Here is a 286,850-nt window from a genome sequence, read left to right as displayed (position 1 = left end):
GTCTGTCTCTGTCTGTCTGTCTCTCTCTCTCTGTCTGTCTCTCTCTCTGTCTGTCTGTCTGTCTGTGTCTCTGACTGGGTGTCTGTCTGTGTCTCTGACTGGGTGTCTGTCTCTGACTGGGTGTCTTTCTGTGTCTCTGACTGGGTGTCTGACTGTGTGTCTGTCTGTCTGTGTCTCTGACTGGGTCACTGTCTGTGTCTCTGACTGGGTGTCTGTCTGTGTCTCTGACTGGGTGGCTTTCTGTGTCTCTGACTGGGTGTCTGTCTGTGTCTCTGTCTGTGTCTCTGACTGTCTCTGTCTGTTTCTGTCTGTCTGTGTGTCTCTGTCTGGGTGTCTGTCTCTGTCTGTCTGGGTGTCTGTCTCTGTCTGTCTGTATCTGTCTGTCTGTGTGTCTGTCTGTCTCTGCCTGTGTCTCTGACTGGGTGTCTGTCTCTGTCTCTGACTGGGTGTCTGTCTGTGTCTCTGTCTGTGTCTCTGACTGTCTCTGTCTGTTTCTGTCTGTCTGTGTGTCTCTGTCTGGGTGTCTGTCTCTGTCTGTCTGGGTGTCTGTCTCTGTCTGTCTGTATCTGTCTGTCTGTGTGTCTGTCTGTCTCTGCCTGTGTCTCTGACTGGGTGTCTGTCTCTGTCTCTGACTGGGTGTCTGTCTGTCTGTGTCTCTGACTGGGTGTCTGTCTCTGTCTCTGACTGGGTGTCTGTCTCTGTCTCTGACTGGGTGTCTGTCTGTCTGTCTCTGACTGTGTGTCTGTCTCTCTGTCTGTCTCTGTGTCTGTGTGTCTGTCTCTGTCTCTATCTGGGTGTCTGTCTCTGTCTCTGACTGGGTGTCTGACTGGGTGTCTGTCTGTGTCTCTGACCTGGTGTCTGTCTGTGTCTCTGACTGGGTGTCTGTCTGTGTCTCTGACTGCGTGTCTGTCTCTGTCTCTGACTGCGTGTCTGTCTCTGTCTGTCTCTGTATGTCTGGGTGTTTGTCTCTGTCTCTGTCTGTCTGTGTCGCTGACTGGGTTTTCTGTCTGTCTCTGTCTGTCTGTGTCTCTGACTGGGTGTCTGTCTGTCTGTCTGTCTGTCTGTGTCGCTGACTCGGTGTCTGTCTGTGTCTCTGACTGCGTGTCTTTCTCTGTCTGTCTGGGTGTCTGTCTCTGTCTGTCTGTGTCTCTGACTGGGTGTCTGTCTCTGACTGGGTGTCTGACTGGGTGTCTATCTGTGTCTCTGACTGGGTGTCTGTCTATGTCTCTGACCTGGTGTCTGTCTGTGTCTCTGACTGGGTGTCTGACTGTGTGTCTGTCTGTCTGCGTCTCTGACTGTCTGTCTGTCTGTGTCTCTGACTGTGTGTCTGTCTGTGTCTCTGATTGTGTGTCTGTCTGTGTCTCTGACTGGGTGTCTGTCTGTGTCTCTGACTGGGTGTCTGTCTGTGTCTCTGACTGGGTGTCTGTCTCGCTCTCTATCTGGGTGTCTGTCTCTATCTCTGACTGGGTCTCTGACTGGGTGTCTGTCTGTGTCTCTGACTGGGTGTCTGTCTCTCTCTCTATCTGGGTGTCTGTCTCTATCTCTGACTGGGTGTCTGACTGTCTGTCTGTCTGTCTGTCTGTCTCTCTGTTTGTCTCTGTCTGTGTCTCTGACTGGGTGTCTGTCTGTGTCTCTGACTGCGTGTCTGTCTCTGTCTGTCTCTGTATGTCTGGGTGTTTGTCTCTGTCTCTGTCTGTCTGTGTCGCTGACTGGGTGTCTGTCTGTCTCTGTCTGTCTGTGTCTCTGACTGGGTGTCTGTCTGTCTGTCTGTCTGTGTCTCTGACTCGGTGTCTGTCTGTGTCTCTGACTGCGTGTCTGTCTCTGTCTGTCTGGGTGTCTGTCTCTGTCTCTGTCTGTCTGTGTCGCTGACTGGGTGTCTGTCTGTCTCTGTCTGTCTGTGTCTCTGACTGGGTGTCTGTCTCTGACTGGGTGTCTGACTGGGTTTCTATCTGTGTCTCTGACTGGGTGTCTGTCTGTGTCTCTGACCTGGTGTCTGTCTGCGTCTCTGACTGTCTGTCTGTCTGTGTCTCTGACTGTGTGTCTGTCTGTGTCTCTGACTGTGTGTCTGTCTGTGTCTCTGACTGGGTGTCTGTCTGTGTCTCTGACTGGGTGTCTGTCTGTGTCTCTGACTGGGTGTCTGTCTCTCTCTCTGACTGGGTGTCTGATTGTCTGTCTGTCTGTCTGTCTCTCTGTTTGTCTCTGTCTGTGTCTCTGACTGGGTGTCTGTCTGTGTCTCTGACTGCATGTCTGTCTGTCTGTCTCTCTCTGTCTCTCTGTCTGTCTCTGTCTCTCTGTCTGTCTGTGTGTCTCTGTCTGTCTCTGTCTGTCTGTTTGTCTCTGTCTGGGTGTCTGTCTCTGTCTGTCTGTGTCTGTATCTGTCTGTCTGTGTCTGTCTGTCTTTGTCTGTCTGTGTCTGTATCTGTCTGTTTGTCTCTGTCTGTCTCTGTCTCTGACTGGGTGTCTGTCTGTCTGTGTCTCTGACTGGGTGTCTGTCTCTGTATCTGCCTGTCTGTTTTGCTGACTGTGTGTCTGTCTCTTTCTCTGTCTGTCTGTCTGCCTGTCTGTCTGTCTGTCTGTCTGTGTCTCTGTCTCTCTGTGTCTCTGTGTCCCTGTGTCTCTGAATGGGTGTCTGTCTGTCTGTCTCTTTCTCTGACTGGGTGTCTGTCTCTGTCTCTGACTGACTGGGTGTATGTCTGTCTGTCTGTCAGTCTGTCTGTCTGTGTCTCTGACTGGGTGTATGTCTGTCTGTCTGTCTCTGTCTGTCTGTCTCTGTCTCTGACTGGGTGTCTGTCTGTGTCTCTGTCTGTCTGTCTGTCTGTCTGTCTCTCTGTCTCTCTGTCTCTCTGTCTCTCTGTGTCCATGTGTCTCCGTGTCTCTGTGTCTCTGTGTCTCTGTCTCTCCTTGTCTCTGAATGGGTGTCTGTCTGTCTGTCTCTTTCTCTGACTGGGTGTCTGACTGGGTGTCTGTCTCTGTCTCTGACTGGGTGTCTGTCTGTCTCTGTCTCTGACTGGGTGTCTGTCTCTGACTGACTGGGTGCCTGTCTGTCTCTGTCTCTGACTGACTGGGTGTCTGTCTCTGTCTCTGACTGACTGGGTGTATGTCTGTCTGTCTGTCTGTCTGTCAGTCTGTCTGTCTGTCTGTCTCTCTGACTGGGTGTCTGTCTCTGTCTCTGTCTGTCTGTGTTGCTGACTGGGTGTCTGTCTCTGTCTCTGACTGTCTGTCTGTCTGTCTGTCTGTCTGTCTGTCTGTCTGTCTGTCTCTCTGACTGGGTGTGTCTGTCTCTGTCTCTGTCTGTCTGTATTGCTGACTGGGTGTCTGTCTCTGACTGGGTGTCTGTCTCTGACTGGGTGTCTCTCTCTGTCTTTCTGTCTCTGTCTCTGTCTCTGACTGGGTGTCTGACTGGGTGTCTGTCTGTCTGTCTGTCTCTGTCTCTGTCTGTCTGTGTTGCTGTCTCTGACTGGGTGTCTGTCTCTGACTGGGTGTCTCTCTATGTCTTTCTGTCTCTGTCTCTGACTGGGTGTCTGACTGGGTGTCTGTCTGTCTGTCTCTGTCTCTGTCTGTGTGTCTGTCTGTGTGTCTGAGTGTCTGTCTGTGTGTCTGTCTCTGTCTGTGTGTCTGTCTCTGTCTCTTTCTGTCTGCCTGCCTGCCTGTCTGTCTCTGTCTCTCTCTCTCTCTCTCTCTCTCTCTCTCTCTCTCTCTCTGTCTTTGTCTCTGTCTCTGACTCTGACTCTGACTGGGTGTCTGTCTCTGACTCTGACTGGGTTTCTGTCTCTGACTCTGACTGAGTGTCTGTCTGTCTCTCTGTCTCTCTGTCTGTCTCTGTCTCTCAGTCTGTCTGTGTCTGTCGCTGTCTCTGTCTTTCTGTTTGTCTGTCTGTCTGTCTGTCTGTCTGTCTGTCTGTCTGTCTGTCTGTCTGTCTCTGACTGGGTGTCTGTCTGTCTGTGTCTCTGACTGGGTGTCTGTCTGTCTGTGTCTCTGACCTGGTGTCTCTCTCTGTCTGTCGGTATCTCTGACTGGGTGTCTGTCTCTGTCTCTGTCTCTGACTGGGTGTCTGTCTCTGACTGGGTGTCTGACTGGGTGTCTGTCTGTGTCTCTGACCTGGTGTCTGTCTGTGTCTCTGACTGGGTGTCTCTGACCTGGTTTCTCTGACTGGGTGTCTCTGACTGTCTGTCTGTCTGTCTGTGTCTCTGACTGGGTGTCTGACTGGGTGTCTGTCTGTCTGTGTCTTTGACTGGGTGTCTGTCTCTGTCTGTCGGTATCTCTGACTGGGTGTCTTTCTCTGTCTCTGTCTCTGACTGGGTGTCTGTCTCTGACTGGGTGTCTGACTGGGTGTATGTCTGTGTCTCTGACCTGGTGTCTGTCTGTGTCTCTGACTGGGATGTCTGACTGGGTGTCTGTCTGTCTGTGTCTCTGATTGGGTGTCTGTCTGTGTCTCTGACTGGGTGTCTGACTGACAGACACCAGGTCAGAGACACAGACAGACACCCAGTCAGACACCCAGTCAGAGACAGACACCCAGTCAGAGACAGAGACAGAGACATACACCCAGTCAGAGATACCGACAGACAGAGACAGACACCAGGTCAGAGACACAGACAGACACCCAGTCAGACACCCAGTCAGAGACAGACATCCAGTCAGAGACAGAGACAGACACCCAGTCAGAGGTACCGACAGACAGAGACAGACACCCAGTCAGAGACACAGACAGACAGACACCCAGTCAGACACTCAGTCAGAGACACAGACAGACAGACAGACAGTCAGAGACACAGACAGACACACAGACATCTCTCTCTCTCTCTCTCTCTCTCTCTCTCTCTCTCTCTCTCTCTCTCTCTCTCTCTCTGTCTCTGACTGGGTGTCTGTCTCTGACTGACTGGGTGTCTGTCTGTCTGTCTCTCTGTCTCCCTGTCTGTCTCAGTCTGTCTGTCTGTCTCTGTCTCTCTGTCTGTCTGTGTCTGTCGCTGTCTCTGTCTGTCTGTCTGTCTGTCTGTCTGTCCTGTCTGTCTGTCTGTCTCTGACTGGGTGTCTGACAGGGTGTCTGTCTCTGTCTCTGACCCTGACTCTGACTCTGACTGGGTCTCTGTCTCTGACTGACTGGGTGTCTGTCGCTGTCTGTCTGTCTGTCTGTCTGTCTGTCTGTCTGTCTGTCTGTCTGACTGGGTGTTTCTGACTGGGTGTGTCTGACTGGGTTTCTCTGACTGGGTGTCTCTGACTGTCTGTCTGTGTCTTTGACTGTCTGTGTCTCTGACTGGGTGTCTGTCTCTGTCTCTGACTGGGTGTCTGTCTCTGACTGGGTGTCTGACTGGGTGTCTGTTTGTCTGTGTCTCTGACCTGGTGTCTGTCTGTGTCTCTGACTGGGTGTCTGACTGGGTGTCTTTCTGTCTGTGTCTCTGATTGGGTGTCTGTCTGTCTCTGACTGGGTGTCTGTCTGTGCCTCTGACTGGGTGTCTGTCTGTGTCTCTGACTGGGTGTCTGTCTGTGTCGCTGACTGGGTGTCTGTCTGTGTCTCTGACTGGGTGTGTGTCTGTCTCTGTCTCTGCCTGTCTGCCTCTGTTTGTGTGTCTGTCTCTGTCTCTGTCTCTGTCTCTGTGTCTGTCTGTCTCTGTCTGTCTGTGTGTCTGTCTCTCTCTGTCTGTCTGTCTGTCTGTCTGTCTGTCTCTCTCTGCCTGTCTCTGTCTGTCTCTGGGTGTGTGTCTGTCTCTGACTGGTTGTCTGTCTGTGTCTCTGACAGGGTGTCTGTCTCTCTGTCTCTGTCTCTGTCTGCGTCTCTGACTGGGTGTCTGTCTGTCTGTCTGTCTGTCTGTCTGTCTGTCTGTCTGTCTGTCTGTCTGTCTGTCTGTCTGTCTGACTGGGCGTCTCTGACTGGGTGACTGTCTGTGTCTTTGACTGGGTGTCTGTCTCTGTCTGTCTGTCTGTGTCTGTCTGTCTGTCTGTCTCTGACTGGGTGTCTCTGACTGGGTGTCTCTGACTGTCTGTCTCTGTCTGTCTGTCTGTCTGTCTGTCTGTCTGTCTGTCTGTCTGTCTGTCTGTCTGTCTGTCTGTCTGTCTGTGTCTCTGACTGGGTGTCATCCTCTCTCAGTAGACGATGCCTCCCCCTGGGATACCCTTCCTCCAGCCCTCTCTACCCTGCAGGAAGTGACCCTTGACCCCCAGCAGCCGCCCACCTCATCTCTCTCATCCCATTCAGCCTCCACCCTAGACTCCCCCCACCAGCTCTCTCTAGAGGCCTCACCGCGTACGGCAGCCCAGGCTCTAGACCCCAGGTCCATGAGAGGGGCTACAGGTGGCAGTTCCCAAACCAAGTGCTCAGTCTGGGAGCAGGAAACCCCACATGGGCCTGGGTAGGTGGAGGGGGGACCCCAAGAGCCCCAGCCTACGCTGCGGCCCCCCAAAGCTCTCAGAGGGAACTCCGCGGAGAGGATAGAGAGCAGCAGCACCGGCACCCCTGGTGGGGAGTGCACACACACCCACGCAGACTCCGCACACTGCCGCATGGCCCTGGGACTCTTCCTACCTTATTGTGAGTCTGAACGGAGGCGGTGGAAATTGGTTTACTGGTATACACTGGGCCAGACCACTTCTGACCAGGTTGGGCTGGCTGGCTCTTCATAGGCTCCCAAATCCAACCCACCACTCACACCATCAGATGCAAGATGCACTCTCTCTCTCTCTCGCTCTACCTCTCTCTCTCTCTCTCGCTCTACCTCTCTCTCTCTCTCGCTCTACCTCTCTCTCTCTCTCGCTCTACCTCTCTCTCTCTCGCTCTACCTCTCTCTCTCTCTCTCACTCTACCTCTCTCTCTCTCTCTCGCTCTACCTCTCTCTCGCTCTCTCTAGCTCTACCTCTCTCTCTCTCTCTAGCTCTACCTCTCTCTCAAGATGATACAACCCACCACCTTAAAAACTGAATGATATATTACAGTTGTTGTGTATGTAAACATAAGTGCGTTGGTTCTGACCGAGTTTGGAAAACCCTTGGTTATGTTACTAGAAATAGACTAGATTCTCAGTGGCGAATTTAGCATGCAGATCTTGGTGGGGCAAAAAAAAAAGAAGAAAAAAAAGAAGTGGAACGCATGCCAGCAAAGCAGTTAGGTCCTACATAGACCTGCAGCAACAGCAACAACTCGGATATTCTCTGGATTTCTCTGGATTTCTGGTGCTTTCAAAACAAAAAAAGCAAGGTTGAATCATGATGACGTCATTGTTCTTTAGGTCGTAGCTCTAGAAAGAGGCCAGATTTACAATACCGAGTTGGATGACCGTTCAAAATGTATTTTTCAAGTCGGAGCTTGTTTATTCCCGACTTCCCAGTTGTCCTGAACTCACTGAAGTAAAGTTTCCGCAGTTCAGTTGTTTTGAGCGTGGCACAAATCATGCTTCATTGACAGCATGGCCATTGTTGAATGTTTATCATTTTAACTTGGAAAAGAACACCCTCAATCCCAGATTTGGGACCAGACAGCCACTGTCACTGATTCCTTCCAAATCACTCATTGTTGATTTTGCAATTTCCAACTTGTGGTGTAATGTTTATGTCCAATGGCCGATGAGCACCGATATGTTTTATCTATAATTTCTCTTCATTATTTCTCTTCATATGACAAGGATTAAAAAGGATTTGCCAGTAGATTGTTGACTTGATTCATGATGATGACTGCTAGCTAAGATTTTGAAAGTATGATGTTGACATGGTCAGTCCAATCAAAGCTACTGTACATATAACGTGATTTGACGTAATTTTATCTGTGGCCAATGACCTTGAGCCTTCTTGGATGTACACTTCTAATGTAACTCTATGGCAGCATCCAAGGGACTAGAATTTTCTAAATATACCCTTAGACTTGGAGGTGAATTAGTGTCCCCATGAGTGACAGAACACTGAGCCAATCACGGCACAGCGCTCCGTATTTTCTGCTATTTTCCGTATTTTCTGCTGGCTTTCTGCTGGCTCTCTCCACAGAGAGCACTGAGCTAGGCTGAAACGGCTGCATTTTGGAGTTGCCTTACTCAAGAAAACAAAAAAAGAGACCATGTTTGTATGCTGCTTTATTAACTCAATGATGTATATTATTTTTGACATTGTTTGCAAACTGATATGTGACAACTATTAATGCCAACAGGAAAGCCGGACTATGCTGTATGTATATGTCAACAGCACGTAAAACAGAGAACTCTAGCTGTCCATTTTATATTTTCCATTTCTATGCCTTTTACTGTGCATCATGAACCACAACACTGTGGGGGTTCGGCGCATGGGATTTGTTGAGGAGCGGAGATTATACATGGGATACGAGGTGGGGCAGAGTGCCATTGCATTTTGGTACACCAGAAGTACTTTAATTTCTAATGGAACGTGCCGTTTGCCTTGCAGCATTGCGTTGCAGCTTTTGTTTCAGCTTGAGGAAGCTGAAATGCAGAACTGGAGTGACAGATTATACAGTATTGTACAGTACACATATCAATCAGCACATCATCAGTGGCTAGTACCAAGGTGTAAGCCTACTGTTTATGTTTGGTCTACAGTGTCAGAAAACATTTTGAAACTTTACAGTGCGAAATAATCATATGCAGAAGAATCATAAAAAGTTGGACTTCTTTAGCCTACTAGCTTTTTCATCATATTATGGGTCCCTAAATGAATTGTTTGAGTACAATGCATTTTGGGCTTTCCTATGGGTATTATGTGTAGCCTGTAGAAGAGGCTAGCCATAGAAATGCAGAGCCAGTCATGTTGGCACCAAACAATTACACTCATATTTGCAGTCTTTTAGCTTTTGGTGCCAACAGGTCAAATGTATATTTCTCAATCTATTTCTCAATCATATCTCTAATCTAAACTCTCTTGCCCTGGCCTGTACTGTAGCATGAAGGTCCAAGTGAATGGCCTTCCTAGAGGCCCTAGAGGGAATGGCCTTCAGTGTCTAGGGGCCTTCATCAAGATCATATGATCTTTGATCTGTACCTAGGGAAAAATGTCATCCTGGAGCAGACTTTGATTCCTGTTGCCCAAAGTTGACTCTTGTTATTTTATCATGAAAAGCCACACCAGGCCAAATACGAGTGTGTGTTCTTTTGGAGTGCAATCCTGCCACTGGGTAATTTGAGGACCAATGTTGGGAACTCCTACTAGCTTTAGAGGTATTTGGAAATTCACCCCAAAAAATCACAGAACCTATATATCTCTTCTTTGGCAATAGTAATTGAATTTCGAGTGTTAAGTTGCATATGTTGCAGAGAGGATGAAACTACTGATGCGCACACTGGCACGGATGCCAGCTGTTCTTCATTCCTCTATGAAACGATTTCTCTCAATGCAGATTCACTAGACAGTGCAGTGTTCCAGTCCAGACGATAAACATATCATTTCTATGGTAAAAACAAAAAGGTCAAAGGTGAACAAATTGATACTGGTTGCGTTCCAGGTAGACTACATGCATCAACCAATGGTTGTGTGCCACATCATCGACTGTGCATTCGGCCATCAGATTGCTATATCATAGGATGTGGTTAGCTGATATGTTAAACACCTATCCAGTGGTTGTGAGATCTGGCATTCGTCTGCAATGTAATCAGCTATGAACGGGGACAATATCGCTCAACCCTCAGTGTGTCCGTGGAGGCTTTCCCCTGCCTGCCTGCCTGCCTGCCTGCCTGCTGTGAGTGATTTTGTATACAGGAAAAAATATGAATAATGATAAATCTGTGTGAAGGATGGCACGTTCATGAATCCCTCATTAAGCTCAGTATACCTGTGTCGTGTTAACCATGTATTATCCACCATGTACAGCTGATTCCTACAAAATATGGTTTATTGTACCATTGATACTGTAGTTTCAAAAACCGAAGTGGACAACTATTTTTATGAAATGTGACTGGATATATTACATTTTGCAAAAAAATTTAATAATTGTTTACTGACAGTGTGTTCAATATTAATTATCCATATAATCCATATAATGGATAACGACATAATGATAGGCCCATAGACTGTTTAAAATGGATTGACCTCATTGTAGTATAGGTCTCAAAGGCTCCATCTAGTGCAGAAGACTTAGAACGCCCACATTATATCATACTGTTGGTCCCATGTTTCATGAGCTGAAATAAAAGATCCCAGAAATGTACCATACTGACAAAAAGCTTATTTCTCTCAAATTTAAACACAAATGTGTTTCCATCCCTGTTAGTGAGCATTTCTCCTTTGCCAAGATGATTATCTTGGCAAAGGAGAATCTCACCTCACAGGTGTGGCATATCAAGAAGCTGATTAAACGGCATGATCAAGGTGCACGTTGTTCTAGTGACAATAAATGGTCACTCTAAAATGTATAGTTTTTTCACACAACACAATGCCACATATGTCTCAAGTTTTGAGGGAGTGTGCAATTAGAATGCTGACTGCAGTATTGTCCACCAGAGTTGTTGGCAGATAATTTAATGTTAATTTCTTTACCATGCTCTGCATCCAATGCCATTTTAGAGGCCTGCATACTCACCAGACATGTCACCCATTGAGCACGTTTGCGATGCTCTGGATCAACGTGTATGACAGCGTGTTCCAGTTCCTGCCAATATCCAGTAATTTCACATGGGTACTGACTGCTTCTGATCCACGCCCATACCTTTTTAAGGTATCTCTGACCAACAGATGCATATCTGTATTCTCAGTCATTTGAAATCCATAGATTAGGACCTAATTTATTTATTTCAATTGACTGATTTCCTTATATGAACTATAACTCAGTAAAATCTTTGAAATGATTGTATGTTGCGTTTATATTTTTTGTTTAGTGCTTTCGGAAAGTAATCAGACCCCTTGACTTTTTCCACATTTTGTTACATTGCAGCCTTATTCTAAAATTATAATTTTTTAACTCAGCAATCTACACAATAGCCCATAATGACAAAGCGAAAACAGGTTTTTAGAAATAATACTTTATTTACATAAGTATTCAGACCCTTTGCTACGAGACTTGAAATTGAGCTCAGGTGCATCATGTTTCCATTGATCATCCTTGAGATGTTTCTACAACTTGGAGTCCACCTGTGGTTAATTTTATTGGACATGATTTGGAAAGGCACACACCTGTCTATATAAGGTCCCACAGTTGACAGTTCATGCCAGAGGTTCGAGACAGGATTGTGCCAAGGCACAGATTTTGGGAAGAGTACAAAAACATTTCTGCAGCATTGAAGGTCTCCAAGAACACAGTGGCCTCCATCATTCTTAAATAGAAGAAGTTTGGAACCAACAAGACTCTTCCTAGAGCTGACTGCCCGGCCAAACTGAGCAATCGGGGGAGAAGGGCCTTATTCAGGGAAGTAAACCAAGAACCCGAGCTCTAGAGTTCCTCTGTGGAGATGGGAGAACCTTCCAGAAGGACAGATGATGGTTATCTCTGCAGCACTCCACCAATCAGGCCTATGGTACAGGGGCCAGACGGAAGCCACTCTTCAGTTAAAGGCACATGACAGCCCACTTGGAGTTTGCCAAAAGTAATCTAAAGACTCTCAGACCATGAGAAACCAGATTCTCATGAAAAATATAAATGTAAATATAATGTAAAGTGTTGGTCCCATCTTTCATGAGCTGAAATGAAAGATCCCCAAAATGTTCCATTCGCACAAAAAGCTTGCTTCTCTGAAATTCTATGTGCACATTTGTTTACATCCCTGTTAGTGAGCATTTCTCCTTTACAAAGATAATCCATTCACCTGACAGATGTGGCATATCAAGAAAAACAGCATGATCATTACACAGGTGCACCTTGTACTGGAGACAATAAAGGCCCAATCTTGTGTAATTTTGTTACATAACACAATGCCACAGTCTCAAGTTTTGAGGGAGTGCACAATTGGCATGCTGACTGCAGGAATGTCCACCAGAGATGTTGACAGAGAATTGAATGTCTATTTCTCTACCATAAGCCGCCTCGGTGGGGTTATGGTATGGGCAGGCATAAACTGCGGACAACAAACACAATTGCATTTTATCGATTGCAATTTGAATGCACAGTAATATCGTGACGATATCCGGAGGTTCATTGTGAGGCCCATTACTTTTGAGGTATCTGTGACCAACAGATGCATATCTGTATTCCCAGTCATGTGAAATTCATATAAACTGTAAATCAGTAACATCTTTGAAAATATTGCATTTATATTTTTGTTCTATAGACATTTTAGTCATTTAGCAGACACTCTTATCCAGAGCAACTTACTGGAGCAATCAGGGTTAAATGCCTTGCTCAAGGGCAGATCGACAGATTTCTCACTTAATCAGCTAGGGGATTCAAACCAGTGTCCTCTAGTCGCATGTGACAAATACATTTTGATTTGATTTGATTCTAACACCAAGACATATTGTATAACGTTTTTAAAACATGCACTTACATAGCATAATTTAATTTAGAACATGACTAGATCCAAATTACAGAATAGTGTGAGATCATAAAGGTCCTTAAAATACTATAATTCACATAATATGTATTCTATGTGTGAGTGCATCATCACAGGGCTCCCTACGGACGTTTTCATTTGGGGCACCAGCTCATGATCACACAGCATTTTTGTGGAGGTCATGCAATGGAAAATATGAGTAGCCTAAACAATTTATAATGTAATTCAATGTGCTTCAATAAGATATGTACTAGATGGTATGATTCTTTAAGTAAATTGTTTAACATGTCCAAGCAGGAATGCATGCTTGTACTTCCGGCGCCTACAGAGATGGCCGCCTCGCTTCGCGTTCCTAGGAAACTATGCAGTATTTTATTTTTTTATGTGTTATTTCTTACATTGTTACCCCAGGTAATCTTAGGTTTGATTACATACAGTCGAGAGGAACTATTGGATATAAGAGCAAAGTTAACTCACCAACATTACGACCAGGAATCCCAGCCGGCGACCCAAAACAACGACGCCGTAGAAGGGGCAGACGAAGTGGTCTTTTGGTCAGGCTCCGTAGACGGGCACATCGCGCACCGCTCCCGAGCATACTACTCTCGAATGTCCAGTCTCTTGACAACAAGGTAGACGAAATCCGTGCAAGGGAAGCCTTCCAGAGTGACATCAGAACTGTAACGTTCTTTGTTTCACAGAAACATGGCTCACTCGAGACATGCTATCGGAGTCGGTACAGCCAGCTGGTTTCTTCATGCATTGCGCCGACGGAAACAAACATCTTTCTGGTAAGAAGAGGGGTGGGGGAGTATGCCTCATGACAACATACAGGAACTCAAGTCCTTCTGTTCACATGACTTAGAATTCCTCACAATCAAATGTCGACCGCATTATCTTCCAAGAGAATTCTCTTCTATTATAATCACACCCGCATATATTCCCCCCAAGCAGACACATCGATGGCCCTAAACAAACTTTATTTGACTCTATGTAAAACTGGAAACCACATATCCTTCATTGTAGCTGGGGAAGAGTACAAGGCTAATCTGAAAACAAGACTCCCTAAATTCTATCAGCATATCGATTGTGCTACCAAGGCTGGTAAAACCCTGGATCATTGTTATTCTAACTTCCTCGACGCATATAAGGCCCTCCCCCGCCCTCCTTTCGGAAAAGCTGACCACAACTCCATTTTGTTGCTTCCAGCCTATAGACAGAAACTAAGCTCCCACGCTCAGGTCTGTTCAACGCTGGTCCGACCAATCCGCCTCATAAAAAAGCCAGACTACATTTTGCAACTGCACATGGGAACAAAGATCGTGCTTTTTCGAGAAATGTCCTCTGGTCTGATGAAACAAAAATAGCACTATTTGGCCATAGTGTTGAGGGTGTGCATAAGTTGTGTTCCATTTCCTTGTATTTGTTACATAACCTCGTTATGTTTGGAGGAAAAAGGGGGAGGCTTGCAAGCCGAAGAACATCATCCCAACCGTGAAGCACGGGGGTGGCAGCATCATGTTGTGGGGGTGCTTTGCTGCAGGAGGGACTGGTGCACTTCACAAAATTAGATGGCATCATGAGGGTTGAAAATTATGTGGATATATTGAAGCAACATTTCAACACATCAGTTAATGCTTGGTCACAAATGGGTCTTCCAAATGGACAATGACCCCAAGCATACTTCCAAAGTTGTGGCAAAATGGCTTAAGGACAACTAAGTCAAGGTATTGGAGTGACCATCACAAAGCCCTGACCTCAAACCTATAGAACATTTGTGGGCCAAACTGAAAAGGCATGTGCAATCAAGGAGGTCTTACAAAACCTGACTCAGTTACCCCAGCTCTGTCAGGAGGAATGGGCCAGAATTCACCCAACTTATTGTGAGAAGCTTGTGGAAGGCTACCCGAAACGTTTGACCCAAGTTAAACATTTTAAAGGCAATGCTACAAAATACTAATTGAGTGTATGTGAACTTCTGACCCACTGGGAATGTGATGAAATAAATAAAAGCTGAAATAAATAATTCTCTCTACTATTATTCTGACATTTCACATTCTTATAATAAAGTGGTGATCCTGACTGACCTAGAACAGATTAAATGTCAGGAATTGTGAAAAACTGAGTTTAAATTGGCTAAGGTGCATGTAAACTTCCGACTTCAACTGTAAATACTGCACTCTGATCCACAAAACGTCTTTGCTAGATTCATTATAGTGTTAAACAAAGCGTGAGAAAGTGATCTTCAAAACGTGATGTATTTTTATTGGAATTTGTTGCTGTTGGTAAATAATGAATTTGCTAGATTCTGACATGACTTACTGCAGCTTGAAAGATGACAGTTGATGGTTACTAAAACAACTATTTAAAAATTGGTAGACGCTATGCCTAATCTGTTTTCAGATTTGACATCGGAGCAGCAGGGGAAGATTTCATACCCCCTATGTTTTTGTCTGACTTGTTGGGGGAGTGGTCAAATGGCAGTTGTTTGGAAAAGGTTTTGGAAAATGTGGTAATGCAGTTTCTAAAACAGTTGTACCGTAAGATCCGTAGTAAATATTTTGTTTCCGCGAAGAGATAGTTTGAATAGCAGAAAAGTAGAGGAAGTCTCATACACTACACGTTTTTGTCAACATGTTGGGGTAGTGGTCAAAACGGTAGTTGTTTGCAAAAAAGTTTGAGAAAATGTTGATGAGGTAACTAAAACAGCTATAGTGTTAGAGATGGATATTTGGATATTTCTGTTATTATTTCAGATTTGAATTCCATAGCAGCAGACCGAGATGTAATACCCTCTAACTTTTTGTCTAAGTTGTTAGAAAAGTGGTCAAAGTAGATCATTTGTTTCAAAAGTTGTATTTTTGCATTGACAGTGAATGGCAGTTGGAAGTGATGATGTCACAATGGGGAGCTTTAGAATGTTGAGGAAAATGCCATGAAAGTGAATGAAGATCGATTATAATGTAAAAAGTATAAAATATATAAAAAAGTGGAACTTCTGACCAGTCTACACGTTTTAAAGTTAATGGCCACTGTCACACTGGAGAAGTATTCTCTTCACGGATTAATCCCAGTTTCAACTGTACTGGGCAGATGGCAGACAGCGTGTATGGCATCCTGTGGGTGAGCGGTTTGATGATTTCAACGTTGTGAAGAGTGCCCCATGGTGCCTGTGGGATTATGGTATGGGCAGAAATAAGGTACGGACAATGAACACAATTGTATTTTATCTAAAGCAATTTGAATGCATAGAGATACCGTGATGAAATCCACGTGCCACTCATCCGCTACCATCACCTCATGTTTCAGCATGATAATGCATGGCCCAATGTCGCAAGGATCTGTACACAAACATTTTCAAATTCTTCGATGGCCTGCATACTCACCAGACATGTCACCCACTGAGCACTCACTGTTTGGGATGCTCTGGATCGACGTGTATGACAGCGTGTTCCAGTTCCCCCCCCAATATCCATCAACTTTGCACAGCCATTGAAGATGAATGGGACAACATTCCACAGGCCACAATCAACAGCCTGATCAACTATCCGAAGGAGATGTGTTGCACTGCAGGAGTATCTAGTTTTCTGATCCACCCCCTACTTTTTAAAAAATGTATCTGTTACCAACATATGCATATCTGTATTCCCAGTCATGTACAATCCATAGATTAGGGTCTAATTGATTTATTTGAATTGACTGATTTCCTTATATGAACTGTAACTCAATAAAATCTTTGAAATTGTTGCAAGTTGCATTTCTATTTATGTTAAGACCAGTGTATTGTCAATGACGCATTCTGACACTGAATTAGTTGAATCAGGTGTGCTAGTTCAGGACTACATCATTATTGGGAAACGTCTGGAGGTCCTCAAGGAAAGATTTGAGGAACACAGCAGTATGGATAGCATTAATCGGCGCTTTTTGCTCTAGAGACAGTTCGCCCATTGTAAGAGGACATTTCGTCTCTGCATAAACAAGAAAACTATATTTCTCCACAGCCTAATATGTGAGACTAAATTATTCTCCCAAATTGTGCAATTATCTTATCTGACTCTAGGTGGCATCCACACATGGTGTGAAATATACAAAGATGACAGAGAACATGTTCAATGTCAAATCAAATGTATTTGTCACATGGGCCGAATACAACAGGTGTTGAATACAACCTTACAGTGAAATGCTTACTTACCAGCCCTTAACCAACAGTACAATACTCAATATTGGACGCAATTATAATTCCTTGTATGCCAATGTTTCACATGATCAATATTAATGTTCTACATGCCATTGTATCGAAACATGCATTTCACAAACTACGTTGTAATCTTTCAGAAGTTACATTATCTTTGTTCAAATACGTCTCACACAACCAATGACCAATAGACAGTAAAACAATAATTAATAGGGCAAATGTAGACACCGCACACTGTCCTGGGTCTTTGCTTTAATCGATGAAGACCTATCCAAACTTATAATCATTAGACCAAAAAATATCTAAATGAAATAAAAAGTAGACAAGCATTATCCATTATCTGTTGTCATCCACGTGAACTCTGGATCTACTGCCCGTCATTCTGTTGACCTTTCATAAGTGTTAGAAAAGTACTCAATTCTCATACTTGAGTAAAACTAAAGATACCGTAATAGAAAATTACTCAAGTAAAAGTCAGTCACCCAGTAAAATACTACTTGAGTAAAAGTCTAAAAGTATTTGGTTTTAAATATACTTAATTATCAAAAGTAAATGTAGTGTCTAAAATATACCAAAAGTAAAAGTACAAATAATTTAAAACTCCTTATATTAAGCAAACCAGATGGCACAATTTTCTTGTTTTTTTATTTACGGATGGCTAGGGTCACAATCCAACACTCAGACATCATTTGTGTTTAGTGAGTTCGCCAGATCAGAGGCAGTAGGGATGACCAGGGATGTTCTCTTAATAAGTGTGTGAATTGGACCATTTTCTGTCCTGCTATGCATTCAAAATGTAACTTTAGTACTTTAGGGTGTCAGGGGTAATGTATGCAGTAAAAAGTATATAATTTTCTTTATGTAGTGAAGTAAAAGTAGTCAAAAATATAAATAGTAAAGAAAAGTACAGATACCCCCCCAAAATACTTAAGTAGTACTTTAAAGTATATTTTCTTAAGTACTTTACACAATTGCCTTTCATTGAACCTAACCTTCTGGCTGGGCTCTGTTCCCCTCCCTCTGTGACCTCACTGGAGTGCCGGGCTGCCTCAGAAAGGTCTTCTCTGTAACCAGAGTAGGTTGACCGAAAGGTCAAGGGATGTGGTGGTCTCAAACCCCTCAGGACACTGAGCTATATTTAACCTCTGGGTAGACATTTACCCCTTAAGAACTGCACTAGGAGTGGAGTAGAGGGGTGAAAGAGGATAAGGTTCACCATGAGATTAACCATGACATTCATGTTGCTGACTCCAGCCCGCTTGTTCAGATAGGTTGGGGAGCCCTGGTTGACAACCGGTTGGGGAACCCTGGTTGACAAGAAAGAAAGAGAACATAAAACAATTCCACAACTTAAGTCAGTTTTCACATTTATGTTGTAATTTAGTAATTATAAGACTGTTAGATGGATTACTATGACATTGTTACTTTTGTGAAGAAAATAACCTCCATATCCTTCAATGGCTGACCATCACCTGTAGTCCTTGTGCAATTCTAGGTAACCCCTATCAAGGCTGGTCTCATAGACCAGACGTAACATAGTAAATTAAAATCCGGGACGCTTGGTTTGGTTACATAAGACCGAAGGTAGCGGTAGCCACCTAGCTAATGTTAGCCACAACAACTTGGAATTCGAGCATGCTTTCTCAGAGCAGGGTCGCGTTCATGTTGACAGGAAACCATTTGGAAACCTTTGGAGGTACAATCTGAACTTCTTTTTTTTTCTCAATGCCAACTGAGGAGAGCAGGCGACCTTGGATTGTGCTCCCAGTCCCCCTTGCTTATTTATCTCAACTGTTCTGTCAATATTGACCCAATTGGCATCTTGAACAATTAAGAGCGGCTTTTAGTGAACATCAATAGTGAAGAGGCGACTCCGGGATGCTGGCCTTCTGTCCAGTGTCTGTGTTCTTTTGCCCATCTTAATCTTTTATATTTATTGGCCAATCTGAGATATGGCCTTTTCTTTGCAACTCTGCCTAGAAGAATCAGTAGAATCAGCTGCAATTCTAACACGTAAACACAACTCCCATACAGGCATGGTATAGCTCACACGTGCACGGACACACAGAGAGTGACAAAAGAGAGGCTTGTTTCATCCTGGTAGTTTTATTTAGTTGGTGGTGAAGAAAATCGGATCGGACCAGCTGCCTTGACAAGCACAGTACAGAGCAGTAGTTCCAGTTCAGCTCATAATAACTATATAGGCCTTTATCGCAGTACCATAACAGCGGAGTTTGGGCCACTGAGGCTTCAGTCCAAAGCCACATGGAGAGACTGATTTTAAGAAATCATCATTAACGGTGACAAAAATGAGCAGACATTTAGGGTGCACAGAACATTGATTGTAACCATCAGTTACTTACAGGTCAGGTTTTAACCCAAAACATAACATTCGAAAGTGCCACCAGATTTTTTTTTATTTGAGCGCCCAGACAATTCCAATGTTTATAACGCTTTTTGTTATTGACATACAAAACAGCAGGTACAGTGCAATTGGCAGTGTGTTCAAACCCACTGCCTTTCTTCAGACCTTCTACCGATACCAAACAAACACACCTTTCATTGAGAGAGACTCGCATCCGTTCACTTACGGTTAGTTTTGCAACTGAATGGCTCTGGCCAACTCTCGCACATACTAAACAAAGAGTGCAATGGTGGAAATCAACCTGCTCACAATTTCAATCACTTTCTAAAACATTAACAGGAAAAGAGTGTGAGTAAGACAAGAAACATCGATGACATAGTACAAGCCAATACATTAATATCTAGAAACAGCAAAATGACTCCTCCAAATTCGACATCATACCAGATACTTCTCCCGTGCAAACAAATCATTTTTATCGGAGGCCAAAACGAGATTCGATTGGCTTTTCAACTAAGCTACTGTACATAATTGATCCTGCCTAAAAGGCTTCATTTGTACCATCAATAGTAAGACTATAGGGGAGAACAAGGACGGGTATACAGAAGGTGGGATTGGGGGTTGGGGATGTTACAGAAGGGCACACAGGACTCTTTACAAGGTGAGCTCTTTCTGTACGCCCCATAGGGTCTCAGCGCTGTTGATCAGCTGCTTCTCCTCCTCGGGCTTCAGAGTCATGTGGATGATGTCGGTCAGACCGCTGTTTCCCAGCACGCAGGGAACGCTGAGAAACACCTCCTCCTTCACACCGTGCATCCCCTGAGAAAGGGAGGGGGATGGATGGAGGCAAAGAGAGAAACTGGTTAAGGGCCGAACACAGCTGGAGTGTTGGTTTGGGTGGGGTGGACGGAGGGGCATGTGTGTACATGAGAAGTAGGTGTGTGTATGTGGGGGAGGGTGCGTATTAGCATGTGTGTGCCAACTTAATCCTTACATCTTTAGTCTTAACAAGCATTGGTTACAGTATATGCTTTGGCATATAGATTGCCTGTCGGTTTGAGACTAAAAAAAATATTAAAAGAAAGACTTTACTCCTAGTCTACAACCACAGGCAATGATAGAGGACGCAACATTGCATCTGTCCCATTTTGGCAGATGGACTCCGGGCATATGGTCTTCTTACCTTGACCAGGGTGGATACAGGGTGGACTTTATGGAGATTCTTCAGGATGCTCTCAACCAGGTCAGCGACGGACAGGCCGATAGCCCAGGAGGTGTAACCCTTCAGCTTGATGACCTCATAGGCACTATATGACATAGAGTGAAACATCCAAGATACAAACATACACTACATGACCAGAAGTATGTGGACACGTGCTCGTCGAACATTTCATTCCAAAATCATGGCCATTAATATGGAGTTGGTCCTCCATTTGCTGCTATAAAAGCCTCCACTCTTCTAGGAAGGCTTCCACTAGATGTCAGAACATTGCTGCGGGCCTTCCATTCAGCCACAAGAGCATTAGGGATGTCGAGTACTTAATTATCCGTTATTTTACCAGGTAAGTTGACTGAGAACAACGACCTGGGGAATAGTTACAGGGGAGAGGAGGGGGATTAATGAGCCAATTGTAAACTGGGGATTATTAGGTGACCATGATGGTTTGAGGGCCAGATTGGGAATTTAGCCAGGACACCGGGGTTAGCACCCCTACTCTCACAATAAGTGCCATGGGCTCTTTAATGACCTCAGAGAGTCAGGACACCCGTTTAACGTCCCATCCGAAAGACGGCAGCCTACACAGGGCAGTGTTCCCAATCATTGGGATCTTTTTTTAGACCAGAAGAAAGAGTGCCTCCTACTGGCCCTCAAACACCACTTCCAGCAGCATCTGGTCTCCCATCCAGGAACTGACCAGGACCAACCCTGCTTAGCTTCAGAAGCAAGCCAGCAGTGGTATGCAGGGTGGTATGCTGCTGGCAACTGATGTTGGGTGATTACGCCTGGCTCACAGTCGGCGTTCCAGTTCATCCCAGCCCTGTTTGATGGGGTTGAGGTCAGGGCTCTCTGCAGGCTAGTCAAGTTCTTCAACACTGATCTCGACAAACCATTGCTGTATGGACCTCACTTTGTGCACGGTGGCCTTCCCAAAATGTTGACACAAAGTTGGAAGCACAGAATTGTCTATAATGTCATTGTATGTAGTAGCATTAACATTTCCCTTCACTGAATCTAAGGGGCCTAGCCCAAACCATGAAAAACAGCACCAGACCATTATTCCTCCTCCACCAAACTTTTCAGTTGGCACTATGCATTTGGGCAGGTAGCATTCTCATGGCATCTGCCAAACCCAGATTTGTCTGTTGGACTCAGTTCTTGTCAGACTGTTCTTGTCTTGACTTTGGTTCCAGAGGCATTTTGGAACTCGGTAGTGAGTATTGCAACCGAGGACAGAACATTTTTTACGCACTACGAACTTCAGCGGTCCCGTTCTGTGAGCTTGTGTGGCCTACCACTTTGTGGCTGAGCCATGTTGCTCCTAGACGTTTCCACTTCACAATAACAGCACTTACAGTTGATAGTGGCAGCTCTAGTAGTGCATAAATTTGAAGAACTGACTTGTTGGAAAGCTGGCATCATATGACGGTTCCACATTGAAAGTCACTGAGCTCTTCAGTAAGGCCATTATGCTACCACTTTTTGTCTATGGAGATTGCATGGCTGTGTGCTCGATTTCACACACCTGTCAGCAACAGGTGTGGCTGAAATAGTTGAATCCACTAATTTGAATGGGAGTCCACATACTTTTGTATATATAGTGTATATTACACATACACACCTCTAAACACATCTATATAACCTATATATAACATATGTGTAACCTTCATAACACTTTTAAACACACACCTTTAACCTACACCTCTAACATAACCCACACCTCTTTAACCTATAAGATAGGTATAACGTTCAGAAAACATTTAAAACAACCATCTAATTTTGGGGGAAATATGGGTAGTTTTTCCTATTGTAAATGCTAAAAACCATTAGTGGAAGATATACACTAAGTATAGCAAACATCAGAAACACTTTCCTAATAATGAGTTGCATCCCCCTTCTTTTGCCTTCAAAACAGCCTGAATTGGTCGGGGCATGGACTCTAGAAGGTGTCGAAAGCATTAAACACAGGGATGCTGGCCCATGTTGACGCCAATGCTTCCCACCCACAGTTGTGTCAAGTTGCCTGGATGTCCTTTGGGTGGTTCTTGATACTGTTGGGTTCTGAGAATATTAAATATAAGTATTCATGTCACTGAGGGAGAGAGGTTAATGTATAACCTTTACTTAATGTCAGGATATGTTATTGTTAGCCATCAGGGATCCTATTGGAGGGAGCCTCTGGGAGGAAAAGAGACAGTCTGGTACCAGTCACCATGACAGCTGTTGGGGAGGAGTGAGGACTTTGGGGCAGAGGTCAGGTCAGATGAAGTGAGGAAGAACACCAGAGATTCTGGGTTCGAGCCCAGGCTCTGTCGCAGCCGGCCGCGACCGGGAGGTCCATGGGGCGGTGCACAATTGGCCCAGCGTCATCCGGGTTAGGGAGGGTTTGGCCGGCAGGGATATCCTTGTCTCATCGCGCACTAGTGACTGCTGTGGTGGGCCGGGCGCAGTGCACGCTGACCAGGTCGCTAGGTGTACAGTGTTTCCTCCGACATATTGGTGCGGCTGGCTTCCGGGTTGGATGTGCGTTGTGTCAAGAAGCAGTGCAGCTTGGTTGGGTTGTGTATCGAAGGATGCTTGACTCTCGACTTTCTACTCCCCCGAGTCTGTACGGGAGTTGCAGCGATGAGACAAGACAGTAACTACTACCAATTGGATACCATGAAAAAGGGGGTAATAAAAAATAAAATATCCGTGCTTTGTGTGAATATGTTTTTGTCGGTTCAGCTGTTCAACCTTCTGGATGAATATACTTGGTTTAAGACTTCATAGTGTCCGTTGAGTTCTTACTCTGATAATTGGAACCTAACAATACAGATGGGAAACTGTTGAGTGTGAAAAACCCAGCAGTGTTGCAGTTCTTGACACAAACCGGTGTGCCTGACGTTTTTTTCTCACCCATTCACCCTTTGAATGGCACACATACACATGATTGAAGTGACATCAATAAGGGATCATAGCTTTCACCTGGTCAGTCTATGTCATGGAAAGAGCAGTGTAGCTTTCTGAATGTTTTGTATATTTAGTCTATTTTGAAAACAGCAGGGACAAATGCCATTAATGTAGTTATAAAGTGCGTTGTGAATTACAAGTAAAAACATGTAATTAATGGTAATGCCATTACAGTCTACAGCATTCCATAACAACAAGTAAAAGGCTTTAGTCATTGGCGTAGTCAGTGCTTACTGTGTTAGTCCAGCATGTTTTCCAAATTCCTTCCTCCATTACACCAAAGTCCATTAGATGTTATTAGGCCTGTAATAATTTAACTCTACCTCAACCATTGTGTTAATGATTCCAATGGAGATTCACCATTGAGTATGCTTTTCAGTCCAGGACTAGGCTGTGTCCATGAAACTGGCCCTAAAAGCAGAGTATTTCCAAGTATGACAGGCTGCAAGTTCACTACATCAGGTTCTAATTATATAAATAGTACAGTCGTGGCCAAAAGTTTTGAGAATGACGCAAATATTAATTTTCAAAGTCTGCTGCCTCAGTTTGTATGATGGCAATGTGCATATACTCCAGAATGTTATGAAGAGTGATCAGATGAATTGCAATTAATTGCAAAGTCCCTCTTTGCCATGCAAATGAACTGAATCCCCAAAAACATTTCCATTGCATTTCAGCCCTGCCCCAAAAGGACCAGCTTACATCGTGTCAGTGATTCTCTCGTTAACACAGGCGTGAGTGTTGACGAGGACAAGGCTGGAGATCACTCTGTCATGCTGATTGAGTTTGAATAACAGACTGGAAAAGGAGGGTGGTGCTTGGAATCATTGTTCTTCCTCTGTCAACCATGGTTACCTGCGGCTCGGGGAACAAAACGTGCCATCATCATTGCCTTGCACAAAAAAGGGCTTCACAGGCAAGGATATTGCACCTAAATCAACCATTTATCGGATCACCAATAACTTCAAGGAGAGCGGTTAAATTGTTGTGAAGAAGGCTTCAGTGCGCCCATGAAAGTCCAGCAAGCGTCAGGACCTTCTCCTGAAGTTGATTCAGCTGCATGATCGGGGCACCACCAGTACAGAGCTTACTCAGGAATGGCAGCAGGCAGGTGTGAGTGCATCTGCATGCACAGTGAGGTGAAGACTTTTGGAGGATGGCCTGGTGTCAAGAAGTGCAGCAAAGAAGCCACTTCTCTCCAGGAAAAAGATCAGGGATAGACTGATATTCTGCAAAAGGTACAGCGATTGGACTGCTGAGGACTGGGGTAAAGTCATTTTCTCTGATGAATCCCCTTTCCGATTGTTTGGGGTATCAGGAAAAAAGCTTGTCTGGAGAAGAAAATGTGAGCTTTACCATCAGTCCTGTGTAAAGCATCCTGAGACCATTCATGTGTGGGGTTGCTCCTCAGCCAAGGGAGTGGGCTCACTCACAATTTTGCCTAAGAACACAGCCATGAATAAAGAATGGTACCAACACATCCTCCGAGAGCAACTTTTCCCACAATCCAGGAAAAGTTTGGTGACATGCTGCCTTTCCAGTATGAAGGAGCACCCTTCCATGAGGCAAAAGTGATAACTAAGTGGCTCGGGGAACAAAACATCAATATTTTGGGTCCATAGCCAGGAAACTCCCCAGACCTTAATCCCATTGAGAACTTGTGGTCATTCCCCAAGAGGCGGGTGGACAAACAAAAACCCACAAAATCTGACAAACTCCTGCCATCAGTCAGGATGTGGCCCGGAAGTTAATTGACAGCATGCCAGGGCGAATTGCAGAGGTCTTGAAAAAGATTTACTCTTTGCATAAACTTCATGTAATTATCAATAAAAGCCTTTATCACTTATGAAATGTTTGTAATTATACTTCAGTATTCCATAGTAACATCTGACAAAAATATCTAAAGATACTGAAGCAGCAAACTTTGTGAAAATTAATATTTGTGTCATTCTCAACTTTTGGCCACGACTGTATATTTGTGCGCTACAGTAGTCTCTGAGCTCTACTTTACCCAAACATTAGGGCTCCCGAGTGGTGCAGCGGTCTAAGGCACTGCATCTCAGTGCAAGAGGTGACACTATAGTCCCTGGTCTGAATCCAGGCTGAATCACATCTGGCCGTGATTGGGAGTCCCATAGGGTGGCGCACAATTGGCCGGGGTAGGCCATCATCGTAAATAAGAATTTGTTCTTAACTGACTTGCCTAGTTATATTTTGTTTTTAAATAAAACCATTGTGTTCATTAGGCATGAAACGGAAGAAAACGAGCCGAAAAGGAGTGAGTACTATATGAATGGAGTACTATCTGAACTTCTCCACTAAGTAACGCATTTCCCATTGCAAACATTTTTAAAAGGGTGATCCCTGATTAACATGACCCTTGATAAGTAAAGATAAAGTTGAACATATAGCCGATGTGTGTTCATAAGACTCACCCATTGACCACCATCTTGTGGACGTGCTTCCAGTCCTCCTTGTCTGCGTCTGTGCCCATGTCTGGGTTCAGGCCCTTCAGGGAAACACCGGCAACATTCACACCGCTCCATACGGGCACTGGGAGAAAGAGAAGAGACAGGCATCCAGTCAGTCTGTCATAGACACAGTACCAATGTATGTGAAAGTCTTCCACAATATTGTAATCAGACAGACGGGTTCCGGTGTGGAGTGTATTTGAAGCCATAGCCTACATACCGCTGGAGTCTCCATGCTCTCCAATGATCCAGCCGTGACAGCTGGATGGGTGAAGGTGTAGCTTCTCGCCCATCAGGTGGCGGAAACGACCAGAGTCCAGGTTGGTGCCGGAACCGATGACGCGGTGACGGGGGAAACCACTCAGCTTCCAAGCCACGTAGGTTAGGATGTCAACTGGGATGTTGGAAGAAGGGGGGTGACAAATATTAGCACAATCTGAGTTAACAAAACAAACCCTAACCTTTACCATATCCTTAACCATATCACTAACATTATGCCTAAAATTATATTTTTTCTTTGTAGAAATGTTCACTGTATAGCCTATATTGACTTTGCAGATGGTCATACAGTGGGGACCGAAAGAGAGGGGAGGAGGGGTGAAGGAGTGACACATTTTATAGGAGTTGTCAGCAATACGACCGTGGAGTTGTTAATGGTAATGTAACCTGACCCTGATCATGGAAAGCTGCAGGATGAGCAGGCTTTTGTTTCAGCCCAGGACTAACATTATTCAAACCTATCAATCACTTATCATAATGCTAGGGTAATGATCAAGTCACTAGACGATGTTCAACTGAATTACCTTCACTTCCACTTTTCTATTTATTGTACTCTCCATCTGTCTACCTTCCTGTTCTATTGCTCTCTCTTTCTCTCTCTCATCCATCTCTCTTTCTCGCTCTCGCTCTCTCTCTCTCTTTCTCTCCCTCCTCTCTTATCCCTCTCTCTCTTTCTCTCCCTCATTCTCTTATCCCTCTCTCCTCGTACCAGGATTGGAGACAACCAGCAGGATGGCGTTGGGGCTGTACTTGACGATCTGGGGAATTATGAATTTGAAGATGTTGACGTTGCGCTGCACCAGGTTCAGACGGCTCTCACCCTCTTGCTGACGAGCACCGGCTGTGACCACCACCACCTTGGAGTGGGCAGTCGTACTGTAGTCTTGAGTGAGATATAAGAGGCATGTTAAACACACACAAATGCAACCTAGTGTTCCGAAGCACCCCCGCAACAAGTGTGTGTGTGTGTGTGTGTATGTGTGTGTGTGTGTGTGTGTGTGTGTGTGTGTGTGTGTGTGTGTGTGTGTGTGTGTGTGTGTGTGTGTGCGTTTGTATGTGTGTGTGCGTTTGTATGTGTGTGCCTTTGTGTGTCTGCTCAACTTGTGCGTGTATGTTTGTGTGTGTGTGTGCACAACTCGTTTGTGCATATGTGTGTTTCAGAGTGTGCGTGCATAAGTGAATGACTCTTCACTCACCCTTGTCGCCCACGATCTTGTGAGTCTTGCAGAAGAGGCTGCCATGCTGCAGGTCCATGACCTCACCCTTTAGTTTATCTTCCATCACGTCAATCAGGCACAGCTCATCGCACAGGTCCTGGTCAACACATGCAAACCAGGAATATTATGGTTCAGGAATATACTCCATATAGAAAAGTATATGGCTATACTGTACATAAGGGTCTGGTTTCCCGGGCACAAATTAGGGCAAAATCTTGGCATAAAAAGCTATTTCACCGTTGAAACTGCTTTTTAGTCCCAGACGATGCTTTATTTGTGTCCAGGGAAACTGTTCCTGCTCTATTTTACTAAAACATTTAATGGTGGAATGATCATTATTTAGTAGTACACTTTGTAGTGTTTAACAATTTAACCTATATAAAAATTAGTTATGTCTAAAATGCATTTTCACTGTGTTTTATTTTGACAACTGACCAGGCCCATCTCACACGTAGAGGCCTAAAACCACTTCCCTCCAGTCCATTGTCTCATTGATACCAGTCTCATGCCAAATAGGCCTATTGAACAACTGGATAAAAGAACCTTCTACTGATTGGTTAAAACACAAGCCCTGGAAAAAACACACTGGCAGCCCACCAGTTACCTCCGGCTCACTCCACTCAGATCATCTCGGCAGACTTGACATGCACAGCTCTCAGCAGAGGTCTATTTCCTGTAAGCCTGTTTCCTCACTGGCTCAGTTTGTATCCCTAATGACACTCTATTCCATATATAGTGTACTACTGTTGACCAGGGCCCACATGGTGTATGACAATACATTGAGTGTACGAAATTTTAGGAACATTTTCCGAATGTCAAGTTGCACCCTCTTTTTCCCACAGAACAGCCTTAATTCGTTGGAGCATGGACTCTACAAGGTGACAAAAGCATTCCAAAGGGATGCTGGCCCATGTTGAATCCAATGCTTCCCACAGTTGTGTCAAGTTGGCTGGATGTCAACTTGTGTGGTGGATCATTCTTGATACTCATGGGAAAAACTGTTGAGCATGAAAAACCCAGCAGCATTGCAGTTCTTGACACACTCAAACCGGTGTGCCTAGCACCTACTACCATAACCCGTTCAAAGGCACATAAATCTTTAATCTTGCCCATTCACCATCTGAGTGGCTTAAAAATCCTTCTTTAACCTGTCTCTTCCCCTTGATCTATACTGATTGAAGTGAATTTAACAAGTGACACCAATAAGAGATCATAGCTTTCACCTGGATTCATCTGGTCAATCTACAGTATGTCATGGAAAGAGTAGTTGTTCCTAATGTTTTGTTCCCAACCTATGCCAGTGAGGTCAAAGGTAGTACAATAGGGAATAGGTGTTATTTGGGACGCAATAGTCAGGAGCCTTGTTTATAGGCATTTTTTCATTTATTTATGTTTACCCCCTTTTTCTCCCCAATTTCGTGATATCCAAAAGGAAGTTACAGTCTTGTCCCATCGCTACAACTCTCGTATGAAGGTCGAAGGTCGAGAGTTATGCGTCCTCCAAAACATGACCCTGCCAATCCGCACTGCTTCTTGACACAATGCTCGCTGAACCCGGAAGCCAGACGCACCAATGTGTCGGAGGAAAGTAGATATGGACAAGGATATCTCTACAATTTCTCCAGAATTAAGACGTTGGTCTTCATTAAAAACCAACCCACTGGGAACAGATGTCAGTTCAAAGTTTAGTTTTGATTTACAAAAATATAAATATAAAGTGTTGGTCCCATGTTTCATGAGTGAAATAAAAGATCCCAGAAATGTTCCATATGCACAAAAGGCTTATTTCTCCCAATTATTTTGCACACATTTCTTTACATTCCTGTTAGTGAGCATTTCTCCTTTGCCAAGATAATCCATCCACCTGACAGGTGTGGCATTTCAAGAAGCTAATTAAACAGCATGATCTTTACACAGGTGCACCTTGTATAATAAACCTTGTAAAAGGTTACTCTAAAATGTGCAGTTTTGTCACGCCAGAGAAGTCTCACGTTTTGAAGGAGCGTGCAATTGGCATGGTGACCACAGGAATGTCCACCAGAGCTGTTGCCAGATATGTGAATGTTAATTTATCTACCATAAGCTGCCTTCAGGGTCATTTTAGAGAATCTGACAGTACGTCTAACCAGCCTCAAAACTGCAGACCATGTGTAACGACGCCAGCCCAGCACCTCCACATCCGGCTTCTTCACCTGCGGGATCGTCTGAGACCAGCCATCCGGACAGCTGATGAAACTGTGGGTTTGCACAACCGAATATTGTCCTCACCAGGGTCTTGACCTGCCTGCAGTTCGGCATCATAACCGACCTCAGTGGGCAAATGCTCACCTTCGATGGCCACTGGCACGCTGGAGAAGTGTGCTCTTCACAGATTTATCCCGGTTTCAACTGAACTGGGGCGATGGCAGATGTGTGAGCGAGCGGTTTGCTGGTGTCAAAGTTGTGAACAGAGTGCCCCGTGGTGGTGGTGGGGTTATGGTATGGCCAGGTACTGTATAAGCTACGGACAATAAACATAATTGCATTTTATCGATGCCAATTTGAATGCTCAGCGATAGCGTGGCGGGATCCTGAGGCCCATTCATCCGCCTCCATCTCCTCATCTCTCAGCATGATAATGCATGGCCCCATGTCTCAAAGATCTGTACACAATTCCTGGAATCTGGAAATGTACCAGTTCTCCCATGGCCTGCATACTCGCCAGACATGTCACCCATTGAGCATGTGTTCGACAGCGTGTTCCCGCCAATATCCAGCAACTTTGTACAGCATTTGCAACATTCCACAATCCACAATCAACAGTCTGATCAACTATATGTGAAGGAGATGTGTCACGTTGCATAAGGCAAATGGTGTTCACACCAGAGACTGGTTTTCTGATCCATTCCCCTACCATTTTTTTAAGATGCATATCTGTATTCCCAGTTATGTGAAATCCATAGATTAGGGCCTCAGGAATTTATTTCAATAAACTGAGTTCCTTATATGAACTGTCACGCAGTAGAATCTTTGAAATTGTTGCATGTTACATTTATATTTTTGTTCAGTGTACATTTGCTTGAGTTGTCAACTAACGTGAATTTAACATGAAATCAACAGCAAATGTCACCACGTCATTGGATTTATTGTAGGTTCAAATGACATGGTGACCAAAAAAAGATGAGACGCCCTTATGTTGATTACTTTTGCAAATCCAATCAGTATCCCCTGTCGATTCAACACCATCACATAGATTTTTGGGGGTCGAAATGACATGGAAACAACTTTGATTCAACCAGTTTTTGCCCTGTGGGAAGTGCCTACTGGCACTGTGGTCGGATGCACAGTCCAATTGAAATTAGATAACGCACATAGAAATGAAGAGGCCTATTTCTAAAAAAAAAATATTGTCCCGAATGGGAATAAGGGTTCCCCATTCCATGTCCAATGCCAGAGCAAAATCTAATATTTGAAAACATTGTACAGAAAGGCTAAGGACTGCAGGAACGGGAGTGCCCGATAGCCATTTTAGTCAGAGCTGGACGCGGTATTGGGTGACCATCCCAACACCCGTCCTTTGTTCATTCTAGACAGTGCTGTGTCAATATTGAGGGAAAGCTGCTGAGCGCTTTATCAACTTTTTTGGTAATGTGAATAGTCTAATTCAGTTGCTATATCAGATATGAAAATAATAAAGCGGTACAATGCCTTTAGATAGTACCTCTTTACTTTTTTCACATTTTGTTGAGTTACAGCCTGAATTTGAAATTGATTAAATTAAGATTTTTGCTTACTGGCCTAACCACAATACCCCATAATGTCAAATTGTTTTGACAAATTAAAAACAAAATCAAAGGTCTTCAGTCAATAAGTATTCAATCCCTTTGTTATGGCAAGCATAAATAAGTTCAGAAGAAAAATGTGCTTAACATGTCATATAATAAGACTCACTCTGTGTGCACTTACAGTGTTTAACATGATTTTTGAATTACTATCTCATCTCTGTACCCCACACATGCAATTATCGGTAAGGTTCCTCAGTCGAGCAGTTAATTTCAAACACAGATTCAACCACAAAGACCATGGAGGTTCAGGCACCTTTTGGTAGATAGGTAAAAAAAAAAAAAAAAAAAAAGGAGTAATTGAATATGTGAAAAAAGGAAGCCTGTACAAAATAAAAAAATATTCCAAAACATAAATCCTGTTTGCAAAAGGGCACTAAAGTAATACTGCAATAATGGCCTATGTTAAGCTTTAAAAAAAGTACAAAGTATTTGTAAGGTCTTAAGCCTGTTTTAAAATATACTTAAAATGATTAAAAAATAAAAAACAATTGTGATTGTTTTAAATTGTGGTTAGGAAATAAAGGTAGACATGGTTTTAAAAAGGTAGTGGTAAAATTTCATTCAGCACAGAAATGTGTAGGCAGCTTAATTTACCCTATTTAAGACTATTATCTTTTCAAAACTGTAATGTTTACACGAATTCTGATTTATTTCTAGGGATACAACAACATCCTGAAATATATGTATATGTATTTGTTTGAAATAATACTATATTTCCCTTGACGGAGTGATTCTGAATGTAAAAACAATGTATCTCCTTACCGTACTCTCTCCTAAATTGTAGAATACGTCCAAACTGATGAGTAAAGACACATTGCTTTCTGTAAGCATGGCTACTTTTAGTTTGACACTAGAGTTAGAACAATGGAGCTAATGGCCTGGGTCATGTTCATTAGGGCACGCAACAGATTTGTTTTTTGTATTTACATTTTTCAACAGAAAACAATGTCATATTGGACACGTACATGCAGTCCCTCTCTGTTTAGGTACGTATTCTTCCGTTTGGTGCCAAATGAACACGACCCTGGACATTGTGTCCTAGTCATGTCTGTCTAACTTCTTATGTTCATTCATTTTCATGCACTTTACCTAAACACCCCTTACCTCTGTCCTCTATCTCCCTCATTCCCACTACCCACTGCCGCCACAATTCACACTGTAACACCTAATACTCCTGTCACTCTGGTTAAAAGTCTTACACCCTTTCATTCCACCACTCCCCAAATCTCTTATTCTGACAACAGTTACTGCCGTTTTTTGTAAGGGGGTCCCCCCACCCCCTCCATTCGTCTCACCTTGAGTAGGACGCTGACTGCGGAGGCCATGCCAACCATGCCGACGCCAACAACTGTCACCTTGCTCCTGGAGCCAACAGGCTCACCAGCCAACACATGGGTGATCAGCTTCTCCTTGGTAGTCATCTGAAAGACAGACAGACAGAGACAGACAGAGACAGAGAGAGACAGAGAGAGACAGAGAGAGCCCAGCATAAAATCTTTATCTCCTATTTGACCGACAGCAACACTGGGTCTCCATAGCAATGCCTATCTCTCTCCCGCACCCTTCTGCTCCTGCTTCCAGTTGCCCTGCCTAACTGACCACAAACTATTATGGGGTGGCAATGGTGTCATGACATGGGCCCTATTTATACTTCCTGGTTCGGGGAGAACGATGGTAAAGGGCCTGTTTAGAATATGACATTAAATTGATGACACAGCTACAACAGCATTCAGCTATTTCAGGCTCCAAATTTCCACCCTGTTAGGATCTTGTATTCATTATTGGTTGTTCCACCACGTTTTCTTTTTGCTTAATACCCTGTTGTGCTTCAATTCCATCCTGTTAGATCAGTATCAGGATAATCAACGAGAGGCTATGCGTTCTCTGGAGAATAATGAACCATGACGCTCTAGCGAAGTGGAACTAACCTTCCACGGAGTTGCATTATTTTCCAGAGAACGTATATCCTCTCGTTGAATATCCCTTAATAAAGATTTGCTAGTTTAACTAACCAAACCATCAGTCTTAGCTTTCTATTATGAGCATCTAATTCAACAATGCCAATAATATTTTCAATTCGACTTTTGCTTTCAAAAGCAGTTGAATAGAACATGTAAGAATGAACTATAGCCATTGAATTCTACCATGCTGATATAGCGTGCATTATAGGGAAATAGAATGCCCTTCAAGCCAATCAGAATCAAGTATTCAACAATGCCTGGTATAATTAAGCAATAAGCCCACGGGATGTGGTATATGGCCAATATACCACAGCTAAGGACTGCCTGAGCTTGACCACTAAAAGTGCTAGAATACCCCCCAAAAATTAAACAGGTACATTCCTCCCCTAATGTTTTGAGGTCCAAAAAAGGCACGCAAAGTAGTAATGACCCATCCCATTACTTGATCACAAAATCTGATGTCTCACCTTGAAGGTTTAGTGAAAGTGATGTGGAAACAACACTGAGAAGCGAGTTGGAATGTCTTCGGCTGGCCTCTTCTCCCCTGGCTGGATGCAGCTTTTCTGCAGCAATGGAGCACATGGGGAGGTTCACGGTATTTAAATAGCTTAGGGGTGCCCGGTAGACATTGCGTGATTACATATGAATCATACCAGACCTGTCAGTGTTAAATGTCACGTCGATGCAGAGCAAACGTAATTGCTGTGCTCTTGGATATGGTAGTGCGCGCCACGCTCGGTTAATGTGTCTCTGCATAGACTTTTCTGTGCTATTGCCCAAGTGCATCATCAGAGGAATCCCTCCAGTAGCCCTTCTTTACTCTTGAACAGAAGCCTTTTTATATAGTGTGAGGATATCATTTTGGGTCCGTTCTATTTCATCACACTGAAACCCAGTCACATCACATAAACAGAAAAATGGCACCAAACAAGATATCCCAGGATGCCTCATACACATTATGTAGGCTACACATCTTGTGTTGTCCCTGTTGTCTTTAATGCATTGTGCTCCAGTGTTCTAACATGGCTGTTGCTGCTGTAAACATCTAACACTATAACATGATCAGGGTTGGGGTGTAACTGATTACAAGTAAATAATCAGTTTCATGTAATTGAATTTCACAAAAACTTTAACTGTTATCAGAGGCGTCATTGCCCATACGTACCCACTCAGATTTGTCCAGTTAAATGTATATATTTTTAAATCTTGTTGCTGTTTCTCTGTAGTAATAATAGCCACCTAGCAAAATTAATGAAGTTGGTTTTAGCTAGCCCAGATTGGGAACCTATCTCTCAACCTCATTTCAAGATATCAATCAAGTTAGTGTAGCTAGCTTGTCTGACTGGCAAGCCTGCTGGCAAGTTTGGTAGACTTTAGAAACGCAAACAATATCTAAATGTACTGAATAAGATTCCCTTCGATCTTTTACCCAGATTTTAGCAGAGATGCAAAGAAGCATATTTAGTATCTTAAAAAAAAGTCAGAAGGATACAAACAGCTCAAGAGGTATGCTTACATATGCAGAAAAATGTACTTTTTTTTTTACTTAAAATTAAGCATAATGAATATGACTCTAGATTGCAGGATGTTAAAAAAATGCAAAAGTCTCCAACAGGCAGCCATGTAAATCAGTTATGTTACCAGCAAAAATATTGTAATCAGATTACAGATCTTGCAATACTTTTAAATTCATCAAGGATGTTTGCTGGGGAAAAAAACATGATTAATTTCTGTTTTCTCAATGACATTCAATTCAGTATGGATAAAGGCGGAAGTATAAGTTTGCTCCACCTGAGTGAGTCTGACCACAAGTCAGAGAGCACTATGATGACACATACAATGCGTTTGATGGATCGTTTTTGTATTCTTCTACATCCTCTTAAGCAGAAAGTAATAAGAGTACGTTACTGAGTTTGGGTAATCCAAATGTTAGGTTACTGATTCAAATTTAGGGCAGGTAACTAGTAATTGTAAAAGATGACATTTAGAAAGCCTAGTCTCCAACCCACTGCCCCACGTGATAAAATGGATAGAAAAGAGCAATAGCCGTGGCAGACTCCCAATAGTTATAATAACAACACTATACATGGAATGTGTTTTACTTCCTTCTCTCATGATATTGTTTGTATGGGGGCTAATGACATGAGAGGTTTAGGATAACTTACTGTGTGGGGGACACCTCATCTCCCACCTGTGATTCATAGCCTGAATCCTCCTTAAAGGGATGTGACTGAGTATAATCTAACTCAATGTCTCCCCCTTGTGACGTTTGCTTACAATTGTTATTTTATTTTTTATTTCACCTTTATTTAACCAGGTAGGCAAGTTGAGAACAAGTTCTCATTTACAATTGCGACCTGGCCAAGACAAAGCAAAGCAGTTCGACACATACAACGACACAGAGTTACACATGGAGTAAAACAAACATACAGTCAATAATACAGTATAAACAAGTCTATATACGATGTGAGCAAATGAGGTGAGATAAGGGAGGTAAAGGCAAAAAAAGGCCATGGTGGCAAAGTAAATACAATATAGCAAGTAAAACACTGGAATGGTAGATTTGCAGTGAAAGAATGTGCAAAGTAGAAATAAAAATAATGGGGTGCAAAGGAGCAAAATAAATAAAAATACAAAAATAAATACAGTAGGGAAAGAGGTCGTTGTTTGGGCTAAATTATAGGTGGGCTATGTACAGGTGCAGTAATCTGTGAGCTGCTCTGACAGTTGGTGCTTAAAGCTAGTGAGGGAGATAAGTGTTTCCAGTTTCAGAGATTTTTGTAGTTCGTTCCAGTCATTGGCAGCAGAGAACTGGAAGGAGAGGCGGCCAAAGAAATAATTGGTTTTGGGGGTGACCAGAGAGATATACATGCTGGAGCTCGTGCTACAGGTGGGTGATGCTATGGTGACCAGAGAGCTGAGATAAGGGGGAACTTTACCTAGCAGGGTCTTGTAGATGACATGGAGCCAGTGGGTTTGGCGATGAGTATGAAGCGAGGGCCAGCCAACGAGAGCGTACAGGTCGCAATGGTGGGTAGTATATGGGGCTTTGGGGACAAAACGGATTGCACTGTGATAGACTGCATCCAATTTGTTGAGTAGGGTATTGGAGGCTATTTTGTAAATGTCATCGCCGAAGTCGAGGATTGGTAGGATGGTCAGTTTTACAAGGGTATGTTTGGCAGCATGAGTGAAGGATGCTTTGTTGCGAAATTGGAAGCCAATTCTAGATTTAACTTTGGATTGGAGATGTTTGATGTGGGTCTGGAAGGAGAGTTTACAGTCTAACCAGACACCTAGGTATTTGTAGTTGTCCACGTATTCTAAGTCAGAGCCGTCCAGAGTAGTGATGTTGGACAGGCGGGCAGGTGCAGGCAGCGATCGGTTGAAGAGCATGCATTTAGTTTTACTTGTATTTAAGAGCAATTGGAGGCCACGGAAGGAGAGTTGTATGGCATTGAAGCTTGCCTCGAGGGTTGTTAACACAGTGTCCAAATAAGGGCCAGAAGTATACAGAATGGCATGGCTGAGGTGCACCCATGACCAGCTCTGAAACCAGATTGCATAGCAGAGAAAGTATGGTGAGATTCGAAATGGTCGGTAATCTGTTTGTTAACTTGGCTTTCGAAGAGCTTAGAAAGGCAGGGTAGGATAGATATAGGTCTGTAGCAGTTTGGGTCAAGAGTGTCCCCCCCTTTGAAGAGGGGGATGACCGCAGCTGCTTTCCAATCTTTGGGAATCTCAGATGACACGAAGAGAGGTTGAACAGGCTAGTAATAGGGGTGGCAACAATTTTGTCAGATATTTTAGAAAGAAAAGGTCCAGATTGTCTAGCCCGGCTGATTTGTAGGGGTCCAGATTTTGCAGCTCTTTCAGAACATCAGCTGGCTGGATTTGGGAGAAGGAGAAATGGGGAAGGCTTGGGCGAGTTGCTGTGGGGGGTGTAGTGCTGTTGACCGGGGTAGGGGTAGCCAGGTGGAAAGCATGGCCAGCCGTAGAAAAATGCTTATTGAAATTCTCAATTATAGTGGATTTATCAGTGGTGACAGTGTTTCCTATCTTCAGTGCAGTGGGCAGCTGGGAGGAGGTGTTCTTATTCTCCATGGACTTTACAATGTCCCAGAACTTTTTTGAGTTATTGTTGCAGGAAGCACATTTCTGATTGAAAAAGCCTTGGCTTTTCTAACTGCCTGTGTATAATGGTTTCTAGCTTCCCTGAACATTTGCATATCACGGGGGCTGTTCGATGCTAATGCAGAATGCCATAGGATGTTTTTGTGTTGGTTAAGGGCAGTCAGGTCTGGGGAGAACCAAGGGCTTTATCTGTTCCTGGTTCTAAATTTATTGAATGGGGCATGCTTATTTAAGATGGTTAGGAAGGCATGAGATCAATATCCTTCCAGGATACCCCAGCCAGGTCGATTAGAAAGGCCTGCTCGCTGAAGTGATTCAGTGGAGTGCGTTTGACCGCTGATCCATTACGGATGCAGGCAATGAAGCAGTGATCGCTGAGATTTTGGTTGAAGACAGCAGAGGTGTATTTAAAGGGCAAGTTGGTTAGGATGATATCTATGAGGGTGCCCGTGTTTAAGGCTTTGGGGAGGTACCTGCTAGGTTCATTGATAATTTGTGTGAGATTGAGGGCATCAAGCTTAGATTGTAGGATGGCTGGGGTGTTAAGCATGTTCCAGTTTAGGTCGCCTAGCAGCACGAGCTCTGAAGATAGATGGGGGGCAATCAGTTCACATATGGTGTCCAGAGCACAGCTGGGGGCAGAGGGTGGTCTATAGCAGGCGGCAACGGTGAGAGACTTGTTTTTAGAGAGGACGATTTTTAAAAGTAGAAGTTCAAATTGTTTGGGTACAGACCTGGATAGTAGGACAGAACTCTGCAGGCTATCTTTGCAGTAGATTGCAACACCGCCCCCTTTGGCAGTTCTATCTTATCTGAAAATGTTGTAGTTTGGGATGAAAATTTCAGAATTTTTGGTGGTCTTCCTAAGCCAGGATTCAGACACAGCTAGAACATCCGAGTTGGCAGAGTGTGCTAAAGCAGTGAATAAAACAAACTTAGGGAGGTGGCTTCTAATGTTAACATGCATGAAACCAAGGCTATTACGGTTACAGAAGTCATCAAAAGAGAGCGCCTGGGGTATAGGAGTGGAGCTAGGCACTGCAGGGCCTGGATTCACCTCTACATCGCCAGAGGAACAGAGGAGGAGGAGGATAAGGGTACGGCTAAAAGCAATAAGAATTGGTCGTCTAGAACGTCTGGAACAGAGAGTAAAAGGAGGTTTCTGGGGGCGATAAAATAGCTTCAAGGTATAATGTACAGACAAAGGTACAGTAGGATGTGAATACAGTGGAGGTAAACCTAGGTATTGAGTGATGATGAGAGAGATATTGTCTCTAGAATCATCATTGAAACCAGGAGATGCCATCGCATGTGTGAGTGGTGGAACTAATAGGTTGAATAAGGTATTGTGAGCAGGACTTGAGGCTCTACAGTGAAATAAGCCAATAAACACTAACCAGAACAGCAATGGACAAGGCATATTGACATTAAGGAGAGGCATGCTTAGTAGAGTGATCAAAAGAGTCTAGTGAGTAGTGAGGTTGGTTGGGGTCACGGCGATTCAGACAGCTAGCCGGGCCATCAGTAGCAAGCTAGCATAGGATGGAGGTCTGTTTTTAGCCACTGCGTTTCCGTCGGTAGGTTTAGTGGGGTTCCGTGTGGTAGAGGGGATCAATCCAATTCGCAAAAAAAACAATAGATATAGTTATATATATATATATATATTTTTTTTAAATGTCCGATAGGTCTATTCAGATAGCAGACGGTAAGACAGCTAATGATTAGCGTTCAGGTAACGTGGGCGTTACGCAGATGGGCGTTCAGGTAACGTCGCAACGGAGGAGCCAGCCAGCCGGATAACTCCCTCGGGTAGATAACGTCGGTAGTCCAGTTGTGAAGGCCTGGTGGGGCTCCGTGTTGGCAGTAAAACCTGTCCGGATAGGTGATTGTAGCCCAGGAGTGACTGATGGAACTCTTCAGCTGGCTAGCTCCGGAATAATTGATGTTTGCTCCGGAATCGACGTAAGCCGATAGTCACACGGATAGCAGCTAGCTAGCTGCGAGATCCAGGTATAAATGTCCAGAGTTAGCGGTTGAAATCCGGGGACATGGAGAGAAAAATAGGTCCGGTATGTTCCGGTCCGAGCCGCGCTGTACAAAACTGCCGATAGATTTTCGAGCTAAAGGACAGCTGATGACCACAAACCGTGGTTAGCTGAATACTAACGATTAGCTAGTAAAGAAGCTAACTAGCTTCTGATTAGTTTCTGGTTAGCTTCAGGCTAGCTTCTGGCTAGCTTCTGGATTAGTTTCTGGCTAGCTTCTGGCTAGCTTCTATGGAGGATTACAGATTTGAGGTAAATATATATATATTTTTTTTAAATAAATTGGTGAGGCGGGCTAAAGGAGAGTGTTTTGAAGATTAGTTAATGGAAAATGAAAAAAAGATATAACAATGTATGCGAGGAAAGTTGTAAATATATATATATATATATCCTGGACACGACAAGATGAGGACAAAAGACGTCTGACTGCTATACCATCTTGGAGCAATTGTGATCAAATGCAGTTAACGTCATTGAGTATGGTTACATTGCGCACAATAATATGATTATTGTGAATTGTCAGATAAATATAATAGTTTGATTTAAATGTTTACATGCTTTGCAAAAATAATTATATCTAGTATTCCTATTTACATGGACACATCTGATATCAGGTTACCTGATGATGGGACTGATAAATGCAGAAAACCGGCAATCAAAATAAACGTTCTACCACAGCGACCATGTTATTTTTGGGAAGCATTTTTGATAAAGTTTGTATTTTAACATTATTTCTAAGATGCATTCTTTCAGTTTTTCTGAACTCACTTCACTCGCGTAAAAGAGGGAAGCCCGTGTTGCTGGTGCTAGCACATGCACAGAAATACACAGCTGGAAATGTTTACATGTCCTAATAATTCGATTGCTCAGAAAACCTGGCAGTGGTGGACAAGCACCCAATTGTCATACTTGAGTAAAATGAAAGATACTTAAATAGGAAATTACTCAAGTAAAAGTGAATTTCACCCAGCAAAATACTACTTGAGTGAAAGTACACTCTAAAAATAAAAGATTCCTGGAGTATCCTTTAGAGGATCTTCAAATTGAAACTGTGCGGGAACCCCTATAAGTTATTCGAAGAACCATAACATTAGCTAGCTAGCTTATTTACAAGAAAACGTGATTTGTCTGATGCATGTTGCTAGCTTGCTTTCAATATTATTTAAACTCGAACTGGCTACCCACTGTAAGATCCCTGCTAAATAATCAGGCCAACTAGCTATCTAGTACTTTAGGGCTTCAGCTAACCTCCAAAAAGATGCCAACAAGCAACAACAGTATTGTGTATTTTCTAGGGCAAAAATAATGATCATCAGATAAGGATGCAGTGGCCAGACACCAGTCCCGTTTCAGAGTAACCACCATATATAACCACCATTGATAATGTAATCAGAGCTGTTTGTGTCTTGTATGTTGTAAGGAGGTGCCCCCCATCCATGGTGCCTTAATGGACTACTCTTGGGCCAGGGTGAGTAAATGCCAACCAATCAGTGCCATGCTGCTATATGTCCCTTGTGAATTAGCTGTGAATCATAATCTCTGGTTGGCTATGTTCAACTGTGTATTTTATGTTGGCTTCCATGACTATATGGTGGCAGTCTTTCTCACTCTCTCATCCTCTCTTTCTCTGTGATTGGAGCTGGGTCGGATCTGTAAGTCAGGCTCCTTCATGACCAGTATCTGTGATGAGATGTGCCTTGAGCTGATCTACTGGTGCTGGCAAAGACCTCAGAAGGGACAAAAGGTGATTAATAATAAGACAGGACATCACAAGTGTTTAGCAATATCAGAACCAGAATCACCTTTATTCGCCAAATACATTTGCATGCACAGGAACTTGCCTCAATAAACAGAAATTACAGGCAGGCAAACTGAATTTACGGACAAGATAACACCACCGCATGTGTCATGAATACATGTGTCACTCATCATCTCTACCTCGATTTTCAACAGATGGAAGACAGGAGAGAGGATTTGGTCATAGAGTCGTCTGACTGAAAGACAGGTTGATACCGATGTCTGAATTGGGAAAGACCTCATACTCAGCATTAAAATTAGACAATTAGCCATTTGCACACACTGTATATACCTTCTTTTTTTCTGTTGTGTTATTGACTGTACGCTTGTTTATTCCATGTGCAACGCTGTGTTGTTTGTGTCGCACTGCTTTGCTTTATCTTAGCCAGGTCACAGTTGTAAATGCGAACTTGTTCTCAACTAGCTTACCTGGTTAAATATAGGTGAAATATAAATAAATAAAAACCAAGACACATCTATTACTTTTTATTGTGTTATTTGATCCGAATAAAAACATTCTGTCCAAACGCCAGATTTCAGTAGCAGAGAGGTAGACAAAGCTGTTAAGGATTTAACTTTTTCTCTAAATGGTTGCAGTGGAATTATTAGCTGATTTAGGTAAAAAGTTGTATGATTTCACGTAGCCACTGTCTTCTCTCTCCTCATCATTTTGGCCCTCAGTATCCTAGCAACGGTTCCATTTTGGAATTTCAATAAGGACACAGAGAGCTGTTTTTAGAAGAGAGCAGGCGAGGGGTTACTTAAATTGCTCGCTTCCTAGAGAATAGTAGACCCGATTTTTAAAAACAATTCGGATTTCACAAGCAGAGTAGGGGAAGATTAAAAAATATTTTTGTCTAACTTGTTGTTAGTGGTCAAAACGGTAGTGATTTGGAAAGTAATGAATTTACTTGCTTCTGAAATAATTTACAACAGCTAGAAAGAGACAGGTGATTGGCTATGAAAACAGCTCTAGTTACAGATTGGTAGGCTCGATTTCAAATCCGATTTTTGATTTGTCAAGCAGAGAAGTAGGGAGAGATGTCATAACTTGGAACTTTTTTCTTTAACTTCTTCCATTAATGGTCAAAACGGCAGTTGTTTGGAAAATTTGAATAGCAAGTGGTAATGCAGTTACAAAAACAGCTGTACCGTAAGTCCTGTAGTGAATATAAATGAATAGCAGAATTGTTTTTTTTTATTTAACCAGGCAAGTCAGTTAAGAACACATTCTTATTACAATGACAGCCTACTGGGGAACAGTGGGTTAAATGTCTTGTTCAGTGGAAGAAAGACAGATTTTTACCTTGTCAGCTCAGGGATTCGATCCAGCAACATTTCGGTTACTGGCCCAATGCTCTAACCACTAGGCTACCTGCCGAAAAGTAGATTAATATCTCGTACCTTTTGGAGAAATGTTTTCTGGTCTGAAGAAACTAAAATAGAACTGTTTGGCCATGATGACCATCGGTATGTTTGGAGGAAAAAGTGTGAGGCTTGCAATCCGAGGAACACCATCCCAACCGTGAAGCACAGGGGTGGCAGCATCATGTTGTGGGGGTGCTTTGCTGCAGGAGGGACTGGTGAACTTCACAAAATAGATGGCTTCATGAGGCAGGAAAATTATTTGGTTATATTGAAGCAACATCTCAAGACGTCAGTCAGGAAGTTAAAGCTTGGTTGCAAAATGGGTCTTCCAAATGGACAATGACCCCAAGCATACTTCCAAAGTTGTGGCAAAATGGCTTAAGGACAACAAAGTCAAGGTATTGGAGTGGCCATTACAAAGCCCTGACCTCAATCCTATATAAAATTTGTGGGCAGAACTGAAAAAGCGTATTCTGACAAATCACATTCTTAAAATAAAGTGGTGATCCTAACTGACCTAAGACAGGGAATTTGTACTAGGATTAAATGTCAGGAATTGTGAAAAACTGACTTTAAATGTATTTGGCTAAGGTGTATGTAAACGTCCGACTTCAACTGTATAGTTTTCTTAAAATATGAACAAATACACTACACTGAACAAAACTGAACGCAACATGCAACAATTTCAACAAATTTACTGAGTTACAGTTCATATGGTAATGTCAATTGAAATAAATTCATTGGACTTTAATCTATGGATATTATATGACTGGGAAGGGCCACAGCCATAGACCCACCCACTGGGGAGCCAAGACCTGCCAGAGTTTTCCCCACAAAAGGGATTTATTACTAACAAAAATACTCCTGTTTCATCAGCTGTACGGGTGGCTGATCTCAGACGATCAAGGTGAAGAAGCCGGATGTGGAGGTCCTGGGCTGGCGTGGTTACACGTGGTCTGCGGTTGTGGTTGGACGTACTGCCAAATTCTCTAAAACAACATTGGTGGCTTATGGTAGAGAAATGAACATTCAATTATCTGGTAAACATTCCTGCAGTCAACATGCCAATTGCACGTTCCCCTGACTTGAGATATCTGTGGGGTTGTGTTGTGACAAAACTGCACATTTTAGTGGCCTTTTATTGTCCCGAGCTGTTGTTTCCACCTAGCTGTTCCAGGCCTGAAGTGGCACGCTGGAACTTCCAGAGGCTTGTAGACCTGAAACAGTGTGATATGGTCCAGGTAATTATCAAACACACGTATGCACACTCACTCAATCAATCACTCTGTTTTGTTGTATAATTATTTTAACTTAAGAAAATTGTTCCTCTCTTTTAGATCTGACACCCCTATTACCTCAACCAGTCTTCACGGCTGCAGTTTGCCCCTGTACCTGCTACACCGGTCACAACAGGTGATACAGGTAATCATCACATGCATGTATACACACATGCACACTCTCCCTCGCTTGGGGCTCTATTCAATCACGTCCGCTTTAGCCTCGATTAGGCTGATAGAAATCCTCATTATTTAGCTGAATGATTTTGAATTTGAGCGGCAAGAATTCTATATAACCTATATTTTCTCGCTCTGAACTTGTAACGAGAGTAGGACGGGTGTAGTTTTGTGACAATGATCAAGAGCTGCTGCTTACTGATTTGATAGATCCAACGCAGTTACATCTCATCTCCGGTTAACACTTCATCTGATTTAATCTAGGCCTTACACTCATTCAATTTATTTAGTTGTATGATTATTGTCAGTTAAGAAAATGTTGCCTCTCTCTTTTAGATCTGTCACCCTCAGCAGTTCAGCTGCAGTCACAGCAGTCCTCTGCTGTGGTATTTAATTTACCGGCTGCACCAGTTCCAACTACACTGGCCGTGAAGGGAGAAACTTTTGAGGATTCCCAGATGGATACAGGTAATTCAGAATTATATTACATATGCTCACTCACACCAACATATGTACATACAGACATGTTGAGCGGTATTACCTGTATCCATCTGGGAATCCTCAAAAGTTTCTCCCTTCACGGCCAGTGTAGTAGGAACTAATCAAAGTGTAGATTACATCTCAAATTCCAGTGTTTTAACTTGTAAACAGGGCTGCATGAGATTTCTGTTAATGTGCAGTCAATGGCAATGTCCGCTTTAGGTATAATGCCAGGAACAGCTTGTGAATTTGACAGCTCTAACACAGTTCCACCTGAGACACCGCCAAAACAACCACTGTGGATGTCGGCTAAAGCGGACGGATTGAATAGAGCCCCAAGCGAGGGAGTGTGTGCATGTGTGTATACATACATGCATGTGATAATTACCTGTATCAGCTGTCATGACCGGTGTAGCAGATACAGGGGTAAACTGCAGCTGTGAAGACTGTGGTTGAGCTAATAGGGGTGTCAGAGCTAAAAGAGAGAGGAACAATTTCCCCAAGTCAAAATAATTACACAACAAAACAGAGTGATTGATTGAGTGAGTGTGTTTGATAATTACCTGGACCACATCACACTGCTTCAGGTCTACAAGCCTCTGGAAGTTCCAGCGTGCCATTCCAGGCCTGGAACAGCTTGGTGGAAAGACAGTTACCCGTCACCCACTGAGCAGGTTGGCAGATCTGAAAAATGGGCACAATATAATTTTAATGACAAAGCCTTGACTACACACTAACCTAAACAGAACAGACTAAGGGAGGTGGACAGTAGTATAGAGCCATGACTACATGGAACTCTATTCCACAATAACAAACTCATCCAAGCAGTAAAATTAGATTTAAATGACAGATAAAAATACACCTTATGGGACAGCGGGGACTGTGAAGAGACATGCATACACACAATAACATACGCACTGTACACACACGTACACAAGGATGTTGTTGTTGTAGATATGTGGTAGTAGAGTAGTGGCCTGAGGGCACACACTTAATGTGTTGTGAATGTATTGTAATGTTTTTAAAATTGTATAACTGCACTGTTCATGGAGGAACACATTGTTAATATGTGTTCCTCCATGAACATTGTAATATTGTTTATTGAACATACTGTACATATTTCACCCAGAGGTGACACAATTGTGAATCATATAGTTGAAGTCGGAAGCTTACATACATTTAAACTCAGTTTTTCACAATTCCTGACATTTAATCTTAGGTCAGTTAGGATCACCACTTTATTTTAAGAATGTGAAATGTCAGAATAATAGTAGAGAGAATGATTTATTTCAGCTTTTATTTCTTTCATCACATTCCCAGTGGGTCAGAAGTTTACACACACTCAATTAGTATTTGGTAGCATTGCCTTTAAATTGTTTAACTTGGGTCAAACGTTTCGGGTAGCCTTCCACAAGCTTCCTACAATAAGTTGGGTGAATTTTGGCCCATTCCTCCTGACAGAGCTGGGGTAACTGAGTCAGGTTAGTAGGCCTCCTTGCTCGCACATGCTTTTTCAGTTCTGCCCACAAATTTTCTATGGGATTGAGGTCAGGGCTTTGTGATGGCCACTCCAATACCTTGACTTTGTTATCCTTAAGCCATTTTGCCACAAATTTGGAAGTATGCTTGGGGTCATTGTCCATTTGGAAGACCCATTTGCGACCAAGCACCAACTTCCTGACTAATGTCTTGAGGTATTGCTTCAATATATCCACATAATTTCCCCCCCTTATGATGCCATCTATTTTGTGAAGTGCACCAGTCCCTTCTGCAGCAAAGCACCTCCATGCTGCCAGCCCCGTGCTTCACGGTTGGGATGGTGTTCTTCAGCTTGCAAGCCACCCCCTTTTTTCTCCAAACATAACAATGGTCATGTTATGGCCAAATCTTTGTTTCATCAGACCAGGGGACATTTCTCCAAAAAGTATGGTCTTTGTCCCCATGTGCATTTGTAAACCGTAGTCTGGCTTTTTTTTGTCGGTTTTGGAGCAGTGGCTTCTTCCTTGCTGAGCGGCCTTTCAGGTTATGTCGATTATAGGACTTGTTTTACTGTGGATATAGATACTTTTGTACCTGTTTCCTCCAGTATCTTCACAAGGTCCTTTGCTGTTGTTCTGGGACTGTTTTGCACTTTTTGCACCAAAGTACGTTCATCTCTAGGAGACCGAACACATCTCCTTCCTGAGAGGTATGACGGCTGTGTGGTCTCATGGTGTTAATACTTGCGTACTGTTGTTTAACGTGGTACCTTCAGGCATTTGGAAATTGCTCCCAAGGATAAACCAGACTTGTGGATGTCTAGAATTATTTTTCTGAGGTCTTGGCTGATTTCTTTTGATTGTCCTATGATTTCTAGCGAAGAGGCACTGAGGCACTGAGTTTGACAGTAGGCCTGAAATACATCCACAGGTACACCTCCAATTGACTCAAATGATGTCAGAAGCTTCTATAGCCATGACATCATTTTCTGGAATTTTCTAAGCTGTTTAAAGGCACAATCAACTTAGTTTATGTCAACTTCTGACCCACTGGAATTGTGATACAGTAAATTATAAGTGAAATAATCTGTCTATAACCCATTGTTGGAAAAATTACTTGTGTCATGCACAAAGTAGATGTCCTAACCGACTTGCCAAACCTATAGTTTGTTAACAAGAAATTTGTGGAGTGGTTGAAAAAACTAGTTTTAATGACTCCAACCTAATAGTATATAAACTTCCAACTTCAACTGTACATAATGCAGTGGCTTTGTAGCTCAATGAACTACTAGCAATAGGCTATGGGACCTCATGTTTTATGAGGCCTTCCTAAATCTCTCTCTTTGCGAAAAGAATATAGCCTATCAATTGAAAGATTAGGCTATTACAAGGATTTAGAAAAGGGGAAAAAGGGTACAAAAGTACAAAATAACCATAAAATACCAAATACATTCTGCAACTAAGCCACATAATGAGGCCCACTTGAGTTTAGGATACATAATTTTCCTCTCTTGGATCAATTGTTTAACCACTCTCAAGAAGTCCTAGGATCCACAACCCAAATCGGAGTGTCTAAAAATAGAGCGCACTGTCACAACTGTTGCTGCATGCACAGGATCTGACCCACAGTGAATGAATCACTGCCATATCATCCCTTACGACCAATTCTGACCCCTCCCGTTATTCACATATAGAAAATAGGCTATGATTGTAGTTATGACATGGTGGTCTACGACGGGTGTGACGTAGTCCGATGGTTCCTTTATATACTCCACTCTTGCACACCTCACACCATTCAAGTTTAACTGACTTTCATACAGACCTCAATGAACTACTGTGCGTGAAACTGCTGCTTTAATACTCACCAGCTATAGAACGAACTGAAGCATCATTTCTCAGAAAGTGACATTATTCTCTAAGCCTATCTATTAAGAAACAGAAACTACATTTGTCAAGCCACTGTCAATTAACAACCAGTGACCGGCTGTAAATCGGACTGTAAATCGGACCATTTAATTCATCATTGTCCTACCTAACAAGAAGTGACTTCTTCACATCCGAAAAGTCTTTGTGGGAACAGCTTTTAGTTGTAAAAGTCCAAGTTTGTAACTTTTACAACAGCGAATAGTGCACACGCTTGGCATCTACACGCTAAACTTTTTTGCAGATAATTTCACACATCGGTCTATCTTTACCAGGGCACTGACAACTCTGAAGGGGACAAGGAAGACGAGATGCCGGCTACAGAGAAGGACCTTGCCGAGGATGCGCCATGGAAGAAAATACAACAGAACACTTTTACCAGGTGGTGCAATGAGCACCTCAAGTGCATAAACAAGAGCATCACTGACTTGCAGAAGGATGTTGGCGACGGTTTAAAGCTGATCGGGCTCCTGGAAGTTCTGAGTCAGAAGAAGATGTACAGAAAGCATCACAATAGACCCAACCTCAGACAGATGAAACTGGAAAATGTGTCGGTGGCCCTTGAATTCTTGGACGGGGAACACATCAAGTTGGTGTCTATTGGTAAGTGATAATTAAGCTTTTGGGGGCAATTCTTTATTTATTGTTATTCATCTTTGGGAGAGAAAGGGGGAGAGAGAGAGAGAGAGAGAAGGAGAGGGAGTTCAATCAAACTCCGGTGCATAATCGGGACAGAGGGAGTAACAGAACAGGACAATACATCTGCCTTTATTTATTTTAACAAAATATATCAAGATAATAGCTTTTTTACTTATTTATAAATCTATTTTCTTTAGGTTACAATATGGACTCTACAGAAATGAATTCATCAATTATTAATTAATCAATGGTTAAACATTCATTATAGACTGTCAGTGTCATTTCACAAAATATTTGTACTTAATACACAGTAGAGTAATAATGTGTTTACACATTAGTGGATCTTAGATTGTCGACCACATATTATTGAAAGACAAATTTGAATCATTCATCTGAGTGACTAAACATCCATCCACACTGCAGTATTATGGCACCTCTGTAAACCCAGTTTGCAGTAGAGGTGCGTTGGTAAAATCACTGAGGAAGCCAAGCCAGTAAAAAAGCCATAATAGGTTGTGATAATTCTGTTGTTTGCTCTATAACATATTCGTTCATACGCCAACGTGATATACAATAAGGTCTAGACAACAAAAAGACAAGTCACACATTGTCAGAATAAATTCAACAACACATACGTTTGTTTCAGCACAAAACTGGAGAGCAGTTCATGAAGCAAATATTGCACATACCAAACAGTTATATCACCTGCAGTATGGTCAAGCAAAATGTAGAACCACAGAGTTACCGCAAGTCAGCACAAAGACAACAGCAGCACTGCCTCTGCTATTCCAGCACCATTTCAACTTAAACATTTAAACATCATCAAATCAACAAGACTATGCTTAGTTTAAGACACTAAAAACAAACTTAAACTTATAACTGATTTTATAATTGTATTTATACACGCCACTGCCAGTTTGTCAGGTGCTCTACTGATGCATGGCTTTCACAAAGTAGACATGGGTTAGTCAGCTCTCTGGAAACTCTTACAGCAGAGGTGCCGTTGCGATCACTGGGGCTCCTGAGTGGCGCAGCAGTCTAAGGCACTGCATCTCTGTGCTAGTGGCGTATCACAACTGGCTGTGATTGGGAGTACCATAAGGCGGTGCACAATTGGCCCAGTGTTGTCTGGGTTAGGGTTTGGCCGGGGTTAGGCCATCATTGTAAACAAGAATTTGTTCTTAACTGACTTGACTAGTTAAATAAAGTTTTAATAAAAAAATGTCAGGGCCAAAGCTGAAGCCAGCCATCCATCCTAAACTCTCAAATCTACTGAGGTGGGTTTTGGCAGGCCATCACTCTGGCCTCTGAAAATTCAGTAAGACCATGTTAATGAGAATCACACACAACGATGTTGTGCAGGCGTGCACAGACGGGCACACCCACAACACACACCCCTCTCACTCTGCACTCACTCCCGCACCTCATAATCACACTCACTGAAGATCAGATGAGTCAGGCCAAGGGACAGGAAATGAGGGACAGGAAATGGGTTTATGGCGACAGTCACTAACTCTATGGCCTGCTTAACACTAAAATAGCCTGGTGGTCCCAGATCAGTTAGGGCTGCATAGCCAAATCCTATGTTCATTTTTTTGTAGATCAGAGGAATTATGAGAAAGATGATAGGAGTTGGCTGTAATACAAAACTGATCTAGGCCCAGTCTAGTCTAGTCATGGCTAGAATCCTCCTGGGATGGTGTGGTTATGAGGTGAGGTTTAGGCTGGCTGCAAGCATGTGCGATGTGTTAGGGATAATCATAGAGGTATTCTGTTGAAAGAGGTAGCTAAACCCCGGGATGAGTGATTGAGGCATAGATTGCTGAACCTTGGACTCTGTGGACCCTGGACTCCCTTAGCAGCAGCTACTAGCTAGACATAGACACATACAGTACTTCCAGTGGATAGAGCTGGTTGCAATAATGTCATTTTATACTGGTCCAGGTTGTGTACTGGTTGAATAAGCAGGGGGCAAACTTAGCAGTAGCTTTAGATAAACAGTTATCTCGGTAAACCCAGAACTAATGCTCAATAGTCAGTCGACGAGAGACTAGGTAAATAGAGATACTGAACAGTAGCCTAAGTGTATGTATGAGGTAAGAGGGCATCCTGGACATGTTGGCGCCATACCTGCGAACATTCAAAGTTTTAAGTTTAAGCATAAGCCAATTTAAATAATTGACGCAGTTGCACGTGATCAAAAGCTGTTCCCATCATGCAACCTGGTAAATGTAGCCCTATGCTAACGTCACCAGGTAGCTGTGATTATATACGGTTCAAACTCAATATTAACTCTTTAAAATCACTGACTTAGTTGGAAGGGATAGAACACTTTACCATGAGAGCGTCCTTAACAGCGGTCAAACGGCAGCATCTGCTAATGAAAGTTTTTAAAACACACATTGGTTTAGCTGACAGATTAGCTGACAGTGTTGCAAGCCTGGCTTCTGGTAATTTTTGCTATGTTCTGCAAGTTCGAATACCAGCAGAAATATACGTTTTTCTTTTGAAATGTAGAATTACATTTATTGTGTTAGCATGTTGAGAAGAGAAGTGCAGCCAAAATACATGAGAAGCTTCTTGTTGGAATCGCACTTGCAGACCGACATAAATAATCATTGCTACTTTAGTACAGGCTATATTACATAGACGTGTAGGGCTACATTTACATGTACAACCAAGGTTTTATACACATTCTTATAATCGTCTGCTTCGTCGCATATGTGTGGACCAGCAGTGAACAGTGTTTTCCTTAACAAAAATGCTTGAAATTCTTTAGCAGTTTTTCACCATGAAAGCAGTTATGAATACAGTACATGACAGGATGCATGGCTCTCGACCTTCGCCTCCCCCGAGTCCATATGGGAGTTGAAGCATTGGGACAAGACTTTAACTACTAATAAAAAGTACAATATATATATATATATATATATATATATAACATTTAAAAGGCTTCCTTCTGGTTCACAGAGGAACTCTGGAGCTCTGATTGCTCAGTTTGGCCGGGCGGCCAGCTCTAGGAAGAGTCTTGGTGGTTCCAAACTTCTTCCATTTAAGAATGATGGAGGCCACTCTGTTCTTGAGGACCTTAAATGCCTCAGAAATGTTTTGGTACCCTTCCCCAGATCTGTGCCTTGACAAGTCCTTCATGGCTTTGTTTTTGCTCTGACATTCATTAGCAACTTTATATAGCAACCTTATATAGACAGGTGTGTCCCTTTCCAAATCATGTCAAATTAATTTAATTTACCACTGGTGGACTCCAATCAAGTTGTAGAAACATCTCAAGGATGGTCAATCGGAACAGGAATTACTTGAGATCAATTTAGAGTCTAATAGCAAAGGGTCTGAATACTTATGTAAATAAGGTATTTCTGTTTTTTTTTTATGTATATAAAAATGTTCAACAATTTCCAAAAACCTGTTCTCGCTTTGTCAGAATGGTTTATTGTGTGTAAATTGATGAGGATGTATTTTATATATTTACATTTTAGAATAATGCTGTAACGTAACAAAATGTGGAAAAAGGGAAGGGGTCTGAAAACTTTCCGAATGCACTTAATAGCATTTAGCAAAAAACAATAGAATATAATCTATGAATTATATATCTGAGAACAGCAATATTTTACACACACAAATGTACCCAAAAGTAATCATTTCTGATGAAAACAAATGTGAAAAATTGGTGGATTTAGCGTTTTGGAAAGAAACTCTTCATATTGACATTTTGATTCATTTCAATATTGATGTGTCACAAAGATACAGACAGAGGGTTTTTGTTTAGAAGGAAATATGCCCTTAACTGTAGTTGACTGCCCAAGAAATGAGACATGAAAAGTGCTCTTTAAGCACCTTGGCTAGTTATTTCTTTAATTTTGTCTACTGTACAGTATGTTTACATAACCATCTTATGATATGATAAGGGTTAGGACTATGAGAAGCCTAGCTAGCGTTTTCCAGACTCACATTTCACTAAGTAGATGGGTTATTAAACCCATGACACTGGTGACTGATTTCTCTCCACACACTGCGCGATGAAATTCCTAGTGTGACCGCCGCTTTGAGCGGGTGGTTGTGAAGGGCATGGCGTGTGTGTCGTGATGCCCGGGGGTAGTCTCTATGGAGAGCGATGGACCTCATACCTCTGGAATGTCCCAACGTCCTGCAGTATAGTGTCAGCAAAGAAGTTAGGGGTCATTCACACAATGCCCACCTCAAAGTGTGTTTGTTGGGGAGTGGCAGGCAGAGAAGGTGTTTATACTTGCAACCTTGTCAGTCTGACAGAAACGGGACACGATAACGGCAGCGCTGTCATTCCTCTCCTGACGCCTGCCTCTTGAGACTTGATGCAGCAACACCAAGTGAACAGTGAAAACAAACCATGAAATAACTTTTCTGTGTTGTCACAGCAACTGAGTACGTGATACTGAGTATGTGTCACTGGCACACACTTTTTGATAGGCGGTGATAGGCAGCATTAAAACTACATCAAGCCAAACAACCCTCCTACCTGTTGAGCTTGAAAATCAAGGCAGTGGTGCAGTTCTTGACACAAACCGATGCGCCCTGGAACCAACTACCATACCCCGTTCAAAGGAACATCAATCTTTTGTCTTGCCCATTCCCTCCCTGAATACATTGAGTATACAATACATGGATTACTGTGTATCTTCCTCTATATTTTTTACTACAAATCATAGAAACCTGCCATGTTCACATATGTTGATGTTGGGATGATGAATACGAAGTTGAAAAATGGCCCTTATATATATACAGTTGAAGTCGTAAGTTTACATACACTTAGGTTGGAGTCATTCACACTCGTATTTCAACCACTCCACAAATGTCTTGTTAACAAACTATAGTTTTGGCAAGTCGGTTAGGACATCTACTTTGTGCATGACACAAGTAATTTTTCCAACAATGGTTTACAGACAGATTATTTCACTTATAATTCACTGTGTGACAATTCCAGTGGGTCAGGAGTTGACATACACTAAGTTGACTGTGTCTTTAAACAGCTTGTAAAATTGAAGAAAATTATGTCATGGCTTTAGAAGCTTCTAATAGGCTAATTGACATCATTAGGGTCAATTTAAAGTGTATTAGGGTCAAACTCAGTGCCTCTTCGTTTGACATCATGGGAAAATCAAAAGAAATCAGTGAAGACCTCAAAAAAAATTGTAGACCTCTGCAAGTTTTGTTCATCCTTGGGAGCAATTTCCAAACTCCTGAAGGTACCACATTCATCTGTACAAACAATAGCACCCAAGTATAAACACCATTGGACCACGCAGCCGTTATACCGCTCAGGAAGGAGACGTGTTCTGTCTCCTAGAGATGAACGTACTTTGGTGCAAAAAGTGCAAATCAATCCCAGAACAACTGCAAAGGACCTTGTGAAGATACTGGAGGAAACAGATACAAAAGTATCTATATCCACAGCAAAACGAGTCCAATATCGACATAGCCTGAAAGGCTGCTCAGCAAGGAAGAAGCCACTGCTCCAAAACCGCAACTGCACATGGGGACAAAGATTGTACTCTGGTCTGATGAAACAAAAACTGTTTGGCCATAATGACCATCGTTATGTTTGGAGGAAAAAGGGGGAGGCTTGCAAGCCAAAGAATACCATCCCAACCGCGAAGCACGGGGGTGGCAGCATCATGTTGTGGGGATGCAGGAGGGACTGGTGCACTTCACAAAATTGATGTCAGGAAAATGATGTGGATATATTGAAGCAACATCTCAAGACATAGGTCAGGAAGTTGAAGCTTGGTCGCAAATGGGTCTTCCAAATGGACAATGACCCCAAGCATAATTCCAAATTTGTGGCAAAATGGCTTAAGGACAACAAAGTCAAGGTATTGGAGTGGCCATCACAAAGCCCTGACCTCAATCCTATAGAAAATGTGTGGGCAGAACTGAAAAAGTGTGTGCGAGCAAGGAGGCCTACAAACCTGACTCCGTTACCCCAGCTCTGTCAGGAGGAATGTGCCAAAATTCACTCGTCTTATTGTGGGAAGCTTGTGGAAGGCTACCCGAAACGTTTGACCCAAGTTAAACAATTTAAAGGCAATGCTACCAAATACTAATTGAGTGTATGTAAACTTCTGACCCACTGGGAATGTGATGAAATAAATGAAAGCTGAAATAAATCATTCTCTCTATTATTGTTGTGACATTTCACATTCTTAAAATAAAGTGGTGATCCTAACTGACCTAAAACAGGGAATGTTTACTAGGATTAAATGTCAGGAATTGTGAAAAGCTTAGTTTAAATGTATTTGGCTAAGGACTTCAACTCTGTATGTATTAGCCTATTTGACAATGGTTTTGGGTACACTTTACCCTCTCTAGTTTGTCTACTCTTAATCAAAGTATGAGGCTATTGTTTGGTTTATGTATAGTCTCTGAGTTTGGTTAGTTTTGAAGAGGTACGAAGAGAAATGACTGATCTGAGAATACACTGGTTAAGTTTGTTGGCATGATTACCAGCCTCTTTACTGTCCTACTACTTAGTGCATCTTCCTGGATTTATCTCACACTAAGATAACTTATTTTCCAAAGTACTTTCAAAGCAATTGAAATGCAAGTGCTGTTGATTTAGGGAAGGATTCCATATCAACATACTCTATGTCCTCAGCTGTTGAGCCCAACCATGCCCCATTGTCTGTATGTGGAATACCAGGGATACTCAGTCACTCTTGTGTTGGAGAGGAGTGTCTGGGGTGGGGTGAGAGAGTGGAAGTCAGGTCAGACTTGATAGATGTGATAGTAAGTCGCTCTGAATAAGAGCGTCTGCTAAATGACTAAAATGTAGATGTAATCACAAGGTCATTTTGATTATCTAAAGACTCAGATAGAATCAGATACCAAACAGTCCATTTGGCCTGAGAAAAAGCCTTCTTACCATGATGAATGGGAACTAAAATCTGATTCTAGATCTGTGTTTCTCTCCCCTCCAGACTCCAAGGCCATCGTGGATGGGAACCTGAAGTTGATCCTGGGTCTGATCTGGACTCTGATCTTGCACTACTCCATCTCCATGCCCATGTGGGAGGACGAGGATGATGAGGAGGCCAATGAACTGACCCCCAAGCAGAGGCTGCTTGGCTGGATCCGGAACAAGGTGCCTGAGCTGCCCATCAACAACTTCCACCGTGACTGGAGGGACGGCAAGGCCCTGGGAGCCCTGGTAGACAACTGTGCCCCTGGTTAGTACATGTGGATTTCATGTTGCCCCTTTATGTCCCCAGGACACACCTCCCTGACAGACACAGCACTCTCCCATGGGAACTTTAGTTCCTGGTAGGATAACATCTCTTCATCAGAACCCAATTACATACAAAACATCACAAACATCAAGATGTCAATTTCTGGTCGAGGCAGAAATCCTAACATCTCGCAATGTTGAAGATAACAATTTCAATTTGAGGCAGAAATGTATATAACATCTTGGTATGGTCAATATACATATTTTCTGTACCAGGAAAATCATTTTTTTAAATTATTCATTTTTACACCTTTTTCATGGTATCCAATTGATAGTCATAGTCTTGCTGCAACTCCCGTACGGACTCGGAGAGGCAAAGGTTGAGAGCCATGCATACTCCAGGACACAACCCAACCAAGCCGCACTGCTTCTTGACACAATGCCTGCTTAACCTGGAAGCCAGCCACATCAATGAGTCGGAGGAAACACCTGGCGACCGTGTCAGCGTGCATGCGCCCGGCCCGCCACAGGAGTTGTGATGTGACAAGGACATCCCTGCCGGCCAACCCCTCACCTAACCCGGACAGCGCTGGACCAATTGTGCACTAATGTGACTAAAGGACAATGGTAGTTTCCTGGTACGAACTGAATTGGGAACAGTTTGGTGCTATTAATGTGACTAATGGAGAATGGTAGATCCCTGGTTAGTGCTGTGCCAGGTCATTTCGTCTTCCATCAGACACATGTGTGGGAAGTTACTGTGGTGAGATGTCAGTGTCAGCTATGAGTCAGTTGTTGTATTCGATATAGTATCACTTACACACCCTGGCAATGGCAGTGGGCCTCGTTGGACCTGTTTAGTCAGTGGTAAAGAGAGAGAGAGAGTGGAGAGAGAGGAATACAGAGTGACAGAGACAAGGACAGAGAGAGAAGGTGGGAGAGAGAAAAGAAAGAGAGTGATTGAAAAATCAACAGAGAGAGGAGAGAAAGAGCTCTAGTACGTCCCTACCAGCTGTCCCAGACTAAGTGAAGTAGCTCTCTTCAGCCTCCCCACACAACACCCCCAAATTTGGGCACGATTCCTCTTTATCTGTCAAAGAAGATGTGCTTATATGCTTGGCATGGTGTTAAAAAGCAGGCCGTTCTGTGCTAGAGATTGATGGCACGAGGATAAGCATTGGATTAGGAGTGGAGATTCACAGAGATGACTCGTTGACTTGAAATGCCTCCAATTTCACCAGAAGTTACTGCACAATCTGACCCTCTGACATAAAGCTTTAAATGTCTCATTTTGAGTTATAGAACAGAGAGAGTAGTCTAGAACACTGTGGTTGAATGTTTACATGACTCAGAAAGCCTGACGTGAAACAGCGACTTTCAAACACCTAACTAGCTACAGCTGAGACCATACAAGGCCCAGGTTCCTTCCTGAATATGTGATATCATTTAGGAAGTTGACAAATCCTGCCCTGCTCAAATCCTTAGAGTTAGTTTGTAATGTACACTACTGTTCATAAATTTGGGGTCACTTAGAAATGTCCTTGTTTTCCATGAAAACATACATGATATGAGTTGCAAAATGAAGAGGAAATATAGTCAAGACATTGAGAAGGTTATAAATAATGATTTTTAATTGAAAAAATAATTGTCCTTCAAACTTTGCTTTTGTCAAAGAATCCTCAATTTGCAGCAATTGCAGCCTTGCAGAGACCTTTGGCATTCTAGTTGTCAATTTGTTGAGGTAATCTGAAGAGATTTCACCCCATGCTTCCTGAAGCAACTCCCACAAGTAGGATTGGCTTGATGGGCACTTCTTACGTGCCCTACGGTCAAGCTGTTCCCACAACAGCTCAATAGGGTTGAGATCCGGTGACTGTGCTGGCCACTCCATTATAGACAGAACACCAGCTGACTGCTTTTTCCCTAAATAGTCATTGCATAGTTTGGAGCTGTGTTTTGGGTCATTGTCCTGTTGTTGGAGGAAATTGGCTCCATTTAAGCGCTGTCCACAGGGTATGGCATGGCATTGCAAAATGGAGTGATAGCCTTCCTTCTTCAAGATCCCTTTTACCCTGTACAACTCCCCCACTTTACCACCACCAAAGCACTCCCAGACCATCAAATTGCCTCCACCATGCTTGACAGATGGCGTCAAGTACTCCTCTAGCAATCTTTTAAAAAATGTGCGAATTTTCTTCTTTGTGATCCAAACACCTCAAATTTAGATTTGTCTGTCCATAACACTTTTTTCCAATTTTCCTCTGTCCGGTGTCTGTTTTATTTTAATCTTTTCTTTTTATTGGCCAGTCTGAGATATGGCTTTTTCTTTGCATCTCTGCCTAGAAGGCCAAGTTCCCAGAATCGCCTCTTTAATTTGGATGTTGAGACTGGTGTTTTGCGGGTACTATTCAATGAAGCTGCCAGTTGAGGACATGTGAGGCTAGACACTAGACACTCTAATGTACTTGTCCTCTTGCTAAGTTGTGCACCGGGGCCTCCCAGTCCTCTTTCTATTCTGGTTAGAGACAGTTTGCGCTGTTGTACCAGATCTTCAGTTTCTTGGCAATTTCTCACATGGAATAGCCTTCATTTCTCAGAACAAGAATAGACTGACGGGTTTCAGAACAAAGTTGTTTGTTTCTGGCAATTTTGAGCCTGTAATCAAACCCGCAAATGCTGACGCTCCAGATACTCAACTAGTCTAAGAAGGCCAGTTGTATTGCTTATTTAATCAAAACAACAGTTTTCAGCTATGCTAACATGATTGCAAAATTATCAATTATTATTTTAAAATTATAAACTTAGATGAACTAATACAATGTACCATTGGAACACAGGAGTGATGGTTGCTGATAATGGGCCTCTGTACGCCTATGTAGATATTCCATAAAAAATCTGCTGTTTCCAGCTACAATAGTAAATTACAACATTAACAATGTCTACACTGTATTTCTCATCAATTTGGACAAAAAAAGTGCTTTTCTTTAGAAAACAAGGAAATTTCTAAGTGACTCCAAACTTTTGAACGGTAGTGTATTTATTCTTAACAGACTTATAGTTTTGTTACAGATAGAGAAATCAGGTAGAACAAGAGTCGTCCCCACCTTTGTTTGAGAAAGTATTTCTCGTATATCCCTGCCAATATTCCAGCGCCAGATCAATGGAATGGCTTCAATATGTAAACGTTTAAACGTCACAATAATGTTACAGTAACACAGCAGCACTGCGGTGTCAGTAATAACGACATACTAAACTTGTTGAGCTCTGGGTTCTTTGAGTCAGTGAACTCACTGCATTGATAACAGATAATTAAGCATTAGCAGCACAAGGCACATCATTTATGGCCTCACGAGTGGTGCAGCGGTTTACGGCACTGCATCGCAGTGCTAGAGGCATCACTACAGACCCGGGTTTGGTCCCGGGTTGTATCACAACCGGCCGTGATCGGGAGTCCAATAGGGCGGCACACAATTGGCTAGCGTCGTCCCTGTTAGGGGAGGGTTTGGCCGGGGTAGGTAGTCATTGTACATAAGAATTTGTTCTTAATTAACTGACTTGCCTAGTTAAATAAAGCTACTTTAAAAATAAAAAAAATAAGCACATAGAAATAGAATTACATTGCGGTCCACACATCATAGACCCATTGACTTGAATGGGAATGCTAATTCCAATAAGTCTATTTCTAGTGTTTAGCCTGTTTGCTTTAGCCCTCAGTGTCCGACAGGGAAAGTGAAAGGACGTCTGTTGCTTTAGTCGTTTTGATATTGAAGCCCTTCCATCAAGGACTAGTTAAACATCTATCTATACAAACTTGAGGAGAGCAGCATGGGTAACAACATGGTCTCACAGGGTGGTAGGGTGTTGGTAGTAATTAGTAGGTGTGTAGTACCAGATAAGACACTTATGCAATTGTTAGAGGATGCCATCTTAATCCACTTAGTCACTCCCTCCTTCCTCCCTCTCTACCTCTCTCCCGTCGTTTCCCTCTCTCTTTCCCTCTAGGTCTGTGCCCTGACTGGCAGGCATGGGACCCTAACCAGCCTGTGGAGAATGCCAGAGGGGCTATGCAGCAGGCTGACGACTGGCTGGGCGTTCCCCAGGTAAGACACACTACTCTGGGGACTACTGTCCATGGAAAGCCCCTTGAGGCTTGTTCAAATCACATGTTCAAATCCAAGTTCACATGTGAAAGTAAATCACATGTTCAAATCTAATTTGCAGTTTCACATGTAAGAAAATTCCATATGTGAAAATCTCACTTTCACATGTGTAATTGCAAGTTCAAATGTAGTGATGAAATAGCGTTATTCTCCTCACGTGAAAAGATGGTGTTAACATGTTGCAGTAGCAATGTTACAGTATGTAATGCCATTCTGGAAGAAGGTAACTTAGCCTCCACAAGTATAATAATTAAGGTGCTTTAAAAACAATAATTTCTTATTTCTGAGCCATCCATTCGGAGTGTTACTCAATATTCTTGTAATGCTTTTTGTATAAGAAATCTTAAATTACATCTCAATTTGAGCAAATTATGAATTTGCGATTAATTGTGATTAATCACAGCAGATCCTGCAATAAAGTAAATTACATTGTTTGATAATTTGACACCCCTAGTTGACATAAAAAAATAAAAATGCACATGTGAAAGTGTAGTGGACATGAGTCGGTCATGGTTCTTCATGGTCACATGATGAAGTAGGCCCGCCTGCAACTTCAGAATTTGTGTTGTTCATTTCGTTCGTAAGGTCAAGACATTGGCTTTTCCTGTGGGAGACCCGGGTTCCAATCCCGGCAGTCACAATAGCACACATGAGAAATGTAAAATATCACACGTGAAATGTGAAACCACATGCAGGTGAAGTCGGAAGTTTACATACACTTACAGTGCCTTGCGAAAGTATTCGGCCCCCTTGAACTTTGCGACCTTTTGCCACATTTCAGGCTTCAAACATAAAGATATAAAACTGTATTTTTTTGTGAAGAATCAACAACAAGTGGGACACAATCATGAAGTGGAACGACATTTATTGCATATTTCAAACTTTTTTAACAAATCAAAAACTGAAAAATTGGGCGTGCAAAATTATTCAGAACCTTTACTTTCAGTGCAGTAAACTCTCTCCAGAAGTTCAGTGAGGATCTCTGAATGATCCAATATTGACCTAAATGACTAATGATGATAAATACAATCCACCCGTGTGTAATCAAGTCTCCGTATAAATGCACCTGCACTGTGATAGTCTCAGAGGTCCGTTAAAAGCGCAGAGAGCATCATGAAGAACAAGGAACACACCAGGCAGGTCCGAGATACTGTTGTGAAGAAGTTTAAAGCGATAATATTGAAATGGAAGGAGTATCAGACCACTGCAAATCTACCAAGACCTGGCCGTCCCTCTAAACTTTCAGCTCATACAAGGAGAAGACTGATCAGAGATGCAGCCAAGAGGCCCATGATCACTCTGGATGAACTGCAGAGATCTACAGCTGAGGTGGGAGACTCTGTCCATAGGACTACAATCAGTCGTATATTGCACAAATCTGGCCTTTATGGAAGAGTGGCAAGAAGAAAGCCATTTCTTAAAGATATCCATAAAAAGTGTCATTTAAAGTTTGCCACAAGCCACCTGGGAGACACACCAAACATGTGGAAGAAGGTGCTCTGGTCAGATGAAACCAAAATTGAACTTTTTGGCAACAATGCAAAACGTTATGTTTGGCGTAAAAGCAACACAGCTGAACACACCATCCCCACTGTCAAACATGGTGGTGGCAGCATCATGGTTTGGGCCTGCTTTTCTTCAGCAGGGACAGGGAAGATGGTTAAAATTGATGGGAAGATGGATGGAGCCAAATACAGGACCATTCTGGAAGAAAACCTGATGGAGTCTGCAAAAGACCTGAGACTGGGACGGAGATTTGTCTTCCAACAAGACAATGATCCAAAACATAAAGCAAAATCTACAATGGAATGGTTCAAAAATAAACATATCCAGGTGTTAGAATGGCCAAGTCAAAGTCCAGACCTGAATCCAATCGAGAATCTGTGGAAAGAACTGAAAACTGCTGTTCACAAATGCTCTCCATCCAACCTCACTGAGCTCGAGCTGTTTTGCAAGGAGGAATGGGAAAAAATGTCAGTCTCTCGATGTGCAAAACTGATAGAGACATACCCCAAGCGACTTACAGCTGTAATCGCAGCAAAAGGTGGCGCTACAAAGTATTAACTTAAGGGGGCTGAATAATTTTGCACGCCCAATTTTTCAGTTTTTGATTTGTTAAAAAAGTTTGAAATATCCAATAAATGTCGTTCCACTTCATGATTGTGTCCCACTTGTTGTTGATTCTTCACAAAAAAATACAGTTTTATATCTTTATGTTTGAAGCCTGAAATGTGGCAAAAGGTCGCAAAGTTCAAGGGGGCCGAATACTTTCGCAAGGCACTGTATGTGTCTTGGATACCCAGGTCCCAGGACTAGGGGGCTGAATTCTCCCCGGGCTGAGGGCTGTCTTGTGAGCTGTGGGAGAGGGCTTGGCTCTGGGCTAAATCATGGCTTACTGAGGCCACAGTGCTTAACCCTGCTGTACTGGGGTCAGGATATTTACACCACACTGTGATATGGCCAAAAACAGGGAGGGAGGGAGGAAGAGAGTGGAGGAGGAGGGAGTCAATGAAATAGAATAGAAATAGAATCTATGCAATGTGGAAATGTGCCTTCACATTGGTGTATTTTATGCCTGTCTGTTATGTCCTTAAACAAAGTTCTATCTTTTGCCAAGTAGACAGACTATCTTCCAGGCCTACTAAGTAATTTAGTCCTGTATCGATTTCTTAAAAACTATTTACAGCAAAGACCAGACAACAATCCTCTTTAAGGGTAAATACAGATGTGCTTTGACCTATGCTTCCCATGGGGCAAAAGTGTTTAAGTCAAGTAAGACAATTGTGGCTATATTGACCCCTAACCCAATGTTTGCCAATCATTTATTTGTATTTTTATGTGGCACACCTAAAATGTCCCTATTAATTAATTTAGTGGTAATGACCTCCTTGGCAGATCCATACTGCAACTCCTCTATTTTCAGTGACAAATATTTACAGATTTACAGATTAAATAGGGTTTATTTGAACTATTGTCATAGTTCTTTACTCATGAAGATTAATTTGTGTGTACCTCTTTAAGAGTGTCCCGTGAATCCCCACTAGGAAGATATTTGTTTAGCTCTGGTAAAAAAGTAATTTAGTTTTGAACATTTTGGGCTACAGACGAGAGGTGTTGTGCATTGGGGTGCAATCACGGACACTCAGCTAAGCCTAATCAGACCTGCCTGTGCTAATGCTTCTCACAGGCTAAGTAAAATGACAGCCTTTGCTCATGATGCGCTCCCCTCAAATGATAATGAAACAACAATGCACCAGACTTGAAACAGTGATACAGAAGTAACCATGTACCATTCAATGTATTGGCACTGTTGCTCCCAAGTCAAAATTCCATATGCATTCCACAGGTCACGTGGTGTGTGTTCCAAAAAATGTACAAAATCAGGAAGACTTTTGCGGCACACCTGAGTTCCTCAAGGCACCGGTTAAAAATCACTTCCCTAACCCATGACTTTCTGCTTGTTGACTAGGTAAGTAATTTTTCACACTCTCCTTGTGGCCTAGGTGATCAACCCTGAGGAGATTGTAGATCCGGAAGTGGATGAACAGTCCATGATGACTTACCTGTCCCAGTTCCCCAAGTCTAAACTGAGGCCTGGCGCTCCCCTCAAACCTAAAGGGGTTCAGCTGTACCCCAAAAAAGCCAAGTCTTACGGACCAGGTGGGTACCACTGGGATAGGGACCATACTTTACCACAGTGGTGAGTTGAATCTAGCTCTGATTTAGTAGATAAAGAAAGTTTTACTTGCGATAGTTGAGAGGTTGTTTTACCTACTGTAGTTGAATGCACTTGGGGATAAAGCATCTGCCCAATGACTAAAGTAATGTAAGTGAATCAGGATCTCTGATAAGCATAATGTATTGTTTCATATACTGCCCATAGACTCAAACACATCTAAATGTCAGGACTTCCGCCGAAGTCAGTTCCTCTCCTTGTTTGGGCTGCATTCGGCGGTTGACGTCACCGGTCTTCTAGCCATTGCCGATCCACCTGTCATTTTCCATTTGTTTTGTCTTGTTTGCCACACACCTGGTTTACATTCCCTCATTACTTGTCTGTGTGTGAAATTGTTTGTTGTCAAGTGTTTGTGCACTCTGACTGGTTCGCAACGGGTTATTTGGTACCCATATTTTGATGTTCTCGGTGCCGTTGGTTTTGCTTATTAAACTGCTCCGGTTTTTACCCAGTTCTGCTCTCCTGCGCCTGACTTCCCTGCAGCCAGTCATGCACTTCTTACACCAACTCTCTATTTTAAACATATTTTTCTAACTATAAATTCTGTTGGAAATTCATGGACATTGTACAATAAAGTAATCTTCCTCTCTCTCCCATAGGTATTGAAGCAAATGGTAACATGATTCTGAAGCCAGCAGTGTTCACAGTGGAAACTCTGGAGGCAGGTCAGGCTGAGGTGCTGGTGTATGTCATTGATCCTGAGGGACACACTGAGGAGGCTAAGGTGGTCTTCAACAACGACAAGAACAGGACCCACACCGTCATTTACATCCCCAAGGTTGAGGGCGCCCACAAGGTAACTGATCACTACCATCAATACCCCATATAGATTTATTTTACTTAACTTTACATTCTTACTTGACTTGACTTGACTATACACACATCTCATCATCACAATGTACTGCTAGCCCATTGAAACTATTTAAAGGAAAATTTAAAGGCCCAATGCAGTCAAAAGTCATTTTCCCCTATTTTGTATCATATTGTACAACAGCTGATGAAACTAACACTGTAAAAGTGTGAAAATATGTGATCAGTGTTATTTCCTGATAGCTGCTGGTTGAAAATACAATCTACACAGGACCTCCTAATCACCAGGTTTGCATGGGCGGGATTTTCAGCTTTCCATGGTAACATCACCATGCAGTAAATTGGTTAATAAACCAATAACAGAGTTCCAAACCTCTGCCAATAACAGCTAATTTTCACACCACTCCCAAATTTTGCCAATGTAAATCTATTACAGTAAGCTATTTAATTGTTACCCAGAAATTATTTGAAATATATATATTTTTTAAAGTCTGCATTGGGCCTTCAAAGGAACATTTTACTGGTTCTTTCCTTATAGGTGAAAGTGCTATTTGCTGGGCAGGATGTTGATAAGAGCCCCTACACAGTGAACGTGGCCAAGGCCATAGGTGATCCCAACAAGGTCCAGGCCAGAGGACCAGGGCTGGATGCTACCGGCAACATGGCCAACAAACCCACCTACTTTGACATCTACACTGCAGGTAAGGAGTGGGGACACACCAGACAAGGAACACATTAGTAGCAGTGATCAGATGAGTTCCTTGCAAAACTGCTAAAACTAGAGAAGGAATTTACTGTGAGGGCCCAAAACAATGTCCCACGTTTCCTTGTTTTGATCACATGGTTGGTTAACAGTGTTTTGATTGATCTCTTCCTGTTATCCTGTCTAGGTGCTGGTAACGGTGATGTGAGCGTTGTCATCGTGGACACTGAGGGGAAGAAAGACACGGTGAAACTGATCTTGGAAAACAAGGGAGACAGTGTTTTCCGTTGCACCTACCGGCCCATGTTGGAAGGCCCCCACACCATCCATATCCTGTTTGCCGGTCAGGAGATCCTTAAGAGCCCCTTCAGGGTTCAAATCAAAGAGGGTAAGTTAGCACTGAGCCAACTGTCACTAACAGTTACCAACTGTCACTACACAAATCACTGTTGTTGGCACTACTGTTGCATTGTGTCATTCTGATGTTGATCTATCACTCTCTAGTTCCACAGTTATTTCAATCACTCGCCGCAGCCAACATGTCGCCACGATGACCAGTCAGTGTTATGTTGAAGTTAAACCAACTTTGTGTCTGTGATGTTTCGCTCCTCCCTCTATCGTGGGTCCTCTTCCAGTTCAGATAAATCCCCAGTCTGCATTCACCTCTCCCGGTGGGAAGAAGGGCCCAGAGGGCAAGAAGGGTGGTGTCCCTACCCTCAGAAGCAAAAAAGTGCAGACCAAGTTAGTATGGGTTGTCTAGGTGGAGGCCTGCGCCCATTGGTATGCTAGCCGGGCCCCACCATACCTATGTCCTGTGCCCTATGCCATTTTCCCGATGCCCTGTATGCTTCCTGTGGCAATGCCATGCCCTCTGAGGGCCAAGAAAGAGTGTCTTGCTTGGGCGGTTGCTGCCTTGCCTGTGGCAGCTTGGTGTTGGAGACAGATATCTCATACATTTCTATTATGCAGCCAAGTGAATGTTCTTGACTAGTAGGAAACTTTCCAGGAAAGTGATTTTAGTCTAAGTGAGTCAGTGCTTCCCAGATTGCATTATGAAATGTTGCATTTTTAAATTTTTTGGCCCTTTGTGTTTCCTTGATTTGGGTTAGTATTCATAGGTGTGATTGCTTCAAACTTTTAAGTGTAACCAAGCCTGCAATCAATGTTTCTATTAGACTGACAAATTGTTATTAAGTCAGTTGTTGCCTGGAAGCTCAATTCCTTTCTTCATGCTGCAACCAATACATGGTTGTATTGATATACAGTACTTGTCAAGTTTGGACACACATACTCATTCAAGGGTTTTTCTTTATTTGTACTATTTTCTACATTGTAGAATAATAGTGGAGACATCAACACTCTGAAATAACACATATGGAATCATATAGTAACCCAAAAAGTGTTCAACAAATCTAAATATATTTTACATTTTTTATTCTTCAAAGTAGCCACCCTTTGCCTTGATGACAGCTTTGCACACTCTTGGCATTTTCTCTTGTGATATTCCTATACTGCATTGTGTCAAAGTTCAAAGCTAGTGTCACAGTCTACTAGGAGTGGTGGGTTGGAATCAGGCGCAGAGAGCAGGGTTCGATTTATTCTCCGGCAAAAAACGGTCAAGCCAACATACAGGGCGCATAAAACAGACCAGCCCAAACACAGGACCAAACAGTCCGGAGAATACAAACATGAAACCACAACCAACAGAGTAACAAAAAACAATCCCGCACAAAACAAGGGCGGATCCCGCACAAAACTACCACATATGTGGTAGTTTTGTGCGGGATCCGCCCTTGTTTTGTGGTAATAAGACAAAACCAACAGACAAATGAAAAAGGGATCGGTAGCGGCTATTAGGACTGTGACGACGACCGCCGAGCACCGCCCGAACAGGCAGGGGAGCCAAAGTCGGCGGAAGTCGTGAAATCTAGCACCATATGGAATTGATTGACTGATTATGTTCATTGACCTTAATAATGAAATTCATTATAGCATCTTGCCTGCATCATGTTTGCATACGACATTGTTTCATATCTGAATGCTCCTGCCAGGTTAGTCTGCCAATCTGTCAGTCTGTGTACCACTCTCCTTAATAAATCCTCTACTGACTCCCCATCCCGCATGCGGGAGCGTAATCATCGCCTGAAACTAATTAGCATAACGCAACGGACATAAATATTCCTAGAAAATATTCCTATTCATGAGCCTTTTGTTAATCACCTTGTCATCTCAGATTTTCAAAATATGCTTTACAGCCAAAGCTAGACAAGCATTTGTGTTAGTTTATCGATAGCCTAGCATAGCATTTTGTCCAGCTAGCAGCAGGTAACTTGGTCACGGAAATCAGAAAAGCAATCAAATTAAATCGTTTAACTTTGATGAGCTTCGGATGTTTTCACTCACGAGACTCCCAGTTAGCTAGCCAATGTTCCTTTTTTCCAAAAATATTATTTTTGTAGGCGAAATAGCTCCATTTGTTCTTCACGTTTGGCTGAGAAATCGCCCGGAAATTGCAGTCACGAAAACCGCGAAAAATATTCCAAATTAGCTCCATAATATCGACAGAAACATGGCAAATGTTGTTTATAATCAATCCTCAAGGTGTTTTTCAAATATCTATTCGATAATATATCCAATAGTTTTTCAGTAGGACCGATTGGAGTAATGGCTACCTCTGTATTTTACGCGAGAGTCACCCTGGGAGCCATCAGGTGACCACTTACGCAATGTAGCCGCCTACGGCTATTCTTCAAGATAAATGCGTAAAACTACGTCACAATGGTGTAGACACCTTGGGGAATACGTAGAAAGCGTAATCTGGTTGATAGCACATTCACAGCTCAATAGGGACTCATTGGAACGCAGCGCTTTCAAAACATGAGGCACTTCCGGATTGGATTTTTCTCAGGCTTTCGCCTGCAACATCAGTTCTGTTATACTCACAGAAAATATCTTTACAGTTTTGGAAACGTTAGAGTGTTTTCTATTCTAGCATCTTGTCCTGACAAAATATCCCGTTTAAAATGGGAACGTTTTTTTTCCAAAAATGAAAATACTGCCCCTAGAGTCGCAACAGGTTCCACCCCTTTCCTTCTCTCCAGCCATCAATGCCGACACGTGTCGTGCCACGGGCAGAGGCCTTCAGCCAAAAGGGGTGCGGGTCAAGGAGGTGGCAGACTTCAAGGTCTTCACCAAGGGAGCTGGCAACGGAGAGCTCAAGGTCTCAGTGACTGGACCATGTGGAGATGAGGAGCCAGTGAAATTAAAAGATATTGGTGATGGTGTCTATGAATGTGAATATCTTCCTAACCAGACTGGTAAATACACCGTCAACATCACCTGGGGAGGACAGCCCATCCCACACAGGTAAGGACTTTCAATAAGCTGTTTTAAATGCTTAGAAATGTGTAGAAATGCTTATTAATTATAATGCTTTTTTAATGTTCTATTAGTGTTTGTTAATTATTCAATCCTAATTAATAATAGCATATAAAGTATTTATAAAGTTATCATAATGTGTTTACTACACTTCCCAATGTCCAGCACCTACATAGTCTACTGCAACATACCCTCCTTTCCTTTTCTTTACCTATTTCTGTGTGTCTCTTTCAGCCCCTTCGATGTGGAGGTGAGTGAGGTGGCAGGCCCTCAGAAGGTGAGAGCCTGGGGTCCTGGTCTGTTGACCGGACGGGTGGGCAAGTCGGCTGACTTCGTGGTGGAGGCCATCGGCACGGAAGTGGGAACTCTGGGTAAGCCAAGACATGAGGGACATGGGGCATTATGGGTAATGTAGTTGAACAAGTAGAGTAATGGATTAGATGACAGTAACAAAATCAAACTTCTTTAGTGGAATTTATCTTTACATTTTCTAAGAAAAGGCACATTACTTCTTCTTTATAGTCACAAGTTCAGTTGGAATTCTAACAGGTGTGCAGAGGAAAATGACCTATATGCCTCTTGAGTGATTGGGAGACTAAAGTCAAACGTTCTCTCTCCAGGCTTCTCTATCGAGGGTCCATCCCAGGCTAAGATAGAGTGTGATGATAAAGGTGACGGCTCCTGCGATGTCCGCTATTGGCCCACTAAGCCAGATTACTACGCTGTCCATGTCATATGTGATGACGAAGACATCAAGGGCAGCCCCTTCATGGCCCACATCCTCTCTGCAACCAATGACTGCTTCCCTGATAAGGTTAGCTCCTCCCACCACACCAGCCTAGCTCCACCCTTACAAGAGTAGTTTTTATGACACACAAAAACACACTGATGTACAAACGAACACACACACATGTAATTGTACCTCTATGCAACTCACATTAATGTTTACCTCTCTGTTGCAGGTGAAAGCTTTCGGTCCAGGCCTGGAGCCCATAGGGGTCATCGTAAACAAACCAGCAGAGTTCACCATCGATGCCCGCGGTGCTGGCAAAGGCCATCTGAAGATCTACGCCAAGGATACAGAGAGCGTCACCATCGACATTAAGATAACTGATAAGGGAGACGGGACCTTCTTGTGTGTGTACGTTCCCATCAAGCCCATCAAACACACCATCATCATCACCTGGGGAGATGTCAAAGTGCCCAACAGCCACTTCAGGGTGAGTAGCACCGACCCACTGGGATTTGAACCCGGGATCTCCTGTGTGTCACTGAGCTAAAGACTAGGCATTAGGTAAGGGACGGGGAGCCAATACAGGTCTTCAGGTCTCATACAAGTTTACATAAGCCCAGCTAGTCTACTCTTATTTAGGGAAAATGATACTCCACTAGAAAGGGATATGAGTACTTTAGGTAGCAACAATAGTGTTGTGTGTCAAGTGTTGCCTATGTCTGAATAACACTGTGTGTTTCTGTGTGTATAGGTGATTGTTGGAGAGGGCTGCCACCCAGACAAGGTCAAGGTGTATGGTCCAGGAGTGGAGAAGACAGGACTCAAGGCAAACGAGCCCAACTTCTTCACTGTGGACTGCGCAGAGGCTGGACAAGGTATGTGTGTTAATAGGAAATACTACTCAAAGTGTTCTTCGGCTTCTTCCTGTAGAAGAACCCTGTAGAGTTCCAGGTATAACATTTTCACCCTGCTAGAAACCTTTTAAAACCATTTCTTCCATTGAGAAGGCAGTTTATTTATTTTTTATTTAACCTTTATTTAACTAGGCAAGTCAGATTCTTATGACGGCCTACCCCGGCCAAACCGTAACCCGGACGACGCTGGGCCTATTGTGCGCCGCCATATGGACGAGCATCGTCTTGCACTTGTTCTGCCAATACCAACCTAACTTTAGTCCCTGCAACTGTAAAAGATCAGAAAGTTATTGATACTGATAGGCACAGTATTATGATATTTCTTCATATGTACTGGTAGATATACTTATATATTGACCTCCCACAGGAGACATCAGTATTGGGATCAAGTGTGCTCCAGGAGTGGTGGGTCCAGCTGAGGCTGACATCAACTTTGACATTATCAAGAACGACAATGACACCTTCACTGTCAAGTACACCCCCCCCGGTGCAGGGAAATACACCATCATGGTGTTGTTCGCTGAACAGGTGAGACTAAAACTACACTACCCAGGGTCCCTCAGTAGAGAGTTACTGTTACAATGGACATCAAATGTGGAGACACTATGGAGGCTCTAATCTAGAGCGCCCAGTTAAATTGTGTTTGAGCGCATTTTTTAACTCTATAAATGGTTAAATGAGCGAGAAATAGATGTCATTGTTGCAATAGTTTGTGAGTGGGCAACATATACTATCATCTTAAATCGACATGTTCAATTATTTTGCAATATTCAATTATTGAATATTTTGTACTCATTTCCCTAATGTGGATATTTGTTTTACTACCTTACACAATCTTGCATTTTCACCATAAAATCGGACTTAGAATGGGGAGTGGCCAGGAAATGGCACAGAAAATTAGTAGGTGGTCTCTCTATAAAAGTTGCTGGCCACACACCAATAGAAGGTTTTGACAGTCAAACTAGCAGTTAAAAAGCAACCAACCGTTGTCACTGTTGATATCCTATGCCGCGTCGTGATATGTTGAAGTTAACTAACAGAAACAGTGGTCTGTTCCCTTTTCCGTGATGGCAGCCTCCCAAAATCAACATCCAAAATTAAAATATAGATATAAGTTCTCATCTAACCAACCATGTATAGGTTATTCCAAGTTTCCATGTGCCCTTTGAATAGTGTTAGTTTAAACAGTGCAACACCCCAAACATTTGTCCCCTGTTCTATAGATTTTGGCATAATATCAATGGAAGTGATTAACAAAAAAAAGTGTTGTGTTACACTTACCCGGTTTGCGAGCCACCTGAAAACAAATGCAACACTTCAAAATGTTGCTAGCTGTCTTTTACAAATTGTCCTCTAACCAGTAATGTACACATTATTTTGAGATTCCGTGTGTTTTTTACGTTTTAACAAGACGTGCAACCTCATCTCCTCCCTCTAGCGCCGTTGAACTCAACATGATATCGACATGAGTGATTGACAAATAGGTGTTGTGTTTCTCTTTCCATTTTGGCGACCCCCAAATCAAAATACATCCCTCCAAAATGTAGCTGACTGTCATCTGCAGGTTGTTCTCTAACCAGCGATGTAAATAATAACTCCAGTTTCCATGTGTTTTTTTAGTTGTGTTAGTTTCAGCAATGCGTACAACCTGATTTTAAACCCTATTCGATAGGGTTTTTGGTGCGTGTGCAGTTTATACAAAAACACATGTAATATGATTACTATTGTTGCACATTTACCTCATGTGTAGATACTACATTTTATATTTAGGTTTTCAATACAGTATATCACAAATTGTTTCTGCGTATTGGTTATTGATTTGGACATGTTAAATCTGTGTTTTAACATTGGGATTCTTATCAACATGTCTTTTCAACAGGAAGCAGCGACAGCATAATTTTCAACTTAAGTTTTAGGAATATAAATTGAACATTCAGAATTAATTTCCAGTGTTATTGTACCTGATTGGGTAAAAACTCCTGAATGAGTCCAAAAATGTGCTATGGTTTATTTATTTTGATGATATACCAGAAATCACCAAAACAGGTTTGCCCTGCCTACTGTTACTATGTGGCTTAGCATTAGAACTATAATAATTATAACTATTCATTCTAAGGTTGAGCCGAATGGTACAAAAGTTGCCGTAGTTGGGATCTCGATTTGTGTTCGAATTTTTATAAAAAATCGTACAGCAGCAAAACCATTCCATATTTATGTTACAGGAAATCCCCATTAGTCCATTTAGAGTGAAGGTGAATAATTTCCATGATGCTGGCAATGTGAGGGCTGAGGGTCCAGGACTCAACAAGACAGGCGTGGAGGCGGGCACTCCGACCCACTTCACCATCTTCACAAAGGGAGCAGGCAAGGCCAAGCCAAAGGTCCAGTTCACAGCAGCAGAACTGAAGGGAGAGGCTGTCAGGGACTTTGAGATCATAGACAACCATGACTACTCCTACACCGTTAAGTACACCGCTGTTCATCAGGGTCAGATGACCATCTCCGTTACCCATGGAGGGGACCCCATTCCCAAGAGCCCCTTCAATATTACTGTGGCTCCTCCTGTAGATCTGGGAAAGGTCAAGGTTACAGGACTGGACACCAGTAAGTTCTCAACATTGTACACAGTAACTTTGCAACGTAAAGCCCAAAATGTAATTAATTTGAAAACTGGGTCTTGTTATCTTATTCATTTTCTTCTTCTTGGGACCATGTACATCTGACATTGCCCTAGATTATAGCTATATACCATAGCTAATTCAATGGTGTTGTCAACAGTTTCAATGAGTAGCTGTTAAAACTGATGAATTTAAGATGTAAGCATGTTTGTTCTTGTTATTTTACAGAGGTGGAAGTTGGCAAGGATCAAGAGTTCTACATCAACACCCAGGGAGCCGGAGGACAGGGCGAGGTGGCTGTCAAGATGACCTCACCCTCTGGCCGACCAATTCCTTACAAGCTGCATTCGGACACAGCCAATGGAGCCCACTCTGTGAAGTACATCCCCCCAGAGGAGGGGACTTACAAGGTGGACGTCAGCTATGATTGCAACCCCGTCCCTGGATCCCCCTTCGCTGTGGAGGGAGTGATGCCTGCTGACCCATCAAAGGTAAAAGTGACTACAACATTTGACCCTATGAGCTTCAGTGGGATCTATTTTAATGCGAGGCTCATGAAAAGACAGTAACTGTCCGCTGACTGATACTCCAAAATGTAATCTGTACTGAAGCTTAGTGAAGCATCATGGATGTTTTTTGTCCTAATGTTTACACTACTGGCATCGACTTCTTCTTTCTTCTTCATGACATTATGAGTCTCTCTAACATCTATTAACTTTATCCTTCAGGTGTGCGCATACAGCCCAGGCCTGAAGGGAGGCATTGTGGGTAAACCAGCCCCCTTTGCCATTGACACCAATGGAGCAGGCCCCGGCGGGCTGGGCCTGACTGTGGAGGGGTCGTGCAAGGCTAAGATCGAGTGCCAGGACAATGGACACAGTACCTGCTCGGTGTCCTACCTGCCTACCGAGGCTGGAGAGTATGCCATCAATATCCTGTTTGGAAAGCAGCACATCCCTGGGTCTCCTTTCAAGGCAGCTGTTAAGCCATGCCTGGACCCCAGCCAGGTGAGATGAGATGATACTTTATTTAATATACTTTATGCCTTCGATATGCCAAGTTATTGATTTATTGACATGCCTATTGGTTGTGTTTTCAGGCTGATTATATCGTTTCTATATTTTCCATGTTTTTTTGGAATGTATGACATAAAATTTGAGATTTTGTGTATGTTTCTGCATCTCTAAAAATATCAACTAAACCTACAGGTAACTGCCAGTGGTCCAGGCCTAGATAAAGCCAAGGCAGGGGAACCAGCCTACTTTACAGTGGACTGCACCAGTGCCGGAGAGGCTGAGCTCACCATCGAGATTGTCTCTGAGTCCGGGGCTGAGTCCGAGGTCCACATCCAGAAGACAGCCGAGGGATCCTTCTCTGTCACCTACATCCCACCTTTCCACGGCACACACACCATCACCATTAAGTACGGGGGTCATGTGGTTCCCAACTTCCCTGCACTCATCCAAGTGGAGCCGGCTGTTGATACCAGCGGAGTGCAGGTCTATGGACCAGGAGTGCAGCCCTTAGGTAAGGTGGAGTAGTTGTGGAGTGTTTAGGGCATATTACCCTTGCTTAGGTAGGCAAAGTAGGCAAAGGCTCCTATAGCTAAAGGCTACTTAAGCTATTTAACTATAATTTGGTAAATGCCTCAATCTAAGCTTAGCTAGCTACTATACACAGTAGTTTACGAGCAAAACGAAGCATAGCTTACTGATTAAGGCCATATAGCTAAGGCTACTATAGCATACTGGCAAAAAGCTACTATAGCTAAAGTATACTTTAGCTTACTGGAAAAGGTTACTAACACTACTGTAGCTAACAATTACATGCTAACAATTACAGTAGCTTGTGATCCTTCCTTGCAATCATCTATGTCTGTAGGTGTCATCAAGGAGGTTACCACTCACTTCATTGTGGATGCCCGCAAAATGCCCAAGACCTTTGGTGACCACTTGAAAGCATGCATCATCAACCCTTCAGGCACCAACACAGACACCTACATCACAAACAAGGGAGACGGAACCTTCAGAGTGGAATACACCGCCTATGAGGACGGTAAGAACATGTAGAAGATGAAAACCTTTCTGAAAGCTTTCTGATAGCTAAAGTTAGGTTGCTTGGTAGGATATGTTTAATAGCTATCCGACTCCAAGGACCATAAAGGGACAACGTAGATGTATACAGGGCAAGCCCATCACATGTTACTTGTTATTTTATTCAGTTTGGTTCAACAAGGAATCCTTGAAAAGAGTGATAGCGAGATATTTTCAAATCAAATCAAAGTTTATTTGTCTATTGCAGCGAATACAACAGGTTGTAGACCTTACAGTGAAATGCTTACTTACAGGCTCTAACCATCAGTGCAAAAAGGGTATTTGGTGAACAATAGGTAAGTAAAGAAATAATAACAACAGTAAAAATACAGTGAAGAATAACAGTAGGGATGCTATATTGTTAGGAGAAATATGTTCTCAAGGTTCATAAGCTGAACTTCAATTAGAATTCTCAGTCTGTGACCCAGAAGTTGTAAGGTTCTGGTTGAAATTAATCAGATACAGACCAGTCCACAATAGTCAGTTACGTTTATTCTCGAGAGCTCTGCCCATCATTTCATGTACACCTCTCATTTCATCATAAATGTCCCTCCTCCTCTCAGACAATGTCAAAGCTGCTTTTCAATTCCATTCCAACACATACATCTTGCTTATCACATGCTACCACATGTTACACAATCTACTGCAAGTCCAATGGTTTCTCCCCTCCCTGGGTGGGGGCAAGACATCTTTCCTGTTGTTAGTTTCACTGTGGTCACAAGTTGTCTGTCACAAGTAGTCTGTTAACACTTCCTCTTTGCCTATGTACAAATATTCTTCATCAGACAGGATAGAATTCTGTTAGTTATAGTTCTACGTTAAATGTATACATCATTTAGTCATTATTCATAAAAATCCCATAACATATATACAGGCACCGGTTAGTCGGGCTGATTGAGGTAGTATGTATGTGTAGATATGGTTAAAGTGACTATGCATATATGATGAACAGAGATTGGCAGTAGCGTAAAAGAGGGGTTAGCGGGTGGTGGGTGGTGGATGGCTGGACACAATGCAGGTGTTTGAGTGGAGGGTTCATTTAGGACTAGATAGATAGAGTAGATAGAACAGTTATAAATACAGAATGAGGCAGAGGAGGTGATCTGAGGGTTTTAGAGAAGAGAGGCAGAGAGGGGAGAGGGCTTTATAAATATAGTTAGTGCTGGAACAGAACAGAAGCTCAGGTATATATGCTCTGCTCTATCCTGCTCTGAGCCTCTTCTCTCAGATACAGGAGTAATGGCTAGCTGGAGGTATTAATAGAGTTCTGTCAAGTTAATGTTATTACGGTACAACAACGGGGGGAAGATGTGTTATTTTTGTGTATTAATGATTAGTCTCACATCTCCATAGTTACCATATGTCTCATTCATTATCTGAACGAATCTTAGGAAGAAAGGTTCACTCGTGATAAAATATCAGAAATGCATTGAAAATTGTCTTAGATAGATATAACTTCATTGCCCTGCATAGTAAAACCAGCTTGGCCATCATACAACATCATGTACAGTATATCTGCCATAAAATCACCTGTAATCTTGTGTATCTGTCCACTGAGAGCACTACACACACACAGCACTGTGAGATATTGAAACCATCTGATTGGTCTGTCTGTTCCAGGTATGCATGTGATTAAGGTACTGTATTGCGAGGTGGCCATCTCTAAGAGTCCCTTCAGGGTGTCAGTGGTGGAGGGATGTGACCCCACCCGGGTCAGGGCCTACGGGCCAGGGCTCGAGGGAGGACTCATCAACACACCAAACTGCTTCACCGTCGAGACCAGGTACAATCACAGCAAAGGAAAAGATTGCATACACATAGCCAATGTTTCTGAGCAGGTGCTGGATATCAAATAATATGTTCAGTAAATGCTCAAAAGAGACAGCACACTGCAATCTATGCTCCCATGTGGTTTATTGATGAAAATAACATTTTAGCTAGTTAAGCACATAAGAACACATGATCACAGGAAAATCAATTACAAATCCAATGTCTTTCAATTCTTCCAAAAATGAGAAAGCCTTTCCTATGAAAGCAATGTAATTGATGTGAAATTACCATTAAAGTTGATCATTGTCTGTGTTCTCTAGGGGTGCTGGTACTGGAGGCCTGGGCCTGACCATAGAGGGAGCGTCAGAGGCAAAAATGACCTGTAAAGATAACAAAGATGGCAGCTGCAGCGTAGAGTACGTTACCTTCACACCTGGAGAGTACGACGTCAATATCAACTTCGGAGGACACCCCATTCCAGGTAATGCCTCATATACATACACATTCTAGTTGTATTAGTCGTATGGACAGGATACACATGGTATACATCAAGGATGGGCAGCTGATGTGGGTGGGGGCCACAAAACATCTGAACTCACCATGAGGGGCCGCAGTGGCTCGTGGGTCTGTGTACCCACATCCATACACCCACATACAGCCATAGCCTGGCTGGCTAAATGACTGCGGAGAGAAAAAAAAAGGTTTCAAGTGAATTTTCTGCAATTCTATACATGTTCCAGAGAGAATATTTATTTGTATTTATTTTTAATTTCATGCAATTTTGCTATGGGGCGGAGAGAATAATTTGCAGTTTAACAGCTAATTTCCTGCAATTCTATTCATTTTGCCATAAGGTGGAGAGACATGTTTGTAGTTTTGATTGTGATATATTAGTGAGAGTGACTAACAAAATCATTGGGGGCCTCCCGGTCAGTATTTTTACCATGATTACCTCAAGTTTTGACAGCAGGCTAGACATGGGCTAAATTGAGTTACTGTCAGTGACTGACATAACAATAGAAAATCTGCTGATACACAACCAAATTTCAAAATTGCATAGAGTTGATCAGGCTGTTGATTGTGTCCTGTGGAATGCTGTCCCACTCTTCTTCAATGGATGTGCGAACTTGCTGGATATTGGTGGGAACTGAAACACACTGTCGTACACGTCGATCCAGAGCATCCCTAACATGCTCAATGGGTGACATGTCTGGTGAGTATGCAGGCGAAGAACTGGGACATTTTCAGCTTCCAAGATTTGTGTACAGATCCTTGCAACATAGGGCCGTGCCTTATCATGCTGAAACATGATGAGGTGATGGAGGCAGATTAAGTTGTCCTTAGTTTATACATGCCCATACCATAACCCCACCACCACCATGGAGAACTCTTTTGACAACGTTGACAGGAGCAAAACGATCGCCCACAGGACGCCATACGTCTGTCATTTGCCCGGTACAGTTGAAAACGAGATTCATCCATGAAGATCACACTCTTCCAGCGTGCCAGTGGCCATGGAAGGTGAGCATTTGCCCACTGAAGTCGGTCATGAGGCCGAGCTGCGGTCAGGAAAAACCCTGGTGAGGACGACGAGCACGTAGATGAACTTCCCTGAGACGGTTTCTGATAGTATGTGCAGAAAGTCTTCGGTTGTGCAATCCCACAGTTTCATCAGCTGTCTCGTGGCTTGGTCTCAGATAATCCCGCAGGCGAAGAAGCCGGATGTGGAGGTCCTGGGCTGGCAGGGTTACATGTGGTCTGCGTTTGTAAGTCTGGATGGACGTACTGCCAAATTCTCTAAAATTACATTGGAGGCGGCTTATGGTAGATAAATTAACATTAAATTCTCTAGCAACAGCTCTGGCAGACATTTTTGCAGTCAGCATGCCAATTGCACACTCCCTCAAAACTTCAGACATCTATGGCATTGTGTTGTGAGACAAAATTGCACATTTTAAAGTGGCCTTTTACCGTCCCCAGCACAAGGTGCACCTTTGTAATGAGCATGCTGTTTATTCAGCTTCTTGATATACCACATCTATCAGGTGGATGGATTATATTGAGTCAAATGCTCCCTAAAAGGACAAATTTGTGCACAAAATTTGGGAAAATAAGCTTTTTGTGAATATGGAACATTTCTGGGACTTTTTTTTTTTAGCTCATGAAACATGGGACCGACACTTTACATGTATACAGTGCATTCGAAAAGTATTCAGAACCCACATTTTGTTACGTTACATAATTATTGTACAATTGATGTAATTGTTTTTTTCCCTCCTCAAACCTTGCCGCAGAAATGTTTTGGTACCCTTCCTCAGATCTGTGCCTCGACACAATCCAGTCTCTGAGCTCTACAGACAATTCCTTTGACCTCATGGCTTGGTTTTTGCTCTGACATGCATTGTCAACTGTGGGACCTTTATATAGGCAGATGTGTGCCTTTCCAAATCATGTCCAATCAATTGAATTTACCACAGGTGGACTCCAATCAAGTTTCAATTTCGAGTCTCATAAGCAAAGCAACTGAATACTTATCTAAATAAGCTATTTCCCTATTTATTTATTTATTTTGACAAATTTGCAAACATTTCTAAAAACCTGTTTTCACTTAATCATTATGGGGTATTGTGCATAGATTGCTGAGGATTTTTTTTATTTAATCAATTTTGGATTAAGGCTGAAACGTAACAAAATGTGGAAAAAGTCAAGGGGTCTGAATACTTTCTGAAGGCACTATATATATATATATATATATGTATATATTTTTTTTGTGTGTGTGTGTGTACGTGAAGTTTTTGAAAATTGATCCGCAGACCCACAAAAGAACGGTTCACGGGCTGCCAGTTGCCCATCCTTGGTTTACACCGTCCAAAGAAATGCTTACTTGCAGGTTCCTTCTCGACAATGCAACAACAATAAGATTTAATAACAGATAAGACTCCTAACATAAAGTGAATGGCTCGGTAGAATAGAATAAACATTTTTGCGTGAGTATAATACAGGGAGGAACAATTGATAGTCCAATAATTAATAGTCCCCACATAAACACACACACTTACATACTGCATGGAGAAGAAGCAGCAGAATCATCACCATAATACAAGTTTCAAGTTTATTTGCTATGCACAATGAATAGTGAAAATCTTACCCCAGCTCTCACGATAAAAACACCACAAAAACACAATATCCAATACTTCTCAATATCTCTCTCTTCCACTGGCAGCCTCTGATTGCCTTCTTCCCTATCATCCTAATAAAAAAGCTGACCATAGTGTCTCTCCATGTGTCTTCTGCAGGCAGTCCGTTCCGCGTGCCAGTGAGGGATGTGGTGGATCCCAGTCAGGTGAAATGTTCAGGCCTAGGTTTGGGTGACAGAGTCAGAGCCCACCTACCTCAGACCTTTACTGTGGACACTATACAGGCAGGACAGGCAAATCTGCAGGTCAGTCTCATAGGACCATCAGGTAAGACGAACTCGACATACTTGACTTTACTCACACATGCACACACTCAAACATAAAAAACACCCATAAACACACACACACACACATACATGTTTACATATAGTGACTTATTTGAATGTAGCTAATCTGTCCTTTTTTCCCCATAGGTTCAGAGCCTGTTGCTGTAAAAAATAACAGTGATGGTACACACACAGTCAACTACACTCCAGTTCATGATGGCCCTTACACTGTGTCAGTTAAATATGGAGACCAGGAGGTTCCTCACAGGTGAGACAGACTGGACAAAACTAGATTTACCGGAAACCCTTACTGTAATATCCTCATTTACTTTTCTGTATGCATTTCATACATTTTCAATAGGGTCATGAAATATATATACTGTATTTATATTTTTTTGCTCTCTCAAAATTCAAATTCAAATTCAAGCTGCTTTATTGGCATGAAAAACATTGTGTCAATATTGCCAAAGCAACAATGTATACAATATACATTGTAACAAAATTGTAAATGATAGCAAATAATAATATAAAATGGTAGTAAATAATAATACAAAAATAAATACAATAAAATGGTAACAGTCTACAGTAAACATTAATAATTATAGTAATAACAATAATAGTAATAATAAGTAAGTTACTGTTTACTATGCAGATGTTATTATTCAGTGTCCCTCAGGCTATGGCAGGAAAATACATATTTGGCTGCAAGAGGAGCCATTGCTCCTTCGCCCATGAGTATTCTTAGTTTTTCCTCTGGGTTCAATTTGTAAAAATGTGGAATATATGTAGTCATTTCTGTGAATAATGAATCTCTTTGTGAGGAATATTTATCACAGTAAAGGAGAAAGTGCATCTCTGTCTCTACCTCCCCTGTCATGCAGTGACCACATACACGCTCTTCTTTGGGTAGCCATGTCTTTTTATGTCTGCCGGTTTCTATTGCCAATCGGTGGTCACTCAGCCTGTACTTGGTAAGGATCTGTCTCTGCTTCGTATCTCTGACAGAGTAGAGATAATCAGCCTCTCTCTCTCTCTCTCTCTCTCTCTCTCTCTCTCTCTCTCTCTCTCTCTCTCTCTCTCTCTCTCTCTCTCTCTCTCTCTCTCTCTCTCTCTCTCTCTCTCTCTCTCTCTCTCTCTCTCTCTCTCTCTCTCTCTCTCTCTCTCTCTCTCTCTCTCTCTCTCTCTCTCTCTCTCTCTCTCTCTCTCTCTCTCTCTCTCTCTCTCTCTCTCTCTCTCTCTCTCTCTCTCTCTCTCTCTCTCTCTCTCTCTCTCTCTCTCTCTCTCTCTCTCTCTCTCTCTCTCTCTCTCTCTCTCTCTCTCTCTCTCTCTCTCTCTCTCTCTCTCTCTCTCTCTCTCTCTCTCTCTCTCTCTCTCTCTCTCTCTCTCTCTCTCTCTCTCTCTCTCTCTCTCTCTCTCTCTCTCTCTCTCTCTCTCTCTCTCTCTCTCTAGTCCATTCAAGGTGAGATCTCAGCCTGGTCATGATGCCAGTAAGGTTTGTGCAAGCGGTCCAGGTCTGGACAAGTCAGGTGTGCCCGCCAGCCTGCCAGTGGAGTTCACCATTGATGACCGCGACGCAGGAGAGGGACTGCTCACTGTACAAATACTGGTTGGTAACCCCCCACCCCCACCCCACCCCCACACACACACCCCACACACACATTAACATCCTCTTCCCCTGTAGGACCAAGAATGCAAGCCAAAGAAGGCTACCATCTATGATAACAGAGATGGGACCTACACAGTGTCTTACGTACCAGACTCCACCGGCCTTTACACAATCATGATCAAGTATGGAGGCGATGAGATCCCCTACTCTCCCTACCATATCTTAGCCCTGCCCACTGGAGACGCCAGCAAGTGTCTGCTCACTGGTACACCTCTCATTTTCCCTTCTCTTCTATTTTATTTTCTCTTTTCAATAGTCTGACAAATTTCTCTCTCCTTATTCCCAGTGTCTATCGAAGGACATGCCCTGGCATCAGGTCTGACTAAGATGCAGTTGCACGAGGAGGCCATCATCTCTGTGGACACAAAGGCTGCTGGGAAGGGCAAGGTGACCTGCTCGGTCATGACCCCAGAGGGGGTGGAGCTAGACATGGATGTGCAGGAGAACCGTGATGGAACCTTCGAGATCTACTACACCGCTCCAGAACCAGGAAAATATGTCATCACCATCCGCTTCGGAGGACAGCACATACCCAGGAGCCCCTTCCATGTTACGGTTGAGTACATATTAGTAATATAGATTTGTGTGTTAATTAATATATATACACACTACTATTCAAAAGTTTGGGGTCACTAAGATTTTAAAAGAAAAGCCAATTTTTTGTCCATTAAAATAACATCAAATTGATCAGATATATAGTGTACATATTATTAATGTTGTAATTGACTATTTTAGCTGGAAACGGCAGATTTTTATGGAATATCTACCTAATGGGCCTCTGTACATAGGCCCATTATCAGCAACCATCACTCATGTGTTCCAATTTTAAAAGGCTAATTGATCATTAGAAAAACCTTTTTCAATTATGTTAGCACAGCTGAAAAATGTTGTCCTGATTAAAGAAGCAATTAAACTGGCCTTATTTAGACTAGTTGAGTATCTGGAGCATCAGCAGGGTTCGATTACAGGCTCAAAATGGCCAGAAACTTTCTTCTGAAACTTGTCAATATATTCTTGTTCTGAGAAATTAAGGCTTGCTCCGTTGCCTCCCACACCTCTTTTTATTCTGTTTAGAGCCAGTTTGCGCTGTTCTGTGAAGGGAGTAGCACACAGCGTTCATTTCTCAGAACAAGAATAGACTGACAAGTTTCAGAAGAAACGTCTGTGTCTTTTGCAGACGTTTTTACGCAGAACAACTTACAGTTAGTGCATTCATCTTAATAAGATACTGTAGCTAGTTGGGACAACCACATATCACAGTCATAGTAAGCGAGGGTGCTCTGGGATTATTTACGATACTCTTTCAAGAGGTAGGGTTTCAGATGTTTTCAGAATATGGGTAGGGCCTCTGCTGTCCTAGCTACAGGGAGAAGCTGGTTCCACCATTGGTGTGCCAGGACAGAGAAGAGCTTGGACTGGTAAGAGCGGGAGCCAAAAGACCAGAGGTGGCAGAAAGGAGTGCTTGGATTTGGGTGTAGGGTTTGAGCATAGTCTGAAGGGTAGGGAGGAGCAGTTCCTCTTGCTACTCGGTTGGTAAGTACTATGGTCTTGTAGTGGATTCGAGCTTCTGCTGGAAGCCAGTGGAGTGTGCGGAGGAGTGGGGTGACATGGGAGAACTTGGGAAAGTTGAACACCAGGTTGGCTGCAGCATTCTGGAATAGTTGCAGGGGTATGATGGCACAAGCGGGAGCCCAGACCACATCGAGTTGCAGTAGTCCAGATGGGAGATGACAAGTGCCTGGACTAGGACCTGCACCACTTCATGTGAGGTAGGGTCGTACTCTACGGATGTTGTAGAGCATAAACCTGCAGGAGCGAGTAACTGCTTTTATTTTGACAGAGAACGACAGGGTGTTGTCCTGGGTCTTGGCAAAGGATTTCCACTCTGGGAAGGGGACACTGTGGAGTTGTCAACTGTGATGGAGAGGTCTTTGAGTGGGCAGGCCTTCCCCGGAAAAAAGGGCAGCTTCGTCTTGTCGAGGTTGAGCTTGAGGTGGTGGGCCGACATCCAAGCTGATATATCTGCCAGGCACGCAGAGATGCGTGTCGCCACCTGAGTGTCAGAAGGGGGGAAGAAGAAAAGTAGTTGAGTGTCATCTGCATAGCAATGATAGGAGAGACCATGTGAGGATATAAAGGAGCTCAGTGACTTGGTATATAGAGAGAAGGAGCCAAGCCCTGGGGGACACCAGTCGTGAAAGTACGTAGTGCAGACACAGATCCTCTCCACATCACCTGGTAGGATCGGCCTGCCAGGTAGGATGCAACCCAAGAGTGTGCAGAGATGCCAAGCCCTGAGAGGGTCGATTTGATGTTTCAATGTGTCGAAGGCAGTGGATAGATCTAGGAGGATGAGAACAGAGGATAGAGATTTAGCTTTGGCAGTTTAGAGAGCCTCCATGACACAGAGAAGAGCAGTTTCGGTTGAGTGACAAATCTTGAAGCATGACTGGTTAGAGTCAAGAAGGTTGTTCTGAGAGAGATAACGAGAGAGTCAGGCCATTTTGAAGTCAGAGGGGACGCAGTCAGTGGTCAGGGATGAGTTGATGAGGGAAGTGAGGAATGGGTCTCCAGAGATGGTCTGGAAATGGGAGGGGAGGTGGGGTCGAGCGGGTAGGTTGTCGGGCGTTCGGACCACACTAGTTGCAGGATTTAATATATAGATGACAACAATGTTAAGCTTGAGTGGACAAGTGACAGTGACATCATGGAATTCAAATGAGGGGATGGACAGATGAGAGAGGGAGAAAAAAACAAAATATTCACTTAGGAGAAATGAGTAGCCATGTGCCACCACGACGACGACCAGATGCTCTCGGACTATGAAATAAAACATAATCAGATGACGAGAGAGCAGCTAGAGTAGTAGTGTTGTCTGGGGTGATCCATGTCTCCATCAGGGCCAAAAAGTTAAGGGACTGAAGCACAGTATAGACTGAGATGAACTCGGGCGTTCTTGACTGCAGATCGGCAGTTCCAAACGCTACCAGAGACCAGGAATTCCACATGGGTTATGCGCACAGGGTACACTAAATTAGGGTAGCAGCCAAGGAGTGGGGAGTGTCTGTCTGTATAGCCTACAGGGAGAGGAGCGAACTGGGGTAGAAAACAGACACATAGTTGCCAAAGCTACAAAATAGCAAAAATTTGATTACCTGAAAATTACATTTTTGTCATTTAGCAGACACTCTTATCCAAAGTGACTTACAGTTAGTGTATTGATCTTAAGGTGGGTATCACAGGAATAGAAATACATTTCTCCTGAATCAGAGACACAAATTGGGGGGAAGGGAGAGTGGTGTGGAGCATTCTGGGGGACAATACTAACATTGGGTAATACTTCACTTAATGCTTTATAACTTGTCTGTTGAGAGAGTGGTGTGGAGCATTCTGGGGGACAATACTAACATTGGGTAATACTTCACTTAATGCTTTATAACTTGTTGTTATCATGTATGAATCTTTATAATGTCTTATAAGGGTTTAACAACATTTTTAACTGAGTCAAAAAGGCTGCATTAAAGTTACATTTTTACTTTGTATAGACATAGCTTGCTATAGTTACTCGTACATGTATCATATGCCCTTTTAGGCAACAAAGGAGCCCATTGTCCTTAGTGACGGCATGGATCAGTTCCGCCCTCTCAACCTGGTCATCCCGTTCACTGTACAGCAGGGACCGATCACAGGTACAGGGACTTTTCCGGAAACTTTCCCAAATTTCCCAGGTTTTCCCCCAAAACCCCAGTTAAAGGATTCCCTCTCTGCTTATGCAAGGATGCAAAGATTATCCTATCAGGATTTGGGGAAAACTTGGAAATTTGGGAAACTTTACAGAATGTTGTAATCCTAACAGATACTCATTAACACATAAAACAGTACACAGGTACCTGTAGATACTCTCACTGTTTCTGACACAATGACACACTCACTTTCCTTTCCTGGAATTTCCAGGTGAGGTGCGTATGCCCTACGGTAAGACTGCCCATCCCTACATAATAAATGACAATGATGGGACCATCACAGTTAAATTCAACCCTACTGAAAAGGGTCTGCACGAGATGGACATCAAGTATGAAGGAAATCACATCCCAGGTAATCACATCCCAGGTACTATCACGTCCTGACCGTAGTTCCTTTTGTATGTTTCTACTTTAGGTTGGTCAGGGCGAGAGTTGGGGTGGGCATTCTAATGTTTTGTTCTTGTGTTTATATTTCTATGTGTTTGGCCTGGTATAGTTCCCAATCAGAGGCAGCTGTCAATCGTTGTCTCTGATTGAGAACCATACTTAGGTAGCCTGTTTTCCCACTCTTGGGTGTGGGAGGTTATTTTCCGTTTCAGTGTTTTTCACCATTCTGGACTGTTTCGTTTTTTCTTTATTCGCTTGTTCGTTTGTTTCCTGTGTTCAGTGTAATAAATATGATGAACACTTACTACGCTGCATATTGGTCCGATATTTCCTACTCCTCCTCAGAAGAGGAAGACCAAAACCGTTACAGGTACAGTGTCTGTCAAAACCAGAGGAGAAAACACCTTGTGTTAGCCTGTCTTCAAACTAAACGCAGACTCAATTTAAGTAGTTATGCTCAATTAAGATTCTTATGTTTATATTTCAACAACAAAAAATCCAGCTCATGCAACGATGTGCGCTGAGAGCTGGAAAGCAAGTTCAGGGAGTGAGTGTCTTAATAAATAACGCCTGGGGAATGAACAGCCTGGTGACCTAGAGGCCAGAGAGGGAGCACAGTATCCCCTCCCTGACTCGTGGCTCCAGCCGCAGGACGCTGACCAAAATGATGAACCCGCGGATCAGGAGCAGACCGGTCACTTCTGCTGAGGCGCAGGAAACCTGTCAGTCCGGCTGAGAAGCGGGAACATTGCGACCTAGAGCGCCGGAGAGAGAGCATACGTGACGGTACCCCCTCCCCAGAGAGTTCTGCTCCTGCCGCAGGAGCCAACCAAAGGGACGTTCCCGGGGATCAGGAGCCGACCGGTCACCCATGCTGATGCGCCGGAACCTGTCGCCGGCAGGGGCGATGGAACCTGACAGACCCGCTGAGGCAGGGGAGCCTGGCGGATCAGGAGCAGACCGGTCACTTCTGCTGAGGCGCAGGAAACCTGTCAGTCCGGCTGAGAAGCGGGAGCATTGCGACCGAGAGCGCCGGAGAGAGAGCATACGTGACGGTACCCCCTCCCCAGAGAGTTCTGCTCCTGCCACAGGAGCCAACCAAAGGGACATTCCCGGGGATCAGGAGCCGACCGGTCACCCCTGCTGATGCGCCGGAACCTGTCGCCGGCAGGGGCGCTGGAACCTGACAGACCCGCTGAGGCAGGGGAGCCTGGCAATCCGGCTGAGGCATGAGAGCCTGACGAGCCGGTAGAAGCAGGGGAGCCGGGCTCTCCGGCAAAACCATGAAAGCCAGACGAGCCGGCTGTGGCAGCGGAGCCTGGTGTTCCGGCTGAGGCATGAGAGCCTGACGAACCGACGGAGGCAGGGTAGCCTTCAGATCTGTCTGAGGCATGAGAGCCTGTAGCGGCTCCCAGACCCGACCAAATTCCCACCAAAACAAAAAAAACAAAAGAATGATGCTTCCCTTAGGTAAGGCGTTATTTTGTAACAATGTGCGCTGAGAGTCGGGAAGCAAGTTCAGGGAGTGAATGTTTTAATAAATAAACCCAACATAATACAAAAATAAGAAACACGAACAACAACGCACAGAACTGACACAGGAACAGAAACAATAACACCTGGGGAAGGTACGAAAGGGAGTGACATATACTTGTATAGGGAAGGTAATCAGGGAAGTGATAATCATAATCAGGTGAGTCTGATTATGCCCAGGTGCGCGTAACGATGATGACAGGTGTGCGCAATAACGAGCAGCCTGGTCTAGAGGCCAGAAAGGGAGCACACGTGACAGCTCAGGTGTTTAAACAGGCGTATTTATGTAAATTAATGTTAAATAAACATTGATGAATATTGAACAAACTTTTTTCTGATGGTCCATTCCCTCCATTAAATCTCTCCCCCTCACAGGAAGCCCCCTCCAGTTCTATGTGGATGCTATGAACAGTGGTCTGGTGACAGCATACGGCCCTGGTCTCTGTCAAGGGTCCATCAACAAACCTGTCACTTTCATTGTGGTCACCAAGAACGCTGGAGAAGGTACTTCTTCTGACTATTTTATTATTATCTTATTTAAACCAATACTTTTGGAACACAGTTTAATTGACTTGTATCCCCCCCCCCCCACCCTCTGTCCACAATGATGGGAAAACATTTCTCCATCTAATCCTATGTAGACAGTTGAGTAAAACCCCATCTCTCTCTATCTCTCTCCCCCCCCCCCTTCCCCTCTCCTACCCCCCCTACAGGTGGTCTGTCCCTAGCGGTGGAGGGTCCTTCTAAGGCAAAGATCACCTGTAAAGACAATAAGGATGGAACCTGTACTGTATCCTACCTGCCCACCTCACCAGGAGACTACAAGATCATTGTCAAGTTTGACAACAAACACATAGCCGGCAGCCCCTTCACTGCTAAAATCACTGGTGAGTGGGTCTGGACCAGAACACTCAGGGGTGCACCCACATACAGTCACAATGCCACTCATACTTTTGCCTTGAAATCACTGGTATATTGATCAATCATATGTGTTGTAGGGCTCTACGTAAAATGGTATTCGGGATGGTTAGTAAAGGGTTAGCAAACGATTTGTAAGTGTAAGTAAATGGTCAGTCATTGTGAGTGAATGTTCATAATCGTTTGTACATGTTAGTAACTGTTAGTTAATGGTAAGTAAATGGTTTGTAAATGGTTAATACATGTTATTATGTAGTTAGTAAATATTAATAAATGGTTTGTCAATCTATTTTCCATTTCTCTCTATCAAGGTGATGACTCTATCAGGACATCCCAGCTCAACGTGGGGACAGCAGCAGACTTGCCACTGAAGATCACAGAGTCTGACCTGAGTCTGCTGACGGGTAATATCAGAGCTCCATTAGGCAACGAAGAGCCGTGTTTGCTCAAGAGACTGCCCAGCAGACACATAGGTGAGATACTACCCACTAGTCTGGCCTGAGCTAGAGACTTTCAATAACATGGCGCTGGTGGGTAGAATAAATGGTTTAGTTTCCTTACTCTGAAGAAAAGTAACCTTTTTCTCCATGTGAACCATCAGTCTTGGGACTCACGACAGACAGACAGACAGACAGCACTGAGTTCAACTTTCTTGAAGCATAAAATGATGACAGCACTGTCAGAATTTGTGAATCCTTTAACTAATCCCTGTTTAAATATTCTGTTCAAATATCTACTTACACACTCCTCTCCTCCATCTCTCTATCTGCAGGTATCTCCTTCACCCCTAAGGAGGTGGGAGAGCACAAGGTGAGCGTGAAGAAGAACGGTAAGCACGTGACCAACAGCCCTTTCAAGATCCAGGTTGGCCAGTCAGATATTGGCGAGGCCAGTAGGGTCAAGGCCTTTGGTAAAGGACTGGTGGAGGCACACACCTTCAAAATGGCTGAGTTCTTTGTGGACACTAGGGATGCAGGTAAGGCATGTTAGACATATTAAAAGGAATGTTTGAATGTTTATAGTTTTTGTGCATCTCTGAGTGATGTTCTATCGATTCCCAGAGTCATTTCAAGTGTTCATGTGTGTCTGAGCTATTCACCGTTCAAGCAGGCAGAAATACAGCCGGTATGACGAGTTTCGCATCAACATTCAAAATGGGTATATCTTTCTTTTAAGCTAATCTAACCCATATCTGCTAAAGTTCATTGACAGATACAATGCTCTCTCCATTGCCTTACATCTTTCTATTTTTCTCAGGTTATGGTGGTCTGGGGTTGTCGATCGAGGGTCCGAGTAAAGTGGATATTAACTGTGAGGTTGTGGAGGATGGGACGTGCAGAGTCAGTTACTGCCCCACAGAGCCAGGCAACCACATCATCAACATCAAGTTTTCTGACAAGCACATCCCAGGTTAGTGTTTCTTTGTCTTACTTCAGTTTTGTAAATGTTATCAAAAATGTGTAAAATCCGTAAATTAACTTGGTTTTAGGTGAGATTACATTTCATTATCGAACAACATTGTCAGTCACTGTTACCTGTGATTTTTTTTCTGCACCAATTACGGTTTCGGACCTCTCCTTGGCTAATACACTTCTCCCTGACCTCACTAATTGGCTGTTGCTGGTACTCTCTGATTGGCTGATCCTCAGGAAGTCCTTTCACAGTGAAGGTGACAGGAGAAGGAAGGATGAAGGAGAGCATCACCAGGAAGAGAACTGCCCCCGCCATCGCTTCTGTCGGCAGCGCCTGTGGCCTCAACCTCAAAATCCCTGGTGAGCACAGCCTAACAACAGCTGGTGCGCGATATCTAATGTTAAGGGGGTCTCAGGTCTTTGCTTGCCTGAATTACAATACATCATGATAAGCTACAGACCATACTATTTACCAAGAGTTTTCATCTATATGTTTTGTAGCTGTCTATTTACCACCACAAACTGATGCTGCCACTAAGACCACACTCAACAACCTGTATAGGGCCATAAGCAAACAAGAAAATGCACATTCAGAGGCAGTGTTTGTCATGGCCAGTGATTTTAATGCAGGAAAACTTAAATCCGTTTTACCTCATTTTTACCTGCATGTCACCCGTGCAACTAGAGGTGACAACACTCTAGATCACCTTTATTCCACACACAAAAAACATCACCAGACCATAACTCTATTCTCCTGCTTCCTGCTTACAAGCAAAAACTCAAACAGGAAGTACAAGTGACTCGCTCAATACAGAATTGGTCCAATGAATCGGATGCTAAACTACTGTTTTGCTAGCACAGATTTTAATATCTTCCAGGATTCATCCGATAACATTGAGGAGTTTACCACATCAGTAACTGGCTTCATTAATAAGTGCATTGACGACATCGCCCCCAGAGTTACTGTACAGTACTTACATACCCGATCCAGAAGCCATGGGTTACAGGTAACATCCGCACTGAGCTAAAGGCTTGAGCTGCCGCTTTCAAGGAGCGGGACACTAATACGGACGCTTATGAGTAATCCTGCAATGACCTGTGATGAGCCATCAAATAGGAAAAGCGTCAATATAAGACTAAGATCGAATCCCACTACGCCGGCTCTGATGCTCGACGGATGTGGCAGGGCTTGCAAACTATCACGGATTTCAAAAGGAAACTGAGCTGTGAGTTGCCCAGTGACACAAGCCTACCAGATGAGCTAAATGCCTTCTATGCTCGCTTCGAGGCAAACAACACTGAGCCATGCATGAGAGCACCAACTGTTCCAGACAACGGTGTGATCTCTCTCTCCGTATGTGAGTAACACCTTTAAACAGGTTGGCATTCGCAAGGCTGCGGAGACAGATGGAATACCAGGCCACATACTTAGAGCATGCACTGACCAGCTTGAAAGTGTCTTCACTGAAATTTTCAACTTATCCCTGACCGGGTCTGTAATACCAATACCATGTTTCAAGCTGAACACCATAGTCCCAGTGCCATAGTCCCCACCCCCAGTGCCCAAGGACACCAAGGTAACCTGCCTAAATGAATATCACCCTGTAACCCTCACATCTATTGCCATGAAATATACAGTGCCTTGCGAAAGTATTCGGCCCCCATGAACTTTGCGAACTTTTGCTATATTTCAGGCTTCAAACATAAAGATATAAAACTGTATTTTTTTGTGAAGAATCAACAACAAGTGGGACACAATCATGAAGTGGAACGACATTTATTGGATATTTCAAACTTTTTTTTTAAATCAAAAACTGAAAAATTGGGCGTGCAAAATTATTCAGCCCCTTTACTTTCAGTGCAGCAAACTCTCTCCAGAAGTTCAGTGAGGATCTCTGAATGATCCAATGTTGACCTAAATGACTAATGATGATAAATACAATCCACCTGTGTGTAAACAAGTGTCCGTATAAATGCACCTGCACTGTGATAGTCTCAGAGGTCCGTTAAAAGCGCAGAGAGCATCATGAAGAACAAGGAACACACCAGGCAGGTCCGAGATACTGTTGTGAAGAAGTTTAAAGCCGGATTTGGATACAAAAATATTTCCCAAGCTTTAAACATCCCAAGGAGCACTGTGCAAGCGATAATATTGAAATGGAAGGAGTATCAGACCACTGCAAATCTACCAAGAACTGGCCGTCCCTCTAAACTTTCAGCTCATACAAGGAGAAGACTGATCAGAGATGCAGCCAAGAGGCCCATGATCACTCTGGATGAACTGCAGAGATCTACAGCTGAGGTGGGAGACTCTGTCCATAGGACAACAATCAGTCTTATATTGCACAAATCTGGCCTTTATGGAAGAGTGGCAAGAAGAAAGCCATTTCTTAAAGACATCCATAAAAAGTGTTGTTTAAAGTTTGCCACAAGCCACCTGGGAGACACCAAACATGTGGAAGAAGGTGCTCTGGTCAGATGAAACCAAAATTGAACTTTTTGGCAACAATGCAAAACGTTATGTTTGGCGTAAAAGCAACACAGCTGAACACACCATCCCCACTGTCAAACATGGTGGTGGCAGCATCATGGTTTGGGCCTGCTTTTCTTCAGCAGGGACAGGGAAGATGGTTAAAATTGATGGGAAGATGGATGGAGCCAAATACAGGACCATTCTGGAAGAAAACCTGATGGAGTCTGCAAAAGACTTGAGACTGGGACGGAGATTTGTCTTCCAACAAGACAATGATCCAAAACATAAAGCAAAATCTACAATGGAATGGTTCAAAAGTAAACATATCCAGGTGTTAGAATGGCCAAGTCAAAGTCCAGACCTGAATCCAATCGAGAATCTGTGGAAAGAACTGAAAACTGCTGTTCACAAATGCTCTCCATCCAACCTCACTGAGCTCGAGCTGTTTTGCAAGGAGGAATGGGAAAAAATGTCAGTCTCTCGATGTGCAAAACTGATAGAGACATACCCCAAGCGACTTACAGCTGTAATCGCAGCAAAAGGTGGCGCTACAAAGTATTAACTTAAGGGGGCTGAATAATTTTGTACGCCCAATTTTTCAGTTTTTGATTTGTTAAAAAAGTTTGAAATATCCAATAAATGTCGTTCCACTTCATGATTGTGTCCCACTTGTTGTTGATTCTTCACAAAAAAATACAGTTTTATATCTTTATGTTTGAAGCCTGAAATGTGGCAAAAGGTCGCGAAGTTCAAGGGGGCCGAATACTTTCGCAAGGCACTGTAAGAATGCTGTTCATTGACTTCAGCTCAGCATTAAGCACGATAGTCCCCTCCAACTTCATTACCAAGCTCAGGACCCTAGGACTGAACATCTCCCTCTGCAACTGGATCCTGGACTTCCTGATGGGCCGCCCCCTAGGCGGTGAGGGTAGGCAACAACACATCCACTACGCTGATCATCAACACGGGGGTCTCTCAGGGATGTGTGCTTAGTCCCTCCTGTACTCCCTGTTCACCAACGACTGCATCACCATGCACGACTCCAATACCATCATCATGTTTGCTGATGATACGCCGGTGGTAGGACTGATCATCGACTACGATGAGGCAGCCTATAAGGGGAGGTCAGAGACCTGGTGCCAGAACAACAAGTTCTCACTCAACGTTTGCAAGACAAAGGAGCTGATCATGGACTACAGGAAACGGAGGAGCAAGCACGCCCCCATCCACATCGATGGGGCTGTAGTGGAGTGGGTCGAGAGCCTCAAGTTTCTTGGTGTCCAAATCACTAAGGAATTAACATGATCCACAAACACCCACACAGTCGTGAAGAGGGCACGACAGCGCCTCTTCCCCCTCAGCAGGCTGAAAATATTTGGCATGGGCCCTCAGATTCTCAAAAACTTCTACAGCTGCACCATTGAGAGCATCTTGACTGGCTGCATCACTACTTGGTATGGCAACTGCTACAGAGGGTGGTGAGTATTGCCATTGCATCACTGGGGCCAAGCTCCCTGGCTTCTAGGACCTCCATACCAGATGGTGTTGTTTTCCTCATCACTCTACACTTTGACACTCTACAATGTCAAAGGAAAAACCATTTTTTTTTCCATTTTTGCAAATGTTTAAAAAATAGCAATTTACTTAAGTATTCAGACCCTTTACTCAGTACTTTGTTGAAGCACCTTTGTCAGTGATTACAGCTTGGCACACCTGTATTTTGGGAGTTTCTCCCATTCTTCTCTGCAGATCCTCTCAAGCTCTGTCAGTTTGGATGCGGAGCGTCGCTGCACAGCCATTTTCAGGTCTCTCCAGAGATGTTCGATCAGGTTCAAGTCAGGGCTCTGGCTGGGCCACTCAAGGACATTGTCCCAAAGCACTCTGGAGCAGGTTTTCATCAAGGATCTCTCTGTACTTTTCTCCATTCATCTTTCCCTCAATCCTGACTAGGACTCTCTCCCCCTTATAATTTGGGATCAAATATGCTCTGAAAGCAAACATGTTGACATGAGTACCCTGATATCGGGGAATTTGTGCCATTCTGAGTCCCTGCTCCTGAAAAACATTCCCACAGCATGATGCTGCCACCACCATGCATCCCGTAGGGATGGTGCCAAGTTTCCTCCAGATGTGACGCTTGGCATTCAGGCCAAAGAGTTCAATCTTGGTTTCATCAGACCAGAGAATCTTGTTTCTCATGCCCTGAGAGTCCTTTCAGTGACTTTTGGCAAACTCCAAGCGGGCTGTCGTGTGCCTTTTACTGAGGAGAGGCTTCCGTCTGGCCACTCTACCAAAAAGGCCTGATTGGTGGAGTGCTGCAGAGATGGTTGTCGTTCTGGAAGCTTCCACAGAAGAACTCTAGAGTTCTGTCAGAGTGACCATCGGGTTCTTTGTCACCTCCCTGACCAAGGCCCTTCTCCCATGATTGCTCAGGTTGGCCTGGCTGCCAGCTCTAGAGTCTTGGTGGACATGCAGACATTTTTTGGTATCCTTCCCTAGATCTGTGCCTCGACAGAATAATGTCTCGGAGCTCTACAGACGATTCCTTCGACAACATGGCTTGGTTTTTGATTTGACATGCACTGTCAACTGTGGGACCTTACCAAATCATTTCATGTCCAATCCATTGAATTTACCACAAGTGGGCTCCAATCAAGTTGTAGAAACATCCCAAGGATGATCAATGGAAACAGGATTCACCTGAGCTCAATTTCGAGTCTCTTAGCAAAGGGTCTGAGTACTTATGTAAATAATATTTCTTTTATTTTCATAAATTTGCCAAAATTTCTAAAAATCAATTTTCAGTTTGTCATTTTAGTGTATTGTGTTTAGATTTATGAGGATTTTTTTGTTTTTTAATCAATTTTAGAATAAGGCTGTAACGTAACAAAATGTGGAAAAAGACAAAGGGTCTGAATACTTTCCCAATGCACTGTATTGTACATAGCTAATTCAATAACATCCTACACCTGAACATTGACGTGCTACTGGTACTCCCTGTATATAACCATGTTAGTTTTACTCGTCATTGTTATTCAGTATTCTCTGTATTTATTCCTCTTGTCACTATTTCAATTCTTTTGTTAACATTTTTGCTTTAAATCTGCATTTTTGAAAAGTACCAGTAAATAAGCATTGTTTACGAAGCATGTGACAAACCCATTTAAATTTTTATTTCATTTTAAACATGGTCACAATGTGGTCAAGTATTACTCTCATGGTGCTGAAGTGTGTTAATATCATCTATAGAATGAACACAACGGTGGTTGTTACCCCTATCACTCGACTCTCAATCAACTTTCATACAGCTTTTGCTCGCTGGCTTTAAAGCTAAGCTAGAGCTAGCACAAGTCTTCAAGTATAGCTTGCATCTAAGACTAACCAAACACTAACCATCCCTGCTCTCTCTCCACCAATAGGAAACTGGTTCCAGATGGTGTCAGCCCAGGAGAGGATGACGCGCACATTCACACGCAGCAGCCACACGTACACACGCAAGGAGCGCACGGAGATCAGCAAGATGCGGGGCGGCCAGACGAAGAGGGAGGTGAGGGTCGAAGAGAGCACCCAGACGGGAGGAACAGGAGGAGCCAGTCCATTCACAGATGTTTTTGGAGAGTTCCTGGGCAGAAAGAGTCTGGCTAGCTTCGCTGGGATACCCGCTACAGTCACACCAGGTGAGAATGAATGAAGAAAAAATACAAATTTACTAACACTCAACGGTTGTACTTGTTTTTCTTTTACTGATTTTACAGATAGCGACAACATTGAGCAAGGTTTTACTTGTAATGATCATAATCGATATATGGTTGTTTCAACTACACTCGTAAAAGAAAACTGATAAAAGGTTTCTTCAGCTGTCCCCAGATGAGAACTATTTTGGGTTCCTTTCTCTGTGAAAAGGGTTTTACATGGATCCCAAAAGTGTTGTATCAGTTCTTCAAAGAACCCTTTTTCTCCCAGCCAGTCTGACACCCCCTATCCTTCGCTCCTCCCTCCCCTAGGTGAAACCGCTACCATGGGTAGTATGATGGCCCAGGTTACCAGCCCTGGGGGTAAAACAGAACAGGCAGAGATCATAGATGGAGGGGACAGCACCTACAGTGTCCGCTTCGTGCCCCAGGAGATGGGGGCCCACACGGTCAATGTGAAGTACAGCGGGCAGCACGTCCCAGGTAGTCCCTTCCAGTTTACAGTGGGACCCCTGGGAGAAGGAGGGTCCCACAAGGTTCGGGCCGGAGGCACTGGGCTGGAGAGAGGAGTGGCAGGAGCACCAAGTAAGTAGTCTGACCTGACCCTCTCTGTTTTTGAAAAAAAAACCACAACTGTTGTATTTGTCCTTTCCTTTACACTAACTAGCACTGATTTTGCATACAGCACATATATTTTTGAAGAATGTTTTACTTTCAATACGTGATTTTTTTGCCTACTTTAGTTGAACCAGGTTAATCCCGTCTCTCTCTCTCTCTCTCTCTCTCCCTCCCTCCCTCCCCGTAGCTGAGTTTAGTATCTGGACGCGGGAGGCCGGTGCAGGCGGTCTGTCCATCGCAGTAGAGGGGCCCAGTAAGGCTGAGATCTCCTTTGAAGACAGGAAGGATGGATCCTGTAGGGTGGTCTACATTGTACAGGATCCAGGTGAGATAGGGTAGAAAACCCCCATCCAGCTCCAAGGACCAAAGTATTTGGACAGTGAAACTTTTTTTGGGGGGGGGGGGCTCTGTACACCAGCACTTTCATTTATACTATGAGAGTGAGGTTAAAGTGCAGACTGTCAGCTTTAATTTGAGGGTATTTTCATCTATATCTGGGGAACTGTTTAGAAATTACAACACTTTTGTTGATAGTCCCCTCATTTTTGGAAACCTAAAGTATTTGAACAAATTCACTTATACAGTATGTGTATTCAGGATTATCCGTAATCATGGTAGCATCCACATTAATGTAGAAGTGTTCCGAAACATAGTCTATTCTTATTTACAATTAAAATGACTCCAAAATGACACAATACATTATTTACCATTTATTTCTCTTGGGAACAAAATAATCTGAAATGCAACCAAAACGAACTGCCAATGCATCCAACAAATGTGTAGAGTCACAAGCTTGATGGAGTCATTGTGTGCTAGGAATTTGTGATCAAATACTAAGCTTTTGACTACACACATAAGTAAACTTGTCTAAATAATTTTGGTTCTCTAAAATGGGGGGAACATGTACAAAAAGTGCTGTAATTTCTAAATGGTTCATCCACATTGTATCATTTAATATCCAAAGAAGCTACATACACTAAGAAGCTACATACACTAAGAAGCTACATATCACTAAGAAGCTACATAGCACTAAGAAGCTACATAGCACTAAGAAGCTATTTAGCAGTAGGCTGGGCAGTAGTTGGTCTAAAAAGCTACATAGCAGTTGTCCCCAGTTAGAGGGATGAGGACACAGTAAGAAACAAACACACTGACTACAAAGAAACAGATAAGCTCTCATATTCAGCAGAGACAATGACAGCTATTGATCTGATCATACTAAACTGAGATATTTTTATGTAAATTACGCCATGTTTTTCTCCTTTCCTACTACTAGATTTCAATCAACTGATCACTGTTATTTGTCTCTAACTCCCTGGTTCCGCTGTGTGTCCTCAGGTGACTATGAAGTGTCAATCAAGTTCAACAACGAGCACATCCCCGACAGCCCCTTTGTTGTTCCCATAGCAACGCTGTCTGATGAGGCTTGCCGACTCACTGTCACCAGCCTGCAGGTAGGAACACACACACACACACACACACACACACACACACACACACACACACACACACACACACACACACACACACACACACACACACACACACACACACACACACACACACACACACACACACACACAATTGTGTTAGAACACTCCTCACAAGACCATAATTTAGCATAACAATAGTCGCTTGTTGGTCAGGCTTTGTTTGTCCTTGGAAGTGTAACTGGAGGCGTGGGCTATAGCAGTAACCAAGGCTTTTTGAATGTGTTGTTGTTTAATGGTGAGTGAGAGGGATGTGGGGTCTACTCATGGCTATCAGTACTGCTCATCACCCCCCACTAGGAAACACATTAACACCTTCTCCCTCTTACACACACTCAGCCCGGGAATCTCTCGACTTACCTCCTTATTGTAGTTTCATATACAAGATGAGTCACAGTTAAAAACACACATTCTACACACACAAGGCAAGCTTACAGAGCTTTACCAGGCCCTGACCCTGTTTTTCCTTCCTCCTCCCCTCTGGAGAAGGACCTAAAGGTGAACCAGGAAGCGTTGTTCGCTGTACAGTGTAACGGGGCAAGGGGCGTGGTTGATGCTAAGGTCCATACCCCCTCCGGCTCAGCAGAGGAGTGCTACATCACAGACCTGGACAGTGGTAAGATATAAGGATAGGTTTGGTGTTAGACCTCACAGTTATATGGTTCCTTACTCCATGGGCCTGGAGAGACTGTAATTCGAGGTTCGGATTTCTGTACACACTATTCCTAACTTCAGCCAAATTAAATGGGAGAGATGGGGACAAATGTGTTACTTAATGTTGAACAAAACATTAACTTTATAACATATTTATTTATATCTAATCACTCATATTCCCCAGACAAGAACACCATCCGCTTCATTCCCCGTGAGAATGGCGTGCACTCCATCGACGTCAAGTTCAATGGCAGCCACATCCCTGGAAGTCCGTTCAACGTGAGGGTGGGGGAGGCCGGACAGGCTGGAGACCCAGGCATGGTGACAGTTTATGGGCCTGGACTAGATGGAGGATCCACAGGTACATACACTACTCTATATCTTCTTCTTATCTTCTTACTCCCGCTGTACACAGACCCTATGCTACTGACAACACATGTAGGAGAGGTTTGTCATCAATGATTAATATACATACAGTATATTAATCATTGGTTGTAATCTGGTTGCAGTGATCATTTCAACCATCATTTCAACCAGTTTTGCCTATTGTGATTAGGGCTGTTGCGGTGACCGTATTACTGCCACACAGGCTTTCACGAGTCATGAAAGCAGTCAAATTCCACATGACCGTTTAGTCACAGTAATTAGGCTTCTCCTGGTCATTAGTAGCCTACCAAACGTGCTAACTGCCTGGTACTCTATTGTCCCTCTAATCACTCTGACATCAATTCAAATGTATTCAAAAATTTAATCAAACACTTCATGAAAGCCCATGAGCTCATGTTGCGCAACATTTCTATAGGCTATGCAATTGTGCAAGAAAAATAGTATGATGTTCTTTGGATGCTACTCAGCATTCTTTGTCCTCCAAACACAACGAGTAGAGTTTTTACCAAAAAGTTATATTTTGGTTTCATCTGACCATATGACATTCTCCCAATCTTCTTCTGGATCATCCAAATGCTCTCTAGCAAACTTCAGACGGGCCTGGGCATGTACTGGCTTAAGCAGGGGGACACGTCTGGAACTGCAGGATTTGAGTCCCTGGCGGCGTAGTGTGTTAGTGATGGTAGGCTTTGTTACTTTGGTCCCAGCTCTCTGCAGGTCATTCACTAGGTCCCCCCGTGTGGTTCTGGGATTTTTGCTCACCGTTCTTGTGATCATTTTGACCCCACGGGGTGAGATCTTGCGTGGAGCCCCAGATCGAGGGAGATTATCAGTGGTCTTGTATGTCTTCCATTTCCTAATAATTGCTCCCACAGTTGATTTCTTCAAACCAAGCTGCTTACCTATTGCAGATTCAGTCTTCCCAGCATGGTGCAGATCTACAATTTTGTTTCTGGTGTCCTTTGACAGCTCTTTGGTCTTGGCCATAGTGGAGTTTGGAGTGTGACTGTTTTAGGTTGTGGACAGGTGTCTTTTATATTGATAACAAGTTCAAACAGGTGCCATTAAAACAGGTAACGAGTGGAGGACAGAGGAGCCTCTTAAAGAAGAAGTTACAGGTCTGTGAGAGCCAGAAATCTTGCTTGTTTGTAGGTGACCAAATACATATTTTCCACCATAATTTGCAAAGAAATTCATAAAAAAATCCTACAATGTGATTTTCTGGATTTTTTTTCTCATTTTGTCTGTCATAGTTGAAGTGTACCTATGATGAAACAGGCCTCTCTCATCTTTTTAAGTGGGAGAACTTGCACAATATGTGGCTGACTAAATACTGTGTGTGTATGTATATACAGTGCCTTGCGAAAGTATTCGGCCCCCTTGAACTTTGCGACCTTTTGCCACATTTCAGGCTTCAAACATAAAGATATAAAACTTTATTTTTTTGTGAAGAATCAACAACAAGTGGGACACAATCATGAAGTGGAACGACATTTATTGGATATTTCAAACTTTTTAAAAATCAAAAACTGAAAAATTGGGCGTGCAAAATTATTCAGCCCCTTTACTTTCAGTGCAGCAAACTCTCTCCAGAAGTTCAGTGAGGATCTCTGAATGATCCAATGTTGACCTAAATGACTAATGATGATAAATACAATCCACCTGTGTGTAATCAAGTCTCCGTATAAATGCACCTGCACTGTGATAGTCTCAGAGGTCCGTTAAAAGCGCAGAGAGCATCATGAAGAACAAGGAACACACCAGGCAGGTCCGAGATACTGTTGTGAAGAAGTTTAAAGCCGGATTTGGATACAAAAAGATTTCCCAAGCTTTAAACATCCCAAGGAGCACTGTGCAAGCGATAATATTGAAATGGAAGGAGTATCAGACCACTGCAAATCTACCAAGACCTGGCCGTCCCTCTAAACTTTCAGCTCATACAAGGAGAAGACTGATCAGAGATGCAGCCAAGAGGCCCATGATCACTCTGGATGAACTGCAGAGATCTACAGCTGAGGTGGGAGACTCTGTCCATAGGACAACAATCAGTCGTATATTGCACAAATCTGGCCTTTATGGAAGAGTGGCAAGAAGAAAGCCATTTCTTAAAGATATCCATAAAAAGTGTCGTTTAAAGTTTGCCACAAGCCACCTGGGAGACACACCAAACATGTGGAAGAAGGTGCTCTGGTCAGATGAAACCAAAATTGAACTTTTTGGCAACAATGCAAAACGTTATGTTTGGCGTAAAAGCAACACAGCTGAACACACCATCCCCACTGTCAAACATGGTGGTGGCAGCATCATGGTTTGGGCCTGCTTTTCTTCAGCAGGGACAGGGAAGATGGTTAAAATTGATGGGAAGATGGATGGAGCCAAATACAGGACCATTCTGGAAGAAAACCTGATGGAGTCTGCAAAAGACCTGAGACTGGGACGGAGATTTGTCTTCCAACAAGACAATGTCCAAAACATAAAGCAAAATCTACAATGGAATGGTTCAAAAATAAACATATCCAGGTGTTAGAATGGCCAAGTCAAAGTCCAGACCTGAATCCAATCGAGAATCTGTGGAAAGAACTGAAAACTGCTGTTCACAAATGCTCTCCATCCAACCTCACTGAGCTCGAGCTGTTTTGCAAGGAGGAATGGGAAAAAATGTCAGTCTCTCGATGTGCAAAACTGATAGAGACATACCCCAAGCGACTTACAGCTGTAATCGCAGCAAAAGGTGGCGCTACAAAGTATTAACTTAAGGGGGCTGAATAATTTTGCACTCCCAATTTTTCAGTTTTTGATTTGTTAAAAAAGTTTGAAATATCCAATAAATGTCGTTCCACTTCATGATTGTGTCCCACTTGTTGTTGATTCTTCACAAAAAAATACAGTTTTATATCTTTATGTTTGAAGCCTGAAATGTGGCAAAAGGTCGCAAAGTTCAAGGGGGCCGAATACTTTCGCAAGGCACTGTATATATATATCACACACACACACGAACATTGAGAGATTAGATATTTTTCAGGTAATTTGCACCTTCCCACATGCCACAGCAGACACTGCCAGTACTCAATTAAAGTAACTACCGTGGGTCTCTCTACTCTGGAACACTCTCTACTCTGGAACACATACATCTAGAGTGTATTGTCAAAAACCTCTCAAACATCACGCCTGCTCCCGCTCACCCTCTCGCGCCAGGCTGCCCATCATTATGCACACCTGTCACCATCATTACACGTCAGTGGAGTCACCTGGACTCCTTCAAATCTCATTTGGAGAAAATATCATTTCTATTTTATTTAGCTTTGTTCAATTGTATTCTTCATTCTTCATAAAATAATGCCATGGAATTCTAAGTAAATCTTGTCTTCTAAATGAACTAGTGTAGTCCACAGCCATTTGGCATAATCAGGACCTAACTTAAGGACAACTCAGAGTATGCTATTCTGTTCTTCTGAAATAGACTACATTTTCTTCATATCATGCTTCTTTAGACCTGTCTAAAATAAATCATGGATTTATTGAGAAGGTGTAGGCTATATTACATCGATTTATTATACTTTTCTAAATGTATATGTTCCAAAGGTCTGCATCAGTGGCTTGTAGGGTATGTGTGGAAGCCAGGAGATGCTAAATGTGTTCACGTTAATTAACGGTCAATTACCATTAGACCGACACTTATTTGCTTGACAATCACCGGCTGACACAATTTGTGACCGCCACAGCCCTAGTTGTGATGCTGTCTTAAAATGATGTATTATGAATGCTAGGTCTCCTCACCATGTAGTCTTTCTCTCTCCCTCTAGGTGTAGCCTCAGAGTTTGTAGTGAACACCTGTAACGCGGGGTCGGGTGCCCTGTCCGTGACCATCGACGGTCCCTCTAAGGTGAAGATGGACTGTTCCGATTGCCTTGATGGCTACAAGGTCATCTACACACCTATGGCCCCCGGCAACTATCTCATCACCATCAAATATGGAGGACCCAACCATATAGTGGGCAGCCCATTCAAAGCCAAAGTCACAGGTGTGTGTTCGGTGTGTGACGTGTGTGTGCAGCTTGACTGACAGATCTTGATGAAAAGGATGTTCGAGGTTTTCGGTATAAAACGAGACAAGTTCAAAAGTTCAAAGTTCCTAGACATGTAATGTAATATAAATAACAAATTACGTAAATGTTACTCAGGGGGATTCTTTGTAACTTCACAACAACATACGTCGGGATTGTAAATTGAATAATCACTGACGTCAGTGCTGAAGACTGAGTGCATCCTCTGAAGCACCGGCAAAATGTAGAAAATAAGGCTAGATACTGTATGTTGTTGTGAAGTTACAAAGAATCCCTCTGAGTATGAGGAATCTATGTTGTATGAATATGTTGAGATGGGGAAAACAGTAGCCTACAGGTTAACAGTGTTGTTCTAAGTAGCCACCCACCCTCTCATAAGAAACCCCCATTCATGGTGCTCTTGTCTGTTCTGAGGAGGGGAGGTGTTAGATTATGTAATGTCTGGTATTAGTTGTTACTGCAGCTCTTTTGTAACATTGTAACCTCCCTCAGGTACCCGTCTGTCTGGTGGTCACAGCCTTCACGAGACGTCCTCGGTCCTGGTACAGACGATTACTAAGACGTCCAAGGTAGCAGGAGCGTACAGTACCTCGTCAAAACTGACCTCTGACGCCAGCAAGGTGGTGTGTCGAGGCGGCGGGCTCACCAAGGCTCTGGTCGGACAGAAGAATGTATTCAATGTGGACTGCAGCAAAGCAGGTGAGAAGAACAGACTCGAGGAATATGTAACACACACACCAATATGTAACACACACATACACACACTCCTCTAGTACCATTCCTAACCCTCCCCTCTTCCAGGTACTAACATGTTGCTTGTGGGAGTGCACGGTCCCAGGACGCCCTGTGAAAAGGTGTACGTTAAACACATGGGCAACCGCCTGTACAACGTCACCTACACTGTCAAAGACAAGGACAACTACACCATTATCGCCAAGTGGGGGGATGACAGTGTTCCTGGCAGCCCCTTCAAAGTAGCTGTGCCCTGAAAGAACTCTGTTCTCCAAACCCTTGAAATCTCACCCCTAACCCCCATTTCACCGCCACCCTGCTCCGCTGCACGACTGTAGAGCGAACCTCCTCTCCCAATGTGCACAAAAAACATGCAAAGAAGTTTCTCTCCCTATAAGTAAAAAATAAGATTTCAACCTTTATTTAAAAATGATTAACTCTAACTGTTACTGTTTAGAGAAAGTTGTCTGTGACTAGTAACTATCATTGTGAAGCAGAATTCACGAAGCGTTGGATTGTTCACCCACTAATAGGGAAACGTGAGCTGGGTTTAGACCGTCGTGAGACACGTTAGTTTTACCCTACTGATGGTGTGTTGTTGCAATAGTAATTATTTCCAGAGTTGGAAAGAGGGCACTCCTATATTTTGCCATTAATTGTTTCTGTAACTGCATGGGCAGTGCGCCATCTATCGATCTCTATGTGTACTGTAGACGTGTTCCAAGTCATGTTGTTCAAAGTATTTTGATTGGTCCAAAGACCCTGTTCGACCAATAGAAAGGGATTGTTGTGTAGCAAAGGATGGCTTAATGTGTGAATGTTATAAACTGAAGATAATTTGCTATCAAACAGTATTAAATATCGTATGCTTAAATAAAAATAAACATGTCTTTTTGTTATATTAACCTATATTTTTTGGTAAACTTTGCAGATATATATGCCTTGACAAAACACAAGTGGGTTTATTTAGTGATTTTGACTGAATGTGAGTGTCATTATGAACATGCATAATGGGCTTTTCTAGGATTTCTAAACATTTTGGGCTTAGTAGGGGGATCCGTGGGCATCCTTCCCTGGCAAAAAAATAAGGATTTTCAACAGTTAACTTCTCTAGGGGGCAGTATTTGGAATTTTGGATGAAAAGCATGCCCAAATTAAACTGCCTTCTGCTCAGGCCTGGAGGATAGGAAATGCATATATCTGGTAGATTTAGATAGAAAACACTCTAAAGTTTCCAAAACTGTTAAAAATAATGTCTGTGAGTATATCAGAACTGATTTGGCAGGTGAAAACCTGAGAAAAATCCATTCAGGAAATTTGTTTTGTTGTTGTAGTTTTCTATTCAATGCCATTACAGTTTCGATTGACTTAGGACTCAAATTGCAGTTCCTATGCCTTCGACTAGATGTCAACAGTCTTTAGAAATTGTTTCAGGCTTGTATTCTGAAAAATGAGAGCGTAAGAGCAGTCTGAATGAGTGGACCCTGCCGTGTCACAGAGCTTTTTCATGCGGCGACCGAGAGAGTGCCTTTCTTGTTTACCTTTTATATTTACAACGTTATTGTCTGGTTGAAATATTATCAAATATTTAGGCTAAAAACAACCTGAGGATTGAATATAAACATTGTTTTACATGTTTCTATTTGGACTCAATTTTTATTTTTTTTGTCTGCCTGCGTTTGAGCCTGTGGATTACTGATGAAAACGCGTGAACAAAGGTTTTCAGATATAAAGAGAGACTTTATCGAACAAAAGTAACATTTATTGAATAAATGAATGTCTTCTGAGTGCAAACATATGAAGATTATCATAGGTAAGTGATACATTTTCATCTCTATTTCTGACTGTAACTCTTCTACTTGGCTGGTTACTGTTTGTAATGATTTGTCTGCTGAGCTATGTTCTCAAATATTTGTACGGTATGCTTTCGCCGTAAAGCATTTTTAAAATCTGACAACGTGGTTGTATTCACAAGAAGTTAATCTTTAAACCTATGTAAAATAATTTTTATAATGAGTATTTCTGTATTTGAATTTAACGCTCTGCAATCTCACTGGATGTTGGCCAGAGAGGTTAACTTCTTTGGGGTAGGGGGCAGTATTGGGAATTTTTATGATTTTGGATAGAAAACACTCTGAAGATTCTAAAACTGTTTGAATGATGTCTGAGTATAATGGAACTCATATGGCAGACAAAAACCTGAGAAAAAATCCAACCAGGAAGTGGGAAATCTGAGGTTTGTAGTTTTTGAACTCAGCCCCTATCGAATACACAGTGGGATATTGGTCATTTTGCACTTCCTGAGGCTTCCACTAGATGTGGATGTCAACAGTCTTTGGAAACTTGTTTGATGCTTCTACTATAAAGGAGGGGGGAATGAGAGGGGAATGAGTCAGAGGTCTGCCAGCAGCCACAAGCTCAGTCTTGCGCGCTCACGTAAAAGGTAGCTGCGTTCCGCTTCCTTTCTGAAGACAAAGGAATTCTATTTTATGTTAAAAACATCCTAAAGATTGTTTCTATACATCGTTTGACATGTTTCTACGTACTGTAACGGAACTGTTTTTTACTTTTTGTCTGAAACTAGTGAACGCGCTTCATGAATGTGGATTATTGGACTGAACGCGCTATCAAAAGGAGCTATTTTGACATAAATGATGGGCATTGTCGAACAAAACAAACATTTGTTTGACTGGGATTCCTGGGAGTGCATTCTGATGAAGATCATCAAAGGTAAGTGAATATTTATAATGCTATTCTGACTGTTGACTCCACAACATGGCGGATATATGTATGGGCTCTAAGCACTGTACTCAGATTATAGCATGGTGTGCTTTTTCGGTAAAGTTTTTTTGAAATCTGATGAAGATCAAAGGTTAGTGATTAATTTGATCTATATTTCTGCTTTTTGTGACTCCCCTCTTTGGTTGGAAAATGGCTGAATGCTTTCTGTGACTAGTTGCTGACCTAACATGATATGTTGTGCTTTCGCCGAAAAGCGTTTTTGAAATCAGACACTGTGGTTGGATTAACAATAAGTTTCTTTAAAATGGTGTAAAATACTTAAATGTTTGAGGAATTTTAATAATGGGATTTGTTGTTTTGAATTTGGCGCCCTGCAGTTTCACTGGCTGTTGAGAGGTGGGACGCTCACGTCCCGAACGAGGCATGAATTTTGGTGCACTTTGAGATGAACATTGAGAGATTAGATATTTTTCAGCTAATTTGCACCTTCCCACCTGCCACAGCAGACACTGCCAGTACTCAATTAAAGTAACTACCGTGGGTCTCTCTACTCTAGAACACTCTCTACTCTGGTACACATACATCTAGAGTGTATTGTCAAAAACCTCTCAAACATAGACTCTGACCTGGCCAATGAGCCAAACTGATTAAAGAATCACACAGTACACACACACACACACACACACACACACACACACACACACACACACACACACACACACACACACACACACACACACACACACACACACACACACACACACACACACACACACACACACACACACACACACACACACACACACACACACACACACACACACACACACACACACACACCCCTTTTTACTCGGGACATTGAAGCACCTTTGGCAACGATTACAGCCTCGAGTCTTCTTGGGTATGACGCTACAAGCTTGGGTATGGATGGAGTCAAGGCTCCTTGTCCCTTCTCCCAGCTCCTGATAGTGATCCTGATTGCCTTGGCAGCAGCAGGGATACATTCAACTCCTTTTACTACATTTTTTAACACCCATAAACGTTTCATCAGGAGAAATGGGCCCTGGTTATTATTACATTCCTTAGAGGGGAGAGGAGTCAAGGGAGGTGGTTGCTAAGGAGATGGAAAGATTGTCATACACACAGACCCACACATACAAAGGCACACGCTCACAGTCATGCGTACACACACACACAGTATGGATCATGTGCACTGTGGAATTGTGTAATAATGACATGCCCCCCATGATTATTCCCTCAGTGTGCGTCCCAAATGGCACCTTATTACCTACACAGTGCACAGCTTTTGACCAGATCAAAAGTAGTGCACTATATAGATCTATATAGCCAGGTCGCAAATGTAAATGAGAACTTGTTTTCAACTTGCCTACCTGGTTAAATAAAGGTGAAATAAATAAATATAGGCAATATGGTGCCATGTAGGATGCAACCTTACTGTTGCATCCTACATGGCACCCTATTGCCTATAAAGTGCATCACTTTTGATCTGTTCAAAAGCTGTGCAACCTTACTGTTGCATTACTCGATGTGTCGGCATCGAGTAATTGTCTCTGGCCCCCTCCCAGTTAGGGGGAGTGATGAGCTCTACAGCAGAGTCTCACAACTCAATCACTGGTTTAAAACTGTTTTCTGCCCCTCCCAAAAGACAGAATTTGTAGATAATTGTCCCTCTTTCTGGGACTCACAAACAAACAGTTCCAAGCCTGGCCTGTTGAGGAGTGCCGGACTCCATCCTAGCTGGAAGGGTGCTCTCATCTTATCTATGAACATAGACAGGGCTCTAACTCCCCTAGCTCCACAATGAAATAGGGTGCAGGCCAGGCAGCAGGCTGTTAGCCAGCCTGTCAGCTTAGTGGAGTCTGCCACTAGCACAGCCAGTATAGTCAGCTCAGCTTGAGACCATGTCTGTGCCTCGACCTAGGTTGGGCAAAACTAAACATTGTGGTGTTCACCTTAGCAATCTCATTAGAATAAAGACCTCCTCCATTCCTGCCATTATTGAAAGAGATCATGTTACCTCACATCTCAAAATAGGGCTACTTAATGTTAGATCCCTCACTTCAAAGGCAGTTATAGTCAACGAGCTAATCACTGATCATAATCTTGATGTGATTGGCCTGACTGAAATTTTGTTGCTGAGAGATTCCTGTGTCGCAGGAAATGCAGATGAGCTTTGTGATTTACAGAAATTCACTGAAAAACACAATTATGATATTAACAGTATTCCAATTTTAATGTAGTCTCATTTCGACCAGCTAATAACCTGACCACCGATCAAGCAACTTTGTGGACTAAACTTTCAAATCCTGTTGCTGCAGGATTATTTTTCTGCGACAATACCTGTATTGCATCTGTACACACGACCCTTTGACAGGCAGCAGCCCAGCCCAGTAGCACTTGACAACAGGAAAGCCATGATGAGAAAATGTTTTGTTTCTTCAGGTGAATGAAGCTAATAACTGCAGGTGTAGAGAACAAATCAAATTTATTTATATAGCCCTTCTTATATCAGGTGATTTCTCAAAGTGCTGTACAGAAACCCAGCCTAAAACCCCAAACAGCAAGCAATGCAGATGTAGAAGCACGGTGGCTAGGAAAACCTCCCTAGAAAGGCCAAAGCCTAGGAAGAAACCTAGAGAGGAACCAGGCTATGAGGGGTGGCCAGTCCTCTTCTGGCTGTGCCAGGTGGAGATTATAACAGAACATGGCTAAGATGTTCAAATGTTCATAAATGACCAGCATGGTCAAACACTAATAATCACATGCTAAATAGTCCCTTACCTTTGATCTTCATCAGAAAGTCTCCCAGGAATCCCAGGTCCACAATAAATGCTTGATTTGTTCGATAATGTCCATTATTTTATGTCCAATTAGCTACTTTTGTTAGCGCGTTTGGTACACCTCTCCAAACGCTGGAGCTGGACGACAGTTTCTTTGGACAAAAACTTAAAAAAGTTAAATTACAGGTCGAAGAAACATTTCAAACTAACTACAGAATCAATCATTAGGATGTTAACATATAGCTTCAATAAAGTTCCAACCGGACAAATGCTTTGTGTCTAGAGGATGAACGGAACGCAGGAAGATATCATGTGCTTTGCGCGTGACCTGGAACTGGCACTCTGCCAGTAGTCTGATGCATTCTGTTCTTATTCAGCTCCACTTTACAGCAGAAGCTTCATTCAAATGTCAACAGACAGTTGAAATCTAGTGGAAGCCCTAGGAAGTGAATCTTCATTCATATCTAATAGGGATTTCAAAAGGAATGGTTTGAAAATATACCAGCCTCAGATTTCTCACTTCCTGTTTGGATTCCTTCTCAGGTTTTTGCCTGCCATATGAGTTCTGTTATACTCACAGACATCATTCAAACAGTTTCAGAAACTTCAGAGTGTTTTCTATCCAATACTAAAAATAATATGCAAATATTAGCAAATGAGACTGAGGAGCAGGCTGTTTCCTCTGGGCACCTTTCATCCAAGCTGCTCAATAGTGCCCCTGCAGCCATAAAAGTTAAACTCGATGATAGGAACACTGTGGACTATTTTCAGCAAGTTGCATCCAATAATACAGAAAAAAACACTTTTCAATAAACAAGGTTTAAATCATGTTTGATTATAATTTTTTTTGCAGAACTGTTTAAACTCGATGATAGGAACACTGTGGACAATTTTCAGCAAGTTGCAACCAAGAAATACAGAAATATACACTTTTCCAAAAACAAGGTCTAAATCATGTTTGATGCACTCTGTAAGTGATTTTTTTTTTTTGCACTACTGTTTATTTGAGATGATATTAACACCGGACAATTTTCAGCAAGTTGCAACATTGAAATACAGATATAAACACGTTTCCATAAACAAGGTCTAAATCATGTTTGATTTACCCCGGATGTAAAATTGTTTGCAGTACTGTGTGTTTGTTTGTGTGTGTCTACCCAACAAGGCTTTTCCTAGAAAGGAACAGCCAGCCATGAGAGTGGTGTCCTTAAAATATCAAACCATGATGTTCCCAAGAAGAAGACACAGAAATTATTTTAAATCTAACTCATAAGACTAACTCATAAATTCTGAACTATATTTCACTATGTCACTATCACACACACACACACACACAGCAATAGTTAGTGCTGTTCAACAAGATCCTTTTATCTTTGTCTTTGTTTTATTGGTGATATATTCCACTTTCAACATACAGAGTGAAATTTAAGTTCACAAGTCCTCATATTGAATGTTGAACTGTATACATACACATGGTAAATAGTCTATAATGATTACACAAATGTTTACCATACTCATGAATTAACCATGCCTTGGGGTTCAGGAGTTCTAGTTAACACTAATGTAGTTAGTGGTCACAGGTGCTAAAAGGTTAGAGGTCATGCTTCAATGTACACGTTTGTATCGATCGGTTTCAACTAGTTATCACAGCCACAAAGTCAAAATAGGCTATATTGTAAAACTTAATGAAAACAAAAATAGGGTTTTTGGTCTTAATTTAAGGTTAGTGTGGGTATAAGGGTAGCAGTGTGGTTATGGTTAAGGTTAGGTTTAAAATCAAATTGTAAGGAGATAAATTGTAGACATGGCCAGGGTTTATGACTTTGTGGCTGTGATAACTAGTGAAGATAGACACTATCACATTGTTGACAACAGCAAGAGAGCCCAAGAATAAGCACTGTCATGCAATAATGGGTTGCCTATACAAGTCATCATTACCATTATCCCCATTTTATCTTAATCTTTATCTTAATATTATCTTAATTTTAATCATCGGAGACAACATGAACATTATATGGATTGATGATTTAATTTGACATAATTTCAACAATAATAGGTTACAAAAAGAGCTTTCACATTGAAACAATAATTACACATTATGCTTAAAAATAATAAATTCACAATAAACTACAGTATTTCATGGTATAAAAATAACAAATCTGCAAAAAATATTTACAAGATGAACAATGTCTACAAAAAATGCTGTATGTTACTTTCTACACAATTAAACTATATCTTTACGCAGTTGTGTATAACAACCAAACCATAGTTTTAGTAGTACACTTAAAATCATTTATACAAGTTTTTCTTTTCAAGTTTAGTACTTAATATAAAACATTAATTACCTTTTAAAGAACAGAACCATTTTAAATGCTGCAGACTGATGCAGTGGTGGGTGGTGGGTTTAAAAATACAGAGGAATTAGGAAACATTCTCTACTCTACCCAGAAAAAAAGATGTAACATCTCTCCTCTGTCCAGGGTCCCTTCTGCTAGTCTCCTCCTTTCAAGGAACAACAGACGTCCCATATAGACCCACATCCTAAGAACAGGAGTTCTTCCCTTCTGTAGTCCTCTGTCCACAGAAGACTCCTTACAGACTGCAAATAAGGAAAAAGATGTGAGATTGTAGATATGACCTCGCCAGTAGTTCAGACTGTAGGGACAATGAAAGGATTAGCTCTTGACATGTAATGCTTACCTTCGCTTCAGCTGCTTCTGTGGTAACGCTCTGAGGAGACATAACAGAGCGTATGTGAAGACATTTACATTTTAGTCATTTAGCAGACGCTCATATCCAGAGCGACTTACAGTAGAGTGCATAATATGAATGTGCCTGATATAAAGACAGTCAGACGACGACGGGTGGGGTAAACTGGATTATAAAGTCCTTTACATCCATTGGCCGGAAGTCTTTTTTTTCTGTCGCACCATCATGCAAAGTTAAAATCATCAGTACCTGCCCCCACTCTCCCTAAAATTTCTGGGACAGGACTGGAGCCGTGCCTCTAGTGCGTGCCATATATCTGCAGCCAATAGCATTGGAGAAGGCTGGGACAGCAATTATGAGCATAGGACACCTGCCTCTTCACATACACAGAGAACACACATCTCACATGGGAAATGGCAGTTTCATAACCACTTCTCTTTTTTTGGGCATGACATCATTTTGTTCTTGGTGAGTGGTGTGAATGTGAAGAGGCTCAAGTGTTTCTTCGCGGCCTGGTTTTCTAGAGGGGAAGTCAAGGGTTGGCGCCACCTGGTGGGTAGCAGTAACGTGCAGAAAGATGGCACAAATCACGGACAGGGGCCTCTCTATGGCCACTTAGAGCTTATGGTATTAAGGCACTACATGGCCAAAAGTAGTACGCTCGTTGAACATCTCATTCCAAAATCCTGTGCATTAATATGGAGTTGATCCCCCCCCCATTGCTGCTATAACAGCCATTTTTTTGGTAAGGCTTTCCACTAGATGATGGAATATTGCTGCAGGGACTTGCTTCCATTCAGCCACACGAGTATTAGTGGGGTCAGGCACAGATGTTGGGCGATTAGGCCTGGCTGGCAGTCGGTGTTCCAATTCATCCCAAATGTGTTCTATGGGGTTGAGGTCAGGGCTCTGGGCAGGCCAGTCAAGTTCTTCCACAACGATCTCGAGAAAAAAAATTTCTGTATAGACCTTGCTTTGTGCACGGGGGCATTGTCATGCTGAAACCAGTGGAGGCTGCTGAGCGGAGGACGGCTCATAATAATGACCTGAATGGAGTAAATGGAATGGTATCAAACAAATCAAAGACGTGGTTTCTATGTGGTTGATACCACTCCATTCCAGCCATTATGAGCCACCCTCCCCTCAGCAGCCTCCACAGGCTCAAACAGGAAAAGGCCTTCCCCAGATAGTGAAGCGTAGTTCATGACTCCAGAGAATGCGTTTCCACTGCTCCAGAGTCCAATGGCGCCGAGATTTACACCACTCCAGCTGACGCTTGGCATTGCGCATGGTGATCTTAGGGTTGTGTACGGCTGCTCGGCTATGGAAACCAATTTCATGATGCTCCCGACGAACAGTTCTTGTGTTGACGTTGCTTCCAGAGGACAGACGATTTTTACGCGCTGTTCACTTCAGCACTCGCGGTCCTGTTCTGTGAGCTTGTGTGTCCTACCACTTTGCGGCTGAGCCGTTGTTGCTCTTAGATGTTTCCACTTCACAATAACAGCCCTTACAGTTGACCGGAAAAGCTCTAGCAGGGCAGAGATTTGACAAACTGACTTGTTGGAAAGTTGGCATCCGATGACGGTGCCCCGTTGAAAGTCACTGAGCTCTTACGTACGGGCCATTCTACTGCCAATGTTTGTCTATGGAGATTGAATGGCTGTGTTTTCGATTTTATACACCTGTCAGCAACGGGTGTGGCTGAAATAGCCAAATCCACTCAATTGGAGGGGAGTCCACATGCTTTTGGCCATGTAGTGTACTTTATTTTGGGGGCATCCAGATTTTATTGTGATCACAACTTATTGATCAACGCACGCACGCACGCACACTGACCTGTAGATGTTGGGGTCTAGTAGCATAGCGGTGTCTTGTGGTAGCTGGGATAAGTGAACCACTTTTGTCTTCAGCTGAGAACGCTCCGTCTCGTTCACCCACACATCAGGCAGGCTGCAGGACGACACACAAACACAGAGGGAGAGAGACACAGAACATGTGGTTAGAGCATGGGCTTTGTTAGAACATGTGGTCGGAGAAAAAGAGAGAGAGGGGTGATAGATGGCAAGCAGGTAAGAGGAGAATGAGAAAGATGGCGGAGCAGAGGGGAAGGGAGAGTTGGCAAGAGACTATGGGGGATCTCCACTAACCGAAGATAAATGTATGGATTTTCGTTCTATAAATAATGTATACAGAAAGACTTGTGTGAAGGCCAAATTACAGAGGAGGAACTTCTTGATGCAATTAAAGCCTTTAAGTCTGGGAAAAGTCCAGGACTGAATGGCATACCAGTGGAGGTATACCAAACCTTATGATTCATTATTACTGAAACAGGATACACGTGGGAAATATAAAGATCCAGTCCTTTTAAAAAATTGGAGGCCTCTTACATTTCAGTGTTGTGATTAAAAAAGTCTAGCAAAATGCATAGCGTATAGAATTTAAAAGGTATTATCGGATATTACTCATCCTAATGAGACAGTTTTTTTTTACATGGACGATACATTGGAGATAATATAAGACAAGTACTGGAAACATTAGAACACTATGAAACATCTGGGAAATCACGCCTGGTATTCATAGCTGACTTTGAAAAGGCTTTTGAAAAAGTATGACTGGATATATTTATATATTTTCATTAATTGTTTTATTTTACCTTCATTTAACCTGTTGCATCTCTAGGGGCGCTATTTCATTTTTGGATAAAAAACATTCCCGTTTTAAGCGCGATATTTTGTCACGAAAATATGCTCGACTATGCATATTCTTTGATGATCTTCATCAGATGACACTATGTTATGTTTGATAAAGTTCATATTTATATCAACAAATCTGAGTTTACTATTGGCGCGTTACGTTCAGTAGTTCTAAAACATGCAGTGATATTGCAGAGAGCCACATCAATTTACAGAAATAGCATTTTAAATATTCACTTACCTTTGATGATCTTCATCGGAATGCACTCCCAGGAATCCCAGTTCCACCATAAATGTTTGATCTGTTCGATAATGTCCATCATTTATTTCCAAATTTATTATTTTGTTAGGGCGTTTGGTAAACAAATCCAAAAGCGCGTTCAGGTCGCGCCTGAACATCGGACAAACAGTTCAAAAAGTTCCTTGCCAACCTAAGTATGGAATCAATCTTTAGGATGTTTTTAACATAAAACTTCATTAATGTTCCAACCGGACAAATCCATTGTCTGTACAAATGAAGTGGAACGTAGTTACCTTTCACGTGAACGCGCCAGACCGAGGATGTGGCACTCTGCCAGACCACTCACTGGCAGAGTGCCAAAGAGGCCTTATGAGTCCTTTACAGTAGAATCCTCAAAACAGGTTCTAAATACTATTGACATCTAGTGGAAGCATTGGGAAGTGAAACATAACTAATATCACCCTGTATCTTCAATGGGGGCTGAGTTGAAAAACTACAAACCTCAGATGTCCCACTTCCTGGTTGGATTTTTTCTCAGATTTTTGCCTGCCATATGAGTTCTGTTATACTCACAGACATCATACTCACAGACATCATTCAAACAGTTTTAGAAACTTCAGAGTGTTTTCTATCCAATACTAATAATAATAATATGCATATATTAGCATCTGGGACAGAGTAGGAGGCAGTTCATTCTGGGCACGCTATTAATCCAAAAGTGAAAATGCTGCCCCCTATCCCAAAAAGGTTAAAGAATAACCAGGCATCCTCTACTGACGGGATGAGGTCAAAGTCCTTCCAGGAGGTGTAAAATAGTTCCTAGGTGTAAAATAGTAAATAATGGCTAATTCTCAGAAAGTTTTAAACTGTCAAGAGGAGAGTAAAACAAGGTTATCCACTATCAGCATATCTATTTATTATTGCTATTGGAAATGTTAGCTGTTCAATTCATATCCAAAAATAACATCATGGGGTTAGAAATCCAGGGCTTTAAAACAAAGATGTCATTGTATGCTGATGATTGATGATGTTTTCTTTTAAACCCACAATTTGGATCCCTCCACAGCCTCATAGAAGGACTATACATTTTCTAACCTCTCTGAATTACAACCAAATTATGATAAGTGTACAATATTACATATTGGATCACTAACAAATACAACTTTAACATTACCGTGTAGTTTACCAATAAAATGGTCTGACGGTTATGTGGACATACTCTGTAAACATATCCAGAAAGAAAGAAATTCTCAATAAAATACATTAGTATAAAAAGTTTGCAAAAATGAAAAGATTTTGCTACCATGGAAAGGAAAATACCAGTCTATTTGTGTAAAAATAACCCTGATTTACGCTTTATTCATATCCCGGTTTACCTATTTGCTTATGGTCTTGCCTACACCTAGCAACCGGTTTTTAAATTATATGAGCAAAAATGTTTCCATTTTATTTGGAATGGCAAGCCAGACAAAATTAAAAGGGCCTATTTATATAAGGATTATGATTACTTACAAGCCCTTAACTATCAATGCAGTTCAAGAAATAGAGTTAATAAAATATTTACTTAACATAACAATAACGAGGCTATATACAGGGGTTAACGGCACTGAGTCAATGTGCGGGGGTACAGGTTAGTTGAGGTCATTTGTACATGTAGGTAGGGGTAAAGTGACTATACATAGATAATAAACAGTGAGCAGCAGCAGTGTAAAAACAAAGGTGGGGAATGTCCTCCAGAGCTGTGCTGTTGCCAGTTGGACAGTTCCCGAAGACAAATAATACACAACTAGCTTTATACTAAGTGAATCGTACATAGCTCGACATGAAATCTTGGAGACAGAGGACCCATTTCTGTGACATGCTAGCATCGCTGACATGCTGCCCCCAGCTCGGCTGGGTGATGCACATTCAGGATTTTAAAGGATAAGTTATTTTTTTACAACCAAATCTCTATTTTTGATGTGAATGGAATGTCATAGAAAGGTCCACACACCTTTGTTATTTCACTTGTTTTCAAGAAACATACCCAAAGCAAATCAATTATTCATCCTTATTGTGTAATATGGGGCCCTGAAAAAACATGAACAAAGGCTTCAAAAACACCCAAATACGTCCTTTCAATAACGGCAAAGGTCTTTAGATGTTGCACACATAAAATTGTATCATTGCTACCTATCATCATATTTCATTTTGTTGCGACCTAAGCGATACCTCTCAATCCATTTAACAGGTAACTCCTAAAATAAAGGAAACACTTCAGTAAATGAGGGATAAATGAGGCTAAATGAGGGTATTCAGACCCCTTGACTTTTTCAAAATTTTGTTGCTTATTCTAAAATTGATTCAATAGATTTCCTCATCAATCTACACACAATACCCCATAATAATGAAGCGAAACAGGTTTTTAGACATTTTTACAAATGAATTAGAAATAAATAAATAATAAATAAAAAACACCAATACCAAAATTAAGTTTCCATCCTTGATGGAACTTGATTGGAGTCCACCTGTGGTAAAATGTAAGATGGCGCCGGAAGAAATGGCAGCAGTTTTACGGGCGCCCAACCTGTCACACCCTGGCCTTAGTATTCTGTGTTTTCTTTATTATTTTGGTTAGGCCAGGGTGTGACATGGGTGATTTATTTGTGTTTCGTCTTGTCTAGGGGTTTATTAGATTTATGGGGTTGTGTTCAGTGTAGTTGTCTAGGTGAGTCTATGGTTGCCTAGAGTGGTTCTCAGAGGCAGGTGTTTATCGTTGTCTCTGATTGGGAACCATATTTAGGCAGCCATATTCTTTGGGTATTTTGTGGGTGGTTGTTTCCTGTCTCTGTGTTTTGCACCAGTTAGGACTGTTTTGGTTTTTCCACGGTTTCTTATTTTGTACAGTGTTCACGTTTTCATCTTTATTAAAGATGTTCAACCATAACCACTCTGCAGTTTGGTCCTCCTCTCCTTCCCAGGAAGAAAACGGTGTTTCATGTGTTTTTTTTTCTCATTATTTGTAACTTATTTTGTACATAATGTTTCTGCAACCTTATCTTACAAGAGCTTCTGGATATCAGGACAGCAATCATTCACCACGGATTAGACAAATATTTTTTCTTCAAACAGCAGGACGCACAGGACATTCTCCGAACACCCGACAAGGCCAACATCCCAGTTATTTGCAAGAGGAAGAGACGCAGGTACAGAGGACACAGAGTGGGATGCCTCGTAAGGATCCACAGAAGGCGAGTGGGAAAGCTGCCGTTACCGTCAATATTTCCCGCCAATGTGCAATCATTGGACAATATATTAGACGAGGCATCTTATGTTTCACGGAATCGTGGCTGAATGATGACATGGATATTCAGCTAGCGGGATATACGCTGCACCGGCAAGATAGAACAGCATACTCCGGTAAGATGGGGGGGGGGGGGGGGGGGGTCTGTGCATATTTGCAAACAACAGCTGGTGCACGAAATCTAAGGAAGTCTCTAGATTTTGCTCGCCTGAAGTAGAGGATCTTGTGATAAATTGCAGGCCACACTACTTGCCTAGAGAGTTCTCAGCTATACTTTTTGTGGCTGTTTATTTACCACCACAGACGGATGATGGCACTAAGACCGCATTTAGTCAGCTGTATATGGAAATTAGCAAAGAGGAAACCACTCACCCAGACGCGGCGCTCCTAGTGGACGGAAATTTTAATGCAGGGAAACTTAAATCAGTTCTACCTCATTTCTATCAACATGTTAAATGTGCAACCAGAGGAAAAAAAATTACAGATCACCTGTACTCCACACACAGAGATGCGTACAAAGCTCACCCTCGCCCTCCATTTGGTAAATCCGACCACAATTCTATCCTCCTGATTCCTGCTTACAAGCAAAAATTAAAGCAGGAAGCACCACTGACTCGGTCTATATATGGGGCGGCAAATCTGTCGTTCTGCCCCTGAACAGGCAGTTAACCCACTGTTCCTAGGCCGTCATTGAAAATAAGAATTTGTTCTTAACCGACTTGCCTAGTTAAATAACGGTAAAATAAACTGTTTTGCTATCAAAGACTGGAACATGTTCCAGGATTTTCCGATGGCATTGATGAGTACAACACATCAGTCACAGGCTTTATCAATAAGTGCATCGAGGACGTCGTCCCCACAGTGACTGTATGTACCGATGAATCGGAATGGACGATTAATTAGGGCCGATTTCAAGTTTACATATTTAATCTTTATTTAACTAGGCAAGTCAGTTAAGAACACATTCTTATTTTTAATGACAGCCTAGGAACGGTGGGTTAACTGCATTGTTCAGGGGCAGAATGACAGATTTTTACCTTGTCAGCTCGGGGATTCAATCTTGCAACCTTACGGTTAACTAGTCCAACGCTCGAACTACCTGCCTCACGAGGAGCCTGTTACGCGAATGCAGTAAGAAGCCAAGGTAAGTTGCTAGCTAGCATTAAACTTAATCAATCATAATCACTATTTACTACACATGGTTGATGATATTACTAGTTTATCTAGCGTGTCCTGCGTTGCATATAATCGATGCAGTGAGCATTCGCGAAAAAAGGACCGTCGTTGATCCAACGTGTACCTAACCATAAACATCAATGCCTTTCTTAAAATCAATACACTGAAGTATATATTTTTAAACCTGCATATTTAGCTAAAATAAATACAGGTTAGCAGGCAATATTAACCAGGTGAAATTGTGTCACTTCTCTTGCCTTTATTGCACGCAGAGTCAGGGTATATGCAACCGTTTGGGCCACCTGGCTCATTGCAAACTAGAACTTTACATAATTATGACATTACATTGAAGGAAGGTTGTGCAATGTAACAGGAATATTTAGACTGATGGATGCCACCCATTAGATAAAATACGGAACGGTTCCGTATTTCACTGAAAGAATAAATGTTTCGTTTTCGAGATGATAGTTTCCAGATTCGACCATATTAATGACTTAAGGCTCGTATTTCTGTGTGTTATTATGTTATAATTAATTCTATGATTTGATAGAGCAGTCTGACTGAGCGATGGTGGACACCAGCAGGCCCATAAGCATTCATTCAAACAGGACTTTCGTGCGTTTTTCCAGCAGCTCTGCTGTTTATGAATTCAAGCCTATCAACTCCCGAGATTAGGCTGGAGTAACGATGTGATGTGAAATGGCTAGGTAGTTAGCGGGGTGCGCGCTAATAGCGTTTCAAACGTCACTCGCTCTGAGACTAGGAGTAGTTGTTTCCCTTGCTCTGTTCCCCTTGCTCGAGTGTGGCTGTTGTCGATGTGTTCCTGGTTCGAGCCCAGGTAGGAGCGAGGAGAGGGACGGAAGCTATACTGTTACACTGGCAATACTAAAGTGCCTATAAGAACATCCAATAGTCAAAGGTATATGAAATACAAATGGTATAGAGAGAAATAGTACTATAATTCCTATAATAACTACAACCTAAAACTTCTTACCTGGGAATATTGAAGACTCATGTTAAAAGGAACCACCAGCTTTCATATGTTCTCATGTTCTGAGCAAGGAACTTAAACATTAGCTTTCTTACATGGCACATATTGCACTTTTACTTTCTTCTCCAACACTTTGCTTTTGCATTATTTAAACCAAATTTAACATGTTTCATTATTTATTTGAGGCTAAATTGATTTTATTGATGTATTATATTAAGTTAAAATAAGTGTTCATTCAGTATTGTTGTAATTGTCATTATTACAAATACATTTTAAAAATCGCCCGATTAATCGGTATCGGCCTTTTTGTCCTCCAATAATCGGTATCGGCGTTGAAAAATCATAATCGGTCGACCTCTAGTACATACCCCAACCAGAAGCCATGGATTACAGGCAATATTCGCACTGAGCTAAAGGGTAGCGCTACCGCTTTCAAGGTGCGGGACTCTAACCCGGAAGCTTAAAAGAAATCCTGCTATGCCCTCCGACGAACCATCAAACAGGCAAAGCGTCAATACAGGGCTAAGATTGAATCGTACGACACCGGCTCCGATGCTCGTCTTATGTGGCAGGGCTTGCAAACTATTACAGACTATAAAGGGAAGCACAGCCGCGAGCTGCCCAGTGACACAAGCCTACCAGAAAATCTAAATCACTTCTATGCTCGCTTCGAGGCAAGCAACACTGAGGCATGTAATGAGAGCATCAGCTGTTCCGGATGACTGTGTGATCACGCTCTCCATAGCCGACGTGCTCCGGGCATGTGCTGACCAACTGGCAAGTGTCTTCACTGACATTTTCAACATGTTCCTGATTGAGTCTGTAATACCAACATGTTTCAAGCAGACCACCATAGTCCCTGTGCCCATGAACACGAAGGCAACCTGCCTAAATGACTACAGACGTCCGTAGCCATGAGGTGCTTTGAAAGGCTTGTAATGGCTCACATCAACACCATTATCCCAGAAACCCTAGACCCACTCCAATCTGCATACCACCCAAACAGATCCACAGATGATGCAATCTCTATTGCACTCCACACTGCCCTTTCCCACATGGACAAAAGGAACACCTATGTGAGAATGCTATTCATTGACTAGAGCTCAGCATTCTACACCATAGTACACTCAAAGCTCATCATTAAGCTAAGGATCCTGGGACTAAACACCTCCATCTGCAACTGGATCCTGGACTTCCTGACGAGCCGCCCCCAGGTGTTGAGGGTAGGTAGCAACACATATGTTCACCCATGACTGCATGGCAAGGCACGACTCCAACACAATCATTAAGTTTGCAGACGACACAACAGTGGTAGGCCTGATCACCGACAATGACGAGACAGTCTTCAGGGAGGAGGTCAGAGACCTGGCCGGGTGGTGCCAGAACAAAAAAAAAATCCCTCAACGTAACCAAGACTAAGGAGATGATTGTGGATTACAGGAAAAGGAGGACCGAGCACGCCCCCATTCTCATTGACGGGCTGTAATGGAGCAGATTGAGAGCTTCAAGTTCCTTTGTGTCCACATCACCAACAAACTAGAATGGTCCAAACACACCAAGACAGTCGTGAAGAAGGCAAAACAAAACCTATTCCTCCTCAGGAGACTGAAAAGATTTGTCATGGGTCCTCAGATATTCAAAAGGTTCTACAGCTGCACCATCGAGAGCACTGGTTGCATCTGCCTGGTATGGCAACTGCTCAGCCTTCAACTGCAAGTCACTACAGAGGGTAGTGCGAACGGTCCAGTACATCACTGGGGCCAAGCTTCCTGCCATCCAGGACGTCTATACCAGGCGGTGTCAGAGGAAGGCCCTAAAAATTGTCAAATAATCGAGCCACCCTAGTCACTGTTCTCTCTGCTGTTCTGTTCTCTCCGGTACCGGAGCACCAAGTCTAGGTTCAAGAGGCTTCTAAATAGCTTCTACCCCCAAGCCATAAGACTCCTGATCAAATGGCTACCCAGACTATTTGCTTTGCCCCCACCCCACAGACACACAACCTCTCCCGCTCTTTTACGCCGCTGCTACTCTCTGTTGTTATCATCTATGCATAGTCACTTTAATAACTCTACCTTCATGTACATATTACCTCAACTAACCAGTGCCCCCGCACATTGACTCTGTACCGGTACCCCCCTGTATATAGTCTCACTATTGTTATTTTACTGCTGCTCTTTAATTACTTGTTACTTTTATTTCTTATTCACATCTGTTTTTTTTCTTCTGCATTGTTGGTTAGAGGCTCGTAAGTAAGCATTTCACTGTTGTATTCGGGCGCAAGTGTCTAATAAAATTAGATTTGAAACAAACATGAAGTCAAACTTTTCCCTGAAAGCGACACGAACACGCAAACACATTAACACCGTCCCCTACAGATCCAGTGAGGGTACATTACTCCAGTTGAGTAATAGATCCACTCACACTCCCAGAATGGACTGAAGATTATGCCGATCTAATATGCCCACCCTCTCTCACTTCTACCCCATCAGTAAAAGTCTCAGTAAGTGATATCTCCTCCCTCTCAACTCTCCTCTATAGATAGACCGATAGACAGCCGCACCAATGTGTCGGAGGAAACACCGTACACCTGGCGACCTGGTTAGCGTGCACTGCGCCCGGCACAGGAGTCGCTAGTGCGCGATGAGACAAGGATATCCCTGCCTAGTACGGAGGAGGATCGAAAAGACATGCATAAAAACATTTTTTTGTTCTGGCACCACCCGGCCAGGTCTCTGACCTCCTCCCTGAAGACTGTCTCGTCGTTGTCGGTGATCAGGCCTACCACTGTTGTGTCGTCTGCAAACTTAATGATTGTGTTGGAGTCGTGCCTGGCCATGCAGTCATGGGTGAACATATGTGTTGCTACCTACCCTCAACACCTGGGGGCGGCCCGTCAGGAAGTCCACACAAACAAACACCATCGCCTGCCCATCAACCAATTTCTTATGTTGCTTTATTGTGAATTTTTCTGATTTATTCAATGTGATGTTTTTATGGATCCCTCGAAAACAACCAAGGTTGTTGCTAAGTGACCTATCCTGGTTACACAAAGACAAATTGAATAGACCGTAATACTCCCTTCAGAGTCAATTAGGGTGCCCAAGATAGTCCATACTACTTACATGTCCTCTGGAGTCCAGTGGAGCAGCACCTTTACCTTCCCAGAGCCCTCTTTCCTCCTGGCTATCACCTGGTGAATGGAGAAGATGAGTCAGGAATGCTGTAATATTCATTAGATGATTAAAGTAATACCAAAACACAACACTGGTGGAGCAAAATGTTGACTGAGATAAATTACATTCAGCAGAGCTGGGGCACAGTGGAGAAGATGAGCAAAGAGACGGAAGTCGAAAGTCTTTAATAGTTTGATAGGGATGAATGAGTGAAGTGAAGACATAAGAGTTATATTTTGGAATGGAATCTCTTCTACATTCCCCTTTCTGTGATGTACAGTACAGTAAGAAGCACATGGTATTCCACAATCCAGACAGACAGAAGCCAGAGATCTTGGAATATCTCAGGTTCCATTCCAGGGCTGATGCTAAAGGAATTCTTATCACATAGCTCCCATTCCACAGTGATAGAAACAGACGCAGGAATCTAGAGAGACAGTGAGCAGTTAGCCTTATAAAAAACTCTGTTTGTGGAGAATCTCAGTCCTGTAGAGTAGATACTTCAAATGGGTTTGTGGGTTCAAATCCCACACGGATCACACACACACACATACTGTCCTGGGGTTGGGACATTTGAATTTGGAAAATATAAATTGACTCATTCATCATGTTTCAGCCTACTGAAGCCAGAAATCTATAGCTTGGAACGAGGTCTCTTTGAATTGTCTTGCCATCTCTGTTTGGTTAAGCATGACAATGACCAAAAAAAGTTGGCAAGATGCCACAAACAGATCTAAGACCAGGCTAAGAAATCCACCGTCCCCCCAAAAATACAGTCAATCATACGAATTGTTTGAATATTTGGCACACTTTTTTTTGTAAAAACACTAGATCAAAAGGACTCAAGTTTCCAGTAACAGTTCTGAAATCTGTAATTCACTCACCCAAACATTGTCAGTGGGGAGTAGGCCGGAGAGGGAGAGTAGAAGAACTAGAATGCTCAAAAATAGTTGCAGATAAACTCTTGCGTCAAAGTTTTTTATTTTTATTATTCGGTTAAGTCTTTTTATAGTGTTGCTCATACAGTATGTGAAGAACTTGTCCTAGTCACGAGAATATTTTAAATGATTCTCCCCACTCCAGGCTGAGGCATTCATGCGAACTGGTTGAAGGACAGGAGGAGGGAGAAACCCCCACCTGGCTCTAACTTTCCCTCTCTTTCACAACGTCCTGTACACTTGTCTCCATCCCTCTCTCCAGCCTTGAGTGCCCAGACCAGACTCAGCGCGCGTGCGTCCGTCCGTCCGTCCGTCTGTCTGTCTGTGTGATTCTGCATAAACTGAAGCCATAGCTCTCAGGAGGCAACAAGCCAACCTGAAGTCCTACTGTTTGCCTGTACAAAACCAAAAGTGGCTATCTTTTTCATGGTCCTTTGAACTGGATAGGGACATTGCCTCCTCATTTACTTCTGTCAGGCTGCAGACTATCAAGCTCCTTCTAGAACGAACTGGAACTCTCCATTCATTAGGCTAAGCCTTCTATATCTGGGTTGGAGTTTGGGACAGGGATAACCAGTTTGAGGAATGCCCGGTTTGCTCAAGGACTGCTGCGGTGAGGGATAGAGGCACACTGAGAGAGACACTAGACACCATAGCCTGGCAGAGCACCATGCCAGGAAGTTCTGGAATTGGTTTGGGACGGTAATGAATGAGGATCACCCTGTTGGCTGGAAGATTGCTGGGAGACTGCTGCAGTGGGAACATGGTGGCAGGAACTAAAGTGGCACACTGACACCAACTAGGGTTGTGCAGTATCCAGATTTTCATAACATCATACCATCCTTCTCTCATCCCGGGATTTACGGTATTACCATTTTAGTACACAAGGCACAAAAAAAGCCTATTGGGCGTCTATTACCAGAATGCTAAGAAAATTTGTGTAACAGTATAACTTTAGACCGTCCCCTCGCCCATACCCAGGCGCGAACCAGGGACCCTCTGCACACATCAACAACAGTCACCCACGAAGCATCGTTACCCATCGCTCCACAAAAGCCGCGGCCCTTGCAGAGCAAGGGGAACCACTACTTCAAGGTCTCAGAGCAAGTGACGTCACCGATTGAAACACTATTTAGCGCGCACCACCGCTAACTAAGCTAGCGTTTCACATCCGTTACATTAGCACAAGTAATAACAATTTCCATGGAGGCTGCTAGCTAAATATGCTAACGACTGCAAAAATAATAATTGCAAAAACAGGCAGTCCAGTTCATAAAGTTATATGGCTTTCATTGCAAGTTAAAGCGTACTGTTAGCTAGCTAGTGAACGTTAGCTTGCTGGCTCGCTAGCTCACATGTATAATATGGTAAGTAATATTATTTGAATCAGAAATCCATTTGCATTGCTAGTTAAAGCCTAATGTTATCTATCTAGCTAACATTGAACCTAGTTGGTTAGCTTTAGCTACCTGCAGATTCATACTACAGCTATGACAATCAGTTTGCGTTGGTGGTAGTAGAATGAGTTGGGACTATGCCAGTTTATTGTTTAGCTAGCTAGCTACATGTCTAAACAAAAGACTCCACTTCTTCAGATGATTACATGACCCATCAAGTTAGCCAGGTTTGGCTGGGGGTGAGTACGGCCATCTATTGTATTTTACACGTGTAAATGTCTAGACAATAGTGACCCATTCACTTAGCTAGATGTGGCACGGGGTGGTTACAGCATTTATTTCACATGACCAATCAATTTAGACAAGTGTGTCTGGGAAAGCGTCATAAAATAATTATAACATTTTTATCTGGACACTTTCTGTTTTTGATATTGCTACTATGCAAATATGCAAGTAACCATTTTAAAGTACCATTCACACCTCCGTACCCTGTGCATGTGACAAATAAACAGAGTTTATTGATATAGTGTGTGTTTACCAGAGACTAATGTGAAGAACAACATGACCTTCACCAAAGTCAGATTAGGATATATGCCAAGGACTTGATAAAGTGTATTTTTACCTGGAGTTTTCCCTTATTGTAGGCTATTACTTTCACCACTTTTAGTCTTGAAATCTTTGGTTGTTTACTACACTACTCACTCTGTTTAGCACAGGGCCTCACAAATGAATCCTTAAAGAGATGGGTGGGGCTAAGGATTAAGAGGGTGTGAACAAAGGCCAGTGATCTAAACATTTGAAATTCATGCTGTAACACTACAACATTTTGAAAAAGTCAAGGGGTGTGAATACTTTCTGAAGACACTTTAGATGGACAAGATGGTGCCAATAGACATAGTCGCCTGTTTCCTTGATCCTAACCAACTTTGCAGCATTTTTTATTTTGCTACATAAGACCCGAATCCAGGTGGTGGGACACATATTGCACAGCTGAATTTACTTAAAAAGTAGCAACAGATATTATAATGTATATAAAAACTTCAAAGAAATAGTTTTAATGGTATACAAAAAACATATATACTACCCAAGCATAATACCAACCAGACACCACAACTTGGCACAGGCCCATGCCATGGAAGACAGGTATTTGACGAGGGCCCACGAGGAGGACATTTAAAATTTCACATTCAAACAGGAACCAGGGTCACCCTTCCTACCATTGGGTTACAAGAACTGGAATTTGCTTCATTGTATGAAGGGGCCATAAAGGCCACCAAAGACCATCACTCATCTGTCCCCCCCCCCTTCCTTCATGACCTTGCTCCCTGGAAAGGGCACAAGAAAAAATGCAGAGTCAAAAGGATCTCTTGTGAACAAAGAGAGAAAAGGGACCATTAGTGGCAGAAAATATTAAACACGTTTCTTATCAATGTATTAAACTGAAAAACTCACATGTTTTGGAATGAACCCAATATGCATTTTGATCAGTGGCGGTCGGTACCATTAAAGATGGATGATGATAATTTTTTTATGAACATGGCCTTATTTCTATTACAGCATATTCTATGACCGTCAATCATGTTCCATTCACCCCGTTTAATGTAACTTTGATAGGTTTAGGCTACTACAGTTGAGGTCGGAAGTTGAAAACTCGTTTTTCAACCACTCCACAAATTTCTTGTTAACAAACTATAGTTTTGGCAAGTCGGTTAGAACATCTACTTTCCTCATGACAAGTAATTTTTCCAACAATTGTTTACAGACAGAATATTTCACTTATAATTCACTGTATCACAATTCCAGTGGGTCAGAAGTTCACATACACTAAGTTGACTGTGCCTTTAAACAGATTTTAAAATTCCAGAAAATTATGCCATGGCTTTAGAAGCTTCTGATAGGCTAATTGACATCATTTGAGTCAATTGAAGGTGTACCTGTGGATGTATTTCAAGGCCTACCTTCAAACTGTGCCTCTTTGCTTGACATCATGGGGAAATCAAAAGAAAATCAGCCAAGACCTCATTAAAAAATGTAGACCTCCACAAGTCTGGTTCATCCTTGGGAGCAATTTCCAAAACGCCTGAATGTACCACGTTCATATGTACAAACAATAGTGCGCAAGTATAAACACCATGGGACCACGCATCCGTCATACTGCTCAGGAAGGAGACATGTTCTGTCTCGTTGAGATGAACGTACTTTGGTGGGAAAAGTGTAATTCAATTCCAGAACAGCAGCAAAGGACCTTGTGAAGATGCTGGAGGAAACAGGTACAAACGAGTCCAAAATCGATCGATATAACCCGAAAGGCCCTCAGCAAGGAAGAAGCCACTGCTCCAAAACAACCATAAAAAAAGCCAGACTACGGTTTGCAACTGCACATGGGGACAAAGATCGTACTTTTTGGAGAAACATCCTCTGGTCTGATGAAACAAAAATAGAACTGTTTGGCCACAATGACCATCGTTATATTTGTAGGAAAAAGGGGGAGGCTTGCAAGCCGAAGAACACCATCCCAACCGTGAAGCACGGGGATGGCGGCAGCATCATGTTGTGGGGGTGCTTTGCTGCAGGAGGGATTGGTGCACTTCACAAAATAGATGGCATCATGAGGTAGGAAAATTATGTGGATATATTGAAGCAACATCTCAAGTGGACAATAACCCCAAGCATACTTCCAAAGTTGTGGCAAAATAGCTAAAGGACAACAAAGTCAAGGTATTGGAGTGGCTATGTCGTGGAAATTTCCTCTATTTACCAAATCATGAGGCAAACCACACAAGTCAGAGTTAGTTATCACAAAGTCCATCTTTAATTTTATGAGCTCTATCACAACCCTGTGACTCTCAGATCAATTCAGTGTCTATCAATGAATTCTCTGAGAGTCCCTTCCACATTTCAACTGAGATCCTTTATAGCAAAGACACACACAGGATAACACAGCATCGGCATAATTCAACGTTCAGCTTTGTCTCCAAAAACATGTTATTTTCTCAAACTCAGACCAAAAAACCAATCCTCCATATCAACAGGCATATAACAAATCCATCCTATCTTGACAAGATCACAGAGACACACTGACTGGCACACAGACACAAGAGATACACGCTTGACCTCTCCCCTCTCTCCGGCCCAAGCAACTTAGTCTTGACATAAAACAGATACTGCAACCCCGCCACAGTAGTATACAAAAATAACATTCTGATGAGAAGTAACTTACAAACATATGATGAATATAAAACATCTTACCTATGTTACCAACCAATTCTGATTATTCCCCAACAGCTATCACAAAGCCCTGACCAAAATCCTATAGAACATTTGTGGGCAGAACTGAAAAAGCGTGTGGGAGCAAGGAGGTCTACAAACCTGACTCAGTTACACCAGCTGTCAGGATGAATGGGATAAAATTCACCCAACTTATTGTGGGAAGGTTGCGGAAGGCTACCCGAAATGTTTGACCCAAGTTAAAAAATGTAAAGGCAATGCTACCAAATACTAATTGAGTGTATGTAAAGTTCTGACCCACTGGGAATGTAATGAAAGAAATAAAAGCTGAAATAAATAATTCTCTCTACAATTATTCTGACATTTCACATTCTTAAAATAAAGTGGTGATCCTAACTGACCTAAGACAGGGAATTTGAGTTTAAATGTATTTGGCTCAGGTGTATGTAAACTTCTGACTTCAACTGTATATGATACTCCTTGTACCCATCATGAGGTTGCTACAACCTAGCCTATGAATGAAAGTTTAGAACGTAGCACGTGCACAGGTCAAAATCATGCAGTCATGCAGTACAATGTAGTCAGCAGCAATCAGTTTAGCGGTTACACCCACGAGCCCCGGGGTCAATAAATTAATAACATCAAAAGCTTACCTTGACATTGAAGAGTTCCAGTATTGGCTAGCAATAGCTAGCAAGCTAACATCCCTCTGTTTGAGTAGGCTGAACTAACTGGCTGCATTTGACTAGTTAAGTAGGTGAAAGTGAAAAAAATACACTATGAAATGTAGCTCTCTCTTCCTTAATTTTGGAAGATATTAATTTATTCAAAACTGTCTATCTCTGAGTCAACTACTCAACGCATTTTATGCACTGCAGTGCTAGCCAGCTTATACTTTCAGTATTACACTGCTCAAAAAAATAAAGGGAACATTAAAATAACACATCCTAGATCTGAATGAATGAAATATTCTTATTACATTTTTTCTTTATATAGTTGAATGTGCTGACAACAAAATCACACAAAAATTATCAATGGAAATCAAATTGATCAACCCATGGAGGTCTGGATTTGGAGTCACACACAAAATTAAAGTGGAAAACCACACTACAGGCTGTTCCAACGTTGATGTAATGTCCTTAAAACAAGTCAAAATGAGGCTCAGTAGTGTGTGTGGCCTCCACGTGCCTGTATGACCTCCCTACAACACCTGGGCATGCTCCTGATGAGGTGGCGGATGGTCTCCTGAGGGATCTCCTCCCAGGCCTGGACTAAAGCATCCGCCAACTCCTGGACAGTCTGTGGTGCAACGTGGCGTTGGTGGATGGAGCGAGACATGATGTCCCAGATGTGCTCAATTTGATTCAGGTCTGGGGAACGGGCGGGGCAGTCAATAGTATCAATGCCTTCCTCTTGCAGGAACTGCTAACACACTCCAGCCACATGAGGTCTAGCATTGTCTTGCATTAGGAGGAACCCAGGGCCAACTGCACCAGCATATGGTCTCACAAGGGGTCTGAGGATCTCATCTCGGTACCTAATGGCAGTCAGGCTACCTCTGGCGAGCACATGGAGGGCTGCGCACAGGGCTGTGGTTTCTGCCCACCAAAGAAATGCCACCCCACACCATGACTGACCCACCGTCAAACCGGTCATGCTGGAGGATGTTGCAGGCAGCAGAACGTTCTCCACGGCGTCTCCAGACTCTGTCACGTCTGTCACGTGCTCAGTGTGAACCTGCTTTCATCTGTGAAGAGCACAGGGCACCAGTGGCGAATTTGCCAATCTTGGTGTTCTCTGGCAAATGCCAAACGTCCTGCACGGTGTTGGGCTGTAAGCACAACCCCCACCTGTGGATGTCGGGCTCTCATACCACCCTCATGGAGTCTGTTTCTGACCGTTTGAGCAGACACATGCACATGTGTGGCCTGCTGGAGGTCATTTTGCAGGGCTCTGGCAGTGCTCCTCCTGTTCCTCCTTGCACAAAGGCGGAGGTAGCGGTCCTGCTGCTGGGTTGTTGTCCTCCTACGGCCTCCTCCACGTCTCCTGATGTACTGGCCTGTCTCCTGGTAGCGCCTCCATGCTCTGGACACTACGCTTACAGACACATCGCATTGATGTGCCATCCTGGATCAATCAATCAATCAATCAAATTTATTTTATATAGCCCTTCGTACATCAGCTGATATCTCAAAGTGCTGTACAGAAACCCAGCCTAAAATGAGCTGCACTACCTGAGCCACTTGTGTGGGTTGTAGACTCCGTTTCATGCTACCACTAGAGTGAAAACACCGCCAGCATTCAAAAGTCACCAAAACATCAGCCAAGAAGCATAGGAACTGAGAAGTGGTCTGTGGTCACTCCCTGCAGAACCACTCCTTTATTCCGTGGTGTCTTGCTAATTGCCTATAAGTTCCACCTGTTGTCTATTCCATTTGCACAACAGCATGTTACATTTATTGTCAATCAGTGTTGATTCCTAAGTGGACAGTTTGATTTCACAGAAGTGTGATTGACTTGGAGTTTCCTTGTGTTGATAAAGTGTTCCCTTTATTTTTTTGAGCAGTGTATATTAATTATCTGATCCTTTGCTTGGGTGGACAACATGTCAGTTCATGCTGCAAGAGCTCTGACAGGTAGCAGGACGCCTTCCGGAAGTTGTCATTATTACTGTGTAAGTCTATGGAAGGGGGTGAGAACCTTGAGCCTCCAAGGTTTTGTATGAAGTCAATGTACCCAGAGGCAGACAGATGCTAGCTGTCCTCCGCCTACACCATGATGCTACCCTACAGAGTGCTGTTGAAGCTACTGTAGACCTTCATTGCAAAACAGTGTGTTATAATCAATTATTTGATGACGTGAATATACAGTAGTTCCTCCTTTAAAAGTTGCGAGCTTACACCGCGGACTTAGAGGTACCCAGCGTCACAGCTTCATTGCTCCAGACCACCACAAGGGGGAGTTATAGCAGTCATTATGCAATTGGATCACAAGGTTTTTATATGACCAATCAGATCGAGTGGTTCCAATGACGAATTTAACGCGGGCCACCCGTCCTTCAGCAAAGATGGCTGACAAAACATTTCAGGGAAGCAAATGTATGTAGTTATAACGTCATAACGAGTCAAGCAAAACATTTACAATTGAGAGGAATATGTTAGTTAATGTAGAGACAAACGATTGTGCATATTTTTTTGTCATGAAGTTAATTTAAGAAAATATCTATTTAGCAAGTTTTTTTTTCAGCCATATTCAAAATCAAATCAAATTTATTTGTCACATACACATGGTTAGCAGATGTTGTTGTCCGGCACCGACTGAGATGGTTCGTGTTCTCAGGAAACTATGCAGTATTTTGTTTTTCTATGTATTATTTCTTACATTGTTACCGCAGGAAATCTTAAGTTTTATTACATACAGCCGGGAGGAACTATTGGATATATGAGCAACGTCAACTTCCCAACATTACGACACGGAATACGACTTTCCCGAAGCGGATCCTCAGTTTGGTCCACCACCCAGGACAATGGATCGGATCCCAGCTGGCGACCCAAAACAATGGTACCGCAGGAGGGGCAGAAGAAGCGGTCTTCTGGTCAGGCTCCGTAGAAGGGCACATCACGCAAAGCTCCTGAGTTTACTACTCGCCAACGTCCAGTCTCTTGAAAACAAGGTAGACGAAATCCGAGCAAGGGTTGCCTTCCAGAGGGATAGAAATTGTAACGTTCTTTGTTTCACGGGAACGTGGCTCACTCGAGACACGCTATCGGAGTCGGTACAGTCACCTGGTTTCTTCACGCATCGCGCCGACAGAAACAAACATCTCTCTGGTAAGAAGGAGGGCGGGGGGGGGGTATGCCTTATGATTAACGAGACAGGGTGTAATCATAACAACATACAGGAACTCAAGTCCTTTTGTTCACCTGACCTAGAATTCCTTACAATCAAATGTCGACCGCATTATCTACCAAGAGAATTCTCTTCGATTAAAATCACAGCCGTATATATCCCACCCAAGCAGACACATCGATGGCCCTGAATGAACTTCGTTGGACTCTATGTAAACTGGAAACCACATATCCTAAGGCTGCATTCATTGTAGCTGGGGATTTTAACAAGGCTAATCTGAAAACAAGACTCCCTAAATTTTATCAGCATATCGAATGTGCTCCCCGGGCATAAAAAATCCTGGACCATTGTTACTCTAACTTCCACGACACATACAAAGTCCTGCCCCGCCCTCCTTTCGGAAAATCTGACCACGACTCCATTTTGTTGCTCCCAGCCTATAGACAGAAACTAATACAGGAAACGCCCGTGCACAGGTCTGTTCAATGTTGGTCCGACCAATCTGATTCCACGCTTCAAGATTGCTTCGATCACGTGGACTGGGATATGTTCCACATACGCTGATTCGGTGATCGAGTTTATTAGCAACTGCATCGGCGATGTTGTACCCACAGCAACTATTAAAACCTTCTCCAACCAGAAACCGTGGATTGATGGCCGTATTCGTGCAAAGATGAAAGCACAAACCACTGCTTTTAAATCAGGGCAAGGAGACCGGAAACATGACCGAATACAAACAGTGTAGCTATTCCCTCTGAAAGGCAATCAAACAAGCTATGCGTCAGTATAGAGACAAAGTAGAGTCACAATTCAACGGCTCAGACACGAGAGGTATGTGGCAGGGTCTACAGTCAATCATGGACTACAAAAAAATAAATAATGGACTCGCTTTCAGGACAATACAGTGCCAACGACACGGTCCGCTAACAAAACCTGCAGACTCTTCTTCACTGCAGCCAACGTGAGTAAAGCATTTGAATGTGTTAACCCTCGCAAGGCTGCCAGCCCAGACGGCATCCCTAGCCGCGTCCTCCGAGCATGTGCAGACCAGCTGGCTGGTGTGTTTACGTACATATTCAATCAATCCTTATCCCAGTCTGCTGTTCCCACATGCTTCTAGAGGGACACCATTGTTCCAGTTCCCAAGAAAGCTAAGGTAACTGAGCTAAATGACTATCGCCTCATAGCACTCAGACTGTTAAACAGCCTTCACTAACATTGAGTGGCTGCTGCCAACATATTGACTCAATCTCTAGCCACTTTAATAATTAAACATTTATGTAATACATGTATCACTAGTCACTTTAAACTATGTCACTTTATATAATGCCCCAGGTGACTGAGCCCCAGCCGAGGGAAGAAGTGCAACTGCCAACACCAGAGTCTGAAGGGATACATTCTAATAACAAGTATATCACATAAGCATATTATGCAGATAAGACATCTTAATTATCTATGTTACACAACTAATTCTGATTCTTCCGCCACAGGAGTAAGGACAGTGGATTTACCATTATGTTTGGTTTGTAAATAATACTTTGGGATTGCTGATTAAGATGTAGCATAGTGAATGCTAACGAAATGTACACTTTCTTTTCCAGTAGAGGAGGGGGTTTCATTCTCTCTCTTTGAAATGTTTCCTGAGGCTATGGTCTTGGAAGAGGGTTTAGTCAAACAAATGTTAGGCATGAAAGTATCCGGATTCAGTGGTAAAAAGGAGTTACCAAATTAAATAAGGCCTGACCATTTTTGTTTGTTTTTGTTATATGGTTTACCACACACACACACACACACACACACACACCAGTTATGAATATGCGTTACTGGTGTTAATACTGTGGGATTTATTTCAGATGGGGTCTTTTCAATTGAGTTTTAAATTTGGTATGCAGAAGGATGGAAATGTTTTGAAAGGTATTTAAATGTTTTCAGAAGGTCAGGGAAAGAAAAGGGAGAGGAAATATTTTAATAGGTGTCGAATGCCCTCTATCCTGACTTTCTGAGGCCTGATCATTCTCACTAGAAATGATCGAATACAGGTGGAATTTAATTATTAAATGAATGAGTAACACCAGTCTCTATTCAAAATTGTACCATTAATTTATTTGACCTAGGGAGGCTACAGAAACCTTATTTCTAAGTGTCCTCCGACAGGGAGGTTGTTTGTTAGAGAACTGGATGACAGCTTGGGTCAACCATGAAGTTTTTTGTTTTCTTTGGTTTTACGATGCCATCAGCATTTTAATGTTAAATCGCATCGATACATAGACATGGCTGGTTGATACTGTACAATTAATTGCATACAAGGCTCAAAGTCTGTGTTTTGCGATAACACCCAAGGATGAAGACGAAGGAGAAGGCATAGAACATATCCTTGGGTGTTATCGCAAAACACAGACTTTGAGCCTTGTATGCAATTAATTGTACAGTATCAACCAGCCATGTCTATGTATCGATGCGATTTAACATTAAAATGCTGATGGCCATTTTTCCCCCCTAGTTTTAGTCGCATCACTAAGTGGTGTGAAATTATTAAACATTTGTTTATTTAAAAAAAAAAAATCTCTTTCCTTTTCAAGTCAATATCTTTTTAGGTTTCGTGGAACATAAGAGTGATTATTGTTCCAGAGGAGGGACTGGTGTATATTGACTAATTGACTTGAGAATGTTTTAGTATGTTTAGAACTGAAGAAGTGCATTAGGAGTAGTGACTAGTGTGTTATGGGTTTGATATATGTGCAAATGTATCTGTAGCAGGAGGTGTTTGAGACAGAATGTTTACATAGGGCTGTTAAGTGGGATTGACTGCAGTAAAGACCTGTGGGGGCTCATAAATTAAGGTTGTGGTGATATAGAAGTGTCATTCCCAGAGACCGCATATTGTTACAGGAGATAGCTCATAGGAGAGGGAGGACAGCCAACTGTGCACAATATAGGGAGTTAATGAAGTTAAATTGAAAATTACACATACCCAGAGCATGGTGAGAGTAAAATAGATAGTGGTGGCATTTCAGACACTATGGTAAACTTTCAAGAAACCTGTGGCTCACACTTTTGTTAAGTTGAATATTCTTGACACACTTGACAGATTACATGCAGGTGTTATTCTTACGGCAGCTGCTGTAGGGGCCGTAATTGAGGCATAGGCATGGGCCATGTTAGTAGTAGCAGGGGTTATTTTAGTAGCATTGTTGGGATATCAGTTTATGAAGACCTCTGCCACATGGCTTGGTAACTGGGACACCGATGGGAGTACAGGGGGGGCTGTTATTTAAATATCACAAATTAGTGATCTTGCCATTGGAGGAGAGTCTATGTTGTCAGGAAATGACCCATGTGTTGCAGTGTGTATGTCCTCAGGTGAAAGCAGCGCATAAGGAGCCAGAGATAACCAAGGGCATGGGCTTGAGTGTACATCAAGATACACCAGGGACATCGTTGTTCTGGTCCACACACAGTACTCCTTACAGCACCTGCAGCGGTGAAGATCGTCATGTCTTTCCTCGGTGGGTGCATAGTTCTTACGAGAAGAAAGGTCCAGCTGCATAATGGGTGATCTTGAAGACATGACAGAGGAAGCGGAGCCAAAGAGAGAGACTAGATTCCACTGTAGACATGCAGATGGGTTGGGTCTAGGAGCTACTTTAACATCATAGTTGGGTTAGCTGCTTTATTGGTTAATGCATCATATGAAAGAGGATAGATGTAGAGGTAATTGCATTCTAAATAATATTTTGAAGGCATTTATGTGAAAGCATATGCAGTGCTGAGTTACCTCAAGAGAATGTAGCGTTGATTAGGGATACACACTTTCCTATCAGGTGACGTGCCTATCAAGTGGCAATGAAGGAGATGGGGAACAAAGTGAAGTGACATAGCTTGGGTACACCTCTCGGAAGCTGAGGCCGGAAAGGGGAAGACTGGTCGAAAGCATGAGGAGGCTTTTTAGGGCCTTCATTTTTGTGGTGTCCAGAAGAAAAGTATCCTGGCGGTATAGAGTCCGGTGAAGAGAGAGTGGGAATTGTCATGGTCTCAGTCTTTGGTCATTATGCATAACTTACATTGCTAATACTGTTATGTTTTGTGTTTTTCGTTGCTTTCCAATACTTATTATTATGCTACCAATCTCTTAGGAACCAGAAGGAGAAAGTGGAGAGACAGCTCAGCTGAAGTGAAGGAATCCACCAGCTTCAGCTGGAATGTCATTTTGTTGTGTGATGAGAGATGGAAATAAGATTATGTATGGTGTAACCATAGAACAAGTCTCTGAGTTTGAAAACCTCACGGAAAAAAAGGTGAAAATCTGAACCAGGACCAGAGGTTCCCTGTCCGGTGATCCCAGGGGACCAGGTCTACATCAGAGTATTCCGGAGGAGGTGGAACGAGCCAAGGTGAGAGGGTCCCTACGAAGTGGTCCTAGCAACACCAACAGCCATCCAGGTGACAGGAAGCACTACATGGTACCATTTAAACCACTGTACCAGAGATCCGGAAGGGATCGGCGAGCGACCATCGAGCCATGAGGAAGAAGAGGATGCTGATACACCAGGCAGGAGCCTGGAGGAAACAGAAGGAGAAGAGGACCAAGGTGCATCTCCCAATAGCCAACAGACACTCTCTCCTGAATATCCAGAGTCCAGGGATAAAGAGGATGACATGCCTGTTACTCCTGATGACATACCTACTCTGGCAGATATCCCTGACGGAGGCACTGTCCAAGGGGACGGAGAAATAACGTCAGGAGAATGGGAAGGAGACTCCCTACCATCGACTTCTCTGCCCTCACATGGTCCTCCTAACAGACAGTGGAAACCAGGACAGATGAAGAACGGTAGAATGGCCTTGACAGCAAAAGCGGCAAAGCTAGAAGAAATGGTAAAAACAACTCCCACTAGCACTAGTACACCAACTAAGACAATGGCAAAACCACAAGAAAGTGGGTTGCTACAGAAAATCTGGACATCTGTTACAAACTGGGGTAGCCACAATGAAGAAAATACCCCAGAATCAAACATTGACCCAAAATTGAGAAAAGCAACAAAAAATGGCTGGTATAAGCGGGCCAGCCCAAAAACATAGAATGGACAATTGTATACTGTGTAGCAAATCCCCCGTGACAGGTATATTAACAGTACCTGAACCTGCAATGTCTGAGGTTTGTGAAAATGGTGCAAACTAGATGATGTGAAACTTGGACATTTTCATCATGCTGACCAAATTTTCTGTGTCATGTGCCAGAAGGGGGACTGCCCCATGTTGGGATAAGGAATGTGTTTAAAGTGTGCACATAGTACAACAGAATATAACCATGTACTCAATGTAAAAGTTGCTGAATGATAAATGATGTTAGACCTTCGGAATATCTGTTCGCCTAGACATGCATGTGACATAGGGTTTTCCAGTTACAAGAGTCCATAGACCATACCCTTAATTCTTTAACAGGTTTTTTCACTTATGACCAAATAGTTGTTAGAGAGGTGTCTGTGAGGGAGGGCCATATGTTGTGTCATATTGAGAACGTTACAGGTTTATGAGGTTTAGTTTATTATTTTTTATGTTTTTGTTATTCTTATATTTTACATAACCGAGAACCTTGGGCAGTGCTAAAAAATGCATACACTGTATGTTAAAGAACACTTGGCTTGAGGAGGGATCTTTTACTTCCTTCTAGCTATATGTGAAAGGAGATGTTTGGTCCCGACTCCCCAGTATGAATGAGAAAGTGAAGCAAAGGTTGATAAGGTGAAAGGGAGGCAGATTGTCTCCTTAGCAACATAGAAGGTGCTTTCCTTCTCACTTGTACTGGAACAAACTTCAAGGTTTGGGACTTAGTAAGCCCCAGGGGAGGAATATATTGGGAATTTTCCAGTACATGCTTGCACATTATACAGCTTAGACATGCACACAATAAGTGCACTCTCTGTGTGTGTCTAGGTCATTAGGCACCATTAGAAATGCACCTGTCTTAGGAGTGGGCATGTCTGTTTATTTTTTAACCATTGCTATGGCCTAATGTTGACTGTTGCTATGGTAACACCACCAATATAATTTATGCTCTAATGTGAAACCAAGGTAAAATTAGTGCAAGGCAAAAAGATAATGGCGGCTAAATGCCAGAGGGGATTAATCATTAACATAAAGAGGACGTACTGTGTGTGTGTGACTTAAGGATGAAACCTGTATAAAAAGTGTGTGCCAAGACTGGAAAGTCAGTTGCTTCATGAACCAGCTCAGCTTATATTACTTTGTAATAAAGTCGATTTGAACTCACCGGCTCCAGTATTTGAGAAATATTATTGACTGAACATTTCCATGACAGTAGTGTAGCTAACTGACATGTAACGTTAGCTAATGTTTCATCCCCTCTCAACTGAAGTTTTGTCTGAAGTGAATGAACTAGCTAAAGTAGCTAGTTAGTAGCTACCACAGCCAGTTTAGCTCTAGGCTCTAACTATCTCAGTGTCTGTCAGGTAGCAGTATCTAATAGCTGTTGTGTGTATGGAAAGGTTTTGTGGTCTTTGTTTTGTCCCGTTTTAAAAGAAGTATATTAACTTGGCTGTACCTAGTTAGCTCAAACTTCAGCTGTTATTTTTGCATCAATCACACTAGACCTGAATCAAACAATGAAACTAGCAGCCAAACAATTGAAGACCGATATTATGAAGTTTTCCGACAGCACAATGTGAGTTTTTTATTAGAGGCAGTATAGCAATGTAACATTATTGAGCTGTCAGTCTCCCTAGCCAATTCCCTATGTTTCACACTGACACGGCATAAACAGCTCTACAAACTTCACTGTCATGGTGCACAGTCAGTACACACTACACAATACTATGCTCATCATGTCTTAGTAGGATCAGATGGTGACAGGTGTCCCTGCAAGGTCAGACAGCCAGGGAAAACCAGTCTACGGAGGTCAGGTGAATTTTGCAGTATATTATACCAACCAGTGAATGATAAAAGTTCCATTTTGAGTTGATGGGTAGGCCTACATGACATTAGTTTAAAGCTACAGTCTGGGATCTGGGAATAATGGTAATTTCAGATTTAAAATATTTTAAGGGAGTCTGACAAACCTCTAAAAGTTGATTTCCAAACTGTATCAGGGGTTGGAGTCTTTTCCCGATGACACAAAACATGTTAAACAAAAATGTGATCAAATCAAATCAAATTTTATTTGTCACATACACATGGTTAGCAGATGTTAATGCGAGTGTAGCGAAATGCTTGTGCTTCTAGTTCCGACAATGCAGTAATAACCAACAAGTAATCTAACTAACTGATGAAGACCAGGGAGACACTATTAATGATGATTAATAGATAAATAAATGTTTGAATGCCCAGTCATGTTCATATAATCTCAGAAATACATATTTGCCTTCGGAAAGTATTCAGATCCATTAACATTTTGTTACGTTACAGCCTCATTCTAAAACAGATGAAATAAAACAAGATCCTCAGCAATCTACACAAAATTCCCCATAATTACAAAGTGAAAACAGGTTTTAAGAAATACCTTATTTAAGATTTCAGAACCTTTGCTATGAGACTCGAAATTGAGCTCAGGTGTATTCTGTTTCCATTGATCATGCTTGAGATGTTTCTGCAACTTGATTGGAGTCCACATGTGGTAAATTCAATTGATTGGACATGATTTGGAAAGGTACATGCCTGTCTATATAAGGTCCCACAGCTGACAGTGCATGTCAGAGTAAAAACCAAGCCAGTAGAGCTCCAAGACAGGATGGTGTCAAGGTAAAGATCTGGGAAAGGGTACCGAAAAATTTCCTTAAAAACAGTGGCCTCCATCATTCTTAAATGAAATAAGTTTGGAACCACCAATACTTTTCCTAGAGCTGGCCGCCTGGCCAAACTGAGCAATCAGGTCAGAAGTGCTTTGGTCAGGGAGCTGACCAAGAACCCAATGATCACCCTGACAGAGCTCTAGAGTTCCTTTGTGGAGATGAGGGAACCTTCCAGAAGGACAACCATCTCTGCAGCACTCTACCAATCAGACCTAAATGGTAGACTGGCCAGACGGAAGCCACTCCTCTGTAAAAGGCACATGACAGTCCGCTTGAGTTTGCCAAAAGGCACCTAAAGACGTTCAGACCATGAGAAACAAGATTCTGATGAAACCAAGATTGAACACTTTGGCCTGAATGCCAAACGACACAACTGGAGGAAACCTAGCACTAAGCCTACAATGAAGCATTGTGGTGGTAGCATCATGCTGTGGGGATGTTTTCAGAGGCAGTGACTGGGGTACTAGTCAGGATCAAGGGAAAGATGAATGGAGCAAAGTACAGATTCTTGAAAACCTGCGCCAGAGAGCTCAGGACCTCAGAATGGGGCGAAGGTTCACCTTCCAACAGGACAATGACCCTAAGCACACAGCCAAACCAACGCAGTGGCTTCAGGACAAGTCTCTGAATGTCCTTGAGTGACCCAGCCAGAACCCGGACATGAACGCTACCGAACATCAATGGAGAGACCTGAAAATAGCTGTGCAGCGATGCTCCCCATCCAACCTGACAGAGCTTGAGAGGATCTGCAGAGAAGAATATCAGATGCACTTGCTAATAAACTCGCTCACCGAGTCAGCGTATACATCAATGTTATTGTCTGAAGCTATCCGGAACATACAGTGCCTTGCGAAAGTATTCGGCCCCCTTGAACTTTGCGACCTTTTGCCACATTTCAGGCATCAAACATAAAGATATAAAAGTGTATTTTTTTGTGAAGAATCAACAACAAGTGGGACACAATCATGAAGTGGAACGACATTTATTGGATATTTCAAACTTTTTTAACAAATCAAAAACTGAAAAATTGGGCGTGCAAAATTATTCAGCCCCCTTAAGTTAATACTTTGTAGCGCCACCTTTTGCTGCGATTACAGCTGTAAGTCGCTTGGGGTATTTCTTACATTGTTAGCCCAGAAAATCTCAAGTGTTATTACATACAGCTGGGAAGAACTATTGGAAATAAAAGCGATGTCAATTTACGACCAGGAATACGTCTTTCCCGAAGCAGACCTCCACCCTGGACATGCAATCTTATCCCAGAGGCCTTCCCAAAACAGCGCAGTCACCACAGGAGAGGCAGACAGAGCGGCCTACTGGTCAGACTCAAGGCGAGCACACCATCCACCACTTCCGAGCATTTTACTCGCCAATGTCCAATCTCTAGATAACAAGGTGGACGAAATTAGGGCACGAGTTGCCTTCTAGAGGGAAATCAAAGATTGTAACGTTCTCTGTTTCATGGAAACATGGCTCACTCGGGATATGTTGTCAGAGTCGGTACAGCCACCTGGTTTCTTCACGCATCGCGCCGACAGAAACAAACATCTATTTGGTAAGAAGAAGGGCAGGCGTGTATGCCTTATGATAAACGACTCATGATATAATCATAACAACATACAGGAACTCAAGTCCTTTTGTTCACCCAATCTAGAATTCCTTACAATCAAATGCCGACCGCATTATCTTCCAAGAGAATTCTCTTCGATTATAGTCACAGCCGTGTATAACCCCCCAAGCAGATCCCTTGTCGGCCCTGAAAGAACTTCACTGGACTCTATGTAAACTGGAAACCATAAATGCTGAGGCTGCATTTATTGTGGCTGGGGATTTTAACAAAGCTAACCTAAGAATGATACTTCCTAAATTCTATCAGCATATTGAATGCGTGACAGGGGCTGGTAGCTTTCTGGATCATTGCTACTCTAACTTCTGCGACGCACACAAAGCCCTCCCCCGCCCTGCCTTCGGCAAATCTGACCATGACTCCATTTTGTTGTTCCCAGCCTATAGACATGATCTAAAATGGGAAACGCCTGCGTTCAGGTCAATACAACACTGGTCTGACCAATCGGATTCCACGCTCCAAGATTGCTTCGATCATGTTGACTGGGATACAGTGCCTTGCGAAAGTATTCGGCCCCCTTGAACTTTGCGACCTTTTGCCACAATGTAAGAAATAATGTAAACAATGCTGTGTTTTATTTACAGTAGTGATGGACAGCTGGTGGGTTTTTAAAAACAGGTTTTCAAACACTTGTATCCCGATTAGCAGGACAATAGACTCTTTATGGCTACTGTAGGTGTGAACATCCCCCTACCGGCAATGTATTCGATGCTTAAGTACTCTGAAGTGTTACATTTCTAACTCAAAACAGCAGTAAAGTATTTCTTCATCAACATCTTTATGCTTTTGTTAATAAAATAATGATAAAAATACTCTTTCAAAATGCTGATGTTTATTTAGCTATGGATTCATAATGAATCACTATGAGAATAAATATCACTGAATTACAGAAATATTGGAACAAAGTTTTTTTCCCTTTTTTTTCTTAGGGGTGGATCAGCTTCATATTGCGGAAAGAATGCTGCTTCCGTCAATGTAATTGTCTGCATATAATATTGGAACAAAACTAATTGTTGCTTACTGGAAAATATTATTTCAAACACAAGGTCACGTTGTATAGCGCCATTATGGCTATTAGCAGGGCTATATTTTGGCCTTTATGGGCGGCGCACAATTGGCCCAGCGTTTCTCTCCCTCTAAAAACAGAAATAAATGTTTTGGCCTTTACAAATTTTATTTGGACCTTTATTCAGATTACAATCGCTCTCTATTGTTTTTTTGAAAACAAAATAATATATAACAATATTTTGGAGGTTATCAGGTTGATGACACAAAGCTAAGTGACTCACTCATTCATGGCTTTGGATCAAAATAAATAAGTACCAACAATCTTTCTGATAGTTTTAATAAATAAATGTTTTGTTTACCCTGACCTGGACACCATGAACATTATTATAATAGCCATTTGAAGAATCCAAGATGGCGTAGCAGTCAGACGTCTTTGTCCTGTATATATCGTTTTACATCTTTTTTTTTGTTTTTTTTGTTGCTAAACCTCAACATCTAAATACTCCCCTGCAACCCGCCTCACCCAATGTAGCGTGGATCTTCTTTTTTTTATAAAGTATTTATATTTACTTCAGATCTGGAATCCCTCAACTGAAGCTAGCCAGCTAACTACCAGCTATCAGTCAGCAAACCATTGCCAGCGGTCATCAGCTAACCTTCAGCTCGGAAAGCTCTCGCCAGTTCGAACAACGTGACTCTAACCAGAGCATAACGGACCTATTATTTTTATCCCCGGATTCCTACCGCAAACTGAACATTTTCATCTGGATCTTCACAACTATCTAACGGCAATCCCGGTTGACTACTCCTGGCTAGCGTTTCCATCCCAGAGCAAGCACCAATTAGCTTGAAGCTAGCCCAGCCAGGGCTCCTGTGCTACCACCGAAGCATACTCCTGGGCTACAATATCCGAACCCCTTCTACAGCCGGTACGGGGCATGGAACCCCGCAGATCCCCTACCACTGGAATAGCGACATAATCTGCCCGAGGACTCCAACAGGCCCCTCAAGCGCGACGCCCGCTGAAGGCCCATTATGCTAACCAGCTAGGCCTGCTAGCTACCTAGAGCTACTTGGAACCCTACTAATTCCCCGACTGGTCTATCGACGTCACCGCACAAAGAGGCAAAAACGGAACTACCCCCATCGCGACGTCCCCCAAAGGTTAACTTTCTAGTCCCTGCTATCTGCTTGCTTGCTAACCCGGGCTGCTAACTGCTAGCTCGCCGGGCCTGGTCTGCTAACTGCTAGCCCCTGCTAATTGCTTGCTTGCTAACCCGGTCTGCTAACTGCTTGCTTGCTAACCCGGCCTGCTAACTGCTAGCTTACCCCGGTCTACTAACTGCTGCCTTGCCGGCCCCGGCCTGCTAACTGCTAGCTTGCCTGCCCGGTCTGTAACTGCTAGCCCTTGCTAACTGCTTGCTTGCTAACCCGGCCTACTAACAGTTAGCATGTTAGCATCGGCCTGCTAAGAGTCTGAATCGCCGTGTCCCCAGCCAGCCCAACCACTCATATGTTCACTTGTTTACGCATGCCTCTCTCTAATATCAATATGCCTCATCCATTACTGTCCTGGTTAGTGATTACTGTCTTATTTCACTGTAGAGCCTCTTGCCCTGCTCAATATGCCTTAACCAACCATGTTGTTCCACCTCCAACATGTGCGATGACATCACCTGGTTTAAACGTCTCTAGAGACTATATCTCTCTCATCATTACTCAATGCCTAGGTTTACCTCCAATGTACTCACATCCTACCTTACCTTTGTCTGTACACTATGCCTTGAATCTATGCTATCGTGCCCAGAAACCTGCTCCTTTTACTCTCTGTTCCGAACGTGCTAGACGGCCAGTTTGTGTAGCCTTTAGCCGTACCCTTATCCTACTTCTCCTCTGTTCCTCTGGTGATGTGGAGGTTAATCCAGGTCCTGCAGTGCCTACTCCCACCCCCCAAGTGCTCTCATATGTTGACTTCTGTAAACGTAAAAGCCTTGGTTTCATGCATGTTAACATTAGAAGCCTACTCCCTAAGTTTGTTTTACTCACTGCTTTAGCACACTCTGCCAACCCAGATGTCTTAGCCGTGTCTGAATCCTGGTTTAGGAAAACCACCAAAAACCCTGAAATCTCCATTGCTAACTAGAACTTTTTCCGCAAAGATAGAACTGTCAAAGGGGGTGGTGTTGCAATCTACTGCAAAGATAGATAGTAACTCTGCAGGCTAAGTCTGTACCCAAACAATTTGAGCTTCTACCTCTAAAAATTCACCTTTCCAGAAACAAGTCTCTCACTGTTGCCGCTTGCTATAGACCTCCCTCTGCCCCCAGCGGTGCCCTCGATACCATATGTGAATTGATTGCCCCCCATCTATCTTCTGAGTTCGTGCTACTAGGTGACCTAAACTGGGACATGCTTAACACCCCACCCATCCTACAATCTAAGCTTGATGCCCTCAATCTCACACAAATTATCAATGAACCTACCAGGTACAACCCCAAATCAGTAAACACGGGCACCCTCATAGATGTGATCCTAACTAACTCGCCCTCCAAATACACCTCTGCTGTTTTCAATCAAGATCTCAGCGATCACTGCCTCATTGCCTGCGACCACCCCTCATCACTGTCACACTCCCTGAAACACTTCTGGGAGCAGGCCTTTCTAATCGACCTGGCCGGGGTATCCTGGAATGACATTGACCTCATCCCGTCAGTAGATGATGCCTGGCTATTCTTTAAAAAGTGCCTTCCTCACCATCTTAAATAAGCATGCACCTCTCAAAAAATGTAGAACCAGGAATAGATCTAGTCCTTGGTTCACTCCAGACCTGTCTGCCCTTGACCTGCATTAGCATCGAATAGCCCCCGTGATATGCAACTTTTCAGGCAATTATACACAGGCAGTTAGAAAAGCTAAGGAAAGCTTTTTCAAACAGAAATTTGCATCCTGTAGTACTAACTCAAACAAGTTCTGGGACACTAAAGTCCATGGAGAATAAGAGCACCTCCTCCCAGCTGCCCACTGCTCTGAGGCTAGGAAACACTGTCACCACCGATAAATCCACTATAATTGAGAATTTCAATAAGCATTTTTCTACGGCTGGCCATGCTTTCCACATGGCTACGGCTACCCCTACCCGGGTCAACTGCCCGGCACCCTCCACAGCACCCCGCCAAAAGCCCCCACCATTTCTCCTTTACCCAAATCCAGATACCTGATGTTCTGAAAGAGCTGCAAAATCTGGACCCCTACAAATCAGCCGGGCTAGACAATCTGGACGCCCTCTTTCTAAAATTATCTGCCGAAATTGTTGCAACCCCTATTACTAGCCTATTCAACCTCTCTTTCGTATCGTCTGAGATTCCCAAAGATTGGAAAGCTGCTGCGGTCATCCCCCTCTTCAAAGGGGGTGACACTCTAGACCCAAACTGCTACAGACCTATATATATCCTGCCCTGCCTTTCTAAGGTTTTTGAAAGCCAAGTTAACAAACAAATTACTGACCATTTTGAATCCCACCATACCTTCTCCGCTATGCAATCTGGTTTCAGAGCTGGTCATGGGTGCACCTCAGCCATGCTCAAGGTTCTAAACATCATAACCGCCATCAATAATAGACATTACTGTGCAGCCGTATTCATCGACCTGGCCAAGGCTTTCGACTCTGTCAATCACAACATTCTTATTGGCAGACTCGACAGCCTTGGTTTCTCAAACAATTGCCTCGCCTGGTTTACCAACTACTTCTCTGATAGAGTTCAGTGTGTCAAATCGGAGGGCCTGTTGTCCGGACCTCTGACAGTCTCTATGGGTGCCACAGGGTTAAATTTTCGGGCCGACTCTCTTTTCAGTATACATCAATGATGTTGTTCTTGCTGCTGGTGATTCTCTGATCCACCTCTACGCAGACGACACCATTCTGTATACCTCTGGCCCCTCCTTGGACACTGTGTTAACTAACCTCCAGACGAGCTTCAATGCCATTCAACTCTCCTTCCGTGGCCTTCAACTGCTCTTAAACACAAGTAAAACTAAATGCATGCTATTCAATCGATCACTGCCCGCACCTGCTCGCCCGTCCAGCATCACTACTCTGGACGGCTCTGAATACGTGGACAACTACAAATACCTGGGTGTCTGGTTAGACTGTAAACTCTCCTTCCAGACTCACATTAAGCACCAAAATTAAATCTAGAATTGGCTTCCTATATCGCAACATACTTGTTCTCGCTTCATACTTGTCGCCAAACCCACTGGCTACAGGTTATCTACAAGTATCTGCTAGGTAAAGCCCCGCCTTATCTCAGCTCACTGGTCACCATAGCAGCACCCACTCATAGCACGCGCTTCAGCAGGTATATCTCACTGGTCACCCCCAAAGCCAATTCTTCCTTTGGTCGTCTTTCCTTCCAGTTCTCTGCTGCCCATGACTGGAACGAATAGCAAAAATCTCTGAAGCTGGAGACTCATATCTCCCTCAGTAGCTTTAAGCACCAGCTGTCAGAGCAGCTTACAGATCACTGCACCTGTACATAGCCCACCTGTAAACAGCCCATCTATCTACCTACCTCATCCCCATACTGGTATTTATTTTTTTATTTTGCTCCTTTGCACCCCAGTATCTCTACCTGCACATTCATCTTCTGCCGATCTACCATTCCAGTGTTTAATTGCTATATTGTAACTACTTTGCCACCATAGCCTATTTATTTCCTTAACTTACCTCATTTGCACTCACTGTATATCGACTTTTTATTTTATTTTCTTCTACTGTATTATTGACTGTATGTTCTGTTTATTTTTCCTGTGTTAACTCTGTGTTGTTGTATGTGTCGAATTGCTACGCTTTATCTTGGCCAGGTCGCAGTTGCAAATGAGAACTTGTTCTCAACTAGCCTACCTGGTTAAATAAAGGTGAAATAAAACAATTTAAATAAAATTTGCCTTCAAATAATATACATTAGTGCAACACATTCAGCAGAAAATAGCTTAATTTTCATCAGATGACAACAGAAGTGCTATGATATTTATTTTGAAAATGCAGAATTCTGCGTAAATGTGACCCCTGGGTACGAGTACTCCTACTATTTTCTATTTGTAAAATTAGTAAGCATTTCACAGTAAAGTCTACACCTGCACATTTGAGTACTGTAATGAGAGCATTACAAGAATTTCGCTACACCCGCAATAACATCTGCTAAACTTGTGTATGTGACAAATACAATTTGATTTGAGTGTGAGTGTGTGCAGGCAAACTCACTGATGCATGGGTGCCCTGTGATACTGCCCAGTGACAAGTGCCATTCCTCTGCAAACTAGGAATCAGTCAGCTACTGGTGAGCGATAAAATAGCACAGTTGAATGTGATACCCTTTACTTTCCTCTGCTTTTAAGGAAGAGACCAACCAACCTACAACCATTTTAATGAAGGGGACAAACTGCCCTGTGGTGATGCTCTACGATATTACAGACAGTCATTCACAAAACTCAGTCCACCATTCATATTCACACTGACAATCACTATTCAATATGCATCTATTAATACATGGCTGAAAAGTCAACCAATCGCCACACAAGAGGAGAAAGCCTTAGTCAGCAAAACAGAAACAGCCTTATCTGGTAATTTAAAAAAATAAGGAAATCAAAGAAGTGCCTAGGTGAGGTCGGTCCACTCCTTAACTGCATCCCAAATGGCACCCTTTACCCTATATAGTACACTATTTTTAACATAGCCCTATGGGCCCTGGTCAAAAGTAGTGCACTATGTAGGGAATAGGGTGCCATTTGGAATGTAACCCTTGTCCCCCGGAGGCAGTAAAGTGCTAATGCAGTTATAACTCATTCATAATATATCACTTACCAACAAGCATCAAATAACAAAACAGACCCATTGTCTCTCTGTGTACCCAGCTAGGAATTCAAAAAGTATTGAATCAATCCTAGGGGCATTCACAAGGTTCACTGCAAGTGCATTGAGAACATCTTCCGTGAGAACAGAGACAATTTTGTAAAATGTTGGTCTCTGAAATCCCCTAGGGCTAAAGTGAAAAAGACTGATCCAAAAACAGCACAGACGGAATTAAGAACACTTTCAGGATGAGAGAATCTCTAACTCTGAATCCCAAATCAACCATTACACCCTAACGCCCAGACACTTGTGTAGATTTCCGAGGATTGGATATGTCTAAGTAATATGGTGGTAGCTCCATCTTGCCCTTGATAGTGCACGTGGAATTGTTGCCAATTTACAGATTCCTATCCAATCCTCTCAGATCTACACCAGTGCCTAGGGGGTAAGGACTAGGAGGTTCATTTGGGGTTATGTACCATGCCTTGTGGCCAGGCCTTGTGCCTTGTGGCCAGGCCTGGTGTATCAGGATGCCAAGGGTTAATAGACTAAACGTGCTGTTGAAGACCACATTGTGTCCATTGCCGGTGTTCTCTGTGTGTGTGTGTGTGTGTGTGTGTGTATGCCCTTTACGGACTAACCGTGCTGTGGAACACCACACTGTGTCCATTGCCTGTGCTCTCCATGTGTGTGGCCAGGTTAAGGCAGATAGCCCGGTGTCTGATGGCGTCCATGGTTTGGGCATCGAAGAAGTCATGGGGCCTCGCTGGTGGGAGAGGAGACACTGGGATGAGAGCAGAGAGAGTCTGGGATGAGAGGTGAGGAGACACCATGTAGACAAGTGAGACAGCAGTGAGACCAGGCCAGCACCAACACTACCGTCTCCTCACGAAGATGATTACTATGAAACAGTGTGAAATAGGACAACTTGCTGAATGGTTCCTTGCTGCTTTTTTACTGTATTACTACTATGAGCTGAACATTTTATTCTAGAGAGCAGGGATATCGTTGAGAGAGAATGTGTTGGCTGACAGGCTGAAAATTAAATCAAGGGCATTTTCATGTCAAAAGATATTTAGAAAAGTGTTGTTTGTCCTACTCTCACATTTCTCTCTCTCCTGACAAAGAGCCAGACACCATCCAAACTTCCTCCCAAGTGCTGTCCCGAGTGAGAAGTAATATTTTGACCCATCTTGACTTTATACGGCCCTTTATCAATCTTTCTTAGAAGTCTAGACGAGCTCAAAAAGCCTGTTTGCCCGAGAATGGCCCATTCAAGCTGAAGGAGGTGCCTGAAGTAACAATCCATTCCAACCCCTGTCTGTCTGGAAACCTACCTGTCTGTCTGTCTGTCTGGAAACCTACCTGTCTGTCTGTCTGTCTGTCTGGAAACCTACCTGTCTGTCTGTCTGGAAACCTACCTGTCTGTCTGTCTGGAAACCTACCTGTCTGTCTGTCTGGAAACCTACCTGTCTGTCTGTCTGGAAACCTACCTGTCTGTCTGTCTGGAAACCTACCTACCTGTCTGTCTGGAAACCTACCTACCTGTCTGTCTGTCTGTCTGTCTGTCTGTCTGTCTGGAAACCTACCTGTCTGTCTGTCTGTCTGTCTGGAAACCTACCTGTCTGTCTGTCTGTCTGTCTGGAAACCTACCTGTCTGTCTGTCTGGAAACCTACCTGTCTGTCTGTCTGGAAACCTACCTGTCTGTCTGTCTGTCTGTCTGTCTGGAAACCTACCTGTCTGTCTGTCTGTCTGTCTGTCTGTCTGGAAACCTACCTGTCTGTCTGTCTGGAAACCTACCTGTCTGTCTGTCTGTCTGGAAACCTGTCTGTCTGTCTGTCTGGAAACCTGTCTGTCTGTCTGTCTGGAAACCTGTCTGTCTGTCTGTCTGGAAACCTGTCTGTCTGGAAACCTGTCTGTCTGGAAACCTGTCTGTCTGGAAACCTGTCTGTCTGTCTGTCTGTCTGGAACCTGTCTGTCTGGAAACCTGTCTGTCTGGAAACCTGTCTGTCTGCCTGTACAGTGCCTTCAGAAAGTATTCACACCCCTTGACTTACTCCACATTTAATTTAGTTGTTTCAGCCTGAATTCAAAATGGATTAAAAATAATGATAAATCTCACCCATCTACATACAATACCCTATAATGACAACATGACAAATAATGTTTTTAGAAAGATTTGCAAATTTAGACAGAAATATTTAATTTACATAATTATTCCCACCCCTGAATCAATATTTTTGTAGAAGCACCATTGGCGGCGATTACAGATTTGAGTCGTCTTTGGTATGTATGTCTGTTTCAGATTTTCTTTAATTTTTCCTTGCAGATTTTCTCAAACTCTGATAAGTTTGATGGGGAGTGATGGAGAACAGCAATCTTCAAGTATTTCACAGATTCCCAATGGGACTTAAGTCTGGGCATTGGCTGGGCCACTCAAGGACTTTCAAATTATTTTTCTGAAGCCATTCCAGCATTGCTTTGGCTGTATGCTTGGGGTCATTGTCCTGTTGGAACGTAAATCTTCACCCCAGTCTAAGGTTGATTGCACTGTGAAGCAGGTCCCATCCAGGATTTACCTGTATTTGGCTCCATTCATTGTTCCCTCTATCCTTACCAGTCTCCCAGTCCCTGCCACTGAAAAGCATCTCCACAGCATGATGCTGCCACCCCCATGCTTCACGGTAGAGATGGTGTTAAACGGGTGATGAGCTGTGCCTGGTTTTCTCTAGACGTAGCGCATAGCACTCAGGTCAAATACTTACATTTTTGCCTCATCAGACCACAGAATATTTTGCCATTTTGAGTCTTTCACGTGCCTATTGCAAATATGCATTTTTCTTAGGTGTGGCTTCTCTCTGGCTACAGTCCCATAAAGCCCAGATTGGTGAAGTGCTGTCGAGACTGATTTCCTTCTGGCAGGTTCTCCCATCTTAGTCAAGGAACTCTATAGTTCTGTCAGAGTGGTCATTGGGACATTGGGTTCTTGGTCACCTCCCTGACCAAGGTCCTTCTTGCCCGGTTGCTCAGTTCTGTCAGACGGCAACCTCTACACAGAGTCTGGGTAGTTTCATATTTGTTCCATATCCCGATGGAGACCACTGTGCTTTTGGAAACTTTCAACACTCTAGAAATTGTTTTTAGACCCTTCCCCAGATACAGTGGGGCAAAAAAGTATTTAGTCAGCCACCAATTGTGCAAGTTCTCCCACTTAAAAATATGAGAGAGGCCTGTAATTTTCATCATAGGTACACTTCAACTATGACAGACAAACTGAGAAAAAAAATCCAGAAAATCACATTGTAGGATTTTTAATGAATTTATTTGCAAATTATGGTGGAAAATAGGTATTTGGTCACTTACAAACAAGCAAGATTTCTGGCTCTCACAGACCTGTAACTTCTTCTTTAAGAGGCTCCTCTGTCCTCCACTCATTGCCTGTATTAATGGCACCTGTTTGAACTTGTTATCAGTATAAAAGACACCTGTCCACAACCTCAAACAGTCACACTCCAAACTGCACTATGGCCAAGACCAAAGAGCTGTCAAAGGACACCAGAAACAAAATTGTAGACCTGCACCAGGCTGTGAAGACTGAATCTGCAATAGCTAAGCAGCTTGGTTTGAAGAAATCAACTGTGGGAGCAATTATTAGGAAATGGAAGACATACAAGACCACTGATAATCTCCCTCGATCTGGAGCTCCACGCAAGATCCATGGGGTCACCCCGTGGGGTCAAAATGATCACAAGAACGGTGAGCAAAAATCCCAGAACCACACGGGGTGACCTAGTGAATGACCTGCAGAGAGCTGGGACCAAAGTAACAAAGCCTACCATCACTAACACATTACGCCGCCAGGGACTCAAATCCTGCAGTGCCAGACGTGTCCCCCTGTTTAAGCCAGTACATGTCCAGGCCCGTCTGAAGTTTGCTAGAGAGAGAGCATTTGGATGATCCAGAAGAAGATTGGGAAAATGTCATATGGTCAGATGAAACCAAAATATAACTTTTTGGTAAAAACTCAACTCGTCATGTTTGGAGGACAAAGAATGCTGAGTTGCATCCAAAGAACACCATACCTACTGTGAAGCATGGGGGTGGAAACATCATGCTTTGGGGCTGTTTTCCTGCAAAGGGACCAGGACGACTGATCCATGTAAAGGAAAGAATGAATGGGGCCATGTATCGTGAGATTTTGAGTGAAAACCTCCTTCCATCAGCAAGGGCATTGAAGATGAAACGTGGCTGGGTCTTTCAGCATGACAATGATCCCAAACACACCGCCCGGGCAACGAGGGAGTGGCTTCGTAAGAAGCATTTCAAGGTCCTGGAGTGGCCTAGCCAGTCTCCAGATCTCAACCCCATAGAAAATCTTTGGAGGGAGTTGAAAGTCCGTGTTGCCCAGCAACAGCCCCAAAACATCACTGCTCTAGAGGAGATCTGCGCAGAGGAATGGGCCAAAATACCAGCAACAGTGTGTGAAAACCTTGTGAAGACTTACAGAAAACGTTTGACCTCTGTCATTGTCAACAAAGGGTATATAACAAAGTATTGAGATAAACTTTTGTTATTGACCAAATACTTATTTTCCACCATAATTTGCAAATAAATTCATTAAATATCCTACAATGTGATTTTCTGGATTTTTTTTTTCATTTTGTCTGTCATAGTTGAAGTGTACCTATGATGAAAATTACAGGCCTCTCTCATCTTTTTAAGTGGGAGAACTTGCACAATTGGTGGCTGACTAAATACTTTTTTGCCCCACTGTATATGACTCATCACAATTATATATCAGGTCTAAGAACAGTTCCTTGGACTGTATGGTATAGTTTCTGCTCTGACATGTACTGTCAACTGTGGGACTGTCACACCCTGATCGGTTTCACCTGTCTTTGTGATTGTCCCCACCCCCCTCCAGGTGTAGCCCATCTTCCCCATTATCCCCTGTGTATTTATACCTGTGTTCTGTATTTGTCTGTTGCTAGTTCGTCTTGTTTGTTCAAATCAACCAGCGTTTTGTGCCTCTCTTTCCAGTCTCTCTTTTCTCGCCCTCCTGGTTTTGACCCTTGCCTGTCCTGAATCTGAGCTCACCAGCCTGACCACTCTGCCTAACCCTGACCCTGCTTGCTGTCTGGTACTCTTGCCCCACCTCTGGTTTACTTACCACTGCCTGCCTTGACCTGTCAATCGCCTGCCCCTGTTGAAACATGCGACGTGGTCTGCATCTGGGTCTTACATTCATATCTAATAGGGACCTTATATAGACAGGTGTGTTTCTTTATAAATCATGTCTAAACAATTAATTGGCCACAGGTGGACTCTAATCAAGTTGGAGTGACATTTCAAGGATGACAAAGGAAGTTGGATGCACCTTTGCTCAATTTGGAGGGTCGGAGCAAAGGGGTGTGAATACAAATTTCTGTATTTAATTTTCAATACATTTGCAAAAAATTCTAAAAACATGTTTTCACTTTGTCATTAAGGAGTATTGTGTGTAGATGGGTGAGAAAAACATACATTTCTTTGGCTAACCTGTACCCACACAAATTGACTCTGTACCGGTACCCCATGTTTATAGCCTCATTACTAACCTGTACCCCCACACATTGACCCGGTAGCGGTATTCCATGTATATAGCCACATTAGTAACCTGTAGCTCCACACATTGACTCTGTACCGGTACCTCATGTATATAGCCTCATTACTAACCTGCACCCCCACACATCGACTCGGTACCGGTACTCCATGTATATAGCCTCGTTATTGTTATTTTATTATTTATCTTAAAACCTGCTTTGTTGGTTAAGGGCATGTCAGTAAACATTTCACAGTAAGTTCTAGACCTGTTGTATTCAGCGCATTTGACAAATAAAATTTGATTTGATTTAATCCATTTTGAATTCAGGCTGTAACAACAACATGCGGAATAAATTAAGGGGTATGAATGCCTTCTGAAGGCACTTTATGTGTGTATGTGCAGTCCAATTCTAACCTCTCTTCCCAGAGGACTAAAAGCAGGCTAAAACATCTCTTTTAGAGTGACACACACACAGAAACCACTTGCACACAAAGCAACTACTCACACACACTAATAAATAAATAAGTCCACTGCTATTCCTTAATAAAGTTTACCATGTATTCTCCTTCAATAAAATAGATCAAATATAAAGTAGGCTATAACTAGTTATAGAAAATGTACATGAAGGCATATTGTAGTAAAACATTTTCCAGAACACAAACACACACTGTAGTGGGTACATACGTAGGGAGCGCCTGCGTTTGTTCATCAGGATTCGTTTCTTTCTCTTATTAAGCCCAGCCTTAGAGGGTGACTCCTCCTTTAGTCTGCCCTGACTGGACAGCTTAGAGGAGCTCTGCTGGCTGAAGTGGGTGGGAACATGGCGCGCTAGCCCCCCCTGGGACGCGAAACTGGCATTGCAGCCCCCGACCACACACTATAGTGGGAGAGAGAGGAAGAGAGAAAGAGAGCGAGAGCAAGGGTCAGTGACAAGCAGGTCACCATTCAGTAAACAACCTGACCACCATCTGGTAACAATGCTACAATTTCTGCAGGGATCGCATGCATATACAAAAAAAAAAATATGCACTCACTGTACTCTGGATAAAAGTGTCTGCCTAGTGGAATATATTATTAAATTACCTTGAAAGGTTTGTCTCCGCTGTGTGTCAGCATGTGTCTCTGGAGCCAGCTCTGACTGGTGGAAGGGGTGTTGTACACCTTACAGCCCTTCCACAGACACACAAACACCTGGAGGAAGAGTGTGAGAAAGTGAGAAAGAGAGAGCGAGATGGCATGATCAAGAGAGTTGAGAGAGAGGAGACAGAGCAGAGAGACAGAGATAGAAAAGAGAGGGAGAAAGAGTTGGATATGGTGGCGAGATAAAGATCAGACAAGCAAAAACTATTTTAGAAGAAGTCGCTTCTCCAGACAGCCGTTTGCGGGCTAACAAGTGGGTCTAAAGAGGAATACAGAGAGGGAGAGTGATCCCACAGAGACACACAAACCTTAAATACTTGTAGCCTACAGAACAGCCTGTATTACCCTGGTTCTACCCACCCCTCCTCTTTGTCCATCGACATGCATGCCCCTGATGTGTTCAGCCAGGTCAGGGCTGCAGGTGAAGCAGAGGCCACACTGGTCCCAACAACAGGTATAGCCAACCGCCTGGCCCTTGGTAGTTGAGTGGCACTGGGCGGCACTGCCCTGTCCATTCATCATGGCTGGGGTGGAACGCCCGCTGGATACCGTGCTCTCCATGTCCATTAGGGTACTGCTGACACTGAGCGAGAGCAAGAGAATGAGAAAAATAGTGATTGAGAGGTTGAAAAGATGTTACAATTAATCACTGTAGCAAACTGACCAGAGCAAAACAGTCCAGCAGTTCTGGTAGTCTCCATCTATTATCTCTGTCTTTAGACTGTGATCCACTACTAAGAATTAAGAGTGCAAAAGAAGTAGACATCTGTATTCTATACATGACAGTAAAGAACAGGTGTGTAAAGATTGACAGTAGGGTGGAGCATTGTTTCTAATGGAACTGATTGCCTGTGTGTGTGTGTGGGTGTGTACTCAAAGCGGTACATGCACCTGCTGCAGCGGCTGATTTGACACACATGCCATTTCTGGGGGTCTTAGACATGCATTATGGTCAGGGCATAACATGAACACCCGCCACCCACCAAATGCGGCTACATTTAGGTATTGTCTGTTAAGAACCTTTATTTCACAAACTGGGCTGGTGGTCAATTTTTAGGGCTCTACAGTGCGAGCATTACAATCATAAAAATAAAATAGAGTAAAAAGTAAAGTATGAGTTATGATCAAGTATGAGCACATGTGCAATATGTGATTTACAGCAGAAAAATATAAAAGTACTGCATATCTGCTGTTTTGTTTCATACCTGCTAATCACACAAAGAAATATGAATCATGCCTGGCTGGGGAGCAGTGCGCACTGAGTTAAGTGCTGATGCTGATAGATACATTTTTAGAGGTGCAATGCACAGGCCTAAAAGTTAGTCTAAATGACTTGAAATTCTTCAAAGTGAGACTTTGTCTTCATGTTTCTTGGTTATTTACAATGTTTTGTTCACAAGCTCGGTAGTTTCTCAATGTTAGTTTGAGTCTGATGCTTCAACTGATAACAAATTACAGCTACTACTCGTTAGAGCCAAAATCTCACTCACTCACACACACACAATAGGACTGCCCCGTAACCACGGTAATCTCCCGCCCTTAAAGGGGAAGCTGAACATTTGTGACTCGTTTCAGGACGCAAGGCATATGTCGCCTGCCACTACTCCACAGGAGAGCCATTTGAATGTAAAAAAATAAAATTGTTGGCAAAAGCGTGTTTTTTTTTACTTTCATGTGCCTTAATAACAAACTTGTATGCTATCTGTAAATACAAATATTTTTTAATTTATTACGAACCTGGTTGGTTTAGCCACAGAAAAAGTCAGCATCCTTCCGCTAGCCATGATTGGCTGAGAAAATGAGTGGGCTGGACATGCCGAGAGATGAGTTCGGACTGGTCTGCCATGGAGCATGCTTCTGTCTATTTGAACTGATCAGTATGTGTAGGGTAATCTTTTCTAACACGGCATGTTTTGAAATATATTGTAACGTAGACTCTGGGAGTCGAGAAGCAGGTGCAGGTGGTAAGTTTAATATAACAAAGAACATGGAATAATACAACATAGGAGTAGCATCTTGACATGAAACAATACTGCCTGGGGAAAGAACCTAAGGGAGTGCCAGATAAAGGGGAGGCAATTAGTAATGTAATGGAATCCAGGTTGTGCCTCATGATGAAGCGCAGGTGCGCATAATGATTGATGCCAGGTGAGCGTAATGATGGTTTCCAGGACAGGTGGTTAGTAAACCTGCGACGTCGAACACCGGAGGGGAGGAGCAGGAGTAGATGTGACAGATATCGCATAGTAGATCTGCATAAGTGCTGCTCTCCACTTTCAGGAGGACCCCGTTTTGAAATCAGTGGAGTTAGAGTATGATAGCTAAGGAGATGGATTACATCTTCAAACTAAGGGCAACCGTGACAGAGAGGTAGAAGCGTCCATCCATGTATACGGGGGTATAATAGTGTAGCTAGCTACATTTTCAGATATTACACATTTCTAATTGTGTCAGAAATTTGTTTTCATTTCAAGTTAAAGCATACTGTTAGCTAGCTAGTTAATGTTAGCTGGCTGACTCAATAGTTAACGTTATGTGTATGATCTGTGTAGTAATATTATTTGTATCTCAGAGCCATTTGCTTTGCTAGTTATAGCCTAATGTTAGCTAGCAAACATTGAACCTGGTTGGTTAGCTACCTGCAGATTCATGGTGGGTAATAACGTCATGAGTTGGGTTTATGGTTCATTGTTTAGCTAGCTAGCGACATATCTTAACAAAAGACTCCACTATGCAAGTAACTATTTCAATAAAATGTTCATGTCACTGCAACAACTGTTGATAGACGTAGCTGGTACATTTGCTCTAGCTATCTACTCTGATTTCAGAGCACTCACGTCTGAGTGACACATTTACGAACGCTCAACACCCGTTGAATATGGCCGGTGTCAGTAAACGTTGGGAAAAATGTTACTGTATAAATGTTCAATAATACATTTTTTGCCAGCAGCACAGTTGCAGTTACCAACGCTCTGGATAACATAAAAACAGACTAACCAGATCTGCTAGGGCGACTAAAATGTTCTGAGTGAGCTGTTCTCTCATTTGCATCTGGAAGTAGCTAGCAAACTAGCCAACGTCAGCCAGTTAGCTTGGGTGCTTGACTGCTGTTGTTAGGTCAGCTAGCTAACGTATGATCTGTGAAGTAATATTACTAATATCTCAGATCCATTTGTTTTGCTAGTTAGCTAGCTAGCTAACCTTGAACCTGGTTGGTTATCTACCTGCATATTCATGCAGGGTAGTAACGTCATGAGTTGGGATTATGGTTAATTGTTTAGCTAGCTAGCTACATGTCTTATTAACAAAAAACTCAACTATGCAAGTAACCATTTCAATAGAATATTAATGGATGTCACTGCGACAACTGCTGATAGACGTAGCTGGTATATTCGAGAGAGGATTAACTGACAAATTTACGAACGGTCAACACCCGTTGAATATGGCCGGTGTCAGTAAACGTTAGCAAAAAAAAGCGTAATAAAATTGTTTCCAGAAGCACAGTTGCAGTCACCAACTCTCTGGATAACATAAAAACAGCCTAACCAGCTCTGCTAGGGCAAGTAAATTGGTTAGTTTTTTTTTGTCTCATCTGATATTTTGGTTAAAAGATTCAGGTCACAAAAAATGTAATGAAATCAAATCAAATCAAATTTTATTTGTCACATACACATGGTTAGCAGATGATAATGCGATTGTAGCGAAATGCTTGTGCTTCTAGTTCCGACAATGCAGTAATAATCAACAAGTAATCTAGCTAACAATTCCAAAACTACTACCTTATAGACACAAGTGTAAGGGGATAAAGAATATGTACATAAAGATATATGAATGAGTGATGGTACAGAGCGGCATAGGCAAGATACAGTAGATGGTATTGAGTGCAGTATAAACATATGAGATGAGTATGTAAACAAAGTAGCATAGGTAAAGTGGCTAGTGATACATGTATTACATAAAGATGCAGTAGATTATATAAAGCACAGTATATACATTTACATATGAGATGAATAATGTAGGGTATGTAAACATTATATTAGGTAGCATTGTTTAAAGTGGCTAGTGATATATTTTACATCATTTCCCATCAATTCCCATTATTAAAGTGGCTGGAGTTGAGCAGCAGCCACTCAATGTTAGTGGTGGCTGTTTAACAGTCTGATGGCCTTGAGATAGAAGCTGTTTTTCAGTCTCTCGGTCCCAGCTTTGATGCACCTGTACTGACCTCGCCTTCTGGATGATAGCGGGGTGAACAGGCAGTGGCTTCGGGTGGTTGTTGTCCTTGATGATCTTTATGGCCTTCCTGTGACATCGGGTGGTGTAGGTGTCCTGGAGGGCAGGTAGTTTGCCCCCGGTGATGCGTTGTGCAGACCTCACTACCCTCTGGAGAGCCTTACGGTTGTGGGCGGAGCAGTTGCCGTACCAGGCGGTGATACAGCCCGACAGAATGCTCTTGATTGTGCATCTGTAGAAGTTTGTGAGTGCTTTCGGTGACAAGCCAAATTTCTTCAGCCTCCTGAGGTTGAAGAGGCGCTGCTGCGCCTTCTTCACGATGCTGTCTGTGTGGGTGGACCAATTCAGTTTGTCTGTGATGTGTACCCTGAGGAACTTAAAACTTACTACCCTCTCCACTACTGTTCCATCGATGTGGATAGGGGGGTGTTCCCTCTGCTGTTTCCTGAAGTCCACAATCATCTCCTTAGTTTTGTTGACGTTGAGTGTGAGGTTATTTCCCTTACACCACACTCCGAGGGCCCTCACCTCCTCCCTGTAGGCAGTCTCGTCGTTGTTGGTAATCAAGTCTACCACTGTTGTGTCGTCCGCAAACTTGATGATTGAGTTGGAGGCGTACGTGGCCACGCAGTCGTGGGTGAACAGGGAGTACAGGAGAGGGCTCAGAACGCACCCTTGTGGGGCCCCAGTGTTGAGGATCAGCGGGGTGGAAATGTTGTTGCTTACCCTCACCACCTGGTGGCAGCCCGTCAGGAAGTCCAGTACCCAGTTGCACAGGGCGGGGTCGAGACCCAGGGTCTCGAGCTTGGAGGGCACAATGGTGTTAAATGCCGAGCTGTAGTCGATGAACAGCATTCTCACATAGGTATTCCTCTTGTCCAGATGGGTTAGGGCAGTGTGCAGTGTGGTTGAGATTGCATCGTGTGCCGTGTCAGTGGCACTGTATTGTCCTCAAAGCGGGCAAAAAGTAATTTAGTCTGCCTGGGAGGGAGCAAGACATCCTGGTCCGTGACGGGCCGGTTTTCTTTTTGTAATCCATGATTGACTGTAGACCCTGCCACATACCTCGTGTCTGAGCCGTTGAATTGAGATTCTACTTTGTCTCTATACTGACGCTTAGCTTGTTTGATTGCCTTGCGGAGGGAATAGTTACACTGTTTGTATTCGGTCATGTTTCCGGTCACCTTGCCCTGATTAAAAGCAGTGGTTCTGGCTTTCAGTTTCACGCGAATGCTGCCATCAATCCACGGTTTCTGGTTTGGGAATGTTTTAATCTTTGCTATGGGAACGACATCTTCAACACACGTTCTAATGAACTCGCTCACCGAATCAGCGTATTCGTCAATGTTGTTGTCTGACGCAATACGAAACATATCCCAGTCCACGTGATGGAAGCAGTCTTGGAGTGTGGAGTCAGATTGGTCGGACCAGCGTTGAACAGACCTCAGCGCGGGAGCTTCTTGTTTTAGTTTCTGTCTGTAGGCAGGGATCAACAAAATTGAGTCGTGGTCAGCTTTTCCGAAAGGAGGGCGGTGCAGGGCCTTATATGCGTCGCGGAAGTTAGAATAGCAGTGATCCAAGGTTTTTCCAGCCCTGGTTGCGCAATCGATATGCTGATAAAATTTAGGGAGTCTTGTTTTCAGATTAGCCTTGTTAAAATCCCCAGCTACAATGAATGCAGCATCTGGATAAATGGATTCCAGTTTGCACAGAGTTCAGAGCCATCGATGTGTCTGCTTGGGGGGGAATATATACGGCTGTGATTATAATCGAAGAGAATTCCCTTGGTAGATAATGCGGTCGACATTTGATTGTGAGGAATTCTAATTCAGGTGAACAGAAGGACTTGAGTACCTGTATGTTGTTATGATCACACCACGTCACGTTAACCATGAAGCATACGCCCCCGCCCCTCTTCTTACCAGAAAGATGTTTGTTTCTGTCTGCGCGATGCATCTCTCCAGTGAGCCATGTTTCCGTGAAGCAAAGAACGTTACAGTCTCTGATGTCCCTCTGGAATGCTACCCTTGCTCGGATTTCATCAACCTTGTTGTCAAGAGACTGGACATTGGCGAGAAGAATGCTAGGGAGTGGTGCACGATGTGCCCGTCTCCGGAGTCTGACCAGAAGACCGCTCCGTTTCCCCCTTTTACGAAGTCGTTTTTTTGGGTCGCCGGCTGGGATCCATTCCGTTGTCCTGGGTGAAAGGCAGAACACAGGATCCGCTTCGCGAAAGTCATATTCTTGGTCGTACTGATGGTGAGTTGACGCTGCTCTTATGTTCAGTAGTTCTTCTCGACTGTATGTAATGAAACCCAAGATGACCTGGGGTACCAATGTAAGAAATAACACGTAAAAAAACAAAAAACTGCATAGTTTCCTAGGAACGCGAAGCGAGGCGGCCATCTCTGTCGGCGCCAGAAGTACTCTGTAGGCCCACTATTAGCCTACTTGAACAATATAGCCTACCACATTACTTCTTCCTAATATATTTCTTGTTTCAGAAACATTACAAAGCATGGTCATCGCAGTGGTGTAGTGGTGCCTGGAGAAGTGAGTATACCCTAATTTTGCCAATTAGAGTACACCCAGGGAAGAAAAGGCACCCTGTGTGAAACATTCTATGAGCAACAGTGACACACAAGCTGAATGATAAATCCCATATTGGTTTTTCACAGTCAGGCCAACTCAAGCTGTACTGTGCAAGTAGGTTAATAGTGGGCCTACTATTGAAACAGAAATGAGACAGTCATAAATTCACAGGTTTGAAATATATTTTTACCCCAGGGTTTTTGCTCTCAATGTCATGCTTTCTTAATAGAACAACAAAAACATTTGATTTCTAAGTCCATAACAATGCTTAAACCACACCAGGAGACCTCTTGAGGTCTATGAATAATCATGTTTAGGTTTTTGTGTGCAGTTACCCTTTAATTCAAGTGCACAGGCACCTAGCACTGTTTGGTTATCATGTTTCTGTAGAGATTGCAAAACAAATGGCCACTGGATTGATGCAGACAATTATGATATTAATCTGCCAGGTAGGCAAAGGCTACTTTGTAGCTAGGTAACATTTAAATAAGAAGGTTTTTGGGAAAGTCTTTCCATCTACTAGAAGACAGCTAGGTCTATCATTAGCATACCTATATTTTTCCTGTTCCTTAAATCGTTTGAAACCAATACATTTTACTTCATATTATGAGTCATGTCTTACCTTGCTTCAAAGTAGCCTATAGCCAAAATCACCACCATAGAAACAATTATTTTAAAAGACTTCCTCATATTTATTTTTATTTAACCATTATTTAAGACTTCCTCATATGCATTATCCCCGTCTATTGATTTTTCTCTCCAACTTTCTTTCATTGTCTAGCAGCCAAAGGCATTATCCCAGTCATATTAGCACCCCATGATAGTTGTTGCATTTTTTAGATCTCCCCTCTTTCAACATTGCTAATGGATATTTCCGAACATATCAAGACGTTTCGATGACAGCTTTTTTCCATCTACGTAACATTGCAAAAATCAGAAACTTTCTGTCCAAAATTGATGCAGAAAAATGTATCCATGGTTTTGTTACTTCTAGGTTAGACTACTGCAATGCTCTACTTTCCGGCTACTGTTTAAAGCACTAAATGAACTTCAGTTAGTGCTAAATATGTCTGCTAGAATCCTGACTAGAACCCCAAAATTTGATCATATTACTCCAGTGCTTGCCTCCCTACACTGGCTTCCTGTTAAGGCAAGGGCTGATTTCAAGGTTTTACTGCTAACCTATAAAGCATTTACATGGGCTTGTTCCTCCCTATCTTTCTGATTTGGTCCTGCCGTACATACCTACACGTACGCTACGGTCACAAGACGCAGGCCTCCTAATTGTCCCTAAAATTTCTAAGCAAACAGCTTTCTCCTATAGAGCTCCATTTTTATGGAATGGTCTGCCTACCCATGTGAGAGACGCAGACTCGGGTCTCAACCTTTAAGTCTTTACTGAAGACTCATCTCTTCAGTGGGTCCTATGATTGAGTGTAGTCTGGCCCAGGAGTGTGAAGGTGAACGGAAAGGCTCTGGAGCAACGAACCGCCCTTGCTGTCTCTGCCTGGCCGGTTCCCCTCTCTCCACTGGGATTCTCTACCTCTAACCATTTTAGAGGGGCTGAGTCACTGGCTTACTGGTGCTCTTTCATGCCATCCCTGAGGGGTGCGTCACATGAGTGGGTTGAGTCACTGACGTGGTCTATCTGTCTGGGTTGGTGCCCCCCCCTTGGGTTGTGCAGTGGCGGAGATCTTTGTGGGCTATACTCGGCCTCGTCTCAGGATGGTAAGTTGGTGGTTGAAGATATCCCTCTAGTGGTGTGGGTGCTGTGCTTTGGCAAAGTGGGTGGGGTTATATCCTGCCTATTTGGCCCTGTCCGGGGGTATCACCGGATGGGGCCACAGTGTCTCCAGACCCCTCCCATCTCAGCCTCCAGTATTTATGCTGCAGTAGTTTGTGTCGGGGGCTAGGGTCAATCTGCTATAGCTGGAGTATTTCTCCTGTCTTATCCGGTGTCCTGTGTGAATGTAAGTATGCTCTCTCTAATTATCTCTTTCTTTCTATCTCTCGGAGGACCTGAGCCCTAGGACAATGCCTCAGGACTAACTGGCATGACGACTCCTTGCTGTCCCCAGTCCACCTGGCCGTGCTGTTGTTCCAGTTGCAACTGTTCTGCCTGCGGCTATGGAACTCTGACCTGTTCACTGGACGTGCTACCTGTCCCACAACTGCTGTTTTTAACTCTCTAGAGACAGCAGGAGCGGTAGAGATACTCTCAATGATATGCTATGAAAAGCCAACTGACCTTTACTCCTGAGGTGCTAACCTGTTGCAACTTCTGTGATAATTATTATTTGACCATGCTGGTCATTTATGAACATTTGAACATCTTGGCCATGTTCTGTTATAATTCCTCTCTAGGTTTCTTCCTAGGTTTTGGACTATCTAGGGAGTTTTTCCTAGCCACCGTGCTTCTACACCTGCATTGCTTGCCATTTGGGGTTTTAGGCTGGGTTTCTGTACAGCACTTTGAGATATTAGCTGATATAAGAAGGGCTATATTTTTGCGGGTCCTGTCTGGTCCAGCGACGGTGGGTTTGTGCCCATAGGTGACGTTGTTGCTGGTGATGTCTGGTGAGGACCTGCCTTACAACAGACCTACAAGCCCTCAGTCCAGCCTCTCTCAGCCTATTGCGGACAGTCTGAGCACTGATGGAGGGATTGTGCATTCCTGGTGTAACTCGGGCAGTTGCTGTTGCCATCCTGTACCTGTCCCATAGGTGTGATGTTCGGATGTACCGATCCTGTGCAGGTGTTGTTACACGTGGTCTGCCACTGCGAGGATGATCAGCTCTCCAGCCTGTCTCCCTGTAACGCTGTCTTAGGCGTCTCACAGTACAGATATTGCAATTTATTGCCCTGGCCACATCTGCAGTCCTCATGCCTCCTTGCAGCATGCCCAAGGCACGTTCACGCAGATGAGCAGGGATGCTGGGCATCTTTCTTTTGGTATTTTTCAGTCAGTAGAAAGGACTCTTTAGTGTCCTAAATGTTCATAACTGTGACCTTAATTGCCTACCGTCTGTAAGCTGTTCGTGTCTTAACGACCATTCCACAGGTGCATGTTCATTAATTGTTTATGGTTCATTGAACAAGCATGGGAAACAGTGTTTAACCTTTTGCATGTAGGGGGCAGTACCCATTTGAGACTGCCTATTTCTCAGCCTCAGAAACTAGAATATGCATATAATTGTCAGATTAGGATAGAAAACACTCTAAAGTTTCCAAAACTATAAAAAATATTGTCTGTGAGTATAACAGAACTGATATTGCAGGCGAAAGCCTGAGGAAAATCCAATCAGGAAGTGCCTCTTATTTTGAAACCTCTCTGTTTCTATGCATGCCTATCCTCCATTTAAAGGGATATCAACCAGATTCCTTTTTCTATGGCTTCCCTACGGTGTCAACAGTCTTTTGACATAGTTTCAGGCTTTTATTTTGAAAAGTGAGCGTGAAGGATCACATTGCGTAAGTGGATAGGTGGGGGCTCTCAGAGTGAGTTTTGCACAACTGAGTAAAGCAGCCATTATTTCTACCGCAGTTATTGAAAAAGCTACACACTCGGTTGATATATTATCAAATATACACTGCTCAAAAAAATAAAGGGAACACTTAAACAACACAATGTAACTCCAAGTCAATCACACTTCTGTGAAATGAAACTGTCCACTTAGGAAGCAACACTGATTGACAATACATTTCACATGCTGTTGTGCAAATGGAATAGACAACAGGTGGAAATTATAGGTAATTAGCAAGACACCCCCAATAAAGGAGTGGTTCTGCAGGGACTGACCACAGACCACTTCTCAGTTCCTATGCTTCCTGGCGGATGTTTTGGTCACTTTTGAATGCTGGCGGTGCTTTCACTCTAGTGGTAGCATGAGACGGAGTCTACAACCCACACAAGTGGCTCAGGTAGCGCAGATGATCCAGGATGGCACATCAATGCGAGCTGTGGCAAGAAGGTTTGCTGTGTCTGTCAGTGTAGTGTCCAGAGCATGGAGGCGCTACCAGGAGACAGGCCAGTACATCAGGAGACGTGGAGGAGGCTGTAGGAGGGCAACAACCCAGCAGCAGGACCGCTACCTCCGCCTTTGTGCAAGGAGGAGCAGGAGGAGCACTGCTAGAGCCCTGCAAAATGACCTCCAGCAGGCCACAAATGTGCATGTGTCTGCTCAAACGGTCAGAAACAGACTCCATGAGGGTGGTATGAGGGCCTGACGTCCACAGGTGGGGGTTGTGCTTACAGCCCAACACCGTGCAGGACGTTTGGCATTTGCTAGAGAACACCAAGATTGGCAAATTCGCCACTAGCGCCCTGTGCTCTTCACAGATGAAAGCAGGTTCACACTGAGCACATGTGACAGACGTGACAGTCTGGAGACGCCGTGGAGAACGTTCTGCTGCCTGCAACATCCTCCAGCATGACCGGTTTGGCGGTGGGTCAGTCATGGTGTGGGGTGGCATTTCTTTGGGGGGCCGCACAGCCCTCCATGTGCTCGCCAAAGGTACTGCCACTAGGTCCCGAGATGAGATCCTCAGACCCCTTGTGAGACCATATGCTGGTGCGGTTGGCCCTGGGTTCCTCCTAATGCAAGACAATGCTAGACCTCATGTGGCTGGAGTGTGTCAGCAGTTCCTGCAAGAGGAAGGCATTGATGCTATGGACTGGCCCGCCCGTTCCCCAGACCTGAATCCAATTGAGCACATCTGGGACATCATGTCTCGCTCCATCCACCAACAGACTGTCCAGGAGTTGGCGGATGCTTTAGTCCAGGTCTGGGAGGAGATCCCTCAGGAGACCATCCGCCACCTCATCAGGAGCATGCCCAGGCGTTGTAGGGTGGTCATACAGGCACGTGGAGGCCACACACACTACTGAGCCTCATTTTGACTTGTTTTAAGAACATTACATCAAAGTTGGATCAGCCTGTAGTGTGGTTTTCCACTTTAATTTTGAGTGTGACTCCAAATCCAGACCTCCATGGGATGATACATTTGATTTCCATTGATCATTTTTGTGTGATTTTGTTGTCAGCACATTCAACTATGTAAAGAAAAAAGTATTTAATAAGAATATTTCATTCATTCAGATCTAGGATGTGTGTAATTTAGGGGAAATCGAATTCTAAGCATCACAGTCAGAAGAGGCTCTGCAAAGGTTTGTTTCAATTCATTTGCTAAGGCATCGCGCTAGTGTTCCAGCTCAGCCAAAATTCTTTGGCCATTTTTCAGCCTTGGGTGAATTTTGACTTGTTCTATTGTCCAGCCTGAAGCATGACTATTTTAACTTGGTGGAGAAGCAGTATGGGGTGCAGCCTAAAGCTCTGATGTGCAGGGCTAATGATTTGAAGGAGATCAGTGATTGTGTCAAGCAGCAGACTGGCAGCAATGGGGATCGCATCCTGACGAAGCCCCTGGGAAGGAGTGCTGTCTTGGTTGCTCTGGGTGTTGTCTACTAGAGGGCTGGGGTTCAAGTCCTTAAGCTTCGATCACACCGACAGCGTCATTGCATTTTGGTACAACAGAATTACATTAATTTCCAATGAAATGCTGCTTTTGCCTTGTGACATTGTGTTGCAGTGCATTCGGTGGGGTGCCTACGTTGGATTTACTGAACGAATGCGTCAAACTATGTGTAGACGGCTTAACAGAAATGGTAGCAGAAGGTGAATGTTTAACTTTTGTTGCATACATATCCAGATTATGCTGCATACTATTTTGAGCAATGATGCTGTTGATGTCTTCAAAGCGTTATTTCATCTCCTGAAGTTGTTTTCACCTTTAGGCTCTTATTTACGTGTGTGTGTGTGTGTGTGTGTGTGTGTGTGTGTGTGTGTATGTATAGCCGGATGGATAACTCGATTCAGTCAAAGTAGAAAGATTGAAGGACTCCCAGCTAGATGGAGATGCGCTCACCCACATCTGGTAAGTGAAGTTTTGGGGCTTTAAAAAAAAGAATTGCTCCCCCTTGTGTGAACTACCGCTAATACCGTATTTCCCGGCAAGATGACACAGGCACTGTATGATGAAGATCACCATTCAGGCAGAAAACCTCAGCAGCCTTAAATCACAAGACACACACCAAGCAGCACTTAAGAGGATCCTAAGAAAAAAGTTACTTCCGGCGCCGACAGAGATGGCCGCCTCGCTTCGCGTTCCTAGGAAACTATGCAGTTTTTTGTTTTTTTACGTGTAGCATTCCAGAGGGACATCAGGGACTGTAACGGTCTTTGCTTCACGGAAACATGGCTCACTCGAGAGACGCTATCGGAGTCGGTGCAGCCAGCTGGTTTCTCCACGCATCGCGCCAAAAGAAAGAAACATTTTTCTGGTAAGAAGAGGGGCAGGGGCGTATGCTTTATGGTTAACGAGACGAATGTTGTTGTGACCACACCACAGGAACTGAAGTCCTTCTGTTCACCTGATTTAGAATTCCTCACAATCAAATGTCGACCGCATTATCTACCAAGGGAATTCTCTTCGATTATAATCACAGCCGTATATATCCCCCCCCCCCCCCCCCCCCAAGCAGACACATCGATGGCTCTGAACAAACTTTATTTGACTCTTTGCAAACTGGAATCCATATATCCTGAGGCTGCATTCATTGTAGCTGGGGATTTTAACAAGGCTAATCTGAAAACAAGACTCCCTAAATTGTAACAGCATATCGATTGCACAACCAGGGCTGGTAAAACCTTGGATCATTGCTATTCTAACTTCCGCAATGCATATAAGGCCCTCCCCCGCACTCCTTCGGAAAAGCTGACCACGACTCCATTTTGTTACTCCCTGCCTACAGACAGAAGCTAAAACAAGAAGCTCCCACGCTGAGGTCTGTTCAACGCTGGTCCGACCAATCTGATTCCACGCTCCAAGACTGCTTCCATCACGTGGACTGGGATATGTTTCGTATTGCGTCAGACAACAACATTGACGAATACGCTGATTCGGTGAGCGAGTTCATTAGAACGTGCGTTGAAGATGTCGTTCCCATAGCAACGATTAAAACATTCCCAAACCAGAAACCATGGATTGATGGCAGCATTCGCGTGAAACTGAAAGCGCGAACCACTGCTTTTAATCAGGGCAAGGTGACCGGAAAGATGACCGAATACAAACAGTGTAGCTATTACCTCCGCAAGGCAATCAAACAAGCTAAGCGTCAGTATAGAGACAAAGTAGAATCGCAATTCAACGGCTCAGACACAAGAGGTATGTGGCAGGGTCTACAGTCAATCACGGATTACAAAAAGAAAACCAGCCCAGTCACGGGCCAGGATGCCTTGCTCCCAGGCAGACTAAATAACTTTTTTGCCCGCTTTGAGGACAATACAGTGCCACTGACACGGCCCGCAACCAAAACATGCAGACTCTCCTTCACTGCAGCCGAGGTGAGTAAAACATTTAAACGTGTTAACCCTCGCAAGGCTGGAGGCCCAGACGGCATCCCCAGCCGCGCCCTCAGAGCATGCGCAGACCAGCTGGCTGGTGTGTTTACGGACATATTCAATCGATCCCTATCCCAGTCTGCTGTTCCCACATGCTTCAAGAGGGCCACCATTGTTCCTGTTCCCAAGAAAGCTAAGGTAACTGAGCTAAACGACTACCTTAGCACTCACTTCCGTCATCATGAAGTGCTTTGAGAGACTAGTCAAGGACCATATCACCTCCACCCTACCTGACACCCTAGACCCAGTCCAATTTGCTTACCGCCCAAATAGGTCCACAGACGATGCAATCTCAACCACACTGCCCTAAGCCATCTGGACAAGAGGAATACCTACAGTGCCTTGCGAAAGTATTCGGCCCCCTTGAACTTTGCGACCTTTTGCCACATTTCAGGCTTCAAACATAAAGATATAAAACTGTATTTTTTGTGAAGAATCAACAACAAGTGGGACACAATCATGAAGTGGAACGACATTTATTGGATATTTCAACCTTTTTTAACAAATCAAAAACTGAAAAATTGGGCGTACAAAATTATTCAGCCCCCTTAAGTTAATACTTTGTAGCGCCACCTTTTGCTGCGATTACAGCTGTAAGTCGCTTGGGGTCTGTCTCTATCAGTTTTGCACATCGAGAGACTGAAATGTTTTCCCATTCCTCCTTGCAAAACAGCTCGAGCTCAGTGAGGTTGGATGGAGAGCATTTGTGAACAGCAGTTTTCAGTTCTTTCCACAGATTCTCGATTGGATTCAGGTCTGGACTTTGACTTGGCCATTCTAACACCTGGATATGTTTATTTTTGAACCATTACATTGTAGATTTTGCTTTATGTTTTAGATCATATTCTTGTTGGAAGACAAATCTCCGTCCCAGTCTCAGGTCTTTTGCAGACTGCATTAGGTTTTCTTCCAGAATGGTCCTGTATTTGGCTCCATCCATCTTCCCATCAATTTTAACCATCTTCCCTGTCCCTGCTGAAGAAAAGCAGGCCCAAACCATGATGCTGCCACCACCATGTTTGACAGTGGGGATGGTGTGTTCAGCTGTGTTGCTTTTACGCCAAACATAACATTTTGCATTGTTGCCAAAAAGTTACATTTTGGTTTCATCTGACCAGAGCATCTTCTTCCACATGTTTGGTGTGTCTCCCAGGTGGCTTGTGGCAAACTTTAAATTACACTTTTTATGGATATCTTTAAGAAATGGCTTTCTTCTTGCCACTCTTCCATAAAAGCCAGATTTGTGCAATATACGACTGATTATTGTCCTATGGACAGAGTCTCCCACCTCAGCTGTAGATCTCTGCAGTTCATCCAGAGTGATCATGGGCCTCTTGGCTGCATCTCTGATCAGTCTTCTCCTTGTATGAGCTGAAAGTTTAGAGGGACGGCCAGGTCATGGTAGATTTGCAGTGGTCTGATACTCCTTCCATTTCAATATTATCGCTTGCACAGTGCTCCTTGGGATATTTAAAGCTTGGGAAATCTTTTTGTATCCAAATCCGGCTTTAAACTTCTTCACAACAGTATCTCGGACATGCCTGGTGTGTTCCTTGTTCTTCATGATGCTCTCTGCGCTTTTAACGGACCTCTGAGACTATCACAGTGCAGGTGCATTTATACGGAGACTTGATTACACACAGGTGGATTGTATTTATCATCATTAGTCATTTAGGTCAACATTGGATCATTCAGAGATCCTCACTGAACTTCTGGAGAGAGTTTGCTGCACTGAAAGTAAAGGGGCTGAATAATTTTGCACGCCAAATTTTTCAGTTTTTGATTTGTTAAAAAAGTTTGAAATATCCAATAAATGTCATTCCACTTCATGATTGTGTCCCACTTGTTGTTGGTTCTTCAAAAAAATACAGTTTTATATCTTTATGTTTGAAGCCTTAAATGTGGCAAAAGGTCGCAAAGTTCAAGGGGGCCGAATACTTTCGCAAGGCACTGTATGTGAGAATGCTGTTCACCGACTACAGCTCAGCATATAACACCATAGTACCCTCCAAACTCGTCATCAAGCTCGAGACCCTGGGTCTCGACCCCGCCCTGTGCAACTGGGTACTGGACTTCCTGATGGGCCGCCCCCAGGTGGTGAGGGTAGGTAACAACATCTCCACCCCGCTGATCCTCAACACTGAGGCCCCACAAGGGTGCGTTCTGAGCCCTCTCCTGTACTTCCTGTTCACCCACGACTGCGTGGCCACGCACGCCTCCAACTCAATCATCAAGTTTGTGGACGACACAACAGTGGTAGGCTTGATTACCAACAACAACGAGACGGCCTACAGGGAGGAGGTGAGGGCCCTCGGAGTGTGGTGTCAGGAAAATAACCTCACACTCAACAAAACTAAGGAGATGATTGTGGACTTCAGGAAACAGCAGAGGGAACACCCCCCTATCCACATCGATGGAACAGTAGTGGAGAGGGTAGTAAGTTAAGTTCCTCGGCGTACACATCACAGACACACTGAATTGGTCCACCCACACAGACAGCATCGTGAAGAAGGCGCAGCAGCGCCTCTTCAACCTCAGGAGGCTGAAGAAATTTGGCTTGTCACCAAAAGCACTCACAAACTTCTACAGATGCACAATCGAGAGCATCCTGTCGGGCTGTATCACCGCCTGGTACGGCAACTGCTCCACCCACAACCGTAAGGCTCTCCAGAGGGTAGTGAGGTCTGCACAACGCATCACCGGGGGCAAACTACCTGCCCTCCAGGACACCTACACCACCCGATGTCACAGGAAGGCCATAAAGATCATCAAGGACAACAACCACCCGAAGCCACTGCCTGTTCACCCCGCTATCATCCAGAAGGCGAGGTCAGTACAGGTGCATCAAAGCTGGGACCGAGAGACTGAAAAACAGCTTCTATCTCAAGGCAATCAGACTGTTAAACAGCCACCACTAACATTGAGTGGCTGCTGCCACTGACTCAACTCCAGCCACTTTAATAATGGGAATTGATGGGAATTGATGTAAAATATATCACTAGCCACTTTAAACAATGCTACTTAATATAATGTTTACATACACTACATTATTTATCTCATATGTATACGTACGTATATACTGTACTCTATATCATCTACTGCATCTTTATGTAATACATGTATCACTAGCCACTTTAAACTATGCCACTTTGTTTACATATTCATCTCATATGTATATACTGTACTCAATACCATCTACTGCATCTTGCCTATGCCGCTCTGTACCATCACTCATTCATATATCTTTATGTACATATTCTTTATCCCTTTACACTTGTATGTATAAGGTAGTAGTTTTGGAATTGTTAGCTAGATTACTCTTTGGTTATTACTTCATTGTCAGAACTAGAAGCACAAGCATTTCGCTACACTCGCATTAACATCTGCTAACCATGTGTATGTGACAAATAAAATTTCATTTGATTTGATTTAAGAGGGGCCCAGCCAATAAATATAATGTATTAATAATCATATCAAATAAATCCAATGAATTTAAAAGAGTAATATTCTTTCTCCCCTTATCTATTTTCCTGCCTCCTTGTCTTCTATGTGGTGATGTAAAAAACACTACTAGTGATGGGAATTTCAAGTATTTTCAGTCTGCATTTGCAATATCCTTCAAGCCAGCGCCAAACAGCTCTGGGCTGAGACTGACATTAAAAGGTAATACATTTTGATAGTTATAAACTGGTCTGTCTCTGCCTTGGGCCTCAAAATCCGCACCTGAATGAAGCCTACATAACCTATTTTGCTTCACAAATAATTTCTAAGTACATTTCTTTAGCACAAGATGTGACATGGGAGAGAGGGCACTGGATACAATGTACTGGATCATGAATGCGCCAGCATATTCGCAGAAAAACTTTTCTTATAGTATTCGTGGTCGCACATTCACTCAATATGATTAGGGTTCTAGCTGAGTGTGAAATCAAAACATATGCCGATGTTTGTCTAAACATCTTAGAAGAACCAACCTGTCCTCTGAATCCATCCGGCTGAGTGGCTCTCCGTCCGAGGATGACATTTCTACACTGGCTCTCCTCTTGTCCCCAACCGCAAGCTCCCCGCCTCCTGTGTTTGTTTTCTCTTCCGCAGACTCCGGGGCATCCTCACTGGTGGCTTTGCCTTTCACGCAACTCACTATAACAGGCAACTGGCGCTCTTCTCTCGGCTCTTCCGGTTTAATTTCTATTTCATTTACCGTATCGTCAAAAACATTATCACTGGTATCAACATCGTCCTCCGGACCCAAGCTATCTTCCTCTGATTTGGCAAGTTGGCATCCCACCACCACGTCATCATTCGCGTCCCTTGTTGCTGCTGCGACTGTTGTTGCCACTGTCACCACCACTACCGCTTCCGCAGCCGCTACCGCTCCGACAGCCACGGCCTCCTCCTCTGCAGCAGGTTTCGCATCCCCTACTTCTCCGTCTTGCACACACTCCGCAACCGCTTCCGCAATTTTCAGCGGTGCATCTACCCAGCTATCACCCGCCTCATCTTTCACTGCTTCTGGATCTTGCTGCTTTTCCTTTTCGGTCTTTTCTGTAAGCATTTCACTGTTTTCCTCGCTCAATACGGGAGTCTCCAACTCAGAAGCATCGGTAGCCATGTTTGCAGAACACCAATGGCTACGTTCACGATCTCCACAGCTATTGCTGTACTGCCCATCGTCATTTGTCGCACGACTGGCCTGGTGTACACATTGGACAGAAGCGTAGCGGGGCGGGGATAAATAGTGACGTCATATTTTCGCTCCTTGACAAATCACGTGTGTGAGAAATCACAACGGGTTGCCTGCAGATATTTGAGATTGAACGGATAGGTCAATCGCCGATACATTGCACCATTGTATCTCAGTTGCAAATGTTTATAATCACGGGTCTAAAAATGGGTAGCAGTACGCCAATCCAGAGCTGTTTTATCTGTGACCACACGGGGGAGCCATTGCTCCAATTTTAAACCTTCCGTTCTAGGGGTTTCCTTTGAACTTCACCTTACTATACCAGTGACATTCCATTGTTATATGCCTAGTGCAAAAACGACCAACATCTCATTTAAAATCTTATGGAAGCACATGCAGATTGTGATCACTTTTAAGACCTTCATAATGGTCTCCTGTAGCAGTTTTACCTCTTAGGCCACAACTTCAGCGTTGGTTTGAGATCCACTCAGTTGTTTATGGATCATCCAAGATCACCTGTGCCTGAGTTTCTTATTGTTCTCCAAGCAACTGGAAAGTAAAAAAAAATAAAAAATAAACACTATCTGTGTGTAAAGGACATCACGCTGCTTGTTTAGCGAGGACCACTTCCTCCCGTTTCACCCTTACCTGGCGTGAACTTGGGACCTCTGCACAACCACATTACTGCTGTCCACAAGCTTCTTAGCTACCACGCCACCTCAAAAGCTAGCCAACGAGGCGATGCAAGAGGGACACTTAAGGCTGAGTAGGAAGTTTCCAACATCCCCATGTGCTACATGTGCATATTTTGTTCAATACAATAGTGTATTGTCTAACAGCCCTCAGTTAGGATGGTTAGGTGTAAATACTAATAATTTTCAATACATCTCTATATGACAGAATAGTAACCACCACCAAACGACCACTGTGTAATATCAGAAACATTTATAGAACATTATATAGAACAGATCATATGCAAATGTTCATATCCCAACTCTAATAATAGCATTGTAGCTTGTTATGGATGTGCATTCGGAAAGAATTCAGACCCATTCCCTTTTTCCACATTTTGTTATGTCACACCCTTTTTCTAAAATGAAAACATGAATTTAAACAATCTACATACAATACCCTATAATGACCATGTCATGTCTACAACTTGATTGGAGTCCACCTGTGGTAAATTCAATTGATTGGGCATGCTTTTGAAAGGCACACACCTGTCTATATAAGTTCCCACAGTTGACAGTGCATGTCAGAGCAAAAACATAGCCATGGAATAGGCTGTAGAGCTACGAGACAGGTTTGTGTCGAGGCACAGATCTGGGAAAGGGTACCAAAACATTTCTGCAACACTGAAGGTCCCCAAGAACAGTGGCCTTCATAATTCTTAAATGTAAGAAGTTTGGAACCTCCAAGACCCTTCCTAGAGTTGGCCGCATGGCCAAACTGAGCAATTGGGGGAGAAGGGCCTTGGTCATGGAGGTGACCAAGAACCAATCGTCACTCTGACAGAGATCCAGATTTCCTCTTCGGAGATGGGAGAATGTTCGAGAAGGACAACCATCTCTGCAGCGCTCCACCAATCAAGCCTTTATGGTAGAGTGGCCAGACGGAAGCCACTCCTCAGTAAAAGGCACACAACAGCCCGCTTGGAGTTTGCCAAAAGGCACCTAAAGGACTCTTAGTCTGATGGTGAAACCAAGATTGAACTCTTTGGCCTGAATGCAAAGCATCCCGTCTGGAGGAAACCTGACACCATCCCAACAGTGAAGCATGGTGGTGGCAGCATCATGCTGTGGGGATGTTTTTCAGTGGCAGGGACTGGGAGACTAGTCATGCTCGAAGGAAAGATGAACGGAGCAAAGCACAGCGAGATCCTTGATGAAAACCTGCTCCAGAGCACTCAGGACCAGGTTCACTTTCCACCAGGACAACGGCCCGTAGCACACAGCCAAGACAACGCAGGAGTGGCTTCGGGACAAGTCTCTGAATGTCCTTGAGTGGCCCAGCCAGAGGTCGGACTTGAACCTGATCGAACATCTCTGGAAAGGCCTGAAAATAGCTGTGCAGCGACGCTCCCCATCCAACATGACAGAGCTTGAGAGGATCTGCAGAGAAGAATGGGAGACACTCCCTAAATACAGGTGTGCCAAGCTTGTAGCGTCATACCCAAGAAGACTCGAGACTGTAATTGCTGCCAAAGGTGCTTCAACAAAGTACTGAGTAAAGGGTCTGAATACTTATGTCAATTTCCTTTTTTTTTTTTTTTTTTTTACATTCGCAAACATTTCTGAAAACCTATTTTTGTTTTGTCATTATAGGGTATTGTGTGTAGATTGAGGGTAATTCTGGGATTAAACTAAAATGTAAACTCAATACGAACTCAAAAATGAACTGAAATGCAATAAGAGTTATGAAACAATGCTGAACAGTGGAACTCTTAAACTATGAAAGAATCAATGGCATAACAGTGTGCCATCCTCATCACAGAAGGGTTCAGTCCATATATTCTTGACACACACATCAGTCATATTCAAACAAACTCCAAACAATATAAATTACGACAATGAAACAAACTACTCCAACAGCAAACAACAGTATCGATGTCTTATTATTGTGTTTTTTGTTGCAAAGTTGTGATCCCATGGGGCAAGGGAGGGAGAGTGGAGATTGTGGTGGTGATGACGTCAAATTGTGATGACATCACAGGAAGTGACGCCATGGCACAGGAGGATGTGATGTCACAGTGAGGCATAGATTGAGCAGACAGCATATAAGGCCCAGCTCATGGCGTGGTCCAACTATCTGTCTGTCGAGTACAGTTCTCTTGGTCTACACTTTGTGCTGGGTGTATCATGTCCTTGTGTAGAGGTCTTCTTTACAGCAAACAGGAGCCTCCTCATCACATCTCTCACCTGTAGGTCTTCACTGAAGCCAGGGCCTGGGCTAAAACGAGAGGGAGAGAATAAAAATAGCGAAATAAAAATTGTGTGAGAGAGAGACAGGTCAGACAGAGAGAGAGAAAAGTTGGAAAGATTTATGTCAAAAATGTTGACAGCAATTGAAAGCCTGAGAGGCGGCAAGTGTAAAGAGAGTCTGAACAGAGAGGAGAGACCGTGTAGAGAGGGAGAGAGAGGGGAGATTACGGGCAATCCTACACACAATTACTGATGCCACTCCTATTACACACACATGAAGTGGGACCCATCAGTGAGCTGGGGTGGTGGTTGTGTGTTAGGAGGTGGAGATGAGGAAGGTTGGGGCTCAGGAAGCGGTGAGGAGGAGGACAAGCTGTGCACTGCAAACCACACAGGACCACACAGGACGCACGTGGACCATACACACATGATCACACACACAATGGCAAAAACAAAACAAGTTGCGGGAAGTTAATGAATGATAAAACAAGTAAAGGAAATACATTTGATCTAAATCAAATGAATACTGTTATTAGCAGGATGATCATGGATCACTTATTATGAAAAGAACTGGACAGATTAAAGAGGATTGCAATCATTTGTGATTCAAAGGTCTAATCTCCACAATCTTTGTCACTTAGTTTGGTTGGTCCTGCTCTACCTCCTCCCATACTCCATACTGTCATGTGCTGTACTGTACCTGCGACCAGCTTGCTGCGTTTGGAAGCCTCAGCAGCCAGTTCATAGGAGATGTTGATCATCTTGAGCTGTAGCCTCCTCCTCTGGGCTCAGCACACCACTGGGAGGTGAGAGCACATTCTGCATACTGGGCAGACATATGGCATTTAGCAGACTGTTTTATCCAAAGGGACAAAGTATAGTGAGTACATGTGAGTTTGATCTCACCAGGGATTGAACCCACAGCCACAACCTTCCCCATTTTACCAAGAACTGAGACACACAGGACCTTGTTTGTTACGCACACACACTTCAAATTGGTTAATTTCTTGTGTCTGATCTTTAGAATGTAGAATGTAGCTAATGGAAATAGCATGATTTTTCTATGTACTGATCGGCACTGACCAGGAAGGAAGCATGTGTGGTGGGGACTCATTTGAGCCTGCCTGTCCTGATATCCAGCTATTCCGGAGAGAGCACTAGTTACACCGAACTCTCTTTCTACACTGTATATAGTATTTGCTGTGTACTGTGCACTGGTAAACATCAACCCTGACCAGCTGTAATAAATGACCTTACACAGGGTGATTCAGATACCTGGGAAAGATAAGTAGATGTGGTTGAGTCATAGGTCACGTTTCTTTACCACAGTAATACCCTTTTGAAACAACTGAGCCAAGCTGAGCCAAACTGTACTGTGTTGGTCTGAATGCACATCCACCATAGTACCTGCAACAAAACTGTCAAGGACAAAGCGAAAAGTACCTGTTTTTGGCGATGAGGGCTTTAATACGGTCCACCTTCTTCTGTTTGCCAGCCTCCTGCTCTGGGCTGAGAGCCTCCTCTGGATCTGACTCTACATAACGCTCTGGAATCAACACCTTCTCAGGGACTGACAACTAGAGAGAGGGAGAGAGAGAGAAAATGGGATGGTGTTAGAGATCTGATACAGCAGATGATAATGACAGACACTACGCCCTGTTCAAATTTCCTCTCTGCCCCTTCCCCTTGGCCGTAACCCTTCAATAGAGTTAGATCTGTAAGGTTGAAGCGATATGGTGTAAGCTCCACCACTACACTGCTTATACCAATCCAAACCATTCAGATCTACAGATCTTAGAGCCAAGAGGAAGGGAATGATTTGGGACCAGGTGACAGACATTAATGCCCCCCCCCCCCCCCCCCCCCCCCCTTTCCTACCTCTCTGTCCATGTTGTAGTGGTCAGTGTGCGAGGCCTCATAGAGTCGTGCTATTTCCTCGGCAGGTGTCTCCTGCTCTCTGAACACTACCTGTTCTCTGAGTGACGCCTCCAACTCCAAGATGTCACTGCTCATCACCTCGTCACGCTGACGACGGTTCTGGAACACAACATATGACTCTTAATTGTAAATTCTACCTATTACAGGAAATTAAATGAGCCCTGGGTTCTTTTCATTAAACCTCTACAGGATCGGTGCCCCCCCCGCGCGGGACGTTTGAGCTAACGTAGGCTAATGTGATTAGCATGAGCCAGAGAGCATCAGCGAGTCGAAGGAGGAACTAGATGAAAGATTCAGGAGAGAGGTGGTGGCGATGAGAGTCCTGCAGTGTGGGTGTGCTGAGGAGCGTGACACCAGTTCGGTGTCATCTGCACCGGTTTCACGCATCTGGCCTCCAGTTCGCCTCCCCAGTCCGGTACATCCTGTGTTTCCTCCATGTACTCGCCCTGAAGTATGTGTCACCGTTCCGGTACAATTTGAGCCAGCCCTATGCACCAGTTCTCCAGTGTGCCTCCACAGCCCAGTACGTCCTGCGCCAGCTCCCCGCACTCGCCGTGCGAAGTGTGTCATCGTTCCGATACAATTTGTGCCGGTTCTACGCACCAGGTCTCCAGTGCGCCTCCACAGCCCAGTACGTTTAGTGCTAGCTCCCCGCACTCACAGTGCAGAGTGTGTCATCGTTCCGGCACCATCTGTGCCAGCTCTACACACCAGGTCTCCAGTGCGTCTCCACAGCCCAGTACGTTTAGTGCTAGCTCCCCGCACTCACCGTGCAGAGTGTGTCATTGTTCCGGCACCATCTGTGCCAGCTCTACACACCAGGTCTCCAGTGCGCCTCCACAGCCCAGTACGTCCTGTGCCTCCTCCTCGCACTCTCCCTGAAGTGCGTGTCCCCAGTCCGGTACGTCCTGTGCCTCCTCCTCGCACTCTCCCTCAAGTGCGCCTTCCCAGTCAGGTACGTCCTGTGCCTGCTCCCCGCACTCGCCCCGAAGTGCATGTCACCAGTCTGGTGCCACCTGTGCCGGCCCCACGCATCAGACCTACAGTGCGCCTCCCCAGTCCAGAGCTTCAGGCGACAGTCCCCAGTCCAGAGCTTCAAGCGCCGGTCCCCAGTCCACGTTTCACGGTCCGGAACCTCCTGAGACGGTCCACGGTCTGGAACCTCCTGAGACGGTCCACGGTCCGGAACCTACTGCAACGGTCCACGGTCCAGAACCTCCAGCTCCATGGCAGGAGCCCTTCTCTGTGTCGATGCCCAGTCCAGGCACCGTGTCCAGTCCTGCTCCATGGCAGGAGCCTTCCTCGGCGCCGATGCCCAGTCCGAGCACAGCGTCCAGTCCAGCTCCATGGCAAGAGCCCTTCTCTGCGCCGATGCCCAGTCCAGGCACGGCATCGAGTCTCGCTCCATGGCAGGAGCCTTCCTCTGCGTTGATGTCCAGTCCAGGCATGGTGTCCAATCCCGCTCCAAGGCCGGAGCCTTCCTCTGCGCCGGTGCCCAGTCCAGGCACGCGTCCGGTTCCGCTCCATGGCAGGAGCCTTCCTCTGCACCGATGTCCAGTCCAGGCATGGCGTCCGGTCCTGCTCCATGGGAGGAGCCTTCTTCGGCGCCGGGGCCCAGTCTGGGTGCGGCGTACAACCCAGCTCCATGACCAGGGCCCTCCTCTGTGCCGATGCCCAGTCCGGGCATGGCTTCTACCCGGAACCATGGCTGGACCCGTGGTCTGGGCGGGGGCAAAGTCCCGCACCAGAGCCTCCACCGATGCTGGCGAAACCACGAGCGGAGTGGGTACTTCGCCCCGCACCGGAACCGCCACCGACGCTAGACGCCCACCCGGACCCTCCCCTATAGAGTCAGGTTTTGCGTCCGGAGTCTGTACCTTTGGGGCGGGGGGGGGGGGGGGGGGGTTAGGTCGAGGTGTGACTAGGGTGGATTATTTAGTGCATTTATTTCTATGTTGGCCTGGTATGGTTCCCAATCAGAGGCAGCTGTTTATCGCTGTCTCTGATTGGGGATCATATTTAGGCAGCAATTTCCCCACAGTGTTTTGTGGGATCTTGTTTCTGTGTAGTTGCCTGTGAGCACGGCTTGAGCTTCACGTATCGTTTATTCTTCTTTGTTGTTTTTGTGAGTTTCATTTGACTAAACATGTGGAACTCTACGTACGCTGCGCCTTGGTCCGTTCATTCGTTAGACGATCGTGACAATTATGGCCTTTCTCTTGCATTTCAAAATTGATGGTAAAAACAAATAACCCCCAAAAAATGTTTTATGTATTATCTTTTACCAGATCTAATGTGTTATATTCTCCTACATTAATTTCACATTGGGCACAAACTTCAAACTGTTTTCTTTCATATGGTATCAATAATATGCATATCCTTGCTTCAGGTCCTGAGATACAGGCAGTTAGATTTGGGTATGTCATTTTAGGCAAAAATTTAAAAAAAGGGTACGATCCTCAAGGTACACGTAGCAAACTGTTTTAAAACGGAAGATGAAAATGTCTTATTGGATAAGTTCAGATATGTCTCTGTTTCTGAAAGTTTTCATCCGGAAACTTGGTGTGTGAACCAACCTTGACTCAGGTCAGATACAGTGGGGCAAAAAAGTATTTAGTCAGCCACCAATTGTGCAAGTTCTCCCACGTAAAAAGATGAGAGAGGCCTGTAATTTTCATCATAGGTACACTTCAACTATGACAGACAAAATTAGAAAAAAAATCCCAAAAATCACATTGTAGGATTTTTTATGAATTTATTTGCAAATTATGGTGGAAAATAAGTATTTGGTCACCTACAAACAAGCAAGATTTCTGGCTCTCACAGACCTGTAACTTATTCTTTAAGAGGCTCCTCTGTCCTCCACTCGTTAGCTGTATTAATGGCACCTGTTTGAACTTGTTATCAGTATAAAAGACACCTGTCCACAACCTCAAACAGTCACACTCCAAACTCCACTATGGCCAAGACCAAAGAGCTGTCAAAGGACACCAGAAACAAAATTGTAGACCTGCACCAGGTTTTTACTTAGGTTTATTTGGTCAATTTTTCTCTTTCTCAATATTTCTTTCTCAATATAACTCTTTCTTGAACTGCATTGTTGGTTAAGGGCATTTAAGTAAGCATTTCACGTTAAGGTCAACCTGTTGTATTCGGCGCATGTGACAAATAAAGTTTGATTTGATTAAGAATGGTCCACCACCAAAAGGACATCCAGCCAACTTGACACAACTGTGGGAAGCATTGGACTCAACATGGGCCAGCATCCCTGTGGAACGCATTCAATACCCTGTAGAGTCCTTGCCCTGACGGATTGAAGCTGTTCTGAGGGCAAAAGGGGGTGCAACTCAATATTAGGAAGGTGTTCCTAATGTTTAGTACATTATACAGTACCAGACACACCTACTCATTCAAGGCGTCAAAACTATGAAATAACACATTTGGAATCATGTAGTAACCAAAAAAGTGCTAAACAAATGATTTGTTTAACACTTTTTTTTAGTTACTACATGATTCCATATGTGTTATTTCATAGTTTGATGTCTTCACCATTATTCTACAATGTAGAAATTAGTAAAAAATAATGAACAACCCTGGAATGAGTGGGTGCGTCCAAACTTTTGACTGGTACTGTTTATTATAAGTCTAGCCCGACTGGGCAAAATGTGTGATTTTGATTTACCCGTTTCCAGTGTGCCCGCCGAGTAGAGATTCTCTCTCCAAAAATTGCACCGTTTTGTGGACAAAGTAACAAGGCTGATGCGCATCGCAAGCTGCTCCAAGGAAGTGGACAGTTTTGACTTCCCAACAGCAGCGGCTCACTTTGAGCAGGCCACGGTCTGCCCCAAACAAGTAATCTAGAGGTGAATTATTGAGTTTGTAGACAGCCATGTTTAGTTATTTATGAATTAAAATGTTCTTGCCAAGGCTAAATTAAATTAGAAAGGCATAGACTGTATTTGAAAACAGCTGTGTTTTATTAATTAATTAAAATGTTCATACAAATAGCCTAAAACAGATTGTACAACTACAAGCACAAACCACACCCCCCTTGCCAATAACAAAAAAACTAACTCATACACATCATACAGGAATGCACATGCATACAGCGCAACCGATATGGGATTATTTTAACCGATACGTTTCTGATTTTACAGTGGAAATATTCAGACAACCAATATTTTATTATTATAGCTGGAATGAAAACAATAATCTGTATGGATTGTGCTTAAAACAGAAAGATGATTTCTTAAATTAGAGGAAATAACATTAATATAAACAATTGCATAAAATTTAGGAGCACCTGAAATATGCTCTAGTGAAAGGATGATGAATTGCACTGATTCCAGCCCAAAATTTGCCTAGGCTCTGAAGACTGAGCTGCCTCATTCTCTGCAGCTGGAAAACAACGACATAGGACATTTTCTATGTATTGGTATTTAGCAATTTTTTTGTTGATTGTAGCCAGGGCTGTAGCCAGGGAATTTCTGGTAGTTGTCACTTGAAAATACATTTTTCCACTGGACCATCGCTGCCTCTAGCCCCAAGCATTGTGTCAGTGAACTGTCCCTGCTATTTCGGGATACTTGGGTGTCCCTACCCCATTGAAGTTGAAATTTGGTTACGGTAAGAGTTAGGATTCAGGTTAGTTACAGGTTATGGTTAGGGTTAGGGTTTAGTGTAGGGACGTCTCAAGGATTCTAGGGAGCACTAAACCTCAGTGAACGTCGTCAAGTACTCTGACACAGCAAGTTAGTTGGCTAGCCAGCACGCATCATAGAAATGGGGGTGGCGAAACGTGAATTTGGACCATTCTCTGACAAATGACAACCCATACATCAAAAACGTAGCAGCGTTACTTTGTAACATGCTTGTTTTTTGTGTCTCTGAAATTTTTGAATAACAGAGCTTGACGAATAACATTATTCGTTATTTGCATATAACACACCAGATTTGTATGGGTTTACCTTCAGACGAGTCCCATGTGACACTTGTGGGGGTCATAAAGCAAAACAGAGAACAGCATCCAGTTCATATTATACTAAACAAAATTATAAACGCAAAATGCAACAATTTCAAAGATTTTGCTGAGTTACAGTTCATATAAGGAAATCAGTCAATTGAAATTAATTAATTAGGCCCTAAACTATAGATTTCACATGACTGGGCAGGGGCGCAGCCATGTGTGGGCCTGGGATGGCATAGGCCCACCTACTTGGGAGCCAGCCATTCCCACTGAGGAGCCAGGCCCAGCCAATCAGAACACGTTTTTCACTACAAAAGGGCTTTATTACAGACAGAAATACTTCTGAGCATTTCTGCTTCACCCTCCCTCCCACCTGATGATCCCGCAGGTGAAGAAGCCAGATGTGGAGGTCTTGGGCAGGCGCTGTTATATGTGGTCTGAAGTTGTGAGGCCAGCAAATTCTGTAGAACGACGTTGGTAGAGAAATTAACATTCAATTCTTTGGCAACAGCTCTGGTGGACATTCCTGAAATAAAATAAAATTGCACACTCCCTCAAAACTTGAGACGTCCGTGGCATTGTGTTGTTTGACAAAACTGCATATTTTAGAGTGGCCTTTTATTGTGCCCACAAGGTGCACCTGTATAATAATCAGCTTCTTGATATGCCACATCTGTCAGGTGGATGGATAAACTTGACAAAGGATAAAATGCTCACTAACCGGGATGTAAACAAATGTGTACACAAAATTTGAGGGCAATAAGCTATTTGTGCATATGGAATGGCCGATTAATTAAGGCCGATTTCAAGTTTTCATAATCGGAAATCTGTATTTTTGGGCGCTGATTTGCCGAATTATTATTATTATTATTATTATTATTATATTTGTATTTATTTTTATACCTTTATTTAACTAGACAAGTCAGTTAAGAACACATTCTTATTTTCAATGATGGCCTAGGAACGGTGGGTTAACAGCCTCGCTCAGGGGCAGAATGACAGATTTTCACCTTGTCAGCTCGGGGATACAATCTTGCAATTGTTAACCTTACAGTTAACTAGTCCAATGCAATAACGACCTGCCTCTCGCTCGTTGCACTCCACAAGGAGCCTGCCTGTTACGCGAATGCAGTAAGCCAAGGTAAGTTGCTAGCTAGCATTGAACTTATCTTATAAAAAACAATCAATCATAATCACTAGTTAACTACAAATATTATCTAGCTTGTCCTGCGTTGCATATAATCAGCAGCCAGCAGCTCTTCGTTGTGCGTCAAGCATTGCGCTGTTTATGACTTCAAGCCTATCAACTCCCGAGATGAGGCTGGTGTAACCGAAGTGAAATGGTTAGCTAGTTAGCGTGCGCTAATAGCGTTTCAAACGTCACTCGCTCTGAGCCTTCTAGTAGTTGTTCCCCTTGCTCTGCATGGGTAACGCTGCTTCGAGGGTGGCTGTTGTGTTGCTGGTTCGAGCCCAAGGAGGAGCGAGGAGAGGGACAGAAGCTATACTGTTACACTGGCAATACTAAAGTGCCTATAAGAACATCTAATAGTCAAAGGTTAATGAAATACAAATGGTATATAATTCCTATAATAACTACAACCTAAAACATCTTACCTGGGAATATTGAAGACTCATGTTAAAAGGAACCACCAGCTTTCATATGTTCTGAGCAAGGAACTGAAACGTTAGCACATATTGAACTTTTACTTTCTTCTCCAACACTTTGTTTTTGCATTATTTAAACCAAATTGAACATGTTTCATTATTTACTTGAGGCTAAATTGATTTTATTGATGTATTATATTAAGTTAAAATAAGTGTTCATTCAGTATTGTTGTAATTGTCATTACTACAAATACATTTTAAAAAATTGCCCGATTTAATCGGTGTTGAAAAATCATAAATGGTCGACCTCTAGTTTCTATTATAAAATACTTTTATTTTGAAATAAAATTATACCTGAGTACAGTACCAGTCAAACGTTTAGACATACCTACTCATTTCAGGGTTTATCTAAAAATAAATACTATTTCTACATTGTGGAATTATAGTGAAGACATCAAAACTATGGAATCATGTAGTAACCAAAACAGTGATAAACATATCAAAATATATTTTAGATTTTAGATTCTTTAAAGTAGACACCCTTTGCCTTGATGACAGCTTTGCACACTCTTGGCATTCTCTCAACCAGCTTCACCTGGCTGCTTTTCCGTCACTCTGCGGTAGGACTCATCCCAAACCATTTCAATTGGGTTGAGGTTGGGTGACTGTGGAGGCCAGGTCATCCTGTTGAAAAACAAATGATAGTCCCACTAAGCGCAAACCACATAGGATGCTGTGGCAGCCATGCTGCTTAAGTGTGCTTACATTCTAAATAAATCACAGACATTGTCGTCAGCGAAGCACCGCCACACCATCACACCTCCTCCTCCATGCTTCACGGTGGGAACCACACATGCAGAGATCATCCGTTCACCTACTCTGCGTCTCACAAAGACATGGCGGTTGGAACCAAAAATCTCCAATTTGGACTCATCAGACCAAAGGACAGATTTCCACCGGTCTAATGTCCATTGCTCGTGTTTCTTGGCCCAAGCAAGTCTCTTCTTCTTATTGGCGTCCTTTTGTAGTGGTTTCATTGCAGAAATTCGACCATGAAGGCCTGATACACGCGGCCTCCTCTGAACAGTTGATGTTGAGATGTGTCTGTTACTTTGGGCTGCAATATCTGAGGCTGGTAACTAACTTATCCTCTGCAGCAGAGGAAATTCTGGGTCTTCCTTCCTGTGGCTGTCTTCATGAGAGCCAGTTTCATCATAGCGCTTGATGGTTTTTGCGACAGCACTTAAAGACATTTTCCGGAGTGACTGACCTTCATGTCTTAAAGTAATAATGGACTGTCGTTTCTCTTTGCTTATTTGTGTTAGGGCTTTCTTCCGGTGAAGGAGAGGCAGACCAAAATGCAGCGTGGTTATTTCGATACATGTTTAATAAAAGATAAACACGAACTATACAAAACAATAAACGTAACATGAAAACCTAAACAGCCTTATCTTGTGCAAACAAACACAGAGACAGGAACAATCACCCACGAAACACTCAAAGAATATGGCTGCGGTTCCCAATCAGAGACAATGATAAACACCTGCCTCTGATTGAGAACCACTCCAGGCAACCATAGACTTTTCTAGACAACCCCACTAACCACAATCCCATAACCTATAAAAAACCCCTAGACAAAACACACCACATAAATAACCCATGTCACACCCTGGCCTGACCAAAATAATAAAGAAAACACAAAATACTAAGACCAGGGCGTGACAATTTGAGCTGTTTTTGCCATAATATGGACTTGGTATTTTACCAAATTCTGTATACCAATCCTAACTTGTCACAACACAACTAATTGGCTCAAATGCATTAAGAACAAAATAATTTCCACAAATTAACTTTGACAATGCACACCTGTCAATTTGAAATGCATTCCAGCTGACTATCTTATGAAGCTGGTTGAGAGAATGCCAAGAGTGTGCAAAGCTGTCATCATGGCAAAGGGTGGCTACTTTGAAGACCCTAAAATCTAAAATATATTTTGATATAACTATTTTTTGGTTACTACATGATTCCATGTGTTCACTATTCTACAATGTAGAAAATAGTACAAATAAAGAAACCCTTGAATGAGTAGGTGTGTCCAAACTTTAAAGTGGTACTGTATGTGTGTGTAATTTTGTCACATGCCTATGGGTTCCTGTGAGTGCATGCGTGTGTTTGTAATACATGTTGAGTGTGTACGTGTGGGCATATAACAGTATGTATTTTCTTGCAGCACTTTTATGAAATTATTAATGAATGTTCCAGTACCATTCATCATATCCTTCATACCACATTAAACATCAATCATATGTAATCTTCAAAACAAAAGCCCTGATTTTATTACAGTATTAGAAGTTCATTTATAGTAGAAATACCTGGTTGGATTGAGTTGGAACGTTGCTGGTGTTACTAACTGGGTTAGTTCTGTACAGCAAAATACTTTGATTGCCTCTGCTGGGCTTATGCCAAGGTATAAGCTTGCGGAGCTAATGCAAGTCTTCAGATTTCAGGCAAGTTTACACAACATGTTAATTTGACACCAATTTCCTTGTTGCCATCCAGATTTGAAATTATTCAAAAACTTTGAGCGTTTGGCTTGAACTTTCCAGGAGTGCCAGATTGATTATTTTTGCATTTTCTGGGACTACTACTACTATGTCCATCAAAAGAAAATTACATGAAGACATTGATTTTGGTGTGTTATTGCATGATCGGTTGAAGTTATTATGTTATTCATCACGAAAGTTGCTACTGAACTGATAATGTAATAACCAACGGATAACATTATAATAAGCTATGTGTGTGTGTGTGTGTGTGTGTGTGCGACTGTGCATGTATGTACATTTCAATGTTAGCTTGTGAGTGTCTCTATGTATGAGTATTCCTGTAGTATGTGCATGAGTTTGTTTGTGTTGTAATTGGCAGTGGGCGTTGGTATGTGCATCAAATTGAGCAGTACATAAAAACATGTTTTTAGATGATTGGTTGAAGTTATTACATCATTTATTTAAAAAAGTTGTTACTGACCGGTTAATGTAATAACCACCGGTAAATGTAATAATAATAACTTTTTCTGCTAAATGTAATAAGTTGTGTAACGTTCAACATTTTATTATGTTTACCGGCAAGTTATTATATTCACTAGGTTTATTACATTAGCAATAGAAAAGTTACTTATTTTACCAGTGTTATTACGTTTACTATTGTTACAACCTGCTTTCTATGCAGAACCATAATGACTAGCCACCTTTTAAATTAACATGCCCCTGCGGGGCTTGATATTCAGGTAAATGTTCCAGTGGCACACCGGGAAAGCGAATGATGCATGCATCATTTAAATGTTATCTTTCATTTGTGGGTTAAGCAAGATATTGAATGGTTCTGGATTGTGGATTGTTAAACCTACAGTGGGGCAAAAAAGTATTTAGTCAGCCACCAATTGTGCAAGTTCTCCCACGTAAAAAGATGAGAGAGGCCTGTAATTTTCATCATAGCTACACTTCAACTATTACAAACAAAATGAGGAAAAAAAATCCAAAAATCACATAGTAGGATTTTTTATGAATTTATTTGCAAATTATGGTGGAAAATAAGTATTTGGTCAATAACAAAAGTTTCTCAATACTTTGTTATATACCCTTTGTTGGCAATGACAGAGGTCAAACATTTTCTGTAAGTCTTCACAAGGTTTTCACACACTGTTGCTGGTATTTTGGCCCATTCCTCCATGCAGATCTCCTCTAGAGCAATGATGTTTTGGGGCTGTTGCTGGGCAACACGGACTTTCAACTCCATCCAAAGATTTTCCATGGGGTTGAGATCTGGAGACTGGCTAGGCCACTCCAGGACCTTGAAATGCTTCTTACGAAGCCACTCCTTCGTTGCCCGGGCGGTGTGTTTGGGATCATTGTCATGTTGAAAGACCCAGCCACGTTTCATCTTCAATGCCCTTGCTGATGGTAGGCTTTGTTACTTTGGTCCCAGCTCTCTGCAGGTCATTCACTAGGTCCCCCCGTGTGGTTCTGGGATTTTTGCTCACCGTTCTTGTGATAATTTTGACCCCACGGGGTGAGATCTTGCATGGAGCCCCAGATCGAGGGAGATTATCAGTGGTCTTGTATGTCTTCCATTTCCTAATAATCGCTCCCACAGTTGATTTCTTCAAACCAAGCTGCTTACCTATTGCAGATTCAGTCTTTCCAGCCTGGTGCAGGTCTACAATTTTGTTTCTGGTGTCCTTTGACAACTCTTTGGTCTTGGACATAGTGCAGTTTGGAGTGTGACTGTTTAAGGTTGTGGACAGGTGTCTTTTATACTGATAACAAGTTCAAACAGGTGCCATTAATACAGGTAATGAGTGGAGGACAGAGGAGCCTCTTAAAGAAGAAGTTACAGGTCTGTGAGAGCCAGAAATCTTGCTTGTTTGTAGGTGACCAAATACTTATTTTCCACCATAATTTACAAATTAATTAATTAATTAAAAATCCTACAATGTGATTTTCTGGATTTTTTTTTCTCATTTTGTCTGCCATAGTTGAAGTGTACCTATGATGAAAATTACAAGCCTCTCTCATCTTTTTAAGTGGAAGAACTTGCATTGGTGGCTGACTAAATACTTTTTTGCCCCACTGTATGCCTAACCTCAACGCTTAGCCTAATATCACCCACTTAACCGATTTCACTTCAATTCTACTTAGATATGATCTAATATCCAACTCCTTAACTATATTGATTATGTCCATACATCTCAGACACACTCGCCATGCGTGGGTCTGGCCTCCTGACCTTCCTTTGGGTAACTACACTGATCATGCCACACACACACACACACACACACTGGCACTCACCTTGTGTGGGTCTGGCCTACTGCCCTTCCTCAGGGTGACACAGGTGAAAGTATTATGGGAGATTTGGTTCTGGGGGGAATGATGCCAACGGGGTATGACAATCCTGGAGGGAGAACATAAATATTAAAGTTATGTAACACATCTGCGCTCATACAGCTTCTGAAAGGTGAAGCTAGTTATGCTAATAGTTTAGTAATGCAGCTAACAGAGTAGCACCTCTATCCAGGGTCGTGTTCATTAGGGCACCCGGTATTTTTTAAAAATCTAATTGGACAAGGTAAAATAGTCCCTCCCGTTTCCATTCCATTTGGGAGTGTTTTCTACTGTGTACCTTTGGTGTCAGAGGGGTCTCTGTCAGACTGTTCAGATCTGTCCTCTCCGTTGGTCTCATCCACCTCAGCTACAGTGGTGAGCTCTGGTTCACTCTTATACAGCCTGTAGTCTGGACCCTACAGGGGGACATGAGAGAGAGATCAGTTACTACACAGAGATACATGACAGGTGAAAGATCAGTACACGCACTGACATCAGAAGAGATGGGTGAATAAATGATTTATTCACAATAAAGACATGCTGACAAGCTCAAATAGAAATTATATATTTCCATGATCTGCTAAAGCAATGGACAATAAAGTGTTCATAAATCACAAAGCTCAAAATGAGAAATGAGAGGACAACAAAACAACCAACCAAACAATATAAACAAAATCAGTGTAGTTAACTGAAATAACCTCCAAAACGACAAACTAATTAACAAAATAAAACAAATAAATGTGAATGATTCACAAAGAAAGCTGATGAAGCTTCTTATGAAGAAAATAAAAATAACAGAAAATACATCCACATTTATGACAAGTAAGTTTTGAGGGAAAACTCAAAAGAATCCCAAAATAATACATCCACCAAAATAATATTTTAATAATGAAATGGAAAGAGGGGACATCTGGATGATTCACAAAGCAAGCGGATGAAGGAACATCATAAACATATTGGTCTTTATGATGAGGAAAAATTTTAAATGATCAAAAAATAAGCACCAAAATGATACTGGAAAAAAAAACAAGAGCGGGATCAATGTGATCATGCGTGATAACAGCACCGCAGGGGTAATGACATAGGTCAGCGATCAACAGCTCACGCCAGTGGTTCTTAACCTGGGTTCGATCGAACCTGGGTTCGATCGGTGAGTCAGTCTCAGGGGTTCGGCGGAGGTCAAGACACACATCCGATTCATATGATTCGTGATGACACGCTCCGCTTGGCCATCATTGGCGGCAGGTGATCACGCTACATCGCTTGGCCTATCTGTGCTGCAGGGAATTTGGTGCACTCAGTAGTCGACTTGTGACTGTCGTGATGGTGCGTCTTGTGATTTCTTTCTTAATATTTGAATCCCTTCATACTTACTATGTCGAGCAAAAAAAGAAAGTGGTCGGACGAATATGTACAATATGGATTCACATGTATAACGGAACGTGATGGGAGTCAGTGTCCTAACTGCATGATTTGCAATGCCAAGTTGAGCAATTCTAGTAAGCTAGCATGCATTAAGCTGCATGGAGATGGAAAATACAAGAACACAACGCTCGCTGAATTCAAGGTGAAGAGAGCCAGATTCGATGAAAAGGCTACTCTGCCTGTTCTCGGCTTTGTACCCATCAACAAACCGATCCTCACAGCATCGTACGAAGTTGCTTACCTGATCGCAAAGCAGGGCAAACCACACACCATTGGTGAAACACTCATAAAACCAGCTGTGTTGAAGATATCATGCTGGGAAAAGAGGCCGAAGTTAAGTTATCCCAAATTCCTCTTTCAAATGACACCATCAGCGACAGAATAGAGAACATGAGCAAAGACATCTTGGCTCAAGTAGTTGCAGATCTGATTTCAAGCCCGGCAAAATTCAGCCTTCAACTCGACGAGACCACAGATGTTTCCAATCTAAGCCAGCTTGCTGTATTCGTGCGCTATGTGAAAGTCGACGTGATAAAGGAAGAATTTTTATTTTGTAAGCCTCTTACAACAACAACTAAGGCAGCCGATGTGAAGAAACTTGTGGAAGACTTCTTCAAAGACAACAATCTTTCGTGGGATATGGTTTCTGCAGTTTGTTCGGACGATAGACATATAGATGGACGATGGACGATAGACAATAGATGTCAATGATGAATACCTCGATGAAATCATTGAAATTCAGCAGAGCCAGGTTCAACAGCAACTCTTCAGAACAACAACGCTTTCAACGTTTTGGTGTCAACAAATGGTATTTGTTATTGCTAAGAAAGCTCTGGAGATTTTCATACCGTTTGTTACAACAAATCTTTGCGAGCAATCCTTTTCGAGGATGCTGGACATAAAAACGAAGAAAAGGAACAGACTTTGTTGCGAAAATGACATGAGAGTGGCACTTGCCAAGTTGAAGCCGCGCATTTCTGAACTGGTCTCTGAAAGGCAACAGCAGAAGTTACACTGATTTGCAGTAAATATTCATTATTATGTTTTTGTGTGAAAATGATCATCTGTGTGAAAATGTTTTTATTATTTTGTTCTTTGAACACAGTGATGTTGATGCACGGTTCATTTTGTGCACCAGTCAAATATATACCTATGTTTTGAATTAGATTTTATTTTTCATTTAAGAAGGGTTCGGTGAATGCGCATATGAAACTGGTGGGGTTCAGTACCTCCAACAAGGTTAAGAACCACTGGCTTACGCTGTGTGTTCCGTTCCTCTGGCCGGCTTTCCGGTCCCTATCCTCGGGACCCCGATGTGGTGGCTGTGGCGGTCGCCAGATGGTGGTAACCGGAGAGGACAGGGAGGTTGGGCTGGTCCGGCTCGTAGGCCTGGGGTAAGGGTGGCCACGGGGGAGCTGAGAGGTTCTCCACTTCCAACTCCTCCTCCTGGATATGTTATTTAACCTTTATTTATACAGGATGTACTCATTTTTGTGTGATCAATTTTGTTATTGTTATGACAGGTACACATCATACACATGAACAAAAACCTGTGACAGGACTAACTTTTTCACTCCCACGGGACTTCCACAACACATCGGTGTCAGAAGGTGACAGGCTGGACTCAAACCGGTTTGAGATATCTTGTTCACAAGAGAGAGCTGTTCAACATGGCAGCGCTCAGTAACATCACTTAAAATGATATAAATACACAAACAGTGTATTCAGACCCCTTCCCCTTTTCCAGATTTTGTTACGTTACAGCCTTATTCTAAAATATACAGTGCCTTGCGAAAGTAATCTGCCCCCTTGAACTTTGCGACCTTATGCCACATTTCAGGCTTCAAACATAAAGATATAAAACTGTATTTTTTTGTGAAGAATCAACAACAAGTGGGACACAATCATGAAGTGGAACGACATTTATTAGATATTTCAAACTTTTTTAACAAATCAAAAACTGAAAAATTGGGCGTGCACAATTATTCAGCCCCCTTAAGTTAATACTTTGTAGCGCCACCTTTTGCTGCGATTACAGCTGTAAGTCGCTTCGGGTATGTCTCTATCAGTTTTGCACATCGAGAGACTGACATTTTTTCCCATTCCTCCTTGCAAAACAGCTCGAGCTCAGTGAGGTTGGATGGAGATCATTTGTGAACAGCAGTTTTCAGTTCTTTCCACAGATTCTCGATTAGTTTCAGGTCTGGACTTTGACTTGGCCATTCTAACACCTGGATATGTTTATTTTTGAACCATTCCATTGTAGATTTTGCTTTATGTTTTGGATCATTGTCTTGTTGGAAGACAAATCTCCGTCCCAGTCTCAGGTCTTTTGCAGACTCCATCAGGTTTTCTTCCAGAATGGTCCTGTATTTGGCTCCATCCATCTTCCCATCATTTTTAACCATCTTCCCTGTCCCTGCTGAAGAAAAGCAGGCCCAAACCATGATGCTGCCACTACCATGTTTGACAGTGGGGATGGTGTGTTCAGGGTGATGAGCTGTGTTGCTTTTACGCCAAACATAACGTTTTGCATTGTTGCCAAAAAGTTCAATTTTGGTTTCATCTGACCAGAGCACCTTCTTCCACATGTTTGGTGTGTCTCCCAGGTGGCTTGTGGCAAACTTTAAACAACACTTTTTATGGATATCTTTAAGAAATGACTTTCTTCTTGCCATTCTTCCATAAATCTCTGATCAGTCTTCTCCTTGTATGAGCTGAAAGTTTAGAGGGACGGCCAGGTCTTGGTAGATTTGCAGTGCTCTGATACTCCTTCCATTTCAATTTCACTTCCATTTCAATATTATCGCTTGCACAGTGCTCCTTGGGATGTTTAAAGCTTGGGAAATCTTTGTGTATCCAAATCCGGCTTTAAACTTCTTCACAACAGTATCTCGGACCTGCCTGGTGTGTTCCTTGTTCTTCATGATGCTCTCTGCGCTTTTAACGGACCTCTGAGACTATCACAGTGCAGGTGCATTTATACGGAGACTTGATTACACACAGGTGGATTGTATTTATCATCATTAGTCATTTAGGTCAACATTGGATCATTCATCGATCCTCACTGAACTTCTGGAGAGAGTTTGCTGCACTGAAAGTAAAGGGGCTGAATAATTTTGCACGCCCAATTTTTCAGTTTTTGATTTGTTAAAAAAGTTTGAAATATCCAGTAAATGTCGTTCCACTTCATGATTGTGTCCCACTTGTTGTTGATTCTTCACAAAAAAATAAAGTTTTATATCTTTATGTTTGAAGCCTGAAATGTGGCAAAAGGTCGCAAAGTTCAAGGGGGCCAAATACTTTCGCAAGGCACTGTATATTTGTTATGTCCTCATCAATATACACCTCTTCATGACAAAGTAAAAATGTTTTTTGAAATACCTTATTTACATAGGTTTTCAGACCCTTTGCTATGAAACTCGAAATTGAGCTCAGGTGCATCCTGTTTCCATTGATCATTCTTAAGATGTTTCTACAACTTGTTTGGAGTCCACCTGTGGTAAATTCAATTGATTGGACATGAGTTGGAAAGGCACACAACTGTCTAAATAAGGTCCCACAGTTGACAGAGCATGTCAGAGCAAAAACCAAGACATGAGGCGAAAGGAATTGTTCGCAGAGCTCCGAGACAGGATTGTGTCAAGGCACAGATCCCGAGAAGGGTACCAAAAAATGTCTGCAGCATTGATGGTCCCCAAGAAAACAGTGGAAGAAGAAGTTTGGAACCACGAAGACCCTTCCTAGAGCTGGCCGCCGGAAAAACTGAGCAATATGGGGAGAAGGACCATGGCCGGGAGATGGCCAAGAACCCAATGGTCACTCTGACAGATTTCTAGAGTTCCTCTGTGGAGATGGGAGAACATCCAGAAGAACAACCATATCTGCAACACTGCCAATCAGGCCTTTATGGTAGAGTTGCTGGTTTGGACAGGACTTCGGATCTCGTCATAAAGAGTCACAGTACATCACCCGGGGATAAGGTCACTGAGTTACACATCTAACACTGCACATGACAGCCCACTCAGATGAATTCCAACCATCTATGGCATCAAGAGAGAAAGGATAGAGCCTCCTGAGTAAAGCCTCTCACAAACTAGATACTGTACATACAGGCAGTCTAGTGGACAAAACATTCAGAACACCTTCCTATTATTGAATTTCACCCCTTTTGCTCTCAGAACAGCCTCGATTCGTCGGGGCATGGATTCCACAACAGGGTTCCCCAACTGGCGGCCCACAAGCAGAATTTTGCCCACCGGATGGTTTTATTTTGTTGGTTCAATTTTCATTGTTGGACATAAACTGTAAAAACACCAGGAAATCAGCTCCAAGTGATTTTAATTTGGGAAATCTGTTCCCAAGTATTTCCATGTATAATAGAGAGACATGTGATCATATACAAATGTAAGCAAGGTTAGAAAATATTATGTTTTAGTCAAATATTATATCTGTTTGGGCTTCTTGTGGTCATTTTGCAGTCTATAAATTATTTGTAATTATGTTCCGGCCCTCCGACCAGCAGCTCAACAAAATAATTGTCTCGTGGCTGAATCTAGTTGATGATCTCTGCTCTACAAAGTGTCGAAAGCATTCCACAGAGATGTTGACTTCATTGCGTCCCACAGTTGTGTCAGGTTGGCTGGATGTCATTTGGGTGGTGGACCATTCTTTATACACACGGGAGACTGTTGAGCGCGAAAAACCCAGCAGCGTTGCAGTTCTTGACACACTCGGTGTGCCTGGCACCTACTACCATACCCCGTTCAAAGGCTCCAAATAATTGTCTTGCCTATTCACCCTCGGAATGGCACAAATACACATCCCATGCCTCATCCAATTTGTTGGAATCGGCTAAACTTTGAACATTGAGATATTCAATGAATGATAGGAAATGAAAGAGTTATGTTATGTTAGAAGTTAATGCTTCTCTGAAGAAAGACAGAAGGCTTTGGAATGTGTTTGATGGAGGAGAGGAGAGCGAGGGGTTGATATAGGTAGACAGATAGACATTGTGTATTAGACGAAAGAGGGTTAAGGTCAGAAGGTGAGGACATATTCTCTTAAGAGAGTAATAAATGTTTGGAATCCTGTTACCCTCTTTATTGGCTTCCTGTAGAGCCATAAAATCTAAGGATTGGAGAGAAAGAGGAGTGTCTTAAGTGGGATGTATAGAAATTGTGATGTCTGAAATGTTTTGCTGTCTGGTCACAGCTGTACAGAACCTTTGGGGATGATTAAACTTGGTTCAAGCTTCTCTAGTGTCCGTGAGTCATTTACTTTGAAAAATTTGGACCTAACACAATAATCTACACTGACTTTAAGTGTATTTAATAAATCTTCTTCAGGCTAGGGTCTATTTTTTTCCACAACCTGTCTGACTGACAAGCCCAAAGTAAACTGCCTGTTACTCAGGCCCAGAAACCAGGATATGTATATAATTGATACCATTGGATAGAAAACACTTAAGTTCATAGAAATGTTAAAATAATGTATGAGACTATAACACAATAGATATGGTGGGAGAAAATCCAAAGGATTTTTTTTGAGAGCCCATGCTCTTACATTGAAAAGCAATTCCAGCTCCCAGATTGCAATTCCTATGGCTTCTACTAGATGTCAACAGTCTTTTTTTCAAGGTTTCATGCTTTTTGCTGCTTTTGCTGTAAAGCCTATTGTAAATCGGACAATTAGATTGTAGTTAGATTAACAATAATTTATGCTTTTATCTTCTCTAGGGTAGGGGGCAGCATTTGGAATTTTGGATGAAAAGTGTGCCCAAATTAAACTGCCTTCTACTCAGGCCCAGAAGATAGGATATGCATATAATTTGTAGATTTGGATAGAAAACACTCTAAAGTTTCCCAAACTGTTAAAATAATGTCTGTGAGTATAACAGGACTGATTTGGCAGGCGAAAACCTAGGAAAAACCATTCAGGAAGTAGGATTATTAGATTTTTTGTTTTTTACTCAATGCCATTAGAGTATCCATTGATTTAGGACTCAAATTGTTTCAGGCTTGTATTCTGAAAAATGAGGGAATAAGAGCAGTCTGAATGAGTGGACCCTGCCGTGTCACAGAGCTTTTTCATGCGTGCGACCGAGAGTGCCTTTCTTGTTTACCTTTTATATTGACCACGTTATTGTCCGGTTGAAATATTATCGATTATTTAGGCTAAAAACATTGTTTGTCATGTTTATATGAACTTTATGGATACAATTTGGATGTTTTGTCTGCCTGTTGAGACTGCGTTTGAGCCTGTGGATTACTGAAGGAAACGCGCGTACAAAACGGAGGTTTTCGGATATAAAGAGAGACTTTATCGAACAAAAGGAACATTTATTGAATAAATGTATGTCTTCTGAGTGCAACCATATGAAGATCAAAGGTATGTGATTCATTTGATCTCTATTTCTGACTTGTGTAACTCTTCTACTTGGCTGGTTACTGTTTGTAATGATTTGTCTGCTGGGCTATGTTCTCAAATAATTGTTTAAAGCATTTTTGAAATCTGACACCGTGGTTGGATTCACAAGAAGTTAATCTTTAAACCTATGTAAAATAGTTGTATCTTTTCTGATTTTTATAATGAATATTTCTGTATTTGAATTTGGCGCTCTGCAATCTCACTGGATGTTGGCCAGGTGGGACGCTAGTGTCCCACATACCCTAGAGAGGTTAACTGATATAAGACGGATGTACAGAAAGATAGAGAATGACAGAAAAAGACAGACAGCCAGACAGGGCAAACAAGTCAGATCTAAGAGATACATAGAAGGACAAACTGTTGGACATGAGAAGATGAATTTGAGTAAAGGGAGGATAGAAAACCCCACTATTTTTCTTACTGTGTTGTATTGCATAATAGGTCATAGGCATGTCATGTGTCACACAACACCACTGACTGCGTGAATGCCATGACGACTAGGTGAAGAAAATCAATGTCACGCCATTGACAAAAGTGTCACCATTATTCATGCAGTGGTGCGACTATTAACCCCTTGATCACAAACAACCGTTTCCCATCGCAAGTTTGGGTGCCCTACATGACTTAAATCCCTGTCTGACGACTTAAAAGACACTTAAAAAACAAAGTCCTGAATTCATTACTGTACCCAACCCCACTAAGCCTACTTAGTCAGTCCACTTTTCAAGATCACTATGTTGGAGTTTCTAATTTCCGGGCAACATCTGCTGAGATTCTTTTTAGGGAGTAAGCTGTGTGTGTCTCTTCAGCGTACGCTACCTCAATTAATGAGAAAATCTGGGAAACCAGGCTTTTGATAAAGTACGACTGGAGTTTATATATAAATGCCTGGAACATTTACATTTTAGAGAATTTATTATAAAATGGGTTAAAGTCATGTATAATAACCCTAGTTGTAAAATAGTAAATAGTGGCTACTTCTCAGAAAGTTTTAAACTGTCAAGAGGAGTAAAACAAGGCTGTACACTATCGGCATATCTATTAATTATGGCCATCGAAATGTTAGCTATTAAAATCAGATCCAACAATAATATCAAGGGGTTAGAAATCCAGGGCTTAAAAACAAAAGGTGTCCTTGTAAATCCACAATTAGAATCACTCAACAGCCTCATAGAGGATCTAGATACTTTTTCTAACCTCTCTGGATTACAAGAAATTATTAGGTATTGGATAGTAAAAAATACAACTTTTACATTACTGTGTAGTTTACCACTTGTCCACCTGACGATGATGTGGACATACTCAGTATACAAATCCCAGAACAAATAAATGATCTGTTTCCAATACATTTTTATATAAAGTTAGCAAAAATAGGTAAAATCTAGCTACCATGAAAAGGAAAATACCTGTCTATTTGTGGAAAAATCATCCAGATTAACTATTTAGTCATATCCCAGTTTACCTACTGTATTTGATTATGGTATTGCCTACACCTAGCGAACAGTTATTTAAAATATACTGTATGAGAAAAAAATATTAAATCTTATTTGGAACCTGCAAGCCGTAAGGAATATGAATTTGGAAGATAGAAATGATTAAATATTAAAGCATTAGATCTCTCACTTAAGGCTTCAGTCAAAAAAAGGTATTCAGATTTCAACCTCTCAGTTTCAGTTATTTGAAAAGGAAATAATCTCACAAATATCGCTATTTTTAAAACAAGCCATAGAAAGTTGGTTGCAAATCCAATTTAATCCACCTGAGAAAAAAAAAACAGAACAAATAACACAACAAATGTTATTGTTAAATTCAAATACTAATAGATATAAAAAAATAAAAAAATAAATGGAAAAAAAGGTATAATCTTTCTAATTATATCATAATAGGCTGGTGGAGTTATGTCACACATGCAGGAAACAAAAATATATGGAAATGTCTGCTCTACCCAAAACTACAAGCAACTAATTGCAGGATTACTGCAAAAATGGAAGGGGAAAGTGGAAAGGGGGAAACTTGTCTGTCGGCCCTGCGTTAAAGACCATAATTGGTTAAAGAAAATTGTGATAAATAAAAAAGTACACCAGTTTAATTTAAGGACCAAAACAATTACAGCGCTGCCATATAGATTGCAAAATAGTTGGGAAGAGCTTTTCGACGTACCGATTCCATGGCACATGGTTTATGAACTGATACTCCAAACGACACTGGATTCAAAACTTCACAATTTTTTATTTAAATTATTATACAAAATTCTTGCAACCAATAGAATAATATATATTTGAAGTCGGAAGTTTACATACACTTAGGTTGGAGTCATTAAAACTCATTTTTCAACCACTCCACAGTTTCTTGTTAACAAACTGTAGTTTTGGCAAGTCGGTCAGGACATCTACTTTGTGCATGACACAAGTAATTTTCCAAGAATTGTTTACAGACATATTATTTCACTTATAATTCACTGTTCCACAATTCCAATGGGTCAGAAGTTTACATACACTAAGTTGACTGTGCCTTTAAACAGCTTGGAAAATTCCAGAAAATGATGTCATGGATTTAGAAGCTTTTGATAGGCTAATGGACATAATTTCAGTCAATTGGAGGTGTACCTGTGGATGTATTTCAAGGCCTACCTTCAAACTCAGTGCCTCTTTGCTTGACGTCATCGGAAAAGCAAAAGAAATCAGCCAAGGCCTCAGAAAACAAATTGTAGACCTCCACAAGTATAGTTCATCCTTTGGAAGCAATTTCCAAATGCCTGAAGGCACCACGTTCATCTGTACAAACAATAGTACGCAAGTATAAACACCATGGGACCACGTAGGCAACATACCGCTCAGGAAGGAGACGCATTCTGTCTCCTAGAGATGAACGTACTTTGGTGCGAAAAGTGCAAATCAATTCCAGAACAACAGCAAAGGACCTTGTGAAGATGCTGCAGGAAACGGGTACAAAAGTATCTATAGCCACAGTAAAATGAGTCCTATATCGACATAACCTGAAAGGCCGCTCAGCAAGGAAGAAGCCACTGCTCCAAAACAGACTACGGTTTGCAACTGCACATGGGGACACGAGAGATCATACTTTTTGGAGAAATGTCCTATGGTCTGATGAAACACAAATATAACTGATTGGCCATAATGACCATCGTTATGTTTGGAGGAAAAAGGGGGAGACTTGCAAGCCGAAGAACACCATCCCAACCGTATAGCATGGGGGTAGCAGCATCATGTTATGGGGGTAGCAGCATCATGTTGTGGGGGTGCATTGCTGCAGGAGGGATTGGTGCACTTCACAAAATAGATGGCATCATGTGGCAGGAAAATTATGTGGATATATTGAAGCAACATCTCAACTTCAGTCAGGAAGTTAAAGCTTGGTTGCAAATGGGTCTTCCAAATGGACAATGACCCCAAGCATACTTCCAAAGTCGTGGCGAAATGGCTTAAGGACAACAAAGTCAAGGTATTGGAGTGGCCATCACAAAGCCCTGACCTCAATCTTATATAAACATTTCTGGGCAGAACTGAAAAAGTGCGTGAGCAAGGATATGCTATTTGCCTTCATCAAAACAATGTTTTGGTTGCATATTTCATCCTGGAACCTGCCTAGGCACACTGTAGCTGCACAGTTTGCAAAAAGCCTAAAATAGATGAGACACATCTATTATTCCAAAACTGCAGTTAGTGCTTGGAAAACATACTGTATTTCCTTACTTTAATCAACCAGTTATAAGTAGACAATATATCACAGAAGTGAGCCTGACTGTGTATGAAGGCCAAGGGCAGGGTACAGTAGGCCAGACCAGAAAAGAGGGAGGGAAAGAAGGAGAGAGAGAGAGGGAAGTGAACTGACTGTTTTGCCTTGCAGAGATTGGGCAGTGATGGTCTGGACAGGGATCCCAGCTGGCATTGGCCTCCTGTCAGGCGGGTAGGCATACTGGAGAAGAGAGAGAGAGGCAGGGTTGTAATCAATCAGGGGAATTTTCAGCAAGCATACATCCCCATTGCGGGCCAGGGTTGTCTTCATTAGGCACTAAACGGATGAAAACAGACTGGACCATGGAGGAACTTCCTGCAATTGTTCAATAAGAATTGTTGATACTCATGTCACGTTGCAAAAATAATAATAATACAGCCAGGTGTTAGAAGACCCATGTCCATACTAGTCCTCTCACCTTATTGAGGTGTGATGTCCTGCTGTGTCTCCTGTCTATAGTGATATCCCCCTGGTATACAGCCAAGCCCACTTCTGAACCAGTGGAGCTGTGGTTGTAGGAGGAGCGGAGGGGCGAGTAGCCTCCGTACATGGACAAGGAGCCGTGGGAAGGCGAGGGGGGGATAGATTGGATAGATTGGTGACTGTCACCCTGGTGCTCAGACAAGTTGATCATGGTCTTGGGGCTGGGCAGGGTCCCATACGGCCCGGGCGTGGACGACGTCGGCCTGGGGCTAGGTGTGACATTATACTGCTTAGGGTACATTTAATTTCAATTCCGTCAATTCAGGAAGTCAATGGAAATGCCAATTCAGACCGCTGCAATTTGACTGGTGCACTCATGGGTACACTCAATATGGCTGACGGTCCAGCATTACATAACATTAACTTGAATGGGAATATCCAATTATATTTCTAAAGTCTCATGCCTACCTGGGAGTGTAGCCCATTCTCTGCTGCCACTCGTACAGCTGCCACATGGTGTCGTCCCTCATGGAGCGCCTCTTGTCTGCAGGCGAGATCCCCAGACCCAGCCCCATGCCTAGGGCCTGGTCGTATATGGTAGGGGACATGCTGCAGATACTGTCCGGCCGCACCATGCTGTTCCTGGGTAAGGTACGGTAGCCAGGGTCCCCACAGTGGGGCATGACTGGAGGTGCCCGGTGGCTGGGCATGTTCCTAGGCAGGGTCTGGTACGACATGACACTGAGAAGAGAGAAGAGAAAGAGGAGGATCAGAGATGTGATCAAGACAAATCTGACCACAATTCCATTTTGTTGCTCCCAGCCTATAGACAGAAACTAAAAAGGAAATGCCCATGCTCGGTTCTGTTTTTTTAAATATTTTTTTTACCTTTATTTAACAAGACAAGTCAGTTAAGAACAAATTCTTATTTTCAATGACTGCCTAGGAACAGTGGGTTAACTGCCTTGTTCAGGGGCAGAACAACAGATTTTTACCTTGTCAGCTCAGGGATTCAATCTTGCAACCTTTCAGTTACTAGTCCAACGCTCTAACCACTAGGCTACCTGCCGCCCCAACGCTGGTCCGACCAATCGAAATCTACGCTTCAAGATTGCTTCGATCACGTGGACTGGGATATGTTCCAGATAGCCTCAGACAACAACATTGATGAATACGCTGACTCGTTCAGCGAGTTTATTAGCAAGTGCATCAGTGATGTTGTGACTATTAAAACCTTCCCTAACCAGAAACAGTAGATTGATGGCAGCATTTGCGCAAAACTGAAAGCCCAAACCACTGCTTTTAATCATGGCAAAGTGTCCGGAAACATGACCGAATACAAACAGTGTAGCTATTCCCTCAGCAAGGCAATCAAACAAGCTAAGCATCAGTATAGAGACAAAGTAGAGTCACAATTCAACGGCTCAGACACGAGACGTATGTTGCAGGGTCTACAATCAATCACGGATTACAAAAAGAAAACAAGCCCAGTCGCGGACACCAATGTATTGCTGCCAGACAAATTAAAGAACTTCTTTGCTTGCTTTGAGGACAATACAATGCCACTGACACGGCCCACACCAAAACCTGTGGGCTCTCCTTCACAGTGGCCAACGTGAGTAAAAAATGTAAATGTGTTAACCCTGCAAGCCTGCCGGCCCAGACGGCATCCCTAGCCGCGTCCTCAGAGCATGTGCAGACCAGCTGGCTGGTGTGTTTACAGACATATTCAATCAGAATATCCCAGATTTCTGTACCCATATGCTTCAAGAGAGTAATAAAGGTTTGGTATCCTGTTACCCTTTGATTTGACAACATATAACACCAGTATATAGAGAATATTGATTTGGGCTGTAGGTCAATTTCAGTGATATACAGTGCATTCAGAGTATTTAAACAGTTTGCTATGTTACAGCCTTATTCTAAAATTGATTAAAAAATATATACATCCTCATCAATCTACACAAAATAGCCCCTAATGACAAAGAGAAAAAAGGTTTCTAGATATTTTTGCAAATGCATATAAAATTAAAATTCGGACTCTTTGCGATGAGACTCGAAATTGAGCTTGGGTGCATCCTGTTTCCACTGATCAACATTGAAATGTTTCTACAACTTGATTGGAGTCCATCTGTGGTAAATTCAATTGATTGGACATGATTAGGAAAGGCACACACCTGTTTACATAAGATTCCACAGTTTACAATGCATGTCAGAGCAAAAACCAATTCATGAGGTCAAAGGAATTGGCCGAGACAGGATTGTGTCGAAGCACTGACCTGGGGAAGTGTACCAAAACATTTCTGCAGCTTTGAAGGTCCCCAAGAACACAGTGTTCTACATCATTCTTAAATGGAAGAAGTTAGGAACCACCAAGACTCTTCGTAGAGCTGCCCGCCCGTCCAAACTGATCAATCGGGGGAGAAGAGCCTTGGTCAGGGAGGTGACCAAGAACCCAATGGTCTCTCTGATAGAGCTCCAGAGGTCCTCTGTGGAGAACCTTCCAAAAGGACAACCATCTCTGCAGCACTCCACCAATCAGGCCTTTATGGTAGAGTGGCCAGATGGAAGCCACTCCTCAGTAAAAGGCACATGACAGCCCACTTGGATTTTGGCAAAAGGCACCTAAAGAACTCAGACCATGAGAAACAAGATCCTCTGGTCTGATGAAACCAAGATTGAACTCCTTGGACTGAGCCAAGACAACGCAGGAGTGGCTTCGGGACTAGTCTCTGAACGTCCTTGAGTGGCCCAGCCAGAGCCCAGACTTGAACCCGATCGAACATCTCTGGAGAGACCTGAAAATAGCTGTGCATCAGCGCTCCCCATCCAACCTGACAGAGCTTGAGAGGATCTGCAGAGAATAATTGGAGAAACTCGCCAAATATAGATGTGCCAAGCTTGTAGCGTCATACCCAAGAAGACTCAAGGCTCTAATCGCTGCCAAAGGTGCTTCAAGAAAGTATTGAATAAAGGGTCTGAATGTTCATGTGATTTCAGTTTTTAATTTTTAATACATTTGCAAACATTTCTAAAAATCTGTTTTTGCTTTGTCATTATGTGGTATTGTACATAGATTAAATGAGGGAAAATACATTTTAGAAGAAGGCTGTAAAGTAACAAAATGTGGAAAAAGTCAATGGGTCTGAATACTTTCCGAATGCACTGTATGCAGAGGATGAAGAAAACACATCCCTGGAGGACAAATACACTCAATGAAGAGTTAAAGACTTCCTCTCCTTAGCAAACTCTGTATCTATGAGACTTTATATACATGCTAACAGCAAGCAGCTTTAATTGTAAAACTTCTCACCACTATCCTGCGAGTGCATACACACACTGTTAACGACACATTTTTCTAGCTGAAATCCAGATTACATTTTTTGTCCAACCTTGTGGTGAGTGCATCTGTGCTATGAACCCTTAGCCACTGTTATTTTCAATAATTTGTCAGCTGCCATAACCCATGTGTGTGTGTGTAACAGATATGATAAACACACCATGGTGTTTGAGGAGTGTGAAGTGTGTGAGCAAACGTATGCACACACAGACATGCTTCAAAGGAAAGAGAAGAAACACCCTTAAGCCAAATATGATTATTCTACCAACCAAAAATATTTGCACAGATTAGAGACAGTGCAGATAGAGACTGAGAGATAGCCAGAAACAGAAAGAAAAGATAGCCAGAGCAGCCTATTACCCTCACTTACAGATGCTGGATAACGCAACTAGAGACTGGAGACTGCTACTGAACTCAGGGGAAATGAAGCATCATGCGTAACTGCTGCGGTGGAGCAGGTTGGGGTGAGGCATGGAGACCATTTATGCCCAGTAATGGTAAACAGAGCACGCACGCACACACAAACTGCTGGAGAAGTAGGAGTTCAGATGGAGCAAACATTTAAGTGGCTGCTGTCTGGATGGAGATATCAGGCCATAGCCCAAATTAAGATGAGGAGATGCTCTGAAGGATCTGGCTGGATGGGTCAAGCTGAGCATTCCTCCCCCAATTAAGCGGGCAAGCCCGGGGTTGTGTTCAGTAAAGCACAGTAGCAAAACATGTTGACTCTTAAAATGAAAAAAAAGTTGTTCTTATTAGACCAGAGTCCAGATAATTCCTCCCTGCTTCAGTCCATTTTATTCCGTTTGGTGCCTAATGAACACCAACTTGCCCAGATGAGCAGTCGGTTAGTCAGTCCATCTCTCGTCCTCTGCATCTCTGTGGTTTACTGCATTACCATGAATGATTTATGAGTTCCTATCTGTTCTGTTTGGCTCGAGATACAGATTTAACACAATACTGAAATCCAAACACCCAGCAATGATCTCATATTGCAGAATGACTATTCTCACTTTAATACGCACTTTAAACTGTAGCGTTTGCAAATGCTGCTGCCTGCTTGGTTTCGGTGAGATAGTCATAGTCATAGTACATGCCAAATGTGTGGCTTAAAATAATGGAAGTAATAATTGTCATTCATGTTTAAAAAAAAGAGGTGCTTTAGACTGCAGTGTTTTGTAAACACACACACACACACGCACGCGCGTGCGCGGTCTGTCACTAGATGCTGGTGCTGGGCTGCTGCATGATTCAGAATTTCTAACAGGACTAAGACTAGTTCACTTTCACCCCTCTCTTTCATCTGCTGTCAGATGATACAGGCTATAAGAAGAAGAATACTGTATTGATCCATTTTTCTTACAGTCCAGAAAGAACAATACACAATTAACTGTCCTACAATAACTTCTACTGCACTGAAGACAGGAGCAGACTCTCATACATTTGGCATCAAGTGTAGGCCTACAGTATGTCTTCTGGTCTGGTCAGTGTGACTGGAATCAAAAAGTAGGAAACTACAGAGGGCTTTACATTTCTAAAAGGGTTTGGATCAGAGAGAGGACGCACACTATTTTGTGGGTCTGAAAAAGTATCAGAGAGGTCAGTGAACAATGTGTAAAAAATAAAGAAAAACAAGTCATGCACACTACTTGTAGTGATCACAAATATGTAATAAAAATAATAAAAACTGCACCAGAAGTGAAGGAACTGAGGCAGTTCATGCAGTCATTTACTGTATTGGCTTCTGAATTGAATTTCTATTCCGGAATTATTTGTTCAGTCCAGGAATACATACACATTTCAAGTTCTCTGAGATAACATTTTGAGACACCAAGAAAATACCCACCCACCCACCTTCTAGTGTCGTCGTCCTGGTTGCGTACTCTCTGTGTGCGGACCCACTGTTCCAACTGCTGCATGGAGCTGGTCCTGGTCAGGGCCCTGGGCTCAGGCTCTTGCTGGGGGTACTGGGGGGTAGGAGTGGTAGTGGTCATGCTGCCCAGAATGGAGGGGGTCTGGTGGGGCTCGTGGTGGGCCATCATCTCCCCTGGGCTCCGGTCCCTGGACCCATTCACCTAGAGTTTGAAGTTCAAACTTATTCTCACATTGTAGAAATATCACAAGCTCTCCTTGAAATGGATGACATTTACAATGAAATACTACAGCTGCAATTTACAATGAACAATGTTTCAACTAATAAAAATTACATAAAATAGAGTATACCAATAAAGGAAACAACAGCAATACAAGTTATATCATTAAGGTGGCCTTCACACCAAATTGTTTTGGAGCGGTTTTACCAAAATCTGGTGCATTTACCCCCTTAGTTCGGTTAGTTTGGACTGGTGTGAACACACTATCCACACTCAGAAGAGCACCAAAAGTCGCACTGTGGTTCACTCAAAAAGAGTGGTCTCGGTCATTCTCCATTTGTACCATGGTAAGGTTTGTTGCAGGTGTGAACACAGTCCGGACCAAACACAGGAAAAGAACGAGAGGCGAAGACCAAAGAGAATGTGAAACCAACTGGACCAAATGAAAAAAATACAATGTAACAAATAATCTAACTCTGATTCGATCTATAGTGCAGAACTACACCACCAAAACCAAAAGAATGTGTACACCTGCTCGTCGAACATCTCGTTCCAAAATCATGGGCATTAATATGGTGTTGGTTCCCCCTTTGCTGCTATAACATCCTCCACTCTTCTGTGAAGGCTTTCCACTAGATGTTGGAACATTGCTGAGGGGACAGGCTTCCATTCAGCCACAAGAGCATTAGTGAGGTCAGGCATTGATGTTGGACGATTAGGCCTGGCTCGCAGTCGGCTTTCCAATTCATGGTTGAGATAAGGGCTCGGTGCAGGCCAGTCAAGTTTTTCCACACGATCTCGACAAACCATTTCGGTATGGACCTCACTTTGTGCACGGGGGCATAGTCATGCTGAAACAGGAGAGGGCCTTTCCCAAACTGCTGCCACAAAGTTGGAAGCACAGAATCGTTTAGAATGTCATTATATGCTGTAGCGTTAAGATTTCCATTCACTGGAACTAAGGGGCCTAGCCTGAACCATGAAAAACAGCCCCAGATCATTATTCCTCCTCCACCAAACTTTACAGTTGGCACTAAGCATTGGGGCAGGTATCGTTCTCCTGGCATCCGCCAAACCCAGATTCGTCAGTTAGACTGCCAGATGGTGAAGTGTGACTCATCACTCCAGAGAACGCATTTCACCTGCTCCAGAGTCCAATGGTGGCGAGCTTTACACCACTCCAGCCGATGCATGGCATTGCGCATGGTGAACTTAGGCGTGTGCTGCTGCTCGGCCATGGAAACCCATTTAATAACAAACAAATTATGCGGATTTGGGCAGTCTTGATAGAATTTTTTTTGCAGCAATGCAATGGTTCATTGCATCAGTCCAAAACGTTGCACATACACCGCTGCCACCTAGTGGCCAAAATCTACATTGCACCTGGGCTGGAATAATACATTAAGGTCTTTTTCTTGCATTTCGAAGATGGTGCATTTTTTTTTTTTTTAAATAACGGTTGTTTGTATTATCTTTTACCAGAACTGTTGTGTTATATTATCCAACATTTCTTTCACATTTCCACAAACTTCAAAGTGTTTCCTTTCAACTGGTACCAATAATATGCATATCCTTGCTTCAAGGACAAAAGGGGCGGATCCTTCACAGTATAAAGCTCCTGATGAACAGTTATTGTGCTAACGTTGCTTCCAGAGGCAGTTTGGAACTTGGTAATGATTGTTGCAACCGAGGACAGACGATGTTATGTTCTTCAGCACTTGGCGGTCCCGTTCTTCGCGGCTGAGTCGTTGAGCTTCTAGACGTTTCCACTTCACATTACCAGCACTTACAGTTGACCGGGGCAACTCTAGCACGGCAGAAATTTGACGAACTGACTTGTTGGAAAGGTGGCATCCTATGACGGTGCCAAATTGAAAGTCTCTGAGCTCTTCAGTAAGGACATTCTACTGCCAACGTTTGTCTATAGAGATTGCCTGGCTGTTTGCTCGATTTTATACACCTGTCAGCAACGGGTCTGGCTGAAATAGCCAAATCAACTAATTTGAAGGGGGGGTCCACATACTTTTGTATATACAGTACCAATCAAAAGTTTGGACACACCTACTCATTCAAGGGTTTTCTATAGTTTTACTATTTTCTACATTGTAGAATAATAGTGAAGACATCAAAACTATGAAATAACACATATGGAATCATGTAGAAACCAAAACAGTCTTGAAAGAGTTCCCACATATGCTGAGCACTTGTTGGCTGCTTTTCCTTCACTCTGCCATCCAACTTAACCCAAACCATCTCAACTGGGTTGAGGTCGGGGGATTGTGGAGGCCAGGTCATCTGACGCAGCACTCAATCACTTTCCTTCTTGGCCAAATGACCCTTACAAAGCCTGGAGGTGTGTTTTGGGCAATTTTCCTGTAGAAACAAATGATAGCCCCACTAAGGGCAAACCAGATGGGATGGCATATCGCTGCAGAATGCTGTGGTAGCCATGCTGGTTAAGTGTGCCTTGAATTCTAAATAAATCACAGACAGTGTCATCAGCAAAGTATCCCGACACCATCACACCTCCTCCTCCATGCTTCACGGTGGGAATCACACAGGCAGAGATCATCCATTCACGTACTCTGCGTCTCACAAAGACATGGCGATTGGAACCAAAAATCTCATATTTGGACTCATCAGACCAAAGGACAGATTTCCACCAGTCTAATGTCCATTGCTTGGCCCAAGCAAGTCTCTTCTTATTATTGGTGTCCTTTAGTAGTGGTTTCTTTGCAGCAATTCGACCATGAAGGCCTGATTTACTCAGTCTCCTCTGAACAGTTGATGTTGAGACGTGTCGGTTACTTGAATTCTGTGAAGTGCAATCTGAGGTGCAGTTAATTGACGATTATTGAGGCTGGTAACTCTAATGAACTTATACTCTGCAGCAGATGTATCTCTGGGTCTTCTGTTCCTGTGGCGGTCATCATAGCGCTTGATGGTTTTTGCGACTGCTCTTGAAGAAACATTCAAAGTTCTTGAAATGTTTCGGATTGACTGGTTACTACATGATTCCATATGTGTTATTCATAGTTTTGCTGTCTTCACTGTTATTCTACAATGTAGAAAATAGTACAATTAAAGAAAACCCTGGAATGAGTAGGTGTGTCCAAACTTTTTACTGGTACTGTAGTGTATGTGTTGAAGATGCCATCAGGGACAGTCTTGATCATCAGGGACAGTCTTGATCAGTATCATAGAATAAATATCAGGGTCAGTCACAGCTTAAGTGTTCATTTAACAGTGTCGTTAGGTAGGCATGGCTGACTTCAAGCTAGTGCTCTGTTCTTATCAGTGGTGTAAAGTACTTAAGTAAAAAATACTTTAAAGTAATATTTAAGTTGTTTTTTGGGGTATCTGTACTTTACTATTTATATTTTTGACAACTTTTACTTTCACTACAGTCATAAAGAAAATAATGTACTTTTAACTCGTAACTCGTAACTTAGTACTCGTTACATTTTGAATGCTTAGTAGGACAGAAAATGGTCCAATTCATACCCTTATCAACAGAACCTCCCTGGTCATCCTTACTGCCTCTGATCTGGCGGACTCACTAAACACAAATGCATCGTTTCTAAATTATGTTTGACTGTTGGAGTGTGCCCTTGGCTATCCGTAAAATAAATAAAATAAAAATTGTGCAGTCTGGTTTGCTTAATATAAGGAATTTTAAATTATTCACACTTTTACTTTTAATACTTAAGTATATTTTAAACCAAATATTTTAGACATTTACTCAAGTACTAATTTACTGTGTGAGTCACTTTTACTTGAGTAATTTTCTATTAAGGTATCTTTACTTTTACTCAAGTACTTTTTCCACCACTGGTTCTTATGTCCATTTGTATATCTTGTGTTCACCTGTGGGGATCTGTAGAGCCCTTCTGGTGTGTCTGCCTGTCGTGGGGATCCATCTCTGATGTTAGCAGCAACAGCTGCTTCCTTTGTCCGGCTGAGGTTTGATGCTGTTGATCTTAGTAAGCGGACGGTCTCTCTCTGCTCCTTCTTTCTGGAAACCGTAGCGCTCCGCGTCACACTGCTTCCTGTTCCCCTTCTCCTCGGTGGAGGTTACCTTGGTTATGGCAGCAACGGTGTAAAGTTCCTGTTCCTGCTCAGCCTCAGCTTGGTTCCGCTTGTTGTTCTGGATCACTGGTCGGGTTAGGACTGTTCGGTGGTTCTGGGTAATGTGGTTACTGAAGTCCTGAGGACGGCACTGTTCTACTTGTATTAACCTGCTGGAGAGATGGAAAGAGGGAGAGAGGATGGATCGGAGGATGATGGGAGGATGAGGAAAGGGGAGGAGGAAGAGGAAGAGGAGGGGAGGAGGAGGAAGATGAGGAGAGAGGGGTATGGAGAGAGGGAGGAATGAGAGAGAATTAAAGGAGAGCAAAGTCAACGATCCAAGATACAAGATATAATCAAGATACCGTTGCACAGGAGAGAGTGAGAGAGAGAAGGGAGCAACACCCCACATAGAGACCAATAACTAAATCAGCCAAGCAAAGCCTTATATAAGGCACCAATGACAGTGTTTCCACAGATGCAATGATTGAGTCCTTTATCCAGTCAGAATATATCATAATAGAACCTTCCTCTCTGACACTCATAACAACCTTCCTCTCTGACACTCAGCCAAACCTTATAATACGTGGGCAGCAGCTCTGAGACAGACTTGGGTTCAAATAATATTTTGAATGTTTTCAAATACTGGTAATTTATCTGGAATTGATTGAGCTTGCCTGGCACAATGGAACCAACAGAATAGTCACAGAAGTGCAAATTCCACCCAACTGGCATTACAGACAGACTAAAGCAAAAACTAAAAGGATTTGAAATATTTCAAATAGTATTTGAACCCGGATCCATCTCTGACACTCAGCCATGCTTTATGCTGATATTGCTGCTGCTCTGAGACAAAGGGAAAGTGATTCTATGAGGGGCTAAGCTACAATAGATCCTGCAGCTGCCAGCCCAGTGCTGAGAGAGGAAACCAGAGAAGACCAATAAACTATTGGCTCTGACTCCAGTCCAGACTGACAGGCCCGGAAGATGCTGCCGCTCATCAGACCTGCTGGCAACCCCTCCCTGACCTCTCTGGGGTCAAGCACTCATGCAGTTCCATATGAGTTCCACACACACACATGCAGGCACGCACACATATCTGTTAAACAGGTTGGTGCCTTGGCTCTCTCAAGGTAATGGATACCATTGGTCCTTTGACTTGTATGAGCTGAAGGTCACGTCAACAAAGGCAATCCACCGGAAGACACAGTGTGGGAATCTCAGTGTTAAGAGAGAGTGAAAAGTGAGAAGAGAGTGAAAAGTGAGAAGAGGGTGAGCGAGATAGAGAGTGGAATAGAGGCACAGAGAAAAAGAGATAGAAAGAAAAGTAAGAGAGACCAATTTGTTAAACTCAGACTGTTGGTGTTTAATGGCAGTAGCCAGCAACATAATGTGTTTCCCTGCCCTCTGCTTGTCTGTGTCTCTTTCAGGACTATGGAAGTCACATAGGGCCCTATGAAAACCTTGTCTGTATGACCTCATCAGGCATGTTTCTGCTGCATTGCACACCACTGACTGGCTGATCAGGAGTATATTTAGCTGGAAGAAAGGCTGCGAGGTAGTTTTATTTTTGTATTTAAGGTTGTTTACTTCTGGGTGTTTTTATGAATGCATGAAAGGTTTTATGCTCAAACAACTAGAGTAGAGGTACGATGGGTACAAATACAGTAAAGGTTATTATGAGTTCCAAGATAAAGCAACATGTTTTGGTTGAATTACAAGAGGTAGATTTTAAGACTGTACCACCAGGTTTTAAGAGTAAGAGAAGGTAAGGAAAAGGGCAAAAGCAGTAGAGGAGATGGGATGAGATTAATAAATAGACTAAAGTGCCATTTGCGCCAGTCCCTACAGGGAGAAGGTTAGGGCCCTGGCAGGGTGGTGCCCGGAAAATAGCCTCTCCCTCAACGTCAACAAGACGAAGGAGCTGATCGTGGACTTCAGGAGACAGCAGAGGAAGCACGTCCCTATCCACATCGACAGGGCCACAGTGAAGAGGGTGAAAAGCTTCAAGTTCCTAGGTATGCACATCACTGACAACCTAAAATAGTCCATCCACACAGACAGTGTGGTGAAGAAAGCAAAACAGAGCCTCTTCAAACCTCAGGAGGCTGAAGAAATTTGCTTTGGCCCGTAAGACCCTCACAAACTTCTACAGATGAACCATTAAGAGCATCCTTTTGGGCTGTATCACCGCTTAGTACGGCAACTGCAACATCCACAATCGCAGTGCTCTCCAGAGCCCAACATTTTAACTGGGGCACACTGCCTACCCTCCAGGACATGGACAGCACCTGGTGTCACAGGAAGGACCTCAGCCACCCGAGCCATGGCCTGTTCACCCCAGTACCTAGAAGGTGGAGACAGTACAGCTGCATCAAAGCTGGTTCCGAGAGACTGAAAAACAGCTTCTATATCCAGACCATCAGAATGTAAAATAGTCACCACTAGCTAGCCTCCGCCCAGTATCCTGCCCTGAACTGTACTCACTGTTACTAGCCGGCATCCACCTAGTACTCAAGCCTGCACTTTATAGTCTGCTGCCCTGTGTAAACTGAAGAAAAATATAAACGCAACATGCAACAATGTTGAAGTATTGTTGGCGCAGGAGAGGAAGGCAGACGTTGTGTTTTTTTGTTTGTTTATCTGCGTTGTAAAAACATTTTTTTTAAACTTATTTTGTACATAATGTTGCCCCTACTGTCTCTTATGATCAAAAATAACTTATAGACATCATGACTGCGATTACTCACCATGGACTAGCAGAATCCTTTTTTTCCTTACACGAATCTGACGAGCCCGACACAAAGGTTATACAGCTTCCTCGGGAACAGGCCCCGATCCCTGTGATCTCCATGAAGAGGCGGCGGAGATAGAGGGGCCGAAGAGTGGGCTGCCTTCTATGAATTCGTAGGGCGATAGAATAAACCCCACACTTCCCTCCATTCTGATAGCAAACGTGCAATCTTTGGAGAATAAAATCGACGAGTTACACGGAAGATTAAACTACCAACGGGACATTAAAACTGTAAAATCCTATGCGTCACAGAGTCGTGGCTGAACAACGACATTATCAACATACAGCTGGCTAGTTATACAATGTACTGGCAGGAGGATAGAACAGCGGCGTCTGGTAAGACTAGGGGCAGTGGTCTATGTATTTTTGTAAATAACAGCTGGTGCACGATATCTAAGGAAGTCTCGAGCTATTGCTCGCCTGAGGTAGAATATCTCATGATAAGCTGTAGACCACACTACCTACCGAGAGACTTTTCATCTGTATTCTTCATAGCTGTTTACATACCACCACAGTCAGAGGCTGGCACTAAGAAAACATTGAATGAGTTGTATTCCGCCATAAGCAATCAGGAAAACGCTCACCCAGAGACGGCGCTCCTAGTAGCCGGGGACGTTAATGCAGGGAAACTTAAATCTGTTTTACCAAATATCTATCAGCATGCCAACCAGAGGAAAAAGAACTCTGGACCACCTATACTCCACACACAGAGACGCATACAAAGCTCTCCCTCGCCCTCCATTTGGCAAATCTGACCATAATTCTATCCTGCTGATTCCTGCTTACGAGCAAAAATTAAAGCAGGAAGCACAAGTGACTAGATCAATGCAAAAGTGGTCAGATGAAGCAGATGCTAAGCTACAGGACTGTTTTGCTAGCACAGACTGGAATATGTTCTGGGATTCCTCCGATGGCATTTAGGAGTACACCACATCAGTCATTGGCTTTGTCAATAAGTGCATCGATGACATTTACAGGCAGCATCTACACTGAGATAAAGACTAGATCTGCCGCTTTGGGACTCTGTAGCCATGAAGTTCTTTGAAAGGCTGGCCATGGCTCACATCAACACCATTATCCCAGAAACCCTAGACCCACTCCAATTTGCATACCGCCCCAAAAGATCCACAGATGATGCAATCTCTATTGCACTCCACACTGCCCTTTCCCACTTGGACAAAAGGAACACCTATGTGAGAATGCTATTCACTGACTATAACTCATGCTTTCAACACCATATTGCCCCCATAGCTCATCAATAAGCTAAGGACCCTGGGACTAAAAACCTCCCTCTGCAACTGGATCCTGGACTTCCTGACGGGCCACCCCCAGGTAGTAAGGGTAGGTAACAAAACATACACCACGCTGATTCTCAACATAGGGGCCCCTCAGGGGTGTGTACTCAGTCCCCTCCTGTACTCCCTGTTCACTCATGACTGCACGGTCAGGCACGACTCCAACACCATCATTAAATTTGCTGATGACAAATTTGCTGATCAGGTAGGCCTGATCACAGACAACGATTAGACAGCCTATAGGGAGAAGGTCAGAGACCTGGCCGTGTGCTGCCAGGACAACAACCTCTCCCTCAACGTGATCAAGACAAACAAGATTGTGGATTACAGGAAAAAGAGGACCGAGCACGCCCCCATTCTCATCGACGGTGCTGCAGTGGAGCAGGTTGAGAGCTTCAAGTTCCTTGGTGTTCACATCACCAACAAACAAACATGGTCCAAGCACACCGAGACAGTTGTGAAGAGGGCACGACAAAACCTATTCCCCCTCAGGAGACTGAAAAGATTTAGCATGGGTCCTCAGATCCTCAAAAGGTTTGACAGCTGCACCATCTAGAGCATCCTTACTGGTTGCATCACTGCCTGGTATGGCAACTGCTCGGCCTCTGACCGCAAGGCAATACCGAGGGTAGTGCGAACAGCCCAGTACATTACTGGGGCCAAGCTTCTTGCCATCCTGGACCTCTATACCAGGCGGTGTCAGAGGAAGGCCCCTAAAAATGGACTTCAAAGACTTCAGCCATCCTTGTCATAGACTGTTCTCTCTGTTACTGCAGAGGTCCAAGAGGCTTCTAAATAGCTTCTACCCACAAGCCATGAGACTCCTGAACATCTAGTCAAATGGATACCCAGACTATTGCATTGGTCCCCCCCCCCCCTCTTTACACCACTGCTACTCTCAGTTGTCATCTATGCATAGTCACTTTAATAACTGTACCTAAATGTACGTACTACCTCAACTAACCGGTGCCCCCGCACATTGACTCTGTATCGGTACCCTCCTGAAAATGGCCTCAAAATTGTTATTCTGCTCTTTAATTACTTGTTACTTTTATCTTTTATTCGATTCCATATATTTTATGAAACTGCATTGTCGGTTAGGGGCTCGTAAGTAAGCATTTCACTGTACGGTTGTATTTGGCATGTTACTAATTGTCACGCCCTGACCTTAGAGATACTTTAAGTTCTCTATTTGGTAGGTCAGGGTGTGACTAGGGTGGGAAATCTATGTTTATATTTCTTTGTTGGCCGAGTATGGTTCCCAATCAGAGGGAGCTGTCTATCGTTGTCTCTGACTTGGGATCATACTTAGGCAGCCCTTTTCCCTCCTTCAGTTGTGGGATCTTGTCTTTGTGTTGCATGTGTTGCACTCCTAGCTTTACGTTCGCTGAGTTGTTTATTGTTTTTGGTGGAACATTTAAAATTAAAATGCATGCCTACCACGCTGCACATTGGTCTTCATTTAACGACGGACGTAACACAATTTGATATGAGGAAATCAGTCAATTAAAAAAATTCATTAGGCTCTAATCTACGGATTTCACATGCGCGGGTATACTGATATGTATCTGATGGTCTGAGAAAATACCAAAACACCATCAGAAAACACCATTTGCCTCATGCAGCGCGACACATCTCCTTTGCATAGACTTCTTCAGGCTGTTGATTGTCACCTGTGGAACATTGTCCCTCTTCAATGGCTGTGCGTAACAGGCTGTCGTATACATCAATCCAGAGCATCCCAAACATACGCAATGGGTGACATGTCTGGTGAGTATTCAGGCCATGGAAGAACAGGGACCTTTTCAGCTTTCAGGAATTGTGTACATATCCTTGCGATGTCTGTGCATTATCATGCTGAAACATGAGGTGATGGAAGCGGATGAACGGCACTACAATGGGCCTCAGGATATCGGCACGGTATCTGTTCATTCAAATTGCCATCGATAAATTCTAATTGTGTTCATTGTCCGTAGCTTATGCCTGCCCATACCATAACCCAACTGCCACCATGGGGCATTCTGTTCACAACGTTGACATCAGCAAACTGCTTGCCACACGATGCCAGACACGCTATCTGCCCTCTGCCCGGTAGAGTTGAAACCAGGATTCATCTGTAAAGAGCACACTTCTCCAGCGCACCAGTGGCCATCGAAGGTGAGCCTTTGCCCAATGAAGTCGGCTGCAACGCCGAACTGCAGTCAGGTCAAGACCATGGTGAGAACGACGAGCAATGCTTTACTGAGACGTTTTCTGAGTATTTGTGTAGAAATTCTACAATTGTGCAAACCCACAGTTTGATCCGTTGTCTGAGTGGCAGGTCTCAGATGATCCCACAAGTGAAGAAGTCGGATGTGGAGGTCCTGGGCTGGCTTGGTTACACGTGGTCTGCGGTTGTGAGTGTCAGAAGGTGAGTGTAGCTGGTGCATGAAGTCAGGCACAGGAGAGCAAAAACTGAGTGAGCAATGTACTTTACTCATAAATCAAGGCACAAGGTAACAAATACACTTGACCAAATACATACTGTAAATATTACGCACGGGTGAAAACAGCACCCGTCAAAAAACCAGCCATCATGAACCGACATGAACATAAAAACAATCACACACAAAAAAACAGGGGGGAAACAGAGGGTTAAATACATGAACATGTAATTGGGGGAATGAAAACCAGGTGTGTAGAAAATGATTAAATGTGGATCAGCGATGACAGGTGACGTCGACCACCGAACGCCGCCCGAACAAGGAGAGGGACCGACTTCGGCGGCGGAAGTCGTGACAGTGAGGCCGTTTGGAAGTACTGACAAATTCTCTAAAACGATATTGGAGGCAGCTTATGGTAGAGAAATTAACATTCAATTTACTGGCAACAGCTCTGATGGACATTCCTGCAGTCAGTATGCCAATTTCACGCTTTCTCAAAACTTGAGGCATCTGCGGCAATGTGTTGTGTGACAAAACGGCTGTACACAAATTTTTCATGAATATACTGTCCTTAATATCTATACCCACCATCATACAGTATACATACAGTACCAGTCAAAAGGTAAGAAGACAAAGTGACTTGCTTGGACCAAGGTCTGATTAGTCCAAATATGACATTTTTGGTTCCAATCGCCATGTCTTTGTGAGACACAAAGTAGGTGAACGGATTATCTCTGCATGTGTGATTCTCACCATGAAGCATGAAAGAGGAGGTGTGATGGTGTGGGGGTGCTTTCCTGGTGACACTATCAGTGATTTATTTAGAATTCAAGGCACACTTAACCAGCATGGCTACCACAGCAGTCTGCAGCGATACGCCATCCCATACAGTTTGTGCTTAGTGGGACTATCATTTGTTTTTCAACAGGCCAATGACCCAAAACACCTTCAGGCTGTGGCCTCCACAATCACCCGACCTCAACCCAATTGAGATGGTTTGGGATGAGTTCTACAGCAGAGTGAAGGAAAAGCAGCCAACAAGTGCTCAGCATATGTGGAAACTCCTTCAAGACTGTTGGAAAAGCATTCCTCATGAAGCTGGATGAGAGAATGTCAAGAGTGTGCAAAGCCGTTATTAAGGCAAAGGGAGGCTACTTTGAAGAATCTAACATGTAAAATATATTTTTTGATTTGTTTAACACTTTTTTGGGTACTAAATGATTCCATATGTGTTATTACATAGTTTTGATGTCTTCACTATTATTCTACAATGTAGAAAATAGTAAAAATATAGAAAAATAATTGAATGACTAGGTGTTTCCAAACTTTTTACTGGTACCGTATATATTTAGTGCATTTGGAAATTATTCTGACCCATTTAAAAAAAATAATCTCATCAATCTACACACAATACCCAATAATGACAATGCAAAATCAGGTTTAACATTTTTAAATATAACTTTTACATAAGTATTCAGACCTTTTATTCAGTACTTTGTTGAGGCAACATTGGCAGAGATTACAGCCTTGAGTCTTCTGGGGTATGACGCTGAAAGCTTGGCACATCTGTACTTGGGGAGTTTCTCCCATTTTTTCTGCAGATCCTTTCAAGCTCTGTCAGGTTGGATGGGAAGTGTCACTGCACAGCAATTTTCAAGTCTCTCCAGAGATGTACGATTGTGTTCAAGTCCGGGCTCTGGCTGGGCCACTCAAGGACATTCAGAGACTTGTCTCGAAGCCACTCCTGCTTTGCCTTGGCTGTGTGCTTAAGGTCGTTGTTCTGCTGGAAGGTGAACCTTTGACCCAGTCTGAGGTCCTAAGCGCTCTGGAGCAGGTTTTCATCAAGGATCTCTCTGTACTTTGCTTCATTCATCTTTCCCTCGATCCTGACTAGTCTCCCTGTCCTTGCCACTGAAAAACATCCTCTAAGTATGATGCTGCCAAAGCCATAACTCACCGTAGTGATGGCTCCAGGTTTCCTCCAGACGTGACCCTTGTCATTTAGGCCAAATAGTTTGGTTTCATCAGGCCACAGAATTTTGTTTCTCATGGTCTGAGAGTCTTTAGGTGCCTTTTGGAAAACTCCAAGCAGGCTGTCATGTGCCTTTTAGTGAGGAGTGGCATCCGTCTGGCAACTCTACCATAAAGGCCTGATTGGTGGAGTGCTGCAGAGATGGTTGTCCTTCTGGAAGGTTCTCCCATCTCAACAGAATGACTTTGGAGCTCTGTCAGAGTGGCTCTTGGTCACCTCCTTGACCAAGGCCCTTCTCCCCCTGATTTCTCAGTTTGGCCCGGAAGGCCAGCTCAAGGAAGAGTCTTGGTGTTTCCAAACTTCTTCCTTTTAAGAAAGATGGAGGCCACTGTGTTCTTGGGGACCTTCAACGCTGTAGACGTTTTTGGGTACCCCAAATCAAATCAAATGCTATTTGTCACATGCGCCAAATACAACAGGTTTCACCTTACAGTGAAATTATTACTTAAGCCGTTAACCAACAACCAAGTTAAGAAAAATAAGTATTTTGTTAAAAAAAAAAGATAAGTACAAATTTAAAATAAATGTAAAAAATAATTAAACAGCAGTAGTAAAATAACAATAGTGAGGCTATATACAGGGGGAACCGGTACAGAGTCAATGTGCGGGGGCACCAGTTAGTTGAGGTAATTGAGGTAATATGTACATGTAGGTAGAGTTAATAAAGTGACTATGACTGTGACTATGTCTTGGGGGTAGAAGCTGTTAAGAAGCCTCTTGGATCTAGACTTGGTGCTCCAGTACCGATTTCCGTGTGGCAGCAGAGAGAACAGTCTATGACTAGGGTGGCTGGAGTCTTTGGCAATTTTTAGGGCCTTCCTCTGACACCTCCTGGTATAGAGGTTCTGGATAGCGGGAAGCTTGGCCCCAGTGATGTACTGGGCCGTACGCACTACCCTCTGCAGTGCCTTGCGGTCGAAGGCCGAGTGGTTGCCATACTAGGCAGTGATGCAACCATGCTCTCGATGTGCAGCTGTATAACCTGATGGCTTGGTTTTTGCTCTGACATGCACTGTCAGCTGTGTGAGCTTATATAGACAGGTTTGTACCTTTCCAAATCATGTCCAATCAATTGAATTTACCACAGCTGGACTTGTAGAAACATCTAAAGGATGTGGAAACAGGACGCACCTGAGCTCAATTTTGAGTCTCAAAGCAAAAGTTCTGAATACTTATGTAAATAAGGTATTTCTGTTTTTTATTAGTAATACATTTGCTAAAATTGTGTGTAGATTAATGAGAAAAAACGAATTAATACATTTTAGAATAAGGCTGTAACGTAACAAGATGTGGAAAAAGTTATGAGGTCTGAATACTTTCCGAATGCATTGTATATTCCGGACTCTGACATTGATCGTTCTAATATTTCTATATTCCTTCATTCCTTCTTTATATTTTTGGGATTTGAGTGTATTGTTAAGAATTGCTGCACTGTTGGAGGTAGGAACATAAGCATTTCGCTACACCCGCGATAACATCTGCAAAATATGTGTATGCGACCAAAACTATTTTATTTAGTTTTATTTTGATTTGGCAGCAGAGTTGTTCTGGTGTCACCTGCTCAATTAGCTATCGTATCTCCCGGAGGACTGCAGCCAGAGACACCATCACATCACTTCATTTAATTAAAAATCACTTCACCGTTTAGGCCTCCTCTTCATACTGCCAGGTAGATGACACACACACACACACTGTTCTGCCGTGTAGAGAGGAGGAAGCGTTGTTGAGGAAGGTTCGCAAGTGACTGTTTTTTCACTCGAAATCTCCATAATCCCTTCACATGACGCCTTTATCACTCTCTCGCATGCACGCACGCACGCACGCACGCACACACCACACACACACCACACACACCTCCTTAATATTTCTATTTAGGAGGTTACCACCGTTCAAACACTGTCTGAGATCCAATTCAACTATTCCTCCAAGTTCAGTAGCTAAATTGACTAAGACAATTGTCCAGTATAGACTGAGCCTCACAGCTCGACTGAATGGGAAATAGGGTCTCTGTTGTGTTACTACTCGGTACTGACTAGTCAACTCAACTGAATAGGAAACGAAGTGTCACTTATTGATTGATTGAGTACAAACCTCTTGATAGGCTCTGAGTGCACCAGCGCAGCGTCTGTCATCACCTTCATCCATGACTCCATGTCTTTGGCTGCGTCTGTGCAAAAGTAGTACGTTCGCATGTTGGGATGTGTCGCCTGCCAGATCAGAGTCGAAGAAAAGAGACCTGGAAGAGAAGAGAGAAAGGGCAAGAAGCGGGTTAGTTGAGTCAACTGGGATGTGGTCTCTTTTACTCTGGTTTTATTTAAGTTCTAAAGCCAACACTGTATGTGTGAACAGTCAGTCAAAATAGTTTGCTACAGCAGCATCTTCTCTTATCAATGATGGACATAACCAATCTCAGTTAATTTGTTATGACAGAATCATTGACTAGTTAAATTCTTCCTACTGGTGTGAATGGGTTTTTAGGACACATAGAAAGTATATTTTAGGACATAATATCATCCTGACATAATTATATCCTGACATAATAAAATCCACACCACCAGGACAAACCCATCTAAACCCATGACTCATCAGATTTGAAAACTACTACATTACGGAATCAGGACTCAGGACTTACCATGCAACACTTGGACTGGTAAACAGGCTGCTAATTCTCCTCACTCAAGACCCGCTCGCAGTAGACAAACAAAGGCATTGTTAGTGTGTACATGGAAGAAGGAGACAGCAAATGAGAGAAAGACAGACAAGAACACATTGAGTAATACCAATATTCTGTTTACCAGGGATTGAAGACTAAAGCAGCCATTCCTGTGTCATCCAAAAAGGTATTTGTAACAACAGTCAGTGAGGAATGAACAGTCAGTGAGGCTTATGAAACTGCCATGTTTGCCACAAGAGACAGGAATATGGAGAGTTTAAAATGATTGGCATAATGTTGAGTTAACGTCAATCCATTTCCTTTGAGTTATGTAAAATATTGCTATTATTATTATTCCTAAGATCTACAGGGGTCATGCACAGCTCTGTTTTATTCCTCCTCCCCCTTCATTTCCCTTCCTCCATGATCTGTCTCCCTCCCTCCCTCCTCTCTCTGAGGATATGGAAACTGAGTATGTGTGGTTGGTTAGAGAGACCTTGGGAAGACTCGTGGGCGTCTGTGTGGCTGTGCTGTTTGGCAGGGCTGAGCCGAACCCTCGTCTCTCTCTGTGGCTTTGGAAAGGAACCCGACCAGAGAGAAAGCCACAGCACCGAGAGAGATGCCATAAAATTAAATAGGACTGGCTGCCACTGGTCTCGCAGGCTCTAGAGCTGAATGCGGTTCCTGCTGCTTACTACCAATACTCTATAGCAGTAGCAGCAGATAAAACAGCCTTATTTTTCCTCTCTTTGACCAAGACTAAACTCTTAGCTTACTAACAATGCTTAAAGTAGTGGTAGCACACACCAGAAAAAAAACTGCATTTTCTCTTCCCTCTTAATCCTTGACTAAACTCACTCTTTTCTTCTTGTTCTTACATTTATTTTTTTTATATATCAAACAAACTTGAATTTTTCACCTCCTAATGAATCTCTCACTCGTTTCCCCTTAACTCGGGAATCTCAGACACCAAATAAAAAGAATCAACCACTGTAGCCAAACGACAAAATGACAAAATAATGAAAACAAGTACTGACCTTGAAGACATATTTCCTGTTGATGTGGTCGTCGACAGACAGCATAGATATATGAAAGCTAGGCAGGAGGATGCTGCCGAGGATACCCTCCTCTTTCTCATCTGAAGGAAACAAAAACAAACAGGAAACAAAGATGAGTTGTATTTAATCTGTAGAGTAGATCCTTATTTTATCTTCTTCAGAAGTTTGTCTATGCAGTAATTGCTGCTGTGAAACAAATCACTCTTCCTCACCGGGATAATTATATAAAATCATATTAAGGAGGTTACCTAGTGATTTAAATGACAGGCAGAGAAAGAGATTAGCATATATCCATTGATTAAACTCCAGCAGAGAGATAACCTTTCGCTAAGCCGTATTACATTCAGCTGAGAGACCATACTGGGTGGAAGAGTGTGTGTGTGTTTGTGCTCGCGTGCATGTGTGGGCGTACAAGTGCGTGTTCCTGTGTGTGTGTGCGCGTGCGTGTACTGCGAACCGTGTGTGTGTGCTCTCTGTAGTAGGAAGTGGATGGAAACCGTTTGTCCTGGGGCTCTGACTGGGAGGCCTGGCTCCAGGATCGATCGGTGTCCTCCAGCCTGTTTTGTTCTCCATCCTTCTCTCCCTCCCAGCCTCTCTCTCACTCTCCCTCCCTCCATAAGGCAGTAAAGTGCAGTAAATGAGATTTCACACTAACTGGGGGAAGAGTATGAGACCAATCCGGCCCCGGAGAACTGGAGATGCCCATCCCTGACCTAGACTATGGCTGCATCCCAAATTTCACAATATAAGGTGCCATTTCAGATGCAGCCATACTATATGTAAGCTATACCTGCTGTTCAAAGGGCTCTGTGTGTTTGATGTAACACTTACCATTTTCCTGTGGAATCACTGGTTTGTAATAAAACTGTTTCCGTTTCTCTCTTACTCTACCACTCACTGCTGCCCCCAAGCTAGCAATGGCACCCTTAAGACTAAAACAATTGACCTCTCTGGCTCAGATCCATATATGGCAATGGTCTATTTGCATATAGGCCTACTGCAACTGAATGGTTATGCCAGCACCGGTCTGTGTAGAGTACCGGTCTGTGTAGAGTCGTGTGTGTCAATTCAATAGAATCCTCCTCCAATGCGTTCTGCCTACAACACAATTTCTTGCATATCTAGTTTTACATACTAAGTGTTGCATAGTCAATTTTGTTTCGACATGTTGCATTGACTACGTTACTAACTACAATTTGGGACAGGTAACTAGTAACTTTAACGGATTACATTTAGAAAGTATTCTACCCAACCTCTTGCATGAGTGTGTGCGTGCGTTATATACAGTAGATCTGGTATAAGCCACTCAGCAGAGTGGAGGTCATACCCTAGGTGGCCATAGGCCTTGTTGTCTACCAGGTTATTTATATTTTTTATTTATTCATCCGTTATTTTACCAGGTAAGTTGACTGAGAACACGTTCTCATTTGCAGCAACGACCTGGGGACGACCTGGGGTTATTAAACAGAGGTGCCTAGTTAATTTTCAGTTGTTAATATCAGGTAACGTGCAACCTAACCCTGGCCCTGATGTCTCTAAACCCCCTCAGATTTTAAATCTAGATCTCACAAGACGCAGGCCTCCTAATTGTCCCTAGATTTTTTTAAGCCAACATCTGGAGGCAGGGCTTTCTCCTATAGAGCTCAATTTTTATGGAATGGTCTGCCTACCCATGTGAGAGACGCAGACTTGGCCTCAACCTTTAAGTCTTTATTGAAGACTTATCTCTTCAGTAGGTCCTATGATTGAGTGTAGTCTGGCCCATGAGTGTGAAGGTGAACGGAAAGGCACTGGAGCAACGAACTGCCCTTGCTGTCTCTGCCTGGCCGGTTCCCCTCTCTCCACTGGGATTCTCTGCCTCTAACCCTATTACAGGGGCTGAGTCACTGGCTTACTGGTGCTCTTCCATGCTGTCCCTAGGAGGGGTGCGTCACTTGAGTGGGTTGAGTCACTGACGTGATCTTCCTGTCTGGGTTGGCACCCCCCTTGGGTTGTGCCGTGGCAGAGATATTTCTGGACTATACTCGGCCTTGTCTCAGGATGGTAAGTTGGTGGTTGAAGATATCCCTCTGGTGGTGTGGGGGCTGTGCTTTGGCAAAGTGGGTGGGGTTATATCCTGCCTGTTTGGCCCTGTCCGGGGGTATAATCGGATGGGGCCACAGTATCACCTGACCCCTCCTGTCTCCGCCTCCAGTATTTATGCTTCAGTAGTTTATGTGTCGAGGGGCTAGGGTCAGCCTGTTATATCTGGAGTATTTCTCCTGTCTTACCCGGTGTCCTGTGTGAATTTAAGTATGCTCTCTCTAATTCTCTTTCTCTCTTTCTTTTCTTCTTTCTCTCTCTCAAGAGGAACCTGAGCCCTAGGACCATGCCTCAGGACTACCTGGCCCGATGACTCCTTGCTGTCCCCAGTCCACCTGGCCGTGCTGCTGCTCCAATTTAAACTGTTCTGCCGGCGGCTATGAACCCTGACCTGTTCACCGGCGTGCTACCTGTCCCAGAGCTGCTGTTTTCAACTCTCTAGAGACAGCAGGAGCGGTAGAGATACTCCCAATGATCGGCTATGAAAAACCAACTGACATTTACTCCTGAGGTGCTGACCTGTTGCACCCTCGACAGCTACTGTGATTATTATTATTTGACCATGCTGGTCATTTATGAACATATCAACATCGTGGCAATTTTCTGTTCTAATCTCCACCCGGCACAGCCAGAAGAGGACTGACCACCCCTCAGAACCTGGTTCCTCTCTAGGTTCTGACCTTTCCTAGCCACCATGATTCTTCACCTGCATTGCTTGCTGTTTAGGGGTTTAGGCTGGGTTTCTGTACAGCACTTTGAGAGATCAGCTGATGTAAGAAGGGCTTTATAATTTATTTTGATTTGATTTGATAGTTGAACCACTTACTGTACATATCTGTTCAATTTAACTCGAATTTAATGCAATTCCAAAGATCTGGAAATCAGCATTTGTCCTACCAATTTTAAAAGGGGGAGATCCAAATCGTTTAAATAATTATAGGCCAATCTCAAAGCTGTCACCCCTGGTGAAAATACCTGAAACCCTTGTTGTGAACAGCTAAAATAGTTTTATATACTAACTCGATTTTATCAATGTACCAATCGGGCTTCAGGAAGAAGCATAGCACAATTACAGCAGCCATGAAGGTTTTAAATAATATCACTGAAGCCCTTGACAAAAATCAGCACTGTGTCTCACTTTTTATTGACCACTCTAAGGCTTTTGATGCACTTGATCATGCTAAACTGAGGCAGAGATTGTCGAGCGAAATGTAGGTCTTTCGGAGCATGCAGCTGCTTGGTTTGCTACAATCTGTCTGATAGAACTCAGTGCACTCAATTTGATGGGCTCTGTCTGTTAAATTGTCTGTCTGTAATGGTGTGCCCCAGGGCTCTGTACTTGGTTCCCTCTTATTCACTATTTATATAAATAAGTTAGACAAAAAATGTGCAAAATGCACAATTTCACTTCTATGCTGATGATACTGTTATGTATTGTTGTGGCTCTCACAAAAGCTTTCCAGAACTTGCAAACTGCTTTTTATACTGTTCAACATACCTTGTGTCAATTGAAGCTTATCCTCAATCTGACAACTAAGCTAATGGTGTTTTCTAAAGCAAGAAATAGACCTCTGAACCTTTCACCTATTACTACCTGTCAGGGCAATGAGATTTCGACAGTAACCTCATATAATTATCTTGGAATTTTAATTGATGATGGTTAAATTGCATATTCAACAACTTACAAAAAAATTGAAGCTGAAATTGGGATTTTATTTTAGGAATAAGGCCTGTTTTTCTTTTGAAGACAGAAGGACGCTAGTATCAGCTACATTCATGCCTTTACAAGACTGGGGATATTTTATATATGAATGCTTCGTTCAGTGTTTGAGATCAATTGACACCCTTTACCATGGAGCATTGAGATTTATTTTAAACTGCAAAACCCTTACTGCACTTACCCTTACTGCACTTTATATACAAGGGTTGGCTGGCCTTCACTAGTCAATCGTAGGCTCAGTCACTGGTATACTTTTATTTACAAAGCCATTTTTGTCACGTTCGTTATAAGAATCGGACCAAGGCGCAGCGTTGTATGCGTACATTCTTATTTATTTAAAGAATGAACACAGAACAAACTAACAAAGTGAAGCTATACAAACAAGTGCTGACAGGTAACTAACTACACATAGACAAGATCCCACAAACACCAAAGGGAAATGGCTACCTAAATATGATCCCCAATCAGAGACAACGATAAACAGCTGCGTCTGATTGGGTCCCGTATCAGGACACCATAGACATACAAATCACCTAGACATACAAAAAACCCTAAACAATACAAAAACTAGCGTACCCACCCTAGTCACGCCACCCTAGTCAAACAGAGATATCTAAGGTCAGGGCGTGACAATTTTGGGTTTACTAACATTTAATTTGGCCATTTTTATTGTTCAGAAATGTGGTGGGTACTTCGTTCCTAGGACTTTATCCTGCTAACTGTTCCAAATGTCCGAACTGAATTTGGTAAAAGGGCTTTTATGTACTCTGCGCCATCGGCTTGGAGCGCCTTATAAAGTACTTTTAAACTGGAAGAACTTGTCCCGTTTTTAAATCATTGATGAAGGATTTTGAGGCTGATTCCCTGACTTGTCAATGTTTTTAAATAGCTGTTTTATGATTTTGCTATACTCTTGTGAATTCTATGGTTTTTTACTAGATTACCTGTAGTTTTTCATGTTGTCTGTCTGTAATTGTGCAGTGACTTGGTGCTGCCTATCTTGGCCAGGACACTCTTGAAAAATAGATTTCAAATCTCAATGAGTCCTTTCTGGTTAAACCAATAAATGTTTACTTCTGACAAGTTACAGCAAGAGATTCAAGACACCGTGAACATCAAAATTGCATTTCTGTACCAGACATTTGCAGATATAGGCAATATAATCCAGGATGAGGCTAGTATCTGTTGTGATATATTTATGCTTACTGTTTAGAAAAAATATAGGTGTTCTTCATAGTGGACTCACCTCTGTAGTAGTACAGGCACATATCTGACAGCACAAACCACCTCTTCTTCCATAGCTTCATCCCCGTGCTGTCCTGAAACATAACAGAGGGACACAGAAACAGTCAGACCAAATTATGTCTCCTCAGCTCACCTACAACTAGTCAAAGACTTGATAATGTAGCAGTTGAATACATGTAATGGCTTTGGAACCCCAAGGAGAGGTTTGAGAAACTATCCTACCTTCTGTAGACAATACTACTGATTCTGGTTATTTAACCCAACGAGTACAAAAAGAGAATAACTTAATTGTTACGATGTATTTCCTCTGAGTCACTCGTTCTAAGAGCTAGAAATAAAGATCATCAGACAGTCATCTGGTGTTCTGTTCAGACGTAGAATGTGGTTACTGGTACTAAATAAAGAAGATTAAAGAAAGTCAGTTGTATACTCCAGATGTGATAGAAACGTAAACAACCTTCCCCTAAGACAGGGTCATTGTTCTGTATTAAAATAAAAGGTACACACACACACACACACATAGTTCTGAGTTCTTTGTTAGATTTAGGTCCACCTCTATGCAGACACCATTCTGTATATTTCTGGCCCTTCTTTGGACACTGTGTTAACTAACCTCCAAACGAGCTTCAATACCATACAACACTCCTTCCATGGCCTCCAACTGCTCTCAAACACTAGCAAAACCAAATGCATGATTTTCAACCGTTCGCTGCCTGCACCCGCCCGCCTGACTAGCATCACTACTCTGGACGGTTCTGACCTAGAATAAGTGGACAACTACAAATACCTAGGTGTCTGGCTAGACTGTAAAATCTCCTTCCAGACTCATATCAAACATCTCCAATCCAAAATCAAATCTAGAATTGGCTTTCTATTTCGCAACAAAGCCTCCTTCACTCACGCCGCCAAACTTACCCTAGTAAAACGGACTATCCTACCAATCCTCGACTTCGGCGATGTCATCTACAAAATAGCTTGCAATACTCTACTCAGCAAATTGGATTTAGTCTATCACAGTGCCATCCATTTTGTTACCATAGTGCCTTATACCACCCACCACTGCGACCTGTATGCTCTAGTCAGCTGGCCCTCGCTGCAAATTCGTCGCCAGACCGTCTGTCTCCAGGTCATCTACAAGTCTATGGTAGGTAAAGCTCTGCCTTATCTCAGCTCACTGGTCACGATAACAACACCCACCTGTAGCACGCGCTCCAGCAGGTATATCTCACTGGTCATCCCCAAAGCCAACACCTCCTTTAGCCGCCTCTCCATACAGTTCTCTGCTGCCAGTGACTGGAACGAATTGCAAAAATCGCTGAAGCTGGAGACTTACATTTCCCTCACTAACTTTAAACAACAGCTATCTGAGCAGCTAACCGATCGCTGCAGCTGTACATCTGTAAATAGCCCACCCAATCTACCTACCTCATCCCCATATTGTTTTTATTTACTTTGCTGCTCTTTTCCACACCAGTATCACTACTACCCGTACAAATCAGCTGGGCTTGACAATCTGGACCCTCTATTTCTGAAACTATCCGCCACCATTGTCGCAACCCCTATTACCAGCCTGTTCAACCTCTCTTTCATATCGTCTGAGATCCCCAAGGATTGGAAAGCTGCCGCAGTCATCCCCCTCTTCAAAGGGGGAGACACCCTGGACCCAAACTGTTACAGACCTATATCCATCCTGCCCTGCCTATCTAAGGTCTTCGAAAGCCAAGTCAACAAACAGGTCACTGACCATCTCGAATCCCACTGTACCTTCTCCGCTGTGCAATCTGGTTTCCGAGCCGGTCACGGGTGCACCTCAGCCACACTCAAGGTACTAAACGATATCATAACCGCCATCGATAAAAGACAGTACTGTGCAGCCGTCTTCATCGACCTTGCCAAGGCTTTCGACTCTGTCAATCACCATATTCTTATCGGCAGACTCAGTAGCCTCGGTTTTTCGGATGACTGCCTTGCCTGGTTCACCAATTACTTTGCAGACAGAGTTCAGTGTGTCAAATCGGAGGGCATGCTGTCCGGTCCTCTGGCAGTCTCTATGGGGGTGCCACAGGGTTCAATTCTCGGGCCGACTCTTTTCTCTGTATACATCAATGATGTTGCTCTTGCTGCGGGCGATTCCCTGATCCACCTCTACGCAGACGACACCATTCTATATACTTTCGGCCCGTCATTGGACACTGTGCTATTTAACCTCCAAACAAGCTTCAATGCCATACAACACTCCTTCCGTGGCCTCCGACTGCTCTTAAACGCTAGTAAAACCAAATGCATGCTTTTCAACCGATCGCTGCCTGCACCCGCATGCCCGCCTAGCATCACCACCCTGGATGGTTCCGACCTAGAATATGTGGACATCTATAAGTACCTAGGTGTCTGGCTAGACTGCAAACTCTCCTTCCAGACTCATATCAAACATCTCCAATCGAAAATCAAATCAAGAGTCGGCTTTCTATTCCGCAACAAAGCCTCCTTCACTCACGCCGCCAAGCTTACCCTAGTAAAACTGACTATCCTACCGATCCTCGACTTCGGCGATGTCATCTACAAAATGGCTTCCAACACTCTACTCAGCAAACTGGATGCAGTCTATCACAGTGCCATCCGTTTTGTCACTAAAGCACCTTATACCACCCACCACTGCGACTTGTATGCTCTAGTCGGCTGGCCCTCGCTACATATTCGTCGCCAGACCCACTGGCTCCAGGTCATCTACAAGTCCATGCTAGGTAAAGCTCCGCCTTATCTCAGCTCACTGGTCACGATGGCAACACCCATCCGTAGCACGCGCTCCAGCAGGTGTATCTCACTGATCATCCCTAAAGCCAACACCTCATTTGGCCGCCTTTCGTTCCAGTACTCTGCTGCCTGTGACTGGAACGAATTGCAAAAATCGCTGAAGTTGGAGACTTTTATCTCCCTCACCAACTTCAAACATCAGCTATCTGAGCAGCTAACCGATCGCTGCAGCTGTACATAGTCTATTGGTAAATAGCCCACCCATTTTCACCTACCTCATCCCCATACTGTTTTCATTTATTTACTTTTCTGCTCTTTTGCACACCAATATCTCTACCTGTACATGACCATCTGATCATTTATCACTCCAGTGTTAATCTGCAAAATTGTAATTATTCGCCTACCTCCTCATGCCTTTTGCACACATTGTATATAGACTCCCCCTTTGTTTTCTACTGTGTTATTGACTTGTTAATTGTTTACTCCATGTGTAACTCTGTGTTGTCTGCTCATACTGCTATGCTTTATCTTGGCCAGGTCGCAGTTGCAAATGAGAACTTGTTCTCAACTAGCCTACCTGGTTAAATAAAGGTGAAATAAAAAAATAAAAATAAAAACTTACACACCATTATCTCCTCATCATCATCTGCTCATCTATTACTCCAGTGTTAATCTGCTAAATTGTAATTACTTTGCTACTATGGCCTATTTCTTGCCTTACCTCCTCATGCCATTTGCACACACTGTATATAGACTATTTTTTTTCTATTGTGTTATTGACTGTACGCTTGTTTATTCCATGTAACTCTGTGTTGTTGTTTCTGTCGCTGTCACGTATTAACAAGGTGGGTGGAATCAGGCGCAGAGAGCAGGTGCAGAGAGTCGAATGTTTATTCTCCGGAACCAAACACGGTCAACCCAAAATACAGGGTGAAATAATCCAACACAGGATTAAATGTATCGGAGCAAATAACACGATACGTATTCACGAAAACACATGAAACCAAAACAATCCCGCACGAAACAAGGGCGGGACAACCTACTACATATAAGGACGTCAATAAACTAAAATACACACAGGTGAAACTAATAAGACAAAACCAACAGACAAACGAAAAAGGGATCGATGGTGGCTAGTAGGACGGTGACGACGACCGCCGAGCACCGCCCGAACAGGCAGGAGAGCCAACTTCGGCGGAAGTCGTGACAGTACCCCCCCCCTGACGCGCGGCCCCCGCAGCGCGCCGCCACCGTCCTCGAGGACGACCCGGAGGACGAGGTGCTGGGCGATCCGGGTGGAGGCGGTGGAAATCTCTCAGGAGAGAAGGGTCCAAAATGTCCCTCACCGGAACCCAGCATCTCTCCTCCGGACCGTACCCCTCCCAGTCCACGAGGTACTGTAGGCCCCCCACCCGGCGTCTCGAATCCAGAATGCCCCGAACTGTGTACGCCGGGGACCCCTCGATGTCCAGGGGGGGCGGAGGGACCTCAGGCACCTCACCTTCTTGCAGGGGACCAGCCACCACCGGCCTGAGGAGAGACACATGAAACGAGGGGTTAATACGGTAATACCTAGGAAGTTGTAACCTGTAACACACCTCGTTTATTCTCCTCAGGACTTTGAACGGCCCCACACACTGCGGCCCCAGCTTCCGACAGGGCAGGCGGAGGGGCAGGTTCCGGGTCGAGAGCCAGACCCTGTCCCCCGGTGCAAATACGGGGGCCTCACTGCGGTGCTGGTCAGCGCTCCTCTTCTGCCGTTCGCCCGCTAACCGTAGTGAGTCCTGAACGGCTTTCCATGTGTCCTTGGAGCGCTGTACCCATTCCTCCACCGCAGGAGCCTCGGTCTGACTCTGATGCCATGGGGCCAGGACCGGCTGGTAACCTAACACACACTCAAAAGGAGACAAGTTAGTTGAGGAGTGGCGTAGGGAGTTCTGAGCTAGTTCAGCCCAGGGAACATACCTTGCCCACTCACCATGCCGGTCCCGGCAATAGGACCGCAGAAACCTGCCCACCTCTTGGTTTACGCGCTCCACCTGCCCATTACTCTCGGGGTGAAAACCTGAGGTTAAGCTGACCGAGACCCCCAGTCTCTCCATAAACGCCCTCCATACTCTGGACGTGAATTGGGGACCCCGATCAGAAACGATGTCCTCAGGCACCCCATAGTGCCGGAAGACATGGGTAAACAAGGCCTCAGCAGTCTGCAGGGCCGTAGGGAGACCGGGCAACGGGATGAGACGACAGGACTTAGAAAACCGATCCACAACGACCAGGATCGTAGTACTTCCCTGGGACGGGGGAAGGTCGGTCAGAAAGTCCACCGATAAGTGTGTCCACGGCCGTTGTGGAACGGGGAGGGGTTGTAATTTCCCTCTAGGCAGGTGCCGAGGAGCCTTGCTCTGAGCACACACGGAGCAGGAGGAGACATAAAATCTCACGTCTTTAGCTAGCGTGGGCCACCAGTATCTCACTCTCAGACTCCGCACTGTCCTCTCGATGCCAGGATGACCCGAGGAGGGGAGAGTATGAGCCCACCAAATCAGCTTGTCCCGGACCCCCCTCGGTACGTACTGGGTTCCTACTGGACAGTTGGGGGGGGCCGGCTCTGACCGTGAGGCCTCCTCTATCTCCGCGTCCACCTCCCATACCACCGGTGCCACGAGACATGACGGTGAAATGATGGGAGTTGGCTCAACGGGCCGCTCCTCGGTATCATAGAGGCGGGACAGCGCGTCGGCCTTGGTGTTTTGGGAGCCGGGCCGGTATGAGAGGGTAAACCGGAACCTGGTAAAAAACATGGCCCATCTAGCCTGACGTGGATTCAGTCTCTTCGCTGCCCGGATATACTCGAGATTACGATGGTCAGTCCAGATGAGAAAGGGGTGTTTAGCCCCCTCAAGCCAATGTCTCCACACCTTCAGAGCCTCGACTACAGCTAACAACTCCCGGTCCCCCACATCATAGTTTCGCTCCGCTGGGCTGAGCTTGCTCGAAAAGAAAGCACAAGGGCGAAGTTTGGGTGGCACGCCCGAGCGTTGGGACAGCACGGCTCCGACCTTAGCCTCGGACGTATCCACCTCCACTATGAACGCTAAAGAGGGGTCCGGATGCGCCAACACGGGCGCATTGGTGAACAGCTCCTTCAAACGAGTGAATGCTCTGCCCGCCTCTGCTGACCAGCGCAAGCGCACCGGTCCTCCCTTCAGCAGCGAGGTGATGGGAGCAGCTACCTGACCAAAACCCCGGATAAACCTCCGGTAGTAATTGGCAAACCCTAAAAACCGCTGCACCTCTTTCACCGTGGTCGGAGTCGGCCAATTACGCACGGCAGTAACGCGGTCATCCTCCATCACCACCCCAGAGGTGGAAATACGATATCCCAGGAAGGAAACGGACTGTTTGAAAAACTCACATTTCTCCGCCTTGCAATACAGGTCATGCTCCAGCAGTCGCCCAAGTACCTTACGCACCAGAGACACATGCGCCGCGCGTGTGGCAGAATAGATCAAGATGTCATCGATGTACACTACCACTCCCTGCCCGAGCAGGTCTCGGAGAATCTCGTCTACGAAGGATTGGAAGACGGCTGGAGCATTCTTCAACCCGTATGGCATGACGCGGTACTCATAATGACCAGATGTAGTACTAAATGCAGTTTTCCACTCATCTCCTCCCCGGATACGCACCAGATTATACGCGCTCCTCAGGTCCAGTTTTGTGAAGAAGCGCGCCCCGTGAAATGATTCCACCGCCGTAGCGATGAGAGGTAGTGGGTAACTAAACCCCACTGTGATGGAATTTAGACCTCTATAATCAATGCACGGACGCAGACCTCCATCCTTCTTCTTCACAAAAAAGAAGCTTGAGGAGACGGGTGATGCGGAGGGCCGAATGTACCCCTGTCTCAGCGATTCAGCAACGTATGTTTCCATCGCTACCGTCTCCTCCTGGGACAATGGATACACGTGACTCCTAGGAAGTGCAGCGTTCTCCAGAAGGTTTATCACGCAGTCCTCTCGACGATGAGGTGGTAATTGGGTCGCCTTCCTTTTACTGAAGGCGATAGCCAAATCGGCATATTCAGAGGGAATACACACGGTGGAAACTTGGTCTGGACTCTCCACCGTAGTCGCACCAACGGCAACTCCTCTACACCTACCTGAACACTCCTCTGACCACCCCTTAAGAGCCCCCTGTCGCCAGGAAATCACCGGGTTGTGTTGAGCTAACCAGGGAACCCCCAACACCACCGGAAACGCAGGTGAATCTATAAGGAACAGACTAATCTGCTCCCTATGATCCCCCTGCGTTACCATGTCCAGTGGCACCGTAGCCTCCCTAATCACTCCTGACCCTAATGGTCGGCTATCTAAGGAGTGCACGGGGAAAGGTTGGTCTACCGACACCAGGGGAATCCCTAGCCTTAACGCAAGCCCACGATCCATGAAATTCCCAGCTGCGCCTGAATCGACTAGCGCCTTATGCTGTAGAGAGGGAAAAAACCCAGGGAAAGAAGTCAAAACATACACATGACCGACAGGAGGCTCTGGGTGAGTCTGGTGCTTACTCACCTGGGGTGATCGAGCAGTGCTCCGCCTGCCCTCCCGACTCCCAGACGAGTTCCTCCAGCACCGGTCTGACGTGTGCCCTCGTCGACCACAACTGGTGCAGGAGGACACTCCTCCTCCGGTCTCCCTCGAAGCTGCCCCTCCTAATTCCATAGGGATAGGGGCAGGAGGGCTGGGAAGTGGAAACGACAGGGCCTGATCCGAACGCCCGCGGGCAGCCAGCAGATTGTCGAGACGGATAGCCAAGTCAATGAGCTCATCCAGTGTGCAGGTGGTGTCCCGACATGCCAGCTCCCTGCGGACGTCCTCCCTGAGACTGCATCTGAAATGGTCGACCAAGGCCCTGTCGTTCCATCCTGCTCCTGCGGCCAAGGTCCTGAACTCCAGAGCAAAGTCCTGTGCGCTCCTCGTCTCCTGCCGCAGGTGGAACAGCCGTTCACCCGCCGCCCGACCCTCTGGTGGATGGTCAAAAACAGCTCGGAATCGGCGGGTGAACTCTGGGTAATTATCCCTTGCCGAGTCCGGACCATTCCATACTGCGTTGGCCCACTCGAGGGCTCGCCCAGTCAAGCAGGAGACGAGGGCGCTCACGCTCTCCTCTCCAGAGGGAGCAGGACGCACGGTAGCCAGGTATAGCTCCAGTTGAAGGAGGAAACCCTGGCACCCAGCCGCCGTTCCGTCATACTCCCGTGGGAGTGTCAACCGCAGAGCCCCGGAGCCAGATGTGGTCGCAGGAACAGGAGGTGCTGGAGAAGGGGGTGCTAGCGATGATGTGGGAAGACCACTCCTCTCCCATCGATCCATCCTCTCCATCATTTGGTCCATGGCAGAACCAATCCGATGGAGCACGCTGGTGTGGTGGAGGACTCTCTCTTCCATCGATGGGAGAGGAGACGCGGCTGCTCCTGCTGATTCCATTGGTGGTGCGGGATTCTGTCACGTATTAACAAGGTGGGTGGAATCAGGCGCAGAGAGCAGGTGCAGAGAGTCGAATGTTTATTCTCCGGAACCAAACACGGTCAACCCAAAATACAGGGTGAAATAATCCAACACAGGATTAAATGTATCGGAGCAAATAACACGATACGTATTCACGAAAACACATGAAACCAAAACAATCCCGCACGAAACAAGGGCGGGACAACCTACTACATATAAGGACGTCAATAAACTAAAATACACACAGGTGAAACTAATAAGACAAAACCAACAGACAAACGAAAAAGGGATCGATGGTGGCTAGTAGGACGGTGACGACGACCGCCGAGCACCGCCCGAACAGGCAGGAGAGCCAACTTCGGCGGAAGTCGTGACAGTCGCACTGCTTTGCTTTATCTTGGCCAGGTCGCAGTTGTAAATGAGAACTTGTTCTCAACTAGCTTACCTGGTTAAATAAAGGTGAAATAAAATAAATAATAAACTTGAATAATAAAGCCACTCCACTGCAGTAATTCTCCGGTATCACTGGATGCTGTGTTCAAAGGGCACTTCAGGCTACTGTTTGTAACAGGAGGGGGTGAGGTAAGGGGTTGAAAGAGAGGGCAACAACTGCCTCGGTTCGGAACTCTTTATTGGAAAACTAAGTGATGTTCTCCTTCTTGTTTAAACTCTAAACTCCTTAAATTAATCTAGGATTCCAGAACTACAATCTAAGACTCGATTCTGTAACCAGCACAGACCCCGAGTGATTTTAACTCACTCTCATTACCATTTAGTGGAAAATCCTCAGGCCACCAATGTTTATCCATCTGTAAACTTGCCTGGTGTGTGGTTGGCTGGTTCTGGTGGCATTACACTACAATACATAGACATATGCTCCTAGTACATTTGCAGATCAGACAAATACAAACATTCCCGGGTGGTATATGCATTTGAACATGTGGTATTTTTTTTCTATGGCAGGATTGAGATATATTGAAATGCCTTTGTTCCAATAACAGAATCCACCACCAACCCAGCTCTCTTATGATTCTATTCCTGAATGTCATGTCTGTGCTTTGCGTTCATGAATGAGGTACCATTCCATTCTCAAACCGTCATGTTTGTCAGATAGATCACACACACGGCTAATAATAGAGGTTGGGCTGGGCGGGAAGAGAAAATTGAGGGTTGCGTCTCAAATGGCTCCCTATTCCCTACATAGTGCACTACTTTAGACCAGAGCCCTATAGGCCCGGGCTCTGGCCAAAAGTATTACACTATGTAGGGAATAGGGTACCATTTGGGACACATATTAGGCCTTCACAATGAATCAGTGTGACATCATGTGGTGCTCAGCCTGAATCAATTGAAGTAGTACTGCAGCCCTTTCCAGCGGAGAACAGAACTTCAATAGATTGCATGTTTGAATAAATGGAACCAGAAGAGAAGTGTAAATCCACCTCTCTCCCTCTGAACTTGAACTACTACAATCACCCCGAATGAAGTCCCCTTGAAGAAAAAACATTAACAAACTTGCAGTTATGCTTTTTGAATGATAATGAACACAATGAAATGGGCAGGGTGAACCTCATTCTAGATCAGCACTCCTACTCTGAGACGCTTTATGAGTACAGGCCTTGGTGTATGTAACCATGGAACTGTGATTAAGGAAACTGCTATTTAAATACTGCTTTGCATTGCTTGTTTGACTGACACACACACACACACACACACACACACACACACACACACACACACACACACACACACACACACACACACACACACACACACACACTTTGACTGGCAGAGCAGAGCAGAAAGGCTAGAGGCTGTACAAGATCCTGTGCTGCCCGTCTTAAGACTGTTGATCAAACTCTGACAGCACAGTGAGGGAACGTAAGCCCCTCTATATTATTCATAGAAGAGAATGGCACAATAGGAGAGAACTTGAAAATAGTGTATATTTTGTGCTGTAGAGTGAAGATTTGAGGTACACTACATGACCAAAAGTATGTGGACACCTGCTCAACGAACATCTCATTCCAAAATCACGGGAATTAATATGGAGTTGGTCTCCCATTTGCTGCAATAACAGCCTCCACCCTTCTGGGAAGGCTTTCCACTAGATGTTGGAACATTGCTGCGGGGACTTGTTTCCATTCAACCACAAGAGCATTAGTGAGATCGGCCACTGATGTTGTGCGATTAGGCCTGGCTCGCAGTCAGCGTATTAATTCATACCAAAGATGTTCGATGGGGTGGAGGTCAGGGTTCTGTGCAGGCCAGTCAAGTTATTCCATAACGATCTCGACAAACCATTTCTGTATGGACCTCACTTTGTGCATGGGGAAATTGTCATGCTGAAACCGTAAAGGGCCTTCCCCAAACTGTTGCCACAAAGTTGGAAGTACAGAATAGTCTAGAATGTCATTGTATGCTGTAGTATTAAGATTTCCCTTCATAGGTCCTCCCGAGTGGAGCAGCGGTCTAAGGCAATGCACTGCTTGAGGCGTCACTACAGATCCGGGTTCGATGCTGGGTTGTGTTGCCCCATCGCGCTCTAGCGACTCATGTGGCAGGCCGGGAGCATGCACGCTGACACGGTCGCCAGTTGTATGGTGTTTCCTCCAACACGTTGGTGTGGCTGGCTTCCGGGTTAAGCGAGCAGTGTGTAAAGAAGCAGTGCGGCTTGGCAGGGTCGTGTTTTGGGGACGCATGGGTCTTGACCTTCGCCTCTCACGAGTGCGTACGGGAGTTTCAGCGATGGGACAAGACTAACTACCAATTGGATATCACGAAACTAGGGAGAAAATTGGGTAAAAAAAACTAAATCCCTGCACAGACCATTATTCCTCCTCCACCAAACTTTACAGTTGGCACTATACTTTGGGGCAGGTAGCGTTCACCTGGAATCAGCTAAACCCAGTTTCGTCCGTTGGACTGTGGACGATCACTCCAGAAAACGTGTTTCCACTGCTCCAGAGTCTTATGGCAGCGAGCTTTACACCACTCCAGCCGACACTTGGAATTGGGCATGGTGATCTTAGGCTTGTGTGCTGTTGCTGGGCCATAGAAACCCATTGCTTCCAGAGGCAGTTTGGAACACGGACGGTAGTGAGTGTTGTAACCGAGGACAGATGATTTTTAACGCCCTACGCACTTCAGCACTTGGCGGTCCCGTTCTGTGAGCTTCTGTGGCCTGTCACTTCATGGCTAAGCCATTGTTGCTCCTAGAAGTTTCCACTTCACAATAACAACACTTACAGTTGACCGGGGCAGCTCTAGCAGGGCAGAAATTTTACGAACTGACTTGTTGGAAAGGTGGCATCCTATGATGGTGCAACGTTGAAAGTCACTGAGCTCTTCAGTTAGGCCATTCTACTGCCAATGTTTCTTTGTGGAGATTGCATGGTTGCGTGCTCGATTTAATACACCTGCCAGGAATAGGTATGGCTGAAATAGCCAAATCCACTCATTTGAAGAGGTGTCCACATACTTTTGTATATACAGTGAGGGAAAAAAGTATTTGATCCCCTGCTGATTTTATACGTTTGCCCACTGACAAATAAATGATCAGTCTATAATTTTAATGGTAGGTTTATTTTGAACCATGAGGGACAGAAAAACAACAAAAACATCCAGAAAAACACATAAAAAAACATTATAAATTGATTTGCATTTTAATGAGGGAAATAAGTATTTGACTCCTCTGCAAAACATGACTTAGTACTTGGTGGCAAAACCCTTGTTGGCAATCCCAGAGGTCAGATGTTTCTTGTAGTTGGCCACCAGGTTTGCACACATCTGAGGGATTTTGTCCCACTCCTCTTTTCAGATCTTCTCCAAGTGATTAAGGTTTCGAGGCTGATGTTTGGTAACTCGAACCTTCAGTTCCCTCCACAGATTTTCTATGTGATTAAGGTCTGGAGACTGGCTAGGACCTTAATGTGCTTCTTCTTGAGCCACTCCTTTGTTGCCTTGGCCGTGTGTTTTGGGTCATTGTCATGCTGGAATACCCATCCACGACCCATGTTCAATGCCCTGGCTGAGGGAAGGAGGTTCTCACCCAAGATTTGACGGTACATGGCCCCGTCCATCATCCCTTTGATGCGGTGAAGTTGTCTGGTCCCCTTAGCAGAAAAACACCACCAAAGCATGTTTCCACCTCCATGTTTGATGGTGGGGATGGTGTTTTTGGGTTCATAGGCAGCATTTCTCCTCCTCCAAACACGGCGAGTTGAGTTGATGCCAAAGAGCTCCATTTTGGTCTCATCTGACCACAACACTTTCACCCAGTTGTCCTCTGAATCATTCAGATGTTCATTGGCAAACTTCAGACGGGCATGTATATGTGCTTTCTTGAGCAGGGGGACCTTGCGGGCGCTGCAGGATTTCAGGCCTTCACAGCGTAGTGTAACACACCAATTGTTTTCTTGGGGACTATGGTCCCAGCTGCCTTGAGATCATTGACAAAATCCTCCCGTGTAGTTCTGGGCTGATTCCTCACTCATGTTCATTGCAACTCCACGAGGTGAGATCTTGCATGGAGCCCCAGGCCGAGGGAGTTTGACAGCTATTTTGTGTTTCTTCCATTTGCGAATAATCGCACCAACTGTTGTCACCTTCTCACCAAGCTGCTTGGCGATGGTCTTGTAGCCCATTCCAGCCTTGTGTAGGTCTACAATCTTGTCCCTGACATCCTTGGAAAGCTCTTTGGTCTTGGCCATGGTGGAGAGTTTGGAATCTGATTGATTGATTGCTTCTGTGGACAGGTGTCGTTTATACAGGTAACAAGCTGAGATTAGGAGCACTCCATTTAAGAGTGTGCTCCTAATCTCAGCTCGTTACCTGTATAAAAGACACCTGGGAGCCAGACATTTTTTGTTTGTTTTTCTGTCCCTCACTGTGCAAATAAACCTACCATTAAAATTATAGACTGATAATTTCTTTGTCAGTGGGCAAACGTACAAAATCAGCAGGGGATCAAATACTTTTTTCCCTCACTGTATAGTGTAGGTTGAGGTCAGTTGTACCAGCTTTCCCAATAATCAAAAACAATTACATAATTTCTAAAATTACATGTCAAGACTCTGGGTGTATGCATACTACCGTGCTCCACACTCTCGACGTACTCTTGAGCATGTTCTTGTGAGGACGAGAGTGTGAAGAATGCATAAAACATTACATTAGAGAAGCACTTGCACTACTGTATTACCTTACGCTTCACCTCCCTATTCACGTATCCTTCTTCCAGCCAGGACAATGGCAACAATAGACTAAACAAGATATACACAAAGCAAAAGTTTTACTTCATAATTATCAGCTACATATCTGAATCGTAATAATCTAGCTAGCCAGCTAGTTAAACAGGCAAAGATGGCCAGATTATGCATTATAGATTCTTCGTGGCTATCTGGCTAGCTAACAGTAGCAGCTAGCCAGTTAGCCCTATTGACTTATTATGGGCTTGTGATCTAAGGTAAGCATGCTAAAATTAGCACAGCATGTATTTATTAACATATCAATATAAACTATTGTAGTCAGGCAACATTTCATTCCAAAGTCGGAATGTATTTTATTTAGCTTCAGCTCAAATAATGGCCGCCATTGATTTCAATCATTTTTTTTGCCGTTTCGCATACTTTGATTTGGACTCATACTCAGACCCTCCAGTTCTCCAATTTGCGTGATCGGAGCATGGTAGTATGCATTTTGAGAAACACCCTTTGTCTCCCTGACTCATAAATTGATTCACTGTATACTGCTATACAAAGCCATCAACAACACTCACCAGTTTGTAAAGCCAGTTACTCTTGATTTCCGCTGCATTGGGGTTCCTTCTTATCAAGTTAAATCTCTTCCCAAAGTTGTGATTTTTTTTAGAGGATCTTGAGGGCTGAAAATGAGTAAATTATACACTCACATTGATGTTAAGTTACTCTAGAATCTAGATCATTATAGTTTGTCCCTTCATGTGTGTGTTTGTGTGAGTGTGTGTGAGCATGCGTGTGTGTGAGTAATCATGATAACTCACTCTTGCTGCGGGGCTACTGGGGTGAGTAGCGTAGTCTGAGCCGCCTGTGTAGTTGGAGGCCTCACTACTCATGGTGCTCATTGGGCACTCCTTCTCATTCGCTGGGGCTTTGGGGCTGGACCTACACAACAGGAAATATAAGTGGTAGGACATTTTCACAGATGAGCTCACATAATTCCGTATTCTACATATTAGAGGCATGTTTGATCTACATAAGATACTTCTCAGCAAAACTTTCTCGAAGCCTCTCAGAGTCACTCATTCTTGGCCTACATCACTGCTGCATAAACTGATGGAGCTCAATTTGTCAGCAAGACTTCTACAGCCTATTTAAAGTTGTTAGAGAGACAAGACAGGGAAATGTATGTGCAGTGACATGGACAGAGTACAGTGCCTTGCGAAAGTATTCGGCCCCCTTGAACTTTGCGACCTTTTGCCACATTTCAGGCTTCAAACATAAAGATATAAAACTGTATTTTTTTGTGAAGAATCAACAACAAGTGGGACACAATCATGAAGTGGAACGACATTTATTGGATATTTCAAACTTTTTTAACAAATCAAAAACTGAAGAATTGGGCGTGCAAAATTATTCAGCCCCCTTAAGTTAATACTTTGTAGCGCCACCTTTTGCTGCGATTACAGCTGTAAGTCGCTTGGGGTATGTCTCTATCAGTTTTGCACATCGAGAGACTGACATTTTTTCCCATTCCTCCTTGCAAAACAGCTCGAGCTCAGTGAGGTTGGATGGAGAGCATTTGTGAACAGCAGTTTTCAGTTCTTTCCACAGATTCTCGTTTGGATTCTTTGACTTGGCCATTCTAACACCTAGATATGTTTATTTTTTAACCATTCCATTGTAGATTTTGCTTTATGTTTAGGATCATTGTCTTGTTGGAGGACTAATCTCCGTCCCAGTCTCAGGTCTTTTGCAGACTCCATTCTTCCAGAATGGTATTTGGCTCCATCCATCTTCCCATCAATTTTAACCATCTTCCCTGTCCCTGCTGAAGAAAAGCAGGCCCAAACCATGATGCTGCCACCACCATGTTTGACAGTGGGGATGGTGTGTTCAGTTGTGTTGCTTTTACGCCAAGCATAACGTTTTGCATTGTTGCCAAAAAGTTCAATTTTGGTTTCATCTGACCAGAGCACCTTCTTCCACATGTTTGGTGTGTCTCCCAGGTGGCTTGTGGCAAACTTTAAACAACACTTTTTATGGATATCTTTTAGAAATGGCTTTCTTCTTGCCACTCTTCCATAAAGGCCAGATTTGTGCAATATACGACTGATTGTTGTCCTATGGACAGAGTCTCCCACCTCAGCTGTAGATCTCTGCAGTTCATCCAGAGTGATCATGGGCCTCTTGGCTGCATCTCTGATCAGTCTTCTCCTTGTATGAGCTGAAAGTTTAGAGGGACGGCCAGGTCTTGGTAGATTTGCAGTGGTCTGATACTCCTTCCATTTCAATATTATCGCTTGCACAGTGCTCCTTGGGATGTTTAAAGCTTGGGAAATCTTTTTGTATCCAAATCCGGCTTTAAACTTCTTCACAACAGTATCTCGGACCTGCCTGGTGTGTTCCTTGTTCTTCATGATGCTCTCTGCGCTTTTAACGGACCTCTGAGACTATCACAGTGCAGGTGCATTTATACGGAGACTTGATTACACACAGGTGGATTGTATTTATCATCATTAGTCATTTAGGTCAACATTGGATCATTCAGAGATCCTCACTGAACTTCTGGAGAGAGTTTGCTGCACTGAAAGTAAAGGGGCTGAATAATTTTGCACGCCCAATTTTTCAGTTTTTGATTTGTTAAAAAAGTTTGAAATATCCAATAAATGTCGTTCCACTTCATGATTGTGTCCCACTTGTTGTTGATTCTTCACAAAAAAATACAGTTTTATATCTTTATGTTTGAAGCCTGAAATGTGGCAAAAGGTCGCAAAGTTCAAGGGGGCCGAATACTTTCGCAAGGCACTGTAATTGGCTTGATTCAGAGGGGCCATGTTGAGATTATAGCTGAGGGCTGATGCTTTCAACTGCTGAAGACTGACTCCCTGAGCACAGTGTAGATGTGTTAAGTGAGGTCAATTTTACTGATTAAAAAAAGGGGGTCTTGCTGAAAGGCTGGAAAGTTTTAAAAGTAAAAATAAGGTTAAACGTCCATTTAATATATACCCTTAGGGTTGATGGGACTCCTTGCAGTGAAATAACAGAAAGTTCTGTCTTAGCCTACAATCTGTAGCTATGGTACAATGTTGTGGTCTACAAGGAATGACACTATAAAAAGAGAATTAAACAAAAATACTGCAGTAAAAAAACAATAATGAATCTTTTGGATATATTGGGTTTCAGGTCAGTGAACAAGGACAGTCAGAAACCCTGGTTCCAGCTGCACCTTTGGAGCAGTCTACAACACCTCCTCATTCTAACTCAATTCAGCCATACAATAGCCTAATCCATACTCGGACATATACTACCACTCGATACATCCACTCCTCCCTCCATCAACTCATCCACCCTTTGTTCCCTCCCTCAATCAACCAATACAACCCTCAGTTTATCCATGAATGACACTTCAAAAACCCTTTAATATCAAACTCAGATTTGAGTAGTAAGACTGCATGCTTTTGCTCAACAGGTAGGTAAACACAGAGTAGAGGGTTGAGCACCAGGAGGTTTACACCAGCATACAATACTGGGAGGGTCATACTGCAGTAGCCTAGCCCCAGATCTACTTGTGCTGAATACTGCCCTCCCAAGAAAACAGGCAGTAACTGCTCATAGCGTGGAACTGAGAAAAATGGCTTCAAAGTTTTTTAATTGTCCAGCCAAATTAATTCTAGGGAGATCATTGGAGATGTAGTGTTCTGTTGCCTTACTATGAGTAAATGTTTTATTCATGTTGACCCTGACATCTGACATGACCTTTGACCCTTAAAACGGCAGTTACTGCCTTCTTCCTTGCCATGATACAGTATGTTATACATTGCAGTGTAATACGAAAGCAAAGAGCAGTATCTGCCATTTTAATTTGTTAGTTTACTATACTTCTCATTTATGCTATTTATCAAATAGCAGTGTAATTACTGACAGTGTAACAAAGTTGAAACTGCATCATTTGTGTGTCTTCCACTAAGAAACCAGTTGCAGTTGAAGTCAGAAGTACACCTTAGTGAAATACATTAAAACTCTGTTTTTCACAATTCCTGACATTTAATCCTAGTAAAAATTCCCTGTCTTAGGTCAGTTAGGCAATGCTACCAAATACTAATTGAGTGTATGTTAACTTCTGACCCAAGGGATATGTGATGAAAGAAATAAAAGCTGAAATATAAAATTCTCTCTACTATTATTCTGACATTTCACATTCATAAAACAAAAAGTTTACCGCTTTATTTTATTAATGTGAAATGTCAGAATAATAGTAGAGAGAACGATATATTTCAGCTTTTACTTCTTTCATCACATTCCCAGTAGGTCAGAAGTTTATATACACTCAAGTAGTATTTGGTAGCATTGCCTTTACATTTCTTAACTTGGGTCAAACGTTTTGGGTAGCCTTCCACAAGCTTCCCACAATAAGTTGGGTGAATTTTGGCCCATTCCTCCTGACAGAGCTGGTGTAACTGAGTCAGGTTGTAGGCCTCCTTGCTTGCACATGCTTTTTCAGTTCTGCCCACAAATTTGATATAGTATTAAGGTCAGGGCTTTGTGATGGCCACTCCAATACCTTGACTTTGTTGTCCTTAAGCCATTTTTCCACAACTTTGGAAGTATGCTTGGTGTCATTGTCCATTTGGAAGACCCATTTGCGACCAAGCTTTAACTTAACTGATGTCTTGAGATGTTGCTTCAATATATGCACATAATTTTCCTGCCTCATGATGCCATCTATTTTGTGAAGTGCACCAGTCCCTCCTGCAGCAAAGCACCCCAACAACATGATGCTGCCACCCCCGTGCTTCACGGTTGGGATGGTGTTCTTCGGCTTACAAGCCTCCCCCTTTTTCCTCCAAACATAAAGATGGTTATTATGGCCAAACAGTTCTATTTTTGTTTCATCAGACCAGAGGACATTTCTCCAAAAAGTACGATCTTTCTCCCCATGTGCAGTTGCAAACTGTAGTCTGGCTTTTTTATGGTTTTGGAGCAGTGGCTTCTTCCTTGCTGAGTGGCCTTTCAGGTTAGGTCGATATAGGACTCATTTTACTGTGGATATAGATACTTTTGTACCTGTTTCCTCCAACATCTTCACAAGGTCCTTTGCTGTTGTTCTGTGATTGATTTGCGCTTTTCACACCAAAGTACGTTAATCTCTAGAAGACAGAACGCATCTCCTTCCTGAGCGGCTGCATGGTCCCATGGTGTTTATACTTGAGTACTATTGTTTGTAGAGATGAACGTGGTACCTTCAGGTGTTTGGAAATTGCTCACAGGGAGGAACCAGACTTGTGGAGGTATACAATTTGTTTTTCTGAGGTCTTGGCTGATTTATTTTGAATTTCCTATGATGTCAAGCAAAGAGGGACTGAGTTTGAAGGTAAGCTTTGAAATGACGTCAATTAGCCTATCAGAAGCTTCTAAAGCCATGACATCATTTTCTGGAATTTTCCAAGCTGTTTAAAGGCACAATCAACTTAGTGTATGTAAACGTCTGACCCACTGGAATTGTGATACAGTGAGTTAGTTATAAGTGAAATAATCTGTCTGTAAACAATTGTTAGAAAAATTACTTGTGTCATACACAAAGTATATGTCCTAACCGACTTGCCAAAACTATAGTTTGGTAGAAAAACTAGTTTTAATGACTCCAACCTAAGTGTATGTAAACTTCCGACTTCAACTGTATATCTTAAATGTTTTGTGAGTACCCGCGCATTTTAAGTGCATCCGATGCAGAGTTGCGTACTGTCTCCCCTATTCACTGCACACCACAGTGGTTAAGTGAACGTATTATGAAGACTGGGACACACAAGTGATGCTCCATGATGATCATAGATTGATTTAATATGAGCATTATTCTGCCCTACAAAGGAAAAGTGCAGTAACTACGAATTTGGTAAAAAATCTTTGATCTGTGAGTATACAAAACATTACCAGCACCTGCTTTTTCCATGACATAGACTGACCAGGTCAATCCAGGTGAAATCTATTGATGTCACTTGTGAAAACCATTGGGTTTTTCACGCTCAACAGTTTCCCGTGTGTAATCAAGAATGGTCCACCACCCAAAAGACATATAGCCATTGGTATCAATGTGGGTCAGTATCCCTTTGGAACACTTTCAACACCTTGCAGAGTCCATATACCGGCACATTGAGGCTGTTCTGAGTGCAAAAAGGGGGTGCAACTCAATATTAGGAAGGTGTTCCTAATGTTTTTCAATCTAAGTGTATGTGGTGATGGCATAATTTCAAGTCACATTGCAGAGTGGAAAACAGTTCGCTAAAGGTAAAATAGAAACTATTACAGCTTCAATCTTTAAAAAATGAATTTGTGCTCACAAAGGGGGACCATGATGATTTCTATAGAGATGGCTGTTTGTCAGGCTGGTGGTGTACAGAGCTGGCTGTTGATAATGTGGTGGGACCATGTTAGTTAGGGGGTAAGCAGTGCTTGGGCTGTGTTAATGATTAAGCATGGGTAAAGAGGATTAGCCTAGCCGAGGCTGACTGTGCTTTTTGAGGACAGGACAGAGGTTCTTCATGGTGAGTGATTTTTCATTATCATGATGATGAAAAATACAGCAACTCTTGGTTGGACATGGGGAATTGTCTTAAAAAATGACTATTTATTGTTGAAATCAACACGTTTTGGGCTTTCGGCCTTCATACGGCTTCTGGGTAAATTTGAGTGGCGCTTTATGCCCGTGCTGCAATGCCCACACACAGGGGAGACCACCAATTCCTTCCATCACTCCTCCGTCACGAAGCTCTGCTGTGGTTGTCAACAAGGAACCCCACATGGTTAACTTCACAATTCTTCCAAGTCTTATTTTGGTCTTCTCCAATATTGCTTTCTCCGCTGCTCTGCTGTGGTTGTCAGCAAGTACACCGCACATGACTTCACATGGTTTCCCTAGCTCTGTTTGTGGCCTCTTTCCGTCAACACTTCACTGTGTGGGTTGGTGTATCACTCCTCTGTCACAACACTGTTCTACTCTGTCTGGCATAGTTAGATTATTATTCAGGATGTCAACAAGTACACCCCACATAGCTAACTTTACAATTCCCTTGTTCTGGTTTAGTATGTCTGTCTTCTCCAATTTACTTTCTTGTGTGGCTTGGTGCATAGCTCCCCTGTCACAACATTCTTCCTGAATGGCTTACTCAGAATGTCAACAAGTACACCCCACATGGTTAATTTCACAATTCGTCCATTCTTCCACTTCTTGTTTTTGTCTCGGGTCTCCTTGAGTCTTCTCCAATAATTCTTTATTTTGTGAGTTGGCACAACTCATCACAGCATTAGTCTTAAAATAAATTTGGTAGAAAATAAGACGACAACCCACACTCCTCTAGTTGTGGCAGTCTGCTACACAAGAAATTAGCGTAATTCCCTGCTGTACTGTAAATCACAATGATTTACTTTGTCACAGCGACTGTGTCTCAGAGACTCAAATAGACAGAGGAGCATAGAGGAGCATAGCTGCAGGACACCTGACATTTTCACTTTTAATCACAAACGCTGTCACTCCAGTAGTTTAAGAGCCATGCTACATGGCCATGTGTACTAGTTTTAATGTCAGGGCTGTACTCAGTTACACTGGACCAAGTGTTACCCTGCGCTGCCCTCATGTAGAGGGAGGATTATGTGTATGCTCACACAAAATACTCCAGGCAGCGCCAACAAAGCCCTTTTATTAATTTGTGCACAAAAAGACAATCTCAGATGTGCAGATAGCCCCCCATGCTTGGCCCCTTGGTGCCGTGTGTGTGCGCATGTGAGTGCTCTTGTGGGTATTAAGGGATTACCCAGCCAGAAAAGCACATTGGGGAGACACTAAACTGACTGTCTGAGAATGCAGTTTAAATGACCGTGACAGCATTTCTAATGAAAAGGGGGAGACTGAGGGCTGCTTTCGTTTAGGAGACATGCTTTGTGGTGAACCTGACCCTTCTTCAAGCTCATCATTTCATGACAAAATGGCAACTAGACAAGGGCCTGTATTCATAAAGTTAGATCACAATGAATATGATTATTTGGACACAGGGGACCTGATCCTACATACAGGCCCATGACAGGTTAGTAAGACACATCTGCGTGCACACACACATACACACATTACAACAGAAAGTGCAAGAGTGTACTTGTTGGAGGCCTTCCGAGTGGCGCATCGCAGCGCAAGCTGTGCCACTAGCGATCCTGGTTCGAGTCCAGGCTCTGTCACAGCATGCCGACGACCGGGAGACCCATGGGGCGGCGCACATTTGGCGACTCTTGTGGCGGGCTGAGCGCAATGCACACTGACACGGTCACCAGGTGTACGGTGTTTCCTCCGACACATTGGTGCGGCTGCCTTCCGGGTTAAGCGGACATTGTGTCAAGAAGCCGTGCGGCTTGCACCGATGGGACAAGACTGTAACTAACAAGTGGACACCACGAAATTGGGGAGAAAAAGGGGTAAAAAAATAAAAAATAATAAAAGAGTGTACTTGTTGTCCACTTACTCACAAGGCGGATGACAGAACCAGGACTAAGTCATTATTATGCAGATGTTCCTTCAGTTAGTTTTTTAGTTTGATGATTTGGTTGAACATGGTTCAGACAAGAACAAACACCATACAGAACTAGCAGGACTTTGTAATGTAAATACAGAACACGACATCAGGCAAAACACCAAGGGTTTGCTTTTAGTGTAGAACAACATCACAGAACAACATAAACAGATGGATGTAGGTGCAAATACTTTACACAGAATAGACACTGTAACCTAGCAGTATATTACTGTAGATGCAGGCCTGGGCAACTCCAGTCCTTGGGGCTTGATTGGTGTCACACTTTTGCCCCAGCCCCAGCTAACACACCTGACTCCAATAATCAACTAATCATGACCTTCAGTTTGGAATGCAATTAGTTTAAAATCAGCTGTGATGGGGGAAAAGTATGACACCAATCAGGCTCCCGAGGACTGGAATTGCCCAGGCCTGTAAGATGTTGGGAAAATCATATTTCCATAATTAAAGCTAGAAGACTTATATCAAACATCTCTAATCCAAAATCAAATCTAGAGTCGGCTTTCTATTTCGCAACAAAGCATCCTTCACTCACGCCGCCAAACTTACCCTAGTAAAACTGACTATCCTACCGATCCTCGACTTTGGCGATGACATCTACAAAATAGCTTCCAATACTCTACTCAGCAAACTGGATGCGGTTTATCACAGTGCAATCTGTTTTGTTACTAAAGGACCTTATACCACCCACCACTGCGACCTGTATGCTCTAGTCGGCTGGCCCTCGCTACATATTCGTCGCCAGACCCACTGGCTCCAGGTCATCTACAAGTCCATGCTAGGTAAAGCTCTGCCTTATCTCAGTTCACTGGTCACGTTGGCAACACCCACCCGTAGCACGCGCTCCAGCAGGTGTATCTCACTGGTCATCCCTAAAGCCAACACCTCATTTGGCCGCCTTTCCTTCCAGTTCTCTGCTGCCTGTGACTGGAACGAATTGCAAAAATCGCTGAAGTTGGAGACTTTTATTCCGATCACCAACTTTAAACATCTGCTATCTGAGCAGTTTACCGATCGCTGCAGCTGTACATAGTCCATCTGTAAATAGCCCACCCAATTTACCTACCTCACCCCCATACTGTTTTTATTTATTTACTTTTCTGCTCTTTTGCACACCAGTATTTCTACTTGCACATGATCATCTGATCATTTATCACTCCCGTGTTAATCTGCTAAATTGTAATTATTCGCTCCTATGGCCTATTTATTGCCTACCTCCGCATGCCATTTGCACACAATGTATATAGACTTATTTTTTTTCTACTGTGTTTTTGACTTGTTTATTGTTTACTCCATGTGTAACTCTGTGTTGTCTGTTCACACTGCTATGCTTTATCTTGGCCAGGTCACAGTTGTAAATGAGAACTTGTTCTCAACTAGGCTACCTGGTTAAATAAAGGTGAAATAAAAGCTTGGTGTCAACAAAGGTTAGTTTGACAAGTAACTCACTCAGACTAGAGCTGTATAAGAGGATTTTTTACATAGTTTACAAACAGCGCATTTGGGAGTATTCCACTTGACTTTTTTACAGCCTTATTCTAAAATTGAATTATTATTATTTTTCCCCTCATTACACAACACCCCATAATGTTGAAGCAAAAACAGGTAAAAAATAAAATAAGTACTCAGACCCTTTACTCAGTACTTTGTTGGAGTACCTTTGGCGGTGATTACAGCCTCAAGTCTGAAGCTACAAGCTTGGCACCCCTGTATTTTGGGTGTTTCTCCCATTATTCTCTAAACATCCACTGAAACTCTGTCAGGTAGGAAGGGGTGTAATGGTTTTCTTCCGTTGAAGGAGAGGACCAAAGCGCAGCGTGGTTAGTGTTCATCTTATTTAATAATAAATCCAAACTGAACACTTTAATTTACAAAAACAACAAATGTGAAAACAGTACCGTGTGGTGAAAAACACAGACACGGAAACAATCACCCACAAACAAACAGTGAAACCCAGGCTACCTAAGTATGATTCTCAATCAGAGACAACTAACGACACCTGCCTCTGATTGAGAACCATACTAGGCCGAACACAGAAAAACAACCTAGACACACAAAACATAGAATGCCCACCCAACTCACGTCCTGACCAACTAAAACAAACAATTAACACAATAACTAGGGTCAGAACGTGACAAGGGGAGCGTCGCTGCACAGCTATTTTCAAGTCTCTCCAGATATATTAGATCGGATTCAAGTCAGGGCTCTGGTGGGGCCAGTCAAGGACATTCAGAGACTTGTCCCAAAGCCACTCCTGCGTTGTCTTGGCTGTATGCTTAGGGTCTTAATCTTGTTGGAAGGTGATCCACAGCCCCAATCTGAGGTCCAGAGCACTCAGATGCAGGTTTTCATCAAGAATCTCTCTGTTCATCTTTCCCTCGATCCTGACCAGTCTCCCAGTCCCTGCCGCTGAAAAACATCCCCACTGCATGATGCTGCCACCCCCATGCTTCACCGTAGGGATGGTGACAGGTTTCCTCCAGATGCCAAAGAGTTCAACCTTGGCTTCATCAGACCAGCGAACCTTGTTTATCATGGTTTGAGAGTCCTTTGGGTGCCTTTTTCATGTGCCTTGTAGTGAGGAGTGGCTTCCGTCTGGCCATGCTACCATAAAGGCCTGATTGGTGGAGTGCTGCAGAGATGGTTGTCTGTCTTGAAGGTTCTCCCATCTCCACAGAGGAACTCTGGAGCTCTGTCAGAGTGGCCATCAAGTCCTTGGTCACCTCCCTGACCAAGACCCTTCTCCCCCGATTGTTCAGTTTGGCCGGATGGCCAGCTCTAGGAAGAGTCTTGGTGGTTCCAAACTTCTTCCATTTAAGAATGATGGAAGCCACTGTGTTCTTGGGGACTTTCAATGCTGCAGAAATGTCTTGGTACCCTTCCCCAGATCTGTGCCTCGACACAATCCTGTCTCGGAGCTCAACCAACAATACCTTCGACCTCATAGCTTTCTTTTTGCTCTAACATGCACTGTGGGACCTTAAATTTACCACAGGTGGACTCCAATCAAGTTGTAGAAACATCTCAAGGATGATCAATGGATACAGGATGCACCTGAGCTCAATTCCGAGTCTCATATCAAAGGGTCTGAAAACGTATGTAAATGAGGTATCTGTTTTTTTATTTTAATATAGTTTCAAAAAATTATATTGAATAACTGTTTTCACTTTGCCATTATGGGCTATTGTGTGTAGATTGATGAGGAAAAAACATGTATTTAATCAATTTTAGAAAAAAGGTTGTAAAATAATGTTTTTTTAAGTCAATAGGTCTGAATACTTCCCAAATGCATTGTATAAGTCTGATCAAACAGCCACAGGAATCAATTTGAATAAACAAAGCCCATACAGAGCCTTGGAATTGTAAGAGTATTAGGCAGTACTTCCAACTGGCCTCACTGCCGGAGACTATGTTTAACCACGCCATCCCAGGACCTCCACATCCAGCTTCTTTACCTGCGGGATCGTGGGGAAAACTCATTCTGATTGGTTAGGCCTGGCTCCACATCTATACTGAAAAAAATATACAGGCAAAGATTTCCACAATTTTACTGAGTTACAGTTCATATAAGGAAATCAGTCAATTTAAATAAATTCATTAGGCCCTAATCTATGAATTTCACAAGACTGGGCAGGGGCACAACCATGCGGTTTATAAAATATTTAGAGCATGTCTTTAAATTATTGTACTGTAAACCAATGTATAATACAATCCAAATATTACTGTATATAATATATTAATATATTTGTGCATTTATGTCTTGTCTAAAGAAACTTTTTCCAAAACCAATACTTTAAGTGAGTTTAATTTAAAATGAAGTGTGAGGAGATCCTACAGTCTTATAAAAATAGAATCGGGGTGTAATCCCAACTTCATTGTCTGGGTTTCCCAAGCCTCCATCTTACAATGTGACTTTTCCAAGATCCAAACTAAGATGAGGTAATCTTTTTCTGCCCATTTTCCTCCTGAGCGCCGGATTAAACAGTAATTTTCAGAAAGGTCCTTCCTCAGCCTTTTCTCTACTGATCCCGAGTGAAAGATTTACTCCTATTATTATTTTTTCTCCAATAATAGCCAGCCGGTGAGATTTTGGCTTGATTATGCACAAACCAGCCTTATGCAACACATCTCCGTTGTTTAATACATTTTAGTCCTTGACTAGACGTCATCTGTGTCAAAGAAACCATCTCATAAAGATTGGTTGCATTATTCACTCCGTGAGGAGTAGAATGTGGGTGCAGGGTACAGTGGGACAATCCTGGCAGAACAGACAAGTTGTCACACTAGGCATTTTTTATTTTACTGGACTTTATGTATTATCAGATTTTACCATTTCATTGTTGTTTTTTGTATATTTTGACGTTTTTTATTGTGTTTTTATTATGAGAGCTCGGGTAATTAAGACTTTGCAATGTATAGTATTAATTACACAAATAAACTTGAAAATGTTAGCTTATTCCAGCTCTTTGCTGGGAGCTAAACTGGATGAACTCAAATAAGGCCATAGAGAGGGGAAAACACAAGTGACAGTAGGACTTACAATTTCAATTTGCTCTGGATATCACTCACCACCATTACCTTGGATTCCCCTTAGGACCTGTTCCCCAGTTCTACTCAGCCAACTCCAACCTCACTCTACACTCCTGGTTTTTGCAACTCATCTGAGCTACCCCGGTTCTGCACTCCCCATTTCTCTGTGATCAATAAACTTTTTGTGCATTCATTCCAGCTACCTCTTTAGAGTCCGCTCTTGGGTTCTCCCCCTTCGCTCATCGTAACAAATGGGAGTACCTCTAATTGTTGTTTTTCACTTATGGTGTATGATTGAGACATTGTAGTTATATCACACTGAAAATTAGGCTATGGCCCTAGCAGTTCCATACTTACAGAGTGATTTTTATTGTTTTCAAGGAAGAAGTAGGAGAGGGGGAGATACTATTTGTTATGGCATTGATTGAACTTGAACTCAAGACAAACAACTAGTTTGAACAGTTGCAACAAAAAATAAGCCCAGAATTCTGAAGGAAGTGAAAGAGACTTGAGTAAGACACCGTCTGCCAGATCAGGTTTTAAGATAGCACGGATGTGTGAGTCTCTGGAAGTAAACAGTACAGTACGTATCATCCTCCTCTGCTACTCGTGGCAGTTGTGAAAGTGAACATGCTCTAGGAGGGCTATCTATCAAGGGGCCAGGCTTGGCAGAGAAGGTGGGAAGACCATACAAATAGAATGACCAGAACAGACATTCCCATTCATGAAATGCACCATGATGGGTCCTTCCGTTCTAACTAATTCTAATGAACATGGTGAACATGTTCCAGGGGGGCCATGTAACAGGGGGGCGGGAATAGCTGGGGTTGGCAGGTAAAGTGAGCTCTGAAGGGAGCCAGTGCTCTGAAAAACAATTCAATGGGTTTCAGCAATATAGTACATTACAACCTCTCGTTGGATTATAGTCAGGGGCATCAGTTCTACCTCAAGACCAAAAATGTAATGTAAACTAAAATCATTCCAATCCCGATTCAATTGCAAAAGCGGTTTAGCGTATTGATTGGCTGGCTTTAGGGCCATGCAGAGCATCGCTTGGAGAGCAGCTGCCAGCCCGCACGCCTTTTCTCTCACTTTTAGAAAGCCAGTTTGCTTTGCCAGTCAGCCGTTTAGGCAGTGAGCCGATTGCTTTGAATTTGATATGGTCATTTTAACTCTGCCTTTTAAGCCTTGTTATAATCTGATTGCCAGAGGTTAATTGAATTGAGAATTCGGAGGCGGGGGACACCTTCTTTTCAGACACTATTCAAAAACAAAAGCTATTTCATTTCTATAAAAATATAAGTTGTGATAGCTGCAATTGATATTTTCATTCATTGGTCCAGTGGGCTAGTGCAATTTTAGTTTCATTTTAGTTTCTATGAAAACAAACACAATTGAACAACTTGCCACTTTTAGAGCATTTCCCCAAAATACATGTATTTTGGATTGAAAGACAATAAAAATTGTAGGCTATAGGCTAACAGGTGTATTGTCATGCAGTGATAGAATGATAATTGAGATAATGCAAATCATTAATGAATACTTTAAACTTCTTGCTGTAGGCCTACTTCTTCATCATTCCCTGCCTACATGGCTAATCCCTATCTATATCATCTTGCTTATCCATTTTCCTGAATTAAAATGTGATATTGTAACAGGTACGTCTTGATGGCAATATGGCATTAAATAATGCTAAGTTATTTAGGCTAGCTATAGTGTGGATGTTGGGCTGTTTTGTTGAACTATAATGAGTACACAGATAGTGCAACTGCAGGGTAGGCCACACAATATCAGACAAGCTGGCCCGGGGAACAATTTGCGAAAGTCGCCCCCTCCCATTGGCTACTATGTTGGAATATCAATATTCTAGTTATTTGTTACAATGCTTCAAATAATGCAGACAAGCAAATGCAAAAATAATACCATCTATACACTACCATTCAAAGGTTAGTGGTCACTTAGAAATGTACACCGGATAGAATAGAAATTGGAAACACTTATCTCCCTCACTAGCTTTAAGCACCAGCTGTCAGAGCAGCTCACAGATTACTGCACCTGTACATAGCCCACCTATAATTTAGCCCCCTACTGTATTTTATTTTATTTATTTATTTTGCTCCTTTGCACCCCATTATTTTTATTTCTACTTTGCACATTCTTCCACTGCAAATCTACCATTCCAGTGTTTTACTTGCTATATTGTATTTACTTTGCCACCATGGCCTTTTTTTGCCTTTACCTCCCTTATCTCACCTCATTTGCTCACATAGTATATAGACTTGTTTCTACTGTATTATATGTTTGTTTTACTCCATGTGTGTGTGTCGTTGTATGTGTCGAAGTGCTTTGCTTTATCTTGGCCAGGTCGCAATTGAAAATGAGAACTTGTTCTCAACTTGCCTACCTGGTTAAATAATGGTGAAATAAAAATAAAAATAAAAAATGTTCTTGTTTTTGAAAGAACATTTAAAAAAATGCCCATTAAAATAACATCAAATTGATCAGAAATACAGTGTAGACATTGTTATTGATTTTTTTATGGAATATCTAAATAGGCGTACATTATCAGCAACCATCACTCCTGTGTTCCAATCCAAGTTTATAATTTTATCATCAAGTTTATCATTTTAAAAGGCTAATTGATAACTAGAAAACCCCTTTGCAATTATATTAGCGCAGCTTAAAACTGCTGTACTGATTAAAGAAGCAATAAAACTTTCTTCTGGCAATAAAACCTTCTGGACTAGTTGAGTATCTGGAGCATGAGACTTTGTGGGTACGATTACAGGCTCAAAATGGCCAGAAACAAAGCACTTTCTTCTGAAACTCGTCAGTCTATTCTTGTTCTGAGAAATTAAGGCTATTCATGCGAGAAATTGCCAAAAAACTGAAGATCTCGTACAACGCTGTGTACTACTCCCTTCACAGAACAGCACAAACTGGCTCTAACCTGAATAGAAAGAGGAGTGGGAGGCGCCGGTGCACAACTGAGCAAGAGGACAAGTACATTAGAGTGTCTAGATTATGGAACAGACCTCAACTGACAGCTTCATTAAATAGTACCCGCAAAACACCAGTCTCAATGTGAAGAAGTAACTCCGGGATGCTAGCCTTCTAGGCAGAGTTGCAGAGAAAAAGCCATCTCAGACTAGCCAATAAAAATAAAAGTTTAAGATGGCCAAAAGAACACAGACACTGGACAGAGGAAGATTGGAAAAAAGTGATATTGGCAGACGAATATATGTTTGAGGTGTTTGGATCACAAAGAAGAACATTCGTGAGACACAGAACAAATGAAAAGATGCAGGAGGAGTGAATCCCCGAGCTGGCAAGGTAAAAATCTGTCATTCTGCCCCTGAACAAGACAGTTAACCAACTCTTCCTAGGCCTTCATTGAAAATAAGAATTTGTTCTTAACTGACATGACTAGTTAAATATATGATGTGATGGTCTGGAGGTACTTTTGTGGTGGTGAAGTTGGACATTTGAACAGGCTAAAAGGGATCTTGAAGAAGGAAGGCAACTCCATGTTGCAACGCCATGCCATTATCTTGTGGACAGCGCTTAATGTGAGCCAATTTCCTCCTACAACAGGACAATGACCCAAAGCACAGCTCCAAACTATGGAATAACTATTTAGGGAAGAAGCAGTATTCTGTCTATAATGGAGTGGCCAGCACAGTCACCGGATCTCAACCCTATTGAGCTGTTGTGGGAACAGCTTCAAGCCAAGCCTACTTGTGGGAGTTGCTTCAGGAAGCGTGGGGCGAAATCTCTTCAGATTACCTCAACAAATTGACAACTAGAATGCCAAAGGTCTCTGCAAGGCTGCAATTGCTGCAAATTGAGGATTCTTTGACAAAAGCAAAGTTTGAAGGACAATTATTATTTCAATTAAAAATGCTTATTTACCTTGTCAACGTCTTGACTTATATTTCCTATTCATTTTGCAACAAATTTCATGTATGTTTTCATGGAAAACAATTACATTTCTAGGTGACCCCAAACTTTTGAACAGTAGTGTGTAAGAATTATTAATAATACAGCGCATTCGAAAAGTATTCAGACCCCTTGCATTTATCCACGTTTTGTTACGTTACAGCTTTATTCTAAAATTGATTAAATCGTTTTTTTCCCCTCGTCAATCTGCACACAATACCCAATAATGACAAAGCAAAAACAGATTTTTAGAAATGTTTGCAAATGTATTAAATATAAAAAACTGAAATATTACATTTACATACAGTACCCGTCAAACGTTTGGACACACCTACTCATTCAAGGGATATTCTTTATTTATTCAAGGGATATTCTTTATTTGTACTATCTTCTACATTGTAGAATAATAGTGAATACATAAAAACTATGAAATAACACACATGGAATCACGTAGTAACCAAAACAGTTTTAAACAAATCAAAAAATGTTAGATTCTTCCAAGTAGCCAGCCTTTGCCTTGATGACTGCTTTGCACACTCTTGGCATTCTCTCAACCAGCTTCACCTGGAATGCTTTTCCAACCGTCTTGAAGGAGTTCCCACGTATGCTGAGCACTTCCAGGCTGCTTTTCACTCTGCAGTCCAACTCATCACAAAATATCTAAATTGGGTCTTGGTCAGGTGATTGTGGAGGCCAGGGCATCTAATGCAGAACTCAATCACTCTCCTTCTTGGTCAAATAGCCATTACACAGCCTGGAGTGTGTTGGGTCATTGTCCTGTTGAAAAAAAATGTATGTCCCACTAAGCGCAAACCAGACGGGATGGCGTATCACTGCAGAATGATTCTGTGTGTGTTTTCTCATAGTTTTAATGAACATTGTAAAAATAATGAAAAACCCTGGAATGAGTAGGTGTCTAAACGTTTGACTGGTACTGTAAGTATTCAGACCCTTTACTCCCTTTGCTCTTACTTTGGCAGCAATTACAGCCTTGAGTCTTCTTGGGTATGACACTGCAAGCTTGGGACACCTGTATTTGGGGAGTTTCTCCCATCATTCTCTGCAGATCCTCTCAAGCTCTGTCAGGTTGGATGGGGAGCATCGCTGCACAGATATTCTCAGGTATCTCCAGAGATAATTGATTGGGTTCAAGTCCGGACTCTGGCTGGGCCACTCAAGGACATTCAGAGACTTGTCCCGAAGCCAGTCCTGTGTTGTTTTGGCTGTGTGCTTAGGGTCCATGTCCTGTTGGAAGGTGAACCTTCGCCCCAAGTCCGAGTTACCGAGCTCTCTGGAGAATGTTTTCATCAAGGATATCTCTGTTCATCTTTCCCTCGATCCTTACCAGTCTCAGAGTCCCTGCCGCTGAAAAACATCCCCACAGCATGATAATGCCACCAACATCATTCATCGTAGGGATAGTGTCAAGTCTCTTACAGACTTGGCAGTTGGCATTCTGGCCAAAGAGTTCAATCTTGGTTTCATCAGGCCAGAAAATCTTGTATCTCATGGTCTGAGTCCTTTAGGTGCCTTTTTGCAAACTCCAAGCAGGCTGTCATGTGCCATTTACTGAGGAGTGGTTTCCATCTGGCCGCTCTACCAAAAATAACTGATTGGTGGAGTGCTGCAGAGATGGTTGTCCTTCTGGAAGTTCTCCCATCTCCACAGAGTAACTCTGGAGCTCTGTCAGAGTGAGCATCGGGTTATTGGTACCCTTCAAAAGATCTGTCCCTCGACACAGCGCTCAGAGCTCTACGGATAATTCCTTCGACCTCATGGCTTGGTTTATGCACTGACATGCACTGTCAACTGTTGGACCTTATGTATACAGGTGTGTGCCTTTTCAAATCATGTCCATTTACCACAATGATCAATGGAAACAGGATGCACCTGAGGATCTGAATACTTATGTAAATAAAATTGCAAAAAAAGTCTAAAAAACCTGTTTTCGCTTTGTCATTATGGGGTAATGTGTGTAGACTGATTAAAGAAAACATCAATTTTACAATAAGGCTGTAACATAACAAAATGTGGAAAATGACAAGGGGTCTGAATACTTTTTCAATGCGCTGTATGTATGAATTCCTTTGTTTGAATATTATTGTTTATTTGTTTGAATATACTGTAGGCCTATCGACAACCTAATTCCAAAATTGTTTCTAGTTGTCCCCCACAATGAAATCAGGGAGGGGAACTTGGATCTGTCTCCGTCCATACGTTTGTTTGTACACAAGTTGCACACGATATCTCCGACAGCACTAGGCCGATTATGATTAAACTTCGGTGAATAAAGTGTCTTGCCATAGGGATCCGGATTATTCAAAATGAATTTACTGAAATTTCAAAGTCACACACGATATCTCAATTGGCCCAAGGGGGGCGCATCTTTCACATTTCATATTTTCATATTTCATATTTCCGTATTAAATATTATAGTTTAATTACATTTTAGGGTATCTGAGGATTAAATAGAAACATATTTTGACTTGTTGAAACAAAGTTTAATGAGTGGATTACTCAAATCGATGGAGCCAACTAATCTGACTTTTTGGGGGAAAAAAAGACGGATTTTATCTAACAAAATGACACTACATGTTATAGCTGGATGACAAATCAGAGGAAGATTTTCAAAAAGTAAGTGAATATTTCATCGCTATCTGTGAATTTATGAAACCTGTACCCTTGGAAAAATATGTTAAACAAACAATCACATGGCATGCTTTTGCTGTAAAGCCTACTGTAAATCGGACAATGAAGTTAGATTTACAATAATTTAAGTATTTAACCAATATAAGACACTTGTATGTACCTAAATGTTTAATATCCATAATTTGTATGATAATTTATTTGAATTGCGCGCCTTCCAGTTTCACAGGAAGTAGTCAAGCTAGAGGGATGCCTAGCCTTAAGAAGTTTTAACATGTGTAAATATAAGATTCAACAACTGAGACATAAACTGAACAAGTTCCACAGACATGTGACTAACAGAAATTGAATAATGTGTCCCTGAACAAAGGGGGGATCAAAATCAAAAGTAACATACAGTATCTGGTATGGCCACCAGCTGCATTAAGTACTGCAGTGCATCTCCTCCTCATGGACTGCACCAGTTCTTGCTGTGAGATGTTACCCCACTCTTCCACCAAGGCACCTGCAAGTTCCCGGACAATTATGGGGGGAAAGGCACTAGCCCTCACCCTCCGATCCAACAGGTCCCAGACGTGCTCAATGGGATTGAGATCTGGGCTCTTCGCTGGCCATGGCAGAACACTGACATTCCTGTCTTGCAGGAAATCATGCACAAAACTAGCAGTATGGCTGTTGGCATTGTCATGCTGGAGGGTCATGTCAGGATGAGCCTGCAGGAAGGGTACCACACGAGGGAGGAAGTTGCCTTCCCTGTAACGCACAGCATTGAGATTGCCTGCTTGACAAGCTTAGTCCGACGATGCTGTGACACACTGCCCCAGACCATGACGGACCCTCCACCTCCAAATCGATCCCGCTCCAGAGTACAGGCCTTGGTGTAACACTCATTCCTTCGACGATAAACTCTAATCCGACCATCACCCCTGGTGAGACAAAACCGCGACTGGTCAGTGAAGAGCACTTTTTGCCAGTCCTGTCTGGTCCAGCGATGGAGGGTTTGTGCCCATAGGCGACGTTGTTGCCGGTGATGTCTGCCTTACAACAGGCCTACAAGCCCTCAGGTGTTGTTACATGTGGTGTGCCACTGTGCGAGGACGATCAGCTGTCCGTCCTGTCTCCCTGTAGCGCTGTCTTCGGTGTCTCACAGTATGGACATCGCAATTTATTGCGCTGGCCACATCTGCAGTCCTCATGCCTACTTGCAGCAAGCCTAAGGCACGTTCACGCAGATGAGGCATCTTTCTTTTGGTGCTTTCAGAGTCAGTAGAAAGGCCCCTTTAGTGTCCTAAATTTTTATTACTGTGACCTTAGATGCCTTAAAGCTGTTAGTGTCTTAACGACCATTCCACAGGTGCATGTTCATTAATTGTTTATGGTTCATTGAAAACAGTGTTTAAACCTTTTATAATGAAGATCTGTGAAGTTATTTGGATTTCTACGAATTATCTTTGAAAGTCAGGGTCCTGAAAAAGGGATGTTTCTTTTTTTGCTGAGTTTATATGGTGGGTCAATGAAGGTTGAATAGGAGCCAGGAGTCTTTGGGAGGTGCTGAGTAGAGGAGAGGCAATCACATGATTGCAGTCACTGATTATGGTTGAGAGCTGGTCAGGTCACATTAAGGAAGAAGGAACAGTTTGTTTCCCGCATTACTTAAATTCCTGCCTAGTAACAAAGATGTAATGTTTAGAGAGAAGGAGGAGACCACCCAAATTAAGGTATATATACTACCACTGGTGGACATATGTATTTGTCTTATGCAGCTGTATGACCCAATGGGTGAATGAACTTGGTTTAAGCTTTACTAATCGTCAAGATGTGTTAGGTTCTAAATGAACCTATTAAGATAGCTAGGGGTGAGGGGGTGAGGTTCAGCAGGCAGGTTTTTAGGGGGCCAGACCTCATTAGTCACAGGATGTCATCTGGAGAGAGAGGGGAGAAAAAGGTCAAGGCGTAGGGTAGTTCTGTGTGAATGAGACCAGTGGACTGGTTATATACACTCAGAAAAGAGAAACCACTCCCCCTCCAATACAGCCACTGATTATCAAAACATGTCATAAATTGGCCTGCCCCTTGATCCTGGTTGATGTGTCAACAACTATCTGCATAATTATGAGCAGTCAGCAGTTCACACAACAAGTAGGTCACTGGGAAGACAGGAAAAAGGACAGTACTAGACCACAACAGATAAAGAAAAATTATACTTATTACTCCTGGAGATATCAGGGGTCCTCTAGCTATATAATGTTTTGTACAGTGCCTTGCGAAAGTATTCGGCCCCCTTGAACTTTGCGACCTTTTGCCACATTTCAGGCTTCAAACATAAAGATATAAAACTGTATTTTTTTGTGAAGAATCAACAACAAGTGGGACACAATCATGAAGTGGAACGACATTTATTGGATATTTCAAACTTTTTTAACAAATCAAAAACTGAAAAATTGGGCGTGCAAAATTATTCAGCCCCTTTACTTTCAGTGCAGCAAACTCTCTCCAGAAGTTCAGTGAGGATCTCTGAATGATCCAATGTTGACCTAAATGACTAATGATGATAAATACAATCCACCTGTGTGTAATCAAGTCTCCGTATAAATGCACCTGCACTGTGATAGTCTCAGAGGTCCGTCAAAAGCGCAGAGAGCATCATGAAGAACAAGGAACACACCAGGCAGGTCCGAGATACTGCTGTGAAGAAGTTTAAAGCCGGATTTGGATACAAAAAGATTTCCCAAGCTTTAAACATCCCAAGGAGCACTGTGCAAGCGATAATATTGAAATGGAAGGAGTATCAGACCACTGCAAATCTACCAAAGACCTGGCCGTCCCTCTAAACTTTCAGCTCATACAAGGAGAAGACTGATCAGAGATGCAGCCAAGAGGCCCATGATCACTCTGGATGAACTGCAGAGATCTACAGCTGAGGTGGGAGACTCTGTCCATAGGACAACAATCAGTCGTATATTGCACAAATCTGGCCTTTATGGAAGAGTGGCAAGAAGAAAGCCATTTCTTAAAGATATCCATAAAAAGTGTCGGTTAAAGTTTGCCACAAGCCACCTGGGAGACATACCAAACATGCGGAAGAAGGTGCTCTGGTCAGATGAAACCAAAATTGAACTTTTTGGCAACAATGCAAAACATAATGTTTGGCGTAAAAGCAACACAGCTCATCACCCTGAACACACCATCCCCACTGTCAAACATGGTGGTGGCAGCATCATGGTTTGGGCTTGCTTTTATTCAGCAGGGACAGGGAAGATGGTTAAAATTGTTGGGAAGATGGATGGAGCCAAATACAGGACCATTCTGGAAGAAAACCTGATGGAGTCTGCAAAAGACCTGAGACTGGGACGGAGATTAGTCTTCCAACAAGACAATGATCCTAAACATAAAGCAAAATCTACAATGGAATGGTTAAAAAATAAACATATCAAGGTGTTAGAATGGCCAAGTCAAAGAATCCAAACGAGAATCTGTGGAAAGAACTGAAAACTGCTGTTCACAAATGCTCTCCATCCAACCTCACTGAGCTCGAGCTGTTTTGCAAGGAGGAATGGGAAAAAATGTCAGTCTCTCGATGTGCAAAACTGATAGAGACATACCCCAAGCGACTTACAGCTGTAATCGCAACAAAAGGTGGCGCTACAAAGTATTAACTTAAGGGGGCTGAATAATTTTGCACGCCCAATTTTTCAGTTTTTGATTTGTTAAAAGAGTTTGAAATATCCAATAAATGTCGTTCCACTTCATGATTGTGTCCCACTTGTTGTTGATTCTTCACAAAAAAATACAGTTTTATATCTTTATGTTTGAAGCCTGAAATGTGGCAAAAGGTCGCAAAGTTCAAGGGGGCCGAATACTTTCGCAAGGCACTGTATATTATAGTAAGAATATAATGGAATATAACAGAATAAAATACAAATAATATTTCTCCCACACAGGAACGGGAACCACACAGGAACCGCCAAAAAAGTGATATTTTGAAACAGAACCCAAGCCCATGCTTTTTTTTATCCACGTTTAATCTCTTCCCTGCCCCACTCTACTTTCTTAGGGAGCAGTTGTCTTATCTTCACCAAAATCTATATTTTCAAAAGCATGTGCTTTTTGAGTTGCCTATACGTGATCGTGCAAAATAATCTTGATTTAAGATACATTATTGCATGCTAAATGTTTCAGATCAGTGATAGATGAGCAAACAAATATTTATTACATTTTTTTATTTAACCTTTATTTAACTAGGCAGGTCAGTTAAGAACAAATTCTTATTTAACAATGACGGCCTACTGTGGAAAAGTGGGTTAACTGCCTTGTTCAGGGGCAGAAAGACTGATTTTTACCTTGTCAGCTCAGGGATTCAATCCAGCAACCTTTTGGTTACTGGCCCAACACTCTAACCACTGGCTACTTGCCGCCCCAAAATATATAATATATAAGCTATACCACCTCCACTTATTTGCCCAGCCAGAAACAGATTAACCAAATAGCCTATAAGGATGGAGATTCAGAAGAGCAAAATAATCCACTTATTGAACTACATAACATGGCCAAGTGTTCTAATCAACGAGCCAACTAGAGAAGATGATCATGAGTAGCACTCACCTCAACTTAGCTAACATTTCCCCTGCCTATTTGCAGCCTAACCAATATCCAAACGGAGATACAGTGAAAAAGAAAATATAACATTGATTGATTTATCTAGACGAGTCCCCACACTTGTCTCAAATCAGTGCGATGGCGCTGTCCCAATCAAAATGGTGCTGAAATTATAATCTAATTGACCACATGCGGGTAGGCTATTGCTTCAAATTTATTACAAGGATTGGATGACTTTGGGAGTTTCAGTAAGCAACCATTTCATACATGCCTTCAATTGCATTAGTCTGCTTTATTCCAATATTTTTGTCATTCAGTGAGATTTATTCCCATAGTAATTATTTATGGATCCATCCAGTTGAGGTTAGTAAGTAAGAAAACAGTGCATGCTTAGTGGTGGGTTAAGCGAAGAGATTGGTGAAATGACATGCCCTGCAAAGTCTAGAAATGCCAGGACGATGTTAATAGGGCACTGCCTTACAACCATCAAGTTTAAAAGTGTAGTGGACTCCAATCAAGGATGATCAATGGAAACAGGATGCACCTGAGCTCAATTTCGAGTCCCATAGCAAAGGGGCTGAATAGTTATGTAAATAAGGTATCTGTTTTTTATTTGTAATACATTTGAAAACATTTCTAAAAACCTGATTTTACTTTGTCATTATGGGGTATTGTGTGTAGATTGATGAGGATATTTTTATTTAATCCATTTTAGAATAACTTAACAAAATGTGTAAAAAGTAAAGGGGTCTGAATACTTTACGAATGCACTGTATATCTGTTTAAAATGATATTTAGTTTCCCCGACACAGGAACAAGCCAATCTATCAGAATATATCAAGAAGTACCAGAAATTGCTTTTTGTCTAGACAGAAAAAGTCAGATATTGCAGGATTTGTTTTTACATAGTTACTGTACTTTGCCTTTGTAGGGCAGTATTGTCCAAAAAAATGAATGACTTGCATTAACATGTGATTTTGTATATGCATTTTAGTTTGTTTGGCATTTGGCAATGTGAAACCAGCCGGACCAAAATCCTTTTAAATCTATGTCACAAATAATCTAACTCTTATTCGAAATATAGCAAACAAACTTGTTTGTAGAGCCTTTATCTTAAAATATTATTTCTGAATTGTAAAACAATGGTACTGCTGGGGGCTCTTTTCAAAGATGTTTGCCACAGCCCCAAATCTGTGGTGGCTCGATATCTAAATCATTTCAGGGTAGATAAATCTACCTCTGTGCCAAATTTGGTGTGTTTTTCTCTAAAAAGGCCTTCAGAACTTTAACATTGTATTACCAACAGTGGCCATTGTGTAAGATGCTATGGCCCCCAGGTGCTATATCTGTGGAGGCTCCTAATTTAAGTATTTTCAGGGTCCAACATTCTCTCTGTGCCAAATTTGGAGCCTTAATCTTAAAAACAGTCCTTCTGAATTGACAAAAAAATGCTGCCACACCCCCAGGGGCCAAGTCTGGAGTGGCTCCAAATCAACATATTTTCAGGGTACATAAATCAAAATGTGGTGCTTTTATCACAGAATGAATGATTGTTTTCCTCAGCTGCCCCACTATAAAACATGCCCTCTTGGCATCCGTTTTTGCCATTTTACTGTACCCATCCTTGAGGTCAGGATTTAAAATGGGAGAGTTTGTGATTTAGGATGCTGCAGACAGCCTTTATGGGGTGATCAGATCACACTGTACTGTGCTAGTCAGGGAATGTATCAGTGAGGTGAAAGCTCCACATCCACATTACCCTGGGTCACTCAGTCGCCCACAAACACCAGCACACACATGCACACACACGCACCAGACGCACAAGCACAGAAGCACACACACCAGGGGAGTTGGGGAATATAACATAACAGTAAAGCCTTTGTTATTAAACCCTGACCTGTCTGGACTTATAAAACAGAAAACTAAAATGAACAGAAAACAGACAAGAGAAAAGCTCTTGTAAACATAGATTTGTAGATTTATTATTTGTAAAGTTGAACACAATAGAAACATCCAGAGGGGTGAACAGGAGCAAACCACACACTCAAATACAGAATAGCATTCCTTTCTTTAGCAGGCTAATCCATTCTCTTCAGAGTACCATTTGCCTCTCAAAAAACCTAAGAAATCGAGGACAATGAAGGCAGTAAGAAGTAGCCTAGCCTAAAGATGCAGTGCATAAATACAAGAGGTTGCAATGGATCACTGTGCAGGAGAAATTCTAGCACCACTAGACCCTCTGGAAGATTCCCTTTTAGCCCAAAGCAGTGCAGAGGACACATGTATGCAGTAAAGTGCATTACACACCTGGAGCAGTGTGTTGTAGTGAACTTCAACATCCGGATCCTCTTCCTTCTTCACCGGGCCATGCATGAAAACACACCAGTTCACATGCAGTAAGTATACTGACACTAGTGACTATCCTTTCCAGCTATCTTGCCGTAAGTATCCTCTATCTTTCCGTAAGCTTCTGCCTCGCAATCCAATGTATCTGTGGAGCCTATAGCCTAGGCTACTCTCTCGGGCTCTAACTTCTGAGTGTGAACCTGTGAGAGGAACTCCCTCTGACCCTAGTCTCCAGCAGACTTTCCCTCTCTCCTGCCCTGCCAGCTCCAGTCATCCAGTCATGGCCTGATCCCACGGACATGCTGGCTCCCAACCACCCACCCACCCTGCTGCTGCTGATGGACCAATTAGAGTCCTCTCCACTACACAGAGTAGTCCCCATAGAAATATAATTAGGCTACTTAATTCCATTGACTTGAATGGGGATGTCCTGTAATTATATTTCTATGGAAGTCCTTCCTGTCTCTTCCTTTCCTTCCACACAAACATGATTTTTTTATTTTTTTTTATAATATGTTTATTATTTTACAATAAAAAATAAAATAAAAAAGACAGCAATACTAACAATGACATTCATTGTACTGTTGAATGGGATGGCCAATTTAGAGGACAAAACAAAACTTAACTCACACATACACAAAATAAAACAAAATCCTATTAGGAAGGGAAAGCTGTCTCTCCAAAAGGCTCATATTGCAATTTTGGAAACTGGAGACTATACCTACCTTTGAAATATGGTTACGGGATTTAGGAAATGTAATACATATGGAAAAGATTCGATACAATACCTCCAATAGAAGTCCAATGTTTTACAAAATATGGCAGCCGATACTGGATAAATGGTCTAATCCCGCTTCATAACTGGGTTGACGATCTGCTGCTACTCTGTGCTGTACTCCACTCAATATTTATTTTTGGGTTAACTACACTGCTTGTAATGACTATATGCTGTCTTCCTATACTATAGGAACCCAGTTATGAAGCGGGATTAGACCATTTATCCAGTATCGGCTGCCATATTTTGTAAAACATTGGACTTCTATTGGAGGTATTGTATCGAATCTTTTCCATATGTATTACATTTCCTAAATCCCGTAACCACATTTCAAAGGTAGGTACAGTCTCCAGTTTCCAAAATTGCAATATGAGCCTTTTGGAGAGACAGCTTTCCCTTCGTGATTATTCCCATCAACTGTGCCAAACAGAGCGGTCAATGGGTCTGGGGCTAGAACTCTATCAAAGGCTCTAGATAAATAATCAAAAATGAGAGACCAGTAAACATGTAACTTAGGACATGTCCAGAATAAGTGGGTCAACGTCCCTTCATCCTGCTTGCACCTCTCACACAGTGGTGAGGTGTCCGGGAATATTTTATGCAGTTTTACTTTTGAGTAATGTAACCTGTGTATCACCTTAAACTGTACAAGGTTGTGTCTGGCATTCACTGAACTGTGGTTTATATTCCTGAGAGCTTCTACCCAGTCCTCATCTGAGATTTCTGAGCCAAGTTCTTGTTCCCAAACCCTTTTAATGGTGTCTGTGGATACCTCTATGTGGGCTTGTAGCACATCATACAGTCTAGAGACCGACCCTTTTGAATGGGGTTTGACAAGGATCAAGCTAATGTAGGACTATTTGGCTTCATGCCATACTGTGGGATATGTGTCCTTACGAAATTCCTGATTTGGAGGTATCTGAAAAAATGTGTTGTTGGCATGTTGAACTTTCCCTGTAATTGTTGAAATGAAGCTAACTGACCATCTCACACAAACATGATTGGCGCACCACCGGTACATTGTAGGGAGAGAGCACCACTCAGTGCAGGCAGAGGAGAGCAGAGACAAGAGTCATCTTCAATTATCAGCAATTACAGAGAGACAGTCCAGTCTGATTCAGAGGGCCTGCGGGCTGGGTTGTTGTCCAGGGGAATCACTCAGTATTACTAGTTCAGATGCTCCTCATTGTCAGCTGCTGCCTGTCATAAATCCAGACCGAATTTAAATGACCGTAATTTGTATTGATAGCAGCCTGTGAAAGTGAGTACAGTGAGTTAGCTCCTGGTTGAGAACCTGCTAAGAACCTGCTAAGTAACACCCTATCTGATAATGGCATTATTAAGACATTAGATTAAATAAATACATTAGGGCTAACCCACGCTCATTTGATCTGAGATACATCAGAGACAGGTTCCATCAGTACCTAACTCTCTAGGGGGATGGCTTTGAGGCCATAGGCCTGACATTCTAGTGGCAATGTGTTTAGGAACGCAAGTACGTGCTACTGAGAATAAAATTAAATATAACTTTATTGTCCAAGTGTGGCACCCTGTGTGGTGTGGCCAGGGAGTGCCTGCATTCTCCACCATCTGTGGCACGATCACAGAAGATGGAGACAGAACATACTGTCTGTCTGAAAGGGTCAGAAGACGGGTCAAAATCTGCAAAACCACTTGAGCTGCTTTTAAATACAGGCCTAGTAGTCAGACAAAAACAGAAAACAGGCTAGCTCCAGTCCACAGTGATGCATGCAGCCCAAATATAATACTGGCTTTAAACATAGGCTGACTTTAAACTACATGTACTGAAGTAGAGACAATGGTAAATCGTGAAATAGGGGGTTTCATTTTCAGTTTAGCCTGGAGCGAAGCCTTTGCCCTAGCTGCTAGTCTGTAATTATTGCAAGCATTGTTGGCAGGAGGAGCGTTGTGTGAGGCCTCAGGACAGATTAACGGCACCATTTGCCTCTGTCCCAAATGGGCCCAGTTCAAAAGTAGTTCCCTAGAAAGGGAATAGGGTGGCATTTGAAATGCATAGCCTACTTTATCTTTTGGTATCCTTTCACACATGCCTGGCTAGCTGTACACTGCTCCACACCTAGTGCTGCGGTTGCAGTCAAAGGAAAAATCCACTCAAAAACTATCTTTTTTTTTTTTTTAAATGGGTATTTTTCCATATACAGTATAGAGACATCCTATGTGTTTTAATCAAATCAACTATATGCACTGAGCTTGTCTGATGCTTTAAGTGCAGTGTTTGTTGAAATTATTAAGACACAAATGAATAGAGGGAGTCCGACTGCAATTGATTTGATTGACAGACTTGCTGCGCTGTGTTAAAAAAGAAATGTGACTAGCACCTGGTGTCTCTCTCCTCCCTTCTACAGAACATTAGTGTTTATAGTGCTCTCCGCATTGCTGAAGCTGCAACATAATTACTGCCATTTCAGACTGAAAAGTTGTTACCGAAATCCCTCATCTGTTTAGGAAAAACATTCCTTATTTCCTCAACCCTTGCTCTTTTTACATGACACATGTATGCATCACACGTACGTGACCGATAGAGAATGACCTACAGTATAATATATCATAATCACATCATTAAATTGGTTATAACAAACTCTGAACACTAACAGATGACAGCAAGGACAAATAAACTTGAAATGGGGGAATGTTTAGTGGTTGCCCAGGAGGGAAAGGGGAAGTCAGATGTGTGGAATAAATTTGCCAATATGTGGAAAATACTGGAGATCAAATAAAGATCCTCTGTGGAGATGGGAGTAACTTCCAGAAGGACAACCATCTCTGCAGCACTCCGCCAATCAGGCCTTTATAGTAGTGTGGATAGACGGAAGCCTATACTCAGTAAAAGAAACATGACAGCCCGCTTGGAGTTTGCCAAAGTCACTGAAAGGACTTTCAGACCATGAGAAAAAAGATTATCTGGTCTGATGAAACCAAGATTGAACTCTTTGGCCTAAATGCCAAGTGACATGTTTGGAGGAAATCTGGCACCATCCCTACGGTGAAGCATGGTGGTGGCAGCATCATGCTGTGGGGATGTTTTCAGCGGCAGGTACTGGGAGACTAGTCAGGCACCCTCATAGATATCATCCTGACCAACCTGCCCTCTAATACACCTCTGCTGTCTTCAACCAGGATCTCAGCGATCACTGCCTCATTGCCTGCATCCGTAATGGGTCTGCGGTCAAACAATCACTCCTCATCACTGTCAAACACTTCCTAAAACACTTCAGCGAGCAGGCCTTTCTAATAGACCTGGCACGGGAATCCTAAAGGATATTGACCTCATTCCTTCAGTAGAGGATGCTTGGTTATTCTTTAAAATTAATTTCCTCACCATCTTAAATAAGCATGCCCCATTCAAAAAATGTAGAACCAGGAACAGATATAGCCATTGGTTCACTTCAGACCTGACTGCCCTTGACCAGCACAAAAGCATCCTGTGGCGTACTGCATTAGCATTGAATAGCCCCCACGATATGACACTTTTTAGGAACCAATATACACAGGCAGTTAGGAAAGCAAAGGCTAGCTTTTTCAAACAGAAATGTGTATCCTGTAGCACAAACTCCCCAAAATTCTGGGACACTGTAAAGTCCATGGAGAGTAAGAGCACCTCCTCCCAGCTGCCCACTGTACTGAGGCTAGGAAACACTGTCACCACCAATAAATCCACAATAATTGAGAATTTCAATAAGCATTTTTCTACAGCTGGGCTTGCTTTCCACCTGGCTACCCCTAACCCGGGCAACAGCCCTGCACCCCCCACAGCAACTTGCCCAAAACTCCCCCATTTCTCCTTCACCCAAATCCAGATAGAGGATGTTCTGAAAGAGTTGCAAAATCTGGACCCCTACAAATCAGCTGGGCTAGACAATCTGGACCCTCTCTTTCTAAAATGATCCGCCGCAATTGTTGCAACCCCTATTACTAGCCTGTTCAACCTCTCTTTAGTATCGTCTGAGATCGCCAAAGATTGGAAAGCTGCCACGGTCATCCCCCTCTTCAAAGGGGGAGACACTCTAGACCCAAACTGTTACAGACCTATATCTATTCTACCCTGCCTTTCTAAGCTTTTCAAAAGCCAAGTTAACAAACAGATCACCGACCATTTCGTATCCCATCGTACCTTCTCCGCTATGCAATCTGGTTTCCGAGCTGGTCAACGATATCATAACCGCTATTGATAAAATAAAATACTGTGCAGTAGTATTCATCGACCTGGTCAAGGGTTTCGACTCTGTCAATCAACACATTCTTATTGGCAGACTCAACAGCCTTGGTTTCTAAAATGACTGCCTCGCCTGGTTCACCAACTTCTTCTCAGACAGAGTTCAGGGTGTCAAATCAAATGCATATTTTGACTATATTTACACATAAAATGACACTTAAAATCAAAATGATACAAGATATTTAAAAAAAGCCTGTGAATGAATTGGCACACTGGGAACATGTCATTTTTATAAAACGGCCAATAAAATAAGCTAATGTAATTCAAATGTACTTCCCCTAAATATGACCATTTATGTCACATTAATTAAGTTAGTATTCATGTATCACTTCTAAACTGACAAATAAACATAAAATATACCTTTTACAAATACATTAGCATGTTTAATACATTTGTTTCAATTAATAGAGCATATGCTTTGAAAACTGGTCTGTTGGGCAAATATGCAGCTTTGGGAAAATTCTCATATCACTTTTCTCAATTTGTCACATACAATGATTTTGTATGGCTGTTGAAATGTGCAGAACATTAATCAGCTATGCCTGCCCCATATGTAAGGCCCTCTTTGACTTTCTTGACTGTGTCATGGGACCTGCGCTTACACTTGGCACACTCCATTGAAGCAGCATCAGTTCTCACAACTCCTCTCTGATTGCTTTCAGTGTCACCAAAGTGCTGTCAAGCCACAATTTGTTCTTCGCATTTGATATAGCAGCTCCATTAAACGTGGCGTCTGCCATACAGGGCTCTCTGTCAATGCGGCTTTTGCCAACCAAGACAGTTTTGGGGCATCGCGAACATATTACAGAGTTCAGACATTCATATGAATTCTGGGTTCCTCCGTGCTACATTATTTTGAGGAGGTTATCATTTGATATCCTATAATATACATATACCATTTTCTGTGCAACCTCTCTATTAAAAAATGTATGGCCTCCAAGGTTTTATTGACAGGGTGGATCTTCACCATTTTCTATGGCTCGCTTGCACCAGCACCAATGCACACATCTATCCTGTAGTTGGAAGTGAATCCTCTCTTGTGCCAAGTGGCATCGAAGGATACATTAATGTCTATGATGGCATCCTCATCCTCCTTCAGCAACACTGCTATGTCTGGTTCTATATCTGCGTATGCTCTTCTAATTATCTTTGTAGCACTCCCCAGGCTGTAGCCCTCTCTGAATCTCTGCAACTAAAGTGTGGGGGAAAAGTACTTATTATGTCTGTCGACATTAGTCATAACAGCAGGACTAAATATCAGCATGTTACCCTATGTAAATATTAGCATAACAGCATTACTTTATGTAAAGATCATTTCTCAGTAATCACAGTAGTCTACAGCCCTATGACAGTGTAGGCCTATGTGACAGTCTCATTGTATGTATGTATGTATGTTTTCCTATCACTCTGTTTAATTAACTTTGAATACTTTTGCTGGAGCAAGGAAATAAATATTTTTTTATACACATCAAGCCACCTGACAATAATGGGCCACTCTCTCCTTTTATTTGCCTAACATTTATATCAAATGCCACATCTCCCCTGGAGCACTCCTGGAGAAAGTGTAAATACTCCTCCTAAATTCATCACGATCACCTTCAGTCTGCACATTCTATCACGACAGAACTACAGAATCACTGGTTGGTGGGGTGTACGGTGATTTTCAGTCCAGTGTTTAGACACTTAGGGCAAATCAAATCATGTACAAGTTGGTTTATTTGTGACGCGGAATAAAAGCCACTGTTGGCTGTCTGCTGTCTAGTTGATCTCTGCTAGTTGTCATCTTGCTGTTTGAATGAATGCTTACGAGCCTGCTGGTGCCTACCATCGCTCAGTCAGACTGCTCTATCAAATTATAGAATGAATTATAACATAATAACACACAGAAATACGAGACTTAGGTCATTAATATGGTCGAATCCGGAAACTATCATTTCGAAAACAAAACGTTTATTCTTTCAGTGAAATACGGAACCGTTCCGTATTTTATCTAACGGATGGCATCACTAAGTCTAAATATTGCTGTTACATTGCACAACCTTCAATGTTATGTCATAATTATGTACAATTCTGGCAAATTAGTTTGCAATGAGCCAGGTGGCCCAAACTGTTGCATATACCCTGACTCTGCGTGCAATGAGAAAGAGAAGTGACACAATTTCACCTGGTTAATATTGCCTGCTAACCTGGATTTATTTTAGCTAAATATGCAGGTTTAAAAATATATACTTCTGTGTATTGATTTTAAGAAAGGCATTGATGTTAGGGTTAGGTACACGTTGGAGCAACGACAGTCCTTTTTCGCGAACGCGCACCGCATAGATTATATGCAACACAGGACATACTAGATAAACTAGTAAGATCATCAACCATGTGTAGTTATAACCAGTGATTATGATTGATTGATTGATTGTTTTTTATAAGATAAGTTTAATGCATTCGCGTAACAGGCTGGCTCCTCGTGAGGCAGGTGGTTAGAGCGTTGGACAAATTAACCGTAAGGTTGTAAGATTGAATCCCTGAGCTGACAAGGTACAAATCTGTCTTTCTGAAACTGAACAAGGCAGTTAACCCACCGTTCCTAGGCCGTCATTGAACATAAGAATGTGTTATTTACTGACTTGCCTAGTTAAATAAAGTTGTACACATTTTTTTTTTTTTAAATAAATAAAAAGAAATTGGCGTCCAAATACACAGATTTCCGATTGTTATGAAAACTTGAAATCGGCCCTAATTAATAGGCCATTCGGATTAATTGGTCGACTTCTAATTGCCATGCTGGAGGGTCAGGTCAGGATGAGCCTGCAGGAAGGGTACCACATGAGGGAGGAGGATGTCTTCCCTGTAACGCACAGCATTGAGATTGCCTGCAATGACAACAAGCTCAGTCCAATGATACTATGACACAACGCCCAGACCATGTTTGATCCTCCACCTCCCGCTCCAGAGTACAGGCCTCGGTGTAACGCTCATTCTGTCGATGATAAACGCGAATCCGACCATCACCCCTGGTGAGACAAGTGAAGATTTTTGCCAGTCCTGTCTGATCCAGCGACGGTGGGTTTGTGTCCATAGGTGACGTTGTTGCGGTGATGTCTGGTGAGGACCTGCCTTTACAACAGACCTACAAGCCCTCAGTTCAGCCTCTCTCAGCTTATTGCAGACAGTCTGAGCACTGATGGAGGGATTGTGCGTTCCTGGTGTAACTCGGGTAGTTGTTGTTGCCATCCTGTACCTGTCCTGCAGGTGTGATGTTTGTATGTACCAATCCTGTGCAGGTGCTGTTACATGTGGCTGCCACTGCGAGGACGATCAGCTGTCCATCCTGCTTCCCTGTAGCGCTGTCTTAGGCGTCTCACATTGCAATTTATTGCCCTGGCCACATCTGCACTCCTCATGCCTCCTTGCAGCATGCCTAAGGCACGTTCACGCAGATGAGCAGTGACCCTGGGCATCTTTCTTTTGGTGTTTTTCAGAGGCATAAGAAATGCCTCTCCAGTGTCCTAAGTTTTCAAAAATGTGACCTTAATTGCCTTGACGTCTTAACAGCCATTCCACAGGTGCATGTTCATTAATTGTTTATGGTTCATTGAACAAGCATGGGAAACAATGTTGAAACCTTTTACAATGAGGATCTGTGAAGTTATTTGAATTTTTACGAAGTATCTTTGAAAGACAGGGTCCTGAAAAAGAGTTTACATTATTGCCAATATACTTGTACATTTTATGAAAGTATGGAAGTTGTATGCAAAATATCCCAAAATATGAATATTGACAGATGGATGCAATATCTAAAAATGTTCCTGTGATGCCTGGGCTTAAGCTCTGAAGACTGAGCTGCCTCATGCTAGCCATGTGAAAAACAACAACATAGGACATGTTCTTAATGTTTTGGTATTTAGCCATGTTTTATCGATTCCAGGGCTGTAGCTAGTGAATTTCTGGTAGTCGTCACTTGAAAGGAAAAACATCCATCACAAATTCACCCTTGCCATAGCGCTGCCTCTCGCCCCAAGCGCTTCCTCAGTGAACGGTCCTTGCTATTCAGGATCCTTGGGACATCCCTACACCATTGACATTTAAAATGGTTAAGGTAAGTGTTAAGGTTAGGGTTTAGAGTAGGGACATCCCAAGGTTTGACAGAGCTAGTTGGTTGGTTTTGTAGTTTTCTATTCAATGCCATTACAGTAGCCATTGACTTAGGACTCCATTTGCAGTTCCTATGCCTTCCACTAGATGTCAACAGTCTTTAGAAATTGTTTCAGGCTTGTATTCTTATATATGAGGGAGTAAGACCAGTCTGAACGAGTGGACCTTTTATATTGACGACGTTATCGTCCTATTGAAATATTATAGATCATTTAGGATAAAAAACAACCTGAGGATTGAATATAAACATCGTTTGACATGTTTCTATGAACTTTACGGATACAATTAGGATTTTTGTCTGATTGTTTTGACTGAGTTTGAGCCTGTGGATTACTGAAGAAAACGCGCTAACAAAACAGAGGTTTTTGGATACAAAGAGACTTCATCGAACAAAAGGAACATTTATTGAGTAAATTAATGTCTTCTGATTGCCACCATATGAAGATCAAAGGTAAGGGATTAAATTGATCTCTATTTCTGAGTTTTTTAAAGCTTCTGCTTGGCTGGTTACTGTTTGTAATAATTTGTCAACTGGGCTATGTTCTGGGCTAGGTATGTTCTGGGCTAGGTATGCTTTCGCCAAAAAGCATTTTATAAATATGACACTGTGGTTGGTTTAACAAGAAGTTAGGTTTAAAGATGATGTAAAATATGTTTTGTTTTCTGAATTTTTATAATGAGCATTTCTGTAATTAAATTTGGCGCTCTGCAACCTCACTGGATGTTGGCCAGATGGGACACTAGCGTCCCACATACTCTAGAGAGGTTAATGGCTGTAACGTTAACGTTACCACAGAGTTTAACATTCTTAGCACAGGACTTGCTTTACATTTGGGCATAGCATCCACTGTGTCACGACACCCAACCATGAATATTCACATAAACATATATGTGACTCGTTTCAGGAAACGATGCATATGTTGCACATCACTACTTCACAGGAGAGCCATTTGAACGTAAACCTTGGCAGAAATGCCTTCTGGAACATGTGAACATTCATGTGCCTTAATAACAAACTGGTATGCCATATGCAAATATGAGCAAAATTGTTAAATTACGAGCCTAGTTGGTTTTGCCACAGAAAAAGCCAGCAACCTTCCCACTAGCCATTATTTGCTAAGATAATGAGTGGGCTGGACATGCTGAGAGATGAGTTCAGATTGGTCTGCCATGTAGCACGCTTCTGTCTATAACATGATAACATGATTTTTTGAAAGATTTCACGTAGTATAACTGTTGCTCTCCACTTTCTGGAGGACCGAGTTTTGAAATCAGTGGATTTAGAGTGTGAAAGCTAAGGAGATGGAAAAAAATCTGCCGTTTGATTGCAAATATGCAGATGGAGTCGAAAAGAAAACACACAGATATAAAAAACCTGTCTCCGGATTACATCTTCAAATTAAGGGAAAACATGGCATCCGTGACAGAGAGAGAGAAGCGTCCATCCATGTGTATGGGTAAAATAGTCTAGCTAGCTACATTTTCAGATATTACACATTTCTCATTTAGTCAGAAAGTATTTTCATTTCAAATTAAAATGTACTGCTAGCTAGCAAGCTTACATTAGCTGGCTGGCTCGCTACCTAATGTTATGTGTATGATCTGTAAAGTTATATTATTTGTATCTCAGAGCCATTTGCATTGCTAGTTATAGCCTAATGTTAGCTATCTACCATTGAACCTGCTTGGTTAGCAACCTGCAGATTCATGCATGGTAGTAACGTTATTAGTTGGGATTATGGTTAATTGTTTAGCTAGCTAACTACATGTCGAAACAAAAGACTCTGCTATGCAAGTAACCATTTTAATAAAATGTTCATGATGTCACTGCAGCAACTGTCAATAGACGTAGCTGGTAAATTCTCTCTGGCTATCTACTCCGATTTCAGAGCACTCTCGTCTGAGTGTGCCAGAGTGCAGAATAATTGACACATATATGAACGCTCAACACCCTTTGAATATGGCCGGTGTCAGTAAACGTGGCAATTTTTTTTAAATTAAATCGTTGCCAGCAGCACAGTTGCAGTCACCAATGCTCTGGATAACATAGAAAACACTCAGTTAGTTCACAGTGGTTCACTCTCCTCTCCGACTGGTGTAGTTCTGTTGGGTGATAGTGTTTAGTCTTGCTGTAGCGTGCCAAGGCAATGTAGATTATAGCCATGTAACGTGAGCCTTATTCAAGATAAATAATTAAATATAGAAAAAACGTAATATTCTATGAAGAACGTATTATTTTCAGAGCGTTTTCTCTGCATCTTATATCACTCCTTTTTGGTGGATTAAATGCGATATAAATAGCCTACATCAGTAAAAGGCTAATATCAGCCAATAATATCCGTCAACCGCTAAATCAGTCAGACTCTGGGGCGGCAGGGTAGCCTGGTGGTTCGAGCGTTGGACTAGTAACCGTGGAGGTTGCAAGTTCAAACCCCTGAGCTGACAAGTTACAAATATGTCGTTCTGCCCCTGAACAGGCAGTTAACCCACTGTTCCCAGGCCGTCAATGAAAATAAGAATTGAAAATAAGAATTTGTTCTTAACTGACTTGCCTAGTTAAATACATTTTTTTTTTAAACGATAAATCAGTCGGGCTCTAATAGCAATTTATGATTCAAATAGTCATCGGGTTTCCAACTCTATATTTACAAAAACAAGTCATGGCCAAAAAGAAGGACAAGGTCATGTAGTACACTCCTTCATATTAAAGCTATTTTTAACTATTTTAAGGAAAACTTATGATGACACATCTGGCTAAATACACACACACACACACACACACATGACCATGAGGAACTAGTTTCGCGACTATTGCCTCAAATGAAAACAGAGATTTGATGATCAACCAATCACATGTTGCTGACTGGCTGGGCAGGGAGATGGGGGGAGAGAGAGAGAGAGAGAGAGAGAGAGAGACAGCACTAGAACAGTCTGTAGCAGTCGGCCTCACTCTACTAGAATCTGAAGTCAAATGTCTACTGTTTGCTGATGATCTGGTGCTTCTGTCACCAACCAAGGAGGGTCTACTGCAGCACCTAGATCTTCTGCACAGATTCTGCCAGACCTGGGCCCCGACACTAAATCTCAGTAAGACCGAAATAATGGTGTTCCAAAAAAGGTCCAGTCGCCAGGACCACAAATACAAATTCCATCTAGAAACCGTTGCCATGGCTCACACAAAACACTATACATACCTTGGCCTAAACATCAGCGCCACAGGTAACTTCCACAAAGGTGTGAACTATCTGAGAGACAAGGCAAGAAGAGCCTTCTATGCCATCAAAAGGAACACAAAATTCGACATACCACATAGGATCTGGCAAAAAAAATACTTGAATCAGTTATATAACCCTTTATAGTTGTGAGGTCTGGGGTCCGTTCACCAACCAAGAATTCACAAAATGGGACAAACACCAAATTGAGACACTGCATGCAGAATCCTGAAAAAAGATCCTCTGTTTACAATGTAAAACACCAAATAATGCATGCAGAGCAGAATTAGGCCGATACCCGCTAATTATCCAAATTCAGAAAAGAGCTGTTAAGTTCTACAACCACCGAAAAGGAAGCAACTCCCAAACCTTCCATAATAAAGATCTTAAGAGAGATGAACCTGGAGAAGAGTCCCCGAAGCAAGCTGGTCCTGGTGCTCTGTTCACAAACAGACCACACAGAACCCCAGGACAACAACAAAATTAGACCCAACCAAATCATGAGAAAACAAAAAGATAATTAATTGACACATTGGAAAGAATTCACAAAAAACAGAGCAAATAATGCTATTTGGCCCTAAACAGAGAGTACTCAGTGGTAGAATACCTGACCACTGTGAATGACCCAAACGTAAGGAAATCTTTGACTATGTACAGATTCAGTGAGCATAGCCTTGTTATTGAGAAATGCTGCCGTATGTGCACACTGCCCACAAAATGAGGTGAAAATTGAGCTGCACTTCTGAATCTCCTGCCAAATGTATGATCATATTAGAGACACATATTTCCCTCAGATTACACAGATCCACAATGAGTTTTATTTTTTTAGGTTTGATAAACTCCCATATCTACTGGGGGAAATACCACAGTGTGCCATCACAGAAGCAAGATTTGTGACGTGCTGCCACAAGAAAAGGACAACCAGTGAAGAACAAACACCATTGTAAATACAACCCATATTTATGTTTATTTATGTTCTATTTTGTACTTTAACCATTTTCACATTACTACAACCCTGTACAGTCGTAGCCAAAAGTTTTGAGAATAACACAAATATTAATTTTCACAAAATCTGCTGCCTTAGTTTGTATGATGGCAATTTGCATATACTCCAGAATGTTATGAAGAGTGATCAGATGAATTGTAATTAATTGCAAAGTCCTTGAAATCATTGTTCTTCCTCTGTCAATCATGGTTAACTTACAAGAAACACATGCCTTCATCATTGCTTTGCACAAAAAGGGCTTCACAGCTCACCTAAATCAACCATTTATCGGATCATCAAGAACTTCAAGGAGAGCGGTTCAATCATTGTGAAGAAAGCTTCAGGGCGCCCAAGAAAGTCCAGCAAGCGCCAGGACCGTCACCTAAAGTTGATTCAGCTGTGGGATCGGGGCACCACCAGTACAGAGCTTGCTCAGGAATGGCAGCAGGCAGGTGTGAGTGCATCTGCACGCACAGAGTTTTGGAGGATGGCATGGTGTCAAGAAGGGCAGCAAAGAATCCACTTCTCTCCAGGGAAAACTTCAGGAACAGACTGATTTCTGCAAAAGGTACAGGGATTGGACTGCTGAGGACTGGGGTATTTTCTCTGATGAATCCCCTTTCCGATTGTTCGGGGCATCCGTATAAAGGCTTGTCCGGAGAAGACAAGGTGAGCGCTACCATCAGTCCTGTGTCGTGCCAACAGTAAAGCATCCTGAGACTATTCATGTGTGGGGTTGCTTCTCAGCCAAGGGAGTTGGCTCACTCACAATTTTGCCTAAGAATACAGCCATGAATAAAGAATGATACCAACACATCCTCCGAGAGCAACTTCTCCCAACCATCCAGGAACAGTTTGGTGACAAACAATGCATTTTCCAGCATGATGGAGAACCTTGACATAAGGCAAAGGTGATAACTAAGTTGCTCGGGGAACAAAACATCGATATTTTGGGTCCATGGCCAGAAAACTCCCCAGACCTTAATCCCATTGAGAATAATGTGGTAAATTTTTAAAGAGGACAAACAAAAACCCACAAATTTGGACAAACTCCAAGCATTGATTATGCAAGAATGGGCTGCCATCAGTCAGGATGTGGCCCAGTAGTTAATTGACAGCATGCCAGGGCGGATTGCAGAGGTCTTGAAAAAGAAGGGTCAACACTGCAAATATTGACTCTTTGCATCAACTTCATGTAATTTTCAATAAATGCCTTTGACACTTATGAAACGCTTGTAATTATACTTCAGTATCTGACAAAATTATCTAAAGACACTGAAGCAGCAAACTTTGTGAAAATGTATATTTGTATCATTCTCAAAACTTTTTGCCACAACTGACATTTGAAATGTCTTTTTTATTTTTGAACTTCTGTGAGTGTCATGTTTACTGTTGATTTTTATTGTTTATTTCACTTTTGTTTATTATCTATTTCACTTGCTTTGGCAATGGTAACATATGTTTCCCATGCCAATAAAGCCCCTTGAATTGAATTGACAGAGGGTGCAGCCATACTATTAGAGAAGTCCTTTTCAGGTCATTGATCTGAGGCATAGATAGAGAGTGGGTGGGAAACTAATGCTGCAATTATGGCCAAATTGACAGTAAATAACAGACAACTTCCTGCTTTTCACAGAGAAAAACAAAATAAATCATGATTAGGTCATAAAGCTTTGGAATGCAGTCTGGAAAAACTCACTTTTCCCTGTATTCCAAGAGCTCTTGAAAACATATGCTCTATCCATCAATACACTGTAGGTCGAACATTTTGAAAATGGCACAGCAATAACAGCTTTGCTAATTTGCATTTGAGACACAATAATGACATCCCCATGTAATAAAATACAAACAAAATGTAGAAGCAACAGTCACAGCCATTCATTCACCAATGAACTAAACACATTTTGCAACTGACATCAAGAGTTGAACAACATTCAACAAACACATCGACAATGCATACTCTACGCAAACAAAGATAACAGGTTTTCAAACCTGCAGAGGTCTGGAGTGTTTTCTTATATTCGCCTTTAGACAGAGAGAAAACATCGTTTTTTTTGGGGTTTTTTTTTTTGGGGGGGGGGGTACTTTACTTTACTATTTGTATTTTTAACAACTTCTACTTCACCACATTCCTAGATAAAATAATGTACTTTTTACTCCATACATTTTCCATGATACCCACAAGTAATCGTTACAGTTTGAATACAGGACAGAAAATGATCCAATTCACACACTTATCAAGAGAACATCCCTGGTCATCCCTTCCCCCTCTGATCCGGCGGACTAACTAAACACAAATGCTTAATTTGTAAATTATGTCTGTGTTGGAGTGTGCCCCTGGCGATCCGTAAATAAAAAATAATAATATAAATGCCTTAATATAAGGCATCTGAAATGACTAATACTTTAACTTTTACGTTCGATACTCACGTTTATCTATAACCAAATACTTTTAAACTTTCACTCAAATAGTATTTTACTGGGTGACCTTCACTTTTACGTGAGTCATTTTCTATTAAGGTATCTTTACTTTAATCAAGTATGACAATTTGATACTTTTTTCCACCACTGCCAATGCGTGAAAATGACAACTTCAAAATCGCTATTACATAATGAACTAGCATCTTACGTCTATCACACACACAATTACGCTAATGTGCTATTCCTATCGAATGCAAACACAAACAGCGCCATAAATAGCCAAATCAGCATTGCAAAATTACACATCTACTTACAATGAAAAGCTTCCACAAAAAATCCAGACAGGTGGTGCAATAATATCTTCGGTCAGTGGGTAATCTATTAGCGAAGAGGAATCTTCTAAACCCTTATCCAGATGCGGAGCAGAACAACGGAACATCAGTTGTTGGTCGACAGGAGAGAAACAGCAGTGTAGAAGAGTTCAAGGAAAAAATATAACAAGTGGAAAGATAGTTCGTTGCTATGAAGCGTCTCCTGTGAAGAGCACTACGATGGCACAAAGCTCGCGAGGAAGTAAAGCGACACAGCTGTCAAGATGCCTGGAGCCTTGCTTCCTGCCCACGTACCATGTGGTGTGGTTGCAGCCTGGAGTAAAAATGCTGCTGAAACCTGAGAGGTGTGACGTCATGCTCCAGCTCCAGTCTGAGCTCTATTCAAACCAAAGTGGCCAGCGCTCTCTCAGCACAAATCCAAACAAAGGGAAAACAGAGAGGAGTCAAAGAAAACAGTTACAACAGCATTTACTATCTCTGTGTGTCAGGAGCCAGTGAGGGGATGCACAACCTGCATTGAGATAATCACCCTCCTATTCTCTTTAGAATTAAAGCGCACTCTTCTGTATGTCAGTTGCTCCCAGTGGCTCGTGGTCAAACCAGGGTGAGTTAAACATTTTTTTTACTTTATTTAACTAGGCAAGTCAGTTAAGAGCACGTTCTTATTTACAATGAAAGCCTAGGAATAGTGGGTTAACTGCCTTCTTCGGGGGCAGAA

General features: G+C 43.0%; 4 protein-coding genes across 5 annotated transcripts; 1 reads left to right on the top strand and 3 right to left on the bottom strand.

The window, feature by feature from the left end:
• Nucleotides 1-18,689: 18,689 nt before the first annotated feature.
• LOC110525514 (L-lactate dehydrogenase A chain) lies at nt 18,690-33,505 on the bottom strand. Its single transcript, XM_021605689.2, has 8 exons — nt 33,355-33,505; nt 32,222-32,347; nt 27,082-27,199; nt 26,595-26,768; nt 25,827-26,000; nt 25,571-25,688; nt 20,148-20,271; nt 18,690-19,783 (listed from the first exon to the last, which is right to left on the bottom strand). Exons 2-8 carry the CDS (start codon nt 32,345-32,347, stop codon nt 19,619-19,621), a joined length of 999 nt encoding a protein of 332 aa, XP_021461364.1. The 5' UTR covers nt 33,355-33,505; the 3' UTR covers nt 18,690-19,618.
• A 14,331-nt stretch (nt 33,506-47,836) lies between these two features.
• LOC110525505 (filamin-C) lies at nt 47,837-104,469 on the top strand. Its single transcript, XM_036980645.1, has 43 exons — nt 47,837-48,169; nt 55,174-55,422; nt 59,424-59,521; nt 63,085-63,241; nt 63,917-64,113; nt 64,666-64,828; nt 65,018-65,218; nt 67,932-68,196; nt 68,443-68,579; nt 68,829-69,022; nt 69,171-69,428; nt 69,693-69,816; nt 70,223-70,383; nt 72,078-72,459; nt 72,702-72,964; nt 73,202-73,480; nt 73,682-74,000; nt 74,355-74,528; nt 76,187-76,349; nt 76,657-76,817; nt 79,633-79,800; nt 79,947-80,067; nt 81,249-81,405; nt 81,481-81,670; nt 81,752-82,020; nt 85,058-85,154; nt 85,420-85,560; nt 87,504-87,632; nt 87,842-88,015; nt 88,358-88,519; nt 88,819-89,022; nt 89,157-89,204; nt 89,304-89,456; nt 89,696-89,818; nt 95,351-95,608; nt 95,936-96,208; nt 96,429-96,566; nt 97,580-97,695; nt 98,221-98,347; nt 98,570-98,746; nt 102,576-102,794; nt 103,329-103,535; nt 103,638-104,469. The coding sequence occupies exons 1-43, from the start codon at nt 47,878-47,880 to the stop codon at nt 103,823-103,825; spliced, it is 8,076 nt and encodes a 2,691-aa protein (XP_036836540.1). The 5' UTR covers nt 47,837-47,877; the 3' UTR covers nt 103,826-104,469.
• Nucleotides 104,470-110,458: 5,989 nt separating this feature from the next.
• LOC110525494 (zinc finger protein aebp2) lies at nt 110,459-174,790 on the bottom strand. Of its 2 annotated transcripts, none has more exons than XM_021605644.2 (9): nt 174,065-174,790; nt 156,166-156,388; nt 155,749-155,856; nt 155,350-155,542; nt 149,722-149,864; nt 123,330-123,397; nt 113,660-113,773; nt 111,812-111,841; nt 110,459-111,710 (listed from the first exon to the last, which is right to left on the bottom strand). In XM_021605644.2, exons 1-9 carry the CDS (start codon nt 174,700-174,702, stop codon nt 111,704-111,706), a joined length of 1,524 nt encoding a protein of 507 aa, XP_021461319.1. In that variant the 5' UTR covers nt 174,703-174,790; the 3' UTR covers nt 110,459-111,703. The 2 variants fall into 2 exon arrangements, with proteins under 2 accessions (XP_021461319.1, XP_021461338.1); XM_021605663.2 differs by having other exon boundaries at nt 149,722-149,846.
• Nucleotides 174,791-177,031: 2,241 nt separating this feature from the next.
• LOC110532459 (pleckstrin homology domain-containing family A member 5) lies at nt 177,032-286,456 on the bottom strand. Its single transcript, XM_036989714.1, has 22 exons — nt 286,115-286,456; nt 244,201-244,321; nt 243,958-244,062; nt 229,919-229,991; nt 224,850-224,950; nt 223,251-223,366; nt 212,481-212,788; nt 208,774-208,796; nt 208,309-208,529; nt 203,583-203,855; nt 203,110-203,383; nt 202,788-202,871; nt 200,206-200,216; nt 193,766-193,970; nt 191,380-191,497; nt 191,088-191,151; nt 181,129-181,354; nt 179,574-179,732; nt 179,139-179,272; nt 178,396-178,475; nt 177,940-178,168; nt 177,032-177,723 (listed from the first exon to the last, which is right to left on the bottom strand). Exons 1-21 carry the CDS (start codon nt 286,237-286,239, stop codon nt 177,960-177,962), a joined length of 3,030 nt encoding a protein of 1,009 aa, XP_036845609.1. The 5' UTR covers nt 286,240-286,456; the 3' UTR covers nt 177,032-177,723; nt 177,940-177,959.
• Between the last annotated feature and the right edge of the window lie 394 nt (nt 286,457-286,850).

The sequence above is a fragment of the Oncorhynchus mykiss genome, chromosome 1 (genome assembly GCF_013265735.2).
Source record: "Oncorhynchus mykiss isolate Arlee chromosome 1, USDA_OmykA_1.1, whole genome shotgun sequence".
NCBI classification, from domain to species: Eukaryota; Metazoa; Chordata; class Actinopteri; order Salmoniformes; family Salmonidae; genus Oncorhynchus; species Oncorhynchus mykiss.
The sequence above is the reverse complement of the archived record's forward strand: the minus strand, read 5'-3'. Positions and strand labels throughout refer to the sequence as shown.

Bases quoted from the DNA above. Each gene is read 5' to 3' on its own strand.
- LOC110525505 (XM_036980645.1), top strand. From the start codon at position 47,878: ATGCCGGCTACAGAGAAGGACCTTGCCGAGGATGCGCCATGGAAGAAA. The intron at 80,068-81,248 runs GTGAGACAGACT...CTCTCTCTCTAG, and splicing joins GACCAGGAGGTTCCTCACAG to TCCATTCAAGGTGAGATCTC. The intron at 88,016-88,357 runs GTGAGTGGGTCT...CTCTCTATCAAG, and splicing joins CTTCACTGCTAAAATCACTG to GTGATGACTCTATCAGGACA.
- LOC110525514 (XM_021605689.2), bottom strand. From the start codon at position 32,347: ATGACTACCAAGGAGAAGCTGATCACCCATGTGTTGGCTGGTGAGCCT. The intron at 25,689-25,826 runs GTATGTAGGCTA...TCTTTCTCCCAG, and splicing joins AGAGCATGGAGACTCCAGCG to TGCCCGTATGGAGCGGTGTG. The intron at 19,784-20,147 runs GTAAGAAGACCA...TCCCTTTCTCAG, and splicing joins CTGTATCCACCCTGGTCAAG to GGGATGCACGGTGTGAAGGA.
- LOC110525494 (XM_021605644.2), bottom strand. From the start codon at position 174,702: ATGGCTACCGATGCTTCTGAGTTGGAGACTCCCGTATTGAGCGAGGAA. The intron at 149,865-155,349 runs GTATGTACCCAC...CTCTCATCCCAG, and splicing joins CAAACGCAGGCGCTCCCTAC to TGTCTCCTCTCCCACCAGCG. The intron at 111,842-113,659 runs GTCAGTGTGCGT...ATGTCTCCTCAG, and splicing joins CTAGACCCCAACATCTACAG to AGCGTTACCACAGAAGCAGC.
- LOC110532459 (XM_036989714.1), bottom strand. From the start codon at position 286,239: ATGTTCCGTTGTTCTGCTCCGCATCTGGATAAGGGTTTAGAAGATTCC. The intron at 229,992-243,957 runs GTGAGTGTTGTT...GTTATGTTTCAG, and splicing joins GTAACTGGCTTTACAAACTG to GACAGCACGGGGATGAAGCT. The intron at 179,733-181,128 runs GCACCGGCGCAG...GTTGTGTTCCAG, and splicing joins CGGACGCGTGCCTGGACTGG to AACCGTCGTCAGCGTGACGA.